This window comes from Bos mutus, chromosome 12, assembly GCF_027580195.1.
Source record: "Bos mutus isolate GX-2022 chromosome 12, NWIPB_WYAK_1.1, whole genome shotgun sequence".
Lineage (NCBI taxonomy): Eukaryota > Metazoa > Chordata > Mammalia > Artiodactyla > Bovidae > Bos > Bos mutus.
In genome coordinates, this window is record NC_091628.1 from 23,140,582 (window position 1) to 23,428,939 (window position 288,358).

The 288,358-nt window shown below is 40.4% G+C and overlaps 2 protein-coding genes and 1 non-coding gene across 3 annotated transcripts; 2 read left to right on the forward strand and 1 right to left on the reverse strand.

Moving 5' to 3' along the window:
- The first annotated feature begins 5,594 nt into the window (after positions 1-5,594).
- STOML3 (stomatin like 3) lies at positions 5,595-31,941 on the forward strand. The gene is made up of 7 exons (XM_070380386.1): positions 5,595-5,809; positions 19,859-19,962; positions 20,044-20,116; positions 25,316-25,398; positions 26,922-27,125; positions 28,836-28,970; positions 31,124-31,941. Exons 1-7 carry the CDS (start codon positions 5,758-5,760, stop codon positions 31,346-31,348), a joined length of 876 nt encoding a protein of 291 aa, XP_070236487.1. The 5' UTR covers positions 5,595-5,757; the 3' UTR covers positions 31,349-31,941.
- A 145-nt stretch (positions 31,942-32,086) lies between these two features.
- On the reverse strand, positions 32,087-198,261 carry FREM2 (FRAS1 related extracellular matrix 2). Its single transcript, XM_005901576.3, is given in 26 exon segments — positions 32,087-45,556; positions 47,734-47,880; positions 48,094-48,281; positions 51,112-51,238; positions 52,455-52,589; positions 52,684-52,811; positions 54,313-54,417; positions 56,212-56,404; positions 64,460-64,791; positions 66,334-66,465; positions 68,849-69,046; positions 69,049-69,151; positions 70,954-71,112; positions 73,164-73,294; positions 76,768-76,950; positions 77,907-78,071; positions 79,139-79,336; positions 81,167-81,376; positions 83,267-83,416; positions 110,051-110,302; positions 111,386-111,511; positions 119,670-119,900; positions 126,051-126,197; positions 187,880-187,969; positions 192,773-195,712; positions 195,715-198,261. Coding segments are annotated over 26 exon segments (9,513 nt in total). The 5' UTR covers positions 197,945-198,261; the 3' UTR covers positions 32,087-45,043.
- A 73,563-nt stretch (positions 198,262-271,824) lies between these two features.
- Positions 271,825-271,931, forward strand: LOC138990288 (U6 spliceosomal RNA). Its single transcript, XR_011466404.1, has one exon. It is a non-coding gene; the product is annotated as a U6 spliceosomal RNA (small nuclear RNA).
- Positions 271,932-288,358: the final 16,427 nt, after the last annotated feature.

Here is a 288,358-nt window from a genome sequence, read left to right on the forward strand (position 1 = left end):
ATATTTTTAAAAAGAAATCTAAAAGTGCAGTTCAACACATTAGCAAGTAGAGAAAAAATTTTCTCAGTCTCTGTAAAAAAAAAATCTGATAAAACTTAATCACCGTAATGTTTCACATACACACAGCAAACTAGGAAAAGGAGGAGACTATCAGGTAAAGGAATTATAAAAGCATAACACACAGTTTTTAATTATACAATTTAGAAATATCCTTTTACAATCAGAGACTGATCAAGTAAAATGCATTTCCTCATTTTACTAGCATCCTAGCTTGCATAGAAAGGTACAGAAAAAGAAGTAAATGGTATAATTATTGGAAAGAAATATATGCTTCGTGAGATTTACAGATTGTTATATTCAAAAGTCAATCCCAGTTTCAAATATGAGCAACAGCAGAAAATCACTGGATCTCCAAAGAAGTCCTATATGTATATTATTTTAAAAACTGTAAAAGCGAGAGAACACAATTATGGATTGTGGTTATAGGGAGGTGGGTGAGACTTAGGAAAGAATATTCAAATAGCTTGTGGTGTTGGTAATGTTCTCGTTCTAAGGTTGGATAGTATATTCATTGTTCATTTTATTCAATAAATATACACATACATGCATGATATATGGAGAAGGCAATGGCACCCCATTCCAGCACTCTTGCCTGGAAAATCCCATGGACGGAGGAGCCTGGTAGGCCGAAGTCCATGGGGTCGCTAAGAGTCGGACAAGACTCAGCAACTTCACTTTCACTTTTCACTTTCATGCATTGGAGAAGGAAATGGCAACCCACTCCAGTGTTCTTGCCTGGAGAATCCCAGGGACGGGGGAGCCTCGTGGGCTCATGGGCTGCCGTCTATGGGGTTGCACAGAGTCGGACACGACTGAAGCGACTTAGCAGCAGCAGCATGATATATAATTGCATATATTATTGTAATAATATTGTATGTATTATTTCACATGCATCATAAAATTTGCATAATTAAAATGTCTATCCAATAGAATAGTTTCTAAGGGGTAGACTAATCTGTCGGCTGGGTGTTCAGGTAGATCCCTTTTGTGCTCCAAGATGAATGTTCAAGGAAAATAAAATTTAGTGCTTCAGGGTACATCATCCTGTCTGTCAAGAGTAGGAATAGAAATAAGATTTATAAAAACTTAGCTGTCTACGTGGGGAATATTGCCAATATTTTGAAATAACTGTAAATGAGAAAGTAGCCTTTAAAGATTGTATAAAAATAAAAAATTTTTAATTAAAAAAGTGAAGTATATGGCTGTGCTACATGTAAAATAGTGCCAATTTTTATAATAATTATAAATGGGAAGTAACTTTAAAAAATTGTATTAGCAATCAAAATTTCTTTAATTAAAAAAAAAAAAATAGCTGTTCTCATTTCAGGACTTTCCCTAGCCAAGGAATTGACAGAATGAAAGTTTAGAACCACAGAAAAATCTTCATCAGAAGCATGTTACTGCAATTCTCAATCTGAAGGAGAGAAAATTCCATGAACTGGCGCACAATGGTTTCTATTTTAAGCAAAGGGAGAGGAAACATTGCAAATGGGCTGTTTCTTTCGTTTCCTGAGACTCTTGGTTAGGGACTCAGCTTGTCCTAAATGTTTCTTAGTTGTTAAAATCATTCTTGCTTTCGAGGCCGAGATATTGGAAACATTTTGCAGGAAGAAGAAAAACAGTTGCTTAGTCATCTTCCAAGGGCAATGTGTTTGCCCTAAATACTCGGGAGGTTCTCTACAGCTCCCACCAGGGAATAATTATTGTTACAGTTGTTTGGAACCTTGCCCCTCAGTGACTGGCGGTGCTGGCATAAGTGCTATTTGGCCAATATTAAGGGAAAATCTAAAAAGTTGAAAAAGTTGGCTTAAAGCTCAACATTCAGAAAACGAAGATCATGGCATCTGGTCCCATCACTTCATGGCAAGTAGATGGGAAACAGTGGAAACAGTGTCAGACTTTATTTTGGGGGGCTCCAAAATCACTGCAGATGGTGACTGCAGCCATGAAATTAAAAGACGCTTACTCCTTGGAAGGAAAGTTATGACCAACCTAGATAGCATATTCAAAAGCAGAGACATTACTTTGCCAACAAAGGTCCGTCTAGTCAAGGCTATGGTTTTTCCTGTGGTCATGTGTGGATGTGAGAGTTGGACTGTGAAGAAAGCTGAGCGCCGAAGAATTGATGTTTTTGAACTGTGGTGTTGGAGAAGACTCTTAAGGAGATCCAACCAGTCCATTCTGAAGGAGATCAGCCCTGGGATTTCTTTGGAAGGAATGATGCTAAAGCTGAAACTCCGGTACTTTGGCCACCTCATGAGAAGAGTCGACTCATTGGAACTGAGTTGACTCTGTGGCTGGAAGGGATTGGGGGCAGGAGGAAAAGGGGACGACAGAGGATGAGATGGCTGGATGGGATCACTGACTCGATGGACGTGAGTCTGAGTGAACTCCGGGAGTTGGTGATGGACAGGGAGGCCTGGCGTGCTGTGATTCATGGGGCCGCAAAGAGTCGGACATGACTGAGAGACTGAGCTGAACTGAACTGAAGGGAAAACCAATTTAGAAATAGCTAACCCGGCACTTGCAAAACACATTGTTTTCATGACTGTGATGGGGCATCCCATTTGGAGGGAAAGTGGCTTCCTATTGGAGACAAAGACTGTCTATGACCTAGTCCCAAGAAATGATGGAAACAGGAAGTTTTCCTGTTGCTCTTAACATCAGAGGTTAGTCCCAAAGTGGAAGTGACATAGTGATCAAGTAGAGGCCAGGAGGAAACAGTGGAATCTACAGATGGATGGTATAGGAGGAATGGACTTTGAGTTTTCAAATGTGCAGCAAACTGGAAAAGCATTAGACAAAGGCAAGAAGAGAGGTGATAAATGTTTGGACACACCTATCAGTCAAAGGCTTCCCAGGTGGCGCTAGTGGTAAAGAATCCACCAGGCAATGCAGGAGAAGCAAAGCGGTTCTGTCCCTGGGTGAGGAAGGAAGTAGGAAATGGCAACCCGCTCCAGAATTCTTGCCTGGGAAATCCCATGGACAGAGGAGCCTGGAGGGCTACAGTCCATGGGGCCGCAGAAAGGTGAACACACAGCATAGCAATCAATGACTCAGCAATCTTCTATCCAGACGATGCTGTGAAAATTAACCCCAAATTCCCATTTGAGAATGAAGACAGCTGAGTCCTGAGAAATACAGCTCAGTTCCCACTCATGGGAATAATGGTTATCATGTATTAATGCCAGTTACTATTCTGAAATTTTTTTTTTTTTTGGTCTGTGAATCATGTGGGATCTTAGTTCCCCAACCAGTTTCCCCACCAGGGATCGAACCCATGTCCCTGCAGTGGAAGCATGGAATCCTAACCAGTGGACTGCCAGGGAAATCCCTATTGTGAGTATTCTCCGTGTACTATTTCATATATTTCTCACACAGATGACCCCGGTAAAGACAATCCACATGCCCATTTTACAGATGGGGGAGAAAAACACAAAGGGGTTAAGTTACCCAGTGTCACACAGTTAGTTCATGGTAGAACCAGGATTTCTTTAAATCCAGGCAACATGAGCACAGAGCCTGTTTCTTAACCTACTATGACTGTAACATCATTTCCACACCAAGTCATAACCCAGGATGTATGAGGAGCATGCAGAGGACAGGAGTCTAAAGCAGAATGTCTCTGACTGTGCGTGTGCTTGTGTGTCTGTTTTAATCTGTTTCTGGTCCCCAGCCGCCTTTTCTTAAGTTCTAATATTCCATATTAATTCTTATAATTACAATCTGTGGATGACAGTCCTGCATGGTTATTACTGTAATTTGAGTTTGTGGAGAAGGCAATTATGATTATCAAGCAGTTGGCAAAATTAACCCACAATCTGGGAGGTTTTTTCAGATGAAGTTGCTAAGAAGAAAATAACTACATGTTTGGGAAGAAAAAAGACCAGGAAAGTTGAGATGAGCTGGGAAATCTCAGAAGTTGTTTTGTATTGTTTTGTTTCCACAAACAAAATATCATTTGGAATATTGGTATGAGAAAGATGAACATCAGAAAATTAGAAGATTAGTGTTTTTGGTATTGGAATGAGTGCAAAATTGCCCTTGTTTCCAAGTCATATGATGAAAGAAGGACTCCTGGGGTAGGAGCCTGGGAATCTGGATTCAAGAAAGAGCTTTACAATTTGGGAGCTGTTATCTTTGATAAGGGCTCCCTGATGGCTCAGTGGTAGAGAATCCACCTGCAATGCAGGAGAGATGGGTTCAATCCCTGGTTAAGGAAGATCCCCTGGAGAAGGAAATGGCAACCAACCCTAGTATTCTTGCCTGGGAAATCCCACAGACAGAGGAACGTGGCAGGCTACAGTCCATAGGGTTGCAAGAGTCGGACATGTCTTAGCAACTAAACTACCACCACCACCGTCTTTAATAAATTACTTATTCATTCATACAACAAGTGTCTGTTGGATGATAGCTATGTGTCTGCATTGTTCTAAATGCTAGAGGAGCCATGGCAGAAAAAAAAAAAAAAAAATAGACTCAGTTATTCCCTCATAGAAGTTACAGTGTACAGGTCAGGAGTCACCATTTTCTGTAAAGGGATAAACAGTAAATATGTTAGATTGTGCAGGCTATACAGTCTCTAAAAAGCAACCACTCACCTATGTTATGGCTGTTTAGTCGCTAAGTCATGTCCAACTCTTTTGCAACCCCATGGATTGTAGCCCACCAGGCTCCTCTGTCCATGGAATTTCCCAGGCTAGAATTCTAGAGTAGGTTATGGTTCCTTCTCCAGGGTATCTTCCTGACGTGGGGCTTGAACCCATGTCTCCTGCATTGATAGGTGGATTCTTTACCACTGAGCCACCAGGGAAGCCCAGAAGTGACCAAAAGCAACATAGAAACAAAAAGACATGGCCATGTTCCAGTAACAGTTTATTTACAAAAACTCAGTGGTAGGGCAAATTTGCCCAGCTGAATGCAATTAGCCAACCCCTGATCTAGAGGAAGAAACATTAACCAAATAATAATATGTATGGTAACATGTGCAAAGGCCCTGTGGCACAGAGGACACACGGGTTTAGTAGTTTAGTAGGGGTTTAGTAGGGTTTAGTTTAGTAGGGTTGATTGAGGCCAATGGGGCTATTGCTAAATGACGGATCATGTGAGAGCGGCTAGAAAAGGAGGGAGAAACAGACCAGCAGTTCTTTTAGGGCACATACGATTTTCATCTTTACGTATTAACCATTGGCAATCATTGGATTATTTTAAGCAGGATGGAGATATCAGATTCGAGTGTCAGAAGATCACTACTGCAGTGTGTACAAGGCATTGGATGAAATTTCCTCATCGGAAACTTAAGGGTGGCGATGCGTGCCCTGTGGATTGGACAGTTCATTATGATAAGCAAATTACATGTGGTATAGATGTGTTTTATATCAATGATACAGACAACTACATGGGGATAATCTACAAGAAGCAGCACAATCAGAAGGTCCTACACATACCTTTGAATTTTCTCTATGAACAGTGGCAGTCTGAACTCAGGAAGGAGATTGTTTTGTTTATGTGAACAGACTTCCTTCACCAGGGTAACTAATCCTTAGGGTGCTCACAAAAGAAGAGGAACTTCTTTCACTCTCTCACTCTGCCTCTCTGCTCTTTCTTCTCTCAAGCACATCTGGGTGCTTCCTGCAGCCTAGGTCTGGCTCCAAACCCATGAAAATTTGCCAAGAATAAAAGCTTCTCAAGAATGAGATGGATCCCGGGGCGTCCTCTCCAGAGAAGCTGGATAAAGAGAACTTAGTGGGTAAGTTCATTTTTCCTGCCTTAAGTTTATTTTATGTATATTACACAAAATGGGAGTTGTATCATTGCAGAGAGTGAGCACGAGGTGGATTAATGCATATTGAAATTGGCTTCAATTTCATTTAGAGCCCAGAATTTTGAAGTCATGGCATATTGTGGTTTTTATTTGCTTCTTGAAGACCAGTCTATGACTTGCCCTTTTTCTTAAGTGTTAGAGAGAATTTGTGTTTATCTTTATATTCATTTTTTGGCATTAGCTAGCAAAGTTATGTTGAGCAGGCTAAAATTTATTCATTCTTAAATATCATTTGATGATGGTTTGATTAAATAGAAAAGTTGGTTTGAGCTGCACCATGTCTGATATACTGATCTCTCAAATTGAGGAAAATAGAACAGCCTGTAAATATGAAGTGTAGCTTGAATACTAATGTTCTTCTGTATTGCAGAGCATATTGCTTGCATTATTTTAAATCTTAGGATATTTCTAAAGTAGATTCTTTTATAACTTCATTTTATGGTGGAGAAAACTGAGCCTTCGAGAGTTTGAAAACTTGGAGGTTCAGAAAATGGTGATGGTGATGATGGTGATGATGTTGGTATATGTGTGTGTATGTGTGTGTGTGTGTGTGTGTAAGTCCTAACCTGTGCTCTATACAAGTAACCTGTGCTTCATGACACCAGTTAGAAATGCAGGACACATTCGGTCTGATCATTTTGTAAAAAAGAAAATATACATTTAGAGATGCCTACCTAAATTGGAAAAGAGACTTTTCTCTTGAAGTAGATCTAACAACACAGATAGATTGAAGACCATGGACATCATTTGGAAGGTGCATGTGGGACCACTCTTCCAGTGAACCTGGATTACTTTTTTAAGAAGTTTCATGAGACTTTTTAGCTTCCACTTAACAGGTTAAGACATCAACTGGATAAAGGGCACGGCTGAAGCTGTATCACCAGTGAAATATTTTAAAGCGTTCGTGGGTCTACTTGGTTTTGATTTTTGACTACAAGGAACAACCTGCCCTATCACAGAACAAACAGAAGTAGGGCTTATACACAACTTCTGACTTCACGTGCTCTAGGCAGTTTATGAGGTGCGATGTCGGTCCTTCTCTGAGACGTGTGGCATGTGTTTGCCCTTGCCCTCCTCCATCTTGGACACACTGAGAAAACACCACCATTTGGTCTTTCAAGCTGTGTAGGAAATTCCACACACAATGTTAGGAGAATTAAATGAATAACTGAGTCCTAGTTATCACCCCCAGTAGGAGCCCTCTGCAGAATGTGCCTCAGGCTTGGACCAAATTTCGAAAGTCCCAAGGGTACATTTCTTCCTGACTCCAAGTTCCGTGACGTCACAAGGATAAATCAGAATGTACAGAATGCTATAAACTAGGGCTCTCCCTCCCCACCCAGGGACCTCATTAGCACTTCTCATTAGCCTTGGACAGAAAACCCTACCCCTTCCTTTTTTTCTTTCTTGTTTTTCTTTAAGAGGTAAAGTGAAGTTAATTGGCATCTCGGTCATCTCCATCTTAGAAATTCTTCTCAATGTCAACATGCAAAAGAATCTTCCTGGGGACTGTTTTTAAAACACAGATCTGGTCCTCACCTCTAGAAGTTTTCATCCTTCTCAGACCTTCTGAGTCTGAGATGGAATTAGAAGTTTGCCTCCAAGTAAATTCCTAAACTAGTGAGGTTGCCAGATTAAGATCACATTTTGAGTGATTTAATTTAAATTTGGTTTCTTAAATTTAGCAATTCTGCATTTTTCCTTAAGGAAAAAAAGCTCTTGATACAACAATCTGTGTGGATATTTGAGAGAAAAAGGGAGGACAGACAAATTGCAGGTGATGAAAAGATAGTGTTTACCTGTTGGGTTTCACTTTAGATTTTATGTTCGGTACTTAAAATCCTTGTTTCACTAGAGAAAGGACCAGGAAGTTGCTGAGACTCTGTTTTACTGGCTATATCTCCCCAGGATCAGAAGCAAACAGAAAAGGGGAAAGAATTTGTAACACTCTTTGCCAGGCCCAGAGAAAGTGATTGTTTTTATTCCACATACATTTTATTCCCCACCCAGCAAGAAGCATCTGGTCTTTCCTGTTCTAAAAATACACAAGACTTTTTTTCACTTGACTTGAGTAGTTTTTTTGCATAGAGAGTCCCATGGACAGAGGAGCCTGGCAGGCTACAGTCCATAGGGTTGCACATAGTCAGACATGACTGAAGAGACTTACCATGCAGATGGGTAGATTTTTATTTTTAAAGTGCTTTTTAAAATTATAATGGTAGCAAAAAATAAGAAAATTCTGAGCAGTATAAACCAGTCATATTTCCAACACTCAGAATTAACCACTGTTAATATTTTGGTTAATTTTCATCCAATATAGTTATTGTTGTTTTTTTAATGTGGACCATTTTTAAAGCTTTTATTGATTTTGTTACAATACTGCTTCTGTTTTATGTTTTGGTTTTTTTGCCCACAAGGCATGTGGGATTTTAGCTCTCCCTGCTCCCAGCATTGGAAGGTGAAGTCTTAACCACTGGACCACCAGGAAGTCCCCATCCAATATTTTTTCTAATCATACTATTTTACTAACAAGGATTATACTGTCCATATAATTTTACATCTTACGATTTTTTTCTTTTAACAATATACCACAGCAATTTTCAGCTTCCCTGGTGGCTCAGATGGTAAAGAATCCGCCTGCAATGCCGGAGACCCAGGTTCGATCCCTGGGTTGTGAAGATCCCCTGGAGAAGGGAATGGCAACCCACTCCAGTATTCTTGCCTGGAGAATTCCATGGACAGAGGAGTCTGGCAGACTAAGTCCATGGGGTCGCAGAGTCGGACATGACTGAGTGACTTACACACATAGCAATTTTTTCATGTTTTTGTAACTTAAAAATTTTTTATGGTTTTTTGGCAAGATGTCATGGTTCACTTAATTATCCCTCCATTGTACTTTCAGGGTGTTTTTCTTTTTTTTTCAGGGTGTTTTGATTTACTGCTCTCCTATCATGAGAATGTTTGGGCATAAATCTTAAGGACAAAGTATTTGTATTTATTATGGGTAGTTATTTCAGACAGAAAAGGAAAGGGAGAGATGAGAATGATTTTAAGGAAAATGTTTTCTCTTTATTTTCTTCCTATAATGGTGGGAGTTGAGAGATAACACCTATGAAGGCGAAAACTTGAGGACCTGTTGTTCTCAGGTTAATTGACTCTCTTGAGAGCAAACAGAATCTTCTCTGATGGATCATTATTTCCAAACAAGAAACTTCAAACATATCAATACATCTATCCATCCTATTGCTGAACATCATTTTTGATAGTCCAAAGTGTTGAGAGCACCGCCAACTTCATTCATTCAATGAACGAATCCAGAAACCACTGTGTTTCAGGAGATGGAGATGTCAAAATAAAATGCCTGCTCTCAGAGCAGTAAAAATTCACAGGAAAGTTAACTAAAAATTACAATGTACTATGAAAAGTGATGGTAGGCGGTGTTGTAGAAACTCAGAAGAGGAGCCCCTGGAGGTGAAGGTACGATTGGAAAGTCTTCCTAGAAAAGAAAGTGAGAGAAAGGAGAAGGTAGGGTGTGCAGGGGGTCTAGGGAACACAGAAGCCCACATAAAGCACAAGAACAAGTGAGGACTTTGGTGTTTTCTCTACCAAAGGGGATGTTTATGTGCTGTTAGCGTGTGATCTAGTCACCTAGATCCAGAAGTAAGAGAGACTGGGAGCTCCCTGGAGATTCAGTGGTTAAGACTCTGCACTTCTAATGCAGGGGGTGTGGGTTCGATCCCTCATCCAGGAACTGAAAGCCCACGTGTTGTGCAGCAAGGTCACAAAACTAAAACAAACAAAAACCGATAAACAACCAACTCCATCCCCCAAAAGAAAAAAAAAACAGAAGTGAGAAGAGAAGGCACTGCTACTTGAAAAACTAGATCGAAGATGCTCTAAGAGCCCATGTGTCAAGCCTGGTCTCTGAATGCCAGGCGTGGGAGTGCCTACTGCATTTGACCGATGGCGATGGATGGAGTCCCGTAGGAGGCTGTGGGCCAGGCTGCCTGGGGTGGGAGAAGGTTATATAAAGAGGGGCACGCGAGTGGGGCTTTGTGTTGGCAACGCTTACGTTCTTGGGCTGAAAGGGAGTGTGCACAGTACTAAAAACATTATTTTTACACCTTTTTGAATATTCCATTTCAAAATACATCTTAACTCTTTCTTTAAAAGAACAAATGGTTAAAAAGAAACTTAGTATTAATATAAATGTGTCATGAAGTTCATGTCTGTAGTTGAGATGTAAATCTCAGTTTAGAAAACTCTTGGGGTTATGGAATTTTATAGCCCTAAGGACTAGCGATGATGATTAAATCATCACCTACACTGATTTGGCAGTTTTACAGCAAAGATCTGGTTGTCTTTCTCAGTGTCTCTCTGTCTCTCACTCTCCTTCTCTTTCTAAAGGTTCTAAAAGTGGTCTGAAAGAACTCACAGAGTCAGTGACCAAGCCACTTTTTAGGAGGTAGAAACCTGTAGGAGTTAGGGTTTTATTGTATGTCCTCTTTTAAAATGTAGTTTTTGCACATGGAGAGGAGCCATCCACTGGATGGGCCAGAATATCCACAGCTGATATTTAGAATTGTATGGTAAAAATAAATAAATTAAGAAAAATATGGATACACGTATATGGATGGCTGAGTCCCTTCACTGTTTGCCTGAAACTACAACATTGTTAGATGACTATACCCCAATACAAAATAAAAAGTTTAAAGTTTGGGGGAAGACAAAGAAAACAAATGTCAGTTGTCAAAGCACGCACTGACCTGGACAAAATTAAATAGGCAAAAAAGGAAAACCTTACTCAAGCCTATTGCCGTCGAGGAGAGAGGAGGTCAAAACTCAGTCTGAACCAGCACCACCGAAACGAAGAGGTGTAGGGTGTTTCTTGTTTGTTTTTATACAATTTTGGTTGTTGTTTGGCTTGCGGGATCTTAGTTCCCCAACCACAGATGGAACTCAGGCCCGGGAAGTGAAATTGCCCAGTCTTATCCATTAGACCACTGGGAAATTCCCCAGGGTGTGGGGTTTTTAAAGGCTGCAGTGCACTAGTGGAAAAGTATGAATGACTTTGCAGGGTGGTCATAGACCATTTGGGTTTGATTTGCTAATAAATTTCACACATCTTTATGACGGGCAGTATATTTTACAACTTGCAGTGCAGTGTCTACTGAAGTCAGTCTCCTACCGCCCACAGAGACTGGGAGTGACGGGTGCTGTCTTCTTAGCAGTTGCGTTTCAAGAGAAGGTCTCTCAGGTCCTTGAGATAGATAGTCCCAGATTGCAAAAACCGGCAAGAGGTTTTGAAAAAGGCTTACATCTCAAAGGGGCAGAGAAAGAATTTACAAGGATAAATGTTCTAAAGGAAGTGCTCATGGAAAAGGGAAATCAGGGGCCTTGAGTCAAGAAGAATCTCTTTAAAGGTTCATCAAGCTGAAGGAAATGTTCAAAACTTGAGGAAATTCCTAGGCAGTGGCCTAGCTCACTAGGGGCTTCCTAATGAGATCAATGATTTCTTTGTGTGTGTTGTGTGCTCAGTCACTTCAGTGGTGTCCGACTCTGCAACCCCATGGACTGGAGCCTGCCAGGCTCCTCTGTCCATGGGATTTTTCAGGCAAGAATACCAGAGTGGGTTGCCAGGTCCTCCTCCAAGGCATCTTCCCAACCCAGGGATCGAACCCACATCTCCTGTGTCTCTTTCACTCCAGGCAGATCATTTACCACTAAGCCACTGGGGAAGTACTATTAATTCCTTTACATGTAATTTATTTAATCCTCAAGGCTAGCTATAATTGTGCTAACAGAGAAGGAAACTAAGACCCCAACAGGCTGAGTAACTTGGAAGGCGTCATCTAGCTTTCATGTGCAGTGTCTCATTTAGAACGCAGGGTCACGGGACCTGGGACCTACAGTTTCCATCCCTGTAAGCACTGCCCACAGGCTGGTTGTGCTAAAGCTCTTCCATTCTCTCCATCCTCTTTTTTTTCCTGAGTTTGCAGAGCAAGCAGTGAGCTTTCCATCCTCAGTACTATCCTGCCCATGGGTACAGTGCATAAGTCTTAAACCCTTGGCTTGAGAGACTGAATACACAAACAGACAAAAGGCTGGAGCGTATCTAAAAATAGGACTCTGACCACCAACCTGCAGCAACCAGCCCAGAAAACCAACCCTTCATCTATAATAACCAGCCCAGGAAGCCAGCCTGCTAGATGGCAGATTTGCAGGGAGTCAGATTGTTATCTCTGACAACAGTTCAGGAAGCTGAACAATTACTTCTGTAACAATCAACCCCCAGTGGCCAGGGCTTGATTAATAACTGACAGCTCTCCTGCTCTCTGATTGCAACTTAGGATCAACAGAAGAAAACCACACGGCACTCCTCTGTGATGGTTCTCCTAGACCATCACATAGGATGCTCTGCCTCTAGTTTGTCCACGCATAACTTCACCAGGGTGACAGCCTCCAGTCAAGGCACACCTGGAGCCTTCCATTTTTCCCCACTGTAAAGCTTTCCCACTCCTCTGCCTACCTTTTAGTCTCTGCTTGTGATAGCAAATCCTGAATAAATAGCCTTTGCTTTTCTCTTTGCTGGCTGGTTTTCATTCCCACAGGCTCAATATGTGTAAGTCTATGTAATCACCACCCAGATCAAGATACGGAACATTTCCAGCACCCTGAAAAGCTCTCTCATCTCTTCCCAGATAATACTCAACTGCCCAAACTCCACTACCCAGAGACAGTCTACTCTGACTTCAAACATAATAGATTAGTTTTGCCTTTTCTTGAATTAAATGATACAATACGAGATCATGCAGTATGTATTCTTATGTTGTTGTTGTTTAATTGCTAAGTTGAGTCTGACTCTTTTGAGACCCCATGGATTGTAGCCCGCCAGGCTCCTCTGTCCGTGGGATTTCCCAGGTAAGAATACTGGAGTGGGTTGCCATTTCCTTCTCTAGGGGATCTTCCTGACCCAGGGATCAAACCTGTACATCCTGCCCTGGCAGGCAGATTCTTTACCGCCAAACCACCAGGAAAGCTCATGTATTCTTATACATGGAATCAGAAAGTATGTACTCTTATGTCTAGCTTATTTTGCCCAATGTTTTGTCTATGAGATTCATTCATATTTTGAATATTTTGAATTCATATTTTGAATGCTATAGGAGTATAGCTTTTGTCTTTTTTCCTGAGTAATCTTTTATATGAACATAAAACAACTTTATTCATTCTACTGTTGATGGGTCTGGATGGTTCTTTGTTTCTTGGATTTTATGAATAAAATTGCAATCAACATTCATGAATATGCTTTTCTCCATGATCAGCCTTCATTTCTCTGAGATATTACTTAAAAGTTGAATACTAAGTCATAAAGTAAGTGTGTATTTGGCTTTAATAGATACTTTCAAATAGTTTTTCAAGGTGATTTTATCAATTTGCATCTATGAAACCTCCAATTGCCCCACAACCTTGATAAAATGTGGCGTTGCTGCTGCTGCTGCTGCTAAGTCGCTTCAGTCGTGTCCGACTCTGTGCGACCCCATAGACGGCAGCCCACCAGGCTTCCCTGTCCCTGGGATTCTCCAGGCAAGAACACTGGAGTGGGTTGCCATTTCCTTCTCCAATGCGGGAAAGTGAAAAGCGGAAGTGAAGTCGCTCAGTCGTGTCTGACTCTTCGAGACCCCGTGGACTAAAGCCCACCAGGCTCCTCCATCCATGGGATTTTCCAGGCAAGAGTACTGGAGTGGGGTGCCATCGCCTTCTCTGAAAATGTGGCATTATCAGTCTTTAATTGTTTGCCATTCTGGAAACTGTGTATTATTATCTAATTGTGGTTTTCATTTCCCTGATGTATACTGTACATCATTGTTTTGGTGTTTTTAAACAAGGTCATTACCTAAATGGCTATTTCTGCTTAGAGAGGAATTGACTATGTATAGTAACACATATCTGTGGGCTTGAATTGTATATAGTACTGATCTCGACTGAAGTGACTTAACAGTAGCAGCAGCAGCAGATCAAGACAAAATTGGGAAATAAGCAAGCAAGTCATCTAAACTATTTGATTTCCTAAAATTTGTTTCTACTTATAATGCCATCTAAGTGGGGTTAGTGATCTAGAATATTCCTTCCCTACTTCCTAGCCTCATAGGAGTTAACATCTTGCCTTGAGTGTTTACACTTAGTCCTGGAGGGTATTTAAGTCTCCTCTGGTGCTATGGGCTGCGTCTAAGCTCCAGGAACAAAGCCCCAGAGGCATGCACCTACAACTTGAAGCTTGGTTTTGCCTCACTGCCAAAGATTGTGGAACTTGCGGGTACCATTTTACTTAAACAGAGATTAAGGGGATGGTGACAGTGCTAACCAGGATGCTTTCTGGCTGCAAAATGAAGAGTTGGCCTCAGTTATCCCTAAATCCCTTCCAACTAAAATCCCAGAGTCCTTCTCCCCAGAGTCAGCAGTGCTGGGACTCCGGTTTCTGTGCCGTATGGCTCATCTTTTGTTTCGCCAATCGAGGGGAAGATGCTCACTAGACACTGTGCTGTTCTTCATCCCCACTTACTTCACCAGCTGTGCGTATCTGAGAGGGAAGTGCAGCAGAGCCAGGACCCTGTTATCACACTGTCCTGTTGTCGATTTCCCTGTTAGATGTGAACTCTTATTGGAAAGTTCCCCGTTTTATTCTCTTGCATCTGCAGCTCTAGCACCGCGTACCTGACATATAACTGCTAAAAAGCGAAAAAAGTGAAGAGTTAGTCAGTCATGTCCAATTCTTTGCAACCCCATGGACTGTAGCCAGGCTCGTCTGTCCAAGGAATTTCCCAGGCAAGAACACTGGAGTGGGTTGCCATTCCCTTCTCCAGGGGATCTTTCTGACCCAGGGATTGAACCCAGGTCTCCTGCCTTGCAGGCAACTTCTTTACCGTCTGAGCCATCATGGAAACCCCAAGCTGGTAAAATATCTGTTAGACGGATGAAGGAGAAATCCGGGTCAATTTGCTGCCCCCAGCAAAGTCCAGTTCTCCACCAGGGAGTAATATGATGGCAACTTCATGGTATGGTGACAATTACGCAGTTGGATGGCATCACTGACTCAATGGACATAAGTTTGGGTAAACTCTGGGAGTTTGTGATGGACAGGGAGGCCTGGCATGCTGCGGTTCATGGGGTCGCAAAGAGTAGGACATGGCTGAGTGACTGAACTGAACTGAACTGACAATTACCCAGAGGAAACACCCCTCCACATATTAGGATAAAGCAGGAGATGAACAGATGGCTAAAGCAGGAGATGATCAGAGAGGATATGGCCCCTTTTCTTTCCACCACCCCCTCAAGGGAATGGCTCAGGGAAGGCTCTGGAAGGATCCTTGTGTAGGATAAGGTAAAGGGTGGGTATGGGAGATGTATGAAGAGCCTTTGTAATACAATCTCAGTATTTCCTTTGAATTGGAATTGTAATCCTCAAATCCACTTCTCAGCACAGCATCCTGGTTTTAGCTGTGGGGGAGGTGGGGAGGAAGAAGGCTGATTCTGCAGGAGGCTGCAAAAGCAGTTTGGTGCTCCCCCAGAGTTGCTGTGCTCACAACGCTGAGCTGCACAGCCTTGAGGGGACGGCGACAGCCCCACTTTAACCACAGCTAATGACACCCCAGGCTCCATCGATCCTCCCGGGGCAGCGGCCTGGGTAATTCTAATGCTCAGGTGTAAATCTTGGAAGATTAATCATGTCCTAATCATGTCCTCATCTCTGGCCTCTCTCTCGGCACATTTAGTACTTAACAGAGCCACGCTCGCAGGTAATGATGCTAGGGACTGCGGCGGAGCTCATGGAGGTCAGGGCATTTTCTCCGTGACCAGCACTTTCTATTGCAGCTTGGTGTTAAGGCTGTAGAGAGTCTGGACGTGTCTAGGGCTTGCTTGGGCTCCCCTGGTGGCTCAGACAGTAAAGAATTAGCCTGCAATGTGGGAGACCTGGGTTTGATCCCTGGGTTAGGAAAATCCCCTGGAGGAGGGCATGGCAACCCACTCCAGTATTCTTGCCTGGAGAATCCCATGGACAGAGGGGCCTGGCGGGCTACAACCCATGGGATCGCAAAGAGTTGGATACAACTGAACGACTAAGCACAGCAAAGGGCTTGCTCACAGCATAAAGTGTAGCTGAGGTCCTTGTTGGAGTCCCAGCTCCCTGTGCATGTGGTAGTGTAAAGTCACAGCCCCCAACACCCCTAGGTTTCTGACCACCAACTGTGACAGTGTCAGCAGGGCAAAACACACCAAAGGGGCAAGGACTGTGCTGCGTTCTCAAAGCTTTCCTCAAGATGCCAGCAAAGTGCGAATCATCTGGGAGAGTCGTGTCCAAGCACGGTTATTGCAGCCTTGTTTGTAAAAGCAAAATTGCCAGTAACCATAATATCCATCAATAGGAGAACAGCTAAATAAAACTTTTTTTTTTTGAGTCACACATTTAATATATGAGGCAACAATGAAGAAGAATAAGGTAGATCCAGATGTAGTGCCATGGAAATATCTCCAAAATGTATTCAGTGAATATATTTTGAAGGCAAACGGAGAAGAGGAGGGCAGAGGATGAGATGGTTAGATAGCTTCACCAACCAACGGACATGAATTTGAGCAAACTCCGGGATATAGTGAAGGACAGGGAAGCCTGGCATGCTACAGTCCATGGGGTCGCAAAGAGTCAGACATGACTTAAAAATTGAACAACAATATTCATTTTAAAAAAAAAAGTAGAAACAGTGTGATGCCATTTCTCACAAAATCTACAAATCAAAACCAGGGTTTTCTAACTGTAGATACAAGTATGTAAATACACAGCAATCGGTCTCTAAGGACATATACCAAACTAAGTGGACTGAGGAGAGGATGGTTGGGGGACTCCAGTTTTATTCATATTTCTTGGATTTTTTATTAATGAGAATGTACATATACAAGGTCTGTCATTAGTAATAACTTTAAAATGCTAATAAATAAAACAACAAAGATTCTATGAGAAGGCACAAAATGGCATTTTATCCTGCATAATAATAGTCTGATCTACTATTGTATGATCAGATACATAATAGTATGATCTACCATACATAATAGTAGATCATACATAATAGTATGATCTACCATACATAATAGTATGTATGTAGATCAGATACATAATAGTATGATCTACCATACATAATAGTAGATCATACATAATAGTATGATCTACCCGATGTGGTCCAAAGTTTCGGAAGGTGATATATTGGAAATTTAAACTTTGATGTACGCAGGTAAACCCTTATTGTTATGGAGTAGATCTTTATGTGCATTTAAAGCCTATTAAAGAATATTTGCACTCAGAAGTTTTTCACATGAAATATGTATCTGAAACTTAGATGCTTTTCATTTATTAGAATGCAGCAACTGAAAAGACTGAAAATAAATGGTGAGGACAGGGAGTGTGGGAATAGGCACAGGGTACGAACTCTTTCAAGGGCACTTACCATCCATCAAAATTGTAAATACTAATCCCCTTGACCTAACACTTCCACTACTGGGAATTCTCCTACACAAGTCCACAAAGATACACATTAGGACTCCTCACAGCATTATCTCTAAGAGCAAAATCCTAGGATCTTGTCTCAGTTCAGTTGCTCAGTCTTGTCCGACTCTTTGCAACCCCATGGACTGCAGCACACCAGGCCTCCCTGTCCACCACCAACTCCTGAAGCTAGCTCAAACTCATGTCCATCGAGTCAGTGATGCCATCCAACCATCTCATCCTCTGTTGTCCTCTTCTCCTCCCGCCTTCAATCTTTCCCAGCATCAGGGTTTTTTCCAGTGAGTCAGTTCTTCCCATCAGGTAGCCAAAGCATTGGAGCTTCAGCTTCAGCATCAGTCCTTCCAATGAATATTTAGGACTGATTTCCTTTAGGATGGACTGGTTTGACCTTCTTGAAGTCCAAGGTACACTCAAGAGTTTTCTCCAACACCACAGTTCAAAAGCATCAATTCTTCAGTCCTTAGCTTTCTTTATAGTTCAACTCTCACATGCATGTATGACTACTGGGAAAAACCATAGCTCTGACTAGACGGACCTTTGTTGGTAATGTCTCTGTTTTTTAATGTGTTGTCCAGGTTGGTCATAGCTTTTCTTCCAAGGAGCAAGCATCTTTTAATTTCATGGCTGCAGTTATCATCTGCAGTGATTATGGAGCCCAAGAAAATAAAGTCTCTCACTGTTTCCATTGTTTCGCCGTCTATTTGCCGTGAGGTAACGGGATTGAATGCCATGATCTTCGTTTTTTGAATGTTGAGTTTTAAGCCAGCTTTTAAGGATCCTTGTAAATATTCATAAATGCATGTTTGTCAAAGCACAGGTAGTAGTAAAATGGATAAGTGAGGATGAATTTAAGATGGTATTAGTGAGGCTTAGTGACTTCTGTGGTTGGCCTGGACAACAGTGTGGATGGCTAAGGCAGTCATTGAGACAAAGGTAGCATAAGGTGTATGTGGATCATCTGAGTGGAGATACCAGCAAGTATTATTAGTTCCAGTGCCTGTGTGGAATGGGGAATTAATCAGAGGAAGTTAGGAGTGAGGGTGTGGTTGGTTGTCAAGGAGAAGAGAACAAGAAGCAGTAAGGATTTAAAACAAGGTGAAATAGTGAATATAAATAATTCTAAAGTACAGGGATCTACCAGACCTGGATGCTTTACAGACAAGAATCATAGTACTTGAGAAATTATGTAATTGATGTGATTAAAGCTATAAAGCTTTAAGTGGCTGAAATATGGTTTGAATTTAGTTCTATCTCTTCCTAGGTGATATTAAGCTAAAATGCCCCTGCTGTGGTAGTATGTGATTAGCAAAAAGACACTGAATGTAGTGAGCTGATGTAACAAAATTCTATGAAAAAACAAAATTATCAAATATCAGTGCCTGACAAGTCTCTGTAATATTCATCAATCTGTAACATAGGGACAATGGTAGTAATAGACATTTACTAAGACAGATATAGGGCCTTTCCTGATGGCTCAGCAGGTAAATCAGCTTGAAATACAGGAGACCCAGGTTCAGTCCTTGGGTCGGAAAGATCCCCTGGAGGAGAAAAATGGCAACCTACTCCAGTGTTCTTGCCTGAAAAATCCCACGGACAGAGGAGCCTGGTGGGCTATAGTTCAAAAGGTCATGAAGAGTTGGACATGACTGAGCGACTATGCACAAACACGAAGGTAGATACTAATGTATGGGTTAGGTGCCTTATGTAAACAATCCCATTTAGTCCTCATCAAGTTCTTCAAGGTAGGTAATATCTGCCCCCACCCTACAGATGAAGAAATTGAGGCTCAGAAAGATTGAGTGGTTTTTCTGAGATCACTAGGGAGTTAAAGACTCTCATAGAAACTCAAACGTAAGCACTCTTGAAAATGTTTTTCCTTGTGCTACAAGGTCTCCTTTGGGATAATAGTACCTGCCTATCTGCCTCAGAGGTTGTCTTGATTTCACCTGGGGAATTCTGAGGCCCTGGGAATCTGTCTTTTATTTATTTATTCCATTTTATTACTTTTGACTGCACCATGAGACATGCAGGCTGGACCTGTACCCTGGACCACCGGGGAAGTCCTCAGGAATCTGTCTTTTAAGATGGCACCCTGGTGATTTTCATGTGGGTGGTTTTATGTGTTTTGAGAGTAATAAACCATGGCAGCCCTATGTAAATGCTATGGTTATTATTATTATTGATTGCTATGAGATGTGTCTTGGAAGGGACAGGTCCATCTTCATTTAAAAACCTGAAGGAATATTTTCTGTGTGTGTGTGTGTGGTATTACTGCCATCAAGAGTGTGTGTGGATTCAGGTTGCTTCCTCAGCCCCATTCCAGCTTGGCCAGCTCCCTGGATGGTTTCTTCATGCATGCCACTGAATCACTTTCCTAAGAACCATGTCAGTTACAGGCTTGCCTCCTTCCCGTTACCTAGGCATCAAGAATAAAGGGCTTGGTGTATGTGGCTGGATCCTGCTTTTCCTTTCTTTCCTGCTGATGGTCATTACCTTCCCGATCTCCATATGGATGTGCTTGAAGGTAATACCCTGGGAAACAGATTGGTCTCTCTGTGTGAGTTGATGAACCATTAACACTAAATGCTCTCCCTTCATCTCTTAGATCATTAAGGAGTATGAACGTGCTGTTGTATTCCGACTGGGACGCATCCAAGCTGACAAAGCCAAGGGGCCAGGTATAACACTGGTTTCGTTGAACTATCATCAGGTTTACTTGAACTCTGTGACATTGCTAATGTTTGTTTTCAACTCACTGAAATGGCAATTTCATAGGACAGATTCTAATATTCTTGAAAGAAGAGTCTATTCAAACAGTAACTTAAAAGGCACATGGAGGAGAATGGTTATTTGCTACACCTCTCTAGTAACATCTGTTGTCTGCCCCCTAATAAGATGTATTTAACTAAAACCATTCTCTGTTCAACTGTACTGTGGAGTCTCTGGGGAACTTCCTTATTCACTCTGTGTGCTCTGCACTTGGCCATGTACTAAAGCAGGCACTCAGGTGTCTGTTACATTTTTAAACATATGAGAAACTTCAAAAGGAGAAGCTTGTTACAGAGACTTGGCCATTTCAAGTAGTATGATCCTACTTGTCTAATACAGACTTCCCTTGTGGTCTAGTGAAAGTGAAAGTCACACAGTCGTGTCTGACTCTGTGACCCCCATGGACTATACAGTCCATGGAATTCTCTAGGCCAGAATACTAGGGCTGCCCTGGTAGCTCAGTCTGTAAAGGATCTGCCTGCAGTGCAGGAGGCTCAGGTTTGATCCCTGGGTCGGGACGATCCCCTGGAGAAGGAAATGGCAAACCACTCCAGTAACCTTGCCCGGAAAATCCCATGGACAGAGGAGCCTGGTGGGCTGCATCTATGGGGTCGCAAAGAGTCAGGCATGACTGAGTGACTAACACTTTCACACTGGTGGTCCAGTGGCTAAGTCTCTGAGCTCCCAATGCAGAGGACCTGGGTTCAATCCCTGGTCAGGGAGCTAGATCTCACATGCTTAAATTACATGCTTCAGTGAAGACCCTGTGCATTGTCTAATAAGGAACCTAAGGGAAAGAAAGCAAGAAATGCTTGTTAATGGGTATTTTTATGAGTTCATCCAAATAGTGGTGATGGGATTATCCAACTGAGGAATTACAGAGCAAAGGTAAACCCTTTCTAGTCATGTTTCACCTGGTGGAGCCAAGGTTATAACTTAGGAAAAAAAATGGATTTGAAATAGGTGGAATAACCACAGCTTGAAGGACTCTGGAGAAAAGTCTCTTCTAAATGAATTTTCCCAGAAGAGTTCACCACTAAATGTCCCAGGGTAACAAATCTCGTCATACACGTCTCTGGGGCTGAGGAGTTACCTCAGAATGTCACAAGAGCCAGAGGGAAACAGGCCAAATTGCTAACAGAGAACCTCTCCACTTCTGTAAATCGTAAACTATTCTTTAATAATAAAAGTATTCATAACAGGAGTTACTACTTCTTGAGAACTTAATACATGCCTGGCACTATGATTTTTTTTAATAATTTTATTTATTTATTTTTATTTGTGTTTCTTCTGCATCCTCCTTGCTGTGTGGGCTTTTCTTTAGCTGTGGTGAGCGGGGGCTACTCTTTAATTGCGGTGTGCGGATTTCTCATTTCAGTGGCTTCTCATGGTGGAGCAGGGCTCTAGGGCATGCAGGCTTCAGGAGTTGCAGCTCCCGGGCTCCAGAGCACAGGCTCAAGAGTTGTGGTGCATGGGCTTAGTTGCCCCGTGGCCTGTGGGATCTTCCTGGACCAGGGATCACATCTGTGTCTCCTTCATTGACAGGTGGATTCTTTACCACTGAGCTACCAGGGCACTATGTTTAGCATTTTATTGCGTTATCATGTTGTGTGTGTACTGGTCGCTCATTTGTATCTGACTCTTTTCCATCCCATGGACGGTAGCCGGCAAGGCTCCTCGGTCCATGGGATTTCTCAGGCATGAATACTGGAAAGGGTTGCCATTCCCTTCTCTGGGGGATCTTCCTGACCCAAGGGTTGAACCCAGGTCTCCCATATTGCAGGCAGATTCTTTTGCCATCTGAGCCACCAGGGAAGCCCTGATCATGCTTAATCTTCACTATCATCTTATAGGAATTGGGTGACTGAAGCTCAGAAAAATCAGATGAATGTTTCTAGGTCACAAGCTGGTAACCAATAGGGCTGGGACTTACCTCTGACTAGTTCTAAGGGCCATGATTTTAACCGGTGACTTAGCACCCAAAAAAGGAGTAAATTAGGAAGTAATCCTTACCTCAGAAAGGCTTAGAGACCAAAAGAAAGAAAGCACCTTAGCAGTGTTTTCTGTTGATGCTACTAGCCCTTTGCAAGGTACCCAATGCAAAAACTTGTTTCTTCTTTGAAAACAAAAACAGAATCTTTTCGGTAAATGGAAAAGGATGGGTGTCCCCATCGTGCTGACATGCTTGTGATTCTAGTCTTGGTCACTCTTGCTGTAGAGAAGCTTCACCAGAGCAAAGTTAAGGCATCATGAAATCCTCAAAGCAGTGTCCTCAGCCCTCCCTGCTCCCCAGTCTAATACTTGACAGCTCAGAGAGAAGTAAGAGTATTCACAATTGAGGAAAGTCGTTGTATATGAGCTAGAACACAGTTACAGAGAAACTGTAAATGTTGTAACACATTAGTTTTAGGGACACTGAAATCCTGGGAAGATTTTAATGCTAACATTCCTTCAGTCCTGAAGAATATAAAAGAATGTGGACAGACATTGATATTCAAGGCCTAAAGTCTATGCTTGAATCTTTGTACAGATACCTTTAACCCAGGGAAAAACCAATTTCCAAAATATTCTTATAAATAAATGTCTAACTCAATACTTGAATAGAAGTAGGTCCAATGTTTTTTAATTTTTAATTTCAATTGGAGGATAATTGGTTTATAATATTGTATTGCTTTCTGCCCTCAGCATGAATCAGCCACAGGTATACATAAGTCCCGTCCCTCTTGAAGAATATCTAATAATTAAATGTTAGGGCTTCCCTGGTGGTCCAGTGGTTAAGACGCTGTACTTTCACTGCAGGGGTGTGGGTTTGATCCCTGGTTGGGGAGTTAAGATCCCACAGGCCTCTCAGCCAAGAAAAACCAAAACATAAAACAGAAGCTATATTGTCACAAATTCAATAAGGACTTTAAAAAATGGTCCATAGAAAAAATATTGAAATAAATCAAAATTATATGCCAAGAATCTTTAGCTTCTTAACAAAAGATTTTAATTTCTAGGGAATCACTTTCCTTTAGTCCTTAACTCATCAGGTCAGTTCAATTCAGTCGCTCAGTCATGTCTGACTCTTTGTGACCCCATGAATCCCAGCACGCCAGGCCTCCCTATCCATCACCCACTCCCGGAGTTCACTCAAACTCATGTCCATCGAGTCGGTGATGCCATCCAGCCATCTCATCCTCTGTCGTTCCCTTTTCCTCCTGCCCCCAATCCCTCCCAGCATCAGGGTCTTTTCCAATGAGTCAGCTCTTCGCATGAGGTGGCCAAAATACTGGAATTTCAGCTTTAGCATCAATCCTTCCAATGAACACCCAGGACTGATCTTCTTTAGGATGGACTGGTTGGATCTCCTTACAGTCCAAGGGACTCTCAAGAGTCTTCTCCAATACCACAGTTCAAAAGCATCAATTCTTCTGCACTCAGCTTTCTTCACAGTCCAACTCTCACATCCATACATGACCACAGGAAAAACTATAGCCTTGACTAGGTGAACCTGTGCTGGCAAAATAACATCTCTGTTTTTTAATACGCTATCTAGGTTGGTCATAACTTTCCTTCCAAGGAGTAAGCGTCTTTTAATTTCACGGCTGCAATCACCATCTGCAGTGATTTTGGAGCCCCAAAAAATAAAGTCTGACACTGTTTCCACTCTTTCCCCATCTATTTGCCATGAAGTGATGGGACCGGATGCCATGATCTTCGTTTTCTGAATGTTGAGCTTTAAGCCAACTTTTTCGCTCTCCTCTTTCACTTTCATCAAGAGGCTTTTGAGTTCCTCTTCACTTTCTGCCATAAGGGTGGTGTCATCTGCATATCTGAGGCTATTGATATTTCTGCCGGCAATCTTGATTCCAGCTTGTGCTTCTTCCAGCCCAGCATTTGTCATGGTGTACTCTGCATAGAAGTTAAACAAGCGGAGTGACAATATACAACCTTGACGTACTCCTTTTCCTATTTGGAACCAGTCTGTTGTTCCATGTCCAGTTCTAAAACTGTTGCTTCCTGACCTGCATATAGGTTTCTCAAGAGGCAGGTCAGGTGGTCTGGTATTCCCATCTCTTTCAGAATTTTCCACAGTTTATTGTGATCCATACAGTCAAAGGCTTTGGCATAGTCAATAAAGCAGAAATAGATGTTTTTCTGGATCTCTCTTGCTTTTTCCATGATCCAGCGGATGTTGGCAATTTGATCTCTGGTTCCTCTGCCTTTTCTAAAACCAGCTTGAACATCTGGAAGTTCACAGTTCACGTATTGCTGAAGCCTGGCTTGGAGAATTTTGAGCATTACTTTACTAGCGTGTGAGATGAGTGCAATTGTGTGGTAGTTTGAGCATTCAGTGTCAGACTTTATTTTTTTGGGCTCCAAAATCACTACAGATGGTGACTGCAGCCGTGAAATTAAAAGACGCTTACTCCTTGGAAGGAAAGTTATGACCAACCTAGATAGCATATTCAAAAGCAGAGACATTACTTTGCCAACAGAGGTCCGTCTAGTCAAGGCTATGGTTTTTCCAGTGGTCACATTTGGATGTGAGAGTTGGACTGTGAAGAAAACTGAGCACTGAAGAATTGATGCTTTTGAACTGTGGTATTGGAGAAGACTCTTGAGAATCCCTTGGACTGTAAGGAGATCCAACCAGTCCATTCTGGAAGGAATGATGCTAAAGCTGAAACTCCAGTACTTTGGCCACCTCATGTGAAGAGTTGACTCATTGGAAAAGACCCTGATGCTGGGAGGGATTGAGGGCAGGAGGAAAAGGGGACGACAGAGGATAAGATGGCTGGATGGCATCACCGACTCGATGGACATGAGTTTGAGTGAACTCCGGGAGTTGGTGATGGACAGGGAGGCCTGGCGTGCTGCGATCCATGGGGTCGCAAAGAGTCGGACACGACTGAGCGACTGAACTGAACTGAACTGAACTTGAGCATTCTTTGGCATTGCCTTTCTTTGGGATAGGGGGAAATAATTACCCCAAAGTTAAAGATGTACTTATTGAAGATCATCTGATATACTCCCACAAAAATAATGTACTGTATATCTAGGAGACAATCTATTGCAGTTATTTTCAGTTGGTCAAATTTTAAACTGTATTTACTTTTGCACAGGTCTGATTCTGATCTTGCCCTGCATAGATGTGTTTGTCAAAGTTGATCTCCGGACCGTTACTTGCAACATTCCTCCCCAGGAGGTAATGCTGACTAAAGATATGTTTCTGGAAATAAAGCCAATCTCTTCCCTGTTACGTGGACAGTTGAGAATTCATAATATGTTTTCAAACGATAAAGGGAAAGATGAACTGAATTCTTAGAGACCTGCTGGAGGAGTCCTAGGTGGCTCCTGAAACCTTGGGGCCTTGTTTTGCCAGATGAGAATGGAGCCAAGAGCAAGGGCTGCAAAGCTAGAAAACGTGGAATGATTGGGTGGGAGAAAGTCTGGAAGGAGAGAGAGAATGGATACAGAAGGTAGAGAAGCTGAGATGCAGAATGACAAGCAGATGCTTGGGAGAGTCTGATAAATGATTTTAAGAAGGAGCTGAAAGTAATTTGGTAGATGGCACTCACTGGTTATGATATTATCCTTTTCATCACCTTTTCAGGAAATGCTTTAGTGTCATCTATATCTCTCACCTCTGCTCTAAATTGTTTATCTGTTTGGATCCAGCAATGTGAGATGGGCATGGAGAAAGAACACCCAGGGCACAGGGCTCACCTGCAGTTGGATTTCAAATAATGCTTTTCAGTTCTTGAAGTACTGAAACTGAATTAACCAAGCCAGTGACTGGGGGACAGGGGAGAGAAACAGAGTTATTAATCGTCATGCAACTTTCTAATAAACAAAAACAATCCAGGGAGAGAAAAGAAAGTGTGTGGAAGAGCAAAGGGGATTAGAAGAGAGAACAATCAACATCTTTGGGTAAATGATAATTTTCCTCTCTCTGGTCCAGAAAACTGAATCAAGACCCAGCCATGATGTCTTCATAGCACTGGCGGGAGTTACAGAGTCCTTACCTTAGAATTCAGCCCTAATCATAAGAGACCTTGGGATGCCTAGGGACCTGTCACAGGCTTTTTATGGCTCCGTGGTAAATAGTTCTAGGTGGGAGAATGGAGTTCTAGGGTCTAATTTCGTGGTATGCCCAGAAATCTGGTTTTTTCCGAAGTCCCTTGTCATGTTAGTTCAGAATAACTAATGCAGAGCCTCTATAAAGTTAAACTGGTTTTTCTTTATCTGAATATAGAACACGGATCTCTGGTGCCATCTATGTTTTCTAAGAAGCATTGCTATTCATCAAACTGATGAAACTGAGAACCGAAAAGATTTCAAGTATCAGGGAAATGACTTTTCTACCTCTATTTAGAAGGTAGAATTTCAGCAGGGGTCTACATTTTAAAGTGGAAACACCTGCTTCACGTCTGAGTAGGGGATGTGAGACTTCCATAAGATGCAGTTACAGGGATAGGTACATATCACACCTATGTAGGAATTTGGTTACTAATTAGGATGATAGTAGATTCAAGTCAGGGCAGATTTTTGGTGATGCTGGCATGAGTTGTGATGAGCGCTCTTCTTCTGTGGAGTGGACTCTGAGGTAGTCTGCCGCTGTTTTGGTCATTGTGAAAGTCATGTGTCTCTGTGCTCAGTTGCTCAGTCGTGTCTGACTCTTTGTGTGAAAGTCACATGCATGTGATTTTCCGTGTTCTTGCTCTCCAGATCCTCACCAGAGACTCTGTGACCACTCAGGTGGATGGAGTGGTCTATTACAGGATCTATAGCGCCGTCTCGGCGGTGGCTAATGTCAACGATGTCCATCAAGCCACGTTTCTGCTGGCTCAGACCACTCTGAGGAATGTCTTAGGGACACGGACCTTGTCCCAGATCCTAGCTGGCCGAGAAGAGATCGCCCATAGCATCCAGGTAAAGCCTGCATTGTTAATCCACTCATTTTAATTATCGGTGATAATCAAATATCAGCAGTTCAAAGCACCTCCTCCATGTGTGCACACACACATGTGCACACACACATGTGCACTGCTGCTCTTAACACATGGGCTTCAGTTTAGCATTTCTTTTTTTTTTTTAAACAATCATGAGGTCCAGATTTAAATATGTAGGTGGGAAGAGGGAGCCACTGGAATTGCTTTTGGAACTCAAAATGTTGAATTGACATCATACACTTCAGCTTTTTCCTCCTAGGAAAGCTGACTTCATGCTCCCAATGTCAATAAAGATATGAATAGTAATCGTAGTTATACTATTGATGAGGATGTAACAGGTAGCCGTCTCACCTCTTGTTCACCCTAGATTATGTATATGTGTGTATGTGTGCTAAGTCTTGTCCAACTCCATGGACTGTAGCCTACCAGGCTCCTCTGTGGAATTTTCCAGACAAGAATACTGGAATGGGTTGCTATTTCCTACTCCTACTTCCTGACCCAGGGATTGAACCTGCATCTCTTGTGTCTCCTGCATTGGCAGGCAGATTCTTTACCACTGTGCCGCCTGGGAAGCCCTAGATTATAGACAATCACATTTCCGTGTTTTTGGAATCAATTATATTTTTATTCTGAGCCTGCCTTCTCTAAGAGGGAAATTCATCTTTGGTCCTTCTTGGCTTCTCCTCCAGTCTCTAAGGTAGCACAAAGTCCCTGAGGCTTTATAAGATAATATCAGTTCTGCATGATAATGCTCCATGCCATTTTAAGAGCTTCACAAGTTCAATGACTCAGATGTTTCCCCATCACAGTCAGGTCAGTGGCTTCTTGGGAGTTCTCCCCATCTCCCGGCTCTCTGCAGGGATCACAGGAAAGCAAGGGCTCACTTGCTATTTGGTAGCACGGAGATCTCTGCCCTTTACGCTTTAGGAGAACTATTCATCTAATCTTGCTATTTCTTGAGGCATTCTTTCTCATCCCTACCCCTCCAGGATAACCAGCAAGTTATCTTCAGTTGTCTGAAGCTCTAACGAAGGATGAGGATGTCTTTGGTTTTAGGCTTCTTCTGCCCTAAAAAAACATGTATGTCTTGCTACCTGTTTAAAACTGAGCCACAGGTCAGAGGTTAAACAGAGCAAGAAAAAGCGTATCTCAATAAGTACCCAGTGATAATGTTAAGATATATTGAATTATTGCTGGGCCATGATAGATATCTTATGTGTATTCTATCCAAACCTCATGGCAATCCTGAAAGAAAACCTGTCATAGGTATGAAGACTGAGAATCAGAAAGGTTAAGGAGTGAGCCCGATGATTCACAGCTGTAAATGGCAGAACCAGGACAAATGCCATTGCTGCCTGCTTAGTGTCAGTGACAAGAAAATGTGGGGTATCTGCTCAAATCTAGATGAACAGTGTTTGTTCTTTAGGAATGGTTTGGGTGCATCTGCTGAGTAACCACCTCTTAAAAGAAATACCAACTTATGTTTCTGAATCCTTCCTGGGATTTACTTCAATTCCAAGAAGGCAGCGATAAGAACTCCTATTTTCTTCCCAAATGGTCTCACTCCAAATGCTGTAAATTCAAAAGGAGAAAAGGAAGAGTGTTTCTCTTGCATATGTAAAATATAGCAGACTCTTTCATTGCATTGCCTGTATTCTGATTGATGTCCTTTCTTTTGACTTGGAAACAGACCTTACTTGATGATGCCACTGAGCTGTGGGGGATCCGCGTGGCCCGGGTGGAAATCAAAGACGTCCGGATTCCCGTGCAGTTGCAGAGGTCCATGGCCGCTGAGGCCGAGGCCACCCGGGAAGCCAGGGCCAAGGTAAGGGCGACTCCAGTCAGTACTGGAGGGTGAGCCCCCCACCCTGGAGCCCATGAGGATGGAGCTTGAATGGAAGCTCAGGCTTCCTCAATGATTTTAATAAGAAGGCTGCTTCTTTTCCTTCCTTTGTTGTTGTTGTTGTTTTTTTAGAAGTTTTACCGAGAATTTCTTCCTGAATTAAAAGGTCATGGGCAACTTTGAGGGGAAGGATGAGGGAAGGCATATTAAGGGAGTTTGAAATGAACATGTACATCTGCTATATTGAAAATGGGTAACCAACAAGGACCTGCTGTAGAGCACAGGCAACTCTGCTCAATGTTATGTGGCAGCCTGGATGGAAGGGGAAGTTGGGGGAGAACGGATACATGTATATGTGTGGCTGAGTTCTTCTGCTGTCCATCTGAAACTGTCACAGCATTGTTAATCAGCAATGTTGTTGTCGTTCAGTTAGTCAGTTGTGCTGGACTCTGCGACGCCAGACTTCCCTGTCCTTCACTATCTCACGGAGTTTGTTCAAACTCACGTTAATCATCTCTACCCCAATGCAAAATATTATAATATAAATATAGATTTATATTATACACAATGACTTAGCAAGGTGGGTCCCCTTGAGAGACATGAGCAAGGCAAACACCAATCCCCAGGTCTCACCTCAGACTCAGTGAAGCAGAGGCTCCAGTGGGCCCAGGAACCTACATTCTCATGTAGCTGGTGATTCTGATGTAGCAACCTGGTGCCTGTCTTTCGAGCGTTAACCCTCTAGTATGTTAAATGAACACACTAGATTAAGAGGACCAGGTGCCTACAATCCAGGTTAGAGTTACAAAATATGAGCACAACTTGGTCTCAAGTGTTCTTGAATCTATTGGATTCATAGCCTTCTTGTCTGTGTGGAGGAATTTCCTGAAGTATCAGAAACCCGTTGAGATTAGAAGCCTCCAACTATCCTCTTTGGAATCTTACTTGGGAGTCCAGGAAGATTCCCTCTGCTTATCTCTGACTTCTCTGTTGAGCTCCAGCAGCTTCTAAGCTGTGGACTTGGGAGGCACTTTTGCACATGGGCAGCGAGTGCCCACGACAGGGAGTTGAGTTCCAAGTCATTCCTGGGCAGCTTGAGAACCAGAGGAGGTGCAGGGTGCTTAGGAGGGTTCCAAAGAGGGTTTGCAGACTGCACTAGCTGCTGCTTGTAATCAAGAGCAGGTGGAACTGGAAACAATTCTTACACTGTAAGAAGGAAACAAAATTGGAAATTTTTTTGTTCTAATTCTGTGAAAAGTGCCATTGGTAGTTTATTAGGGGCTGCATTGAAACTGCAGATTGCTTTAAGTAGTATAGTCATTTTCACAGTGTTGATTCTACCACTCCAAGAACGTGGTATAGCTCTCCATCTGTTTGTATTATCTTTGATTTCTTTCATGAGTGTTTTTTAAAGTTTTCTGAGTACAGGTCTTTTGCCCTCTGTAGGTAGGCATTTTATTCTTTTTGTTGCAGTGGTAAATGGGATTGTTTCCTTAATTTCTCTTTCTGACCTTTCATTGTTCGTGCATAGCACAGGGAGCTCAGCTCGGTGCTCTGTGATGACCTAGATGGTGGGATGGGGGGTCTGGTGGGAGGGAGGTCCAAAAGGAGGGGATATATGTATACATATCGCTGGTTCACTTCCTTGTACACAGAAACTAACACAATGTAAAGCAATTATACTCCAATTAAAAAATGAAACAAAATTGGCAACAGAATGAAAAATTTTTAAAAATCTGTGATAAATGAAACTCACAGAAGAAAAAGCCAGTTGGAAGCCTTGAATTTCAGACTTCTCAGCAAATGAAAGCAGCAGATGGGGAGCACAGATTCAAGAGCATCACTATGGTGGCTGGACCTGTATTTGTTTGGGTTAAAGGCAGGGCTTTTATTTTGTTTGGAATGAAAAGTAGGGACTCATAATTTGTAAGTTATCTCCCTGTTTCCTGCAACCTCCTCAAATTTCTCTAATCACATAAGGATATGAAACTCTAATCCTTGCCAAACATGGGTGAAACATGGGTGGCCAAGTGGGGGCTAGGAGAGAAACATCATTGCAGACCCAGAAAAAGAAAGCAAGCACTAGTCACAATCGGGAACCTTATTTCTAAAGTCTTTTCTTTCTGTTGGTGTAGGTCCTTGCAGCGGAAGGAGAAATGAATGCTTCTAAAGCTCTGAAGTCCGCCTCCATGGTGCTGGCCGAGTCCCCGGCAGCCCTCCAGCTGCGTTACCTGCAGACCTTAGCCACCGTGGCCACAGAGAAGAATTCCACCATTGTGTTTCCTCTGCCCATAAATATGCTAGAGGGCATTGACGGCATCACCTACGACAACCACAAGAAGGTCCCCAACAGAGCTTGAGGTCCTCCTGCTGCCTCTGGCCATCACTTAGACATATCTGTTCCTATGGCAACCCCAGCACTTAGAAGTGTTGAGAATGTCAACACTATTCAAGCAGAGTAACTTTACAGCTGGATCAGCATTAGCAGGAAAAGGCATAGAGGATACAAAAAAAAAAAGAAAGAAAGAAAGAAAGAAAAAAAGAAAAAAAAAGAAGGGCTGTATGCTACTTTTATTTTTAAGAAAGGAAAGAAAACTTTGCATTAGTCTTAGGATAATCAGTAAGTAGGCATCGCTGACTTAGAACAGGAACTTTCTTGCTGTAGCTGGGGTGATCTTTGGGTGACCGTGATTACGATTTCAGAATTGTTTTTTAATGAGGTTAAGCAGGGCTTCCCCGGTGGCTTAGATGGTAAAGAATCTGCCTGCAATGTAAGAGACTTGGATTCAATCCCTGGGTTGGGAAAATTCCCCTGGCACTCTAGATAATCGACAAAGTAACACATTTATACTAGCTATTTGCCTTATCAATCGAAAGTGATTATTTGCTCACTTTCTAGTTCTAGCTATCTGCTTTGTAATTCCAAAGTAGTTATTAGCTAAATTTCTAATTGTGACAACAAATCCCCAGAATGCTTAAAATTATGATTGATTTTGATGTTAAGGACTAAAGAGGCACTGAGGCTTCTGGCTGCAAATTTATCACCACCTCCCTCTTCCAGGCAGATTGCCCTCAGCTCCCTGGCTGCGTGTCCTCCTCCTGGAACTGTGGCCAATCCCGGCCTCCCAGCACCTTTGTCAGAGGGTGAGATAAGACACTGCGATCCTGCAGGCTCCAGTCTGCTTATTTGTTCACAAGTGAGAAGCTGGCAAAAGGCTGTGTTATTTGAAATCACTGGGGAACAATAGCCTGCGAACTTCATGTTTTCAATCTATCCTTAGTCCCAAGAGTCACAAGTCATCAAGGATTGCTTGTAATGATTCTTCCTCTCTAACCCATGCCCCCAAACCTCTCAAAAATAAAGACGCCATAGAATGTGACTGTATTTTAAAAATTGCTTTTTTGGAGATTATTTTGTTGCCATGGTGCAGTTTTCTTTTGGGAGCCATTTTGAGCAACAGGATAGAATTTTTTAAAGTTACCCTTTATTGAATGTCTGCTGTGTGTGACACTGTGTTCCATCCCGCATGGATGCTAAGAAGTATTCTTACATTATAAAGGAGAAAGTGGTGTCAAAAAGTTGAATGACTTATGCAGAGTCCCTTAGCCTGTGAGTGATAGATTGGGACTGGAAATCAGATCTGCCTCCAAAGTTCTTGCTCTTAAATATCATTGAGTTTTCCTGGGGAGAGGTGAGTGGGGGAGGCGATGGAGCCCTTCCATTGCTTTTTTGCCTTCAATTCCAATCTTTTAGGTTCTAGAAGTCTGGGTGCTCACTATAGTTTTCCACTGTGTCTAGGACTCTTCAGACTTGCACACACATGAGCACACAAATCCTCATACACTCAAACTCCTTTTCACACTCTACCCATACTCCCCGTGTAACACCCACACTTACTTTCTCCCCCTCCACCTACCCCCATCTCCACTCACATCTCCTCCGCATGCTCCCCTCAACACACAGGGACTCAGTTCAGTTCAGTTCAGTCACTCAGTCATGTCCGACTCTTTGCGACCTCATGAATCGCAGCACACCAGGCCTCTCTGTCCATCACCAACTCCCAGAGTTCACTCAGACTCACATCCATCGAGTCAGTGATGCCATCCAGCCATCTCATCCTCTGTCATCCCCTTCTCCTCCTGCCCTCAATCCCTCCCAGCATCAGAGTCTTTTCCAGTGAGTCAACTCTTCACATGAGATGGCCAAAGTACTAGAGTTTCAGCTTTAGAATCAGTCCTTCTAAAGAAATCCCAGGGCTGATCTCCTTCAGAATGGACTGGTTGGATCTCCTTGCAGTCCAAGGGACTCTCAAGAGTCTTCTCCAACACCACAGTTCAAAAGCATCAATTCTTTGGCACTCAGCCTTCTTCACAATCCAACTCTCACACCCATACATGACCACTGGAAAAACAATAGCCTTGACTAGATGGACCTTTGTTGGCAAAGTAATGTCTCTGCTTTTCAATATAGTATCTAGATTGGTCATAACTTTCCTCCCAAGGAGTAAGCATCTTTTAATTTCATGGCTGCAGTCACCATCTGCAGTGATTTTGGAGCCCGAAAAAATAAAATCTGACACTGTTTCCACTGTTTCCCCATCTATTTCCCATGAAGTGATGGGACCGGATGCCATGATCTTCGCCTTCTGAATGTTAAGCTTTAAGCCAACTTTTCCACTTTCACTTTCATCAAGAGGTTTTTGAGTTCCTCTTCACTTTCTGCCATAATGGTGGTGTCATCTGCATATTTGAGGTTATTGAGATTTCTGCCGGCAATCTTGATTCCAGCTTGTGCTTCTTCCAGCCCAGCGTTTCTCATGATGTACTCTGCATAGAAGTTAAATAAGCAGGGTGACAATATACAGCCTTGATGTACTCCTTTTCCTATTTGGAACCAGTCTGTTGTTCCATGTCCAATTCTAACTGTTGCTTCCTGACCTGCATACAGATTTCTCAAGAGCCAGGTCAGGTGGTCTGGTATTCCCATCTCTTTCAGAATTTTCCACAGTTTATTGTGATCCACACAGTCAAAGGCTTTTGCATAATCAGTAAAGCAGAAATAGATGTTTTTCTGGAACTCTCTTGCTTTTTCCGTGATCCAATGGATGTTGGCGATTTGATCTCTGGTTCCTCTGCCTTTTCTCAAACCAGCTTGAACATCAGGAAATTCACAGTTCATGTATTGCTGAAGCCTGGCTTGGAGAATTTTGAGCATTACTTTACTAGCATGTGAGATGAGTGCAATTGTGCGGTAGTTTGAGCATTCTTTGGCATTGCCTTTCTTTGGGATTGGAATGAAAACTGACCTTTTCCAGGTCTGTGGCCACTGCTGAGTTTTCCAAATTTGCTGGCATATTGAGTGCAGCACTTTCACAGCATCATCTGTCAGGATTTGAGATAGCTCAACTGGAATTCCATCACCTCCACTAGCTTTGTTCGTAGTGATGCTTTCTAAGGCCCACTTGACTTCACATTCCAGGATGTCTGGCTCTAGGTCAGTGATCACACCATCATAATTATCTGGGTCGTGAAGATCTTTTTTGTACAATTCTTCTGTGTATTCTTGCCACCTCTTTTTCATATCTTCTGCTTCTGTTAGGTCCATACCATTTCTGTCCTTTATCGAGCCCATCTTTGCATGAAATGTTCCTTTGGTATCTCTAATTTTCTTGAAGAGATCTCTAGTTTTTCCCATTCTGTTGTTTTCCTCTATTTCTTTGCATTGATCACTGAGGAAGGCTTTCTTATCTCTTCTTGCTATTCTTCGGAACTCTGCACTCAGATGTTTATATCTTTCCTTTTCTCCTTTGCTTTTTGCTTCTCTTCTTTTCACAGCTATTTGTAAGGGACTATCTGCATATAAATGCGAAACGGAGATCCCACTCTACTTTTGATTTTCTAACCTGTTTTTTCCCCATTAAGCCATATCATGCTTTATATGATTTTTGGACAATTCACAACTTACAAATTTTTCAGTAGATTCAACTGACTCTATAACTCGAGTGAAAGTGTTGCATCTGACTCTCTGCAACCCCGTGGACTGGAACCCACTAGGGTCTTCTGTTCATGGAATTCTCCAAGAGAGGATACTGGAGTGGGTTGCCATTTCTTCCTTCAGGTATCTTTCCTGTCTCAGGGATCAAGCCACATGTCTCTTGCACTGTAGGCAGCAGATTCCTTACCTTCTGAGCCACTAAGGAAGCCATAGAGTCCAAGAAGGCTAACCAATTCCTAGACCTGTGTGTCTTTCATATGCAAACCAAGCAATTCAGAGCTCCTACCCCACCCGCCTCCTTTCTCTGGCTCTAACACTCTGGTCCAGATCTATGTGCTCCAATCACCCCAGCGCCAGGCACTAGGTAAGCAGAGACAACTCTGTCTAGAGCCCAGTGAAATGATTCAAACCTAATAATTTCAGCTCAGTGTTCAGCTCATCCTACACAAGTTCACCTGCCTTATCCATCCCTTCCCATGGAAACCACAGTAGTGGCTCTTGCCTACACTTCACCTTCACTCCTTTTGCCTCCTGATGGACACTGTGGCTCCCCTGGCGCTCATTTTGGGAGCTGAGTATAATAAGTATCTTTTCAATGGCAATTATCTCTTAATCTGTTGGCCTTGTCATACCTGAATTATAATAAAACTTACATTTAAGAGTTTTATTGGGCTTCCCTGGTGGCTCAGAGAGTAAAGAATCTGCCTGCAATGCAGGAGATCCAGGTTTGATCCCTGGGTGGGGAAGATCCCCTGGAGAAGGAATGGCAACCCACTTCGGTATTCTTGCCTGGAGAATCCCATGGACAGAGGAGTGGGGTGGGCTACAGTCCATGGGGTCGCAAAGAGTTGGACACAACTGAAAGAGATGAGCGATGGCAACCCACTCCAGTACTCTTGCCTGGAAAATCCCATGGACGGAGGAGCCTGGTAGGCTGCAGTCCATGGGGTCGCGAAGAGTCGGACACAACTGAGCAACTTCACTTTCACATTTCACTTTCCTGCAATGGAGAAGGAAATGGCAACCCACTCCAGTGTTCTTGCCTGGAGAATCCCAGGGACCGGGCGCCTGGTGGGCTGCCGTCTGTGGGGTCGCACAGAGTCGGACGTGACTGAAGTGACTCAGCAGCAGCAGCAGCAGAGAGACTAGCACTTTCACTTTCTATTTAAGATATGGCAGCTGGTGGTTAGGCAGGAGTCTGTATAGGGTCAGCTCAAATGGGCCTGACTCATCTCCTGATGGCTTTTTTCTCTAGTCAGGTCCACTTTGACTAATTCTGGCTTGGGGACGTTTCCTTTAAATTGAGCGCCTCTTGGGGTGGTTGTGACTTTCTGGCAGGGAGATCTTAGTTCTAACTGTCAGTATCCTCGTGGAGCTGGATGGTCAGTCTTCCCTTTCTTGGTTCCATTCCCCAAGCTCCTGAAGGCCAGGCTTTCTCCCTCACAGCTTGGAAATTTCCAGCACACAGACCTTCTTTTTCTTCTGTGGCGGGGACTGACCAATCCATCCACATATCTCTGTTGCTGATCACAACCTTTCTGCTAAAACACAACTTTTTCTCCCCTGACTCTTGGAAGTGTTGGGAGAACTTTGACACAGGAGTTTCCCGTCCCCCCAGCTCCAATAATTCTGTGTATTTTGCCCATTTTAGGGGGTAATTCTTCAATAGCAGGGCTTCCCTGATAGCTCAGTTGGTAAAGAATCCACCTGCAATGCAAGAGACCCTGGTTCAATCCCTGGGTTGGGAAGATCCGCTGGAGAAGGGATAGGCTACCCACTCCAGTATTCTTGGGCTTCCCTTGTGGCTCAGCTGGTAAAGAATTCGCCTGCAATGCAGGAGACCTGGGTTCAATCCCTGGGTTGGAAAGATCCCCTGGAGAAGGGAAAGGCTACCTACTCCAGTATTCTGGCCTGGAGAATTCTGTGGACTGTATAGTCACGGGGTCACAAAATAGTCCGACATGGCTGAGTGACTTTCACTTTCACTACTTCAGTACCAATAAAGGGCTGTCTTTTTGTTTCCTTTTGGCATTAAAATATTAGGGAATTCCCTGGTGGTCCAGTGGTTAAGATTCTGTGCTTTCACTGCCAAGGGTGCGGGTTCAATCCCTGGTCAAGGAAACTAAGATCCTGCAGTGTGGTCAACAACAACAAAAATAAAATAAATACAAACTAATGTAAAATTAATAAATGACTGATTTAAAATAATCAAATGATATTAAAATAAACCAAACGAGATTACTGACTTAGGTTTGTTGCTGTTGTTTAGTTGCTAAGTCTTGTCTGACTCTGCGACCCTGTGGACTGTAGCCCACCATTCTCCTCTGTTCCTGGGATTTTCCCAGCCAGAATTCTGGAGTGGGTAGCCATTTCTTACTCCAGGGGAGCTTGCCAACCCAAGGATAGAACCTGAGTCTCCTGCATTGGCAGATGGATTCTTTGCACCAAGGCACCATGGAAGCCCATTAACTTAGGTTAACTTTGCAAAGAAGTGACTAATCTCCTTGGCAGTAAAGACCCTTGGCAACAGATCAGATGAGTTGGTTCATCTTCACCAGTGCAGCTTAGCCAGGTCTAGTCAACCTTCCCTCTCATCTGCCATGGCCCCACCCCGTGAAATGTTAGTCACTTAAGTATGTTGTTGTCTCTAAATATCCATTGCCCTGGCAGCTCTCTGGCCGTGTCTGCACCTGTTACAATGGGTAGGCAGGTGCTAAGACCCTGAGGAGCAGCAGTATTTCACCACCAGCATTAAGGAAGTCATGGGGTAGACAGACCTGTAGGTCCCAGGGTGAAAACCTACAGATGCTCAAGGCTGTAGAATCAGAATGGAAAACAACTGCCAGTCATTGCCGACTACAGGGATCCCGTGATTTTTGTGTGGCTAAAAGGTATAGAATACACCCCAATAACTTAGCCGTTTGAACACTTTATGTTTATACGGGTTTTATTTATATTCAACATGTGATATGTTGTAAAGGAAAACAGGTGCAGTTATAAAACACAAGGGGAGCAAGAATTCATTTAGACATGGACTTAAGACTGCATAACTCCAAATTGTTTGCATAATTGAATTCCCAGGGATAAACTTCAATATCCAGCAAATATGCAGTGCCTTAGTAAATAGAAAAAAAAACCTAGACTCTGTGTGAAGAATTCCCATGGGAAAAATCACAAAGGCTATTAAGTTCTCAAATAATTCTATTACACACCGTTATGTCACTCGGGGGCTAGATAAATATAAATTTGTCGAGTGTTTTGGAGGGCACTTGATACACAAGCAGGCACTTAAAATGATTATAAAGCACACAATTCTTTGTCCAGGATAAAGTTTTTTGTATAGACAAATGGACTTAAAAAATATCTTGCCAAAAGCTTGAATTCCTAAAGCCACAGACAAAGACTCTGCTTTGTATTCTTTTTGTAATGTGCTTAATGTGGGCCCTTACAGAAATTTTCTTTTAGTCTTACTAATAATTATCTTCTTATATTTTAAGTGATTTTTATTATAATGGTCTTTGTTTTTAATATTAGTTTTTAAAGTTTACGTTTCTCTTTTCTTTCTTCTTCTTTTTAGCTACAGTACTGAGATTTCCTGTTACAGGATCACTCAAACATCAGAAAAAATAAATGTCTGTAGCAGAAATTCACTGAGAGTGTCTAAACAATCATGTACTCAGTGGAAGCCACATCTGGGCAGCAGTAAAGGAGTTTTGTGCATTTGATGACTGTAATTTTAAATACTTCAACAGTGTTAACATTTCAACAAAGTTTCTGGCCATTCATTTCATTCCAAGGTATTCCATCATCCAAAACAACCTCATCTTGTGATCTTTGACCTTTTATTCTTGCTCAATTAAATTCTTAAAGGGATGTTTTTTACATTTTAAATGTCAATGTTGAATCTCCACTGAGAGAAAAATCAAGACACAGATTGTCATCACATTATTCAATATGATGCCTTTGATCTTTTGCAGGAAGTTCTTTTCTCCTCCTTCATCCAAAAGCCTTAACGTTTTCTAAAGAAGGGACACTATACAAGCCCTGTGCTCACTTGCCAGCTTTCAGATGACTGAGAACACTAACGATTTAGTGAAAACAGTAACGGTTTCAAAACTAAAAGGGAAGCACTACTGAAAAAACAACAGATCTCAGAGAGGGTAAAAAACAAGCCCACAAGAGAAACAAGGACATAAAGGAGGGAAAACGGAAAGAAAACAAAGTGAAAGTAGATGTCGTTGCTAGAGCAGTAGTTTTTGATGTTGTCGAATTTGTTCTTTAGCAAAACACAATATTGAAAACAATATAAACAAATATTAAGGAACAGAAAGCAAATGCACTTGAAAGACAGGAAAGGAAAAAAAAACACCTTTCTTGTTTAAAAGTTTGTAAGTTCAACATTCTCATTTTTCTTCCATGAAAAAAAAGAGTCTCACATTAGTCTGTATTGTTTATCAACTTTAGTTCTAAAAGAATCAGCTTTCTTTCCCTATTTTAAAGGTTTCTTTGTAATCTTTTTAGTAAAAACTGTAGGAAAATATCATGCATTTCTGTTTTAGAATCTCTTATCAAAATAACTACCAAAATCTCAAAGTACTATGTTCTTAATATCGAAGGATATGGAAACAGAGAGAATTAAACACGGTTACCTTGAACATATGGATAGTTTCTAAGAAGAAACTAGAAACCTATGTCATTCAGTTCAGTTCAGTTCAGTCGCTCAGTCGTGTCCGACTCTGCGATCCCATGAATCGCAGCACGCCAGGCCTCCCTGTCCATCACCAACTCCTGGAGTTCATTCAGACTCATGTCCATCGAGTCTGTGATGCCATCCAGCCATCTCATCCTCTATTGTTCCGTTCTCCTCCTGCCCCCAATCCCTCCCAGCATCAGAGTCTTTTCCAATGAGTCAACTCTTTGCATGAGGTGGCCAAAGTACTGGAGTTTCAGCTTTAGCACCATTCCTTCCAAAGAAATCCCAGGGCTGATCTCCTTCAGAATGGACTGGTTGGATCTCCTTGCAGTCCAAGGGACTCTCAAGAGTCTTCTCCAACACCACAGTTCAAAAGCATCAATTCTTCGGCACTCAGCTTTCTTCACAGTCCAACTATGTATTAATAATACTTGAATCAGTTCTAGGGAAACGATCTCTTAAGGAAACACATTAACCTTTGAATTAGTATCAAAGAAACTCCCACTATGGTCTGTTTTTACAAATGAGCATTGTGTTGATCTTGAAAATCTTCATAATGGGCAATTCCAGTTAAAACTATGGTTTTCGGGTCATTATTTCCTAGAAGTGTGATTTTTTTTTTTTAATGCATGTGAGCCTCCGTGTGTGTGTTAAGAGTAGTATTTATAGTTTCTGGCCAAATTATACTTTTTAAAGCCTTGACAAGTTGGGCTGTTGAGCATGTGTGTTCTATTCATTTGTCATATGGTCAGTGAAGACACCTGTTTCCATCCTTTTATTATTGCTATCATGGCTAGAAAAAAAATGAAAGTTTCAAAGATCCATAATATTCTGGCTTTCAAATTAGTACAATTATGTAAATTCTAATTTGTAAATTATTTGCATCTTTAAAAATATTTCTTTTCTTTTTCCTATTAAAGTATAACATTGATTTCTAAGTTAATCCTAAATAGATATTTTCAAAGCAGTAGCTGAAATCAAATTTCCAACTCTTAAAATCTAGATGTCATTCCATTTCACTGTTATTGTTACCCTAACATTTCTCAGGCTGGGGCTATTTTAACCCCTAGCACCAATTTGTCTGAGGAAGGGCTCTCTGTGGTTTTTACTCAGTTCTGTTTTCATTTTGAAAATTGACTTTGGAGTTGGTGAGTAGGCTGGTGGCTCAGATGGTTAAAAATCTGCCTGCAATGCAAGAGACACAGGAGACACCGGTTCGATCCCTGGGTTGGGAAGATCCCCTGGAGAAGGAAGTGGCAATCCACTCCAGTATTCTTGTCTGGAGAATTCCATGGACACCAGGCAGGATACAGTCCGTGGGGTTGCAAAGGGCTGGACATGACTGAATGACTAACACTTTGGAGTTGGTAACTTGGAAAATAATAAGAGGTAAGACGACTTGATAAAGAGGCTCTTGGTTGCTTCCAGAACTGAATCCCTTGGCATTGAGCCCAGAGTCAATCCTCCTGTCACAAACACTCTGCAATAGAATGGCAGCGGATTACTAGTGGCCTTTCTTCATATCATTCGCAAATCGTGATGCTTGTGTGAATCACAGCGTGCGACTTTAGGACATGCGGTTGATGTTAAAGAACCAGAAGAGCTTAGCTGTTACACCACATCCTTGGAATAAAGTAGGCCTATCTTCCATGAAGAAGAAAAAATACGCCGGGCCTCCCACATCACTGGGGCTTCCCTGGTGCCTCAGTGGTAAAGAATTTGCCTGCCAATGCAGGAGATGGGGGTTCAGTCTCTGGGTCAGGAAGATCCCCTGGAGAAGGAAATGGCAACCCACTCCAGTATTCTGGCCTGGGAAATTCCATGGATAGAGGAGCCTGGCGGGCTACAGTCCATGGGGTCACAAAGAGTGGGCCTCAACTCAGCGACCCAACTCTCTGCAACATGCTTTCTCTGCACAGTTGTGTAAAGGATGATTCCATCAAATTTCTTATTTGAAATATTTGGTGTTAGATCTGTGTTCAGAATGATCCATAACATGTGGGGTTCTTTAGATGGAGAGGAGCTGACTCCTCTGCTCCTGTGGAGAGAGGTTGTTAAACTATAGTTCACAGATAGGCTTAGTGTCTTCTTCATCCAAGAGGGAAACAAATGCAAATCTTGATCCCTTCAGTCCAAAGAAACAGCCTCATTTGATGGTAACCTGCCCCAGGGTACGAACAGTAGCTTGGGCTAATCCTAGAGGAACATTGAGTAAACATTAACTGAGGGAACGAACTGAAATAAATAAAACCATATGCATTTTAATGCTTCATGGTTCATATGTCAGGTGAGCAGTTAATGCTTAATATTGAGTTTTGTGTTTCCTATGCAATGTCAACTTGTTTTGTTGGAGTCAGAAGCTACTGAGATCTAAGGAGTGATTACTGCTTACACCCTGTCCTCTATGGGAATTTATTTTAGGTATTTATTTTATGTATATATGGGAATTTATTTTACTAGAATGATTCTCTAAAACTAGAATATTGAAACTATTCTATAAGGGTCTGTCTTACTGTACAGAAAAGCATATGTCTGATGCCTTTTTTTTTCCACTAAAGAGTTTTTAATGATTAGACATCTATTAAATCACATATTAAGTATACATATATTAACAAATGATGCAGAAGTCCAAGTAGTTCATACTTAAGAAAGCTATACCTGCCTATTTCCCATAGGCTCTTTTCCCTCCACCCCCATGGGGAAGGAAGAAGAGAAAGGGAAATAGAGAAGGAGATGGGCAGAGAGGAAGAGATTTTTCTAGAAAGGGCATTTTCTATATTACGTGAGCTCTCCAATTTATCCAGTCATCTCACCAGAACAACTCATTGTAGAGAGAAATTTGGTATAAAACCAGCCTGGCCCAAAGGTTTACAATAGCCTTCTTGTAATGACGCTTGCCTGATAACATAGTCAGTGATAGAAACCCCCAAGGCTGTTTGACAATCAGGCTCAGAGCATCTTAATAAAACATAATATAAAGTCAATTGAGAGTACTTGCTCTAAGTTTCCATAAAACTGAATCCAATGCTAAGTTGTAAAAAAAGTCCACACACTATTTAAAGTTGCTAAAGAAATGCCCATTCTTATGCAAGTCACGAGGTAGCCAAAGAAGTCGCTAAGCATCTACCAGAAAGCAAAATAAAAGGGAAAGTGATCATTAAGAAAGTATTAATGTTTATTTGATAAGTGATCTCCTGGGTCATACAGTACTTTCTGTGTATAGAAGTCCTCCCGTGGACCACCTACACTGGAGTTGTAGGTGACATTTATGTATTCCCCAATGCAAGAAGACTACAGTCTACCCTATTCTTTAAAAGACTTTGAATGTCAAGTTCAGGGCTGCCCCCACTTCTGGCCTCTCTCCCAGCACCAATGTCACTTCTTTTCTCCAGTGAAGTGAAATGACTGGGGCTCACAGACACCAGCTTGAAAGTGCCTGAATGACCCGAGGAGGCCGCTGTGACTGTATTAGTCAGCCGTGTCTGACTCTTTGCCACCCACGGACTGCAGCCCACCAGCCTCCTCTGTCCATGGGACTTCCCAGGCAAGTGGATTGCCATGCCCTGCTCCAGAGGATCTACCCAACCCAGGGATTGAACCTGCATCTCCTGCATTGCAGGCGGTTTCTTTACTGACTGAGTCATTGACCTTCTAAAAATCTCCAGTCCACCAGAATGTCCAGCTTGGCCAGATTATACCTAGGCATGAGAGGGAATCCCAGACAGCACTTGAGAGGGAGTCTTTAGGTCAGGTTCTTTTCCTGCTGACCTATTTCTGCTTGAAATACCTGTACTAACTTTTGGAAGATTGGTCACTAAACTACTGACTTATCAACTGAAAATTCCGCTATTTGGTGAAACCACATTTCTCAGAAAGACAATAGGAGGCTTTTCAAATAAGCTCACTCAAGTTCCTTGGTTTTTAACCCTGGAAACAGTATTTTTAGATACTGAGATGGACTGCAATGCAGTTCATTTCACAGAACTGAAGATGTCAGAGAGCTGAAGCTTTTTCTTTGATCAAAGAAGAATATGATTGGTGATTCCCTGGTGGTCCAGTGGTTAGAACTCTGAGCTTCCACTGCAGGGGGCACAGGTTCGATCCTTGGTTGGGGAAGTAAGATCTTGCATGCCTTGTGGCATGGCCAAAAAAAGAAGAAGAAGAATATGATCAGTGATGCTGGCCATCTCTAAGATCATCTCTGGAATGACGGTTGAAGGGATTCCCATTGTTTGGACCAGGTGCTGCTTAGGAAGCTAATAAAATGCCTTCTGGACAATTTACATTTAGGACCTCATTGTGCAATGCTATTGCGAGGGTTAACCTCATGTGTCATTGTCAAAATGTTCTTTTATTCTATAAAGTATACGTAAGAGGCACTTTGGTTAAACATATTATATTAATAAATACCACTTTCTCCCTTCACCATCATAATGACATTTCTCCTTATCATTTATGGGTTAAATACTGCAAACATCTAGGCTCAGTTCTTCGAGAACATTGTCTTGTAAATGGGGATCTAACTCTATGGCATTTCTTCATCATCAAACTGTCACCATCCTTCTCATGTCCCACAAATGAGCACCAATAAGGTATATTATCACACAAGAACTCTACTATTTCTTACTATGTACCCAAACAGAGCAGTCTCTCTTCAACCATCTTCTCCAGACTCAACATATTCTTTGGTTTAATTTAAAATTAAATAAGCAAATGAAACAAGCAGGATCCGAAGAAGATGAGGAACAAAGCAAATGCAAGTGGCTGAGCTACTTGCCCTCTATCTTTCCTTCCACTCCCTCTCAAGTAGGAAAAAAAGGTGATTTGTGGGTTGAGCTACCCTTGGTCATAATTCTATGCTGTCTTCGCCTATTAGAAAACTTGTCACCATAAACAATGTGTTTATCATTCTTCAAGACTACTGATGAAAACCTTTCGAGTACTAAAATGTTATGTAATGAATAAACAGTGTGATAATTGCACCTTCAAGATTCACACCAACATAGCAACAAGAGACTCCTGTTAAGTTTCTGAAGGAGTCTGTGAGCACCAGGTTCATCTCCACTGCGTAGAGAAAATGCCTAAGGTGAGTACATTCGTCACCGCCTACCATGGCTCTGTGTACACCTGGATATGCACTTGATGCCTTCTGGGCAAGAGGAAAGATGTGGTCTACGGTCTGAAGGTGTCCTCTGATGCCTGAATGAGTAGACAGAATGCCAGTCAATGTTCACTAGTACAGGCAGGTCCTCTGAGCAGCTTTGTCACAGAAGTCCCCAATTCTCTGCTGTCAACAGAAGCACTGGGTTGGTTTTGATTGTCTTTTCTTGGGCACTGGAGGAAAAGGCTGGGTTTCCCCTGCAGCCATCAAACCTCTGAGCTGTCGCTGTGGTGGCTCACCGAGGGCATCATGGGCTCACGGCTGCTGGGGTCCTTGGGTGTGTCCTTCCTCCTGGCACCCTTCTTGCCCTGGTGCATCCTCACCGCGACGGCAGTGAGGATGACGGCCAGGAGTCCCACCACGACGCCCCCCACCACCGTAAGCAGGCTGACCTCAGAGCTGGGACTGTTGAGCTCCCGGGGGAGGACGCCGTCAGGGGAAACCCTCCCATGAAGGATCTGCTTCCTGCTGCTGCGGTCCAGGGCGACGTGCTGGATGTTCGTTCCCCGGTTGTTCTCAGCCCCGATTTCCCACGCCAGCGGAGGGCTGCTTCTGATCTCCCTCTTCTTCCGGCTCTTGGTAGCTGCCTGGGGCTTCCCTTGACCCACCAAAGAGTGGTACCGGTACTCCACGCTGCGTTTGCCAATGCCTCGGTTGGCACTGTCTTTCGATCTTACCGTGTAGATGGTGTGTACATACCATTCTCGACCCAGAGCAACCTAGAAACACAATTCTACTCATTAGAAAATTTAATCCTAGGGCAATCTAAAAATTCACAACTCTCTGCAAGAGAAATTCATAACAGAGATCATGAATAATCATTTAATTTAGTCTGCAGAATTAATATATTTAATATCGCTGTATGTGTAGTCTGTGCAAGGCTTTGTGTAAAGCACTCTGTAAAATACTCTGTGCAACTCTTAAGGGAACATGTGCAGGTAAATATCTGTCAGGGCTGCAGAGAACTCCAGACCACACAGTCTAACGTATTCACTTAAAAAATGAGTGGATGACACAGACACAGAGAATAAATGAGTGGTTACCAGCAGAGGGGAGGGTCAACATAAGGATTGGAAAGTGGGAGATGAAAAAACTATTGGATGCAAGATAGGCAATAAGGATGTACTGTATGACATGGAGATAGAGCCAATATCTTGTAATATTAATACCGGTAAATGAGACAGTAACCTTTAAAAACATATAAAAATTTAACAATTAAAAAAAGTTTAAAAATGAGCAAATGAGAATACATAGCAGTTAAGTGACTTGCCCAATATCATTGAACTAGTTAGAATCAGAGGCAGGGCTAGAGGTAAGACTTTCTGAAGCTCAGAACTCTTTTTCTAGTGTGTCTTGCTGTGTATTTACATATAAGGCCATAGAAAACTTTTTCTGCTTTTTTCAGGGTCTGTGAAAAGAAGGTTCTTCAAAGACTTCAGGATTTGACTTCAGGTCAAATGCTTTGAGGGCTAACAATAAAAACAAACAAACAAAAAGTCAGGATTTCCCTGGTGGTCCTGGTCCTGGTGGCTCAGTTTATGTGCTCCCAATGCAGGGGCCTGAGTTGAGTCCCTGGTCCGGGAGCTAGATCCTGCATGCCGCAACTCAGAGTTCACATGCTGGAACTAAAGATCCTGCTTGCTACAGTTAAGACCTGGCACAGTCAAATACATAAATTAACAAGTAAATATTTTTAAAAAATCATACTTTGACTTCCTATTTGAAAAGATTCAGGATAACAGACATGCTTCCTTAAATTCCCTCTTTAGCAAAATAGTGAAGTGAGAGTTGCTCAGTCGTGTCCAACTCTTTGCGACCCCATGAACTATAGAGTTCATTCAATTCTCCAGGCCAGAACACTGGAGTGGGTAGTCTTTCCCTTCTCCGGGGGATCTTCCTAACCCATGGACTGAAGCCAGGTCTTTAGCATTGCAGGTGAATTCTTTACCAGCTGAGCCTCAAGAGAAACCCTTAGTGGAATAAGGGTAATATATTTCTCCAGCCCATCCTATTTAGTCAATTTTCAGTAAACATCCTGAAAGATGCACTTGCTACCCCAAGGATTCACAATATGAACACATCTCTGAATTTGTCTCATTTGTCTGCTCAATGTTATGGTCTCCTGGGTATCTTTCTACCTTCTGTCTCTAGGTTAGCTCTTCTTATTTTGGTCTATGAAGAATGGAGATTTCTGTGCTGTGCACAATTGTTTTTCTGAGTCCAGCTGTTCATTTAAGATCACTCTAATAAAGATAGTCATAAAAAGTCAAATGAAAGGAGATTTTGAAGAAGACCACCAGAGTTCCTAACCAACAGGTTTAGATTTATACTCTGGGCTGAATAAGGGTCTTCATTACATATAGACATAAAACATGATGAATATATTGATAAACATAATAATAGCTAACGTTTATGGAATGTTCATGATGCACTCGGAGAAGGCAATGGCACCTCACTCTAGTACTCTTGCCTGGAAAATCCCATGGGCGGAGGAGCCTGGTAGGCTGCAGTCCATGGGGTCGCTAAGAGTTGGGCACGACTGAGCGACTTCACTTTCACTTTTCACTTTCATGCATTAGAGAAGGAAATGGCAACCCACTCCAGTGTTCTTGCCTGGAGAATCCCAGGGACAGAGGAGCCTGGTGGGCTGCCATCTATGGGGTCCACAGAGTCGGACAAGACTGAAGTGACTTAGCAGCAGCAGCAGCAGCAGCAGTATGATGCACTCAGGACGGTCCGGAGCGGTTTACATGCATTATCTTACTCAAAGTTCACATGAACTCTACATAATACGGCAATTACTGCCTCTTATCTGGGAAATGTCTGAGGCATTCCAGTGTTAAGTGGCTTGCATGTGATTGCACAGCTATTGTAAGGAACCTTGTTTCTGGCTCACCTGAAAGAGTGGTGTTGAGTCGACTTTAAATCCATCAGATCCAGGCTGATTCACTAAGAGGATAGCTTCAGGGTCATCCACTGCCAGTTTGGCATTAAACAGGACATTTCCAAAGCTGGTGGCTTGTGTCTCTGGTTGAGCTTTGTCCTTTAGGCAATAAGGAAAACGAGGATTGCTGTGGATAATGTCAACATTTGCAAACACAGGAGGTTTTCCTATTAGTTTTGTGCAAGTACCCTTTACCATAAAAGATCACCATTTGGTTTCATTTTTAAAAGATGCTTTTGTTTTAAAATAGAAGACAGAAACAATTAACTTTGACTGTCTAATCTGGTGCATTGTTTGGGTCAGAGCACTTACCACAATTTTAAATCTATATAAGAGTGAAGGTGAATCAGCCAAGCAGCCGTATTCTGCGTTCGTTGGATTGTACTTGGGAACATAGCCGTCAGCCCCGGTGCACAGAAACACCTTCTCAATGCTGCAGTAAAAGGAATCACCTAGATTCTGGACTGGATCCACCATGACCCGACCATAAATGATATCACCTGCAACAGACATGTGGAAATGTCCTTTCTATTAAGGGATATGGTGTGTCTCTGTGACGCAGCAAACAGTTTATGACAATAATGACACTAACAATAATATTCCCTTCTCTTTCTAATCTGGTATCAAATGTTGAAGGACTGTCTGCATGAGCTTCAGGGTCTCATACACTCCCAGGCCTCAGATAGGACCACTTGGCAGATGACCACAAGTACTGAAGATTTATTGACCTTTACATGCCAGTGGGAATAACCTCGAGGCATGGCTCATAACTTAACATTCATAACATCCCGTTGTAGTTTAAGTCCAGTTTACACAATACATTATTAGTTGGCAAGATGTAGGAAAATCATTATAGGATAACACAAAAATGAAAACACCAAACAAAGCCAAATTAGCTTTGTTTGCTTTTAAAGGAGGGTTTAATGAAACTCCCTGGTATTTCCTCATCTATTTCACGGCCACTACTGAACACCTACTGTGTGTACTAGGCATTTTGCTAGGTTCTGGGAATATATCACTAAACAAGACAGATACAATCCTAACCCATGAGCTACATTCTCATGTACTTGGGTGTATGAAATATTGAGTGTGTGCAACACACAGTAAACTGTGGAAAATTCTGAAAGAGATGGGCATACCAGACCACCTGACCTGCCTCTTGAGAAACCTACATGCAGGTCAGGAAGCAACAGTTAGAACTGGACATGGAACAACAGACTGGTTCCAAATAGGAAAAGGAGTACGTTGAGGCTGTATATTGTCACCCTGCTTATTTAACTTCTATGCAGAGTACATCATGAGAAACGCTGGGCTGGATGAAGCACAAGCTGGAATCAAGATTGCTGGCAGAAATATCAATAGCCTCAGATATGCAGATGATACTACCTTTATGGCAGAAAGTGAAGAGGAACTAAAAAGCCTCTTGATGAAAGTGAAAGAGGAGAGTGAAAAAGTTGGCTTTAAGATCAACATTCAGAAAATGAAGATCATGGCATCCAGTCCCGTCACTTCATGGCAAATAGATGGGGAAACAGTGGAAACAGTGTCAGACTTTTTTTGGGGGGCTCCAAAATCACTGCAGATGGTGATTGCAGCCATGAAATTAAAAGACGCTTACTCCTTGGAAGGAAAGTTATGACCAACCTAGATAGCATATTTAAAAGCAGAGACATTACTTTGCCAACAAAGGTCTGTTTAGTCAAGGCTATGGTTTTTCTAGTGGTCATGTATGGATGTGAGAGTTGGACTGTGAAGAAAGCTGAGCACCGAGGAATTGATGCTTTTGAACTGTGGTGTTGGAGAAGACTCTTGAGAGTCCCTTGGACTGCAAGGAGATCCAACCAGTCCATTCTAAAGGAGATCAGTCCTGGATGTTCTTTGGAAGGAATGATGCTAAAGCTGAAACTCTAGTACTTTGGCCACCTCATGTGAAGAGTTGACTCATTGGAAAAGACTCTGACGCTGGGAGGGATTGGGGGCAGAAGGAGAAGGGGACGACAGAGGATGAGATGGCTGGATGGCATCACTGACTCTGTGGATGTGAGTTTGAGTGAACTCTGGGAGTTGGTGATGGACAGGGAGGCCTGGTGTGCTGCAATTCATGGGGTCGCAAAGAGTCAGACACGACTGAGCGACTGAACTGAACTGAACTTGCAAAACAAAAAACATCCAAGGAAAAAATTCCAGACTTGTTTCAAAAATCACTTCAGTTCAGTTCAGTCGCTCAGTCATGTCTGACACTTTGAGACCCCATGAATTGCAGCATGCCAGGCTTCCCTGTCCATCATCAACTCCCGGAGTTCACCCAAACCCACATCCATTGAGTCAGTGATGCCACCCAGCCATCTCATCCTCTGTCGTCCCCTTCTCCTCCTGCCCCAATCCCTCCCAGCGTCAGAGTCTTTTCCAATGAGTTAACTCCTCATGAGGTGGCCAAAGTACTGGAGTTTCAGCTTTAGCAGCATTCCTTCCAAAGAACACCCAGGACTGATCTCCTTTAGAATGGACTGGTTAGATCTCCTTGCAGTCCAAGGGACTCTCAAGAGTCTTCTCCAACACCACAGTTCAAAAGCATCAATTCTTTGGCATTCAACTTAGTTAAGGGAAATCTCAGTTGGTAAAGAATATGCCTGCAATGCAGGAGACCCCGATTTGATTCTTGGGTTGGGAAGATCCCCTGAAGACATGATAGGCTACCCACTCCAGTATTTGTGGGCTTCCCTGGTGGCTCAGGTGGTAAAGAATCCATCTGCAATGCGGGAGATCTGGGTTCGATCCCTGGGTTGTGAAGATCCCCTGGGGAAGGAAAAGGCTACCCTCTCCAGTATTCTGGCCTGGAGAATTCCATAGACTGTATAGTCCATGAGGTTGCAAAGAGTAAGACATGACTGAGAGACTTTCACTTCACTAAGTGAAATAAAGGTTGATTTTCTGAGAATAAAATTCATCCTGTAACATATATCTGGATCCCTAGGTGGCTCAGTGGTAAAGAATCCACCTGCCAATGCAGGAGATGTAGGTTCGATCCTTGGGTCAGGAAGATCCCATGGAGAAGGAAATGCCAACCTACTCCAGTATTCTTGCCTGGAGAATCCCATGGACAAAGAAGCCTGGAAGGCTATAGTCTATGGGGTCGCAAAGCACATTAAATACATATCCAGTTTCAATGACCCCTCCCCCATCCCTGCCAAAATGATAAAGACCCAGTTACATTCTCAAAACCATAAAATAATTTGTAATTGTCCCCCTCAATCACAATCCCAATAAAGCAAAGGACAACAGACACAATGGCAAACAGACAGAGCAGGCCTCTCGTTTGTAAAGTGATACCTTCTGCAAAGGCAACGTCGCTCTCCTGCCCAAATCCCATGGATCCGTCAGACAGCCAGAGGCTCTTCTTGGAGAGGAGGTACATCTGGGTGTTCAAGCTAAACTCAGCCGCCACTGGGTCACTGACCTAAAACCAAGTGTAAAAGCCCTCTTATGTGTTGTTGATGGTTTTGGTGGTGCACAAACACATTATGTGCAGAAACACACATGCGCTGTACCCTGGCATAAAAAACACTAAACTCTGCACTGTGATCAGTGTTCATGTCCAACCAAACCGACTTAAGGAATTATGACACTGGCTTTGTCCTTCTTAAGAAGGCAAAATGGTCAACATTAAACCATTTTTTAAAACACTTTTTTGATGTGGGTCATTTTTAAAGTCTTCATTGAATTCGTTACAATATTGCCTCTGTTTTTTATGTTCTGGTTTTTTTGGCTGCTAGGCATGTGGGATCTTAGCTTCCTGACCAGGGATCAAACCTGCGTCCCCTGCATTGGAAGCTGAAGCCTTAACCACTGGACCACCAGGGAGGTTCCAGGGTTAAATCATTTTTTAAAATGGGACTAACTAGCATTGCTTGAGCTTATTTCCACTGATTTATTGGGATATATAAAGGATGTATATACATATCCTTTATATATATAAAGGATATACAAATATCACGGTCAGTGGAAGGCCAACATTTAGTGTAAGTTCTTGGGCAAAAGATTTTCTCATATTTCTTTTAATGCATATTGACGATTTGGTACTTTGAGGCGGCGTAAATGACAGGATATTCATTCTCCTCAATGATCAAGAGCAAGACAAAGAAGTGTAGAACTCTGGGGAAAAGTCTCAAATCTCCAAGGTAGCAGACTCCAGAGGAGACCAGATCACATAAGAAACAGTAACCCTTACAGACTCTTAAACTGTGGATTTGATATACTGAACCAGTAAGGAATAAAGGGCAATTCTTTCCTCTTTCTTTCCCCTCTTGCTCCCTTCCTGCCTGACTTCCTTTTTTCTCAGCATGCAAGAATTGAAGTCACTGGGTGAGAATTTTTTTTTTAACTGATAAAAGTAAACTATGCCTTTAACAAAGGGCTTCTACATGGGAAAAGGGACTTCCCTATAACTCAAACTGTAAAGAGTCTGCCCACAATGAAGGAGACCAGGGTTTGATCCCTGGGTCTGGAAGATCCTCTGGAGAAGGGAATGGCAATTCACTCCAGTATTCTTGCCTGGAGAATCCCATGGACAGAGGAGCCTGGCAGGCTACAGTCCATGGGGTCGCAGAGTCAGACATGACTGAGCAACTAACACACACACGTACACACGGGAAAAAGCATTCTATGAGACACACCTGTTGGAAGCGGATGTCAAGGTCAAAAGTGATAGGCTCTCTGGGGTTGCAGGTGACAGGCAGGCGGAATTCCTGATGGGATGGGGTGGTGCATGGCAGCAGTTTTACTGTGTAGGTCCCCGAGTAGTCACGGACCTTTAAGGAGCAGAGAGTTTGTGCTTTTCACTTAAAAATCTGAGGCGCAATCAAAGGAAGTAACAAAGACAAATGAAGAGTCTTAGTCACTTACTGCAAAGTCAGATACGAAGCTCCACTGCTGGACTGGCTGGTTATAGGTTGGTTCACTTCTTATGAGACGCAGGGAAAACGTTAGACCTGGATGATCGACTGACATGATCATTGAGCTTGTGAAGGATGCTAGAAAATTGCCAACAACAATAATGGTCTAGTGGTTAAAAGGATCATAACAGTTTAGAGTGTTCAAAGTGCCTTATGATACCTTATTTGCATGTATTCTTATAATAAGCCTACAAAGTTGGTATAATTATCCTCATTTCTCAGATAAAGAAACTGGACTAAGAGTGACTGTGTGACTCTCTCCGGATCTCTGGCATATGTGCCTTCTCATTCCTAATGCAGTGCTTTTTCCACTCTATCATTCTGCCAAAAAATAATTGTACAGAAATGCTCAGATGGGTCAAGGCTACTTTCCAGGGAGGCACAGCAGTTCAATAAAGGCTGATGTGAATGTACTCATTGTGCACTGAAGCTATGAAGTGAACCTCAGTCTACTCGCATCTGGGTAGACAGATCCGGGAAAACCCAATTTATAAATGGAGTCTAATTTTAATTAGATTGCCTCAATCGTGTCTAAACAAAGACTCAGTTTATTAGAAAGGTAGACATGCAGAAGGACACTGTAAAGACCAGGAAATCCCATTTTGCAAAACAGTCAGCTGCAATAAAACTAAATGATTCTTTTTGGTTCTGTATTTTGGAACTCAGACTCACAAAATTACAGCAAACCATCTTTCTCTTCCTGTGTCTTCAGCCATAGCCTCTCTTTTGTTTAGAGCTTGGATCCAGAAAAAGGAAGGACACAGAAGGCAGCACATGAACTATTTCCCCCTTCCAATCTGACATGAGTTGGCACACCAGTAAAATGTGCAAGCCAGTTTAGTAATGTGAAGTCGAATAAGAAGTTATTTCTGATGAAATGGAATTTTTAGAAAAGCTTAAACATGGGACATTAGTGACTGCCACATTATTGATATACATAGCACAATCTGCCAAATTAGTAAAATTACGTAGCTAATTCTTTAGAAAGTTAACATGTCTGAAACTAGGTATCATAGAGAAATGTTACTTCTGACACCATTATAACGGTCTCTTACAATACCTGGAAAAGAGCTGTGCTTGCTGAATAAATGATCAAATTTCTGAACAACGCATTTAAAGTAGAGAATGGGAATGTTATAGCTATGCTCTCTATCTAAAGGAAAATTCCTCTTAATTAACTTGGTAGATTTTTCTTTTATTTCTTTTGTTTAATTAATTTACTTTTTTGGCCGTACCACGTGGCTTGTGATCTCTATTCCTTGACTAGGGATTGAACCTGGGCCACGGAAGTGAAAATGTTGGATCTTGACCACTAGGGAACTCCTGATAGAATTTTCGTTTAAATTAACTTTAATCTTTTGGTATTTCCTCTAGAAGTCTACAGTGATGATTTTGTAGTTTATGAGACATATAGCTGAACAGTGATCAAGCCCTCATGTAGATACTCGCACATACACAATTCATTTGAAATTAAGGGCTTCAAAGCTCATAGGTAAGCATGTGGAAACACATGCAAATATGGAAAACCTATCTTCTTTTTTTGTCTGCAGAGTGGCTGTTTGTGGGTAATGGGGCTTACCAGGATGTGACAGCACAAACAAGCCATGGAACTGAGCCTCCGTCTTGAAGTTCACGACCAAACGCCCCTCTTCACTGATGCGCATGCTGGTTGGGTAGAGAGAACCTAGGATGGGACGATTCACAAGAGTGGAAATATTGGTGACCAGCAGCTCCAAATGTATGGAGTTTCTTCCAAAACCAAATTCAGATTCATCTCATGTTTAAGCATTCTAGCCAAAGGGTATTATCAGAAAAATTCTAAGTGATCAGAGAGACAGAAGTATTCTTATTTTGTTCTGTTTTTCTAACAAGAAGAATTGTCTGGAAGGCAGGCAAAATAGAATTAGGTCATACGAGTGAGGTCCATATGAAATATATGGATTGACGACAATAGGCCAAAGTATTTTTGAAACTTTGGTCTACATAAATTAAACTGTAAATGAGAGACAGAATGAACTGGTCAGACTTTGAAGATCTGCACATGTAGGTGGAAACAGGTTTTTGTTCTCCAGAATAATTCCAAATGTTATAGGCTTAATGAAAACTCCAAAGGCTTCCTAAGAAATTTAGCAAGTTGATCAAAGTTGGCTCCAGGTATAAGAAGGAAACCTGAGATTCTTATGTGGAAGCTGAGAACTGAGCGATGAATCTGCAGTAAGATTCACTTAAATATACATTTCTAAGGCAAGATATGGGATTAAAACGTTTGCAGGGATCTAAAAGGTTTATTCAGGGTGATCATATTACCTTTCACATAACCTTAAGGTAATCTTAAAGCCAGTCAATTCTGAAGGAAATCAGCCCTGGGATTTCTTTGGAAGGAATGATGCTAAAGCTGAAACTCCAGTACTTTGGCCACCTCATGCGAAGAGTTGACTCATTGGAAAAGACTCTGATGCTGGGAGGGATTGGGGGCAAGAGGAGAAGGGGACGACAGAGGATGAGATGGCTGGATGGCATCACTGACTCGATGGACGTGAGTCTCAGTGAACTCCGGGAGTTGGTGATGGACAGGGAGGCCTGGCGTGCTGTGATTCATGGGGTTGCAGAGTCGGACATGACTGAGCGACTGAACTGAACTGAACTGAATCTCTTTAAGATAATAGATTTTGAGATTTTTGAGAAAATATCAACAGTATTTTCTCTCTGGCTCATAAAAGGTCATGATGGTCAGACATGCAAGGAACCAGAACAGCAGTATGTGCTTGAAAAGAAACAGCATTAATTCTACCAATGGACTAATTTACCTTATGCTTATGGACTCTGAATTATGGTTCTGACACTGAGATTGAAACTAAGTTATTATTTGGGGCAAATGATTTTGGGGCCCAACAGTTAGTGGCTCACACCACCACTCTTCCAAGGCATTCAGCTTAAGTATTACAAAATAATAGAATTTTTAAACTGAAAGAATATTAGAAGTCTAGTCTATCTTTCATAAGAAGTTGAGTGCCAGAGATTAAGCAATATGTTTGAGATCACACAGCTAGTTAGCTGTAAACCCAGAAATAGAATCTGGGACACAATTTATACTAGGCTTTAAAACGCCTCTCCCACTTTCAGAAACAAAAATGTGGAAGTTTTTCTCTGAATTCTTTCTTTTCTTTCAATTGGAACTTCCTCCATCCATTATCTAAAATCTAGAGGGAGAGACAGATTGTGTTGAGTACCGCATGAGCGATTAATTAGCTTAAATGGACATTATATTTAATAGTCACAAATGCAAAAATTTAAGGCATTGATATAATTTAGTTAAAATAGATTTTTCCGTGACAAAATGAAATTATTTTAAAGTATGAACAATAACAGTAAAATTATTGAAAGTTGCTTCTCTTATTTTTAGCTGCGGTAAAAATGTCACTTAAGTCATTCATACAGGTAAGAAAAATGTTAATTTTCCAAGTTTCTGTTAACTCACCTTGGAGTTCAGCTTCTGGGGGGCTGCCAATTCCATCGGTCCACAAGATGGCAGTGTCATACACGAATGTCAGACGGAGTTCGGACTTCAAGTCAAAATGCTGCCAGCCTCCGACCCCAGCCGGGGAGTGGAACACATAGGAGACATACAGAGGGACTCGAAGAGTCACATAGGACTGCACGAGGTTTAGGACCTAAAACAATACAATTATATCTATCAGCACCATCTGGGGTTAATTAAACACACTTAATTTTGTATGAGCCATTTTCTCCTTTCACTTATCTGAAGATTTTGAGTTAATCATCGAGGAAAAGAAATGAGAGCATGGACAACACTACTGCCCCCTCACTTAATTTTGGATTGGGGTCATGGAGGATAAATAATTATGTACTGAGCGCCTACCACTGACATTGTGTTGGGTTCCCAAATAAAGCTACTCAATATTTTCATTCTCTCCCATAATTGTATTTATAGGTATGTGTGAATGACTGAATGAATGGATAGAGGGGTGAAGGATAGAGACAGGAGAGTTAAGACTGAAAGAAATAAAGCAAATTTCCCAACAGAAATTTCCCACGTCCTCCTGGAGTAGCCCTGCCAGTAACAGATACCAGTCTTTGGCCCATGCTTGTTCTACTCTTTCACACTTGATTATATTCCAAAGCTGAGCGTTGTCTTATGATCACCTACCAAAGGTTATCATCCTTAATTCTCAGAATAGCCCTGAAGAATAGCAGGGCAAAGACAACTATCTTCTTCTTATACATGAGGAAATGGGCTTAGGTCAGATCATACTGCTCACAAGTTTGAGTCAGGTTTTCTGATATATCTATTTCTCCTTCTAGGTTGAGCTGGCAACAGGAATCACACGTGTGAGTTATTGAATAATTAAAAACATGATAAACTCTCATTTATCATGTTTTCATGGAGCTAAAAGTAAACTCCTCAAATCACAAAATGACCACCTGAATCACGAACAAAAATATATCAAATGAAAACCATCTGGGGCTTCCCTCATGGTAAAGAATCCACCTGCCAATGCAGGGGACACAGGTTCGATCCCTGATCCAGAAAGAAAAGATCCCACGTGCTGTGGAGTAACTAAGCCCGTGCACCAAAACTATGGAGCCTGTGCCCTACAGTCTGTGCTTCACAACAAGAAAAGCCACCTCAATGAGAAGCCCTTGCATTGTAACTAAAGAAAGCCTGACCAGGAACCAAGACCAAGCACAACCAAAAATAAATAAATAAAAGAAAACCATCCACCAAGCTGTGGATTATTTGATTCTCAGCTGTGTAGTAGCTAATACTCCCCATTATCTTCTAATGTAGCCAGCAGAAGAGGGGCTTTACGTCGGGGTCTTTTAAGATAGCATTTTCTAGGACTTGCTATTCTTGCAGGCATTGAAAAATTGATCTTGAAGTGCAGTTTTAACACCCTGACAGTGTAATGGAGAGTGATTGCTAATCCATATGCCACGAGTAATTAAGATGACTCTTTTATCCTGTGATTTTAATAAACACTCATTAAAAAATAGGCTGCAGACATGGATTCCCAATTAAACTAAAAGAATAATTTTGCCTACATTACACACTATCCATCAAATGTTACCAAGTGTGCTATTTTGGAGAAAACTAACATTGATGTCCTAGGGACAAGTTACTTGGTGTACAGCTCTCTTACTATTTCTTCTTGATTTCATTTGATTTCACTGGTAAACTAGAGTTTAATTGTTCCTGGATGTGGAATCAGCATCTTATTGCATCTTCTTCTCAGCTTAGAATCTCTGTCTAAAAGAATTGGAACCTAAATGGAACTAGGTAGATCATTCAGGTCATTTACCTGTTCATTCCTATAAAAATGAAGAATGCAATGCATTCATTTAACTTCTAAATATCATGTGAATGAGCAGTTAATTTTCTTAATCCAGTACATCAAACATACATTTTAATATGCCACCAATAAACATAATTTTAATGTAATATTTTAAATTATTATTATTATTTTTGCGCCAAGTCTTTGAAACCTGGTATGAATTTTACATGCACAGCACATCCCATTTTGGACTAACCCCATTCTGAATGCTCAATGGCTACACATGGCTAATGACTGCCATATTGGACAGCACAGATTAGACTCTTCTACCTGAGGTCTTTTAATTAGAGCACACATTGAAAACAACAATCATTTAAAAATGTTTGACAGTCATGTATCAATAGTCATGATACTCTATGTGGGATACGTGATAGCCATGATATTCTGTGTGGGATATGTGACTTGTGCTTATGTCAAAGGAAACTGAGCCAGAGTTGTTAGAATCTTACTTGAGGATTTCCCACTGGTTGAGATTTTTTTTCTGTTGCTGCTTTTGTTGACAGACACATGTCTATACCATCAAGATGGTGGTGTGTGTGAATGTGTAAGAACAGCTCATAGATCTCAATAGCTTGAAGTCTCAATAAAGTGTGTACTTAGCTACTCAGTGGAGGACATTGTTTGAACAAGTCAGAACTCTTAGCCAAGGTCTCTTGAGTAATAGCAGTCTACACATCCAGGAACACCTGGACGGAGATCTTGGCATCTGTCCCATTAGACGCCTTTCTGAACAACTGTGGTATCAGAGATGAATGAGGGACCTTGAAACAAGGAGGAGTCAATACTAGTCCACAAATTCTTTAGGACAACTCTGTAGGACATTACAATAGTAGAATCAGAAATAATCTAAATGACCAATAATAGAAGAATGGTTAAATAATTATGATGGCATGCCAACAAGGTGAAAGATCAAGTTCAGTTCAGTTCAGTCGCTCAGTCGTGTCTGACTCTTTGTGACCCCATGAACCGCAGCACGCCAGGCCTCCCTGTCCATCACCAACTCCCAGAGTCCACCCAAACTCATGTCCATTGAGTCGGTGATGCCATCCAACCATCTCATCCTCTGTCATCTCTTCTCCTCCCGCCCTCAATCTTTTCCAGCATCAGGGTCTTTTCCAATGAGTCAGCGCTTCACATCAGGTGGCCAAAGTATTGGAGTTTCAACTTCAACTTCAGTCCTTCCAATGAACACCCAGGACTGATCTCCTTTAGGATGGACTGGTTGGATCTTCTTGCAGTCCAAGGGACTCTCAAGAGTCTTCTCCAACACCACAGTTCAAAAGCATCAATTCTTTGGTGCTCAGCTTTCTTTATAGTCCAAGTCTCACATCCATACGTGACCACTGGAAAAACTGTGGCCTTGACTAGACGGACCTTTGTTGACAAAGTAATGTCTCTGCTTTTTAATATGAAAGATCAAGTAGTAACCAAAAATCATGTTTATGAAGGACTCCCTTGGTGATCTGGTAGTTAAGAATCGGCCTGCCAATGCAGGTGACACAGGTTCGATTTCTGGTTCAGGAAGATTCCACATGCCACAGGGCAGCTAAGCCCACACACCACAACTACTGAGCCTGTGCACCCTAGAGCCTGTGCTCTGCAACAACAGAAGCCACTGCAGTGAGAAGCCCACACACTGCAACTAGAGAGTCGCCCCCATTCGCTGCAACAAGAGAAAGCCTGTGCGCCGCAACGAAGACCCAGTGCAGCTGAAAATACACAAATAAACATAAGGCTTCCCTGGGGACTCAGTGGTAAAGAATCTGCCTGCCAATGCAGGAGACAGGAGTTCGATCCCTGGTCCAGAAAGACCCCACATGCTGCGGAGCAACTAAGCCAGCGTGCCACAACTACTGCAGCCTGCACACTCCGGAGCCTGTGCTCCGCAGCGAGGGAGGAGCCCTGCTCGCTGCAACTAGAGAAAAGCCTGCACAGCGACAACAACCCGGAACAGCCAATAAGTAAGTAAAATCTAAAACCATAGAAAAAATCATGTCTGGGATGAATTTTCCTTGTCAAGGAGGAAAAGGGTTATAATATGTTAAATTAAAAAGCCATAACCAAAGAGTATAAATAATATGCTGTTACTATTAAAAATGCATATACATATTGAAAAGAGACTAGAAAATATGCCTGTGTACAGTGATTGTGGATAAGGAGTGAGTTCTTTTGTAAACTTTTGGTTTCCCAGCTTTCCATAGAACTATCATTACTTTCACTAACAAAAAAACCTACATCACTAAACATATTGACAAGCTTGACAACATAGGAAGCAATGTACTTCATGGAAGTTATACATTTTGGATTCTTCTTGCTATTTCTCACAAAATGATTTAGAGTGGCTTACAATTTTTTTTTTAAGAGTAAATTGGTGTGCTAAGTGGAAAATAATGGGATGGAAAGAGATGACTTCTAAAGTAGATTCTAGCCTCAGGGGTGTATGTTTCTAAATCAAACAGTTTTTGTTTTTTTTTTTTAAAGGAAAATTATTCCACTGATCAAAACAACTAAGAAAAAACATGCATACTTTTCCAGAATTATATTATGTCTTTTCATGAGTAAACTGCCATTTCATGTGATTGAAGTTGAATTTCTGCAACTTGTTCATTCTCCTTGAATAATGTTATCTGTTGCTAATAAGGTGAGAGTTAAACCTCTGACCTTTCAATGCTGCTGACCAGGCTGTGAAAGGTGGAATGAACTGAGATCTTTTAGTCTTAAGAGAAGTCGTTTACAAGAGAAAGTCTCCAAAAGAATCCAACAGTTTAAAAATTTAGTTCAACTTTAATGACTATTTTGCATCACTAGTGTTTTTCATTGTTTCATTGTTTCACCCAAACAATTTAAAAGTTTATTCATAAGCGAGGTCACACAAAACGATGGAGCAGAATAATTTTCAATTTATCTCTATTTCTCTCTTCCTGCTGAATCTGCTTTTACATTTTAGAAACTAACTATTAAGAGGGATTTTAGCGTTGACTATCATTAGAGAAATTCCAAATTTCTTTTTGTTGGAAAGTAAATTGTTAACTTTTATAAGAGTGAGTATTTAACTCCTGTAACTCGACTTGGAGGGAGTTTAACGTCTGTGTTTGATGTCCTCACCGGGTACCCATACAGACCCTGGCACAGAGTAGGTGCTTATTCAATATTTCTTTAATGAATAAGTGGGCAATAAATTAGATAGAAAAAGCAGAACCAGTCTTGTGTGCGTGTGTGCTCAGCTGTGTCTGACTTTTTGCAACCCTTTATATTGTAGCCTGCTAGGCTCCTCTGTCCATTGGATTTTTCAGGCAAGAATACTGGTGTGGGTTGCCATAACTTACTCCAGTTGATCTTCCTGACCCAGCGACCGAACCCACATCTCCTGCATTGCAGGCGGATTTTTTTTACTGTTGAGCCACAATGAATAAGACAGAAAAAGCAGAACAAGTCTTAATATTAGCTAAAACTAGTTGTAATCAAACTGAATAAAACTTAATAAAACTTCATTTGCTGTTAACAGAGAACTATCTTGGATATTTCATGTGATTCTTTCAGTTTGGCAACTCTGTCTTGTAAGTTAAATAACTTGAAGCTGGGAGGTTAGACAAGCCAGAAACCTTTAAAAATGTGCTACAAAACAGCTTTTTAGTCACAGAGAAAAATGCAGAGACCTGGCAATATTTCCAGGCAGTAGCTCTTGCTACTAAGAACATGAAAGATAAAAATCGGTCCTTCATCATGTTGTTCTTGGCAGAAGCAATTACCACTTAGTAAAATTGGTTTGCATAGTGATTACCTTGATCTAAGTTGGCAAGTCTAGAAGAGGACTAGAAGGAGCAAGGTACATCTATTTGCTGCTTGGCCAGGGAGATGCGGTATTGGCAGAAGACAAACAGACCCGGGCTTATTTCTGTTCTTGTATAAGGAACAGAGAACAAAGTTTATTTGTCTTTCTTGCAATTTCATCTGTGACCATAACCATTCCTCATGTTCACCCAACTAAATGACACTGAACTTACTCAAATAAATGTCCAGATAAGTATCATGATGTGGTTAAGAGCAGAGGCTTACAAACAAATTGAATTGGGATGAGTTATTTGAATTCTCTTTGCTTCAGCATCTCCAAAAAGGGAAAAAAAATCATATTTGTCTCATAGTGTTTTTGTGAGGGCAGATTTAGTGGAAAAACGTAAGGTACTTAGACATGATGACAGGTATATAGTAAGCATTAAACAGATGTTAGCTATACTATTATTGTCTTCCCTGATGGCTCAGTTGGTAAAGAATCCGCCTACAATGCAGGAGATGCAGGGTCGATCCATGGCTTAGGAAGATCCTGGAGTACGAAATGACAACCCACTCCGGTATTCTTGCTGGGAAAATCCCATGAACAGAGGAGCCTGGCAGGCTACACTCCATGGCGTCCCAAAGAGTCGGACACAACTGACGTGACTGAGCCAGGGTAACTGCAGGCTTTTCAGGAGGGAAGCCTGTCTGGATTGCATGCATAAAAGATAGAAAAGTACTGCCATTTTGCAGAGAAGATAGAAAACATTCTTGAGACTAAAAAGTGACCATAGACTCGATAAGATCTACAGAGAAGCTCCATGGTACGAAAAGCTTTTTAAAAAACAAGAACCAGAACAACAATGGAATCCTATTACTATGTCCCACTGTGTTTATGCCAGTAGAGCCCGTGACTCTGGCAAGATCCTGAGAGAAGAGCATCCAGACAGAACACAGGAATGATTTAATAATGCATCGAAAACAGGCTCTGTAAGGAACAATCAAAAGACTGGAGATACTTGCCCTCTAAAGAAAAAGGCTGATGTAGATGTGTCAACGTGAGTCTTTATTCTGGGGATAGGACTTTGTTTCTTTCATGTTTCTTCCAGGTGGCAAAGAGCGACTTGAAGAGGTAACACTTATGAGGGTTTAAGTAACCTGCCCAAGAAGACGGAGCTAGAAAATGTCAGAGCCAACTTTAGGTCTGCATTTGCTAAATATCAATATGCAGGCTCTTTACACCCTTCTATACTGTCTTCCTGTTGGTGTTCTTACTTGGGATTTTTAGTAATTCAAGCAAGTTTCTGGGCATTTGTTGCTTTTAGAGGATGTAGAGATAAAGTCTCACATCCTTGGAGTCCAATAGATCCCAGACATAAAATACATGGCCATTCGACATCAACGCCAGCAGAACTGCTCCAGGTTTACAGCTTTGCTCTGGGGGTAAACCCACAGTTATGATCTACGTTCCCCTTACTACTAGTTTTCTTATATTTTAACATCACAGGAATATAGCACAGAAAGAAATATAGACTCATGGTTAAATTTTGAAAGACAAGATTATTCTGGATACCATTTGACACTTTAATGTATGCATGTGTGCTAAGCCTGCTAGGCTCCTTTGTCCATGGGATTCTTCAGTCAAGAATACTGGAGTGGGTTGCTGTGCCTCTTCCAGGGGATCTTCCCGACCCAGGGATCGAACCCACATTTCTTACATCTACTGCATTAGCAGGCAGGGTCTTTACCACTAGCGCCACCTGGGAAGCCCTAGTTTAATGTATAAGCCTACTTATATAAACTTTTGTTCAGCCCGGTAGGACGGAGCAAGAGTTTTAATTAAAATACTCATTTCAAATCTAAGCTACACCCTATATATTTTAGATTCTCTGTTATAACTGCTAATGAAGACCTTGCTTCACCACCATTTTAATAACAACTTTGCTGCTGATGGTGGTGGTGATGGGGGGTGGAGTGTGTGTATGTGTGTCTATTTTTATGTATAAATGTCTGCCTGTGTAGTATGAAGAGGAATAAGTAATTGTAGAGTAGAAATAACAGTAAGCTTTAAATGAAAATACTTTTGACTATGTTAGTGATGGACTATGTTAGTGATGAACCAGATAAGGAAGAAAAGGGGAGAAAACTAGAAAGATAAAGAAGGCACAATGGAGGTAGAAGGAGAGAAAGATAGACGGTAGGTAAAGAAGAAAGTAAGGAGGGAGAAAAACTGGACTGACTCTGAGGACTAAATCCTTACTTTAGATGGTTCATGATACATCCCAGGCATCTGGAACACAACACAAAAAATGCAAATGTATACTTTGAAGAGAAATTAGTATTTGCAGTTTTATAATATCAGAGTAGATTTGGAGCTTACAGCATAGTTATATGGTGTCCTTTCAATCCAAAGATAATGCTACTGACCCATTGCTTAAAAAAAGACATAGATTTCTAGAAATAGACATGGATTTTTATAGCACTCGTGCCAATCACCTACTCTTTCTTGTGCCCAGTAACCCCTATCACCAAGATGGAAAACAGGACTTCTGTCCAACCGGTTTGTCCAGTGACCAAAGCTCAGATGTTAAATGTCCATACCTGTCCATCGGTTCCAATGGTCCCTCCACAGTCAGTGAGCAGCTCGGACATGTCGTAGTAGCTAACAAACTCCCATAAGCAGGCCTCTAGGTTCAGGTTTCGGTAGAAGCGTAAGGTATTGGAGCCTCTGATAGATGAGCTGTACTGGTAAGGATAAGTCTCTCCAATTATTTCTGGATTTTTGGTAGCATCAGTCAAGAAACCGTGGTGGGTCTTTACTTCGGTGTAATCCAAGAGGTTGGAGCACTTGTGGTTTCCAACACGGGTACCATCAGGGCTGAGTGTGAGCTCAAAGTTGGAAAGCTCTTTGGTAGAGATTACAGGGAGCATGCCTACAAGGAATTGTGATAATCACTGTTACCATTTTCACCAACAGCAAAGGGCTTTGAACACTCGCTTTATAATCTCTTTATCTCTTGAAAAGCTAAGTGAGCAGTGACAGTTCAGATGGTAAAGAATTGCCTGCAATGCAGGAACCAGGGTTCAGTCCCTGGGTTGGGAAGATCCCCTGGAGAAGGCAGTGGCACCCCACTCCAGTATTCTTGCCTGGAAAATCCCATGGACAGAGGAGCCTGGTGGGCTGCAGTCCATGGGGTCGCTAAGAGTCGGACATGACTGAGCGACTTCACTTTCACTTTTCACTTTCATGTATTGGAGAAGGAAATGGCAACCCACTCCAGTGTTCTTGCCTGGAGAATCCCGGGGATGGAGGAGCCTGGTGGGCTGCCATCTATGGGGTCGCACAGAGTTGGACATGACTGAAGTGACTTAGCAGCAGCAGATATATATAATATTGCCTAATATTGCCTAAAGCTTCCTGTCCATTAGCTACTTAAACTATAACTAATGTACCAACTAATAGAATTAATGTTTATATACTTTAGATATAAAGTGAATTAAGAGGAATAGAATATGAAACTGTCTTCTGTACATTGGGAAATGTTCCTAAAGTGTGGATAAAGTTACTGACTCAGAAATTCTGGCTGCACTTCGCTATCCAGAGAAAATGAACACAGAATTTAACATTGTTAGGGGTATTTTTATCTTATTTTAATGCCTAAGAAATGTCTTAGTTGTTGCAATAAATATTGGCAGAGATTTATGAGATTCTTGCTATGAAAAAGCAAATAGATGTTGAAGGCAGGGACTGAGATATCATGTGCTTTAATGTAAGTCTAAGTTCAAGAGTTTTGAAGGCACACTATGCCATTTTGTAAAACCACATCAACCAAAGCTTTGTTTCATTGTGTTGTGACATGTATGACACTTACCTAATTTTAAACACTGAAATTGTCAGAAAAAATAAAACTGGGCAGACAGATAGCAAAATACACTCAAAAGAAGCAAGACTTGAAACTTAATGTAAACTGAGCATTTATTGTACACTTGGTTATTCAGAAAACAGGCAGACCTCAGAGATACCACAGGTTTGGTTCTAGACCACCGCAATAAAGTGAATATAAAAATGAAGTGAGTTCCATGAATTTTTTTGTTTCCCAGTGCAACTATACTGTAAAGTGTGTAATAGCGTCACGTCTAAAACACAATGGACCCACCTTCACTGAAAAATATTTTATTGTTGAAAAATGCTAACCATCACCCGAGCTTTCAGTGAATCAAAATCTTTATGCTGGCAGAGGGTTTGAAATATCGAGAGAATTACCAAAATGTGGCACAGAGATGTGAAGCAAGCAGAATGCTGTTGGGAAAACAGTGCCAACATTGCTGGAAGCAGGGTTGCCACCCACCTTCAACTTGTAAAAACCGGAGTATCTGTGAAGTGCAATGAAATGAGCTCTGCCTGTATTTAGTAAAATAAACCAGGGAAAGAGAAACCCAAGCCATCTCCACGCTTTGCTTACGCAGTCACCTACCGTCTGTGTGGGGCATCGTGACGGTGAGCTTGATGAGGTTCGTGTACTCTGAGTCCTCGGGGCCCGTGTAGCGCAGTTTAGCTGAGAAGGGCTCTGCTCCCACTATCCCTGGCACTCGGGGCTGGCAAAGACCTAAGGCACAGTGAAGACACTTATGCTAAAAGAAGATAACGGTTGACACCTAAAGTATATACGTTTTTAATAGGCACTATTATTTTTCTCTACTTTAAAATTCTCTGTGGACCACGGCATTGCTGAGAGTAGATACTATGAGGAATCAAAAGACCATTGTGTGACAAGTAATTCCAGCAGACAGTCCAATGGCTACTTCTTAAGACTTGGAGTATCTTCTAAAGTTTGAGAAAAAATAGTTATTGTTCAATGTGATTTAATATATGCTGTACATCATCGGTTATGGTCATATTCACAAGATCATTTTATTATAAACAGATACAGTAAAAATGACTGAGAAACAATAGGAGAAAAGTGTCAGTTCAGTTACTCAGTTGTGTCCGACTCTGTGACCCCATGAACTGTGGCACGCCAGGCTTCCCTGTCCATCACCAACTCCCGGAGCTTGCTCAAACTCATATCTATCGAGTTGATGATACCATCCAACCATCTCATCCTCTGTCATCCCCTTCTCCTGCCCTCAATCTTTCCCAGCATCAGGGTCTTTTCCAACGAGTCAGTTCTTCGCATCAGGTGGCCAAAGTATTGGCGTTTCAGCTTCAGCGTCAGTCCTTCCAATGAATATTCAGGACTGATTTCCTTTAGGATGGACTGGTTGGATCTCCTTGCAGTCCAGGGGATTCTCAAGAGTCTTCTCCAACACCACAGTTCAAAAGGTATTTATGAGAATGTCAACAAAATCAGAATCAGGCCCTAGCATCAGGCATGTCTGTTTTATTAATAAAGGGTGATTAAAGTCATTGTTTAATTTTTTTGGCATCAACACAATACTTTGGCTTTAAAAGAAACTTAAAAATCATACATTTTAATCCTGATAAAAGAACATGTTTACTACACTGTTTATTAATATATATTGACCCTGAATATATAAGGGTGGGAGATGGTCCATATAACCTTTCTTGCTGCAACAAACATACTTCTGAAGAATTGTATACAAATGGAATTTTTAGAAATAGAATCTTATAAAAAGAATGATTTTTAAACTCTAGGTTAAAAATTGTGCAGAGTAGAGGGTTAGTTTATGAAGTGGATTTCCTGTCTTTTCAATGTTGTCTCCAGCCACATCTATTTCCCACCTCCACTGTGTCTGGGCTCCAGTCCTGCCTCATCATCAGTTACAGTCAAATTCACAAGATCATTTTAATATAAACAGACATAGTAAAAATTATTGAGAAACAACAGGGAAAAAGTAACTGTGGTTTAACTAAATGAATGAGATTGTTATCCTAGAATTAAATACTTGACTAGTCATAAAATATACATTATTTGTAATAAAATAAAGTTAAAAATGTACTCATTTTAGAAATGAAAACTAGAATCAGAGAATCTTAAAGAGACCAAAATACATAGTTTTCTCTCTATATATGGTTTCTTACAGTATGTACTTCCCTTATTAACTCCCTTGTAATATAAAGTATAGACACTCTTGCATACCTCTGTTCTTGGACTGTCCTTCCCCTCCTGCCCCAGCAAGCTCCTGCTCATCCAACACCCAGCTGGGAGTGCCCTGGCTTCGCACCTTCACATGAGCCACACTGCCCAGATCCGACCCGCCTGTACCATCTGCTTCATCTGATCACCCCTCCTCTCCCCTACATGCTGCCTTATTTCTCTGCTTGCAGTTCCCAGAATACTCTAGGTTTCCTCATGCATCTATGAGTCATTGCTTATGACTTTCCCCCACTCCTGTTTTCAAAATTCAGCTTAAGCATCTCCTCTTTGATGAAACCTCTCATGATCCATTCAGATTAGAACTCATCATGATGACTTCTGCATTTCTGAGCCCTGGCCAGACTAAAATGTGTCTGTCTTCAACTTGAGTGTGAAGGAAGGGCAGGAATATGGGAGGGCAGGAATCCTGCCTTATTTTTCATATTCCAGCAAAATTGTAACATTTGTGTGGTGATTGAAAAATGAACAATGAGTATATATTTGTTTTCTAATGTCTATTTTTGTGAAAATAGATTATCATTTTAAAATACCTATCATTTTAAGAGCAGCAATGGCTCAGATGGTAAAGAATCCTCCTGCAATGCAGGAAACCAGGGTTTGATTCCTGGGTTGGGAAGATCCCCTGGAGAAGGGAATGGTAACCTGCTCCAATATTCTTGCTTGGAAAATCCCATGGACAGAGGAACCTGGTGGGCTACGGTCCAGGGTTGCAAAGAGTCAGACACAACTGAGTGACTAACACTTTCACTTTATCATTTGAAATTATCAACGTATCACAGAATACATGGGGCATTTGGAGGAATGAAAATAACTAGAAATTAGACATATATAACATTCCTCGGTATTCCAGCAAACATGATGTGAAAACTACCTTCTTCTCTGCCGATGGTCACAATAGGACTCATCAGCTCCAAGCCTTCACTGCCGTCAGCATTCACAGCTCGAGCTGCACACTGCACTCTGGAGCCAGGCTGGAAGTATATGGAGTCTAAAGTGATCATCTTGGACGAAGTGAAAAAGGTGTCAAAGTCCACTTCTCTCATGGGGCTGGTCACGCCGTCGGGGCCCGAGGGGCGCTGATCAGCCATCGGTACCGGGTCAAAGTGTCATTGATGTTCTCACTTGCACAAATAGAGCCTGTTTTTTCATAGTCTGGATATTTAGGGTTGCAAGCCTATGGGAAACAAATAACTATGTTAGGGCCACAGGATAGAACAAGGTGGAAATTATTCCTCTTAAATTCTCTCTACTTTAGTATCTTTGGTGCTATTTTTTTTTCCCCCCGAAGTCAACAATGCTATTCATGCAACTTTCAAATTCCTATTCCTAGCCATGCTAGCTTTCAGGAACTCTGATCTTGCATTTCAAACAGCTTATGGGGCTTTTCCACCTTTAACTTGGTAACTTGAGTAAAAGTGACACTCATTTCATCATCTCTCGCATCCTTAGAGTTGTCGGATCATCCCTGTTCTTTCTCGCTCCCTCACTTTCCTCTTTTTATTTTGTCCCCCATGTCCAGTGGGTGAGTGAACTTGGTTGATTCTTTTTGTGCACTGTCTCGTAAGTTGGTCCCTTCTTCCCATTCCCAGCATCACCTTTCTATCTAATTCAGAGCCTTTCTAGTCAGGGGACCATTGCTGCCATGGTAACACTTCAATACAACCCCTCTGCTCATGTCATTCTTCTGGGCAAGAGCTCCCTGCTGCTGCTGCTGCTGCTAAGTCCCTTCAGTCGTGTTTGACTCTGTGCGACCCCATGGACTGCAGCCTACCAGGCTCCTCTGTCTATGGGATTCTCCAGGCAAGAATACTGGAATGGGTTGCCACTTCCTTCTCCAGGGCATCTTCCCAACCCAGGGATCAAACCCTTATCTCCTGCATTGCAGGCAAATTCTTTACTGTCTCAGCCACCAGGGAAGCCTGATACATACACTGCTGCTGCTGCTGCTAAGTCGCTTGAGTCGTGTCCAACTCTGTGCGACCCCATAGATGGCAGCTCACCAGGCTCCCCCGTCCCTGGGATTCTCCAGGCAAGAACACTGGAGCGGGTTGCTATTTCCTTCTCCAATGCATGAAAGTGAAAAATGAAAGTGACGTCGCTTAGTCGTGTCCAACCCTCAGTGACCCCATGGACTGCAGCCTTCCAGGCTCCTCCGTCCGTGGGATTTTCCAGGCAGGAGTACTGAAGTGGGGTGCCAGTGCCTTCTCCGATACATACACTACCATGTATAAAATAGCTAGCTAGTGGGAAGCTGCTGTAGAGTGCAGGGAGCTCAGCTCAGGGCCCTGTGATGACTTACAGAGATGGGAGGGAGGCACTAGAGAGAGGAGATATATGTATACGGACATATAGCTGATTCACTTTGTTGTACAGCAGAAACTAGCAGAACATTGTAAAGCAATATAAAATAAGTAAATGTGTCCTGATTTTTGCTCACAAGGTGCTTATAATTTATAGCAAAGAGAGGGTAACTAAAAAAAGCAATGATAATATGCCATTTGTAATGCAACCATCATTTTGGAATAATATTTCCTTATGTGACTCAAACTAGTGACCCTCCATCAGACCGTCCCAAACCTTCCCTCACAGGTGGAGCTGCGGTTCTATTTCCTAGTTTGTATCATGATAATGCTCATCTTGCCTTATAGTAGAGTGACAGAGTCTTACATATTTTCCTCTTCCTTATTTTTAAATTCCTCGAGCACAAAGTTTATATCTTACTAATTTTTCTCCCAGTGACAGATTCTGAGATAATATGAGATACATACCATGGGCACATCAGTTAGTAAACCTCTGTCAGATGAAAGGGAGAAAAACGGGAGCTTCACTTGAGTAATATTTTCCTCTCCAAAGACCAAAGAGTAAATACTGCAGTATTTTCCCACTTTTATCTCATCATGGCAAAGCCCATGCGACCTTGGTTAATGTTCATAACTATTTTTACTATTTCACAATTTTCCTCCATTTCCTACTCACTGTGATACAGATGACAGGATAACCAGACACAGGCCCAGCACTCTCTTTGGCCCTGGAAGAGTCATCGTACATCAGCAAGGACACAACTTGAGGGACAGAAGGAAAAGTGACATCGGCCATGCTGTTCATTTCTTCTATATACACAATGGCTTTGGTCGCCTTGAAGGAAAAGATAAGTTACCCATGATTATTGAAATATCAGACTCTGGATGCTTCTACTGTGCAGAACAATACCGACAAGTAGGCAAGTACATAGTTTCAATATAATAGCAACTGTCACACCCAGAGACCCTGCGGTGTGACAGGCCCTATGTGGCTTGTTTCTAATGACCCTAGCATGTACAAGGGAGGGGACCTGCGCCCAGGGCAGTCTGTTGGCCAGTGGTCCACAAAGTATGTGGTGGTAATTTTTTCTCCAAATGGTAATGATACTGGCTAAATGTAACTGGGTTTGAAGTGTTGGGGTCGTAAAGTGGAAGACGATGACAAAGTCAGTTAATGAATAGTGGGAGGAAAGCTGAAGGAGCCATGGGAGAAGGTGGATTCTAGGGGTCACGTGAGATTGTGGATCCTGCTGAAGGGGATGGCCGTGCAAAGTGAAGCTTTAGACGGGCAGAAGCACAGCGTGAAGCAAAGGCAGAGGGAGAAGCTGAGTCGCAGACAGAAGAGGGTCCTGTGAATATCTACTGCTCGTAGGGTGATAAGAACACCTTGCTGATACATTTGCCTTAGCTCCTGAACCATCTTCCAATATCTGATGATACCTCACAGTTCCTAAGCCTATACTTACCAATGTCCTCTTAAAAAGGCTTTGATCACTTAAAGTCATTTGAGTGAATCTCTGTTCCTCTTACTCGGGAGAGGTTAATACAATGCTCCATAAAAATTAAAGACTCATTTCTTAGGTGATCAAGACTTACATTTGAAAAAGATTTGCTGTTCCTACTTCTTGAATTTTAACTATGACTTGAAAAAAAAGCCAAGTAGCAAAAATTATAAAATATTAAAAATATTTGTACTTAAGGGAAAAATATCTTATACTAATAGTGAAGTCACTGATATATAAAAGAAATAGAATAATATAAACATTGGTCAGTTTCTTAAATCTTACGATATCACTTATATGCAAAAATCTTAAAACAATGATACAAATGAACCTATTTACAAAACAGAAACAGATTCACAGATTTAGAGAATGAATTTATGGTTACTAGCGGGGAAGGGTGGTGGGGAGTGATAGAATGGGAGTTTGGGGCTGACATGTACAAACTGCTCTATTTAAAATAGATAAACAACAAAGACCTACTGTATAGCACAGGGAACTTTGCTCAACATTCTGTAATAACTTAAATGGGCAAAGAGCTTGAAAAAGAACAGATACACCTATATGCATAACTGAATCACTTTCCTGTAAACCTGGAACTCACACAACATTGTTAATCAACTACTCTCCAATACAAAATAAAGATTTAAAAATCCTTTAGTTTTAAAAATTAGGTTTAAAGGTCAAAATTCTATGGAGATTATGGTTATCTTGAAGAAAATCTGGTCGATGATACAATATAAAATAAAATGAAAACAGAAAAGAATTGTTAGGACCGTAACATTTGAGTCTTTGAGCCTCTGGACATCAGTGTAATAGTTATGATGAACAGGTGGGGATTTTGAGGGTTAGAAAATAGTTTCATGGGTTAAAAATGTGTGTTTTAATGAGTTATGGCACTAAACTAATAGCCTCATCCTTGTGCTGAGACTACAAAGCACAAAGGTTAATCCCAGATTCAATCATTATTAGATTCAATCATTATTGACTGAAATGGGAAGGGTAAACTGGGCTGCTGTGGGACTCAGAGACTCTAGTCCTTGACTTCCTACAGACATGATTTTTCAAGAAAGAGACAGGAATCTTTTTTTTTTTTTGGCCGTGTCACTTGTCTTGTGGGATCTTGGTTCTCTGACCAGGGATGGAACGCAGGTCCTTGGCAGTAAAGGCGTACAGCCCTAACCATTGAACCACCAGGGAATTTAGGAATTTCTTCATTCTTGTTTTCCAATGGAAGTAACATTTATTTAGGAGGTGAAGAGAGATTATGTGCATATTCTTTATACAAGTCTAAAGTCCATGACTTAGCTGTATACTGGGGATGGTTACATGCATTTTCCCTGATAAAATGTTGGCCATGACTTTATATCCATATCTGATTACTTACCTGTGTCTCTGCTATCATATTTTCATCAGGTTTTAGGTGGACAGTGAAGGCCTCTCTCATTTCTCTTACGCCATCGAATATTACTTCAATTTCAACAATGTGCTGGGTTTCTCCCTCCTTAAACTCAATTTCTACAAATGCAAAATCACAGGTTTAAATCCTTTACATAGGAATATGAGAAGCTTCTGGTAACCTTTGACAATGACCCACAATGAGAAATACATTTTATATTGTGGCCCAGTATACTTAGACTATGTAAAGATACTCACATATCTTGCACGTTTATGTGCACATGTGGGTGTGAATAAAATGAATAAAGTTTTTAAAACATCATCTATTCTCACTATATGCATTGCATGCTAATATTTTTCCATTCCATTTTATCCAGAAGAAAACTCTAATCATAAGCTACTAAATTGATTTTTTTGATTCACAGTTTGAAAAAATGCAGAGTGATGGAATAGGCAATTCATAATTCTAATACTGGAACAACCAGACAAACTCACCTCTCATTTCCCAGAATTTCCAGACCAATAGGACGTGTGTCAAATATATGATCACACAGGTATTACTGAGTGTGAATAGTATTTTCATTATGTATGTATCTAGAAAAGCTGGACATAAAATGGTTGCAATTTTTAACATCATGTCAAATTATATTTTAAAAAGACTTCTTTTGGTTGTTGATGTTAATCTTAGAAATGCAGAACATTTTATTAACAAAAGCGTTAATGGTGTTTTTGCTCTCACCCTGTTCCTCCTCACTAAAAATAATTCCTTCATTGTTATGAAAATTAAACCCATCATGATAATCCCTTTTTAATCATTTATTCTAAAATTCTCAAGATATTAAAAAATTAATTGATTTTATTGAACTCATGAATAAGCAGCTGACCAAAGTTGGATAAACAACTTTGTGGGCTTTACAATGCCTTTTAAGAAACTGGTTCAGGAGAGAAAATAAAGAATATAATGCATAATCATTCCAATCTGAGAAGATAACAGATGCTGCAGTATTTGATCATTATAATTCTAAATTAAGAAGTCCTTTAAAATGTAACAGAAGAAAATGTGTCTTTAATGTATCTTTCTTTGCCTACTTCCATCAATTATGAAAAAGATTTTTTCTTTAAAATTGTGTTAGTAAGCCAGACTCATCTTTCAAATCAGTTCTGTTTCTCAGTACAGCCATTTCTCACATTGGCCTTAGCCTATAATTTGAGTCCATCAGTCTTATATTTCTCCCACGCCAGGAGGGCTTATGCTTCTTGTTTCAGAGGGTGAAAATAGCTGATCACTTTCGGGTCATCAATTTGTTTGGCTTGACCTGTGGTGATGTTGCAATGGAAAGTTAGTTTCTAATCCTTCAATATCCGGGGATTTCACAGGAAAATACAGATTTTTCATATCTTTTGCACTTTTCTGACTGCACACTGTCATCTGTCTATGACCATACAAGTTTTGCTCAGCAGGGAATGAACTTTCTTGTTGAAGATTTCCATTATTCCATCTTTCCCTCATACCCTCCTTGATCTACTCATTTTCATTGCTTATCTTAGCCTTATAAGCATCTGAGTTCGGCAGTGCTGTGAATTATACAGACCCAGTTTCTAAGAAGTCGAAAACTTCAGTATTTATTTTAAATGCTTAGATTACTGTCTTCTTACATATATGTGCTAAATGACAGTTCTTCCTTCAATCAATATATAGTCTTTATCTGCCACTTTAGTCATTTTTTTAGGGTTTCTTTTTTTTTGATGTGGAACATTTAAAAAATCTTTATTGACTTTGTTATAATACTGCATCTGTGATGTACTGTGATGCCTTTTTGGCAAAAAGGCATGTGGAATCTTAGCTCCCTGATCAGGGATTGAACTTGCAGTCCTTGAAATAGAAGGCAAAGTCTTAATCATTGGACTGCCAGAAAAGTCCCCAGACATTTATAACACAAAACTATTTCAACTTTTATTCTATGTTTAATTTTTTGTTTATTGCAAAGGACTGACCACAATTTGGTCCATAAGAAGATGTTATGTTTCAGGAAAGATTAAATTTTTATTATAAACATTTATAAATAGCATGCTCATATTTATAGGACAAAAGAGACACAGGTTGATTTAACATTTTATGTTTTCTCTGACTTCATTTGTCAATTTACTATATACATATGATTTTGTTTTTGTTTTAGCAAAAAGAATGGTTTTATTTCTAAGAAAAATATTTTCTGTTAAAGGTCATATTGTACATATTTAGAAGATGCTTCCTTCATGTAAAACATGCTTATGTTAGAGATACTTATTTCAGATTTTATAATTTCATAGCTGATCAGTTTTTTCCTCTCCTTTTCAGTTTTATGTGATTTATTTCAAATAGATTATCATTCTTTACATAGGAAATAATATGAAGATAACTTTGAAGCTCTATAGCAGTTCATCAGACTTTTACCATATATGCAAAGAAAATACATGGTTCTTTGTAGAAGATGCTGTTTTTTCCTATTGTCTCATTAACTCAGTCAGTGACTGATAGTAACTATTAGTCACTTTCTAAACTGTTCTGAAGTTAGCAGACCAAGATGAATGCCTGTAGTCTATGATCACCAAAAACTGTTGGCTGTGGCAGGTAGAAAACTAGAAACGAAGTGGGTAAGGACAATTACTACTACTAAGTTGCTTCAGTCGTGTCTGACTCTGTGAGACCCCACAGACGGTGGCCCACCAGGCTCCCCCATCCCTGGGATTCTCCAGGCAAGAACACTGGAGTGGGTTGCCATTTCCTTCTCCAATGCATGAAAGTGAAAAGTGAAAGTGAAGTCTCTCAGTCATGTCCGACTCTTAGCGACCCCATGGACTGCAGCCTACCAGGCTCCTCCATCCATGGGATTTTCCAGGCAAGAGTACTGGAGTGGGTTGCCATTGCCTTCTCTGGATAAGGACAACTAACTACAAATAATCCATAAACTTAATTTTGGACATCATTTTATGTCTATTTTGCCAGTAAATAATCCAGAGAGAGAGAGAGAGAGAGACTAATTGATTTGTTTTATACTTCTAAAAATAAATGGTGAAATGATCCAAAAGTTTGAAGAAGAAAAGGGATGGATGAAATGTGTTTATGACAAGCTCGTGAAGCCCAGAGAATTCATGGTCTCTATAGTTGGTCATCTGTTCCACTTTTCACTGCCTTACATTAACACAAAATTTTCAAGCTTGACGTTTTGGATTGTTGGTATTCTATAAACTAAAAAAGACTATCTTCTTGGCTATGACATACATTTTCCATGTAATAGAATATTCAGGAAAGTTATTATTTAATATCGAATGACCATAATGAAGGTAAAGATTGTTGAAAATGAAAGTAGACTCAAAACATCTAGCAACTTTACTCAAAATTTCCTTAAATCCTAAGACATATAGTCTGTAAATCAAAAAGGAAACGCCTGGAAATAAATTCCATTGACTTTGTTTTTCTGAAGGAAGTTAACTTAAAGGAGTATGTGCATCTGTATTTCAGGTAAATGGATATTTCTCTTCTTTTTCTTAAGGACACCAGCACCAACGCAGTGCGAGTACAACTCATCCGGACATCCCGAGAGCCCCCATACCTTCGGACACAGGGTGATAGTCCTCTCCAGAAGTGGCCGAGCCATCCTTGGTGTGAACTCTCACGATGGAAACTTTTGAAGTGTCTCCTTGGCGAATCACTGGAATTTTTATAACCACTGACTGTCCTGGTTCTTTGGGTTCACTGACGCTGAATTTGGTCTCTCCAAATTTAATAATTGTCTCTGAAACAATAGGAAACATGGGCAAATTAGTTTGTAAAGGGAATGCTTTTTCCTTCATTTCTGACAGTTTTTTTTTTCCACGTGTGTGCATGTTAAGTTGTTTCAGTCATATCCAACTCTTTGGGACCCTATGGACTGCAGCCCGCCAGGCTCCTCTGTCTATGGGATTCTCCAGGCAAGAATACTGGAGTGGGTTGCTATGCCCTTCTTCAGGGGATCTTCCTGACCCAGGAATTGAACCCCTGTCTCCTGCATTGGCAGATGGGTTCTTTACCACTAGTGCCTCCTGGGAAGCCCCTTTTTCATGTGGGAGGAGCTTAATTATATCATATGCTGGGCTTCTCTCTGTTCCCTCAGTATAACTGGTGAGTGTGTCAGGAGAAACTGGGCATGCGTGGCCCAGCTCCTTACTTGGAAATTAACCAGCCCCCAGAAATCGCGTGCTCTGGGCTGTCTCTGTGTGCCAAAAATTTTTACATGAGTGGGCCACTGACTGCGGGAGGGGAGGGAAGAAACTGTTGCTCCAGAATTACCTGCACTGAAGGCAGGAGGAGGAACAAGCAGGTATGAGTGCTCTGGACTCAGCATTTACGTATAAACAATGTTCTTCAACATCAACTTACGGTTTAAATGGTTTACTGCATTCTCCATTTATCTTAGTCTTTTTCCTATTTCTTTTTAACAATCTTTTTTTTTTAAGTTCTTTTTATTTATTTAGCTGCACCACACGGAATGTGGGAGTTCGAGTCTCCAAATAGGGTTTGAACCTGCACCATCTGCATTGAAAGGTGGAGACTTAACCACTGGACCGCCTAGGAAGTCCCCTTTTTCCTATTTCTCAACCACTTAAAAAGCCTAGTCAGGAAGAGGGGCTTATTTTCTGAGCTACCTAAAACTTGAACACAGATGGATTTCAGTTCCCAATTTACAGCTGAGCACAAGACACGGCTTCTTACTATCAGCATCGTCTCGGATCCTTATCAGAGTTTCATTTTGTTCCCCAACTGCAGCTCCAAAAGGAGAGTTGCTTTGTGGGGTGCCAAGAACCAGTCGGAGCTCCTCTACCTCCTCGTACAATACGTCATCCATCAGCTCCAGGATGCAAGGCTTTTCGATCTCCCCTGGAACGATAATCATGAAAGCAGGTCAGTCATATCCCTTAAGCCATAACGGATACCTCTGCAGTAGAAGGTAAACACCACGAGGGTGGGGATGTTGTTTTGTCCCTTGCTGCATCAGTAGTGCAAAGAGCTATGTCTAGCATGTAATAAGCCTTCAGTTACTATTTGCTGAATGAACAACGAGGTTTGAATGTACGCAATGACAGGTTCCTATTAGTACAGGGAATTTCTTCTGTCTTTAAGTTTTGTTACTCATGTCTGAAAACAAGGGGAAAAGAGCAAATGTTAATGTCATTTACAAATTTCTAACATTATGATCAGGATGCAAATTTAGCAAATTTGTACCAGTTGGTCATTGTCAAATGGATCACAGTACATGTTTCTTGGACTGTATAGTCCATGGGGTCGCAAAGAGTCAGACATGACTGAGTGACTTTCACTTTCACTTTTCACATGTTTCTTACACAATTATTGGATCAAAGTAGTCAAGTATTTTAAGACATTGAATCCATATTGAAAACGTGACACCTATTTCTTTTCATTTCTATCATTTGAACACTAAGTCTTTCCCACTATTGTAAAATCTGTACATGCCATTTTCTGCTGAATAAGTTTTGAATAAACCATATAGCATGTGTGCTCAGTCGTGTCTGACTCTTTGCGAGCCCATGGACTGTAGCCCGCCAGGCTTCTCTGTCCATGGGATTCTCCCAGCAAGAATACTGGAGTGGGTTGCCATTTCCTCCTCCAGGGGGATCTTCCTGACCCAGGGATCAAACTTGTACCTCTGCATTGGCAGGTGGGTTCTTAACCGCTGATCCACGAGGGAAGCCCAAACAATATAGCACATCACTAGAAACTAATCAACACACTGACGCAGAAACCAAAGGGAAATGCATTCAACCTGCTAAAATCAACCTCACTTCATTGTCATCTAGTGCACATTAAGCCATGTCAGAAGCTTGAGGGAATCAAGAACTTGTAGAATCAAGTATCCTTGATAGATACTTCACACCCAAAACTTGGCTTCTGCAAACTCCAAACAAAAACTTCAAGCTGACACGTACCAGGGAGGAATGTGATGATGGAGATGTCAGTATTGGGGCGTTCTTCGAAGTCCATCATCACCTGTGCAGAGCCCTGTCGCGTGTAGCATCTCACTGAAGACCTGTACCGGGTATCCCCACTCCGGTGGATCGTGGCGACTATCTGCCCATCATTTTCATTGCCAGTGTATACTCGTTCTTTGAATTGCATCTTAGGTACTGCAGAAAACACAAGAACATAAATACCTGAATCAAAGTGAACAGAAATTTGAGGAAAATGGAATTTCAGAAAACATGGCTCAGTGGGAAGAATACCAAAACAACAACAACAAGAACTGGATCCCAGTCTCTGCTCGGTTACTGGCCGGTGTTTTGGGCTTGAGCTAACCACTTAACCCAGAGTTGCGATTTCCTTATCCTTGACATTTCGCTCTGCCTCTTTTGTGGAGTAGGGAGACACAACGAAATGGGAAAAAGTAGATAAAACCAGAGACTTTAAGATATCTGTATCTATATACATTGGGTTTCCCTCATAGCTCAGTCGGTAAAGAATCTGCCTGCAATGCAGGAGACCTGGGTTCAATTCTTGGGTCAGGAAGATCCCCTGGAGAAGGAAATGGCAACCCACTCCACTATTCTTGCCTGGAGAATCCCATAGACAGAGAAGCCTGGTGGGCTATAGTCCATGGGTTTGCAAGAGTTGGACATGACTTAGCCACTAAACCACCACCATCTATATATATTGCTTAATCAAGAGCCTTTCAAAATTTCTTCATATGAAAAACATTAAAGATTGTGTACATAATTACAAGCATAGTTACCCAGACCATAATGGAAAAGATGACAATGACTATAATATATATATTACATAATACATGTGGAATTGCATCAAGAAGTGTTAGTTGCTCAGTCATGTCTGACTCTTTGTGACCCCATGGACTATAGTCCACCAGGCTTCTCTGTCCAAGGGATTCTCTAGGCAAGAATACTGGAGTGGGTTGCCATTCCCTTCTCCAGGGGATCTTCCTGACCCAGGGATTGAACCCTGGTCTCCTGCACTGCAGGCAGATTCTTTACTGTCTGAGCCACCAGGGAAGCCTTTATAGAAAACACAGGTGACACCTATACTGGGTCAATTAACTATAGATCTCATTGACGAGTTAGACTCCTCCAAGTAATGCCAAGATCATCATGGTAGAAGGTTATTTAGAATTTCCTTTCGACGATGAATCAGAGAGCCTCGCTTTTGGCATATCATTAGGAGTAATTTCAGGACTGTCTCTGTGTAAGGAGATAACAGGAAGTGTCTGCTGTTGAGAAGTGGGAAAAGACCATTAATACTCGAGGGTTTGTGCAATCTCACGCAGTTGCACCAATCTGTGGGAGGGAGTTCTTGACACACAAGCAAGGTAATGATAACAATCTCACTTTTATTTTAATTTGAAAGGAAGACTAAAAGTTTTTCTTCTGAGACTGTCTAATTCTATCAAAACAATAAGAAAACAATCAGGAGAAGAAAGAAAGACTTTGTCAGCTAAGGTATTATTATGGGATGAACTGTCCTCCACACCTCCCTCCCTGCCCCCTGTTCATAGAGTGAAGTCCTAACAACCAATACCTGAGAATATGACTTTATGTGGAGAAAGGGTCTTTACAGAACTAATGAAGGAAAAATGAGGGCATCAGCGTGGGCCTTAATTCAATATGACCGGCGCCTTTATACAAAAGGGGAAATTTAAACACATAAATACACATAGAAGGTGATGTAAAGACACATACAGAAAAGATGGCTATCTACAAACTGAGAGCTGGAACCGTTCTTTCCCTCACATCCCTTTGAAAAGGCTGTTGCTGTTATTCAGTCGCTCAGTCAGGTCTGACTCTTTGTGACCCCGTGGACTGCCACACGCCAGGCTCCCCTGTTCTCCACTATCTCCTGGGGTTTGCTCAAATTCACATCCATATAAAGCCTAGTTTATCATTTTACTTAACATTTATGTAAACACTAGCCATCTTTTTACTTATGGTCATCAGTTAATAAACACTCACAATCTGAGACAGAATCATTTATGGTCACCGTGGCTTTGCTGGGGTCCCCAAGGGCTGCATTCATAGGCATTCGGAGCACCAATTCAAATTGCTCAATACCCTCCAGCATTGGTTGTCCGAGATCATCCAAAATGATAACACGAATGGTTTGCATGTTGACTCCAGGTGCAAAATCTAAATTACGGCTGATTCCCACGTAGTCTGTTCCAGCTGTGACAGGAACAAAAGAATGTTTCAGCTGGGGACTGGCTAAATGCACACAAAATTACGAGATGAAAACTATGTTTTCAACAGACTTGTTTATAATTCTTTAAAAAATATATTGACTAGCATAACATTACAGAGAAGTGTATTTAATGAAATGTAAAAGATTAGCATTTACATTGGATATGAGATGGTAGCTCAAAGACCAGGTTCCTAACTCTGTCGTATCTATGTCTAAGGTTATTTTACTTTTCTGTTATTTTAGCTTTCTGTCTTGTAGTTTATCTATTTTGGAATTCTCAATTAGAGCTAATAAAAATCAGGTCTAAAAATAATCTGCATATCAATCAAGTATTTGATCATAACAAGTTATGAAATATAAACATAGAAATAGTTAACCATAGTTAAAAAACCATTTTTTATTTTCAGAAGTTACTACAGAACATCTTATTTAGGTGTGTGATTGCCTGCTGGTTAAAGCAACATATTTTAGATATAAGCTTTTGTCCAACACACTTCACCCATTCCTATCCCTGGCAAAGAAAGCAATCTTTAATTCTCAAAGACATATTTCGCTTTTAGTGTATTATTTTTCAGACTGTGGGGTGCATACTAATGTTGACACCTCCATATATGTCTAAAGTATTTAAGAAACAAAACTTTCTCTTAATCTTTAGGCATGACATCCATGAAGACTGGGAACAGGGGAGACGGTTCAGTATTATCTCTTTGTTTTCATATCTAATGCTCTTCTAACTCTCATTTTGTATCTATTTACCTCTGAATATGCAACTATAATTAAGTACATGTCTTTATTTTTAAAAATCTCTATCTCGTTGTGTTTCCTTTTGTATTTTTCTTGTCCTCTGCTTCTACATCTTAATTCTCATCTCTTTGATTGGAATGTTCTCTAAAGAAATGACTAATTTGGCTAAACAAAGGTTTATTGGACACGGACCACATTCAAAGCACTCTACTGGTTCTATGACATTTAAAAAGTGAAAACTTAAGGGTGACTTTTAAAATGGAACGGCCACTACTTGCTTTGTGTGTGAGCATGTGATGAGTGTCTTATGTGTGCATGTGTGTATGAATGAGAAAGAGGTAAATTGTACTATTGTTCATTTAATTTTTTTGAAGTATTTTCATTTACTTATTTATTGGGCTGCACTGGGTCTTAGTTGCAGATGTCACGGTTTCAGCACGTGGGATCTAGTTCCCTGACCAGTTCGATAACTGGATCTCTTGCATTGGGATCATGGAGTCTTAGCCACTGGGCCACCAGGGAAGTCCTTTATTGGTCATTTACATGAGACAAAGAGAAGGCAATTTCATATCTTATGCTTGTCCTAAGTTTCATGATCAACTTTTTGCACATGTAGATTCCAGAATCAAAGGCAACCATGTGTCAGCTAGGACAGATTGTATAGTGAAAGGTAGAAAAAGTCTTTGGGGCTCAAGTACTTATGGGGATGTTTGTTTAAAATGAAGAGGGAGCTAAGCCAGAGATCCACACCTGCATGACACTTAAATGTCACTAGATTCTGTAAGGGTGGCCAGCAAGATTATTCCTGTTGTGCAAATGACGCCATAGGATTCAGCCATGGTAGATTTGCCAGGTATAGATAGAACCCGTTCAGGCAAAAAAAGGCATTCAAAGTTAGAGTTCTTGACTTACATGTTCATAACTTAGCTTTCGATTTGTGGCCCTGGGGTGCATTTTCTCACAATAGTAAACAGAGTGTAAATTTACTTACTATATAGCAATAACGTCAGGAAAAAAGTACAATCAGACTGCTTCAACAGAAGTGAAGTATTTGGGCTTTAAGGTATTTTGTCATAAGAAGTTGAAAATTGTAGAATCATCAAAAAGAATCATTGTAGGAAACTGCTCACCATCGGCTGAGGGAGGGTCTGTTTTCTGCGATGTCACGGTGACACTAGAAGCCTGGGACAGGTCAGTGCCGCTCCTCCACACCCGCACCTCCACCGAGCCCGCACTCTCATCCACGGAGTACTCGACGTCACCAAAGTAGAAGACAGGATCTGTGAAGAAGGAAACAGAAACCACTTCTGTTACATTTGCTTTTCCACATCAAACTCTACATACGTAATTACCAAGAATAGTTAGCCTCACCTCATAGACATCCTTAGAAGGTCATATTATTTCCTTTTAGCAAGATAACACCTCTGTATTTAATTTATTTTGGCCATGCCATGCGGAGCCAGAGTCCTAGAACCCTGACCAGGGACCAAACCAGTGCCCTCTGCTTTGGGAGCACTGCGTCTTAGCCAGTGGACCACCAGGGAGGTCCTGATGACATCTCTTTAATGCCTAGACTTCTACAAGGCTTCAGATTAAAATGTCTCTGTTGAAAAACAGAAATACACACAGTAAAGTGTCTAATGGAACTTTTTTTATGGCTTGTTTTGGTTTTGTTTTGGCCTTGTCTTGCTGGAACTTAATTCCCAGACCAGGGGTCGAATCAGTGCCCCCTGCAGTGGAAGCTCGGAGTCTTAACCAATGGACTGCCAGGGACGTCCCTCTAACGGAACATTCTTCTTTTTTTATTTTATTTTATTTTTTTTTCTAATTTTATTTTATTTTTAAATTTTACATAATTGTATTAGTTTTGCCAAATATCAAAATGAATCCGCCACAGGTATACATGTGTTCCCCATCCTGAACCCTCCTCCTCCTCCCTCCCCATACCATCCCTCTGGGTCGTCCCAGTGCACTAGCCCCAAGCATCCAGTATCGTGCATCGAACCTGGACTGGCAACTCGTTTCTTACATGATATTTTACATGTTTCAATGCCATTCTCCCAAATCTTCCCCACCTCTCCCTCTCCCACAGAGTCCATAAGACTGTTCTATACATCAGTGTCTCTTTTGCTGTCTCGTACACTGGGTTATTGTTACCATCTTTCTAAATTCCATATATATGCGTTAGTATACTGTATTTATGTTTTTCCTTCTGGCTTACTTCACTCTGTATAATAGGCTCCAGTTTCATCCACCTCATTAGAACTGATTCAAATGTATTCTTTTTAATGGCTGAGTAATACTCCATTGTGTATATGTACCACTGCTTTCTTATCCATTCATCTGCTGATGGACATCTAGGTTGCTTCCATGTCCGGCTATTATAAACAGTGCTGCGATGAACATTGGGGTACACGTGTCTCTTTCCCTTCTGGTTTCCTCAGTGTGTATGCCCAGCAGTGGGATTGCTGGATCATAAGGCAGTTCTATTTCCAGTTTTTTGAGGAATCTCCACACTGTTCTCCATAGTGGCTGTACTAGTTTGCATTCCCACCAACAGTGTAAGAGGGTTCCCTTTTCTCCACACCTCTCCAGCATTTATTATTTGTAGACTTTTGGATCGCAGCCATTCTGACTGGTGTGAAATGGTACCTCATAGTGGTTTTGATTTGCATTTCTCTGATAATGAGTGATGTTGAGCATCTTTTCATGTGTTTGCTAGCCATCTGTATGTCTTCTTTGGAGAAATGTCTATTTAGTTCTTTGGCCCATTTTTTGATTGGGTCGTTTATTTTTCTGGAGTTGAGCTGTAGGAGTTGCTTGTATATTTTTGAGATTAGTTGTTTGTCGGTTGCTTCATTTGCTATTATTTTCTCCCATTCTGAAGGCTGTCTTTTCACCTTGCTAATAGTTTCCTTTGATGTGCAGAAGCTTTTAAGGTTAATTAGGTCCCACTTGTTTATTTTTGCTTTTATTTCCAATATTCTGGGAGGTGGGTCATAGAGGATCCTGCTGTGATATATGTCGGAGAGTGTTTTGCCTATGTTCTCCTCTAGGAGTTTTATAGTTTCTGGTCTTACGTTTAGATCTTTAATCCATTTTGAGTTTATTTTTGTGTATGGTGTTAGAAAGTGGTCTAGTTTCATTCTTTTCCAAGTGGTTGACCAGTTTTCCCAGCACCACTTGTTAAAGAGATTGTCTTTAATCCATTGTGTATTCTTGCCTCCTTTGTCAAAGATAAGGTCAATGTAATACACCACATTAACAAATTGAAAAATAAAAACCATATGATTATCTCAATAGATGCAGAGGAAGCCTTTGACAAAATTCAACATCCATTTATGATAAAAACTCTCCAGAAAGCAGGAATAGAAGGAACATACCTCAACATAATAAAAGCTATATATGACAAACCCACAGCAAACATTATCCTCAATGGTGAAAAATTGAAAGCATTTCCTCTAAAGTCAGGAACAAGACAAGGGTGCCCACTTTCACCATTACTATTCAACATAGTTTTGGAAGTTTTGGCCACAGCAATCAGAGCAGAAAAAGAAATAAAAGGAATCCAAATTGGAAAAGAAGTAAAACTCTCACTATTTGCAGATGACATGATCCTCTACATAGAAAACCCTAAAGATTCCACCAGAAAATTACTAGAAATAATCAATGACTATAGTAAAGTTGCAGGATATAAAATCAACACACAGAAATCCCTTGCATTCCTATACACTAATAATGAGAAAACAGAAAGAGAAATTAAGGAAACAATTCCATTCACCATTGCAACGGAAAGAATAAAATACTTAGGAATATATCTACCTAAAGAAACTAAAGACCTATATATAGAAAACTATAAAACACTGGTGAAAGAAATCAAAGAGGACACTAATAGATGGAGAAATATACCATGTTCATGGATTGGAAGAATCAATATAGTGAAAATGAGTATACTACCCAAAGCAATTTATAGATTCAACGCAATCCCTATCAAGCTACCAACAGTATTCTTCACAGAGCTAGAACAAATAATTTCACAATTTGTATGGAAATACAAAAAACCTCAAATAGCCAAAGCGATCTTGAGAAAGAAGAATGGAACTGGAGGAATCAACCTACCTGACTTCAGGCTCTACTACAAAGCCACAGTTATCAAGACAGTATGGTACTGGCACAAAGACAGAAATATTGATCAATGGAATAAAATAGAAAGCCCAGAGATAAATCCAGGAACATTCTTCTTTTGAGGCATATGAGTTACTTTGTCCCCTGTACGTGGAATTATGAATGGTTCCTAAATGCATTTCCTAAACATTTAGCTGGTAAAATAGCAACAAAATGAAACAAAATAAATAAGACTGAAATTTTATAAATTTGGCCTGACTGGTCAAAATGTCTCCTACTAAGTTATCACTTTGGAGACTATTTGTATAATGACATCTTCTAGTCCACTGAAAGTGAAAGTTGCTCAGCCCTGTTTCTTTGTGAATCCATGGACTATATAGTCCATGAAATTCTCCAGGCCAGAATACTGGAGTGGGTAACTGTTCCCTTCTCCAGGGGATCTTCCCAACCCAGGGATCAAACTCAGATCTCCCGCATTGCAGGCAGATTCTTTACCTGCTGAGCCACCAGGGAAGCCCAAGAATACTGGAGTGGGTAGCCTGTCCCTTCTCCAGAGGATCTTCCTGACCCAAGAATTGAATCGGGGTCTCAGCAATACATGAACCATGAACTTCCAGATGTTCAAGCTGGTTTTAGAAAAGGCAGAGGAACCAGAAATCAAATTGCCAACATTCGCTGGATCATCGAAAAAGCAAGAGTTCCAGAAAAACATCTATTTCTGCTTTATTGACTATGCCAAAGCCTTTGACTGTGTGGATCACAATCAACTGTGGAAAATTCTGAAAGAGTTGGGAATACCAGACCACCGTGCCTCTTAAGAAACTTGTATGCAGATCAGGAAGCAACAGTTAGAACTGGACATGGAACAACAGACTGGTTCCAAATAGGAAAAGGAGTACGTCAAGGCTGTATATTGTCATCCTGCTCATTTAACTTATATGCAGAGTACATCATGAGAAATGCTGGGCTGGATGAAGCACAAGCTGGAATCAAGATTGCTGGGAGAAATATCAATAACCTCAAATATGCAGATGACACCACCCTCACAGCAGAAAGTGAAGAAGAACTAAAGAGCCTCTTGATGAAAGTGAAAGAGGAGAGTGAAAAAGTTGGCTTAAAGCTCAACATTCAGAAAACTAAGATCATGGCTTCCAGTCCCATCACTTCATGGTAAATAGATGGGGAAACAGTGGAAACAGTGGCTGACTTTATTTTTTGGGGCTCCAAAATCACTGCAGATGGTGATTGCAGCCATGAAATTAAGAGACACTTACTCCTTGGAAGGAAAGTTATGACCAACCTAGACAGCATATTAAAAGCAGAGACATTACTTTGTCAACAAAGGTCCGTCTAGTCAAGGCTAGTCAAAGGTCCGTCTAGTCAAGGTTTTTCCAGTGGTCATGTATGGATGTGAGAGTTGGACTATAAAGAAAGCTGAGCACTGAAGAATTTATGTTTTGAACTGTGGTGTTGGAGAAGACTCTTGAGAGTCCCTTGGACTGCAAGGAGATCCAACCAGTCAATCTTAAAGGAAATCAGTCCTGAATATTCATTGGAAGGACTGACGCTGAAGCTGAAACTCCAATCCTTTGGCTACCTGATGTGAAGAACTGACTCATTGGAAAAGACCCTGATGCTGGGAAAGATTGAAGGCAGGAGGAGAAGGGGATGACAGAGGATGACATGGTTGGATGGCATCACCGACTCAATGGACATGAGTTTGAGTAAACTCTGGGAGTTGGTGATGGACAGGGAGGCCTGGTGTGCTGCAGTTCATGGGGTCGCAAAGAGTTGGACACGACTGAGTGTCTGAACTGAACTGATAAGGTTTTGAGGGTACTCTATACCAATGGAGGTTCCACTAGAGAAATAATCTCATACCAAGGAGTTTACATTTATCTTAAACATGTATGAAAATTGTGTGACTCAGGTCATTAAAATAGACACATACATTGGAGACTTTATATTTGTTTCCAGTACTGATGATGAATTCCCCTTGTGACCAGGAGTTTACCTTGCAAAACAGCCGGGAGTCTGAGGGACTGCAGTTAGCTGACTAATGAAGAAAGTAGAGAGATGATTTGTAAGTTTGCTTTAAAAATTCCCCAGACTTATTCTGAAATATTTATAGGCTCATGAGAAAAGGCAAAAATAGCATATAAAGCATATACTTTACCCACTGTGAGCTTATTTTATAAGCAACCATTAACAAAGATAAATTAATTGCATATATTCACTTAATAAGGCAAACAGCCTTTGGCTCGAGACATTTTAGTCATCTGTGTTTGGTTTTACAAGACTCCAAAGGACTAAGTCTAAAAGGTCACACAACTCACATCAGTGTTTCCTAAAAGGCAGGGCCGTTCAGGAGATGACTATCCCATTTCAGAGCGTCTAATTGAATTATCAAACACAAAAATCAGACAAAACTCTGCAATTGTGGCTCACAGCCACACAGGAAAGCCAGTTTGGGGTACTGCTCAAGTGGAGTAAAGATTCTTTATTTTCCTGTCTGCAAGATAAATCATCTTCATTGAAACTGGTGTTTTCTTTGTTTCTTCCTAAGGCATGTATAATAAAAAGCATAGACCTCCGTGGACTCTTGAATAATACACAACCAACCTTGGACATTTTGCCTGCATGCTTTGGTTCATGAAACGATAAACCTGCCCATAGCATACTTTCACCGGCCTCTCATCCTTTAGACTTGGAGGGTGCCTGGGCATGTCAGTGGATGTGTGCGGATGAAGGTTATCTTATTCACCTCAGCCAAGGTGGACCTCAACTACAAGCCAATAAATTCCTTACATTTCTCACACCTGAGGAGGGGGCAAAGGTGAAGACAGAACTCTGAAAATGCTTACTTGGACCAGACAGCTGCATCAAGCACATCTGTATGTCTTTTAAAAGGCTTTTATTAACATAATTATGGCAGAGGCCTGATCATTGGCATCCAGCGAGTAATCTAAGGCTCTTGACATTTCTGACAAACCACATCATTGTGCAGATTAGATATGGGTTATGGGGGAGATCTGGGAAGTGCAGTAAGGAAGACCCCCTATTTAATCATGATCCCTCCTGTCCTCCTGTCTCTCTACGCCTCCCAGACACATACTAGAGGTGGAACAGAATAAAATCATGTGAGGGAAGGTGATCATCAATCACCACATGGGCTCCGCAGAGCCAAAGCTCTGTTCTGCCTGTGTGTGTTCAGACTCACTCCGTCAACTGTAGGTCACGTGTTTTTATGGTATCGCTCAATGTGCATTTCAGTAAGAAAAAATGTTTTACATAGTACTCTGAAAAATTTTAATCCTAATTGTTGTTAAGAATGAAGAGTAATGATAACAGTTACCATATGTAGGACATTTATTATGGGTCTGACCTATGTTCTGTGTGTGTGAGAGAGAGAAAAACAAGAGAGAAGAAGAGAGACAAGTGGGAGGTAACGGTGCATGTAACAATACATAATAAGATTTATGGGAATAATGCAAACAACATTTTCATATCACCATTGTGTAGTATGTAGTACCTCCAGCAGAAAGAAAGAGGGAAGATGGAAGAAGGATTTTAATCCTAAATCTCTCAATTTTATTATCACAGGTAATAGAAGGCATTAAGAAAGATTTCTTTCCTTAAGATGGACTTTTGCCTATCTATGGATTTGAGTTATTTATGTAATTTCCCTTCCTCTCTGTGCTCTATTCATGATGACTGGCAAATTGGTCTACTATTCAATTTGAAATCTTTGTGATTAAAGTATAAAGTGACTATAATGAAATTAAAACACAATTGAATATTTTTAGAAGAGAAACAGCTCTTGTTAACTGCCTAGTTTCAATTTCTCAATACCTCATCATCCGTCTCTAAAACTTAAATACTATTTATAATTGTCATCATTTGGACAGAATCTCATGTAATATGAAGGACTTAAACATTCTCAAGCAATGAGTTGAGTTATAAATAATCACTCAAAATAACTGGCAAGAGGTTACTGGACATTTTAATGCATAGATAATAATCAAGTAAAAGGAAGAAAGAATAGATGCATGAAAACTGTCAAAAGCTGAAAGACATTTGGGCAAAATCCAAAAAAATTGCTTGTTCTTGCAAAACTATTATAATTTATAAGTAAGATTTTAACTCAACTTTCTTTGGTACAATGCTTGTTTGTTTTTATATGGGCACTTGGTTTCTCCAAAAGTTAAGTAAACTGTAAACCTTTGTCTATTAGTTTTATAAATGTCCACATTACAACTTCAAGCAAATCAGAAAAAAAAGACCCATTTAATTTTGTGAACAAAAAAAATTTTTTTTGTCATGCCTTATGGCATGGATCTTAGTTCCCCAAGCAGGGATTGAATCCGTGCCCCCTGCATTGGAAGCAAAGAGTCTTAACCACTGGACCACTAGGAGAGTCCCTAGAGTCAGATCTTAAATACACGCTATGTCTTGTAAGTTCACAGTCTTAATAAAGAAAAGTCAGCGGCTGATATTACTACCTGGAATAAGAGAACGATCAATTAAAGTCGTGTATGCCACAGCCCACATCCACAAAATGCCATAAAACAGTCATTCTTCCCCACTCCATCATCCACAGAAAACATGCAGAATGCATGTTAATTCCCTCTGGAGACAAAAGATAAGTTATATCCAAATAGTGTGTGAGCACCACAAGGAAAGTTTATAGCTTGGCCACATGACATAGTGTGAAATTAAGGGAAGCCAAGCTTTACTCTCTGTATCCTTTGTGGTCTTAACACTTTTAAATAAAGGGCACAGATCAAGGCAATGACTACAGAAAAGTCTGTTTTAGTTCATTAAACATTAATATGCCTTTCAAGGTTGGAGAGACTTTCAACACAAATAACACAGATAGGATCATGTCTATTTCTTACAAACAATGCTGATGAGGACGGCTCGACAAGTAGCACAACACACACACCTGCAGTGAAGACAAAGGGAAAATAACTCGTTTTTCCCCACAGGGAAAAAGTGAACTTTTTTCCCTTGCTGAGTCTGTGGTGTCTAGATTGATGTTTACAATTACTTTGTGTCTCAGGAGATGAAAGGAAGAGGTGCCTGAAGTAATTGCTATCTGGAGCCAAATCTTATTTACTCACGTGTACCTGGACTATCAGTCAAGTAGGCGTTGTAGCTCTAAGATGTTTGCTTAGAACTGAATGAAAAGAAAAATACACAAAAACTTTTATGCCGTCTTTTGGTTCAGTGCTGTAAACAATAGAAAGGAACCTCCCTAAATTATCTCCAACTCAGATCTCTCTTCTGAGCTTTGGACCTTGATAACCAGCTGCCTATACAGTCCCATGCCACAGGCACCTCCAGGCAAACTCGCAGTAGACTCACCACCACTGCCCCGCCCCTGGCTTCTCTCTCTGTCACAGCCACTACCCTAGATACAGCCAGCATCACCCACCATTGAACCCCTCTAGCAGCCACTCAGCCAGGTTCCTAACCAGAAGCCATCCACCAAAGAAAATCCCATCACGGTAATGCCTTTGCGGAAAGCCTGTCAAGTGTTTCAGTGCTCTTAGGATTGAAAACAGGCTTTTTTATTTTAAATATTTTATTTTATATTGGCATATAGCTGGAAGAAATACCAACAACCTCAGATATGCAGGTGATATCACTCTGATGGCAGAAACTGAAGAGGAACCAAAGAGCCTCCTGATGAGGGTGAAAGAGGAGAGAGCTAGCTTAAAACTCAACACTCAAAAATCTAAGATCATGGCATCCAGTCCCATCATTTCATGTTAATAGATGGGGGAAGAAATGGAAGCAGTGACAAATTTTCTTTTCTTGCGTTCCAAAATCACTGTGGACCATGACTGTGGAGTCATGAAATTAAAAGATGCTTGCTCCTTGTAAGGAAAGCTATGACAAACCTAGACAGAGCATTAAAAAACAGAGACGTTACTTTGCCAACAAAGATCCATCTAGTCAAAGCGATGGTTTTTCGAATGATTGTGTATGGATGTGAGAGTTGGGCCATAAAGAAGGTTGAATGTTGAAGAATTGATACTTTCGCATAGTGGTGCTGGAGAAGACTCTTGAGAGCCCTTTGGACAGCAAGGAGATCAAACCAGTTAATATCAAAGGAAATCAACCTTGAATATTCATTGGAAGGATTGATGCTGAAGCTGAAGCTCCAGTACTCTGGCCACCTGATGTGAAGAACTGACTCACTGGAAAGACCCTGATGCAGGGAAAGGAGAAGGGGCGGCAGAGGATGAAATGATTAGAGAGCATCATCGACTCAATGGGCATGAATTGAGCAAACTCTGGAAGACAGTGAAGGACAGGAAAGCTGGGCGTGCTGCAGTCCACAGGGTCGCAGAGTCGGACACGACTTAGTGACTGATCAATAGCCAGTTAACAATGCTGTGATAGTTTCAGGTGGACAGCAGAGAGACTCAGCCATGCATATACACGTGTCCGTTCTCCACCAAACTCCTCTCGCATCCAGGCTGCCACACAACACTGAGCAGAGTTCCCTGTGCTATATAATAGGATCTTGCTGGTTATTCATTTTACATATAGCAGTGTATACATGTCCATCCCAAACTCCCTAACCATCATTTCATTAATTAAAAACGCTGGTTTGTAAAACACTAAACATTTGGTTTTAAAAACATTTGCCTTTTAAACTGCATTTTGGCCTCCTTTCTATCCAACAATCCAGTGTCTTGAATGTCAAATGTGGCATGCTCAGTCTTCACTATGCCATTGCCATTGTCTTGAACACTCTTCACTCCTCCTCATTGGGATAACTCTTGATCCTCTCAGGTTTTTGTTTAGAAGTCACTTGTGCCAGGGAGTCTCCTGTCTTCTCCATCAGAGCCCTCCCTCCCTCCAGCCTCGGCAGGCTTGCATCTCCCATAGGCTCTGAGCTCTCTAAGGGGGGGAATTCAACCTCCTTTATTCACTGATATTTTCCTAACAATGCCTGGCCATAGGGTGCTCCATTAACATTTGTGGAATGAATGAACATCCTGTAAAATAGGACCTTTAATTCGCCAGAGCAAATGAACAAATACGGGAAGTCCCCCTACACATGAACCTTCAAGTTGCGAACTTTCAAAGGTGCGAACGTGCTTTCCTGTGTCCAGACACAAAAGTTAGTTCACACGTCTGAACTGTCATGTGTGTGCAGCCTCTACAAGTGGTTGTGCTTTTGTGTACTTTATTATACAGTGCTATGTACAGCGGGCTTTCCAGGTGGCTCAGTGGTAATGAATCAGCCTGCCAGTGCAGGAGATACAGGTTTGATCCCTGGGCAGGGGAAGATTCCTTGGATGACGAAATGATAACCCACTCCAGTATTCTTGCCTGGGAAATCCCATGGACAGAGGAGCCTGGCGGGCTACAGTCCATGGGGTCACAAAAGAGTCAGACATGACCGAGCAACTAAGCATGCACACACGCACTGTACAGAGTGCAGTAACACAATATTTTTATTTTGAACCCAGAGTGTCCTGAAGCAGGTATAAAGGTAGCAGTAATGTAGCTGATATTACTGTGCTGCTGCTGCTGCTAAGTCGCTTCAGTCATGTCCGATTCTGTGCAACCCCAGAGACGGCAGCCCACCAGACTCCCCCGTCCCTGGGATTCTCCAGGCAAGAACACTGGAGTGGGTTGCCATTTCCTTTTCTAATGCATGAAAGTGAAGTCGCTCAGTTGTGTCCAACTCTTAGTGACCCCACGGACTGCAGCCTACCAGGCTCCTCCATCCATGGGATTTTCCAGGCAAGAGTACTGGAGTGGGGTGCCATATTACTGTACTATAAGATTAAATATGTTTTCTTCTGGAAATAGAACTGCCTTATGACCCAGAAATCCCACTGCTGGGCATATACACTGAGGAAACCAGAATTGAAAGAGACACGTGTACCCCAATGTTCATCGCAGCACTGTTTATAATAGCCAGGACATGGAAGCAACCTAGATGTCCATCAGCAGACGAATGGATAAGAAAGCTGTGGTACATACACACAATGGAGTATTACTCAGCCATTAAAAAGAATACATTTGAGTCAGTTCTAATGAGGTGGATGAAACTGGAGCCTATTATACAGGGTGAAGTAAGCCGGAAAGAAAAACACCAATACAGAATACTAATGCATATATATGGAATTTAGAAAGATGGTAATGACAACCCTATATGTGAGACAGCAAAAGAGACACAGATGTATAGAACAGTCTTTTGGACTCTGTGGGAGAAGGCAGGGTGGGAAAATAAATACATAAAAATGTTTTCTTAATTTTTTGTTTTTGTGTTTTGTATATATTATTAACTTAATATAGCACAGTTACAATTACAAACCTATTATAGTACTATATGGCAAATTGTGTAAGTTGGGTGAAAAGTGTTAGTTGCTCAGTCATGTCTGACTCTTTGGGACACCATGGATTGTAGCCCACCAGGCTCCTCTGTCCACAGAATTTTCCAGGCGAGAAAAATTTTCAGGGTTGCCATTTCCTTCTCTACAGGATCTTCCTAATCCAGGGGTTGAACCCAGGTTTCCTGCATTGTAGGTGAATTCTTTACCATCTGAGCCATCACTGCTTACCAAGGTTGACTTTGTTGGACTTAGGAACAAACTGGACTCACCAGTGTGCCGTCAGAATGGAATCATTTGTATGTAGGGAACTGACTGTGTGTCTTTGTGGTGGGTGAGTTAGAAGACCACAGTCCTTAGCAGCAGGGAGTAGGGGTTACAAAGCCTCAGGAGGATGAAGAAGATGTCTTTGCACTAAAATGACTGTGGAGGGCAGCCATTTGAATCTGGAGCAAGCCCACAGGGGCGAGGGAAAGCCACCACCATGAACTCCAAGAGATTTTTTTACTTTCACTTTTAAAATACTTTGCCTGCAGGCTTTTCCAGGTTAGATGCGCATCAGATTTATCCAAGGAAATTTAAAGATACCGAGGCTCGGTCTCACCTCCCATTTATCGAATCAGAATTTCCGGTGGGTGACCCCTAGGCACCAGCACTGTCTCTTTTTCTTTCTCATTTTTCAGTTGACTATATTTTTTAGAGTAGTTTTCAGTTCCCAGCAAAATTGTGCAGAAGGTACAGAGGTTTACATATACCCCGCTCCACTCACGCATCGCACCAGTGTTTTTGAAAACCTCTACAGGTCTCAGCAATCTGCAGGTTGTTTTTTGCTTATGTCAGTGTTTTAGCAAACGGTGATTCGTGGTTAGATACAACACTATCTTACTTCATCCTTACAGCCACCCTGTGAGGTATGTGAGTCCTGTTTTCACAGACAAAGAAACTAAGGATTAGGGAAATTAAGAGATCTGCCTAAAACCACGCATCAGGGAAATAGTGGATTGTGATCCAGACCAAGAAAAAGTGTGTGTCCTTGTGTGTACGCTGAGCTGATTCAGTCGTGTCTGACTCTTTGCGACCCCATGGACTGTAGCCCGACAGGCTCCTCCATTCACAGACTCCTTCAGGCAAGAATACTGCAGTGGGTTGCCATGCCCTCCTCCAGGGGATCTTCCCAACCCAGGGGTCAACCCCACGTCTTTGTCTCTTGCATTGACAGGTGGGTTCTTTACCACGGAGCCACCTGGGAAGCCCTGTGTGCCCTTGAGCTAATTAACTTTAAGGCAAGAGAGAGGTCATAATACAAAAGGTGGTCACAAGATTTTAACGAACATAACGTTCACCCCACAGTTCAATAAATGGGAGTTTATCATACAGAAATGTTAACATAAATGTACAAAGACACATACACAGGTATATGTTGTACTTCATTTATACTAGGGCAAAAGTGAAAACAAGCGCAAATTCTCCCAGAAGGAGACTGATTGTATTAAGTTCATTCATAAACTGAAACACCAGGCTAGGAAGTTGATTTTTTTCCTTTCCCTTTTTAAAGGTATATATGTATACATAAAAGCTAGTAAGACATTGATGTCTGGTTAAAGACAGTTTTGTGATTTTACACCCTCTACTTGGCTTCATCAGCAGTAATGAGAGATTAAAAATGAAAGACAGCATGACATTTCTTTTTGGTAGCTTTGAAGATTTTCACTTATCATTATTATACTTGATAAGGAATGGGATAGCTGTGCTCAAAAACAGGTAAGCATTTCTGTGAACTAAAAGTGTAACAGAACAACAGGACTTCATAGTGGTGAGTGGAGCCAGAAGTGAATTCTTCTGCTGGTATTTTAAGGCTGTGAACCAATACTGGAATCGAAGAAACCAAATGAAAACAGAATTCAAGGGCAAAATATAGATATTTTCAGCAATCAAAAACAAAGGTTTTACTCACTTATAGATACACATTGAGTAAAATCAAAGAGAAGAACTGAATGAAAGAGATCTGGCTAAGCAACGGATAAAATATACTGGTAAATCCAACTACTTACTGCAAGCATAAATGATCATCATAAATGATATTTTCAACTTAATGCTGAAACTGAAACTTGAAACAACAGAGAGGAAGTTATAAATGGAGGAGTTCAGTGGGTCTCTAAACTCTTCCATGTCCTTGTCTTTTTCAAGAGAGTAAACTTTGTTAGGCAGATAGTAAATTATCTTCATTAATATTATGCTTTGCCACCAATAGGACAGAAACCAGCAGAAAATAAAAGTTTCACAAAGGATACAGAAAACTTTCTGGACAAAAGAAGAAGCTGTAAAGGAAAAATCCATACAGACAGATGCCAAATAAAAAGCACAAATATATTACTTAATTAGAATAAGGTACACTGTTTAACTTTTCTTATTTAAAACTGATAGACTGGATTAAAGAACAAAAAGACTTATAAACATAGCTGTAAACAAAACTGGAGGAAAACAGGTAAAATACAAGGATGCAAGAAGGCTATATGAAGCCAATAAGGAAGAAGGAAGGTGGTGTAGAATGGATATAGACTGTATATCAAACTGCTGACTCGTTACGTCCTAGAGATGGGATTAGGAGGAAATTTTACCTCCTTTGCTACGCGTTTCTTCCACATACTAATTTGCTATAGTTTACTGTTTTTTTTTTTCCAAGTAGCATGTATTACTTTTGTAAATAGGAAGAAAAACAAAATCAGGTTAACTTCCTTCTATAAATGACATCTTAAAAAAAACTAGTGTTAAATAATTTTGACTGGGCCTTTCTGTACTTTTCTTTCAAAAAATACATAAACATTCTTAAGAACGACTCCATAGTTAGTCTTTAACAAGCATTTTCAAAATTTCTGTTGGAAAAATAAAGTTCAAATATAGATTTAGTATATATCAGTTTAAAGGCATGTTTTGACATTTTTTCCCCTTGCCAACTATAATTGCCTCAGAAAGAAGAAAGAAAAGACAGGACATGTCTAAAAATGCTTATAACTTAAGGACTGAACCTTTCCAAGATTTCAGCTGAGAATATGTGGGGAGCTTTTCTCCAGAAAAGACAATGTTATCAGAGATTCTACTGTCAATCTGGTTTTACTCCCAAACTCTGATTTTGTCATTTTCAGGGTTGCTATAAGTTTAAAATAAAATTTAAATGTCAAGATCATTAGAGTTTTCTACCATCCAGTAGCCTCTGAAGAAGGCTTCCTGAATATTATTTATTCAACAAACACTGTTGAGAACCCACCTCTAGAAGAGTGTTTTTAAGACTTTTAATATTTGTTTCATATAAACAAGGGACAGGAAGGAAAGCTGATCATAACTCACTAATTGATTTCTCAACTCAATGGATTCAATGTACAATTCTCTAACCACTATCCTTTATGGCATCTAAAACCTAATATAATGATAAACACTAGAGAAATAAAAGATATTTTGTACATGTGAAGAAGATATTTACTATCTCATATGTGTAACAGAAAAAAGATCTGAAAACAACTTAAATGCTCATCAGTAGGGAATTTTTAAAATACGTTACAGCCACATTGTGAAATATTGTGTAGCCACTGAAAAGAATTAGTCAGGTTTATGGGTACCATCATAAAGTTTTTCATGATACACTGTTCCGTGAAGTAAGCATAACATAAAATAATATTCATAACACGGTCATTCAGTCATGTCTGACTCTTTGTGATCCCATGAACTGTAGCCTGCCAGGCTCCTCTGTCCATTGAATTCTCCAGGCAAGGATACTGGAGTGGGTTGCTATCCCCCTTCTCCAGGGGATCTTCCCAACCCAGGGATCAAACCTGGGTCTCCCGCATTGCAAGCAGATTCTTTTACCATCTGAACCAGCAAGGGAAGGACAAGTAAAATAGTAAACATTAATTGAGTATTTTTAGTGTGCCTGAATTGTTTTAAGGACTAATAACCCTTTGAGGTAGGTTTGTTATCATCTCTACTATACAGATAAAGAAACTAAAGTCCAGGAATTCAAGATCAATAGCCAGTAAGTGGGAAGGAAGACAGACTGTCTCCCATATTCTAGGAAATATGTGCTTGTTGCTTCTTTGCTATAACAACAATTAATTCTAGTCAAAGTCAAAAGAAATGTGTGCATGTGACTGTGTATACAGAAAAGCCACACACGGTACTCAAGTGACCTCAAGGGAGACGGGTGGGTTTGACGAGGGAGCTAAGGCTACTGCCATTTAGGTGATGTTCTTCTATTTGGTTCTCATGCAATAATTTTGTAATAAAAATGTTAATACTAAGCAAGAGTTAATCTGCACACCATACCTCCATGAACCACAGCCTCAAAATACTAAATCTAATATTTCTTAAAATATTAGATTTAAGAAAAGTATTTATGACAAAGCAGAGAGTCTTTTCTCTCTTGTTAAGATCGGAAACATTTTAAACTCGTTAAAGATTCTGGCCTCTTTACCACCTTGCTGCAGTATTTTGCAGTGCTGTGGAGGAGTGTGCTTTCCAGGGAACTGAGTAGTTACTGTGCTTTTCAAAAAATCATTATCTAAGAGTTTGCAAGGCCCTACAGAGTTGGTCTCTTTCCATATTCACATATGGAAGTTGTGAATCCAGTTGACATATATCCATGTGGATATCCATATATCCACATATCCAGTTGACAGTCAAGCATGTCCAGCCAGCTCACACTTCCCACGTCACACTTTTCACACTCTGTTCACTCACTCACTCCTCTCCCTCATTAGGCAGAGACACCCCCAAAGGCAGAAATCAAGTACTGTTCATCCGTTATCATCTGTAAACTCCAATGAGAAGCATAGAGCCTGACACATGAGATAAAAAAAAAAAAGTATGCAGACTGCTTCCAGTGTTACCAATACAAATCATCACATTTAGGGCTTCCCTGGTGGTCCAGTGGCTAAGACAAATAAATAATAACACACCAATAAATAATACAGTTAGTGTAAGAGTAATATTATGACGTAATCGCTACTTTTGCTGAGTGTCTGCCTCTTTAGGTCACATCAGAATCTCTAGAATCTTGTTATATTAACCTATGGTGCTCCCAACAGCCTATAGGTTAATAGGCTTCTAAGGTCATTGTTTTTATCTGCTGTTTACAAACCAAATGAAATGTAGACTTAGATTAAATAATTATCTTAAGGTTACATAGTGTGGATGTAGTAGATGCAGGATTCAAGCCTAAGTCTCTAAGGCTGCAAAAGCTGTGTTTCTTTTCATGATGTAGTGCTGTCTCTGAAAATAATTAAATAATGGAAAAGTTTGCACTTTAAGAATATTTTTTTAAAAAGAAGCTTAATGAGCATCTGTAAAGGCAGAGCCCGAATATTCCATGTAAGAGAAAAATTAGAATATGTTATAGATCAATATTTTTCAGTTATGAAGAAAAATGTCTTTATTAAAAATAATAACAAGATCAGACCTTTATAGAAAGAAAAGAAAAATAAGGTGTCACGTTATGCTTAATTTCTCCATTCCTTTAAAATTGTTACTGCTCCCCAAATCACCCATCAGAAGGCAGGCATGTACATTTTTGTTCCTGCTGACTAAAGAGAATTTCATAAGTAAGATTTCAGAATCCATAGAGACTTTGACATCAGGATGATTTATGTGGGAATCCCAGAAGAGTACGGCCAACATGGTGTCAAACACAGTCTGTGTGAGGTCTCAGGAATAAAGGCATGTGGTTGACACTGGAAAAACAAATAACCTTGACCACAGACTGTTCAATAATTGACACTTGAAACACGCCTGCAGGCAGCAAAGAAAGGGATTCTAGAATAAAGAGCTAAAGCCATTCCATTTCCAGCTGAGACAATGGGCTCCCTTTGTGTAAGAATCCTCCTTCCTCGTTTTCCCCTGTATTACTCAGTAGCAGCGGGTGATTCTGCTTTATTGCTTTTTAGTGTAGACCCTCAAAAGTGGTCCAGGGCTCTTCCGTCCTCTTGTAGTGTGATTAGGAAACACAAAACAAAACAAAACAAAAGAAGCTCTCCTACAAGCCATGAGTGAAGGCCCCTTTCAGTCATTTCAGAAATGCCTGACACTGGGAAAGTCAACCTCTTTGGTTCTTAGGTTTCTGGTCTGCAGTATGGAGAATCCAGCCCAGCTGTGCAAAGTCAGGTCACTAAGCTCTCAGGTCTCTGCACATCCCCTTCCTGGCCTTCTCAGGTTGGTGCTTTTCTTGTTGATAATGATACTAGTTGGCAGCTATTTCTCTCATTTAACATCCATGTGACCTGTTTATGCTGACTATCCCCATTCTTTATTGCAAGGAAAATAGTTGCTTCCTCTCAAGGAAAAATAGGAGTCAGAAAATCATTCTTTCTTATAAATGGTTTGCACAGTAAGGAGAAACCATAAGCACAGAAGATAAAAATATAGACATTACGATTTTCAAACGATTTCTCATATTCAGATAAAATTTACTCAGTAATATATCTGGGTCCCAAGATAACATCGTATTTCACCCTTTCAACTTGTGCTTTGTCTTAATTTATAGAGAAGAGCTGTCTGATATTTTTAAAAAGCAAGATTAAAAAAAATAAAGCCATATAACCTCCTGGGATAAAAGGGACAGCTTCAAGTGTCTGGGGGCTCAGGAAGCATTTGGCATGGCTGGTATGCTACTTGGGGTGAGGAGATGGGGGAAAAGGGAAAACAGAAGGCATCAGCCAGGGACTTCCCTGGTGGTCCAGTGGCGAAAATTCTGAGCACCCAATGCAGGGTACCCAGGTTCAATCCCTGGTCAGGGAACTAGATCCCACATGCCACAACTAAGACCCAGTGCAGTCAAATAAATACAAATAAAAAAGAAGGCAACGGCAGGGCACGTGTGCTGTGCCAAGGGGTTGGAAGCTTACCCCAGAAGTTATCCCATAACAAGTGGGTTCAGTTTCAAGAAGGGGAGGGATGTGATGAAACATGCATGTACAGGGTCTAGAGGATGGATGCCCATGGCAGGTGGCAAACTGGAAGCAGAGAGACTAGTTAGCAATCTCAGGAATTTAGCCCAGATAATGAAGCTGGCTGGGTGCTTCTCCAGTGGCTCAGCAGTAAAGAATCTGCCTGCAATGCAGGAGCCTCAGGTTTGATCCCTGAGTCAGGAAGATCCCCTGGAGGAGGGCATGGGAAGCCACTCCAGTATTCCTGCCTGGAGAATTCCACGGACAGGGGAGCTTGACGGGCTACAGTCCATGGGGTCACAAAGAGTCGGACATGGCTGAAGCGACTTGGCACGCATGCATGGGCGTGAAGCTGGCTAGCACAAGATGGGAGCGGTTCTGATGGGTGTAAAAGACAGCAAACACATCACATTTGGAGGTATAAGGGAGACAGAATCAAGGATTTGGGGTGGAGAGTGGAAGAAGAAAGTCTAGTCATGGTAGAACTAGTCACCAAGATTAAGGAATCAGGAGGAAGGACATCCCTGGTGGTCCAGTGGCTAAGACTCCACATTCCCCATGCAGGGTCCTAGTTTCAATCCCTGGTCAGGGAACTAGATCCCACATGCCAGCAACTAAAGAACCCACATGCCATGACTTGGTGCAGCCAAATAAATAAATAGCAAATAAAGTAATTAAAAAAAAATACAGGACGAAAACCAGGTTAGAGCAAGGACCACTGTTCTCTATTTTTTCCCTTGATTTGCATTGATTTCTTTCAGAAGCTAAGGCCTTAGGGCCACGGTGACTCATATGTCTATAGTACTTTCCTTGTTTCAAAAGAAAAATAAGAAACAGACCCCTCACATAACTCAATTATCGGGTCCCCCACAATGATAACACAAGAGTTTAATGGAGTTTCCCTCTTCACAGAAATGTCGAGGGATATCATGTTTTGAACACGGTAATGAAATTGTCCTCAGAGAATTAATCAAACCTCTCCTGCTAATAGTTTATTTGTCCTCTTGGTATATTGAAGTAAGTCTGGTATACAGAGCTGTTAAGATGTGCTGACATTTTAAAGAACTTTATATATTCTGGACCAATATCAGTTAAGGCAAGCAAGCTAGATGCGTTGGGAGGATAATGACCCCTTGGAAAGTGGGTAAACTCTCAGTACATCCCTGTTGTGCAGAGTGCCTGCTCGCACGGTAAGTCACTTCAGTCATGTCCGACTCTGGACACGACTGTAGCCCACAAGGACTGTAGCACACAAGGCTCCTCTGTCTGTGGGATTCTCCAGGCAAGAATACTGGGGTGGGTGGTCATTTCCTTCTCCAGGGGATTTTCCCGACCCAAGGATCAAACACGCATCTCCTGCAGCTCCTTGCATTGGCAGGTGGATTCTTGACCACTGAGCCACTGGGAAAGCCCATTGTGTAGTGTAGATAGTATTTTACCAGTTTACTGAGCTCGGGACCACACACCACAGATCCACAAAGTGTAGAAGTGGCATCTATACCCTCTACAATTTTCTTCTGTACTTCGAGGATCACCTTGCAGCACTGAGAATGCAAAGCTTTTTAAAGCTTTCCCTGGTGGTGGGTGCAATCCTGAAAAATCACCCTTCTGAATAAGCGTGATTCTCAAACAATGACAACAAAAGAAGAACGGGTTTCTTGTTGGCATTTTGACCGCAGAGTTCCAGCTTTGTGGCATCCTTCCTGAGATTGTAAAGCAGGTTGTTTGTGAAACACCATCAGGGAAATGGAAGCTGAGATATATTTCAGCCCTATGAAGTGTAAAGAGAAAGCTATTTTTCTCTCGCTGGGTCAATATACTGACTCTTCTGAGTTTTAAGTACTGACTAGTAAAGCTCTACCAGTCGTTTGATTTCTTTCCCCAGGACTGTGTTTAACTACATGATTGCTGACCTGTCCTGTGATTTGGCTCATCTGGACACTGTAGTGGTCTTCATGGTGATGAGCCTGTCACAGCCCGAGGGGATATGTGACAATGCACATCAGTTTCTGGGCTGCCAACTCCCATGACTCAGTCTTCCTGACTCTTGGTGTGGCTTTTCTGGAACCTCAGGCCGCACTCGATGTTGTTTTGAAAACACCCATTGCATGTGGCTTCCCTGGTGGCTCAGAGGTTAAAGAGTCTGCCTGCAATGTGGGAGACCCGGGTTCGATCCCTGGGTCGGGAAGATCCCCCGGAGAAGGAAATGGCAACCCACTCGAGTATTCTTGCCTGGAGAATCCCATGGAGGGAGGAGCCTGGTAGTCTACAGTCAACGGGGTTGCAAAGAGTCAGACACGACTGAGCTATTTCACTTCACTTCATTGCATGTGGAGCCTGGTTTTATCAGTGGCTAACTTGTATCCCTTTGCCTATTTTCTTGCGGAAATCCTCTATAGATTGGGCCTGTCTTGTTCATCACGGTGTCCTTGGTGCCTTCAGGGGTGCATGCTACTCAGGAAAGGTACTACTAAGTGTTATGTGGTGTTGATGTATATATATATACACACACATATACATATCTATATACAAATATATATATATATATATATAGAGAGAGAGAGAGAGGGTGAGTGAGTGAGGGCAGGAGAAATCCTTTCTCTCTTTCACCCTAGCACAGCATTTGGGGCATTAGAGATGCTCAGAAAATGTTTTAAATAAGCAAATGTCTGAATATATATTATTTCAGTCGTCTGTCTCACTACATCAGAATGAAGACCTGTTTCTTAGGAAAAGGATGAAGCGATGCTTTACGTCTCTAGAAGTGTGAAGGGGAAAGTTTTACCCATAATTTTAAGTGCTTCAAACTGCTACAAATGGCCCAAAGAAAAGAGGTTTGTTTAGTTTTAGCTACACTTTATAATCCTAACATACATTATCATTGTGATCTTTGTAGCACAATGTAGCTCGCTGGTTTTATCAAATGATATTACCTGTATTCTTTATTGGGTAATTTTGTATCTCTCGAGGTCAGTAGCAAGTTTCTTGACGTCATTTAAAGGCAGATTCAAAAGGCCAATGACAAAAAAAAAAGGTATGTATATGACTGATAAACTGGGAATAAAGGGAGAGAAGAGATGCAAACATCTGCTTCAGTAAGGCAGAATGAAGACCTGCTTCTTAGGGAAATCATAAAATTCATGAGCCTCCTGTGAAAGGTAACAGCTACCTGTGCAGAGCAAGGAAGACATCCCGAGAACACGGTGACCCTTCAGGACTTCTAATCTGAGATCTACCTTCATTTGGTGACAAGTGTCGTAGAAAACCAAACTAACAAGTGTCACATTTCTACGGTGACCAGTTGCTCAACCAAATGTCTCAGAAAATAGTACATAAATTCCAAAACGCTTTCTTAACTTTTCATTCTAAAACAATTAAAGAAGATGCTGTTGTCTAATTAGTAATCGATTTTATGAAGCATATATTTTCAACAGACCACAGGTACATATATGTGCACTGTCTGGACTTATTAAATAAACACTCAGACCTCTGTGATTTCACTGTAGTGTTTCAAAGATTCTGACCTCTGTTTACATCATGGAGCATGCAGATCAAGGCTTTAAAAGTCCTGTTTTCAGCTAAGCTGTAGCCTCAGATTATCGGCATTTTCTTTGTGTTTTATGATTTAGACAAAAGGATACGTTAAATCTCTGTTGCTGGTGAATAATTTGGAGTTTCTGATGCTGACACTAAGATTTACTAAGATATCTTTTCTAATGGTTTGATCTCTAATGAAGTTTGTTGTTTTTTAAATTGTAATATCTCTTTTAATAATAATTTCAAGCTTATTGAAATTGGGCTTATTAAAATCTGAAGTCTAGGATCTGAGAAGTTGCTTCTCACATTTATGTGATTTTTAGCACTAACGTGGAGTTCACCTGTGACTGAGATCTTGAGGTTTCTAATGTTTTTAGTGACTTGCTTCCAGGGATTTAGTGATATAAATCAGCAATATTTATCCTTCGACATCTACAAGACGGTATTACATAGCCAGCATTCTCTCTCCCGTGTGGAAAAGATGGGAGTGAGGCAGATAGCATTACCGTGCAAAAGACAAAACAAACACAAGATGCCATTTATCCATAAGGGCTTGACAGGACAGTTCCAGCCCAGTCCTTCAGACGGGAAAACCTTCCACTAGGCACTTTGCTAAATGGTGTGGAAAAGCAATGCTTTACTTTGTACAACTGAACTGCCAGACTCCACTCATATGTTCTCCTAGTGATCCTGGAGGAATTTTAACTGATAAAGGTGAGCCAAAATAATTCATGCACTAGTTAGCCGAATATCTGTAACTGCTAACATTTGAAGTATTCTAGGATCATCAAGTGCAACATGCATAGAAAAGTATACAGCGTGTTTCATCTCTACTAGGATGCCTCATGCTATTTTTGAATATTACAGTATAAAATATACACTCTATAATAACTGTTCAATATACATGCTGCCAGTACACTATGATGTGGGCAACATACCGATTGTGCCATGGACTCTGTGTTGTCAGCCTGGCAAATTCTTCTCAGCTATTTGACCTTGAGCAGGTTACCTGGCCACTCAAAGATAATAAAACTGAGTATAACAGAACCATGCTCATAGTCTGTGTGTCTCTGTATTAAATGAAATCATTTAAGTAAAAGGCTTAGCACAGCTAAGCTACTGTTACCATATACAATAGTTATATATAACTATGCATGCATGCTAAGTCGCTTCAGTCATGTCTGACTCTCTGCTCCTCCATGGACTATAGCCCAGGCTCCTCTGTCCATGCGGATTCTCCAGACAAGAATTCTGGAGTGGGTTGCCATGCCCTCCTCCAGGGGATCTTCCTGACCCAGGGATTGAACCTGCATCTCTTATGTCTCCTGCATTGGCAGGTGGCTTCTTTACCACTAGGGCCACCTGGGAAGCCCCTATTAATGACTATAGATTATAGTTATTGGGCTTCCCAGGTGGCTCCTGTAATGTCAATGCAGGAGACATGGGTTTGATCCCTGGGTTGGGAAGATGTCCTAGAGGAGGAAATGGCAACCCACTTCAGTTTCCTTGTTATAGTTATTATTATATGACATATATGCTGTCTATAGAGACCTGAAAAACAAAGATATGAGTTGACTTAATACTGCAAACAGTACGATCTGTTCAATACTGCAGCCTTAATATCTTAGAATCACTCTAGAAGACAACACAGCTGTTAGCTTACACTCCATGAGTTTGAGAGCTTACTTCTGGGTGAACCGTTCCCAAGCCCTGGCACGGTTCCCTGTGCTCACTTTCTTGGGAGCCATAAGGTCATTCTTCAATGCAAATTATATAAAATGGTGAGCTGTTCTCATAGAGAACTCTGGAGCTCTTCTTGCCTTTTCTGGTAATGGTGGTGAATGTTTTCATGCGACTGGCAGAAGAGATTCAAGTGGCTGCTTGCCAAGTTCGTGTGTGTACAAAGGAACAAAGCTCTGAATGCCTTTCCTGCTGTGAGCAGTACACTGTATCAACAGTTTCAAAAAAACTAGTTCACAGCAGCATTGTGGCAAAGTCCTTTAGAGCCGATGACCATACCAGCTTGAGTCAAAGGTACCCCATTGCTAATGAACCCATCCCAGCAGCCTCAGACCCTTGCTCACTTGCCTTTATTTTAATGCATGCCCCTGTACCCCCAGCTCCATGTGGAGCTGTTCCCAATAAATAGCTGGCCTTCTAGGCTCTGTGTCCAGCCAGGTCCAGAATTAAGAGAGGACTGGGGTTGGGGACCCTGTGGGTCCTCCCATGGTCAAGCCTGGAAAGTCTCCCTTCTCTGGACCCTCCTAATCATATTTAGGGAATGACTCACTCATTCACATTCACAAACACTCTTTTTCTTCCTGCCCTCTCCCACTCATGAGTTTATCAAAAATAAATTGATCCTGTAATTGCACAACTCCTCTCCTGAAACGATTACAATTTGAAAAATGATATGAAGTGGCCCTTTATCATAATATGGTTTATGTTTAACCCAAAGGATGTACAAAATGAGGGAAGTAGACCACACCATTTTAGTTTTTAGTCATTTTAACAAGAGGCAACATTTAAAACCAGTTTGTTTTAAAGGTCTAAAGTCCCTTCTCCAGTACTTTGGCCACCTGATGCAAAGAGCTGACTCATTAGAAAAGACCCCGATGCTGGGAACGATTGAAGGCAGGAGGAGAAGGGGATGACAGAGGATCAGACGGTTGGATGGCATCACCGACATGAGCTTGAGCAAGCTCTGGGCGATGGTGAAGGACAAGGAAGCCTGGCGTGCTGCAGTCCATGGGGTCGCAAAGAGTCGGACACGACTGAGCGACTGAACTGAACTGAACTGCCATCTTCTGTCTCCATTTTACTGTCCCAAATGATCATTTATAAATTATTCTCCTTTAACCTTTTATGTACTTAGGTTTTTTTCCCCGAAATAGATTTTAAGCTTTGTGAGATCTTGGCCTCCACATTAAATGTCTCTATAGTTCCCACATGTTACACTTAGTAAGTACAGAATAAATACTCACTGTGTGTGTGGTACGTGAGGTTAACTATTTTTTTAAAAGGCAAGACATTTCCTATATGTTTTCCTTTATCTTATTTTTGTTTTCAAAGAGTGTAATATCTACATCATTAAACTAGTAGTCTTCCCATGTGGAAAAACTGGTATAATCTTTACTATTCAGCGCATTCTTGCAATGCCTCCCACAGACTAGAAACTCATTAAACATCCATTAGCTTTCACTGAATCCTTAGCATTATCAACTATATTAAACAGTCTGTTAATGGCTTCAATGCATTAATATTCTGAGCAGTTAGAAACTCATTTTTCCATTTCTTGATTTTTAATATTGTTCTAACTCAAGCATACTACATACAGAATGTAACTTTGTCATCATTTCTTGGCCTTTTGGCTAAGATGAGGAATGTCATTCTTGGCAGAATGTCACTTCATCAAGCTGTTAATTTAACTGAGTTTGGCCATTCCTTACATATTGACCTGGCATTACTTAACTGGTGAGGTGAAGGTGAAAGTTGCTCAGTCGGGTCCAACTCTTTGCAACCCCATGGACTATACAGTCCACGGAATTCTCCAGGCCAGAATACTGGAGGGGCTAGCCTTTCCATTCTCTAGGGGATCTTCCCAACCCAGGGATTGAACCCAGGTCTCCTGCATTGCAGGCGGATTCTTTACCAGCTGAGCCACCAGGGAAGCCCTTACTTAACTGGAGTTTACCCAAATGCAAATAAAAGTATTCAAGAATAAAAAGGATGGTGATCAGGCCTGTCAGTTCAGTTCAAACGAATAAACCATATTTCACCCACACACCATACCATGATGTATTTTTCTAGCACTAGAAATATTTTCTTCTCTATAGTACTCCTGCTGTTGAGAAAGCTTTTTTAACGTCAGTAAGCTTTTGAATGGCACTGACTTGACTTACATTTACCACAGGGTGCATCATTCTACCTTTTACATGTCTCTGGTTTATATCTACCAGCGTGATAATTTCTCCAGGGTGGCTGAGGAAGCCAGCCCCTGTAGCTAAAACCTCAGCCACCATAGCTAAAACCCCAACCCCTGGGTTGGCACACAAAAGCTGAAACTGGAATCAGCTGAAATGTTCCTTAATTAACTGCCAAAGATTGACAGCAAAGATTAGTGAAATATCGCTAGCACTGACTTAACACACTCTTCCTAATGAACAAATCTGTGTGTGTGTGTGTGTGTATGTGTGTACTAGTCGCTCAGTCACATCTAAATCTTTGTGACTCCATGGACTGTAGCCTGCCAGATTCCTGTATACATGGGATTCTCCAGGCAAGAATACTGGAATGGGTTGCCATTCCCTTCTCCAGGGGGTCTTCCCATCCCAAGGACTGAACCCAGGTCTCCTGCATTGCAGGTGGATTCTTTATCATCTGAGCCACCAGGGAAGCCTGGGAGGATTATTTTATGGTAATTAGGTTTCCCTCATGAAGAAGAGTCAGGATAAACTCTCCTCCTTTTTGGAAGCCTGTTGGACTTAATTTCCCGTATACTTATCACGTTCCTAGTTCTTCGTTTAATAGAATTGTCTGCTAGTTTCTTGGTTAAACAAATTCAAACACAGAGATTCGAGTTACAAAAAATAAGCTTTTACAATTGAAGCAAAACAAATAAAATAACAAATCATTTATTAAAACTGCTTCGATTCTTCGCCATGAAATTTTTAAATTTATTCACTTAACGGGACATGGCATTGTCAAAGAAACTGTACACAGGAGAAAACACGCATAGGTGTGGCTTTACCCTTCCAAAGCACTAAAGCGAGAAAGACAGTGGACTCATGCAGCCAGCCTAGAAACCTAATCACACTATAAAGTCAAACATAAGATAAATGCACACATGAAAATTCTTTCACACTCTCATTCTTTCTGTTTAGAGGGCTTTGCCTCTAGAAGGTTTAGAGGGCTGGTCTGCCTGGTAGGAGGAATAATTTTTAGGTAAATTAGTACTTACCGTCGTCTTTGTCGGGTTTGATTGTAACCTGAGCCCCTGGGAACTCTGATCCAATTCGCCCACCCATCGGCATGCTCAGGAGAACGTGGAATGTTTCCTCCTCTTCAAACAAGGAGTCATCAATTATAACGACCCTGCACATCTTCTCCCGCTCATCTTTGTCAAAGCGGATAACACTGGTGTGGTCCTCGGGCCGGGATATGTAATCAGAATAGGAGAGCACAGACGTTGGCACGGTTCCTCTTGCCGTTCCTGGAGGCAGGGAGGATCCAAAAGGGGCTTATAAAACATACTATAAGAGTATTTCCAGAAACGATTATTTTCATCTGTAGCATTTTCATGGTCCATCGTATCTATGAATACTCCTGGAAATCACAATAGCGCCTACATACTATTCTGGCATTATGAGTCATCTTCATAATGGTCTCCAACATATGACAAATGTTACATTTCAAGTGTTTTCTCCTCTACTTCCTGCCAGTGGTCTTTTTAAAGCAACACAATAATATAATATAATAGCTCCTACTCTTCAAATGCTTGCGGTGTACAGGCAAAGTGCCAAGCGATTTCCATGCATTGGCTCCTTAATCCTCTTAACCAGTCTATTGGGTTTTACACGTTTGGTAACTGAGGTTTATAGAAGTCAAACCACTTGCTCTGGGACCCAGAGCTCAAGGTTGATCCTGAAATTTGCATTTTGACCACCATACTTTATTGACTTTCAACTCATATACATTAATGAAAATTTTAATGAAAGTCTGCTAAGGTGTTAACTGTACCTAAGACCTTTTCTTTTATATGCTTAGAAAAAATTTACCTGTTTCCTAGAAAGGTGTTTAGAATATTAATTATATTATGTTTTGATCTAAATTTTGTGTTACATAAAATCACCTTTCAGAGCATGCTGACTCAATGAGCAAGACAAGCGTTTTTAAATTTGGTTGCAATGAGTCTCAAACTAGTTTAAAATTAGTTCTTTTCCTTGGGTATGCATTTCCTTGCCTCTTCTTTTGGTTGTTGTTTTTAATAGTAATCTCCTTCTACTTGAGCAGGCTTGAGTAGAGGAGGGGAACTTCAATTTCCTGCAATCCCAAAGGCCTTGAGTATTAGAGTAAACCAAGTATATCAGAAATGTTTTCAATAAGCAGCAAAGTCCTTCCAGACCCTCAAAGGTGCCATAGTGAAGGAGGATGTCTGCATGCACTTTTTTTTTTCTTTTTGAAAATTGTACTAAAAAAGTATAATCTTCATGGCTTAATGTTATAGCTCTGACATGTTAAGAGGCTTATTTATATCTTTGTGGGGACATTTTATTTCATTTGCAAATCAAGCTACCTTGCCGCGTATAACAGATCACCATCAACTCCTGGCTCACGTCTCCACTTCTCCTGATGGGAATGAACAGTTCGCCAACATCCTCTTCAATGGAGTACTCAGACTGGGGGATGAACACAGTTGATTCTAAGGAGAAAATACAATTGTTTTTGTCTGAGCTTCTTATATGTGAAACGATCTTGTGCAAATCAAAACTGCTCTCGTGACTGATCATTTCCCCTTGCATATTCTTTTATTTTAAAATTTTTCCTCATGTACGATCTCAATTTTATTTACTTATTTGTTATACATCTCAGTTTTATTCTTCTTCTTAATATCATTATTATTTTGGTTCATTGTTACCCTCCTGCTCTCTTCCTCCTCTTTATCATCATTATCATTATTTGCATAATTGTTAGCGTGGTGCTCTGTGATGACCTAGATGGGTGGGACAGGGGAGGTGGGAACAAGGTTCAAGACGGAGGGGATATTTGTACACTTATGGCTTATTTAGTTTTGTTTTTAATTGAGTACAGTTACTCTGTGCTGCTGTGTCAACTTCAGCTGCACAGTAAAGCGAATCAGCCATATGTATATAACATCTCATCTTTTATTTTTGGATTTCCTTCCCATTTTGGTCAACACAGAGCACTGTGCTATACTGTCGGTTCTCATTGGTTACCTATTTTATACACAGTAGTGTACATATGTCAAGCCAAACCTCCCAATTCATCATTGACCTTCCCTGCCCCGCCCTCCCTCCATGCCCCCACATATCTACATTTCTGTCTCTATTTCTGCTTTGCAAATAGATCATCTTTACCATTTTCTAGATTCCACATATATTCATTAATATACAGTATTTGCTTGTCTATTTCTTACTCTGTATGACAGTCTCCATGTCTCTGCAAATGACCCAATTTCATTCCTTTTTATGGCTGAGTAATATTCCATTGCTAAAGCTGAAACTCCAATACTTTGGCCACCTCATGCAAAGAGCTGACTCATTGAAAAAGACCCTGATGCTGGGAAGGATTAGGGGCAAGAGGAGAAGGGGACGGCAGAGGATGAGATGGCTGGATGGCATCACTGACTCGATGGACATGAGTTTGAGTAAACTCTGGGAGTTGGTGATGAACAGGGAGGCCTGGTATGCTGTGATTCATGGGGTTGCAAAGAGTCAGACACGACTGAGTGACTGAACTGAACTGAACTGAATATTCCATTGTATATAGGCACCCCGCCCCTCCCCCTCCCCACATACTCTTTCAGAAGAGCTCAGCATGAGGGGAAGGAGGAAAGAGAGGGGAGAAGAAACAGCTATAATGCAGGTAGGCTCCAGACCAATGAATTCTTAACCCAGAAATAGAACACAGCATTGCATTCAACTCCAGTAATTGCTTTTTTCTCAATTAGTAAGTGCTGCTGACACACTTCCTTTAAATCCAACCTCATTCTCTTGGTGAAGATCACCATCTTCCAATGGAGCAGTTTGGCTTTTAGATGTAGAAGAGACCATAGAAGTACTCTTGTCTCACCCCTCACTTTGATGAGGGAACTTGGACCCACGGAGTTGAAATTACTTGTCAAGAACTCTTACTGATCAAGTTCAGATTAAAATTCAGATCTTGTAATGGCCATTCTATTATTTTTTTAAGCCCATGTGTCCCTTCTAAATGATTAATGATTAAAAGTATAATTATGCATTGTTTAACACCTGGTGATTTTGTTTGTAGTCCCTATAGAATTGATACATCTATATATTGACCGTAATGAACACATCTATCATTTCTTGAGTATACAACATTATACAATACTGTAAGTCTCAATGATTCATTTTGTAAAGTAGAGGAGAGGTACAGTAAATAGTAAAAATGGCATAATGAAGTTGTTGAAAATTATGGTTCAATGTAAAACTGTCTATCAATCATGTGCTCAGTCAGGCCCAATTCTCTGTGACCCCATGGACTATAGTTGCCAGGCTCCTCTGTCCAGGGGATTTCCCAGATAAGAATACTGGAGTAGGTTGCCATTTCCTCCTCCAAGGGATCTTCCTGGCTCAGGGATTGAACTGGCATCTCCTGCATTGCAAGCAGATTCTTTATTGCTTGAGCCATCTACCAATAAAACATTCAATAAAACGTTTAGGTCAATAGCTAGGCATGATAAACCCCAAAGAGATGCTTTGATATTTGTCTGGGAGTCTGTTTCACTGAAAGTCCCACATATACACAGAAAATGTTCTGGTTACTTTGAAAACAGTAAGCCACACTGCTCTGGATAATTATAAAAGATGCTGGAATAATGGACACTGGTCATCAAGGTCCATGTTCCACCCCTCTCCACCCTGCCCTGTACCCCAAGGCTGACTAATGTGAACCACATCAAAGGTTTCCCTTGTTCTCTGGCTTCCGGCTGGGCCAGCCAAAGAGCAGCACAGACAGGACCTTCCCCCGCCTGCCCTCAAGGTCCCAGAGCTGGCAGCACCCCAACAAATAATGGTCATTGTGCCCACTGGTTGCCCCAGCTCACACACTGACTCAGCTAGCTCCTCCTTCTCTGTTCCCCCAGGCTAGAGGTGGTGATGGTACCTGCTCTTACCAGCCTTAAGGCACTTAACTATACCTGTGTTGTGCTCATTTACTCAGTCACGTCCAACTCTTTGGGACCCTGGACTATTGCCCACCAGGCTCTGCTGTCCATGGGATTCTCCAGGCAGAATACTGGAGTGGGCTGCCATTTCCTTCTCCAGGGCATCTTCCTGACCCAGGGATTGAACCCACGTCTCTTACATCTCCTGCATTGGCAGAGATTCTTCACCACCAGTGCCACCTGAGAAGCCCTGGTGGTTTCCCAATCCTCGCCCTCACCTTTGCAAATAGTCTTGTTATTCAAGTATTTTAAAACTGCTAATTTTGAATGTGTCTTTTGTTTTCTCCTGGGACTCTGATATACAAGTTTAAAAAATGTCACCATTAAAAAAGCTGTGGATATAAGCTTTCACAACTAATTATTCATTTATCAAACGTTGATGGGTGACTTCAACTTGCCAGACACTGAACTAAGCAGAGGAGATATGGAAGTAAAAAAATCCCTGGTCTCATGGAGTTTTCATTCTAGTTGGGACTGAAGAAGAAGAAAATACACAAATATTCAAGAAAATACATAGTATGTGAGGAGGTGACAAATTATATGGAGAAGATGGAGGGTCCTGAGGGTGTAGAGAGGGCTGGGGCATGTGTATGCTGTGGCAGGTCTGTATTAAACAGGAAAGTCTCTTTGATGGAGTCACATTTTAGCTGAGATTGAAAAGTGATAATGAAATACCCCATGTGAGTAACTCGAGAACAGAACTCCAGGCAAAGGTATGAACAAGTGAAAAGGGCCCCGGGCCAGGTATATACAAGGAATGGTGGTGGTGGTTTAGTCCCTAAGTGGTGTCCGACTCTGTGACACCAAGGACTGTGGGCTACCAGACTCCTCTGGCCATGGAATTTCCCAGGTAAGAATACTGTGGGGTGTTGCCATTTCCTTCTCCAGGGGATCTTCCTGACCCAGGGATCGAACCCGTGTCTCCTACAGCATTGCAGGCAGATTCTTAACCACTGAGCCACCAGGGAAGCCCATACAAGGAATGGCCAGGGTGCTAACACGGTTCGAGTAAACTGGGCAAGGAGGACAGGACAGAACACGGGGCCAGTGAAGTGGTGATGAGGTGGATGGTAGGTGGATCCATGGAGCTTTCAGGACTAAAGTCCACTGGAAGCACCTTGGTATTACTCAGAGCAAGATACTGTGGAAACAAAGACCACCCTACGGGATGAAACAAGCAAAGGCGATTTATTCAGAGCTTTGGAGGGAATGATGGTGAAGCTGAAATTTCAGTACTTTGGCCACCTTATGTGAAGAGCTGACTCATTGGAAAGGACTCTGATGCTGGGAGGGATTGGGGGCAGGAGGAGAAGGGGACGACAGAGGATGAGATGGCTGGATGGCTTCACCGACTCAATGGACCTGAGTTTGAGTGAACTCCGGGAGTTGGTGATGGACAGGGAGGCCTGGCGTGCTGGGATTCATGGGGTCGCAAAGAGTCGGACACGACTGAGCGACTGAACTGAACTGAACTGATAGCAGGGGAGTCAGCCACCATTACTTGTATTTGGCTGAGACCCAAAGCAGTCAGAGGAGGGGAAAAGTTTTATTGTGGAATAAAACTTATGGTTACCAATGGGAAAAGCTTGAGGGAGCAATACATTAGGAGTCTGTGATTAATAGATACACACTACTGTGTACACCGAGAGACAAGGCAAGGGTGATACTGGAGAAACAGTTGAACTCTCTACTAAGTAAATGTGTGAGCTGGGCTCAGTTGTGTCCAACTCTTTGCAGCCCCTTGGACTGTAGACTGCCAGGCTCCTGTGTACATGGGATTTTTCATGCAAGAATACTGGAGTGGGCTGCTATTTCCTACTCTAGGGGATCTTCCTGACCCAGGGATCGAACCTGCGTCTCTTGCATCTCCTGTCTCCTGCATGGGCAGGAGGATTCTTTATCACTGTGCCACCTGGGAAGCCCTGACTAAGTAAACAGAGACACAGAAAAGAGTGGCCGCAGGGTCATCCCCTGAGAGGTAAACACTGGTTATTTTCACACGGTAGGACCACAGGTGACTTTCATTTCTTTAAATCTCTGAATTCCTGACAAGGAACGTGTGCTACCTTTATGTCTTCAGATTGGTCTCACTAGTCTTTGTTTTGAAAGATGAAGTCGAATACAATGAATGTACTCTTTATTAGCCTGTGTGGCTAAGTTGAAAGGAGTACTTTGATTCATTTAACAGCAATTTTATTTTTAGGTTTTGACTGCACTGTAACTCAGGCAAAAAATGACTTCTGTTCTCAGAAATAAAACAGTTGTAACTACATCTGAAAGATGTCCTTTTCTCAACTATATTGAGCAGATTGAAAAAGAGAGACTGCTAAAAACAGGATAGAAAAAATATCTCCTAAAACTCTTTGCTATAATAGAACAAAGAAGGGAAAGAAAAATACAGTGCCTGGATGAAGGTAGTGAGTGTCCATCATCTTTAAGAAGTTTGGCATATTCAAAAATGACCCAGAAGATATTCTGGGACATCTTCAGGCTGCCCGTATGCCCTCAGACTAACCAACAAATGGCACTGAATGTGGAGTCTGCCAATGATTGGCGAACATGGATGGAAAGCTTTCTTACATTTCAACGTGTTTCTTTTTTTTTAAACTCCAAAACAGATAAATAGGCTAATTTAATAGGAACTTTAAAAATAAGACTAATAAAAACATATATAAGTCACATAGTAAGTATGGTAAGTTCACATTAGGATACCATGAGGTCCAAAAATTATTCTAAAGCACTATGCAAATAGTTTGATTAGAGTGAATCTTTGGGTAATCTTCCTTCATATCATTAAATGTTTTTATTTTGGAAAGTTTTCCATCACATGAAATAGTTTTATTTTGTACCATTTTTTTTTTCTTATTGACCTTTTGGTACCAGAAACGTATAAATGTGTGTGGACCTTTGAACAAGTGTTTAGTAATTTTTTCTTTCTCTTAAGACAATGACCCATGCTTCACAGCAATCGAATTCAAATAGAAGAACTGTATCAAGTAAAACGCCTACACTGGTACAGAAGCCTGAGACGTAGTGAGGTAAAGGAGTGAATGAAAGGATGTGTAAAATGTGTTGAGGATACTGGCTGCCACACGGCAAGTGCTCCATGAATTTCAGTTATTATCACTATCAGTGCCAGTTATGGGTAAGTAAAGAACCGGCAAAAGCGTACTTGTGTGTGTTTATATAATATTAAATGGCTCATAAGTAAAAGCAGTCCCCAGCCTAAGACAAAGCAGAGTTGCTGTTCTCCCCTTCTTGTTCCCATAAGGCACTTTCTTTGTTGTTTTACATTATTCTTTGTCCTACTACATCACACTCTGTTGCCATCACTTATGTATAGAGCTCTATTTCCCATTACTCCATACACTCTTTGATAGAGGGGATTTATTCTATTATCTTTGCATCCCCAATACAGAGTGCTGTACTCAGCACCAGTGTGAGTTGGATACATTTTTAATGCATGCAAAAACAGTCTCATAACATGTTCTAGAATTAATATGCAGCAAGAGAGCTTATAGACACAATGGTTCCTAGAGCTAGTGAATTTATAGGTGAAGAGTTATAAGAGAGAGTAGAAAGAAACGACTGAACTTTTGAAATGGTTAGGAAAGCAATCCTTTGTGGAAAGAAAAAAGATTGTTTAATCTGTGAATATGAAATCTAACAAACATTATATTTATGGTAAGAGAAATAACAACCGTATTTGTATTGTGCTTCTTGTTTTTATGGAACTCTTTCATAAGAATTTCTTTTTTGTTCATTGGGAAGCAAAATATTAATAAAATATAATTAATTAATAATTGATAAATTAAATAATATTAATAGTAATAAAAGCTATTTGACTTGATTAAGGTCAGACAACTAGAGATGGTAGAGTTGGGAATCAAAGCCAGGTCTTGTAATTTCAAGACCACTGGTCTTCAACAAGACAAGGAACATACCAGGCATTTGCTGTATCAGAACATTTGTCAGTCATCACAGGGATGATCATGGCCTGGAATGAATGGGGTTGAACTTCATCCAGAAAATGCCAAGACAGCTTAGATGACCATTACATAAGATGAAATTATGGCAAGTTTTTATTTGGTAGCCTTTAAGGTTATATAAAGAGTATGTGTGTGTGTGTGTGTGTGTACCTGTGTGTATTTGTTATTAAAACCCCACTTCTCAGATTTAATATGAGTAGAGAGTATTCTGTGTTATGCTGGGCTTATAAATAGGAGAGCACATGAATTTAAGTGTCTTATTCCTTAAGGTCAGTATGGCAATTATACCAATGGGCAAATACCAAGCAATGGCTTCAAATAAGCTCTAACTAACGGGCCAGTTTATATGTAGTAAAGCTGTCATAGGCTTCTTCCAAAGAGAGAAGCTTTATTATGCTAGCTTACCCAAAACTTACCCCAAACTCAGGACTAAAAGAAAATTTAATTGTTTATTCCCAGATAATGCAGATAAAATTGAATGTAATTAAATTGTTAACTGTTCTTTAATGGAAATGATAAACATAACTGAGCTTCATTTTCAACTAAGGATAAAGATGTTAAACAAGCAGAGCCGGAGCTCCGGTTCTCCCATCCTCTTTCTTTAATTATGCTCTGTTGTTAAACCCAGAGATTTCCACATACGTCTCCATTTCATGTACTCAGTAGATTGTATCTTCACAGACCATTTAAGAGTTTTCTGGCTGATGAAATAAAGTAGGCTGGCAGTATGAAAGAAAGTCATGTCTGTCTTCTGACAGGATTTCAGCTTTAGCGGAGTCTCTCCAAGTTTTGTATAAATGCCAGCCCTCAAAAAGCCAATTCAACCTTTTTTTCCTTCTTGGCTGCAGTGAGACAAGTCAGGACTGTAGGAGTGTGGCAGGGGAAGGGAAGGTCAAATTACACTCAAAAGCAGTGAGGTTCATTTTAACCAACATCAGCCAAGGCTGTGCAATGACAAGAGAACATGATCTCATAGAAGTTAGGAGCAATGATTCAAGAGATTTTTCACCAAAAAGCCGGGGTGGGTTGGCGGTCATGTAAAAAATATGGAAACGTACGGCAGGATGAAAAGTTTTGACTGATGAAGATATGAATAAATTTGAATAATTAAGTGTTATATGGAGAACAAATTAATCCCCAAACCGTCTAATCCTTAAAGTATTTGTTTAAACGACATTTAAAAGACTTTAAAAAGTCCCTAATGCTGGGAAAGATTGAGGGCAGAAGGTGAAGAGGGCGTCAGAGGATGAGATGGCTGGATGGCATCACCAATGCAACGGACATGAACTTGGGCAAACTCTGGGACATAGTGAAGGACACAGAGGCCTGGTGTGCTGCAGTTCACGGGTCGCAAAAAGTCAGAGACGACTGAGCGACTAAACAACAACAAAGTCATGAAATAATTCTAGAAAAATGAGATCAGTGATGTACATGTCGATAATCCTATGCATACTCGTAGTTCACTGACTTAAAAAAAGTACAGCTTCTCTTCTTTCATTTTTGAGTTCCCCAATCCAGCAGCATATCTAAGAATGCTGACCCATTCATCTAGAAAAGTCTGCGCTATGGAAATCCAAACATTACATGTAAAAACCTCCTCCGCAAAGTGCTTTGTTATAAAAAGCCGACAGCGACAACACGAGCGAGGTGCCGGTCGCTCTTACCATCTCCTGGGTCCACGATCTCCACTGTGGTCACCGCGGGGAACTCCAGGGCAGCCAGCACGGGCTCTGCGAGAACCACCTGGAAGGTCTCGGACTGCTCGTGCGCCCCGTCGCTCAGAATCCGCACTCGCCACGTGGCCCGGGTCTGGCCTGGGTTGAACTGCACTTGCCTCTGTGCTTTGCCCTTGAAGTCCTTGTCTTTTTTTGCAGTCCCGTCTCTTGTGCCAATACCTTCACAAAAACACAACATCATAGCCCTAGTGTCATTTTCAGTTGGGTTATTAAGGTTTTCCTTGCTGTTAACATTCTGTGTTACGATATCCTGCAGTGCAAAGTAAATCCTGCTTCGATTCCATGAAATGGATAATTTTAAGTGTCTTGTTGTAGGTATTAACAGTCCATGATTTCTGTTCTACTGTGGCCCCAGTATGGTTATTTCACATATTCTTTTTTAAAAAATATATTTATTTGGCTGCTCCAGGTCTTAGTGTGGCAAGCAGGAATTTTAGTTGAGGGATATGGGCTCTAGTTCCCTGACTAGGGATTGAACCCAGGCCCCCTGCAGGGGGAGCACAGAGTCTTAGCCACTGGACCAGTGGGGAAGTCCTTCCGTCATATATTTTTGAGTTAAGTTTGTATTAGAACTGCTTGTAAAGTGAGATAGAGGAAACTGATGCTCACACTCTGAAACAGTCGTACACCCACAAATTCATGTAATCTAAAAACTCTTCACACTTACTTTTTTGCATGGGTTGTATTGTATGTGTCATATTTTTAAAACTTGAGAAAAATTCTCTAACTAGAAAATATAAGCCAGCAAGAGACTCCGTGAGTCAGTGAATTCTTTGATAATCTGAGCTGTAAATGACCAAGAATAATAATAAAAATTTACTATATTCACTCAACATTAGAACCCTTAAAAAATCGAATTTACTGTTTGTCAACATGACCACTGCCAGGTTTTTCTTTGTGGAGCGCTCCAGAATTCCATGACGCCAAGTGAACAGAACTGGAGAGCTAAATATATACGACTTTTGTGAGCAGTATGTTTGGCCTACTCTGTGGGTTCACGCAAGGTCAATTTCCACTAGCTGGGAAGGTTGAAGGATCTCTGAGTCTCTAAGAACATTATGAGAAGATCTTTGTTTGCCTACTATGCCACATACTCAAATAATAAAATATATTATCTATAAAGCGATGAATAAGAGTCAACAAATTCAACATCACATAAAAGTTACAAAATTGCAGTTAGTACTTGTTCTATCTTTGGGTACTAAATCAGAACCTCTTAATGATTCAAGTTAATAGGATAATTTTCAAATATATTCCTTTAAACATTGGTCATTTTCAGAGAAGTTGGTAGAAAGATTTAAAAGGAGAAAAATAAACTTTTGAGCCTATTGGAATGAAAAAATCTGAAAATGAATTCTTTGCATCACTTCTCACTTCTCACATCATTTTTCAATTAAGAAAAAATTATCTTGTTTCCAGAAAAAAAAAGTCCCTTTGTTCTTCAAACTAGAAACTGGACCAAGTAAGATTTATTCAACCACCAATATACATAGAGCACCTACTATGCACTAGACGAAACAGATAAAACCTCTGTCCTTGTGTGCTTATGCAAGAACAATTTGAACTTTATTTCTTCATCTGAATATATCACTTGTTATAGATCTCAGAAATATTGCCTATCGTTCAATAAGAGGTAAAGCATAATTTACTGAATGGCAACAAAAAAGGGGCACAGAACCAGGAATTTCAGCACTACATATCTTGTTGAGCATTTCAGACTTCCTGTTAGCTCTCTGGTTCCTAGAACACACAGAGTGGCTGTCAACACTTCTTAGATCCACTACAATTTACTGCCAAGGTGATGATGAAAGGAATCATTCTCTTTGAGGTTCCAGCACACACGCGGCTCGTTGACCCATTTATTCCCAGTGGAACGACCAGCAAAAGAATCTATTATTTTGCCTCTGATAGCTACTGCCCACTTTTCTGTTTTGTTTTGTTTCATCAACAATGCATTATTTTCCCAGAGATTCAAAAGGCAGTGAAAAACCAGAAGGATTCCGTACAACATAAGGAATGTCCGCTAGTTCCAACTAGTCATCCTTCTAATTGATAATTAAGTCATCCAACCTAATAAAAAATAAACTGCAAAAGCAAATCTCAGTTGTTGCTGCCAAAAAAACACCCAGAAATTTTCTGGTGGATTTTATAAGAGATTTTCAGTTGGATGTGAAGTATAAACAGACAGTATCTTTGATTTATCAAATGAAGAGAAATAGATTTCTATTTCGTGGGAAAGATTGTCATCTTAAACTGTTTGACATGTTTCTCAAACATGAGAAAACAATGAAAGGCATGTCATCTTTTTTAAAAGGTTGAATAAGAGCCAGATGGAATATTAAACTTGCTTGGAGTAAAAATAAAGATTCCCTTTTCATAACTAACACATAAGACCTACTCTAAACACAGGGCTAGTCTACCTTGTTACTTAAAGTGTGGTCCATGGGTCAGCAGCTTGAACAAGACCTGGGCACTCGTTAGAAATTCAGAATTTAAATCCATACCCCAAACTTACTTAATCAGAATCATTTTAACAAGATCCTCATGTAACATGCGTAAGACTCACACGGGTGGGTAGACACATACGAAATACGTCATACCTCCACGAAGCCCTAGACAGAGGTGCCTAACTTTAATAAAGGATGAAGAAATGGTGTACAGATTGTGGAGGAGATGGTCCACACTTGAATGCAATAGGCAAGACAGTCACATAGTCAATGTTCAAAAATTTTGCTCCTACTTGGAGATACAAATACTCATCTGGTAAAACCATACCTGTTATAGAAATATTATTATACGGGGCAAAAAGAATTCTGGAAAGTAAAAGCTTACAAATTAGGCTTAAATTGATGTTTTTTTTTCAAAGATAACTATTAAAGAAAACATATTACTCTGATTTACTGAATTTACAATTTACAATTGCATCTCTTCCTGGGGTATGGAAAAATGGCATGGAGGTTAAGTAAGGTCCTTCCCAGGTGGTGCTAGTGGTAAAGAACCTGCCTGTCAATGCAGGAGATGTAAGAGACACAGGTTCGATCCCTGGGGCAAGAAGATCCCCTGGAGAAGGGAATGGCAACCCACTCCGGTATTCTTGCCTGGGAAATCCCACGGACAGAGAAGCCTAGTGGGCTATAGTCCATGGGGTTGCAAAAGAATTAAACGTGACTTAGCAGCTAAACAACAACATCATAATGACAGTCACTACCTTATAGTCCATTTTCTAACACAGTGTCTGGCACTTACCAAGCACTCATAAAATACTAGTTGAGTTAGTGAATAAAGGATTGTAAAGTGTAAAAAGCGATGGATAAAGTACTTAATGTGCTTAGCTGAATAGCTTGTATTTAGTAAATGTTTGATAACTGGAAGCAATTATATGTTTGAAATTGAATTTCTTCTGTGAAATGCAAATACAGATTTAATTTATCAATGGGTTATTGTGGTTATAAAATGAACGATTATTTCTGGGAAAATACATATATAAAACTCATGGTTTATTATCTGTGTGCCTGTAGGTAAGCAACTCCTGTCTTTAGCTATAATGCACGCATGCTCAGTTTCTCAGTCATGTCTGACTCTTTGTGACCCTACGGACTGTAGCCCACCAGGCTCCTCTGTCCATGAGATTCTCTAGGCAAGAATACTGGAGTTGGTGTCCATTTCTTCCTCCAGGGGGATCTTCCCTATCCAGAGATCAAACTCGAGTCTCCTGCATTGGCAAGTGGATTCTTTATCACTGAGTCACCTGGGAAGCCCCATTAGCTATAATAAAACTATCCAATTCTAAATGTCCATACATAAAATTGGAGGTTGTAGGGGAACAGTAATATGAAAAAATATCCATTGTAGAACTTCCATGGGATCACCCTTTACATTAACCTGACTTTCCCATTCCAGTCCTAATGTAAATTCTATTACCATCTTCAATGATTGATGAGTGAGGGCCATGCACAGAAGTCTTTCCAACTTTCCATCACCCCAGGTTACTAAGTAACCTGGTGAGGTTAACCTAGTAGAGCTATAGAGCCTTTATAGGATTGTGAGTGGTTTCCATACTAGAAGGAAATACTGGTTCATTGAAAAAAATGAACTGCAGGAGAAAAAAAAGAGCACTCATTCAGTATTTTAGCATCCAGCTTAAAAGTGCAACAGAGAAAAATCTGAAAAGAGTTTAAAAAAAATATTTTGTTTGATGTGGGCCATTTTTAAAGTCTTTATTGAATTTGTAATAACATTGCTTCTGCTTTACGTTTGGTATTTTGAAAATATTTTTCAACTATTAACTTTCCCATTCCTATCAAGTGACTAAGTGAGTGAATAATTAAATTCACATACTAGGAGTGGGAATTTAGGTAACACGCAAATAGATGAAACCTTGCTGAAGAGTCGCTAAGATGCTCTATTTTTTAGTTATTATTTTCCCTGCAACTTATCTGCTATATTTTCAAGCACAAAGCACAGTTAAGGCACATCTCTCACTGACCATGTAAGACAGAATTAATCAGATTTCTGATCTGAAGGTCACATTGTGTGTGCAGAGAAAGAGCACAGGTCTTTAAGGGCAATAAGAGCATTCACTGTGCTCTGGAAGGTTAAACACAGACTGTAAATGACTGTCTACAATGAGGCATGTGCTAAAAGCAAAGCTGGGGGATGGGTCTAAGGGTCAACCAGTACTTCTGAAGCTAGAACAATCTTGAGGAGCTGGCAAAGCACGGTGTGGAAAACCCTCCTCTAAAATTAAAACAACAAAAAGCATTTTTGAAATCAGGGGCAATTAATATACTGCATGCAGGCATCAGGAGGAATCCTGGCAGGTGGGTGGGGACAGTGGTCCTGGCAAAAGCTTGGTGTGTGGAATGTGTATGTGTGGGCTTGTGTGTGTGTGTGTGTGTGTGTGTGTGTGTGTGTGTGTGTGTCTGTGTGTGTGTACGTGCATTGATATGGATCTACTGTTAAAAGTTTTTTAATTTTGTGGACCAGTAAAATTTCAAATAATCATTTTGGAAACAAACACAGGGTTATCCGCTTTTTTATTTTGCCAACATTTCCCTAGATTCTTACCTTAGTTGATACTCTCAATGAAAGCTATTTCACCCCATGAAAACTCTATGAGCCTAGATGTCTGTATAACATTGCTGTTCTTGTTTAGTCACTAAATCATGTCTGACTCTTTTGTGACCCCATGGACTGTAGCCCGCCAGGCTCCTCTGTCCATGGGATTCTCCAGGCAAGAATACTGGAGTGGGTTGCCATTTCCTTTTCCAAGGGATCTTTCCCACCCAGGGATTGAACCTGCATCTCTTGCTTTGGCAGGTGGATTCTTTACCACTGAGACCAGAGAAGCCCCTATATAACATAGGCTACTAAAAAATAATATAATTGCCTGGGAGGCAATCACTTTTCACTAACATGCCAAATATTTTGTGCTGATAAAATGGCTGCTTAAAAGTACAAATATACCTACTTTTCTCTATTTTACACTTACATGAAATTGAATGTGAGATTAGAGCTGATAAAGGTTTTACTCATGTGTTTCTGACTCTCAGTTTTACATAAAGGGGTAAAGCAGCAAAAAATGATTAATGTTTATTAACACCTTTCTGTTAATGCTGGAAAAAAGTAGCAACGTATACCTTTTATGTAGTGTTAGGATTCTTGAAACTTTTAGTGACCTACTAGAACATTTGAAAGCAACAGATAGTAAATTATACTTCAATGCCTAATAGGTCACTAAGTAGGTTTCTTGTTTACTTATTATCAAACTAGCTTTCATAATTTGATATTTCAGCAGACTTTTATCTTATAAATTACAGAGTTGCTTGAGCCTATTCTAAGATTTTGGAGAAGGAAATGGCAACCCACTCCAGTATTCTTGCCTGGGAAATCCTGTGGACAGAGGAGCCTGGCAGGCTACAGTCCATGGGGTTGCAAAGAGTCAGACATGACTGAGCAGCTAAACAATCTTCTAAGATCTAGTGACATTTAAATTATTTTCACATATGAGCGATTATTGCCCTTTTGTTATTAATTTATACCAGGGCAACATCATATGTAGGTAGAAATTTTGAAGAGATATATATTCTGATTACATATTCCTTATTTTTCAAGCTTTGTTTCTTTGATTTAGCCTCAACACAAAACTTTTGGTATGTTTTGTTAGCAGTTTAAAGAGCCTTTAAGTGTCAATCTCTCCCTAAGCTTTAAACCTAGACCAGAAAAAATGAAACATTTTTTAATTATTATAAAATCATGAAATTTTGATAGAAAAAGGGATATGGGGACAGAAGTGCAAATTAAACTTACTTATAAAGGAAGTCTCTCCCAAATAACCTCTACGCTTAAGCATGACATCTAGAAATTTGGAGTCCTCATTGATCAAGTAATATTCCTTTTCAAAGGAGATCCATGCCCAATTCAGACGAAAATGCTGCTTGGTTAATTTGTTTCCACCTGGAAAACAAAAGTGTAAAGCCTCAGATTAGTGCTCTCTTTAATGAATGACCTTAGACATTCCAAAGATGACTCAAATGATGTAGCATTAAGAATCCCTCTAGTTACTTGGCTTGATTCACAATCTAGAATATATCCAAGGAAAACCAGCTTACTGTCCACCCATTGTTACGAAGACACACAATAGCTGACATAAATCTTCGCAAAATGCCTTAGTCTTTAGCAAGGGAAATGGATTACTAGGAAGGAGCACAGGACTACCAAAAGCGATTCTGTTTCTTCACAAAATCAAATATTCCAGCTGAAGGATGAGTCACTCCCCACAAGGTGCCGCTAGAGAGCAAGTTTTGCCAAAAAGAATGCTGCAAGTCGTTTTCGTGGTGTTAAACATACACACACACACAGCTTCACAAATACCTTTTTCTGGTTCACTGAGCAATTGGGTGGAAGGCTTTAATTATAACCACTTAAGGAAAAACAAATATCCCTTCTCCGCCTCCCTTCCCCGCTAGAGTCCACTCCATTCCTTAGAGCAAACAGACAGCTCCTTTCATTGATTTCATTCTACTCTGAAGATAAGGCTTTCTCCTCCCCCCATCCCCTCAAAATGGAGCTGGCTTCCTATGCGGGGGAAAATAAACCTTGTGTGTGATCTCTATAATGTGAAAGCTGCTCTGCTAGGTAAAAGAAAAGAGAAGTGGTTATCAGCTGATCACTGTGCATGTATCCTTCTATTTCCTTTGATCTACACCAATTATTTCAGAGTAAGGTGAGGTTTATAAACAAAGGCATCAATAATTGCTTTTAAGCCTTTCTGTAAAAGGGTGGGAAAAAGCCCAAATACTAAACACAGCTAGAGGCACAATTTTAATTTCAGTTTCTTCCCTTCTGAGTTCACACAAGGCTATGCTAGAGAGAGAAATGAGACAGGAAAACATCAAGGCTTTAATAAAAAATCTGCACATGGAGAAACATAGTGAGTGAACAAACACGTGAAAAAAAATGTTCATCTTTGCTGGAAAAAAATTTTTTTTAATTGCAGCATCTTTGAGCTTTGAAATGACATGTGCTAAAGATGAAAGAGGACACCCAGTACAGCTGAGATTACGTAAGGAAATTGTTTTTCTTGTTTATTGCTGTTTAAATCGTAAATTAGCACAAGCCATTTAGACAGCTACATGGCAATGCATGTAAAAACAAAAAGATGTTCATACCATGTGCTCTCCTAAGTCCTTCTATGGGAGAAGCAAAAATATATTTGTAAGGGACTGTGCATTGCGATACATTCTGTACTAGCCTCCAAATAGAAAATCTTAGAATTTATTATTTTTATGGTATATAAAAATAAACAAAAGAGAATTCAGCCATTAAACAAAAAAATATGAAATTTTTATTGAAATACTTAAAACACTTAAAATACAGAAACAATATTGATGCTTGTCAATGCAGGAATATAACATGAGACGTTACAAGTAGGGAGCTGCTTGGTGTTTAGATGGGTGGGGTTGAAGATGTTTCAACTTTTCATTTAAGTTTTAATATATAAGATAAATAGATTGGAGAACAGGAGTTCCTTCCACATTCTGTTCTTAATTGTGCCTGCCATGTCCTAGATAATGGGTACTGTTCTGGAGGGGGTGGGCGGCACAGGCTGAGTGCTCCCCAACCTGGAGTCCACAGCCTACTTCACTTCTATCTGCTGTTTGATTTTGAGCAAGTTTCTTTCCTAGACCTCTGTTTCCTCATCTGGAGAGTAAAATGAAGGTAATGTTAATTAAGGCTTGGGTCAAGTGAGATAAGCCTTGCATGCATCCATTACTACTGCTGTTGCTAAGTCGCTTCAGTCGTGTCTGACTCTGTGCGACCCCAGAGACGGCAGCCCAGCAGGCTCCCCCGTCCCTGGGATTCTCCAGGCAAGAACACTGAAGTGGGTTGCCATTTCCTTCTCCAATGCATGAAAAGTGAAAGTGAAGTCGCTCAGTCGTGTCCGACTCTTCTCGACCCCGTGGACTGCAGCCTACCAGGCTCCTCCGTCCATGGGATTTTCCAGGCAAGAGTACTGGAGTGGGGTGCCATTGCGTTCTCCGATGCATGCATTACAGTGTGATACAAATGTAGCCTCCTTCGACAAAAGTTCGCCGGTTCCTCGCGATGCACCAAGCATTCTCAAATCTACCCAGCTCACCAACTGCCTGACTCTTAATCTGCCTTAAATCCTCAGTCCTCCTTTGCCCCATCTCCCTACAGCTGCAGCGCACATCAAGCCATGAGGCAATCTTTGCAGATTTCTGGTTTCACCTGCCCTGTCTTATTCCATTTGCCTCTAACCTGCTTACTCTGAGGTTTAGCCAAGAGTCTTGCTGCTCCGTGAATTTGTCACCCTGGCTCTTCTTGCCACTTCTACTCTCCTGCCTACAGTGATGATGTCCCCATCACTCTTCTGCTTGAACTTTCTACTCAAAGTCTCCCTTTACCATCTCCTCCATGAAGCCTCCTGTCATCATTCCAGCCCTCTCATCTCAGTAATTCTGCATCTGTTCATCTGTCGATTGTTTTGGGCAGTTTTGCAATTTACTGGATATCCTCTCCTACTGTTTAATTATACACATTTCCTAATTGTAGTCATTTTCATCAGAGACTGAGAGTGGCCATTCATTCTTTTACCATCACCAAGACCTGGTCTTGCTGTCTTTAAAAATACTTTTTTACATTATTGCCTTTATGTTCTATTATTGAGAACATTTCTTCTAAAAAGTCATAGATAGCCAACAAAAATAGAATAACATTTAATTACCTAAATTAATACCTAACAGCTTTCTGATTTCTCATTATTACTTGAAAACAACTTTATGCTGCACTTCCCTGTCATTCAGATTGTGGCTCCATCAAGTCCTAGACTTTCTTCCGAACTTCTGGTCCAGCTGTACCAAGCCAGTCAGTCCATCTGAATACCTACAGCTTCATGTCCCATCGCTTCTCCATGGGGAGGAACAGCCACTCATACCCAACTTCTCATTGTTTTCTGAACTTGAGTGATTTTTGCATGTGGGAAGTCTTCTGCTCAGAATACCTGTAGCTTCCTGCTCCTCCTTTATTTGTTTAAGGCCAAATCACCAGCTCAGGAAGCCTGGCTTAGCATGCTGTGGGTAGTTCTTCTGTATCTTCAATCAGGGTAATTGTAATTCTTTATCTTCATGCTTATTCTACCCGAGCACCCCCCCGACTCCCCCACCCCAGGACAGGCCCTGGTCAAATTCATCCTGCTAGTCCAAAGCCAGTGTAATGGCAGGGACACTGTGAGGTCTACCGACTTCTTCCTTGACTGTCGATAAAAGGCCTATGGAGTAAATATGATTTTCAGTTATAAAATGGATACTTTGCAACTCCTGTTTTATTCCTTATTTCTTAACGGTTCTCAGCTTACAAAAAATTAAAATAAAACACATACTACAGTTTGACTTGACTGTGATTAATCACATCTGACCTATTCAGTAACTCTTGTGTTTAATGTGTTCAACAAATGAATTTTATTATAGTTCTGTATACTTTCTTCCTGACTGTCTCTTCCCCCTATGTCTAAGAATGAGATCATTAAGCATACCATTTCTCTTTAATCATTTTTAGCTAATTTTAAGATCTGATTCTCTTTCCTGAAATACTCTGGAAAATATTACCCTTTTCCTAAATATTGTATGTTTTAAGAATCTCAAGTTAATGAGGCCTTTTGACATTCAATATGAAATGGCAAACACCAATAAAAAACCCAGCCTTTTCGAGCACCTTTATTCTGGTAATTTTTCCTTACAGTGCTTTCCACAACCTCGTATCCCATTTACGCTTTCGTTTTTGTTTGTTCACTCTGCTTCCTCCCATTGTAACCCATGACCTAGGAGAGCAGGGAGTTCATTTTGCTTACGGTTAGAAAAATGCTGATTTAATGAATTAGACACTCTAACATCTTGGTTGAAAGAAGTTCAGAAATGCTTCATTTATCGGGCAATATAAATATCCTATATAAATGTAACATATCCCTTTTAGCGCTGTATCTTTTTAAAACAACAACAAAAATTTTAATTAAAAAAATCTTTTTTTGACTGTGCCATGCTGCTTACAGGATCTTAGTTCCCCAACCAGGAATAGAAACTGGGGCCCTGGCAATGAAAGTCCCAAGTCCTAACCACAGGACCACCAGAGAATTTCCGAAATAAAATTATTTTTCATAGCACTCTTTCTGAAGTGTCTTGCATACGTCTATGAACACTATGTAAAGATTTTAAATGATTGCCTATGAATGTGAATTACTGGAATTTGGATTTGTCTAGATTAGACCTCCAGAGGTTATTGATGACAAAAGCCCTGTTTAACCCTTCTGTTGCATTATAAAGTAGCAGAGATGGTCTTAGGGATGGCCAATTTCACCTCTACTTACAGATTTATAAAGCTTATTTTCCGGTTGGTGTTTATGTCCTGGAAGGATCAGAGTGCCAGGTTACTGGTTAATCAAGGGTTTCAAGTGACAGACAGCTGAATAAGTCCACCAAGGACTTCATATGTCCACCACTTTCAGCTTTTATTTGAAATAAAATTCCAAAGAAACACTGAGAAACTTTGCTTCACAAGACCAAGACTCAGTCCAGGTAATTGTTTTAAATGCTCAGTGTTCAGTCTACATTGAGGATTTTTAAGTAGATATCTTACTAGAGGCTAGAATGTTAGTGTATAAAGCTTCACTCTAAATAGAATTAAATAGTACAGGACTCTTCTGATTTCGACATACGGGAATCATATTGCATCTCAGAATCTGCAAAATTTTAGGCACTACTTATTGTGCAGGAGTACTATAAGGACCTGAAGAGCTAAGCTGAACTTTATTGTAACTCTGATTATTAAAACTGACCTTGCACATAAGTTCATTTTGATGCAGCTCCTATTTTTAGTTCAAAGGAATGAAATTCTGCAACATTAAAAGATTTAAGGATAAAAAAAATAAAATAAAATCAGTCTTGCACATGGAACTCTGTACTCCATCTAAAGAATGTAAAGGGACTTCCCTGGAGGTCCAGTGGTTAAGACCTCACCTTCCAATGCAGGGGGTGCAGGTTCGATCCCTGGTTGGGGAGCGAAGATCCCACATGCCTTGTGGCCAAAAAAAAAAAAGCCCCAAACATAGAACAGGAGCAATACTGTAGCAAATTCAATAAAGTCTCAAAAACTAGTCCACAGAAAAATAATGTAAAGACACGTTATTTATTACATGTTACAGGTTACCTACCATGTAGATTCCCATAAAACCTCAAAGTATAGGAATAATCAGTGTTGACCCTTTTAATAATAATAGCCACAGCTTACTGAATATGAAATTTTAGATGAATTTAGAGAAGGAAATGGCACCCCACTCCAGTACTCTTGCCTGGAAAATCCCATGGATGGAGGAGCCTGGTAGGCTGCAGTCCATGGGGTCTCGAAGAGTCAGACACGACTGAGCAACTTCACTTTCACTTTTCACTTTCATGCATTGGAGAAGGAAACAGCAACCCACTCCAGTGTTCTTGCCTGGAGAATCCCAGGGACGGGGGAGCCTGGTGGGCTGCCGTCTATGGGGTCGCACAGAGTCGGACACAACTGAAGTGACTTAGCAGCAGCAGCAGCAGCAAGCAACCTAAAAAACTGACAAAATTTCACTTCCACATCATTCTTTGGTTTTCTAAGAGATTCTGCCATCAAGAAGCTATTCCCATTGGAAACAAATTAAAGTCGAAACGGTGTCATAAATCCATACAACAGGTGTCTGACAGCTGATAACCACACTCCCAAATGCTTTGTCCCCAAACCCTGACAGCACAGCCATTAAGGCTGTGATGAAAAGACCTCTTTTGAACTTTTCCAGCTGGTCTTCAGTCATCTTCAGCTTCTTTCTCAATGGGAACACAACAGATTTTTTTAGAATAACAAAGAGTCACAACCTTCAATTAGCCCTCCCTAGGAACTTAGGGCTGCCTAATTTCTGTAAAGACAAAGCACACTGCTTTCAATACAAAACTGGTGGTGTATCGACTTTGACTTGTGCTTAAATAAACGGTCATTTCTGGGTGCCTGTTTAAGCTCTGACAACTTTTTTTTTTTTCATGAAGAAAGTTAGCTTCCAATAGAACATAATTCCAGTGGTAATATTTTTCCAACCTGCTAAGATTTTCTTATCGAACCTGGGTCTCTTGCATTGCAGGCAGATTCTTTACCATCTTAACCACCAGGGAAGCCCTAAGATTTTCTAGCTTGCTCAGTTCTCAGTTCATTTGCTCGTCATGTTTGACTCTAGCTTGCTACAGTTCCATTTGTTTAGAATAAAGTTCAGCCTGGGAGTGAATTGGAAATCAAATATATGGCTGTTTGAAAAAGCTGGATATCAAGCTTTAAATCAGCAGTAAAGATAGATATTAATATAGAAAAGATTAAGATAACAATACTACCTAATTTATAGGGAAAATTTGATAATTTGATTCTTAAGCAGTCTTGTTCTCTTAGAAAGTAAGGGCAGTGGCCATGCAACTACCATCAGCATCAATGTTATTAATTATTGTGAAAATCAAAAATTAAAATTAAAATAAGGGATTTATTTCATTGCCCTTTTGGTGTTAGGATGAACTTTGAAACTTTGCTTGAGATTGTCATACTGAATGAAGTAAGTCAGACAGAAAAAAATATCATGTGATATCACTTATACATCAAATCTTATAAAATGGTATATATGAACCCACTTATAAAACAAAAACTGAGTCACAGATGGGGAAAACAAACTTATGGTTACCAGGAATGAAGTGGGGTGAGGGATAGATTGGGATTGACATATACACACTATTATATATAAAAGAGATAACTAATAAGAACCTATCATATAGCACAGGGAACTCTACTCAATACTTATAATGACCATGATGCTGGGAAAGATTGAAGGCAAGAGGAGAAGTGGACAACAGAGGATGAGATGGTTGGATAGCATCATTAACTCAATGGACATGAGTTTGAGCAAACTGTGGGAGATAGATAATGAAAGACATTGAAAAAGAGAGTTCCAGAAAAACATCAACTTTTGCTTTATTGACTACGCCAAAGCCTTTGACTGTGTGGATCACAGTAAACTGTGGAAAATTCTGAAAGAGATGGGAATACCAGACCACCTGACCTGCCTCTTGAGAAATCTGTATGCAGGTCAAGAAGCAGTTAGAACTGGACATGGAACAACAGACTGGTTCCAAATCAGGAAAGGAGTATGTCAAGGCTGTATATTGTCACCCTGCTTATTTATCTTATATGCAAAGTACATCATGAGAAATGCTGGGCTAAATGAAGCACAAGCTGGAATCAAGATTGCCGGGAGAAATATCAATAACCTCAGATACACAGATGACACCAATCTTATGGCAGAAAGCGAAGAAGAACTAAAGAGCCTCTTGATGAAAATAAAAGAGGAGAGTGAGAAAGTTGACTTAAAACTCAACATTCAGAAAACTAAGATCATGGCATCCAGTCCCATCACTTCATGGCAAATAGATAGGGAAACAGTGGAAATGGTGAGAGACTTTATTTTTGGGGGGCTCCCAAATCACTGCAGATGGTGACTACAGCCATGAAATTAAAAGGTGCTTGCTCCTTGGAAGAAAAGTTACTACCAACCTAGCCAGCATATTAAAAAGTAGAGACATTACCAACAAAGGTCCATCTAGTCAAAGCTATGGTTTTTCCAGTAGTCATGTATGGATATGAAAGTTGGACTATAAAGAAAGCTGAGAGCCAAAGAATTGATGCTTTTGAACTGTGATGTTGGAGAAGACTCTTGAGAGTCCCTTGGATTGCAAGGAGATCAAACCAGTCCATCCTAAAGGAGATCAGTCCTGGGTGTTCATTGGAAGGACTGATGCTGAAGCTGAAACTCCAATACTTTGGCCACCTGATACGAAGAACTGACTCCTTGGAAAAGACCCTGATGCTGGGAAAGATTGAAGGCAGGAGGACAAGGGGATGACAGAAGATGAGATGGTTGGATGGCATCACCGATGCAATGGACATGAGTTTGAGTAGGTTCCAGAAGTTGGTGATGGACAGGAAGCCTGATGTGCCGCAGTCCATGGGGTCGCAAAGCGTCAAACAAGATTGAGCAACTTAACTGAACTGAAGGAAAGGGAATCCTGGTGTGCTGCAGTCCATGGGCTTGCAAACAGTTGGGCATGACTTAGCGACTGAACAACAACATGGGAATAGAATCTAAAAGCGAGTGGATATAAGTGACTCATTTTGCTGTACAAAGAGAAACTAACACAACATTGTAAATCAACTATAATCCAACAAGAAAAATTAATTAGTAAAAAAAAAAGAACAAAAATTTGCTTGACCTTAGAATCTTCCATAACAGAACCTCTGAGAGCTCCTGGAATTCTGTTTTCTGGCCCTTATAGTCAGGTGGATTCTACTGTTTATGGAAAAGCACCAGGTGCGAAGCTGGAGCCAACTAGCTCTTAACATCCACCCTCCACCCCCAGGAGTTGACACTCAACCATGGAAGATGGCTTGAGTACATAGATAATGTGCATAAGCTAGAGGCTGACAACTGCTAGGAGAGCGGCACTGATAAAGAGCTGGGGGAGCTCACAAGAGGGAGAGATTATGCTGACCTGAGGGGATCAAAGACAAATTCACGGCAGAGATAGCGTTTAAATGCAGTCTTAAGCACAGGTATTTGGATACTCAGCGAGATGGTGGGGAGGGGAGGTGAAGTGTTCCTGGAAGATTAAGTATAAGAACAGAGATAAGAAATTCAGTAAAGGGGGAACTTCAAAGAATTTGATAGGAGCTCAGGACATTTACTCAATATTTATTTCCCTCTCCTTTTTCTATTGAAGTAACTGGATATTAAAGACAAAGAGGGAGTAAGTAAGTAAGTGTTAGTCACTTAGTCGTATCCGAATCTTTGCGACCCCATAGACTGTAGCCCACCAGGCTCTTCGGTTCATGGAATTCTCTAGGCAAGAATACTGGAGTGGGTTGCCATGCCCTCCTCCAGCGGATCTTCCAGACCGAGGGATTGAACCTGCATCTCCTGCATTCAGAAGCAGACTCCTTATTGCTGAGCCACAGGGGAAGCCCTCCCACTATCAAACACGTTCTAAAAACTAGGGTGCACAGCACAAGGGGTCAGATCCACAGAGACATGTAGAGAATATATGTAGAAATGTATAGAAAAACAAGCACCATGACCAAGACCCGGAGGGGGAGAGAAATAAGCATAGCACATGTTGACTTCTATGGATACATGTGCTTGTGCAGAGGTCTTCTAGGCTATTCTTAGGAAAGGCACTTACACACACACCCTTCCTAAGAAAAAAGCACACACGCACTGTGATATCTGGGTAACTATCACATAAGCCGCGTGGAATTGAGCTTTAGTGTGCATTAGTTCAGTCATGTCCAACTCTTTTGTGACCCCATGGACTGTAGCCCACTAGGCTCCTCTCTCCATGGGATTTTCCAGGCAAGAATACTGAAGTGGGTTGCTCTTTCCTTCTCCAGGGGATCTTCCAGACTTGGGGACCAAACCTGCATCTCTTGCATCTCCTGCATTGTCAGGTGGATTCTTTACCACTGGGACATGGGCTTCCCAGATGGCACAATGGTAAAGAACCCACCCACCTGCAATGCAGGAGACACAGGAGATGTGGGTTCGATTCCTGTGTTGGGAAGATCCCCTGGAGAAGGAAATGGCAACCCACTCCAGTATTCTTGGCTGGGAAAACCCATGAACAGAGGAGCCTGGAGGGCTACAGTCCATGGGGTTGCAAAGAGTCAGACACAGCTGAGCGACTAAGCAACAACAGCATCAATAGTATGTGATAGACCTAGGATTCAGATACAGCCTGCTAGTACTGCTTTTACACTTCTTCTGAGTAATCACATCACTTCCCTTAGGTCACCATTCTATGTATAGGTGACTCCAGCTGAATTTTAATTTGCTTTAACCTAATTTCTAAATGACTGCCTGTGGACTGAAGCAAAACTGATGGTCTGAGTGTGCTTCCCTGGACCATCAGGAAGCCCTCTTGTGTTATGCAGAGTGAGGCTGACAAATAATAAGAATTAGGTAGGGAAACAAGGGTATGAAGGTCAGTTTTCAAATATCTGAGACTGAATCACAGAAAAGTTAAGAAGGATATGACCCTTTGGTTTTATGAACGAACTGGGAGCCATAGCCCAAAGCAAGGGATGCTGGGAGGAGAACCCTTCTTCCAGGTTAACGGATGTGCTCCATCAGGGCCACAGCTGGGTCAGTCAGCAAGCCCCAACCTGCAGGAGTCCTCCAGAGTTCTCCAAGCATGTCCCTTCCCCCAACTCCATCTCTAGAGAAAAAACGAATGTGCTTATTTTCAGCGCCTGTAACAAAATGAAAAAAGTAAGGGGAGAACTATGAGCTTATATCTCCTAACCTAGGGCTTAAAAATACTTCCTTAATCAAACCTAATCGTGCAATACTTTGCTTTCTTCGTTAGGAGTTTAAACCTGGTGGAATGAATGTCTTCCCTCTTGGTATGTATGCCTAGGATACGGAATTCAGAGGTAGCTCTAGAGAGGACAAAGGACAAGGCAAATGTATAATTTCAAGGTGAACTCTCATTTACAACAGGCGGGTTCCAAGCTGATCACGTGCAGTCAAAATTAAAAACTAGCGCCATCATTTTCCAGTGGTAACATGAGTAACTGGGGAGACTATTTTCTGAAAATGAAAGTGGGATTCTGTATTCGAATCAAGAACATCAACTAATTCAAGAAATAATTATGTTGTTGAACAAGGCATGTACACACTCCAAGCACTTTAGAGCAAGAATGAACTCTTGATTGCATCTTTTCTCTTGGCCCTGTTTTTGCAAGATCCGGAAAGGCTGTGATTTGAATAAGATTACAAAGCAGCTATTTGCAGAAGAGGAATAAATCCCGGAGGTTTTCACTCCTAGTCTACTGGTCTTTCCATTTAAGAGACTGTGATCTCAAACACTGTGGTTAAGCAGAAAATCATAAAAGTCATGTGTTTAAAATGATCAAATATTATATACATATTTAAATGTGGGGAGACTTACTCATTTCTTTTAAAAGCAACCAGGAATAATTAATTTTCTATCATTTCCTCTCCCCCTCCCCATTTACAAATAGGAGTAAAATTGAAAAACCACCATACTTTCATAGAAACAATAACTACTTCATCAAAAATGTGTCAGTTAAGTCTGTCAAGAAGATTCACACCCTCTCCTGCTTTTGGGGAAAGGAAAAAAAAAAAAAAAAAAACCAAACACCTGGTGCAGCAAGATTTCACGCATGCACTGCCTGCGGCAATGGAGAAATTTATTAGATCTCTGGCAACACATTCTTAAAATAAACTTAATAGCCTTCAGGTTTCTGTTCAAACTGGAGCCTAATTCCTTTTGTGGCGCCAGACACCTCCCCCCAACCCCAAGGAGACTCTGCAGGGAAATGAAAGCCACGGTTCTTTCTCCTGTACCTCTTGGAGTAACCGGTTTAGCACCATTTAGTTAATTCCCTGTGAAGTGAGGTGGCTCCCTAATTCCTATTTGTATGAGAGGACCATGCACATTACTACAAGACACAGCCACAACAATTAACAAGGATTATACACTGAGTTCTATTTTGGACTGTCTTTTGAAAATGTGTTATATCTACTTTGAGATAAAATTATAAAAGAGGGGGGGAAAATGCCAGAAGTGTTTTAATCTGGTCGTTAAAAAAGAAACCTTCTTTAACCTAACTTGTTTATATTATCACCACAATTTAAATTTGATGGCTAGGATGGAGGGATTAGTGTGGTATGGCAACACAAAAGGCATTCTATCCATAAAACAAGATTTTTAACTTAGTGTCCTAGGATGTTAGTGCTACATGAGAATTCCCTGAAAATTCAAGCTTTAGGTTAACCTATTGCCATTGTTTTTAAATATGAGTCATTAACACGTTTTTAGATATATTTGTTGTCAGAAGTAAAAGCGAGATTCAGAAATTTTAGATTTTTAGATTGAAAATTAAAAAGAAGTGTATGGAATTGTATCACAACTGGTTACCTAGTATGGCTCCTGTGACAAACTAAAAAAGCCTTGTCATTGATGTCTATCCAGGATGAAAGGAGAGAGGGAAGAAAGGAAGGAGGGAGAGGGTGGGGGGAAGCCAGGAGAGAGTGGAGTAGAATACCATCAATGTCATATGTCTGTTTTCACTTTTCTGTTCATTTATTTCAGATTAGTTTTTCAAAGCTGGCTCTTGTGCTCAACTTGTGCATTATTTAATTAATCAAACTTTTTGGTGGTTGCTCTGATCCCTTTAAAATTATGCCGGAGCTACCCCTGGTGATTTTACTGTCATATATAGCTGCCAAAAGACAATAGACACAGTAAGTATAAAGACAGGTTTGTGTAGTTTAAAGCACCAGACCTTGGAAGGAAATAAGACAACATCCAGCGAATGTGTTTGCTTAATCAGAGCCCTGTACAAACACACGTGTTGTACAGTATAAGGATGGTTCATGTATAGTACCTTCTGTTAAGACTTAGACTCTAGCAAGGAGCGCAAAGCAAAACCCATATGTAAATTATAATGCAAAAATGTAAGGTGAAACGCTGAACATACAGCATCTGGGCTCAGAGGAGGGGAGGGAGGACATTCAACTGGAACCACAAAGATCTTGGCACGAGAGACACCTTGGAGGGGCGGAAGGATGGTGCCACTCCAAGAGGAAGAAATCCCAGGAAAACAGGTGCAGAAGGAGGAGAGCCTGTTATGTGCATCAGTAAAACAGTCCAGCTTTGTAGGGTTTGCCAAAGTGCAGTCGGGAAGGAGGAGATAAGTTGGGGATGGTGGGGCGGAAGAAGGAAATTTGGGGTAGAGAAGGGTAGAATCTGAATTCTGCTTTAACAAATGTTAATTTGGTAGAATTATCCAAGGACTTGTTACAATTGGGATTGGGAATCAAAGGTATCATTAGCAATGTTATTAATAATGTTATTTATTTGTTTACTTATCTTTGGCTACCCTGGCTTGTGGGGATCTTAGTTCCCCCACCCAGAATTGAACCCCCAAACTCACAATGAGCCAGCAGAGCTCTAACGACTGAACCACCAGGGAATTCCCCATATTAGGTTTCTGCCAGTGGACGATATGATACAACTGAGCATATGAATATTGCCATACGAAAAAAAAGTTTTGCTTACAATAAAAAAGGAGTCCTTAAAATATTAAAATTTACCCAAGAATAAATAACATGGCTAACCAAAACACCCACCATGAACAGTCAGTCAATGTCATATACTTTGTAGAACTGGTCGATTTAACATAGATTTTTGCCAAAGTGCCCCAGGTAAAAGTTTCTCTCTGACTCCTCTCTCTCTACTTAAAATGACAATCAATGTGACAAGATTCTCTTTCAGGCCAAGATAAGCCACATATTCTTCACTTGGGTAATATGCAATGTTGGTGGCATGATTTGAATATTCTGAGGATGTGAGACAACGCTGACTGCAGAGAATTCATGGGTTGCAGAAAACTCTTTGAAGACAGAAAGCCAATGGACTTCCCTTGTGGCTCATCTGATAAACAATCTGCCTGCAGTGCGGGAGATCTGGGTTCGATCCCTGGGCTGGGAAGATCCTCTGGAGAAGGGAAAGGCTACCTACTCCAGTATTCTGGACTGGAGAATTCCATGGAGAATTTCATGGGGTCGCAAAGAGTCAGATGCGACTGAGCGACTTTCACTTTCAGTAGAAAGCCAATATATTGACTTTGCAACTCTGAACCTAGTCTAAACTGATAGTTCTCAGTGAGGGAGAGAAGGTTAATGATTTTGCCCTCGTGGAGACATTTGTCAACACTGGGAGACATTTTCGGTTGTCACAATGGGGGAGAGAAAGAGGGGAGGTTACTGGTATCTAGTGGGTAGAGGCCAGGAAGGTAGGGACCCTATAGTCAGAATTAGACTGTGAATTAAGGATTAATGTCAATCTTCTAAAACTTCCTATATTCAGACATATCAACATAACCTCTCATAAACATATTTACTTTTCTCCGTAAATTCCATGCTTTCTTATGAATTGATGGTACATGTGGTCGAATGATAAACGTGCTTCTCTTTTCACATGAATATGCAGACATTCTTAAAACCATTGTTTCAGGAAGTAGTTGAGCCAGTAGTTTTCCTACTCAGTCAAAATTTATGGCTGATCAGCGAAGTTAGGAGCGACTATCTCAAGAAATGCACAAACTATGTCAAAGTGACAGTGTATGCATGATGGATTTTAGTATGAAATCAAGTGGGCAGTGATTTCCCATGAGGAGCTTCTCAGCAGATGCGGCTTCATCAGAAACAGCTGAGAGTTGAGAGCCTAAAGTTGAAGGGCTTTCAAAGGTCATTTTAGGAGGGTGAAGCTGGGCACAGGTCACCCTGTTTTCCATTTTTTTTTTTTTTTGTAGTTGAAAAGAGAAATACTACCTATTCAAATGCACCTGTGTGCTGGCACACACTTGTGTGCACACACACACATATCCTTTTTTTGGCTTATACAAAGAATGAAAATACTGTCCAAAACGTCCTCCAAAAGTACAGAAAACACCGCCCTTTGACAGGTCTTCCGCTGAACGAGTTAGAGAGGCATTTCCCAGGACACATTTTTTCAAATCGTGTGTTTCCTGTCTGTTCATAAGCATTTTGTTTTGAAAAAAAATCATCCTGAGTCAATGAGGAGAGAAATGTCCTGGGATTAAACTGTCTAAACAGAACTCTTCACTGCTGCAAGTCTTAGGGTTTAATATGTGAACATCGCTGAGCAGGCACAAGAAGCGTGCTAGAGGGTGATGAATTTCCCAATCTCATTTCACCAGGGAACCCAGTCCTGAAGCTAGCCTGTGAGATTCTGGTCTGCAGACTATACTTTTGGATAGGTTGACTTCAGGTACGCTAAGTCACTTCAGTCGTGTCCGGCTCTTTGTGATTCCATGGACTGCAGCTTGCCAGGCTCCTCTGTCTATGGGATTCTCCAGGCAAAAAATACTGGAGTGGTTGCCATAAAGCATTTAAAATCCAGATATGAGCAGAGAGTCCTGTGGAATGTCAATCACATCCAAGTCACATTGCTTTCAGTTGTTCGCATTTGACACCAAACATTGGAATTGAAATTCACAATCTTGAGCAAAAACCAATAAAGTTAAGGGATTTCCTACTATCAACATACAAATTCTGGCTCAAGGTGCTTCCATTTCCTAATCTGAGTGGAAAAATAAGTATGTTAGCTTGCAGAACGCCAAGAAAAATAAACTAAGCTCAGGTAAATACAACTGATTACTGGTAAACTTGTTCCTAGAGACCACATTTACTGTTCAAGCACACATGCCCTGCCATTTTTATGGCTTCACACTATAATGCCTCAGCTCTGTTTTTTAATTAGTCAAATGTGGGATCAGATGTCAGAAGAGACAAAGACTATAATTTTCATCAGTTCCAAAAAAACACACCGAAAATCACCAGCAATGTACAACGAGCCATGTCAGCCTCCCATTCGCAGTTGGATCTCACTCACTGTGGATATTTGAACCCGATGATCTGCCCAACTCTGATAAGGGATTTAAAGGCTTACTAAGGAGAATGTTTCTGAAGCTATTAAAACAACAGGCACGGGAAGAACAGACTTAGCTGGGTTTTGGAAAGAGGATAAGGCTGCAACAAAGACTTTTAGGTTGATAAACAGATTTTTAAAAAAACGTGAGAGCATATTGTTTCCTAGTCTGTACTTCTTCCTCACCCTGATCAGTAATTATTTCACATGAGAATATCAATCAATATGACAGCTCTGTACTCATCAGTTTCAGGAGGAAGCAGAAAAGCATCCTTGGGTCATCGATTCACATCTCAACTGACTGTTGTAATGATACTAGCCAGCTCTCCTGGAAAACATTGTTTACTCACTGAAGGACGAAATGCAAATAGTTAATTAACTCCACTATTGGGGTATATATTTATAGAAGAGTATATATGTCAAAGTGTATATATACTTAGATACACATTCAAGAAACTGAAAAATCTTTACAAGAGAAAATTCACACAAACAGAAAACCAGACCATGTGTATCTTTTAAAGAATAATAATAGGAAAACTATTAGAAATATAGAAGATTATCAGGATGCTTTTTTTTTTTTGTCTGCTCTGTGACAATGCTGGAGACTTAAGAGACGTGGTCCGATCCCTGGGTCGGGAAGATTCCCTGGAGGAGGGCATGACAACCCACTCCAGTATTCTCGCCTGGAGAATCCCATGGATGGAGGAGCCTGGCAGGCTATGGTCCATAGGGTCGCAAAGAGTCGGATACAACTGAAGCGACGTAGCATCCACGCACATGGTGCATGTGGGATCTTAGCTCTCTGACCAGGACAGAACCCATGCCCCCTGTATTGAGAATGCAGTTTGTTTGTATCTTTAATTGGAGGATAATTTCTTTACAATGTTGTGTTGGTTTCTGCTGTATAACAACATGAATCAGTCATATGTATACATGTATCCTCTTCCTCTTGACCCTCCAGCCCATCCCCCATCCCACCCCTCTAGGTCATCACAGAGCACCAGACTGAGCTCCTTGTGTTGTACAGCAACTTCCCACTAGCTCTGTTTTAAACATGGTAATGTATATATTTCAATGCTACTCTCTCAGTTCATCCCACCTTCTCCTCCCTGAGCTGTGTCCACAAGTCCATCTTCTACATCTGGGGAGTTCAGAATCTTAACCACCAGATCACCAAAGAAGTCCCAGGATGCTTTCTTAAGAGATGAAAATCTTATAAATATCTTTTAGTCTCTTCAGTTCAGTTCAGTTGCTCAGTTGTGTCGGACTCTTCGTGACCCCATGAATAGCAGCACGTGCCAGGCCTCCCTGTCCATCACCAATACCTGGAGTTCATTCAGACTCATGTCCATCGAGTCAGTGATGCCATCCAGCCATCTCATCCTCTGTCATCCCCTTCTCCTCCTGCCCCCAATCCCTCCCAGCATCAGTGTCTTTTCCAGTGAGTCAACTCTTCGCATGAGGTGGCCAAAGTACTGGAGTTTCAGCTTCAGCATCATTCCCTCCAAAGAAATCCCAGGGCTGATCTCCTTTAGAATGGACTGGTTGGATCTCCTTGCAGTCCAAGGGACTCACAAGAGTCTTCTCCAACACCACACTTCAAAAACATCAATTCTTCGGCGCTCAGCTTTCTTCACAGTCCAACTCTCACATCCATACATGACCACAGGAAAAACCATAGCCTTGACTAGACAGACCTTTGTTGGCAAAGTAATGTCTCTGCTTTTCAATATGCTATCTAGGTTGGTCATAACTTTCCTTCCAAGGAGTAAGCGTCTTTTAATTTCATGGCTGCAGTCACCATCTGCAGTGATTTTGAAGCCCCCCAAAATAAAGTCTGACACTGTTTCCACTGTTTCCCCATCTATTTGCCATGAAGTGATGGGACTGGATGCCATGATTTTTGTTTTCTGAATGTTGAGCTTTAAGCCAACTTTTTCACTCTCCACTTTCACTTTCATTGAGAGGCTTTTTAGTTCCTCTTCACTTTCTGCCATAAGGGTGGTGTCATCTGCATATTTAAGGTTCTTGATATTTCTCCCGGCAATCTTGATTCCAGCTTGTGTTTCTTCCAGTCCAGCGTTTCTCATGATGTACTCTGCATAGAAGTTAAATAAGCAGGGTGACAATATGCAGTCTTGACGTACTCCTTTTCCTATTTGGAACCAGTCTGTTGTTCCATGTCCACTTCTAACTGTTGCTTCCTGACCTGCATACAGATTTCTCAAGAGGCAGGTCAGGTGTTCTGGTATTCCCATCTCTTTCAGAATTTTCCAGTTTATTGTGATCCACACAGTCAAAGGCTTTGGCATAGTCAATAAAGCAGAAATAGATGTTTTTCTGGAACTCTCTTCCTTTTTCCATGATCCAGCAGATATTGGCAATTTGATCTCTGGTTCCTCTGCCTTTTCTAAAACCAGCTTGAACATCTGGAAGTTCATGGTTCACGTATTGCTGAAGCCTGGCTTGGAGAATTTTGAGCATTACTTTACTGGCATGTGAGATAAGTGCAATTGTGTGGTAGTTTGAGCATTCTTTGGCATTGCCTTTCTTTGGGATTGGAATGAAAACTGACCTTTTCCAGTCCTGTGGCCACTGCTGAGTTTTCCAAATTTGCTGGCATATTGAGTGCAGCACTTTCACAGCATCATCTTTCAGGATTTGGAATAGCTCAACTGGAATTCTATCACCTCCACTAGCTTTGTTCGTAGTGATGCTTTCTAAGGCCCACTTGACTTCACATTCCAGGATGTCTGGCTCTAGGTCAGTGATCACACCATTATGATTATCTGGGTCATGAAGATCTTTTTTGTACAGTTCTTCTGTGTATTCTTGCCACCTCTTCTTAATATCTTCTGCTTTTGTTAGGTCCATACCATTTCTGTCCTTTATCGAGTCTTTTACCGATCATAAAATGAGTAAAATGGTTATTAACACTCCTGTTTCTTCTCTTTTGGGCTCTTGTTTCTTTTTTCTCAATATGGGAGGGTCAGGAGAGATGAGGGATGAGACTCAAGCAAGGGAATATCTGATAGAAATTATAGGCACTGGACTAAATGAATTTAAACAAGGGGGAACTGGACTGAATTGCCCTAGCTTGTGATCAAGTTCTGAGTTAAGATGTCTGCATTGGTTTGGAATGCTACACCTGCCTAGTGTTTGGAACTCTGCTCTGGTTTTCATCAAGGGCCCAGCTATCACTGCCAGGTAGGCAACATCTATCTGCCTCTATGTATCTCTTCTACGCCTTTGTTCTCTGGAGGAATCAATCACCTGCAGTCATTTAAAGCTCTTACTCCTTCATGCCAGCCCTCCAGCTCTGCAATTTCCCTTCTTTCTTCCTAACCTCCATTTTAGTCCCCTTTACCTGAAAACAGTCAGGTGCTAAACAACTTCTCTTAAGTAAGTCAGCCTAAAATACATAGACCTTTATTTTTTCATGTTTTTTTTTTTTAATAAGTGAGGAGCTTCTTAACATCAAATATTTTTCCTATAGTGAGATATTTTAAAGCATGTATTTCAATAATTGTTTCCTACCGTAGACCATTATTCTTACTTAATCTCCCAGGGAGAAAATTCATAAAATTACATGGTTGCTGCACTTTATCTTTCTTATACCAACCTCTGGCCAGCCAGCATCCCTTACCCCTATCATTTCTAGGGAGAGATTTTTGGTTAGAAAAGTGATCTGCGTGTTCTGAATGAATGTGGACATTCTTATGTGTTTTGGCAAAGTCAGGATCAGGACCTTATCACTCCTCATGATCAACACATTTAGACAGTATTACAGATCTTTCAGTAGGAACAGTCTAAAGACATATGGAAGCTTCTAAATGCATACATTTCTCTACTTATGAATTCTGTTTGCAGCCTTACCAAAAAGTTAAATAGGCTTGGAGATGCTGTCATGAAGAAAAACAAAGTACATGGTTACTAAACCTATGTTTAGAGCTTCTTGTTGGCATAGAAGTGGTACAAAGATCAAGAAGATCCCCTGGAGAACAGCATGGCAGCCCACTCCAGTATTGTTGCCTGGAGAATTCCATGGACAGAGGAGCCTGGCGGGCTACAGTCCGTAGGGTCACAAAGAGTCAGACACGACTGAGCAACGAACGCACCACACACACAAAAGCCAAGTTAGGACAGATGAGTAGAGATGACTGCAATTCTAAGAGCTCTATAAAAAGTACACTTGTTCATCTAATAATTATTTCAACTCGATTCAGTGAGGCAAGATTTCCTGATTTGTACAGGGATCATGAAAGTGAGAAATGGGATCCGAGTCTTCGTATAAAGAAATGCTGAGATCTAGAAAGTATACATTACTAGAATGTGAACTGGGCACAGAGGGTAGCTGTGGGGAGCCAGGAAAGGAAGATGAAGAAATGAGATAGGCAAACACATGCAGGCAGAAAATTCCTGTGTTTGCCCCCAGATCTCTGCTAAGAATATGGATAATCCCCAACAGTGACCTAGTCAACTTCCTGGTTTTGTTGTGCTCCCATAATAGAGAAAGAAAGAAAAAAAAAAAAGTAACTGGGTTAGCATGACAACCTAGACTTCTTAGGTCAATAGAGGACAAGAAGGGAGAAAAATATAAATATTTTTAAAGTTTACATTCTATTTCTTCATAAACATTTTTAAGAAGAGACAAAATATGTGAAAACCACACAGGAAAGACAGAAGCAAGCCTGGTGTCTCCAGGGAGGTGATTAAGTACCACCTCTCAACTTTTATAAGCACTCATACCCCAGAATGAAACACACAGAATGCTATTATGAAATGTCAGGGACTATATCCAGAACAAGTATGGGATGGAAGGTCAAATAACTGTATTTAAATGAGGTATGTTTCAGGAAAGTTCCTAAAGTTAATTTATTTATTTGGCCATGCCAGGTCTTAGTTGTATCAGGTGGAATCTAGTTCCCTGACCGGGGACTGAATCCAGCCCCCTTCACTGGGAGCACAGCGTCTCAGCCGGTGGGCTACCAGGGAAGTCCCTCAGGATAGTTTTATAGCCCCGATTGGAGCTTTTTTTATAAAGATGTATCACAAAATATGAAAAGCACGCTCAACAAAACTTTCATTTTATTACTTCATGATTAAAAACATACTTCAACAAAATCTAAAATAATTGAATCAGATTAAAGCCTGCTTAATTTATGAATATTTAGCCCCAATCATGGGATTCCATGTACTACTTATGTGTGCCTTAATTTCTATTTTCTATGTTTTCTACAATAGTTCTCTTTACCATGCAGGCATCACCTTCATATTTGAGGATTATTGGGTCATTCGTACTAGCTAATATTTTAATGGCCATGAAGTCGTTTGCCTAAGCGAAAAACAAGATATAATCCAAATGTATACAGTTTGACTTCTAGTGAAAAACAGATGATTCAGTGAACTCCACAGTGTCATGCTTGTTTATATAAAGCTAAATGAATAATGACTGTGATTATTTGTTATCACATGGCCTCTATGAGTAAAAGTCCTGTTGAAATCTGCTTAATTACTTGGATAAGGAAGGTGGCATCCTTTGTCACTGAAGAGTTGGCTTCTTTTTTTATAGAATTATTTGGGATTATCTTAAGTTCAGAAACAAGTTGGAGTCATTCAAAGAAAAACTAAGGTTTGCCACTAATCTGTAAACTAGAGCTGTAACAACAAAATATTTTAGATGCTTTTCTTCTGACTTCACAGATGTTGGTAGTTTATGGTCTTAGCTGACACTCTTCAAACCCAAAACCTCTTCATGTTTATTCTGTTCACTTTGTCTTTTTCCACCTCTCCCATTTCTGTGGGAATTAGGAGAATTTGTCTTTATATATTTTTGTAAGTATTTCTCTGGTCTTAGGTAACCTTTACATGTAATTGTTTCTGTCTACCTACCTACCTACCTAGCTTTCTACATGGCTAGCCATTTTGTTAAGCCATTTACTGTACAAGTAATTACACGTGGCTGCCATGAACCAGGCATTGTGCTAGGTGACCATGGATGGAAAAAGCCACCTCATGATGTAATAAGGGAAAGCGCATAGAGAGCTATCTTTATTGTTCTGCTTGTTAAGGACTGAGATAATCAGAGAGTAAAGGGTGCTACGGTGCTTGGCTTAGAGACTCCGGAACACAGTTATGAACAGCTGTTATTACACTACTCTGTAATAAAGCAATGCCTCTTGGCTTATTGAGAAGCACAAGGCTTTCTGTACTTAACACTAAATAGACTCCATTGTGCCCTCTGAGTTTCTGGCTTGTTTTTAAATAGATTTTTCTCTTTCTTCTATTATTGTAAATTGTTTGCTGTCAATTTATGTTATAAAAGCTTTCCTCTTTTAAGTAGATGCTCTGCACCCATCCTAATGTGCTCAGTCGCTCGGTCGTGTCCGACACTTTGTGACCCCGTGAACTGTAGCCCACCAGGCTCCTCTGTCCATGCGATTTTCCAGGCAAGAATACTGGAGTGAGTTGCCATTTCCTTCTGCAAGCCATCCTGATATCATCTTTGAACTCTGCTGGGGGCCTGGAATAAATGACTAACTGAACTCCATAGACCGAGCGAAGCAAAGAGGAGCAACCTTGGTGCACCATGTTTTTTTTTGGGAAATAGCATAAAGATAAAGAACATACTATTCAGACAGAAAAGAAAACTGACCCAGGTATGCCAAAAATTAACTTAGCTGAAGCCTCCCTGGATTGTATGAGTGTAGATTTGGACAAAAGGAGATCTTCCCTCTCCCCAGCATAAGGGATGTCTGGAAGGAAGGCAGATGAGATGGGGTATCAATTTTGTTCCTCAGAACTTGTTTTGCTTTACTTGCTCCTTTTTTTTTAAAAATCAATGCTCCATATAGATAAGTTTGCCAAGTATGCTGTGTATCACACATGTGAAATGTTACAATATTTTCGGTCCTAGTTCAATGCCTAAGTTAGTCTAGCAAACCTAATTCAGACCTTGTGATTGGGCCATTTCCACCAGTAATACGGTTGCTATTGCCCTGATGGTCATTTAACAGTTGCAGTAATTCACAAGTGTTGGTTCTTGCCAACATAGAAGATGTGTGCGTGTGTGCATGCTAAGTCACTTCAGTTGTGTCTGACTCTTTGCAACTCTATGGACTGTAGCCCACCAGGCTCCTCTGTCCATGGGATTCTCCAGGCAAGAATACTGGAGTGGGTTTCCATGCCCTCGTCCTGGGGATCTTCCCAACCCAGGGATGGAACCCATGTCTCTTATGTCTTCTGCATTGGCAGGCTGGTTCTTTACCACTAGTGCCACCTGGGAAGCCCAATTTGTATCTGAAGACACTAAAAATTGAGCTCAGAAATTGATGGTCCCAAGTAGATCCTCACAGTTAGCCTCTGTTTTATCCCCTCTGAAAAATTCACATTATGATAACTTTTCTAGTCCATAAAATTTCTCTGTATGAGGAATTAGATCTCACTTCTCACTTTCATGATCCCCATGCTGTATAAATTAGGGAATCCTGCCTCATGGAACGTAGCAGAAATAAACACTCATTATTAGATGTGCATGTATATGTTTTTTTGTAGAACTCTTATAGTATATCCATCTCTACCCATCTGTCCTAAATGGGTCTTTAAAACACTTCTACAGAGTAGTAACTTTAAACGTGAGCTTCATCTCTGGTAGAGATCCTTAAAACCCGAACAGTTGAGAGCACTGCGTGGAAGAAATGTTGACAGATAGGAAAATAATTACCTAGATGTTATTGTAAATAAGGTGCTAGTTTGCCTTATTTTAGGTTCATAACTCAAAACTATATTTTTAGCAGTTTATTTCTAGTGTATGTCCAGCCTCTAAACAACATGCATTTTTTTTTAACTTTCAGTATTTATTAGGTGAACAAGAGAAAAAAAAAAAAATCAAAGGATCCTCAGGGCCTCCTCTATCCTGACAAGCATATCAAGACTTCAGCCCTAGATTTACACACTTTGGCTTTGGCAACATTTACACTGGTATTTTGATGAAGTGATTCCCATTTGCACATCCTCAGAAAAATATGTGCCAGGAGCAGTGGCTGCATAACCATCCGTGTGGATAATTACCCTCCATGATGGATGAAGACAGCTGCATCAACTCAAGTAAGGGAATGAAAACAATGCTTCCTAAAGGTTAAGAGTCAGGGAGCCCATTAACTGAAGTGCTATTAAGGTAATAACTACCTCAGATTTGTGCCGTTTCCTAGGAAAAACTAAAAGCACAGAACCTTAACATCTCGATGCACTTCTGACAATGATTTGCTTGCCATACAGAGGTCCATGTTTATAAATGTTTGCCACAGACTGCATTTCACATCCTCAAGAATGGATTTCAATGGTTAGTGTATATTGATTATTCATAAAGATGTGTTGAACTCCATACTGGTGGTAATTCAGTGAGTAATTTCAGGGCATTAAAGTCCTCATTAGGCTACCCACTCCAATATTCTTGGGTTTCCCTTGTGGCTTAGCTGGTAAAGAATCTGCCTGAAATGTGGGAGACCTGGGTTCAATCCCTGGGTTGAGAAGATCCCCTGGAGAAGGGAAAGGCTACCCACTCCAGTATTCTGTCCTAGAGAATTCCATGGACTGTAGAGTCCATGAGGTCCCAAAGAGTTGGACACAATTGAGCGAGTTTCACTTTCACTTCAGGGGGAAACTCTGCTTGTTTGTCACTTGTTTGTCCATAATACTTCTTCCATGTTTTCAGTTCAGTTGCTCATGTCTGACTTCTTGTGACCCATGGATGGCAGTACCCCAGGCTTCCCTGTCCTTCACTACCTCCTGGAGCTTGCTCGAACTCATGTCCATTAAGTCGGTGATGCCATCCAACCATCTCATCCTCTGTCGTCCCCTTCTCCTCCCGCCTTCAATCTTTCCCAGCATCAGGGTCTTTTCCAATGAGTCAGTTCTTTGCATCATGTGGCCAAAGTATTAGAGTTTCAGCTTCAGTATCAGTCCTTGCAATGAATATTCAGGACTGATCTCCTTTAGGATGGACTGGTTGGATCTCCTTGCAGTCCAAGGGACTCTCAAGAGTCTTCTCCAACACCACAGTTCAAAAGCTTCAATTCTTTGGTGCTCAGCCTCCTTTGTGGTCCAGCTCTCACATCCATACATGACTACTGGAAAAACCATAGCTTTAACTAGACGAACCTTTGTCAGCAGAGTAATGTCTCTGCTTTTTAATATGCTGTCTAGGTTGGTAATAGCTTTTCTTCCAAGGAGCAGGGAAGTGTCTTTTAATTTCATGGCTGCACTCACTGTCTGCTGTGATTCTATGTTTTAAAATGTGTTAAAAGAGCATAACATGCTTCTGTAACTTGTTCATCTTTCTATTTCATAATGTCTAGCACTGTTTCACCCTCTTGTACCCTACTGGTGCTGTGTTGGACATAAGTCTTGTTTGTCTTGCTTGTGGCCAGACTACTCTCTTAGCAAGGGTCTGAATCCCAGCTTTTCCAACTATTCCTTGGTACTTGAGGTCTCTTATTCTCCCTCTGTGCCTCAGTTTCCTACCTTGCAACTTTGAGCTAAACACCTTGCAGGATAGAGATTTGAAGTCAATAAGAATAAAGCAAAATCATATATTCTTTATATTATTACATAAGTTTTTGTGTGTGTGTGTGTGTGGATGACCTGCATGTACATACGAGCATTGCATTGTTGAAGGGTAAAGCTTAATTTCACCCGCTAATTTCACTCTTAAGGCAGGAAAGAGCCAAGAGTTGCAAGTCCAGTCTCATTTCTATCTTTTAACACTCACCATTAATAATGGGGCAAGCTTCCAAAGGCATGCCTTGCATAAAAGTTTCCTAAAACCTTAACATACAAGAAGTCATTTTAAAAAATTGATCACATGCAACTGTGCTTCTATTTCCAATTAAAATTTCAATTATCATCAGCACTTACTGATACCTACAGGGCCAATAACACTACTAAATTTTTCATCATGACAGATGCTGTAACAAAACCAGAGAACCAAATACAGAATGATCTGTTTGTTTCCTCAGGAAGAATAAGGCTTGCAAATGGGATACTGTAATTTTCTTTGCTTCTTTTGTAAAGAATGAAGCACACAGAGCAACATGATCATTAGACTCACCCACGGACTCCAATTAATGAAATCAACAGTTCACTATTTTCATCTGAGAAGTCCTAGTTCCTAATAGTGCATGTTTTGGTAAAGGCCTGTTTCAGTTTGTGCGTGTGTAAGATCTCAACTTACTCTCATGCTTGTTTTCTATTTTGCTATGATTCTTTACTGTTTCTAAGTCAAAATACTACATTTCTATAGCATGAAACTATAGTATGTAATGAAAATGTTATTTTTAAATCATTTTTTTCTCTATGGCTTGTTAAGTATTTGAGCAAACAGCCTACTACTTATGTTTCAATGAATGACTTATTTACTTACACAAAAACATTAATTGAGGACATATTAAAATAGATTATTATAACTCACTACTGAAAGTTTTCTTAGAGTTTATAAAAACACAGTTACAACTTTTGGTAAAAGGATGGATGTGGTTTGGCTTTGAACTGCCGAAAAGAATCAGTTAAATTATAGGTGGAAGGAATAGCTGAACACTGTGATCCATCTTGTTATTTTTCACAGGCTTAAATGTAGCCACTCTAAACCGAAGGACAAAATTATGCTGGTATTAGCAGGCAATAATACCTTTCTCTGAATGCTCTCAGACTTTGTGTATATCAATTTGAGGTTTTGATACCAATCACATGGCTAATTTTTAAAAAGCAACTTTAAATTACATTACAATATATTCCAGTTACGTTATCATGATCAATAAAACAAGTTCCAGCTAAGCACTGCATAACCAAGTAAGACTCCAAATCTGTGTCTTCAGAGGCAGGGGCTAGAATCTCTTTGGGAAACAGTGGCACTAAAGTGATCTGTGGTAGGTGTTTTTGTTTTGTTTTTATTTTTTGGCCACACCACGGGGCATGTGAGATCTTAGTTTTCCAACCAGGGATTGGGCCTGAGTTCCCTGCAGTGGAAAAGTGGACTCTTAGCCCCTGGCCCACCAGGGAAGTCCTCATGTTAGCTGTTGTAGGGATGGTGCAGAGGTTCTATTTGAAAGGAGGGAACACGGGAGAGCCAGTGAGAGGGGCGATGAGAGGAGACTTCTTGGAGCGCTTGGGTGTTTGGCTGAGTTTTAGAGAGAAGGATAATCAGGGTGGGGCTTTCCTGGTGGCTCAGAGGGTAAAGAATCCACCTGAGATGCAGGAAACCCAGGTTCAATCCTTGGGTCAGGAAGATCCCCTGGAGAAGAAAATGGCAACCCACTCCAGTATTCTTGCCTGGAGAATCCCATGGACAGAGGAGCTTGGCAGGCTATTATAGTCCATGGGGTCACAAAGAGTTGGACACGATTGAGTGACCAACACAACACTTAGAGGCATGTGTTTAGAAAAAACACACTGAAACCACGTTCTGGTTTCTAGGAAGGAAACAGTATAAGGAAAGGAAGGCAAATACAGGCGGAACCATTCAGTATTATGAAGGGCCAGGCTGAACAGACCAGGCGTTGTCAGTCTCAGAGGGCTACACCTAAAAGGTACCCCATTTTTCTCCTTCCCATAAAAGTCAAGGAGGACTCAACCTAATAAATACCAGTTTCTTCATTAATACCTGATCTCTATTGCAGCAGGTGCTCTGGTCCCTGGAAACCTGTGTTCACCAAGATCACCAATCAAATCTCAGTAGTCAATTCCATTGGGCAGCCTTGACGCTTGCACTTTGCCATAGATATTTGAAAGAAAAGTGAACACTGTGTATTCCTTCCTTCAGACTGGTCTTGGATACTGTTCTTAATTTAAAGAAATCTAAAAAGTAAAAACATGAGCATTCCACACACCTCACAATGAAATAACAACTGTACAGGGGAGCTTCTGGGATTTCTAATCATTCAAAAGTGAAATTTAACTCATTGGTTTATTAATTCAACAAACTATAAAAATGTGCAATGTGCAAGGGGCTGTTTTAGGGGTAAATAGTACCAAGATGAAGGAGACATAGCCCCCAAAGGGAGATGGACAAGAGAACCAGCTGCTGAAACGCCCACACAGGTGTACACACACACTCAGGACTTTCATGGGTGGGGAGCACAAAGCAGTGACACCATCTTTGTCACTAACAGTTTACAAAAGGAGACCCTGCAGAAGCTGACTCTTTAAAGACAAAGAGGATTTAGTTTAGATAGAGACGGGAGTAAGGACATTTGAGACAGAGAGACTGTCAAATGCAAAGGGAACTAAAAGTAAACTGTAAGAGAGGAAACAAATAAAAAGAATTATGGAAGCAGTAACGAAAATAAACAGTTTATTTAATTGTGTGTCTTCTGCTAAAAGTTAACATTACCTATTGGTGAATGGAATTTTCATCACAGGGAAATGTGTTGGTTTTGAGCATCAGTACACATTTCTTTCCATGGTGGTTTTCCACTGTTTATTTAAACTAGGAATATCCACTTATTATCTTCTTTGTTTTCCTAATGCTTGAGGTTGAATCCATATATCTATGGATCTGCATCTCTTACAAGCCCCATGATCAAAAGAGTCTTGCTATATATTATGGATGGAGAGAATATAGTCTAATATATAAATAAACATTTGGGAGGAAAGTGTATAAATGGAACCATTTCAATGCAAACCACCAAAAGGTTTCACATGTTGAAAGAGCATAAAATACTACAATCAATTATAAGTACCTTTTGTTTTTTGAAAAACAATGCCTGGTCCCTGGTTAGAGAGAGCAGTTTTGAGGATGTACTCATTAATAAAATCATAAAACTTCTAAACAAGTTGCCTTCACAGATCAGTCTCTCCATCCTCTATTTCCCTCATCTGCTTTTAGATGTTTTCTTTTGAAACAATTTTGCAGCACCCCAAGGCCAGAAAACACAAGCCAGTTAGAACCACTTGCTACAAACCATTCTTCCAAATAGGTTACTTTCTAGTTAAAAATTATCTTTCAAGGTTTGAGATATCTTGTATCATTAAGTGAACCTCTGAGGCAAAGAAAAGCTTGATTGAGTAAACAGTGCAAACTAGTCTGGTTCAGAGTGCTTGCGGCTGGATGTGTGTGTGTGTGTTTGGGGGTGGGGGTGTTAGAATATACAGAAGTGGATTCATGAGTCAAACAGAACCACTCTGCATCACCCCCACCCCCCGGCCCCCATTCTGCCACTGACTGCTAACCCTCTGCTCCTTGGATAAATGGGGATTCCAGTTTTCACAGCAACAGCATCTCCGTGACTTTGAGGGGATCTGGTAAACTAAATCCCATTTTCCTAGCTTCATCACCTGGAAAGAGGGGTGGAGACAGTAGCTGGGATGGGGACGCAAGGGGAAGCCTTCAGTGTTACCCACCTGGGCAGGTGCTCACGGGTCCCCCATGCGCTCACTCACCTGGAACAAGGTTCCCAACAACGGAAAAGCCAACTTCTGGGTCTACTCTAAAAGCCACTCCGTTCGTTCTCTCACTAACCAAAACATTTTTGGACTCTTCACTAATGTGTATTAAGCTGTCCAGCAACAACTATTTAAGTTGTCCTAAGTTGTTCCCGAGTAAGCATTTTTCAAAAGCTCTTGCTATGATGTTCTGCTACAGTGATAAGTAATTTCTATTTTGATAATTTTTTTTTTTTTACCAAGAGTAAAAACTGAAAATAGGATGACAAAGGAGCAGTTTTCTTTTTCAGAGATATAATTAAGAAAGAACCATCTTACTGACATAGAAATATATCCATAATGATACAATCATAATGAATGTATATAAAAATATAACTGCTTTCCATTGTAGTAAGTTCAGGAATGATTTTTTTTCTTTTACTTATTTGTAATTATTCTATTATGTATCACTTATATCAAAGAATTTTTAAAATGCTAAAAAAGAAAAAAAGCCATCAAAGTGAGCAGATCATTCCTGCCTTAAATGAACTTCAGTTGCAAATATAGCCATTATTGGATATATATACATTGTGGTCAGAGGTCTCTGCTTATCAAAATGTGACCATATAATTTCTAAACTAAGGGACACATTTATAAATTGGATTATGATACATGTTATAAGTTGAGATGATTTAAACATCTTACGGTGGCGCAGCGGTAAAGAATCAGCATGCTGAGGCAGGAGATGCAAGAGATGTGGGTTCAATCCCTGGATCAGGAATATCCCCCAGAGTAGGAAATGGCAACCCATTCCAAAATTCTTGCCTGGAAAATTCCATGGACAGAGGAGCCTGGCAGGCTATAGTCCAAGGGGTTGCAAAGAATCAGACACGTGACTGAGCACAATACAAACATCTTAAACATAAGAGTTAGCCTCAGTTTCTAATAATTATATATAGTATGAAGATATTAAAATTCTCCATAAGGAAAAATAGTGAGGCTGAATAATCTTAATATACTTTGATCCAAATGACATATCACTGCAGATTGAATGCAGAATCAGATATGAAAATCAGATTGTCTTTTAATTAAACCTAATGTTAAAGAGATTTTTAGAAATGCACAGCAGTGCCACTTTTCTCACTAAGATTTTTATTTAGCAATATATACACATTATCAATAAAAATATTAACTAATAAAAATGCCAAATAATAATGGGTTCATTATTATTATGTTTAAATGAATTAATAAATGAATACTTTAACATTTTCTTAGTTTAAATTATGGCATATATCCATAGATATGTCTTCCCAAAGGTTCTTTGCAATCCTCGAGAATTATGCAAGAATAAAAAGAAGTTCCAAATCCAGAATAATCTGAGAACTGCTGCTATACAATATGCATAAACAATAATTTAATCACAAGGGTTCAAGGGTCAAGGAAAATCTTTTAACCGTTTATATAAATAAAATACTTCATAGCTGCAAAAGCGAGAAATACATTTTGTCCCTTGAATCTGTCTGAGGTTCTTTTTTCTCATGTTGTTCTATGCCTCCTGCTAGGCTCAAAAATGTATATTGAACATGTGAAGTTCAGAAAACATTTGATTACTGAAAAAATAGGGCAATACAGGCTATTTTTTTTACAAAGTGAAAATTTAAAAAAATATATAAGCTGAGTTTTTAATTTTTTTTAACTGTTTCCCCCCCCACCCAGTATTTTAAAGTCTTTATTGAATTTGTTACAACATTTTTTCTGTTTTTTGTGTTGGTTTTTTGGCCATGGGGCATGTGGGATCTTAGCTCTCCAACCCGGGATTGAACCCACACTTCCCACACTGGAAGGCAAAGTCTCAACCACTGGACTGCCAGGGAAGTCCTGAAACTCCTTAAGAATGAGCTCATTTTACTTGGTTTGTTCACTTGAAAATATGTTTTAAATAAGAACGTAAATAGGCATAAAGTCCAGTTTTTAGTATCAGTGTTGCTTTCCTTGCATTACTTACATAACCTGTTCAGTAGGCTTCCTAAACACTTGTTTAGGTGAAGTTTTTTTTTTCCTGACTTGAAACTAGAAGATTTATTTTTATCATTAACTGGGTGGTAAATACAGTTCTATGTAAGCTAATTATTTATCAAATGCAGACAGCTTACGTTTCCCTAAGATAAATATGAGAGGTATTTTGTCCAAAAATTTTTTACAACAGTAAAACAAAGGAAAGGGATTTGAACTGAAGAATGACATTATGTCTCCATTTTAATCATTATACCACTTGCTGCAGATACATGTAGATTAAAGATTTTTAAAACTTTTTTTTTTGGACCACTCTGCGTGGCTTGTGGGATCTTAGTTCTCTCACCAGGGATTGAATCTGGGCTCCTGGCAGTGGGAGCATGGAGCCCTAACCACTGGACCACCAGGGAATTCCCTAAAAAGACTTTTAAAAAAAAAATTATGAGAAAAACCTTCTACTGTAATTCATGTTATCAGTGGTTAGTGAAATTATTTTAGTGGTGGGTTGCAACCAATGTCTTAGTAAGAGTGGTAGACCAGAAAATATCCATTTCCCGTAGATAGCAGGGATGAGTATGGTCTCTGGAAAAGAGCTGTGCCCTTTGTATCCCTGCTCTGTTAGAGGCAGACATTCCTGTGCATTCGAGGTTATCTTTTTCCCTCCATGGTTTTGTCTTCATCACACCTGCACATCCCCAGGAGAAACCATTGCCCCCAGATCGTCTCCACTAGAGGCTGCTCTGTTCTGACCACTCATTCACTAGTGAAGAGGAGGCACTGATCCATTCCCTCCTCCGCAGCGCCTCTTAGAAACTGGCAGTTCTACTCCCCATTCCCGTCTTCAGAGTCCATAGTACTGTCTAGACCTTCAGGACACCCTTTCTTGTTACTTGACGACTCTAGCAACGGCCTGACGGTTTTCCCTCTTTCCACCATCTGTTGCCATCCTCTGTGCAGGTAACCAAACACTCCATAATGAAGGCTCTTTCGTATTGTCCTTGTCAAAGAGCCTCTTGTGACATTGCTTTCACCCCTGATAGTTCTTGAACCATTGTAAAATCACTGAGACAATATCACAACAATGCAGTAATATTTCTCACCATTAGTGTGATTTCTTTCCTCATTGTCACACCTCTTCCTGTCAGGGACTACATCTTGGCAGTCTCTGTTTGTCTATTTTAATGTGTTATTTGTGTGAAAAGTATTATAAACCTATTGCAATATAGTACCATGTGGCCGACTGTGTTCGCTGGGTACCTAAGCTAACTTTGTTGGACTTAACGAAGAAACTGGACTTACAAATGTGCCTTCAGAGCAGAACTTATTCACATGTAGGGAACTTACTGTAATGACATAAAGGATCCATTTGACAAGCTAATACATACAACAGGGGACTTGCTGAAGGCTACTTCTCACTGACATCTTATAATTTCTGTCTACTCCCTCTCCCCCCAGGAACACCCATATGATGTTTTTTAAGCCAACTTATCTGAGAATAACTTTCATCATTTAATGTTTATGCTTAAGTCATTACAATTTTCTTGATTTAATATCTAAATTAGTTACCAAGTAAAATAAAGTCAGTGAAGCAAAAATTATTTCCTCAGAGGCTACGATTTCTGGTAGTTAACATAGAGCTCTCAGTCTTATTTAAGTTATTTTCTTTTTCTTGCCACTCTTATGAAAAGTTCTGTGATATAAAATTTTGAATGGAGTCCTGTTATTTAAAAGGTGGTAGGCAGAAATGGAATACTAAGCATTAAGCTTTGCATTTGGATTTAAATTCAAAAACAAAATGAATGCATCCTTTAGTTTAAACAACATTCACAGCAGCATTAGTATTTCTCAGCAAAGACATAGATGAATACTTTGAAGAAGAGAAACTTATGGAAAATTAAGTTGCATAAAAGATACTTTTATAGTCATTTGGGTATATTTGCCTAGAATTTACACTTCTGAAACTTGAAGAAAAATAGCGTCTTTGATCTTTCCCTCCTTTAATATACAAACAATAATATTTTTGACTATTTTCCTCATCTTATCTGCACCTATAAAACGAAGGCAAGGAGCCTTATCTAGATGACAAATCATGGTTCAATAAAAGCGCTTTAAACTTGTAGGAATAAGCCATGAGCACATCTCAAATCACATAGGTGCAAATAATAGGTTTCGGGAGGTGGGGAGTGAGGGTGAGTTGCCTGAGGAATAGGTCAAATATAATTCTTTTACTTTCTTCTTACAACTCTTTCCAAGAAAGTGCCAAGTCTTAATGAGAATCTCCAGGAAGGCAGCATTCCTTTCTCCCAGAACGGGATACTGATTCACACTGATAGCAAAGCGAAAGCTCACAGAAATGCCTGTAGCAAGCACCTAAGTGCCTTTACTAATTGCCAAGCTGCCAAGTTCACCTTCCCTGTTCATGTTCCATGTATGAAGTTCTTAGATGCCACTTGCATTTTTACCACTGAATAATGGTGGAGAGAATCCCTTTATAAACAAAAAGAGTAACCATTTATAAAGAAGCTAAATGTGTAATAATCCACTCCTCCCCTACACTTTTTCTTTAAACAAATGCACCGGCAGCATACCGGAACAGTCCAACCGAAAATAAGAGAATCCTAACGGTACAACAGATGATAAGACATCTTCATGCCTCAACCCAGGGGTACCAGGGGATGTGCACGACAATGGATTCTCGGTTTATTTAGCATTAACCGAAAGCAGCATTCTACACTGTTTCTAAATTCTTGGCCATCAGGGTTCACTCCCCTCATTGCATTGTTTACAACTACGCTATATTTGTACAAAAAAAAGGAATCTTTCCTAGTGTTTTTGATCTCTTCATTTATCTACCTCATAGATTTGTAGCTTTATTCTCACAGCCATCTCTGTTTTATCATTGAACAAATTTGGATAAAACTATGGTTAGCCAACATAAGATAACTTAACGTTTACTGCCAGATCATAAATAAGGCTATCATTTCTCCTGATGTTACTAATTCAGTATATGAAACAATTTTAAATACTCTATAATTATGTACTTTTTTGAAAGAAACATATTGAGCCCAGCTTTGACCACAAACATTACACCACTAGGTATGATAAAGCCCACATTTAATAGTGGTGCAAACATCTAGAAAGCTTCAGTTCACCGATCACAATTCTGTACTCATCAAATGCATCACTTATAAACAGGTATAGTGTCCTTAAAGAAGTATTCATGGGTAAATAAAGTCGAGTGAGGATTAAACCCAAGTCCTTCAGAAACACTGAAGATGACAGAAGTAAAAGTAGTCTAAATTCCTAGTTTGGTCTAAAATTCAGTGATAATGATTAAAATAAAATTTAAGAAAATCACAATCTTGCTGATGTTGCAATAATGGAAATTATATGCTAACATGTTCCTGAGGCCATGACAGAATTACATTACCTTTTTGGACAGCTATGTAGCAACACATTTCAAGAGTGACATACAAGTTCTTATCTTGCTATTATCTCATATATAATTCAGGGGGGAAATTTCACATGCACCAAAACTCATCATTCTCTCCATAGTGTCTATAAGCCATGTTTTGGAAAGAAAAATTCTACGGTATCCTAACTGATGCTACTTGAAAAACAAAATGTCTGTGATCAAATGAGTATGGGAAATAATGAGTTAAAGGTTTCTTTTCTTCAGAACTCTCAAACTTTTAGGGCACTTTATGAGGAAGATAAAGTAGGCAGTAGTTCTGAAACATAGAGCTTACTGTATTCTTTCTTTCATGGACTATCTCATGAGCTTAGTGACTTGTGGAAATGATAGGGTTGGGAGCTTTAGTGAATGTTCCATCTCAAACACAAAGCCATTGATATGTGACCTTCTCAATCACTCAAATGGAGAATACCTAAGCTCACACTCATTGTATATTCAGTCCTGTAGTATTAATCCTGCTTGGTGAAAAATGGTAACACTGGCCTACCAATAATAGCATTGGTGCCCTGGTCCTTATCAAAGAGTCAGAAAACCACCAGGCAGAAAAAAAAAAAAGGAAAAAAGTATACAATGTTCTGTATTATTTATGATATCATGGGCTCACCAGAAGTTTATCTGAGGATTCTAGTCTTGAATGCAACATGAACTCTCTGTGTGAATCTAAGTACATCCTAAACCTCTACTTGCCTAATTTCCTTCATCCAAGAAATGGGCCGACCTCACATCCAATATGCATTTATAAGGTTAATGTGATTTGGCTGAACCGCTCGGTGCTGTTGCTGCTATGCAACCAGCTGCACACAAGCCATGCTCATCTAAAAACTTGGATTCACTTGCAATCATAATTAAAGATAAATAGAGTTAATTTTATAGTTCTGAATTGTTCCACTTCCATCACTAAAATTACATAATGAAATTATGAAATGTTATTGGCAGAAGCCAAACAGGGCTGAAGAAAGAAATTGAGAGGTTATGCAAAAAAGCATGAGTACATGGCAACACTTATTACATATCAATAGATAATAATTAGAAAAGGGAACGGCTACCCGCTCCAGTATTCTGGCCTGGAGAATTCCATGAGCTATACAGTCCATGGGGTCGCAGAGAGTCGGACACGACTGAGTGACTTTCACTTTCACTACTCTGTGCCTAGGACTGTGCTGCATGCACGCTCAGTCATTCAGTCCTGTCTGACTCTTTGCAATTCCATGGACTGTACCCTCCAGGCTCCTCCATCCATGGGATTCTCCAGGCAAGAATACTGGAGTGGGTTGTCATTTCCTTCTCCAGGGCATCTTCCCGACCCAGGGACCAAACCTGAGTCTCCTGCGTTGCAGGCAGATTCTTTACCACTGAGTCCCCTGGGAAGCCCAGGGGCTATCTATGTTAAGTGCTAGATAAAATGATGACCAAACGTGGTTCCCACCTTCAGGCAGCCGGCAATATTTTATCAATAAAAGAAACATTTTCAAATGCATTTGAAAAGCAGAAGGTAGATCTGTATCTTATATAGCATTTAAAATAAACGAATCAAATAGTACACTATGCAGAGGAATTCTTTTAAAATTACTTGTATCAGTGATATGGTACAGGTTTCTATCCTTTAGAAGCTAAAACCTAAATACCTACAATTTAGAGGTGTTTTGGTGCAATAGAGGAAAATTTCTGGTTCAGTACAGCTGAAATTGTACCTAAAGCATAAAAACTACCTCCGACAATCTTTGGGGAATTAAAACAATACTTTCTTTGCACCTTAATTAAAGTCAGGAAAGAATCTTACTTTGTCAGACCTGACAATCACCACCTTTCATTTCAACTATTTTAATTAAAATACCTAGCAACTTGGCAGTAGTCTTACCGATTAGCTGAACCACCACTTAACTCTTTTAGAAACAGCTATCAGATTCCAAATGAAGGTGCAGCAACAGCTGTTAAGTTCATTATATGCATACTGGGTAAATATTTTATTTTTTTCTACCCACAATCACACATCTAGGCTAAAACATCAGTAAGAATAGTTTGGGCAACAAGAAAGCAGTTGCAATTTCTTTGTCTAAGCTCCCTACAGCCAGACTCTTTTCTAGTGGAGGGGGGAAAAAGGCAACCAAAAGTATTTTTCCACCACTCTTTCGGATATCATTTTTAGCACTTACCAAAGGTATCTGGGAAGGGGCTTCTCGGGTGGTGCTAGTGGTAAAGAATCTGCCTGCCAATGCAGGAGACAAAAGAGACGCCTGTTTGATTCCTGGGTCAGGAAGATCCCCTGGAGGAGGGCATGGCAACCCACTCCAGTATTCTTGCCTGGAGAATCCTATGGATGGATGAGCCTGGTGGGCTACAGTCCATAGGGTCACAAAGAGTAGGACAGAACTGAAGTGACTTAGCACAACGGTATCTGGGATAGTGAATAATTCTCAACCTTTACTTAGCACCCCTGCCCTCATAAACACATAATAGATGCCACTTACAAATTCATACCTCCAGTCTTAGATGAACAATCTATATTTTCTGGTTTTCTGTAGTTTGTTTTGGCCACATCCTGTCGCATAAGGGATCTTAGTTCCCCAACCAGGAATTGAACCTGCACCCCCTGCATTGGAAGCAAGTACTGAGTCCTAACCTCTGGAGCGCCAGGGGAGTCCCTGATTTTCTGTATTCTTGATGTTCTGGAATCTGGGGTCTTGCTCCCAGTCAAAGGCTTTTCATATGCAAAGCAACTTATCCAGAGCTTGTACTCTTTACCAACTCCTCCATCAGGTTCTTACACTCTAGGAAGCATACTCCTCTGCTTAATCATCCCAGGGCCAGGTACCAGACTGCTAGAGACAGCCGTGTTCTCCAGAGACTGCTGAAAAATTTCAAACTGGCCTCTCCTAAGCCTGCCTACCCCACCTTGCCTGTGCAAAAGAAACAGTAAAGGCTCCTACCCATGCTTTCCCCTTTCCCCAACCCTGGTGCTTCTCCACATGGCCCCACATGACATGATGTACTCCTGCCTCTTGGGGACTGTGAGTAACAAACTTTTTTTTTTTTTTTTAATGTTTTGGTTTTTTGGCCCAGAGGCAGGTGAGATCTTAGCTCTCCAACCAGAGATCAAACTTGTACCCTCTGCATTAAAAGGTGAAGTCTTAACTCCTGGACCACCAGGACCACCCAAACTACCTTTTTAATAGCAGTCATAGACTAATCTGTTGGCCTCACCATATATAAATAATAATAAAACCCACATTTCAAAATGGGCCCAGACCTCAGTAAGTCCTAGATCCCATATGAAACTGCACACCTGCCACCTCATTTGGAGACATCTCAGTCTTGCTGTGTTTAAAGTAGAACTTTCCATTTTCCCCAAACTTCATCCCCACACCACCAAAAAGCCTTGCCGTTTATCCAATTACTTGAGCTTGAAAGATGCCCAGATCAGTTCTCTATAGATTTCCAAAAGTAAATTAGATGAATGTTTTCAGTTGCTCAGAAACTCTCCATGACATCCAATGTATTTTAGATGGAATCCATGGTTATTAAGAGGGTTGTGTGCATGCTTAGTCGTGACTGACTCTTTGCAGTCCCATGGACTACAGCCGACCAGGCTCCTCTGTCCATGGGATCTCCCAGGCAAGAATACTGGAGTGGGTTGCCATTTGTTTCTCCAGGGGATCTTCCTGACCCAGGGAAGATCCAATGTCTCTAGCATTGCAGGCAGATTCTTTAGCACTGAGCCACCTGGGAAGCCTGTTAAGAGGGTTAATGTCTCTGAATGATCTGGCTTCCACTCACTTTCCCTCTACTTCACTTTCCTTCAGCTACTCTGGTCTTCTTTCAGTTCTGAAGAGGTGAGACTTTTCTACCTCAGGCCTTGGCAGAAATGACCCACACTGTTCATTCTGAGTGTCTCATTTTCTCCCAAGTCTTCCTTGGTCTAAATCCTTCTCACCTATTAGGGCTCAGCTTAAATGCAGGTTGGGGCTTCCTTAGTGGTTCAGATGGGAAAAGAATCTGCCTGCAATACAGGAGACCTGGCTTTGATCTCTGGGTTGGGAAGACCCCTGGAAAAGGGAATGGCAACCCACTCCAGTATTCTTATCTGGAGAATTCCATGGACAGAGAAGCCTGGCAGGCTACAGTCCATGGGGTTACAAAGAGTCAGACATGACTGAGAAGCTAACACTTTAAATGCAGCTTAATGAGGGTCTTTACTGGTCTTGCCTAGGAAAATTTTAATACCTCCTAATCTCCTCTATTTCCCCATCATTCCCCCACAATTTGTTTCCTTTTATTTTTAGACTACTTACTATGATCTATAACCATTTGAAAATGTTTTTACCTGTCCACTGGTTTTTTTCCCACCCTTAGAAAAACTATAAAGGCATGGATTCCTTGTTTTCTTCATTGTCTAAAACCTGTACCTAGTATTGTACCTGACACAAAATTGCTAACTAATGAACAGCTAATGAATGAGTAAATTCTTAAATGAATGTGTGTGTCTGCACATCCATTTACACACCCAAATCACTGCCTGTGGCTGACAGAATGTATGCTGGGGTTACGTACAATTCCCCGAAAGTCCTAGGTATAACTTCATCTTCTTCTTTTCTTCCCTAAAAAGTATACTTCAAAACAAGTGTAATTTACATTTAAACACTGTCCATTTCAGGACGTATTTCTTTCTCCCCCAGCGACATGGATAAGCAATCAGTGCACAGGCAGATACAAAGGAAACTTTCTCTACGTAAGCGGTATCATCAAAAATTTCTTCTTATATCTGACAAAGTGAAAAACTGATGCCTGTGTTAACAAGCTCTACTTGCTTACTGTGTGCCAGACACAGATATTAACAGATTCAAGATGAGTAAACATACTGACTGCCGCACACCTCTTCAGCTGGCCTTTAAATACTTCAAAGCTCAAATTTTCAACATTCAGCAAGACTGTCTGCAAGCCTCTTCAACAGATTGTCAGAAATGAGTAATAAACAGGACGTATTTGAAATCTCATGTTTGATATTAACTCTGGGTCATAGACTGAATCTCTGAGGTCAAGTAGTCAGGCAGTAGGATGAAAAAAATATTACCAGATATAAACTCTGCTTGATTCTATCTTTACATCATCTTGTTAGAACAGAGGTTCTCAAAATGTGCTTCTGAATCAGATACTCTAGGGGTGGGGCCTTTTAATCGGTGTTTTAACAAGCCCTACGGGTTATTTTGATGCATGCTAAAATTTGAGAACCGCTTCTCAAGCAATGTAGACTTAGCTGAGTCAGTCAAATCAGTGTTAAAAAAAAAAAAAAAAGAGGTCAGAATTCCAGGCAGGATTTAGAATTTAGAATCTAAGTCAGTGTTTCTCAATCTTTGGCTGCATATTAAAATTACTGGAGGAGTTAAAAAAATAGCAAATGCTTGGGTCTCAGCTCCAGAGATTCAAATTCCTGGGACTGGCTTGGGCTTTGGGATTTTTAAAAACTGTCCGTGCACTTTTGATACCTGACTGGGACTAAGAAATTACTCTCTCTAAGCTATAGGTAGTATTCAGGAAGGACGGTCACTGTTTTCATTTTCAGAGTTTGATTTTCTGGCACTAGTAGCTTTGCGCACCATAAGGAGATAATGAGTGTGTATTTATTCCACTAAAATGTAAGAGTAAACATTACTTAATTTGCTGTTACTTGGAATAAAATTTGGCAGATTTCATTCAAATGACTGGATTCAGCAGTGCTAAAATGTTATTAAGAGTTAAACTAGTCTCAGAAATAAGAGTTATGAAAAAAGTCAATATTTTTTCCCTTGCAGCTTCACAGTGTGTTGAAATTGTGTTGGGTGAATATGCATACTCTTTCTCATAAAATGTGCCATTAACCTGGCTTTTGGATCAGCATCAGTCGATGTCATCTTTGACACATCCACCATTGTTCTGGTACAAGTGATGAGACTACACTTTTTTTTTTTTCCCTAAGATTTTTTCTGATGCGGACCATTTTTTAAACATTTATTGAATCTGTTACAATATTACTTCTGTTTTTTGTTCTGGATTTTTGCCCACAAGGCATGTGGGATCTCAGCTCCCTGACCAGGGGCTAAACCGCACCCTCTGCACTGGAAGGTAAAGTCTTAACCACTGGCCCACCAGAGAAGTCCCAGTGGAACTGTTCTTAAAGATCAGTTTACCACTGTTGCACAGCAAAGGGGCTTCCCAGGTAGCTCAAATGGTAAAGAATCTGCCTGCAATGTGGGAGACCTGGGTTGGGAAGAGCCCCTGGAGAAGGGCATGGCAACCCACTCCAGTATTCTTGCCTGGAGAATCCCATGGACAGAGGAGCCTGGAGGGCTACAGTCATTGGGTTTGCAAAGAGTCGGACATGATGGAATGACTGTCACAGCAGAAGCACCCAGTGGCTATAAAGCTGTGTGGCTGGCATGCCTTTCTGTCCCCGGCGGCTCCCTCTGCCTCCCTCATCTCCCTCTGGTCTGCTGTCTTGACCCAAGGCTGATCCTCTCTTCAGGGTTGCTCTCTCTTGCCTTCCTGGTCCCTACCTATGCGCCCCATTACTCTCTTCCCTCTGATGTCTTATCAGTTAATCTCAGTTTCCTCAAGTTCTAGAGACATCTGGAGTCAATTTCCATGCACTGTCAGCCTACTAAACATTTTTTTTTCCTTCCTGATCTACCAAACACACAGTTACTTCAATAGTCACAGCACCTCTTTTCATCAGTCACGATCAGAAAGATCCGTGTGCTTCCACACTGAGGATACCCGTAGTAGTATGGGATCCATAGTGAGGCGAGCAGTAATACATCTTAGAAAAAGGTCTCCTTCTTTTGGACCCCAACCCTCTGGGTACCCAAACCTCTGCCCCCTCACTCCAGGGGCCCCATGACATTTAGATTCAGTCTTTCTCCCTCCCTTTTGAAGTGGGTTGCTTGATCCTGATTTCTTAGTGTCTGTTTGTCCCATAAAGTATTTGCAAAATGCTCTGCAGCATCTTCACTTCAGTTCAATTCATTTGGACTGAGGACTTTAGCTTTCTGCCCATTGGGCTGTGGGCTGGGAGCCTACCCTTACCCTGGTCCAGCTCAGGCTCAGTACCTCTGTTCATGGGACACTCCAGATACTTAATTTTATAGAATGTGATTCAGACAGCTTTCTTTAATTCACATAGATCATTCCTACCTGAATTTATAAACCCAGGTTTTCATATGTCGGTATCCACTCAGCATTGAGACAAAATTCATATCTGCGAGAGCATATGTGGTCTTCCCAGGTGATGCTAGTATAAAGAATCCGCCTGCCAATGCAGGAGATGCAGGAGACTCAGGTTCAATCCCCGTGTTGGGAAGATCCCCTAGAGGAGGGCATGGCAACCCACTCCAGTATGCTTGCCTGGAGAATCCCATGGACAGAGGAGCCTGGTGGGTTGCAGTCCATAGGGCCGCAAAGAGTCGGACACAGCTGAAGCGATTTGGCACGCACGCATGTAGAGCACATGTAAGCCCATGTTTTTAAGCAATGTGGCTTGCACATATCAAGAAATCAATGAAATTTTGTCCAATTGAATTGACTACATTTAGTGTCAAAGTCTGTAGACAAACCTACATCTCCATTCTAGTTGATAGTGAGCCAACTGATTGGCTTTAATCTGTCAAGTATCAACAAGAGAGTAGTAAATAAGGATTAAGAATACAGAAAATATATCAAGGAAAAGTTCCAATGCTGTTTGTACATGCCTCATATTCCTGAGTAAGGGGGACATTTTACCAGTAAGACAAGCTCTGGGCCAAATGATGTAATAGACTAGGAAGAAAATTAGCATCATTATGCTTTCTCTTTCAATGACTTTCTTTGCTACCCTTTTCCCTACTTCTTCTCCTGAAATATTCCTTGTATTCAATAAGTTATCAACAAATCTCCTGAATTTTACTTGGGGGAGTCTTAGTGACTTTTGCATATGAACCTCAAAGACAGTAATTCTGATGGTGGATTTTCAGGTATCATGGCAGGCAGTGGGTGAGATATGTTTGCATAGGATGATCTATCTTGTGCCTCTTGAGTTCTAATAACTTGTGGACCAACTTGGGACTTGACTTGTCACTTGGTTTATTTCCTACAAGCAGGATTACTTTAGTAGGAAGAATAATGGCTCCCCAAAGATAGCCTCATCCTAATCCTTGGGGAATCTGTGGATGTGTTAGCTTATGTGGCAGAGAGGAGAGGGAAGCCTGGCGCACTGCAGTCCATGGGGTTGCAGAGTCGGACACGACTGAACAGCAACAACAAAATGGTGATAATAGAAATCACTGACTGCTCTTTTGCTAATCCAGTAAATTGACTAGGGTGGATTGCTGGTTACCTAGGAAGTATTCAATACATACTATTTCCTATCTCTTCTATCTGCTGGCCCATACCAACCTGCCACCATAAATCTTGCAATGATGGCTCTATTCAAAACTGAGGGGATGTAATTAACAGATAATCATCTAATAGACTTAATAGAATTATCTCTTAAATGTATTAGTGTAATTTTTTAAGAGAGAGAAACTGGTAGAACAAGAGCTATTAGCAAATACTAAAAAAACTCTGGTATAGCTTATCACTAGGGGATATAAAATGACTTCGGAGCTAGTAGATGCTCTGAATAAGCATGCCAGGAATTCAAAGTTCAAAAGATTATTATAAACCATACTTTCTTTCCATTAATCCTAAAAAGGGAAAAGGAATGCCGAGGGGGCCTTGGTCTCATCAACTCTTAAAAGTAACAAGAATATAGCTTGATTCCACCTGTTAATATGGAAGAGCAATATAGATGGGTCTAAAAATATTTTATAAAAATGTTTAGAACACTGAGAGAACAGACATACCATTAATAGAAATGGGGACGACAGAAGCATCGAGTGTGATAATAGCCACCTAACTACTGTAAGAATTAAATGTCAAATCAAATTACCATCCAGGAATAACTCAGAATGTGAAAAAAATTTTCAGCCTTTTTTCATATTATCACTTAAGATGGCAATTTTGAAATTGATATCAGGAAATGTTATTTTAACTCACTAAAGTGTAAAGCTGGTTGACAAAAAAGTGATACACTAGGATCCCGCAGGAGAAGTCTCTGTGTGTGTGAGTGTGTAAGTGAATGTGTGTGTACTGCCTTGTTTCAAAGTAACTGATCGGGTAAAAATAGAAACATATATAAAATGCTTCCTGAATTCTACTTAATAAAGATACTGAAGGATCATTAAAATATGAGAATGGGTCTATATTGATATATTATCCCTAGTGTTAGTCACTCAGCTGTGTCTGACTCTGCGATCCTGTGGATTTTGGTCTGCCAAGCTTCTCTGTCCATGGAATTCTCCAGGCAAGAATACTGGAGTGGGTAACCATTCCCTTCTCCAGGAAATCTTCCTGACTCAAGGATTGAACCTGAGTTTCCTACACTGCAGGCAGATTCTTTACCATCAGAGCCACCAGGGAAGCCCCAGTATATAATTCCTAAGGAAGTAATAAGAATATGGCAGAACCTGTATTAAGGGATCTTGCTAGATTCAAAGGCGCCTTAATCATGAACTTAGTTGCATATATTATTTACAATAAAAAAAACCTTGGGCCAAGTAACTCAATCACCATGGATTAGGCAACTACCTAATAAGGCAAAATCATGTTTTTCTAGAGAATTACAGAAGAACCCTTACTCAAAATCAGTCTATACATCTGTGTTTCCAGTCTGCCCTATTTTCATCTAATTCCTTAATTCTTAGCTTCAGGAATCTATAAGTTAAACCATTTAATTTAAAACTGTTTGTGGTCACTGTGGATATTTGTAGATAGTAATAATGAAGTGTCAAATGCTCTTTTTAATTCATGTTTTTATAATTGCATGGACTCAGTTTACTTCATTTTTTCATGGAAAAAATTGTTTTAGAATTCTAAAATTATTTTCAATTTTTAAATTAAGTAGTAAGACTTTTAAAAACTATCTCTACGTGAATATATTAAGCTACTGACTTGGTCAACATATTAAAAGTTTTTAGGAATCTTCTATTTAAAAGGAAACTTTTTCTCTGAAATCTCAAAATCAAATGCTATATTGTGTCTAAAATTCTGAAGATTGTGTAAATACAGTCTTCACCACATACACTATATAAATTCATACAGGGAATGTTTAATCAAGCAGGTAAAAGTAGATACTAGTTTATTTCTAGACACCTTTACTTATCACATCACTTAGCAACATCATTTATTCAGAAGAATCTCTGGCATAAAATGCTCTGCTAATCCACTTTATCTCTTACAGTGTTACTTTTCTCCCTAATTAAATGAAACAGATATCAGGTAACATTTAATTGACTTTGTATCTTTTCTTATCAATGCTGACTTTCACCACACACATACTTGAGGTGGTAGAGGGAATAGGGAGGGGAAGGGGTGAGTAGTTTTCTCATCTTCGTCAAAATGATGCTGGAAAAGGGGAGTGAAGCGAGTCTATTAAGAATATAAACTCATTCCAGTCTCAGTGGTGTCTAGAACATAAATCAGTAAGATTCAGTAAGCTTATTATTATAACTAAGCCAGAGAAATCACAGCATCTACAAAAGCTGAAATGTCTAAAAGCTAAATCTTTAAACTAGAATCATATCCAGGCATTACAGGCAAGAAGAGGATCTCAGTTATAATAAAACCAAGACAGAGTCTGATGTCACCATGAAAGTCTATGCGAAGAATATTGGGAAAGCACATGTTCACACATAAGAATGTTCAAAGTGTTAGTCTCTCAGTCGTGTCTGACTCTTTTCGACCTCATGGACTCATGGACTGTAGCCCGCCAGAGTCTTCTGTCCATGGAATTCTCCAGGAAAGTACACTGGAGTGGGTAGCCATCGCCTTCTCCAGGGGATCTTCCCCACCCAGGGATTGAACTAGGGTCTCCTGCATTGCAAGCAGAGTCTTCACCCTGTGAGCCACCAGGGAAGCCCAAGAATGCTCAAACCACATACACTTGTGCTCATTTCACAAGCTAGCGAGGTAATGCTCAAAATCCCTCAAGCCATGCTTCAACAGTACATGAACCAAGAACTTCTAGATGTACAAGCTGGGTTTAGAAACAGCAGAGGAACCAGAGATCAAATTGCCAATATCCATTGGATCATAGAAAAAGAGGGAATTCCAGAAAAAACATCTGCTTCACTGACTACACTAAAGCTTTTGAGTTGTGTGGATCACAGTACACTTGGAAGATTCTTAAAGAGATGGGAATACCAGACCACCTTAGCTGCCTCCTGAGAAATCTGTATGCAGGTCAAGAAGCAATAGTTAGAACCAGTCATGGAACAACAGACTGGTTCAAAATTTGGAAAGGAGTACATCAAGACTGTATATGGTCACCCTGCTTATTTAACTTATATGCAGAGTACATCATGAGAAATGCCGGGCTGGAGGAATCACAAGCTAGAATCAAGATTGTCTGGAGAAATATCAGTAACCTCTGATATGCAGATGATACCATCCTAATGGCAGAAGCAAAGAGGAGCTGAAGAGCCTCTTGATAATGGTGAAAGAGGAGAGTGAAAAAGCTGGCTTAAAATTCAACGTTCAAAAAATGAAGATCATGACATACAGTCCCATGGCAATGGGATAAAATGTGGAAACAGAGGCAGATTTTATTTTCTTGGGTTCCAAAATCACTGCAGATGGTGACTGCAGCCATGAAATTAAAAGATGATTGCTCCTTGGAAGAAAAGCTATAACAACCCTAGACAGCATATTAAAAAGCAGAGACATCACTTTACCAACAAAAGTCCATATAGTCAAAGTTATGGTTTTTCCAGTAGTCATGTTTGGATGTGAGAGCAGACCATAAAGGAGGCTGAGTGCTGAAGAATTGATGCTTTCAAATTGTGGTGCTGTTAAAGATTCTTGAGAGTCCCTTAGACTGCAAGGAGATCCAACCAGTCCACCCTAAAGGAAATCAGTCCTGAATATTCATTGGCAGGACTGATGATGAAGCTGGAGTTCCAATACTTTGGCCACCTGATGTGAAGAGCCTACTCACTGGAAAGGACTCTGATGTTGGGAAAGATTGAAGGCAGGAGGAGAACGGGGACAACAGAGGATGAAATGATGGATGGCATCACTGACTCAATGGACTTGAGTTTGAGTAAATTCTGGGAGACAGTGGAGGACAGGGAAGCCTGGCGTGCTGCAGTCCATGGGGTCGCAAAGAGTTAGACACGACTGAATAACTAAATAACAATGAACAACAATAATTACAGAAGTGAGGGAAGAGTTTGATCTTGTGTCAAATCATTGCCCAGGGAAGGTATCTTCCAGCTTGTAAAAGCTTCTTGAAATAAAAGATGACATGGAAACAAAAATTTTAAATTATCGTATAAATGGCAGCACAAATAATTAAAAATAGCATAAGAAGACTTCCCTGCTGGTCCGGTGGTAAAGAATCGCCTGCCAATGCGGTGAACACAGGTTCGTTCCCTGGTCCAGAAAGATTCCACATGTCATGGGGCTACTGAGCCCGTGTGCCTCAACTACTGAGCCTGTGTGCCCTAGAGCCTGCGCTCACACAAGAGAAGCCACCCAATGAGAAGCCTGTGCACCACAGCTAGAGAGTAGCCGCCGCTGGCTGCAGCTAGAGAAAAGCCTGCGCAGCATCGAAGACCCAGTGCAGCCAAAATTAAATAATAATAGCATACTATAAGGTTGTTAATATACTAAGCAGTACGATATATTATGTATACATATATGTGCTTTATAAAAGTGTTTCAAGCGTAAGATTATAGTACAACTCACTCATCAAATCTTTTTTTTCAATGCCAACAATTTCTTAAATGGTTAAGCATAGCTTACCTTCTTTTTAAATTCTAGAGCAATGATGCAGTGCATTTAATTTGGGGCTATTTCTACATAAACATGTAAAGCAAGAGAAAGACTATGGGAACACAAAACAGTTCTTTTCTGGCTCTTGGATTTCTGAAGTCTACTGACCAGTTTTACTACTTTATTTTCAATTCCTGAAGTGGCTGTCTTGAGCTACGGTTGAAAACACTGTTTTCAGTGTTCTCCAATCATGCCTCTAACAGCTACACAAATGCAGTTAAAGGTAACAGGCAGGGCATTACCAGGATGAAATGATCAGGCCTTTCTGCACCAAGGAAACCAGCAAAGAAATGGAAAACAGGCAGGTCTGCTGTCTCAGTTTGGAGGAAAGTCATCAGAGCTGTCTTGAAACAAAACAAGGAGAATTGTGTCCTGGCTTCCTTCATCAAAAGACACTCTAAATGTGCTATTTTCTAAGCTTTCTTTACAATTAATAAGAAGGATAAAAAGTAGTTCTAAACTGAAAACTAAATATAGCAAGATAATTGTTTCCTTAATCTTTTCTTTTGAATTTTTTAGTACCAAGAATATTAGTAGCATTGGCAAACACTGAATCTTACCCGAGACAGTACTAGGAATAACTGAATAATTTATTCTGGAATCTTCTACCATAACAACACTATAACCATCTAAAGATACATTGTTTTCTTAACCTAATATTTATATTATTTATTCCCTAAGTGAAAAATCACTTATGCAACACGGCTTGGCAATTGATTTTTTATTCTTAGGGGCAGAAACAGGTCAATAAATTAATGATTTTAGTTAATTTACACTATTTTAAAACTAAATATTCAGGAAAACTTTTCCCCTTCATTTACACAAACATTATTGCTCCCAAGAAACGTACATTATGAAATTGATCCACATTTGTCAAACAAGAACCAAAACATCTATATTTTTGTGTGTACGTGTGTGTGGTTCATACATTCCTCACTTTATCACAATGTTAAGCTTCAATAAACCATATTTTCCCTGATTTGCAGTCAGGATTAAGTATGACATTTGTCCCTTTGACTTCACTGGAATATTGCAGAAAGATCCATTGCTTTAATACTTACAAGGTAGAAACAAATAAATGAGGCTGCTAAATAAAATGTACGAAAGTTGCTCAGTTGTGTCTGACTCTTTGTAACCCCATGGACTATACGGTCCATGGAATTCTCCAGGCCAGAATACTGGAGTGGGTAGCCTTTCCCTTCTCCAGGGAATCTTCCCAACCCAGGTCTCCCACATTGCAGGCAGATTCTGTATCAGCTGAGCCACAAGGGTAGCCCAAATAAAATCTATAAAGTAATAACTCAAACACTATTTATAAGAACATTAGAGGGACAAAGTTTTAAAAAGCAACTAGTTTTCTTGTGATATCATAGGAAAATAAGATTTCACATTTTTATTACACAGAATCAAGAAGTATCTGTCTACTACAAATCATTTGCATAAGCAATATCAAATTTTTAAGGAACATGTTAGGAACAAAAATTAAATATCCACAGCCCTTATTTTCCAATGACCTCAATGAAGAATTTAAAAATATATGCTTCCTTATTACTTAAATTTACTAATTTTCTCAAAGACGCATTTATTGAACTGTTTTCTTCTTTATAAGTCTGTCAGCTGCATGACTACAGCATTCTGTACTAAATATATTTAGTTGATTCTAAGACCTGGACAAACATGGTATGTTATCCCTATCTTCAGCTGGTTGCAGCCCAGCGTATTAGACTTGCAATCAAAACTATCCTTCGAACCTCCCACAACTGCTAAATCGAGGTGTTTTGGAGTACTATGTTTTGGTAAAAGTGAGTTACTATATGTAATGTTCAAGTCTATAAAATGTACACTTCCAAGCACCAAAAAAGAGAAATAAAACATGTACAGTGAGCTCAAGAAGTACAGTGCTTTGCATTTCCATGATTTGGCCAAAGTGGAAACTCATTATTATTAGAGTAATGGAAATCTTAGCTTAGCTACTTACTAGTGGTCCAATAACTTTGGAAGCATTCTTAGCCTTTAAAGTGGGCACTGAACAAATGTTAATTATCTTTCCACTTTCATCCCTCCTATCCCATCTTTCCACCAAAAACAGACAGTTAAACTTTACACACAGTTACTGTGAGAAAGCCAAGAGAAAGGAGGAAAGAAAAGGACAGAAGAAGGAAGGGAGAGAGGGAAAATAAAAGCAAGGGGAAAAAAAAAGAAAAAGAAAAAGGAAAAGCTCTGGAGACTCTCACTGTAGTAGCTACCTGCACAGTCGCTACCATGCCACAGAAACTATACTGCATGAATGATCCTATTTCCATGAATAATTTTACTGAAATCTTCAAAAGAACCCTAATAGCCAGGTGCTATTATTGTCCCACTTTTCAAATGAAACCGAGGCTGAGAAAGGCTCAGTCTCCTGGCCCAGGGTCATATCACCAATTCTTGTCGGAGGCAGAACCTCTATTTATTCCAGTTCCAACTCCCCTCACTCTGATGGAAAGGAAGATACGCAGGGTCAAGAGACTGGCCTTCCTGTGTACACATTTCAAAGAAGTAAGACATCTTATAATTAAGACGTTCGAAGTGACCTCTTCATTTCCCCCTTAGACCGTTTCCACGCCCCTCTAGTCTTTCCCATCTCAGTGAATGCAGCACCACTCTCCTCTGGCCAAGAAACCCAGCATCATGCTCACATTCTCTTTTTTCCAATTCATCAGTAAGTCCCGTAGATTGAGGTGTGAAATTATGCAAGCCCATCCTCTTCTCCATGTCACATCTGTCTTCCTGCATCAGCCCTACATCGATCTCCCTTCTTCCTCCTTGAAATGCCCCCTTGACTCTCTACTGCTACAAGAGCCATCATCTGAAAACATAAATTAGAACTTGTGAACTTCCTTGTTTTAAAAAGATGTGGGGGCTTCTCTATCCCTTAGAACAAAATCTGAATTGCTACCCTGGGTTTGTAAGGCTCTGTACCATCTGGCCCCCATCTAGCTCTCTGGCATCCACTGCCTAGTGCTACTCTCTCATTTGTTACCTCAGCTCCAGGTGTGTTGATGCTCTTCTGGTCCCTTGAACACACAAAGCTCAGGGCCTTTGCACATGCTTTTCCTCCCATCTGGAACATTTCTTCCTCCCTTCTTCCTGTGACAGCTTCATCTCATCCTAAGTCTAAGCTTAAACATCACCTTTCTGAAGCCTTTCCTGACAGGTGCATCTTTATCTTGGATTTACTGACAACCTCTGCAATAGTTTAAACAATGAATACATGTTGTACTTGTCTACTGTTCTATTATCCATACCTATCATAACCTCAGATCAGATCATAATTGCCATGACTGTCACTGTTTTTCAAGATCCCAATAGACACCTGAAACATAGTGGCTGCTCCAAAAGTACTTGCTGAATAATTCAATAAACAAATGAATAAGGAAATAATTTTCACCCGGTAACTTTCACCATAGAAACTCTTTCATTGCATTCTGGTTTTATTGTATTCTTAAGTGTGTGTGTGTGTGTGTGTGCTAAGTCACTTTATTTGTGTCTGACTCCGTGCCACCCTGTGGGCTGTAGCCTGCCAGGCTCCTCTGTTCAAGGAATTCTCCAGGCAAGATTACTGGAGTGGGTTGCCATACCCTCCTCCAGGGGATCTTCCGGACCCAGGAATGGAACCCGCATCTCTTTATGTCTCCTGCATTGGCTGGTAGGTTCTTTATCACTAGTACTAGCTCAAGTCATGTCCGACTCTTTGCAACCCCATGGACATAGCCCACCAGGCTCCTCTGTCCATGGAATTCTCAAGGCAAGAATACTGGAGTGGGTAGCCATTTCCTTCTCCATGGGCTCTTCCCCACCCAGCAATTGAACCTGGGTCTCCTGCATTGCAGGCACATTCTTTACCATCTGAGCCACTAGGGAAACCCCATTGTATTCTTACAGGTTCTAACAAATATGCAATTATACTAGCTACAACTGTGTACTAGACCATTGAACACCACATTCTATTTCTCCTGACTGCCCAGAGCAAACTTAAAGAGACAGACTGGAATATTTTTGAGTTATGTAATATATACCATGAATAAATATTTGATTTGAAACTGTGGTATTTTAATCACTTATGAAACATTTGCTTAGTTTTTAAAAGGTGATTATCATTTGTTGTGAGAGTAACATAGAACCATGCTAAACTTCAAAGATGTGTCTAATACTTATCTTGGTTGCTTCCAATTGCTGACAGTTAAAATAAAGCTGCTATAAACAACAACAAAAAAATGATATATCTAATACAGATTCACATTCATGGGAAGATTTAACGATTTAGAAAAAGCTTCCTCTGAACTAAAGCTAATAAAAATGGTACATCCATAAAATTTTGGAATGAACTTAAAGAATAATTAATAAAATGTAGTTTATACTTTTCTATTTAAAAAGTACAACTTCTTTCATGGATACAGCACAGATATTTTATAGATTCATACTTTTATTTTTTTTTTCTTTTTGGCCATGTGATTTTAGCGGCTTGTGGAATCTTAGTTCCCTGACCAGGGATTGAACCAGTACCCTTGCAATGGAAGCATGGCATCCTAATGACTGGACTGCAGGAGAATTCCTGATTCCTGCTTTTAAAGGCAGGGGTCTGGCATTGAAAGAGCTTGATGACTTGAACTGTTCTGAACTGCTCAATGAAAAAAGAAAGGCTTACAAACATTATGCCATAGTCACCAACACCTCCTCCCAGGATCAGTTTTCTAGTGGATCTGTGCTCTCTTACAGATTAAAAAATACTTGCATCAGTGCCTGACATTACTTCACTTTCTTATTATAACTCCCTGAGACACTAGTATCTTTCCTCTGGTTCTCATGTCACTAGCAATTAACTTTATTGCCAAGAATGCTTGCTTTTTTCCCCTCTCAGCTGAATATTTGTATAATCTTTTAATGCTTGTACTCAGACCTCGTTTTCTGACTTACTGTGCTTATCTATATTTTTCCAGCCTTGCTTTAAATTCAAGCTAATTATCATTAATGACTTTGCCTTCAACCGTGAAGTTACTGGTCACCTTCCAGCAGAAAGTTGTGCTCCTTCTCGCCAGAATGAGAAGCGTCCAGTCTCCTTGTGTCTTGACTATTCAATCGTCAAGTATGGACTAAAAATCTGCAAGACTCGCCCTCCACTGACATTTCACATACAGAAATGACTTGGCAGCTTTTTTTTTAACTATGTCAAGAAGCTATTTATATCTTTCAATAGCATATGAATTAGGGATCTTGGCGGATGAAAAACTAGGCACCACAAAGCACAATCAAAGACAGTGGCAACACACATCTGGCTACGGACCAGATGCTTTACAATGGCCAACACACATATTATGTCTGACACCCCAGTTTCAGGGCTGAAACCGGAGACAGACTCACTTAGTCGGCGTGCCCGTGTCATATGAGAGCTGAAATGAGGAAATGGCCAACCAATTTTCATAATGGAGAAAAAGGAGAGCCCCTCCTACTTAGTATAACTAGCCAGATGATCACATATCCTAGTTCTTTCTTCTGCCCATCAAAAAGTACTTTGATTTATGTCAGAGTTTGGGGTTGACATGTACACACTGCTATATTTACAACAGACAACCAACAAGGACCTACTGTATAGCAGAGGGAACTTTGCTTAATATTCTGTAATAACCGAAGGGGAAAAGAACTTGAAAAAGAATGGATGTATGTATATGTATAACTGAATCCCTTTCAGTTACCTGAAACCATCACAACATTGTTAATCAAGAGAGATCGCAGAAAAAGCAAAGTATCTTGAATCTGATGAATCTGATGCTGACACTTTGAGACTTGAAACAAGAAACAGAAAAAATGTACATAATGACTTTTTAATAAGAGTTGAGGATATTTTATGCTAATATACTTTCTACTTCTCTTCTTGTCGTAAAGTTGTCTCACATGAGGCAAAAAAATTGGGGTGACTAAAAACACTTTAGGCAGTGGTTCTGACTTACATATTTCAATGATTTATAAAAAATGTCTATCTCTTTAAATTTTTAAAATTGCATTATATGATACAATTGTTTATAGTATACCGTCAACTATTTTATTTTCTGAAAAGAATTCTTTAAGAGTAACATGAGCTCTAAACTGGTGTTTACTATGAATCTCTTCAGTCTTAAGTATATTTCACTGAAGATTTCAAAGGCATTTTTATAGGAGTTAGTTCCATGTGTTTAAAAATGTGAAAGCTTTACTAAAAATCTTTTTTGGTGCCACAGGGATTTAAATTAATGCTAGGATAAGAGAATGTTCCAAAAGAATGCACAGGTCCCCCGGGGAATTGTTTATAGGAGCTTTTCATAGAATACTATTTAATTGATCCTTATATAAAATAGAGCTTCTTTTTGCCATTTATCTATTCATTTATATTAATATTTGTGAAATATTTACTCTGTGTTCACCCAAGTGTAGGCACTGTGGTTAAAGATTAATGACATCTTTTTGATTTGAAAAAGTTTCTTCTCTACTAATGAAGATCTTCACAGTAGCAAATAATCAGGATACAACATTTTTGTTATAAATAAAGACAGGGACAGAAGCACACACACACACACAAAAGGCATGACAAATTTTGTTATCAACACGTTGGGAACAGCCCTAGAGAGGGAATGACATTTGAGTTGAAAGTTGAAGAGTGATTAGCAGTCATTAGGGCTGAGGGTGGGGCATGCCTGAACAGTTACCTGAGACTGGGTTTCACATAATAAAGAGCTACAGGAGTTTATTGGAGAGAAAACTAAAAAGGGACAGGAGCGCTTCCATGTTAACATACACAGAATGTGAGAATAGGAAAATTACAGAGTTAAATGCTGAGAAGAAATCAGGCAAGAAATGCTCTGTTAAAAGGGGAGAAAAGAATGTGTGCTTTTCTCAGAAATAGAGGCACAGACATATAGAACAAACTTGGATAACAAGGGGGGAAAGGTGGGGTGGGATGGATTGGGACATTGGGATTGACACATAAAACTACTATGTATAAAATAAATCACTAATGGGAACCACTGTGTAGCACGGGAAATTCTACTCGATGCTCTGAGATGACCTAAGTGGGAAGGAAACCCAAGGAAGAGAGGATATAGGTAAAACGTGGCTGATTCACTTTGCCGTGCAGCAGAAACTAATACAACACTGTAAAGCCACTATACTCCAATAAAAAAATAAAAGAAAAATAAAAGAATACATGCTTTTTTCTTCCCACAAAATTCCAGAGTACTAGATCTGGAATTTCATTCAAAGAGGCAATTATCAAAAGAGGATATATTTTCCAAGTCTGTATTATTATTATTATACAGAGTTACCCTTGAGAAGGCGTGTGTGTGTGTGTTAGTCGCTCAGTCGTGTCCGACCCTTTGTGACCCCAGGGACTGCAGCCTACCAGGCTTCTCTGTCCATGGAATTCTCCAGGCAAGGATATTGGAGTGGATTGCCATTCCCTTCTCCAGAGGAACTTCCCAACCCAGGAATTGAACCCTGGTCTCCTGCATGGCAGGCAGATTCTTTACCGTTTGAGCTACAGGGAAGTCTTGAGAAGGCATAAAGAATAAAAACAAAAGACATGGAAGACAGTTTAGCTAAATCCAGGTGGTACAGTGGTAAAGAATCCACCTGCCATGCAGGAGACACAGGCTTCCATCCCCGAGCTGGGAAGATCCCCTAGAGGAGGAAATGGCAACACACTCCAGTATTCTCGCCTGGAAAATTCCATGGACAGAGGGGTCTGGTGGGCTACAGTCCATGGGGGTACAAAGAGTCAGACAAGAGCAAGCATGCACTCACATAGGTGATTGTAACGCACACTCACGTAAGACATCTCCTCAGCAGAAGCCACAGATGACAGAAGCACATTTCGTAACTCCAGAATCTGACCTTTTAGCTTGTAACTATGCATATGCATGTGTTGTTTGGCCCCAGAAAATCTGGATGGATGACCTATTTTGATATAATATTTCTTTTTTTTTGGCTGCACCATGCTGTTTGCTGGACTTTAGTACTCTAACAGTGAAAGTGTTAGTTGCTCAGTCATGTCTGACTCTTTGTGACCCCATGGACTGTAGCTTGCCGGGCTCCTCTGTCCATGGGATTCTTCTCTTCAGTCAAGAATACATTTCCTTCTCCAGGGCATCTTCCCAACCCAGGGATCAAACTCGGGTCTCCTGCATTCCAGGTGGATTCTTTACCATCTGAGGCAACAAGGAAGCCCACCAGGGATTGAACGCGGGCCCTTAGCAATGAGAGTGCAGAGTCTTAACCACTGGATCACCAGGGAATTGCTGCATGTTCTTTATTAATATTCCAATACACATATTTCATTACTAAATGAGCATTATGACAGACTTTATAATTACAAATTTTCAGGGCTGTATACCGTTTTCTGGTGTTGATACCATTACTAAAAAGCTCTTCTTATTTTTATTGGCATTTAGAGCAATTTCCAGATTGCTGTTGTTCACATGGTGACATATCTGTGCCTACAAGTCTTTACCTCTGTTAAGCTATGTCTCAAGTGGAGTCTTACAGCCTTCCTGACTCCATCTACAACTCAGAGATGTTTCTTCAACTTCATTTTCTTAGTTTTCAACTTCACAAATAGTTTGGAAGTGTAACTGTTTCATCATAATCCCTGAGGTGATTTTTTAAAAAGTTTCTTTGTAATTGATAAAACTAGTATAAAATGGTATCTTAAGATTGATTTGATTTGTGTTTAACTTTAGAAAGAATACATTCTTCTCCACATGTAGTTAGAAAAATTACAGTATGGTACCAGGAAAGAATACTATAAATGTTAGGATACAGTGACCTTTAAGATATTCTAAAATAAAAGACTATATTCCAAAGGATGAAGAACTTGTACCTATCAGCAGATCCAATCTTCTCATAGGTAAAAGGAGGAGAGTGAAAAAGCTGACTTAAAGCTCAACTTTCAAAAAATGAAGATCATGGCATCTGGTCCCATCATTTCATGGCAAATAGATGGGGAAACAATGGAAACAGTGAGAGACTTTATCTTTTGGGGCTCCAGAATCACTGCAGATGGTGACTGCAGCCATGAAATTAAAAGACACTTGTTCCTTGGAAGAAAACTATGACCAACCTAGACAGCATATTAAAAAGCGGAGACATTACTCTGTCAACAAAGGTCTGTCTAGTCAAAGCTGTGGTTTTTCCAGTAGTCATGTATGGACATGAGAGTTGGACTATAAAGAAAGCTGAGCACTGAAGAATTGATGCTTTTGACTGTGCTGTTGGAGAAGACGCTTGGACAGCAAGGAGATCCAACCTGTCCATCCTAAAGGAAATTAGTCCTGAATACTCATTGTAAGGACTGATGCTGAAGCTGAAACTCCAATACTTTGGCCACCTGATGAGAACTGACTCATTGGAAAAGACCCTGATGCTAGGAAAGATTGAAGGTGGGAGGAGAAGGGGATGACAGAGGATGAGATGGTTAGATGGCATCACTGACTCAATGGACATGAGTTTCAGCAAGCTCCAGGAGTTGGTGATGGACAGGATAGCCTGATGTGCTGCCGTCCATGGGGTTGCAAAGAGTTGGACATGACTGAGTCACTGAACTGAACCAAACTGAGCTCTTCAGTCTCATCTATTGAACATGCAAGACTCAGTCTGGAGAAACCAGAGGATTTGAGCATTCTGCCCTCTTAAGTCTCTCCTGAATGTGTTGAAGTTACTATTTGGGGAAAGAATCCGAGATTCAAACTGGCCTCTAGCTGCCTCATTATGCAACTTGCAAGAGGTCAGTTACCTATATCTGTGATTCAGTTTCCTCATCTGTCATATATATATTTTACCATGCTGGGAGCTATGATGGCAAAATTGCATAAATGATAGTTCTGATAAAAGATCTAATTGAAAGAATAATGACATATTGAGTATGTGCGCATGTGGTATGAATACATATGTGTGTGTATAATATATACCTGCTATATTAAGCAACAATCATTACTTCCAAACAGGGTAGAACTCCCTGAGGTGAAAATTCTGACATTATCTATTCTTTGAATAGATAACTCTATGGTCCGGTCATTTGGTAATTGCCCCCAAGCCCTCCAAAAACTGAAAAGCAGAAACTCTGTCCTAAGCACCACCCATTAGTAGGGGATGGTCCCAGTCCATTACTAAATGTTAACAGAAAAATTCTGTGGCTAGCCAGGTTCTTGTGATAAATCTGAAACAGAAGATTTTAGTTTTCTGTTCTCCTCCTCTCTTCTCCCATTCTTGATTCCTGAAATTAAAAGCTATATTTTATTTTTAAGATTATTTGAAGATTCTATTTGCTCTAGTAAATTTATTTAGACAGTTGCTATCCTAAAATAAATATGGTAGATTTGAAGAAAGTGAATTTAGTAGGTTGAAGAGAGAATTGGTGGTAGAGAGTTCTTGGTTTTATGACATGAGACTTTGACTTGCTTCCCAGTGTGAAATGCTAAAAGCATTTCATATATTTCATGAGAATGGTTTATAGACATGCTTACAAAATTATATAAAGTATTGATTGCTGTTGTTTAGTAGCTAAGTCGTGTCCAGCTCTTTGTGACCCCATGGACTGTAGCCTGCTAGGCTCCTCTGTCCATGGGATTTCCCAAGCAAGAATACTGGAGTGGGTTGCCATTTCCTTCTCCAGGGGATATTCTCAACCCAAGAATTGAACCCACATCTCCTGCACTGATAAGCAGATTCTTTACTACTGAGCCACCAGGATAGTTAATAAAATATTGATAACTGACAATAAGTCACAACAGCTGAATTCAATAACCAAACCCTCTGGTCTAAAAAGTCTGTCATCAAATGGATGGGAAGATAAATACCCTTGTTACTTTCTGGAAGGATGGTTGTGTTTGGGGAAGTTATCTGGTTGTTCCAAGACCTAGATCCTTCCAACTGAGAAGCAAGGCTAATCCTTGTTCATAAGATTCAAGTACCTGCCATAATTCCTGAGACATACATATCTTTGAGAAGTGTTAAATGATATCATAAATGTGTCTTCATAAACATGTCATCTAGTTCATGAAATTTACATTGTTACATTTGACCATATTGAAAATATGTGTTTCTATTACACTCTATAAAATAGGTCTTTTCTAGAGTATATTTTGGTGAAATTATTGGCTGTACAACTAGAAGATACATAGCTAGTTCAGAAAAAATTTAAAATTCTTAGTATAATATTTTTGTAGAAAGGAAAGACAATTATTTTTTTTTCTCACAAATATTGCAAAAATATTTTTTTGTTTTACTTCTGTTTGTCAAAATACCTCACACTTTCCAGACAGAAGAATTTCACTCAATATTCTCTGTAAGTTTAAATAGCATTGCACTTCTCATTCAAATATTAGGATATGTTATAGACAATGCAAAAAATAAGTATCAGACTAAAAATATTTTGAAATACATATGTGACTTTTCAGTTTTTAACCTTGCAGGTCTCTATGATTATTCTGTCAAAGAGAAGTTTTCTCGTATTGGGGAAATTAAAAATAAATTCTGTTCCACCAAAAGTTGCCAGAATCTGCCTGAACCCTATAAGTAACACATTATCAGTGAGGAAGAAAAGAGTAAAGGACAATATCTCTGGAAGTTTTCGCTCTCTAATGAAACTCTAGCTCTGAAAAAGCTCCCGAAATGATTTAGTTCCTATTTCCATAAACACAGTCTTTAGAGGCTCATCCATTTTTCCAGCAAATCCAAAAATAAACCCAGTCTCTTCAGCTAGTCATTCCTCACTTAATATTTTGAAATATGATACAGCATAATGTTTTCTAATATTTGAATACAGACCAAAATTTCAGAGTAAATACTAAAAGTCCATCCAGCTAAGGAAAGAAATGTGCAAAATAACAGAGCATATATGTGAATAAAAAGAAAGAAAAAGTAAAATACATAGAAAAGCAAAAGCTATGATGTCTTAGAATTGTAGTCATCAGATTTCAAACTTTTTTGGCAATTTTAAAGAAAATGATACTTTTGTTATTGAGGTTTATTCAGTCATTCTGAGATATATACATGGTGCTTTGAGCCAACAATTTAGTCCTTAAGTTTATATTATTTATATATATATATATATATATGAAAAGTGAAAGTTTCTCTGTCATATCTGACTCTTTGCAACCCCATGGACTATACAGTCCATGGAATTCTCTAGGCCAGAATACTGGAGTGGGTAGCCTTTCCCTTCTCCAGGGCATCTTCCCAACCCAGGGATCGAACCCAGGTCTCCCACATTGCAGGCTTCCCTGGTAGCTTGGACGGTAAAGCGTCTGCCTACAATGCGGGAAACCTGGGTTCGATCCCTGGGTCGGGAAGATCTCCTGGAGAAGGAAATGGCAGCCCACTCCAGTATTCATGCCTGGAAAATCCCATGGACTGAGGAGCCTGGTGGGCTACAGTCCATGGGGTCACAAAGAGTCGGACACGACTGAGCGACTTCTCTTCACTTTCTTCACTTCTTTACCAGCTGAGTCACAATGGAAGCCCAAGAATACTGGAGTGGGTAGCATATCCCCTCTCCAGTGGATCTTCCCGACCCAGGAAACTGAACCAGTCTCCTGCATTGCAGGCGGATTCTTTACCAACTGAGCATGAGGGAAGACATATATATATATATGTGTGTGTGTGTGTGTGTGTGTGTGTGTGTGCTCAGATGCTCAGTCGTGTCTGACTTTTTGTGACTCTATGGACTGTAGCCTCCTACACCCCTCTGTCTGTGGGATTCTCCAGGCAAGAATACTGCAGTGGGTTGTCATTTCCTCCCCCAGGAGATCTTCTTGACCCAGGGATAAAACCTGGATCTCTTACATCTCCTGTGTCTCCTACATAGCAGGCAGATTCTTTACCACTATGCCACCTGGGAAGCCAATAAATATATGTGTGTGTATATATACACACACACAAATATATGTATATAAAATACAAATTTGAATTACTTCAGAGTCTAATTCTAAAGTTTACTCACAGTGAAACTTCCCATTTGAGCAGCAAAATTCAACAAGCAGATTAGTTTTCTATAAGTTGATTTCCTTCTCAGAACTTGGTTTCCTACTAAGATTCACTTATCAATATGTCGAATAGTAAAGTATAATTTGGTTGCTAAAAAATAAAGTTATTAAACTTAACTAAATTTAGTTGAACCCAAATTGACACTTTTTTTTTTTGCCTCTCTGGCACACACTCAGCAGATGTCATTTTTCAGAGCTTGCAATCCTGTTACATCCAATGATATTTTAAACAAGCGCTATTTAATACTTCAAAAAATAGGAAGGGTGAGCACGGAATCTTTTTGAGATAGATGACAGAACAGTGTGCATTTTTGTAAAGTGTCATAAAGAAACAGATGACTGAACTGGAATTATTTCTCTCTCTCTCTTCCCTTGCACACATGTCCCCCCATTTCCTGTGTCCTATTCACATATTCTTTCTGAGGTTCTTTTGCTTCTTCTGAGAGCAAACGAGAACACAAACATCTTTATGATCAATCTAGAAGCGGCCAGTTTTCCTCCTAGGGTGAGGAAGAGAACTGAACAATGTGAGTGGCTGTCAGGGCACTGAGGGAGTGATGACAAAAAAATTACTGAGGTGACTTAGATCTCAGATCATAGTCTATTCTCTGCAGTATTCAGACTCCACTAAGGAAAAGTTTAGCTAGACTAAGTCACTAAACTTCCCAAACTAAGACAATCATTAGACATACTGAACTTGATGAGATGAAACATACATTTACTTAACATTGATCTCTTGGTGAATGCTATGTATCATCCACCAGCCTTAGTCCACACAGCACCCAAGCAAATTAGAAATAGGCACCCACTTTGGGCAAACACAGCTAGATAGGACATGCTTTGCAAGTGGGGCTGGCTGGTTCAACATCTTCCTGTTGCCTCCAGTAGGAAGCTTTATGCAGAGCAAAATCTGAACAATTGGACATGAGGATCCTATTTATATAGATCTTTCTCTTTAGTGCTCTATAAATCACAAGACAAAAATAATATAACTAGAACATGTATTCACAATCATTGCAGAGTAGGACTGTGTCAGATTGAGAATGCAAGATTTTCTAGAGAAAATACCAAATTCACTCCATATAAATTTAGGTGAGCCTAAACTGATACTTGATACAGATTCCTTGTATGAAGGTTGTCAAAGAGCAATGAATAAAAGCCACTCTCCTTGTTTACACTAACAGGAGAGTGAATACTTACCCCCATCTTCAACTGTAAACTGGAATATGTCACTTACGGCATTAGCCCCTTCTCTTAAGACATAGCATATTTTCATATCATCAATGTCAGCTAGAAAACAACCAAATAACAAGATGATTAATTACTAGGGCAAAACCAGTGACTCATTATGTATCGTAAGTCCTATTGGCTGTTACTCTTCTGAACCACGTTTAGGTCCTCTTCTCCTAAGGGAATAGAAGCTATCTTATTTCTCCTATCTCCAAGCCCCCTTGATTTCAGCTGTCCCTTGGAAATCTGATCCCTTACACAGATAAATAGAGTGTAAGAGTTAGGCTATAATAATAGCAAGGTGTTGCCCCTCCCAGTGGTATTTGCATGTTCGTGCACCAAAGGAGTGACTATCTAAATACGGAATGTCAGACTCCATGACAGGTGGAAAGGGAGATATTTTGAGGCATGGCAGATTTCCTGGCACTACAGAAATCACACCCTTTGCCTCCCTGGCCCTGAGAGGACAGAGGTTCCTCTGCTTTCCCTTTAGGCTAATTTTTCTTTTCTCTTGTGTTACAGCAGGCTGTTTTTAAGCTCTCCAAATTTTTGAGAGAAAAAAAATGAAAATTAAAAAAAAAAATCCCACAGATTGAAGTTACTATCATGACCCAGTACCAAAGAGAACTCAGAAAACATCTAGTAAAAGCTGAAACCTTTATTCAGAGTGAAAAATTATTCTGCCTCAGAAGTGTTTTTTCCTGCTATTTTCTATTCTAGCTATCAAGTTCACTGGTATGGTTTGTTTTCAGTATTGACTAATACGCAATTTTAAAATTTATTCATCCATTGTGTGTTTGTCTCTGAAACAATGCCACTCTTCTTAGGTGCTTAGCAGAAAGACAACACCATCTGGTCACGTGGAAAGAGCTTGGTCCAGTGTTCCCATTCGATCTTTAATTCTGTAAGAAAATCTAAAGGCTGTACTATAAGAAAAAGAAAAAAACACCCAGTCCTTGTATTAATGTTTTCTACACAAAAACTATAGTACTTGGGAGACAGTTTCATTAAAACAAATTACCACTTCAAGGGTGATTTTTCAGAAGTTTTCTTTTTTAAACTAATGAGAACATGAATTCAGTTATAAGATACACAAGAGTTAGATTTTCCCTCCAAGTTAGACCTAAACTATTGATTAGATGAAACAAACAAAAACTCATTTTATAATTTTCTTAATAATGCACTGTTCAAAATCTCAAGTAAAGACTTTGATTATAACAGTTATTCTACAGGTGCCTCTTTATATGAGTATATACTTTTATATATACGTATTTATATATGTGTATATATATACACTTCTCTCTATATAAAATGTGTTTATATTGTATATAAGGCTTCTTTGGTGGCTCAGTTGGTAAAGAATCCACCTGCAATGCAGGAGACTTAGGTTCAATCCCTGGGTGGGGAAGATCCCCTGGAGAAGGAAATGGCAACCCACTCCAGTATTCTTGCCTGGGAAATCCATGGACAGAGGAGCCTGGTGGGCTACTGTCCATGGGGTCACAAAGAGTCAGACACGACTGAGTGCCTGAGCATATATTATGTTTATATATATATAAACACTTGCCTCTTAAGGTACAGAAGTATTAAAAAGATAAAAACCTGATAGCCAAAATACTTTTTAAGTAAACTTAGGATAATTAACTAGATTTTCTTCTTGCTCTTAAACTTGCATCAGATTTATTTCAGTTTATCTACACAATCATTTCATGTTTTTTTTTAATTCTAAATTAATTGACATTCCTGGTAACCACACCCTAGTTACCTTTAGGGAAATTTCTGAAAGTAATAAATTATCCCCCATAAGATATTACTATGTATTTGTCATAGAGAAGAAAATCCTGGTACTTGAGACCTGAGGTGGACAGAGCAAAGAAGCATACCTCGACAAAACATGAAGTTTGAAAAGAACAAAAAAAATTCCCTAATTTGTCTAATTCTACCTTGGTTACTTTTCCTAATAGTGAAAGTTAATAAGTTTTTTTTTTTTTCGTCTTAGGGACCATTTAGTCAATCTATTTGGCAATAACCTTCCCAAGCCATATATGCTAAGCTGACTTAATTTAGTGTATTGAAAATCCATCAAAATATTGTTCAGCTTGTCCCTTCATGAAAAAACGAAGAAAAAGACAGCACAGTTGTCACTTCAGACACTGCTTCCACTTCCTCTGGCAGAGGATGAAATGGTTAGATAGCATCACCGACTCAATAGACATGAATTTGAGCAAACTCTGGGAGATAGTGGAGGACAGAGGAGCCTGGTGTGCTGTAGTTCATGGGGTCGCAAAGAGTAGGACACGACTGAGCGACTGAACAACAACAACATTACTTCCTCTACTGCAAGAGCAGCCATGGTAACCACTATAACGGAGCTTTCTCCGTTTTTACTCACTCATCTAATTTCCATTAAACTCCTCTGAATCAAACACCAGCCTCAACTTGTTGAAATGAGTCCTGTGTAATTAAATAAAAACAATTTTCCTATGTTCAAATTCGCATTCTCATTGGAACATGATGCTTTCTCTTAAAATGTAATCTTAAAAACTTATATTCACTTTTTATAATAAACTCACAGCTACTCTATATTTACAAATGACTATAAAAAGCAATCACGGTGATTCCAAGTCAGTGACAGAGCAATGGTCTGTACTGAAATAGAATGATTTAATGGCTCAGTATTCAGGAAATAATATTCCAATATTTTGAGCTGTTGCACTTGGCCCATGGAATTTAAATTAAATATCCTTGCCCTATTTTCATTCAGAAATTCTTTTTTTTTTAATCACTAAAATCAGATTCTTTTTTCTGATCACAGGATTCGTTTGAAGTAACATTTTCGATTCTCTGAAGAATATCCTTTCACTATTCCTTGCATCCTCTTTCCTTTCCAAGAAAAGAAACCAGTGCAAGAGTGCATGCATCTCTATCCTCAGAAAGCCTTCACACACAAGTTTCCTGCTGGTCTGGCATGACACTTGGCACCCAGTTTTCCTGTCCCTGCAGGCCCTGGGATATATATTCAGGCTTTCAGCCAAGAATCAGGAGGTTGAAGGGTAGGGCTATTTGCCAGAATCTAAAACAGAGAAGCAGTTTACTTTACACTCTGCGACATCCATGTTTATTAAAGCATTTGTTATCTAAGAGTCTAACACTGTTACAGAACAATAACACTCCCCCTTGGGAAGCCCTGGGGTTTAACTCCATCTCGAACCCACAGAGCTCACACAGGAGAGATCTGGTTTCCATTCTGACAAGGGTGAGATTTTCATGAAAGCAACCCAAAGCTCTTTGTAATGAAAGTTGCACATTCTAGAAAACAGAGGTCTAACTCCCAAGCCAGCAGATTGAATGGGCTTCTCCTTTTAGTCACTGAGTTAACTCTGCACAGGTCACCTGCCCTTCCTGTCTCAGACTCTGTGGACACACAAAGAAAATTGAGGTTACAAAAATGCATTCATCTCCGAGAATGCAGATGCTTGAGGCGATGCAGTTTGTTACTGTGTTTGACACAGGGCAGAGAGGAGGTCTGAAATGAGAAAATAATTTCCTCCTACTATGAATTTTGTTAAAATATCTTTAGGCTCTTAACAATGAACTGGATATATATTTTGGTGATGGGCTTCCTGTCTTCTTGCTTGTGCTAAGTCACTTCAGTCGTGTCTGACTCTTCGTGACCCCAGACTCCTCTGTCCGTTATGTTCTCCAGGCAAGAATACTGGAGTGAGTCGCCATGCCCTCCTCCAGGGGTCTTCCCAACCCAGGGATCAAACCCGTGTCTCTTAGGTCTCCTGCATAAGCAGGCAGGCTCTTTAACCACTAGTGCTACTTGTACTGACATAATCATTCTAAATGTAGATATGTGTTTACCCGTTATATCTTTGGACAGGTGTTAGTCTCATAAAATCTTATAAGAATTCTAAAATCTACAAAGTAAATATAAATGCATCTTTCTATTTTCATTACAAGGTTGTTAACAACAATAATAGTCTTAGAACAACCCTCCAAACAGCAATCAAATTAATACAAATTGGAAGGGTCTGTTTGAATGGTAACACACTGATTTGCTCAGTCATGTCCGACTCTGCAATTCCACAGACTATAACTCGCCAGGCTCCTCTATCCGTGGAATTTCCCAGGCAAGAGTACTAAAGTGGGTTGCCATATCCTACTCCAAGGGATCTTCCTGACCCAAGGATGGAACCTGTGTCTCTTGTGTCTCCCGCATTGGCAGAAGGATTCTTTACCACCGTGCCACCTGGGAGGCCCCTATTTGAATGGTGGCTGGTAATAATAATAATGTGGATTCAGAAAATTTAGAAAGCACATCCTTCTCTAAGATGCTAACATGCTTCATGAACTGTCTTCCGCATACAAAACAGGTTGCTCAGAGGGAAAGTGGGGCTGATGGAACAGAGTTGAAAAGCCTGTTTCAAATTTAATTCACCAAAGTTCAGCTCTTTCTTTGGCATCTTAGCTTATATTTTCAAAATACAATACTCCTACTAATGAAGGTCACTACAGTGGGACATGTGGCAAGAAGGGAGCTGTTCTCTGACGAAACAGAGTCCCTGTATTTTCGCCTTTCCTTTATTTCCCTTTCCTTCTCTTTCCTTGGACTCTATTTTTTAATTTAATTATTTTTTGGCAGCACTATGTGGCACGTGGGATCTTAGTTCCTGGACCAGGGATCAAACCCACACCCCCTGCATTGCAAGCATGGAGTCTTAACCACTAGACCACCAGGGAAGTCCTCCCTGGCCTCTAATTTGATGCTCTACTTACAAAGTTATCAATGACAGCCGTATCTCAAGAAGTAAGACTTGGAGTGCCCTTTGATTATAAAGAAAGCAGAGTGAACCGTACCTTGTGTAAACTCAGTCACACTGTGGTTGCCCTGGCCCAGGTTGAGGAGATATCCATGTCGAGGGGCCTCCGTCACAATAAACCGGAGAGAAACGTGTAAGCTGTCTCTGTCCTCTGCTTTCAATACTTTACTTGTGATCATGAACCCCAAGTGGCCTGTGGCCAGAGTGCGAAGTGTAGAGGCCCCTTTGTTCACGACAATTTGGGGGACTCTGTTGTCAACAGCTAAGATCCGGATCTTCATTACTTGGGGTCTTCTTGTTTCAAATACTGTATCAGGAAAAACATAGAAATCTGTATGGGAACCATCAGTCACTGTGAAGGAGAAGCTGTCTTCACTTGACTCGGTACCGTCATGTCTGTAGCTGATTAAGTTTTCATTCAAGTCCTGCTTGGTAAAAATCATGGCGGGTCTGGTATTGTTGAATAGGAGTTGACCATGAACAGGCACTTGGGTGACAGTGAATTTCAAGAGTTTGTCTGGAGTATCCCTGTCTTCCACAGTGAGTTCAAAGGGAGTAATCAGCTTCTTTTCACCTTCGCTGACAACCAGGTTATGGATGGTGACCACTGGCTTTTTGTTGTCCACATCGCTGATGGAGATACGGAATGTCCGGAAGACAGGGTTACGTCCATCAGTGACCTGAAACTCAAAACTGTCCATCTTTACCTCGTCATCAGCTGTGTGGATATAGTAGATTTTATTGCCAGCCAGTTGGAGCTGAGTGAAAGATGTGATAGACACTCGAGGCTGGTCTGTGCTTTCTAAGTGGCCTCTCATGGGAGCCCTGGTGATGGTAAAAACTAAGTTTTCATCAGGACTGTTCAAGTCACTAGTGCTCAGTAGATCTGTTGTGAGGGTGACCTTACCACCTTCTTTCAAGGACACTCCTTTACTTATCACATCAGGGAAGACAATGTCAGGGCTTCCAATAGACACATAAAAGTAGCGATCTATGAGGGCATTGATTCCATCAGTCACGTCAAATTTAATTAGATCCCGAATGCCCTCTTGCCCAAAATGGACATACTGAATCAAATTGCTGTCTACTTCATCCTGGGTAAAATTCATGCCCAATGTGATATTTTCAAAGACACCTGTAGGTGTTTGTCTCTGTAATAAGCCATGTCCTGGCCCATAACGAATAATGTAAACCAAGAATTTGTCTTCAGAATCTAAATCAGTTGCCATTAATATTCTGTTGTTGATAATTTTGGTTTCCCCAATTTCTATTTCCAGTCCATTATTGATGGCCATCCTAGGGGTCTCGTCATCAACAGGAATAACCATGATGAGGACCATCTTTTCCACAGAGTGCTTACCATCTGTGAGTTGAATCACGAAACTGTCTTCCTGAGTCTCAGAGTCATCGTGCTCATAAATGATGCTGGAACTCTCTATGATCTGGTCCAAGGTGAAGCTTTCCACCAAAACGGTGCCATTTATCAGCTGGTTCATGATGTGACCGTGGGTGGGAAACTTGGTGATAGTGAAAGTTAAGTCATCCGGGGGAACATCAGCATCAGCGGCATTGAGGATGGGTGTATCAACCACCAAACTCATGCCTTCCATCACCAAAAATTCCCTGATGAATATTTCTGGCTGTTCATCGTTGGTGGGAATGATTACAATGGGGAAAAAATGTCTCTCTGAAAAGTTAATGCCATCAGAACAGCGAAATATAAATCTGTCTTCCACCGGTTCTACTCCTTTATGGACACTCTGGACGTAGTTTATATGACCTTGCCTGAGATCTTTCAGAGTGAAAGCACTTACAGCAATTCCTGCTCTCGATTTTTCAGAGCCAGGGGCTGGAGAGATGTTCTCCACGTAACCCGAGGTGGGCTGAATGACGATGGTGCACAAGATGTCATCATTGAGAGAATCCATGTCTTCAGCACTTATGTGCATTGAGGTTATAGCACTTTTATCGCCTTCCAGAACAATAAACTGCTCACCTACAGAGATTTCTGGGGCCTGGCTGTCAACAGGGAGGATGGTCACCCACACGGTCACTCCTTGGATAGTGTTACCACCTATTCTCCATTCTTGAGACATATCCGACAGACTCAGGTTGAAAGAGTCTTCTTTGGGCAAGAGACCTATCTCCCCGCTTGTGTGAGCGTAGACGACGGAGCCCTCCAAGATGTCTCTTTGGGTAAACTGCTCTGCTGGAACTCCATTGACCAGGATTTCTCCATATAGGGGTGGATCTTCCAAGAGGAAAGTCAACATCAAATCATCAGCGTCCCCATTGGTCCCCCTGATAACATTGGCCGTGATTTCAGTAGCCCCATTTTCTAAAACGTCTAGATAGGACCCCAGAGTGCCTGCAGGAAGGCTCAGCATGGGCAGCTCACCGTCCATTGGCCGGACATTCACTCTGAGAGTGATGGGTACCACGTGGTGTCTGTCACTGACCTCCAAGGAACAGCTATCGGTCAGAGACTCAGCCCCATTATGGGCATAGGAAATCCGACCCTGTTTTATGTCCTCCAAGTGGAAAATCCCACCGACATGCAAGACCTGTCCAGACAGCTTCATGTGGCCATGTTTGGGCACCTGTATGAGAGTGAAGGTGATGTGGGCCACATCAGTGTCCACATCATTCACACCCAACTCAGTCTCACTCAGGATGTGATGGCCCTTCTCCTGAACGGTGAAGCCAGTGTTGAGGATTTCGGGTGGCTGGTTGTCCACTGGCTGCAAGTAAAAGGTGAAGGTGCCTGGAGCCACGTTCCCAGCTCGGTCCTCCACCTGGAATTGAAACTGGGCCACTCGGGCAGCCACTCCCAGCTCCTGATCTGGAGGCCTGTAAGCAATTTTATGGTGGTTGACCTGCGCTTGTGTAAAATGGGCCACAACCACCGAAGGATCATCGGTCAGGACCAAGGTGCCCAACGGGGCTGGTGAGTGGTTTTCATCTGTGTCCATTGGGGCTGGGTCACCGTGTAACGGAGTTCTCGGTCATCCGTGTCCAGGTCCGTGTAGCGTAGCCACTTCTTCCTTAGTGGTGTGAGCTGGGATTCCTGTACCACCATCCGAAGGGGACAGCCGCTGCCCAGCTCGGGAGGGAGGCGGTCCACAGGATGAATGCGTATCATGAACCTCTGTAGCCCAGACTTATTAGGGGGGTCATGGTTATCCTGGACACGAAATGTGAACTGGTCAATCACTGGCCCAGGACTGTGGGGCCCAGAGTGCCTGTAGAAAAGTCTCCCCTCTGTTATGTCTCGCTGCCGCCACTGTGTCACTGTTTTCTCATAGAATATTCCCTGTTTTCTCCAAGGGCTCCCAAGGAGCATCTCCTCCCCTTGGGGAGGATGGGTCTGGCGGAGAAGCAGATGCCCTGCTGTGGAGGAAGGTGACTCGAGCACAAAAAGCAGCAAAGAGTCCTCTGAGTCCATGTCAGTTGCACTCAGAGCTTGGGGCAGGATGGGCACGGTTTCACCCTCTGCCAGCGTCAGCCCTGTGTTGGCATTGAGGACTGGTGGCTGGTCATCCACAGGCACTAAGGTGATGGGGAACAGAAACTGCACCTGGTGCCTGCGTCCTCCGTCCACCATTCGGAGCACGAGGTTGTCACTTAGTGAGCCATCTTTGTCATCGTGATGGTAGACCACTCGGCCAGCTGCTAGCTCAGCTACAGTAAAGGTCTTAGGGGCAGAGTTGCCATTGGAGGCACCCAGAAGGACGAGGTGACCGTGCCGGAGCCCGGCCACCACCTCCAGCTGTACGGCCTCTAAGTCGTCTTCATCACTGATGACCAAATTTTGTGGTCCACTGCCTGCAGGGCCAGTGAGGGGCCGAGACTGGCCCTCGTAGAGAATGAGACCAGTGTTCCGGGTGACCACTGGAGCCAGTGTGTTCATGGGCTTCACCACTACCATGAAGGAAAAAGGATCAGAGGCAGCGCCTTCTGGGTCCACTACTTCCAGCTCGAGTTCAAAGAGACGCTCCTGGTCAGAGTCTTCAGAGGGGGGCTGATAGGCAATTTTCAGGAGGTGCAAATCCCTCTGAGTGAAGGAGGAGAGGGGCAAACTGCGGTCGTCAGTGCTCACCAGGAAGCCCTGGCCGGGCTGGAATGGAGAGGTGAGATTGAAGATCAGCAAGTCTGGGGCACACTCCGCATCCTCCGCTGCCAGCATGTCTGGGGTCAGGGCGGTCAGGACAAACTGGTCCACCTCCATCATCATCATGGCCACAAAGCTGGGCTTGGGGGCGGTGTTCTCAGCCCCTCCTCGGATTCTCACCAGCACTTGGAAGTGCTCGCGTTTCAAAGCCGGGCTGCCCACAGGAGACCCTCGCGATCGCAGCTCCACTACCATGGGCACCCAGTCCCTGTTCGGAGAACGACTTGGGGCGGTGTGGCGGTAGCGCACGCCCAGTTCCTGGAATGCTGTGCAGTCCATCAGGAGGGGCTCCTGGCTGTCCCCCTCGCTGGCCGAGCCCGGGACCTGCGGGTAGTGAAGGAGTTCCCCGTAGCGAGGCAGCGCGCCCAAACCAGGCAGGATGCCCACGCGACACTCCTGGGTCTCAGGCTGGTAGGCGAATTCCAGGCTCCGCGCGTCCAGGGCATTGCTGGTCCCCAGCAGCTCCTCCACGACCAAGGGCAGGTTTCGCGTCACAACCTCCAGCTGGGTGAAGACCACCTCCACCTCCAGCACCAGGGGGAGCACGGCCGCCCCACCCGGCGCGTCGTAGCGCAGCTGCAGCCGGACTCGATCCCGCGACGGGCTGCGCGCGCCCAGGTGCGAGTAGCGCACCTCTCCCGCGCCGAAGTCGCAGGGGAAGCGCTTGGGACTCAGGCGGCCGGGCCGCTGGGCCAGCGCGTCATTGTCTAGCACGGTCACTGCGCACCGATCCCCCGGTTGCACCTGCAGCACTAGGTCCTGCAACGGATCCAGCCAGACCTCACGGCCGAAGGGCACCCGGAGCCCGCGGTTCGCCAGCACTATGGCTTCTTCGGCGGGGACCCCTGCAACCCCCGCGAGATCCGGGGACAGCAAGGCCCGGCCGGGGTCAGGTGGCTGTGCCCGGACGCGGCTTACCAGTGACAGGAGAAGCAGCAGCACCAGCCCGGACGGCGTCGGAGGCGTCGGTGGAGATTTGGTGGGGTTTCCTGCGGGGCGCGTGCGCGCGGTGACCCCGGGGGTCCCGGTGACTTGCATGGTCCGGTTGTGACGGCTCAGCCCGGTCCCCTGGAGAGCGCACTCAGTCCCAGTCCCGGGCAGGAGGTGAGAGCGTCCTCCGGAAAGTGCCAGGAACTCCGCACGGCGCCCGCGGGGTCTCGCTGTAGCCGAGGCTGGACCAGAAGGATGGGAAAGTGGCCTGGCGCGGTCCAGGCTGGAGCTGCGCTGGGAGGCTACACCATCTCGGCCGGCCTAGCTCCACGGCTCGCGGCTCAGACGCGCGGAGAACTGAGTCTCCTCCACTCCTCCTTTCCAGGTCCCGGGACCCTGAGCTTTGAGGGAAATCCCACCCCTCGCACCCCCTTACTCCAGTCCTCCAAGGAGGCCAATCGTGAGTCCGGGGAGGAGGCCCCGAGACCAGGGTTGGGTAGCGACTCCTGCCAATCAGGTCCTGGGGGCCGAGGCGGGGAAACCGCGCGCAGGGGAGGAGATAGAAGGCGCAACAGGTTGTCCTGAAAGTGAGGGGGCTCCCTTCTTTCTGGGCTGCTAGGGTTGGGACTTCAGCCTCCTGCGATCCACGAGAACCCCCAGTTTACCTCCCACTCCCCAAATCCAATGGGAACCCGTTCAAGGAATGTTTATTTCTCTCTGCAATTTGCAAACCCAAGAGGCAAGTTAGAAGCAACGTGGCTGGAGTTTGAATCAAAACCCAGGGCAGTAAAGGGAGAAACGCGGGCGCAACTTTGCATAAGAAGGAGAGCTGGAATTAAAAGCAAAACCAGAGGAGACGGAGCCTCCCCTCGCCCCCTGCTGTCTCCTTGTAAATTATGACGGGTGCAGTTCTCGGGACTGGTGAGATTTCAACAAGTCCCCGGTTTGCAACCAAATTTCATAGCGAAAAGAGAAAGAGGCTTTTGGAAAGGGTGAGAAATGCAGTCAGATCGAAATCGCGAGGGTCGCCCCAAAGAGTAAGTTCTGGGGAGTGTAGCCCCAGGCTCTTCCAAAGCCCGCTGTTGGGGCAGCTGTCATTAAAGACGTTCCTGTTCCCTTCGCAGTAATTAGACCAAGTACGAACTAAACCCGCCTGTCAGCATCACAGTTCTTGGCATGCCGAGAGAACTGATAAATATCCGGAGGGCGAGCTAAAATAGGTTAGCTCCTTCAGGCAGCCGGTTTTGAAGCCTGACTCGAGCTTTGCCTGCCCCCTTGTGTTTGTCAGGTTTCAGAAGTGCGGAGATTCCCGTCCGGAAAGGTTTTCTAATTGCTCCTCTCCTCCTTGAACCCTCACAATTAAGACGCTACCGTTTTCACATTTGTTCTTTAAGCAGTCTTGCTTTTCCTGAGCAAAATGTTTTATTTTAAGTCACATTCTTTTCTCTCCAATAATACAAATCGGATAATTGGAATATCAAATTGAAATAATGGTCATTCTGCCCTTTTTCTGCTCAAGGGTATTTTAGATTTGGGGGTGGGGGTGGGGAGGGAGTGTAAGACAGTGTTAAGTCCTTTTACATTTTGGTCCAAATTGAAGATGTAAGATACGTTGTTGTTTAGTCGCTAAGTCGTGTCCGACTCTTTGCGACCCCATGGATTGTAGCCCCACCAGGCTCCTCTGCCCATGGAATTTTCCAGGCAAGAATACTGGAGTGGGTTGCCATTTCCTTCTCCAGGGGATCTTTCTGACCCAGAGATCAAACCAGCGTCTCCTGTTTGGCAGGTGGATTCTTTACCCCTGAGCCACCAGGGAAGCCTTTAAGATGCATATGGGGTTACATTTCGGTGAGAAGCATTTATCCGTTTAACCGTTTGGTGCTTTTATCCGGAGCTCCTCCAGCTTAGGTTTTTGATCCCTACCTGCAGCATTGAGAGCTATTTTCCAGGACCCAGCACCACTTCTACATAAGTATTGTTGAGTGATGTCAGAGTCGCTCCAGGAAGCCCACTGGGCAGCCTCTGCGCCTGGGAGTGGAGAGGGAGAGAGTTTAAGTGAGCCTCTTATCCAAACAAATAACATTTTGTTAGCCTAATATGTTTCAGCCTATTGTACTTTGAACTCCTGTGTACAACTCATACATGCATTTTACAATTTAGTACAAAATGGACATCCAGGAACACAGAAGGGATGTGACTAATCTTTTAAACATGAGAAAATCCTCACCCAACTCTTCATCAATTTCTGATCTGTTTTGGTATTATTATTTTATAATTTAATATCCTTGTTTATTATTATGTACAGAATTCAAAAGAAAAATTCTATGATGTTCTGTTCACAAAACGAAATGGAAGATGCCAAATGAAAAGGGACATGATTTTCAGAATATGGTTCTTTATGTGTTGTATTTCAAATCCTGGTTATGGATCTTAATTGAAAAATGTCAGGCATCGTGACTGTGGGTTCGTTCTGAGAAGTGAGACCACCAGCCTGACCCCTGGTGCTTCCCAATGTCTGGAGGGCTTTCCTTTCTTCCTTTTAAAGTCCAACTCTGTTTGACTTGCAAGTAATGATAAGATCAGCATTTGAGGTATGGCAGTATGCCTGAAGGGCAGAGTTCAATATTTTGTTTCATGGTAAGAAGAATAGAGGTCCACATTTATTTTCAAGTAGCCTAAGGAAATCAGTAAATTATAATTTTTTTGACTTTTTAATTTAGCTTGCCTTGATTGAGGTGAAAGAGTGACTCTTAGAAATTATTTTTGGTAAATATCTTGGGTACTTGGGTTTTTTTAATTACATAGAAAGTGACACATACGTTTATTTACTTAAATGTATTTTGCATTGATGATCATTGACAAAATAGTAAAATACTAAATTCTCATCTGAAAGCAAAGATTATTGATAGTAATGATCCCTCATTAGGATAAATACCTCAGTATTAAAATATTTCTATACTTAAATTGGCAAAGAAATATTTTATGACCAACACTTGCAAATCTTAAGAGATAAAATAAGTTGACAAACATGTAGTTTTTTAAAAATACCAAGCTTAAGTCTTCAGTTCTTGCCTTTTAAAGCTTTTGAACACCTGCTGTATATATTCTGGGGAAAATATCCTTTACAATAAATTTTTAAATTTATTTACTCTATGGAACACACACCAGAATGTCTCTTCAAACCAACTTAAAGCTAAGTTTATTGATTGTTAAAACTCAAAGGATCTCTGACCTAAGGTTAAACACCCAAGAACTTCTTGTGTTGTAAAATAAAAGATGCAGGCAAGATATTCAGGTAGAAATGGGATAGAAGGTTTGGGGCTCTTAAGTCAGATGCACTAAAGACACACGTGGTCACATTTTGATTGTTCAGAGTGGTTTCTCGGTTTATTTCACCTCTCTTATGTTCCGCTACTGGCTCAAGAGACTACTAGAAGAGATTGCCTGATAGGCATCTTAAAAGTACTTACAGACGAGTGATTAAAGTTTTAGGTAAAACATCTGTAATAGTTCTCAATAGAATTTTATTCTTTGATAGTTTCAGAACCACAGCTTACTATAAATCCAAACCTAACTAATTTCAGAGTGGTGCTAAAAGGGTAAACAGCCTTGTGCCCGTTGACCAAAAGCTGGATTTCAGCCTTGGCTCTGACATCCACTAAGTGACTTGCAGCAGCTCCCCTTTGTTTAGCAACCAGTCTCCTCAACTATAAACCAAGGCCCTCAGTCTTTGTGGACAAATTCCTCTTTGGTAATATTTTGATTTTTGGTGTTTGGTGCCTTAAACCAAATTTATGGGTGACCTTCCAGTTCCTTCTTTATGTTCTATGCTCAGAAGCAATAGTTATCATTCTTGCTGGAAAGACTGACTCGGCTAATAAAAAAATATGACTACTATCTAGTTAGAAAATTAGAAGTCAAAGCTCATGCCCTTTGACAATGAATCAACTGTTTCTTTTTAGATAATATGAAACAATTTTTACATTCATTGACATGGGTAGCTTACATACATCATTAAGTAACTATATTTTTTAATCAAAGAGAAATTAAAACCTAGCAATACAAAACTAAATTAAAATTCATTAGGAGGATAGATAAATTTTCAAGATGAATCTATTATAAGGTGATACACATAGTGTCATATATACCCAATCTTTTAGATAAAGCTATGCTCAAATAGGGGTCTACTCTGTGGAAAAAAGAAAGAACACTGGACTAGAAGCCAGAAACCCTTGTTTTTTTGAAGCTGGCTTTTCCACTTACTTGCTTTGAGCTCTGGACAAGTCACTGTCTGCATCTCTAAAAAAAAGTGATTGGAGAGGAGAGAAGGAAGATGAAAATATTGCCTAGACTTTCCTCATGATGCTATTGGAAAGGTGAAATATTAATAATAAAATATGCATGTGTTTATGTGTATGTATATATGCAAAGTTGAAATAAAGAAAAATGATCATTGCTTTCAAATACCTTTCTATATCTAGAAATATGTAGATATAGATTGATCAATAGAGATAATATTCCAAATTTTTACTAAGTAAAGATGGCAAACTCTTAGTTTCTCTTTGGTTCTCCTTATCTCATTTGCTCAACTAACTTCTTAGTATCTTATATCCTGACCCAGGAATCGAACTGGGGTCTCCTGCATTGCAGGCGGATTCATTACCAACTGAGCTATCAGGGAAGCCCCCCAAAATATTTGGGTCATTGTGAAAGTGAAAGTCACTCTGTCATGTCTGACTCTTTGCAACCCCATGGACTATACAGTCCATGGAATTCTCCAGGCCAGAATACTGGAGTGGGTAGCCGTTCCCTTCTCCAGGAGATCTTCTCAACCCAGGGATCAAACTCAGGTCTCCTACGTTGCAGGTGGATTCTTTACCAGCTGAGCCACCAGGGAAGCCCTATTAGTGAAAGTGAAGCATTTGATTGTGATCATAACAAATAATAAATCCTAACCATGTCTATTAATTGTTCTATTAGTTTTCCTCTCTTGCTTGGATTTCCAGTCTTTATAATTGCTTCCTCTTTGATTAAAATCTTGCTTAATTTTTCCTATTTTATAGAAAAATAATGTCCCTCGGAAACAGCAGCCCCTCTCATTTCTCAGCCCCACACATTTCTCTCTTCCTGAATTTTTTGAATCATTTGTATCTACTGTTTCAACTTTATCACCTAACAGATTTATAAACCTGCTACAAAGTGACCTTCACCCCTCAAGTCATCCAGACCATGACTCACCTCATTCTCTACAGCTGTGAATTGTAGAGACTCTATGTCCACAATGCTGTTCACATCTGTCCTCTGTTCCCACTCTTATCTGTCATCATCCTAGTTCAGTTCATCATTTATTTTTCTTTTTTTTTTAACTTTCTTCAAATCCCAGTTTCCTGGCTGTTGTATCTGCCGTTCTATACATTGCTCCAGAAAAAAAATGAAAGTTCTTCTTTGATCATAAGCATTTTGCTAAAATTTCTTCTAGGCTTCCCATTGCCTGTCAAGTAAGACACACTATCTTCATCTCTATATTTTACGCCAAACTCCATATTGTTTGGGTTTCCCTGATGGCTCAGGTGGTAAAGAATCTGCCTGCCATGCGGGAGATCCAGGTTTGATCCCTGGGTTGGGAAGATGCCCTGGAGAAGGGAATGGCAATCCAATCCAGGATTCTTGCCTGGAGAATTCCATGGACAGAGGAGCCTGGTGAGCTACAGTCCATGGAGTCACAAAGAGTCAGACACATTGAGCAAGTAACACTGAGCCACTCTGTTTAGGGACTGGACTTTCCAATACTGGGTGTGAGACAGCAGCTCTGCAAACACCACCTCTGCTTCTTTAAGATTCCAGATGTCACGGCAGCAACTGACCAAATGAATTCTCTCTCTCTATCACTGTAAATTCACACATCCAGACAGGAGGGGATTATCCCAGCTTAAGTCACAGGCCCACATTCTAGCTGCCAACGGTACAGGGAACCTGTGCGTCTGGTGTTTTTGTCCTCCTGGTGTTGAGTGGCTCTCTTTACACTAAGATTCACACTGCAGGAATTTCTCACTCAAGAGAAAGAAGCCAAAGAAGCTCCAGGGAGCCAAATACAACCACAGCACATCATAGTAGTTAAGTATCAATATTACCATTTTATATTTGAGAAAACTCTTCCCTGGTGGCTCAGATGGAGACACAGCTGGGTTCATCCCCCCTCCCAAGTTCATGCCATTAATCACCAAATTAGAATTAAATAAATTTGATGAGATTAAAAATGAATGAATTACAATTCAAGTCATCTGACTACTGCTAATTTGTTTTTTCTTTTACATTCTGAAATATGCCATTAAAAAAAACACACAAAAATCCTTGAAGCACATTTGGCAAAGGCTTCCTATGTTTCTATTATTCAGGCAAAGGCTTACTGAGCACTGCAGAGAGGAGAAAGTGGTGCATAATAGCATCACATTTTTTGTTTTTTAATTTGGAAGATAATTGCTTTACAATGTTGTGTTGGTTTCTGCTATACAACAACATGAATCAGCTATAAGTATATATATATCCCCTTCCTCTTGAGCCTCCCTCCCACCCAACCATCCCACTCCCAGCATCATCTTCTGATGGGCTTCACTAATAGGGATAACTAGATCCACACACTTGGAAACCTACTCAATCCATACAATTGTGAAAATTCTTCCTGTTGAAGAAAGCAATCAAAGAAGGAAGGAGAAGAGAGCGGCCAGGTCATTGTGCTTTGCAGGGACCCGAGCTGAACTAGCAATAAAAACTCAGCGTGGCTCGAGGTTCAGCATAAATGCCTTAACTTGTCACCCTTTATCATAGTTGTCCCCAATATCTGGCTGTGTCACGCTATGATCTTTTCTTTTTTTAAGTCAGTGATCCTAGGATACGAATAGCTGTGGATTTTTCACCCATAAATTTTAAGCAAAACTCCGAACAAAGTGGAATTTGAGTTGAAACAAGAGACCACCACTCAGCTTAACCCAGAACTAAACAAAGAACAAATAAGGGCAAAAACTCTTACTGGGATTTAAATTTTTAAAAAAATGTATAGGATGACTTCTGTAGGTTTCTTACAGCAATACTATTCTTGACCCCTATTAACAGGCCTTCACTGAGGTATGCATAGTGTCCTAGGAATAAACCACATGAGTTTTACAAAAGCCCCTCTGAAGCAGAGAACTTTGTCTCATTTACATCTCACGCAAATTAAGTTCTATAAGACAGAGTAATTTAAGGGACAAATTTTAAAAAGTTTTTAAAAATCTATCTAATTTTAATATGAGATGAATAGTGCATATACTTCTAGAGAGGGAAAAGACCCTTTAACGGCTTCAAAACAGAATTATAAGCTCAGAACACAGAAACCATTACAGATTTATTTTCAGAAGCTATTTTTTAAGATGACTTAGTTCTTGAGAACAATTTCATTGGTAGGTCACTTAAAGGTTTCCAAAAATGTTTTCTTTCATTTATTTATGAATCCATCTCTAGACCCCATTTTCCAGGAATTTTCTAGCCCCCACCTAAAAGATGCCAGCCTTGCTTCTGCTTGTGCCCTCCTAGGATCTCCAGCCATATTCCTAATTTGCTCTCTCCAGGCTCAGCCCTGTTATCTTTTGCCAGGTCCCCCAAATTCCATCCCCATCTCCTGCCTTCCTGGCCAGACTTCAGTATTTAAATTTCACCAGTTGGATAAATGGTCATTTGGCTGCAGCTAGAGCCCCTCCAATGACAGAAAGCTTGTTACTCCAGATGGTAGTCGGGTTTATCCCTGAAAAGCTGTAATTACTAGAAAGTTCATCCTTCCATAAAGCTGAACACTGCCTCCTTGCGATTCCATCTATTCTCTTCGCTGGCATGAAATGGATTCTATCTACTCCTTCTTCCACATGACAGCTCCCTAGGTATTTGAGGTCAGCCATCGTGTCCCTACCAGTTATCTTTTCTCCAGACTAAATATCGCTGCTTCGCTCAACTGTTTTTTGGGGATACCTTTTCCAGATCCCTTGCCATTTTATTTGCTCTGTTTATCAGTGCCTCTTTGAAAAGGTGGCACCAAGATCTAAGCACAATAGCTTTCTTGGGATGGCATGACTGATTAGTGAGTGAGCTGGGCTTTGAACCCAGGTTATATAGATCTGATGACTGGGTTTTTCTATTCTACACAATCTTGTCTGCCAACACAGTGCTTCCATTCTTTGTGTTTCAAGGGTATTTCAAAGTAAAATAAGCCACATTACCCTGCTAAGCACAATTTAAAACAGCAGAAAGAAATTAACTGGAAAGTTCCCTAGCTCCATTTTAACCTCTTCAATTTTTAGAGAAACAAACACAACATCAGAAATTTAAAAGGAAAAGAAAAAAACAAAAGGGATGTTAAGTTATAGAAAACGTGTACACTGTTACCACACTTTCTGGAAAGAAATTAGCTTATTAGTGTATTGGTTGGTTCACAATGAAGAGATGATATTTTTATTCCTTTGAAGAAGTTATTGTCATTTTAAGAACTTATCCTAGGAAGTAATGCAACGTTAAAATGAGTTCTATACAAATAGAGATGTTTATGATAATATTATAGATTTTAAAAAGTCACAAAAAACTGTCTAAAAGAAAATAGAAAGATAAATTAAAATTTAGTAAACTAACAGAGAAATCACTTGAGGAGTCGCTTTAAACAATAGGGTAGGCATATGCCACCTTTTTATATCTGCTGCTGCTCAGTCATGTTCGACTCTGCAATTCCATGGTCTGTAGCCCACCAGACTCCTCTGTACTTGGGATTCTCCAGGCAAAAATATTGCAGTGAGCTTCCATTTCCTCTTTCAGGAGATCTCCATCCCACCAGAAAATCATGTTAGATCAATGTTTATTTAACAAGTGCTTGTTATAATTATTTATAATATTTTAAATATGGTTCCTAGAACCAGATGACTCAGGTGGCTGTAGGAACAAGGAGAAAAAAACAACACTTGGAAGTAAGAATATATCATCACTGCTGCTGCTGCTAAGTCACTTCAGTTGTGTCCAACTCTGTATGACCCCATAGACGGCAGCCACCAGGCTCCCCCGTCCCTGGGATTCTCCAGGCAAGAACACTGGAGTGGGTTGCCATTTCCTTCTTCAATGCATGAAAGTGAAAAGTGAAAGTGAAGTCGCTCAGTCGTGTCTGACTCTTAGCGACCCCACGGACTGCAGCCCACCAGGCTCCTCCATCCATGGGATTTTCCAGGCAAAGTACATATCATCACAGGTCATTTGAAAAAATAATTTTTGAGTGCTTATTATGTGCAAGGCTAAGCTGCAGGGATTTGGATGGATGAAGGAAGGAGATCCGGTCTCATTAATGGAAATTATCAATTATAGAAAACAAAATGTGTTCACCTCACTGTCAATGAATGGATATATTTTAACTTAAATACTAAATCCAATAACATCTAAGAAACTAACTTAGTTGAAACAAACTTTCTAATTGTTAGCTTATTGTGTAAAATGTAATTACATTCTTTTCTACTACTTTTAAGAATACTCAGGTTTCTCACCTTCCTTGGTTTGCATCTTAAGAAAGCTAACTAGAACAGCGACTGGAAGAACAAGAAAAGTAAAATCTGCTGAAGCAATTTTCTGAAAGAGTTTTCAAAATCATATTAATGACTTTGAACTTGATGTAACCTGCTATTTCCCATAACTTACATATGATGCTTATCATATTAAAGACATCGATTTCTTAGAAGGAAAAAGTGATTTTTTTTTCATTTCTTTCAATTATTTTATTCAAGACATTTTCTGACTTAGTGCATCAAGATCAGTTATAACATTGATAAAATAAGTAACTTTATCTTCTAAGCCTAGTACTCATGACTTTTGAGCTTAAAGGTGGTGATTAAAACCTGTCTTACCTTTTAAAAAAACTGAACCATCAAATTGGATAGACCAGAAGGAAATTAAGGGAAAATTAGAAAGGAATTCAGAATAATATGTAAATAAATATTGAAATTTGCAACATAGACTAAAGACTGTAATTGTTTAGGAAAACAGAAGTACTTGAAGTCAAAGATGCTGCTGCTGCTGTTGCTAAGTCGCTTCAGTCGTGTCCAACACTCTCCCCTGTCCAACTCTGTGCAACTCTCTCCCGTCCAACTCTGTCCAACTCTCCCCCATCCTTGGGATTCTCAAGGCAAGAACACTGGAGTGGGTTGCTATTTCCTTCTCCAATGCATGAAAGTGAAAAGTGAAAGTGAAGTTGCTCAGTTATGTCCGACTCCAAGCAACCCCATGGACTGCCCACCAGGCTCCTCCGTCCATGGGATTTTCCAGGCAAGAGTACTGGAATCGGGTGACATTGCCTTCTTTGGAAGTCAAAGATAGGAAGGTTTAATGAAGGGAGTAGGTTTGGGTTAGAAACTGAAGGATGCACTTGGATAACTGAATAAAGAAAGGAGAGCTTGCAGGTCAAGGAGGACAGCAGAAGTTAAGGGTGTGGGTACACTGTACCTTAGGGAATTCCCTGGCTGTCCAGTAGTTAGGATTTCATGCTCTCATGGCCAGGTTCAATCCCTGGTCAGGGAACTAAGATCCCACAAGCCACACAGCACAGCCAAAACAAAAACAAAAACCCTACATCTTAGTAGCAGACAGTACTGATAAAAATAGACCATTTAGTGATATAATAAAGTACTGATGAGTTTGCTGTAGTCATTCATGTTAGAAAGTCACTTTAAAAAAAGGAAATGGACCAGGGTTGGAGGGGAAGGTGGGACAAATTGAGAGAGTAGCATTAACATATAGACACTACCACGTGTAAAATAGCCAGCTAGCCAGAAGCTGCTGTATAACACAGGGAGCTCAGCTCCGCGCCTGTGATGACTCTAGAGGGGTGGGATGGGGGATGGGAGGGAGGCTCACGAGGGAGGGGGCATAAATGCACATTTATGGCTGATTCATGTTGTTGTACAGCAGAAACTAACACAACCTTGTAAAACAATTATACTGTAGTTAAAAGATTTAAAAAGATGATATTAAGACTTGAAAACCAAACTAGCAGTGATTGTTGGGGATTTTCAAGGTGATCAATAATTAGTGTTGTCCTAAGAAGAGTAATCTGGCAGCTAACTTCCAGCTGTGGTAAATGAGAATATAGTGCTTAGGATGTCATTTCATTGGAATGACGGGGGTAAGGTGAGTAGGGTTGCTGCAGAAATAAGGAGCGAAAGGTAAGGCTAGAAAGTTTGGAAGTGAAAATATGTCCGTAGCAAGTACTTTGAGGAAATACTTGTTGAATGCTTCCTACATGCAAAGGAGTATGCTAAGAATGGACAGGATTGTTATAGTGTCAAGACGACGGAAAAATGAAAGACAGCTTTATGGTTTCTAACTAGAAGAGTGGAAAAATAGATTTCATAAGGCATAGGAATGGAAGTGTGAGACCTCTAACATGTGGGAAGACTTCATAGACCCAAAGAACTGGAACTAAATGGGACCTGAACAAGGGAGTCTTGTTCCAAAAGAGCACATGTTTACATACATGTCCATGTACACACCCACATCCACTGTGCTGTCATCAAAGGAAGGAAGGCTGTGATTATATACACAAGGCTGTTCACATCTCTTTGATCTATTCCTGGTGTAAAACTGTTATGCTCCAAGATATTCATCATGGGCTCTGGTTACAGAGAGTTGTAATGTCTCAAACTCCACTGAGTGTTTTCCTTCCAGCTCTTTGCGCTATTATTTTAGACTTTAAAATAATATAATTACGATATTTTAAACAGTGTAACTTGCCATTTAAATTCTAGAAGAAATCTTCTTCTTTTAATTATGTAGTCAAACTAATATTTTTCAGCACATTCCTACTTACTCCTCCTAAAGCCTCCAGATTCCTGCATGTTGATATCTGTCTGACTAGTGTCTATGAGTATAGCTTTCCAGTGTAGGTAGGACGGTTTTTGTAAAAATATGCTGTTAAGCTACATGAGTCTTAACTCAGAAAAACATATATGTATATCTTTGGGTTCCATGTTTTATCTAGAAACATGTTGCTTTTATAGGCATGCTGATACGGGTATAAGATACTGCAGCATAATATCTTTTTCTATGTTATGATGAAATATTTGACTCTCCTTACTATCTCTTTTCCCTGGAGTATGTAACTCACCATACTCATATTATGTTTCCAATAGGCTACTGTGTGTGCTTAAAAACAATACCTTAGGTACTGATTTTGCTGTGCTGGTGCCTGACTATAGGAGAGCTATTAAAAGAATAATAGAAATATGTACATGTCTAAGATTATATATATATATACACACAGAGAGAAATAGAAAAAGTTGGTAAAACATTTTTATGAGATAGTACTACTATGATATCTTCTGGGAGTTTATGTGATGGAAAGTACTGGTGCATTACAATTATAAAAACCGAAATATTTCACAAGTGTTCTGGATAATATTAGATAGAGGAAAATAGCCCATTAAAAGAACTAATTAATGCCTTCAAATGAAAGTAGATGCTAAGTATGGCTTCTTTTGGGGGTTATGTTGCATGTCCTCAATGCAGGCGATGTGAATAAAGGAAGACAACTATAGGAATATCAGAATCCATCTGACTTCTCCGATACTGCACGATTGATTATTTTCCCAATGTCACTGAAATGACATATTCAATTTTAATACTGTTAGAAAAATCTCAGCAATTTTGTAAGATGTGATGGCTCTGATTTATAGAAGTTCTTAAAAGGTAGCAATAAGAAAAATAAAAAATGTAGCAATAAAAAACAGGCAATCCATGAGAAGAATATCAAATATAACATTCCTCTTCGCTGAGGGCATTCATCATCAACACTCATACGTTACTTGTATAATGCCAATCAGCTGGGGCAAAGACTCTGAGTTCTCTGCTGGTCTTTTCATAGGACAGCTGCTTTGAGTGTTGACTCATGACAGCTCATGTCCTCTCCCTTCTGTCCTCGGCCAAATGAGAACCACCTCAATAGATCAACCAATACTCCCTTCTACTCATTCACCGTTAGACCAAGGCCAATGATGTAAACAGCAAGCCTCTTTACCTCAAGGTGGGACAGACTCTGTGGAGTAATTCATACTTCAGAGCTTTCTGGAGGAATCACACTAAAGCTAGGTTTTAGTTAAGATTACATTCTTGCTTAGTTTTTTTTTTTTTTTTTGTCCCCTGCATTGTCCTGCTTCTGTCACTTCCAATCTCATGAGAGTTCTTCCTCAATAAATCACGTGAACAAGAATCTTGATCTCAGGCTCTGTTCCCACTGAACCCAACCTAAGGCAATGTGATGTGGATAAAATCAAATGCTATAACGTGGGTTCCAATCTTTCAACTCTCTCAGTGGCTTGGTGATGACTTAGTAACCTGAGTTTCTTCTGATTCCACCTGATGATGAGCAAATAATAGATCACATATTCATTGAGACACTATTGTTTTTGGATCATTTCTTTTCTTAAGGACCCCTTTTTCTGCTCTACAAAACCAAAAAAGACCCCATTAATATTTGTTTTTGTTGTTCAGCTGCTAAGTTGTGTCCAACTCTTTGAAATCCCATGGACTGCAGGGATCCCACACCAGGCTCCTCTGTCCTCCACTCTCTCCCGGAGTTAGCTCAGACTCATGTCTGCTGAGTTGGTGACGCTATAACCATCTTGTCCTCTATTACTCCCTTGTCTTTTTGCCTTCAATCTTTCCCAGCTTCAGGGGTTTTTCCATTAGTATTAATATTTACCCCTACCTATTTTGAAAATTTCTGCCAATATCTCACATATAATCACAATCTCTTTAGGAAGGATCCTTTCATTACTTTTGCTACTGATGTTCCCTGTGAGACCTCTGATTTTTTTCCCCCCAGAGGGCCATCTCCCAGAACCTTCCAGGTAACCATATGATTGTGTCTTTCTCCTGCCATCTGGAGAAGAGAATGGCTACCCACTCCAGTATTCTTGCCTGGAGAATTCCATGGACAAGGAACCCTGATGGGTAACAGTCCATGGGGTCACAAAGAGTTGGACACAACTGAGCGACTAACGCTTTCAATACCACCTTCCATCTACCCATGCAGCCATCAGTTGACCCATCTATTCATCCATCCCCACATGCATCCTCATATTTAATCAACAAATGCCAACAAACACAGATTCTGTCTTTGCCCTAATGAGAATGTCCAGTGGTGGATACTGATAAGAAAACAGACTAGTGCAATATAGATTGTCAAAGAGTTATGAGGTGTGATTCAATGATGAAAGCTCAAAGATGAGTGGGCTGCTTACTGTGCTAAGGGGGAACTACATTGTTCAGGCACAGTCTCTCTGAGCAGAGCAGACTGTTGATCTCATACATGGTTCAGAAAAAGAACGCAGTTCAGAGTCTGGCAGAATTTCAAGCATGTCAATGAATTGAACATCATCTGTAGAAATAGATTTTGAGGAGCTTGCTGTCAATTGGTTGGCACTTAAAGGAGAGTTGAGAGGACTGAGTCTGAGTCTATTTCTGACTGGCCAATTTCTGATCCACGAGGAGCTGTTACTGCTTGGCTGGCTTACAAAAGTATGTTCCCTGAGGCAAGCTGTCAGAGATTAAATTGATTTTACAATGCTGGTGGCTACTTATTAACATGGCTATATAACCATTAGTCTTTTCCTAGGAAAATGGGTTTTGTTTATAATTCACAAATGAAATTCCCCCCAAGATGGAATCTAAAAGCATCCTGTGGAATCACCTACTTGGGATTTGTAGGGATTCAAGAAAGCTTTCAAGAGGAGGCCACTTAGAACTGAAGGAGAAATAAGAACATTTGCATATTATGGAAGGCAATAAATTCCCCTCTCTAATTTTTTTCCTTGGGCTATTTTGAGCTGACTTTCTATTAATTACATCTAAAATGTCTTGCTAATCAAGATAAAATTAACCTTTTTATTATTAACCTATTTTATTATAACTTAGTCCCATTGAATGAAGAAGCGTTTATTACCTAATTCTGTTAAGGATGTTCTTTCATTGGGATGGGGCTTCGCTGGTGGCTCCGATGGTAAAGAATCTGCCTGCAGTGCAGGAGACCTAAGTTTGATCCCTGGGTTGGGAAGATCTCCTGGAGAAGGAAATGACAACCCACTCCAGTATTCTTGCCTGGGAAATCCCATGGACAGAGGAGCCTGGCAGGTTAGTCCATGGCGTTGCAGAGAACTGAACATGACTGAGTGACTAACACTTTTACTTTTTCACTTTTTTTCATCAGAATATTTTCTGACTTAGCTTGGACACATGCTGTGCTTCTATTTTGTATTTATATTTTAAAATTTTTAGTAAATTGCTTCAGTCTTTAGACTCTTTGTGAGTTCAGTATTCAGAAAAAAAAAATGAGGACTGAGTCCTTTGTTTTTCTGTTTCTTATACCTTGGTTACTATATAAAGTTGAATTACTGTAAAAAGTTGAGAACAGGATCTCTTTTTGATTGCTTAGTTCTAAAATCTCTTTTCTGAGATCAGCCTGAGAAGTCAATTGTTAGAATCATCTATTTTTAGCACAAGGGCGTAGTAATCTGAAAATGCTACATTTTAGATGTAGTGTAGGTGAATACCTTTTCTAAAACTCGGCATTTTTAAAGTATTAAACCTGTCATTGAATACCAACTATCACTGTTCAGGATGGAAGGTGAGATGTATCATAGAAACTCTATGATTTCAGTGATGTCATAGCAAACAGAAATATACTTTTAGATGTACTAGCAGAAGAAAGAGAAACAAATAAACACAGACATGTGTATGTATGTATGCGTCAGTCGCTCAGTCGCGTCCGACTCTGAGACCCCATGGACTGTAGCTTGCCAGGCTCTTCTGTCCATGGAATTTTCCAGGTGAGAATAGTGGAGTGGGTTGCCATTTCTGTTTATTTACTTACTTGTTTCTCTTCTATACATACATACATTTTCTGAGAGAAAGGACTCCAGAAAATATTTGAAGGAAAGCCTTAACTTCAGTAAAGCCAGAGAGCTGGCACTTACAGGGAAAGAAGACACAGCAGCAGTCAGTGAGTGTCAGTAGAGCCATTGCTGTTGGGAGAGAAGCCTCACTCTGAGTCATGACAAGCAGAGCTGGAGTGAAGGGGTCCTGCAGGCTTGGGAGGGTGACCTTTAACGTGGTGGGAGGGGAGCTGGGGAGTTCCTGTTAGTGTAATTCTAATTTACCCTCATCAGCTAGCATAACAGTAGTGCAATTTACAATTCTGTTTCTTATCAACACTTTTTCAGCTAATACTTCCCTTGTGTTTCTAAATGAAACATTTTTTAAAAAATTTCTGAATAGGATTTGATGTGTGACTCTTCTTTACTTTTTATGGCAGTAATTGACCCACATTTGCCTGTGCCTGGGAGATGTACAGCTGCAAGTTTGCCAGCAGGAACTTCCCCGGTGGTCCAGTGGCTAAGACTCCTCACTCCCAATGCAGGGGACCCCCCTCCACCAGCAATTCGATACCTGGTGAGGGAACTAGATCCCACATCCCACAGTGAAGACCTGGTCCAACCAAGATAAATAAATGACTAAAAGTAAAATTATATATATAAAAAGTTTGCCTGCAGTTTCAAGGAGTTCACAAAGAGGAGCTTTCCACCCCTCCAGTTTATCCGTGGTATCCAGGAGTTCATGGATCTTAGATTTAAAACACCTGCTCTATAGAAACTAACAGAAGAAGCAAACAGCAGGCTGAAGACTGAAATTTCAACAGAAGGATTAAAATGGAACAGAGCCTGGAAACAGGAGAGGGAATGATCGAGAGGCGGCCAGTAACAGGATCTTTTCAGATTTAACCCTTTGGCTGAATCATAAAGTTCATCCCACATTGTCTTGGTTTCTTCTGATTCTCTCTCCTTCCTTTCCTTTCCAGAAGTTTTGAATTCCAAACTAAGGCTGACCGGTTGCAGAACCTCCTACTCAATAACCTTTGATTCTTTACACATGTCCGGAACCCAGCGTCTGTTTGCCTTGTCACTCAGCTTCAGGGTGACTGATGTGGACATTCAAATGGAAATGACAAATAGAGAAACACTGTATGGATATAACACGAGCTTTTCTCAACAGGGAATATGTTGCCTTTTGTTGCTCACCTTGTGTGAACCTTGGTGTTTTCTTTGATTTACTTCATGACTGTGGGCAAATGACTTAACTTGAAATCCGTCAACTTTCCCACAAAACCTTTTCTTTACATCACCTGGTGGCTGACGCCGTGTGTCTGTCTTTGATTCGCAGAGGTCTGAAGGCTCTAAGATTTTTGGTGCTACTGCAGGCAAAATACCATGCGTACATAATTGACATAATTCCCTCTCAGGCAGATTTTTATTATGCAAACACCAAAAAAACGACACCCCGTCAAGTTTGAACATGTAAAGCAGAGTTATTTTTCTCTCCACCACGGCATGCCTCTTTCTACCTTAGTTAGGCTGATGAAAAGCAATGCTGACAGTTTGAAAAGCAGGCATATGTTTCAAGAGGTAGATAAGATGCAGAATGCTGCATGCATGCAGTGTAGGAAGCAGGAAATGCTTGTTGATTAAGTTTGTAGCCAATTAGCTGGGTTGCTAAGCCACTCCTTGGTTCTGCGCACCAATCTAGACTTTGCGTTATTCACTCACTCAGGCGTGCCAGGCTCTGAGCTTACACTGTTGAATTAAAACCAAACCTATTTGGAGGGCAGGAATAGAGACAAAGACATAAGAGTACGGACTCGTGGACATGATGGGGGATGGAGAGCATGGAACGAATTGAGAGAGTTAGCATTGACATATATACGCTACCATATGTGAAATAGATAGCTATTGGGACGCTGCTGTATAGCACAGGGAGCCCAGCCTGGTGCTCTGTGATGACCTAAAGGGGTGGGATACAGCGGGTGGGAGGGAGGATTCCGAGGGAGGGCGTATATGTATACTTATGGCCGATTCACATTGCTGTACAGCAGAAACCAACACAGCATTGTAAAGCAATCGCTCCCCCAATTTAAAACAACAACAACAGCAACAACAAATCAAACGAAATGAAGCAAAACAAATGTATAACTTAGCACAAATGGTAAACAAGCAAATCGCAAGTTTTATCACCATTAAGGAAAAATGCAAGATACTCCCAGTGGCATGATGTTTATGACTTTACAAAAAGTTTTCCCAATTATACTGTGGAAATGCAATGACATGTAGAGGTTTAATGACACATTCCATAGTTCAAGCACAGAGAAGAAAACTTTTTTGTTTTTGCATATTGGCTTCTTTATCTGATTGATAAAGACAGAGGTTTTTTTTTTTGCTGCTGATTTGGGTCCTAACATTGTAGAGGGTGTGGAGTTGCCATGTAGAGCAGCCACTCTGACACTGACAGGGGCGAGAGGGAGGCAGTGAGATTTGCATATTTCAAGTGGGAAATTGCAAGTGAAACAAGCATGGGTAAAACGGATTGAGAGATTACAGGAAAAGGCAGTTGTGTGAAAAGGCTGGACAGTAATAGGGCAACTGAATTATTGTGTAGTTTAAAGAGCTGGGAAAAGTGAGCAGTTATTCTAAGTTCCACATTGGGTTTGGGGGGACATGGCAGTATAATTTTCATTGACAAGTAAACAGGAACAGACAGCAAAGAGTGACAGGAAAGAGAAGGTCCTTCCATTCACTGAGCACCATTCGTTTAATTTTCCTTTGATGATCCTGCTGCTGACTCCTGCCCTTACTTTGTACATGCATTTAGGATTGGAACACCCCTGTTGTCCACAATGTTGATTTTGTCTCAATGCCCCGTGAGAAAATGCACATTCTGGGTTTCTTTGGAAGAAGAAAGACATCTTTAGAGCCGGGACGTACCCCTTAAGGCTCAAAGCTCACAGCCTGGGAACTAAGCTTTTAAATAGAGAGAGATGACCCGAATGTCCTACAGATCCTAAGGGAAGCATGGTTTCTCTTGACCCTCTTGTTCATCTTTCTGTTCCTAGAACCTAAAATAAGTCAGACACAGGGTTAGTGCCCTGCACTTTTGTGAATGAACACAGCTCACCCTGTATTTCCCATCCCTTTGGGTGAGGATGGGGGTGGGGATTAGTGCATCCCTTTTAATGTTCTCAGATAAAATCACAAAAAAAGGATGAAGAACACTTATGCACTGGGGAGCCCTCCAGAAAGGCGAGTTACATCTGATGTGAGAATTTAAACCTAGAGTTAATACTTGCAATGAAAAATAATTATATTTTCTCCTTTGTTTAATTTGGGAAAAAAGCTTCCCACCCAGGGTTCATGTGAAGACAGAATTGGTTCAGTTATTACTTTCAGAGAGGAAAAGGTTAAAAGTGCTTCTAAGTTTTTTCTGTGTCAGTTTTCTTTTTATCTCAACTGTAAGAGTTACTGATTGTAAGCAGCTGGGGTCTTGCCCAGGTCTTCAGTTCAATGATTCATACAGCTTCTCATCGTAAGAAGACAATTTGGAACTGAGTTTGTGAGCAGCCCCCTTTCTTTAAAAGAATGTGCTTAGAAGAAAGGACAGTGGAAACTTCTGCCCCCTGCTCTCCTCTTCCAGGGAGAAGAGAAAGAAAAATACTCCATGCCTGTTTATTTAAAGTATATTTTCAGAGTCCTTGCAGAGTAGATCAGAACACATGTGGCTGTTTTACTTTTTAATTTTCCTTCTCTAATCTATAGATTGATAAATAGCAAAGCTCAGGGTAAGATATCAAGAGTTTCCAGTTTGGAAAGTCTGGATGAATCAAGAGTTAAAAGAGAGTAATTAATGAGCAATTCTTTTTCTTTCTCTACCCTCATCCTTACCTGTATTTCAGGAAGATAATAAAACATGATAAAATTTCAATCTTATCATTATCATTAAAGTTCAAGGTAGCTTTGCAGGCAGATTTTTGGGAGAGGGAGCATCTGAATCTTTGGATAATCCCTTTCTTCTTTAGGGTATATGCCAATCAGCCACAGAATTGACTTTTTATCTCAAATTTTAATTTAAATTGTAGATTATGAGTGAGCCCTGTTTAGCTTGGATAATACATTTTTTTCCCCCCTCCTTTCTGGGTTCCCAGGAACTCAAGAATAAGCATATAAAGAGAATGATTTAAGATGTTTTGTATTAATATATATTGCCTTTCTGGTTTCCAACAGAATCATTTTTTTTTCATATTTAGATCTATTTTTTGTAGTCTTCATTTCATTGTAGTAATCCATATATGTGAAAATATAATATTATGGTGATTTCTTTAATATCTTACAAATGCCAAAAATTGCTTAGAACACTGTTTTCAAAAATAAATATTCAGTCCTTTTAAGCTTCTCTTTCTCTCTAGCTCACTTACTCTTCAAAAGGTCCTTGGATAAAACCAATTGCAGCATAATGTCATAATTGTGGAAGCTTGGCCTTCATCCATGCTGAAACTTCATCAGAAGCTGCTGGTACAGGGAGAAATTTAGTAGTGAGCATGTCCAGAGACACTAGAAATATTATATTATGGGTGTCCCTCTAGTATTTTAGTCTAAATTAAATATCTAAAAGGGATATGGAGATTTCAGATTCATATTTAACAAGAAACAAAGTGGATATTAAGACTTAAATGTTGTAGTTTACATTTCAGCCCAGTGCTTTAATTCTAGCGTGGGAAATGGACATACAATTAAGAAAAACCCCAAGCATATGGTCAGGGCACCCATGACAGGTATGTGTATATGGCAGGGCAGGAGGAACTGAGGCAGGGGCGTGGCTAGAAGAGGGAAGCAGGAGAGGGATCTGATACGCATGTACTCAGGGCAGCAGGATTCATTATACTCTGCTGCTTCATGTTGGTGAGTCTAAGCCCACAGGAATGAAGACTCTCATGATGAGGACTGGCTGAGGGTCTGAGCTGAGCAAAACTTAAAAGTTCAGTAAAGATAATGCCTGCAGATTAGAGAAGTTGGAGAAATTAGGCACTAACTCGTCCATCTTGGAAGCAACCCAGGTCAGAACAAATGACCTGGGTGAGTGTGTCTCTGGGTTTATATGAGATGCCCTTCCCTCACTCATTGTCGCCTTTAGTGTCCTTCAACCCAATCCTCACAATCAGGTCACATAGAAATGTACAGATATTGCAACTGTCTCAAGTGTGATAGAACAAAAAAATATAATTGTAGATGAAATAAAGAAACCCACATTTCATATTATTTGTTTTGTGACAGTGTGAATAAATAGCATAACATTTTCACCAAAACAGAAACTAGTAAGTCATGATAAAAGTGCCACCTCCTAGAGATATTTACTGATACTGTACTAATCCATCTTCTGTCAATTGTGAAGATTGCATTATTTGGGGTAGAGGATGTTGTTGTTTACATCTTTTGATGTTACTGACCAGACCAAATGTACCCCAAAGAAAGTATATCTCTATAGGAAAGACTCCTGGTGGTCATAAATTCCATTTTTTCTTCTTGACCAGATATAAAAAGCACATTTTGCAGCTTTCTTCAAAGCTGGGATGGTGCTGTGTGACTGAGTTTGGTCACAGGATGTGGCAGGAGTAAGGTACATAGTTTTGAATCCTGGTGATAAGAGCCCCGTGTGCTACCCTCCTCACCTTTTCCCATGTACAGATGTGAAAAAATGAAACACATTGTTGATCCTTGGCTTAGACCACCTCGCAGCCATGAAATTAAAAGATGCTTACTCCTTGGAAGGAAAGTTATGACTAACCTAGATAGCATATTGAAAACAGAGACATTACTTTGCCAACAAAGGTCCGTCTAGTCAAGGCTATGGTTTTTCCAGTGGTCATGTATGGATGTGAGAGTTGGACTGTGAAGAAAGCTGAGCGCCGAAGAATTGATGCTTTTGAACTGTGGTGTTGGAGAAGACTCTTGAGAGTCCCTTGGACTGCAAGGAGATCCAACCAGTTCATTCTAAGGGAGATCAGCCCTGGGTGTTCTTTGGAAGGAATGATGCTAAAGCTGAAACTCCAGTACTTTGGCCACCTCACTCGAAGAGTTGATTCATTGGAAAAGACTCTGATGCTGAGAGGGATTGGGGGAAGGAGGAAAAGGGGACGACAGAGGATGAGATGGCTGGATGGCATCACCAACTCAATAGACGTGAGTTTGAGTGAACTCTGGGAGACGGTCATGGACAGGGAGGCCTGGCGTGCTGAGATTCATGGAGTTGCATAGAGTCGGACACGACTGAGCGACTGAACTGAACTGAACTACAATGTGATCATGAAATATACTTTTGGTATGATAAGCGACTGAGTTTTGGGGTTGGTTTAGCCTGTCTTAAAGTCTAGAGAGACAGTCTTACTGGTTAAGGGACGTATAAGCAAACTGACTGAGATTCATTCCAAAGAAAAATTAATCGATGACAGAGGTGGGGAAGTTACAAGGTATTCTTGTATCTGGAGATGCACTGGAAAACAAGAGATTAGAATCTTCAAACCAAACAGAAGTAACTTTATCCTCCCTTTTGAGTTATTTATTGTAGTATTACAAATTACCCTAAGCTTAGTGGTTAAAAACAATTAAACATCGGCTTTCTCCAGTTACTGTGGTTCAGGGATCTAGGACTGGTGCTATCTCGGATCTCAAGTGAAATTATAACAAAAGTGTCAGTCAGGACTACTGCTGCTGCTAAGTCACTTCAGTCATGTCTGACTCTGTGCGACCCCATAGATGGCAGCCCACAGGCTCCCCCGTCCCTGGGATTCTCCAGGCAAGAACACTGGAGTGGGTTGCCATTTCCTTCTCCAATGCATGAAAGTGAAAAGTGAAAGTGAAGTCACTCAGTAGTGTCCAACTCCTAGCGACCCCATGGACTGCAGCCTACCAGGTTCCTCCATCCATGGGATTTGCCAGGCAAGAGTACTGGAGTGGAGTGCCATTGCCTTCTCTCATCTAAAGTCTTCACTAAGGGTGGAGGATTCAATTCCAAAAGTCTCCCTCACATAACTGTTGGCTGGAGGTCTCAGTTTCTCACCATGGAACTTTTTCTGGGACTGTTCACAACATGGCAACTAATTTCCACAGAGCAAGGGATCCCAGAGAAAAAGAGAGAGAAGCAGAAGCCACTACATCTTGGAAGTAACATACTGTGCACACTACAATTCTTACTCCAACTTGCCTGAGTTTGGTTAAATTTCACAAGTTCAGGGTACAGTCTTGTACAAGGCTGCCCTCAACTTCAGACACCAGATCACCTGCACTTCTGTTCTGATGGCTACAAATTTGAGGCTTCCTATTATCCTCTCAAGTACAATAATTCACTACAGTGTTTCACAGAACCTTGCAAAGCACTATATTTATAATTTTATAATATTACAATTATATTTATATTTACATAAATATATGTGATTATCAGAGAAGGCAATGGCACCCCACTCCAGTACTCTTGCCTGGAAAATCCCATGGATGGAGGAGCCTGGTGGGCTACAGTCCATGGGGTCGCTGAGAGTCGGACACAACTGAGTGACTTCACTTTCACTTTTCACTCTTATGCATTGGAGAAGGAAATGGCAACCCACTCCAGTGTTCTTGCCTTGAGAATCCCAGGGACAGGGGAGCCTGGTGGGCTGCCGTCTATGGGGTCGCACAGAGTCGGACACGACTGAAGCGACTTAGCAGCAGCAGCAGCAGTAGCAGCAGCAGCATGTGATTATAATAAATAGCTATAATTACATTTATAAATTTATAATAGTACAATAAGGCTTCCCAGATGGCTCAGTGGTAAAGAATCCGCCTGCCAATGCAGGAGATGCAGGAAACTTGGGTTTGATCCCTGGATCAAAAAGATCCCATGGAGAAGGGAATGGCAATCCACTCCAGTATTCTTGCCTATGAAGAAAAGAAATGTATCTATATATTTTGCTTGCATTTCTTATAAAGTATTATTGGAATTATTAAAGTACTCTCACATAGTAGACATTTAATAAATATTTTGGGGTTTGAATTGGAAGGTAGTAAATAGAAATACAAATTTTTTCTTCTGGAGAAGTAAATTATGATGCTTAATTTAAAATTACATTAATTACACTTAGTTTGCAGATGGCAGCACTTAAGAAAAAACTAGGAGACATATGCATTTCTGTGAGAGGGTAAATTTTTTTCTAATAATATTACATTGAATATAAACCAAGAAATGAAATGTTTTGTAAGAAAGCTTTGTAATCCATTCCAAGACAAATAAAGGAAGAAGGAAGGCTAATTAAAAAAAAAAAAAAGAAACAAGATCTTTTCTTGTTTGGTCCTCATTTTAAAATCAATACGTCTGAGTTAAGGGAGATTTTTCTGCTTGGTGCAATCAATTTTACTTCCTAATATGACATAGAAATTAACTTTAGGTATAACCTTTCCACTGAATTACAAAGTAAAAGGATTTAAGGAAAGTTTAAGAACAGCCAGAGTTAATCTTTAACGGAGGTAAAATAGCAATCCAGTCATGTGGTTCAATAATTAATGAATACAGGACATTTAAATAAATGTGGTATCTTGTTTGCTTTAATCATGAATTTAAACCAAATGACTTTGTATGCTATGATATCAGATACTTAGAAATTTAACTAAGTATGTCCCATCCAAAGAGTAAATTTAATTTATTTTATTCCCTATTCATTACCTTTTTTTGTGGTCCTCTGAAATGAATCTTTTCCTCATTGGAGCTTAATGGTATAAATCTTTGGAGTAAATCTAATTTATTTTATTCCCTATTCATTATCTTTTTTTGTGGTCCTCTGAAATGAATCTTTTCCTCATTGGAGCTTAATGGTATAAATCTTTGTTTAAGCCTGTTGACTCTTTTTTTGTAAGTAGTCTTTGAAAAGGGTGTAAAGAATCAGAAGACAGTATGCTGTTATGAAGTTATTTCTTATCTTTACCTTTATTAGTGAAGGACAGAATTATTTTCAAGTCAAAATGATTCATTCTTAGCCTTTTTTATTCTTTGTGCAATAAAGTGGACCATGTAATAGAAATTTCTGAAGAAATACAACTTTCAGATTTAGAGTTACCTTTTTAGGGAGTTATCTAAACACAAAGACAAGACTATTTTTAAATCATCTTGGATTGAGCTCAGCAATTGTCCGGCAGCACAAATGAAACATGGATAGAAAATGTTAGGGGCCCAGCAGGGCTTTTCAAAATTATTTTATTTAGATCCACGAGAAGACTAAGATTAGGGTATTTAAAAATAAATCAAGCAGGTGGTGGAAGAACCAAACAATTATGACTTGATGACAAAAGAGGCATGTTCTTATCTGGATATCCAGATAACAGATTATGAGGTCCCATGAAGACAGGATTCATGTATCAAAGCTCTCAATTTAACTCTAGTAATCGAGCTCTTTGGATTTCATAGATTCTGAGCTGTATCACCGCCCATCTCTACAAGGCTTCATTGCTAGCAATTTAAAGAAATTCAAGTCTAGTGCAAGATTCTAAAAACCTGTGAAAGGAGTCTATCTTTCATCAGTTTTTATTCTGATGAAACCTAGGAGTCTGCCTAGGAGATAGATCAGTCTACAAGTGCATGATAGCATAAATTGCAGAAGCATTGATAGGAGAGTTTCATCTAAAAATTGCTTTAAAAGACATCCCATCTCTGGGCCTAGAGAACTATTTTCAGATGAGAAGATTAAGTGACGGTATTTAGGAGATAGGTATCTCAGACCTTTTAAAAAAGCGCTAAGAGCAACTATCTTTTGATCGCTTACTATATACAAAGTTCTCTAGTCTGCTTAATGAAGAAATAAAGAGACATAAAAGATACCATTTATACTTTGAAGGCATTTAAACAGTGTGTAGAAAAAGACACGTTATGAAAACAGTAATTGGAAGTGAAGTGAATGATACTGGAAATGTATATATTATATGTTATATATTATATAACCTTAATATATGTAAGAATAACGTTTAAGTCTATTCATAGAGGAATTTCTGAAGTATATATATCTGAGTTCAGTTCAATTGCTCAGTCATGTCTGACTCTTTGCCACCCCATGGACTTCAGCACACCAGGCTTCCCTGTCCATCACCAACTCCTGGAGCTTGCTCAAATATCTGAGAGAGATGCTATTTATATCAGTTCAATTGTAACAGAGGGAATCTGAAGATGAGTAAGGCCAAAAGCCTGCAAAGACAGGTTTGGGGCAAATTGTAAGGTGATCAATGAAAAGTGGAAACTACTTAGACTATTTGAGATTAAAAGCACTTGAACTTGTATGATGGTAAAGTGAATCCTGTGAAATTACTGATATTTGGCCATGTTGGACCTACATTAATAGAAACTTCATATGGCTAAATATAATAAGGTGAAGATTCAGTAAAGTTTAGTATTTGAACAAAATATGTTTGTGTTAGTCTATCGGTTGTGTCCACTCTTTGCGACTCCATGGACTGTAGCCTGCCGGGCTCCTCTGTACATGGGTTTCAGGTGACTTGGGAAAAGATGCTTGTTCACAAACAGAGGCTTCCCAGTTGGCGCGAGTGGTAAAGAACCTGCCTGCCAATGCAGGAGATATAGGAGAAGTGGGTTCAATCCCTAGGTTGGGAAGATTTCCTGGAGGAGGGAATGGCAACTCACTCCAGTATTGTTCCCTGGAGAATGCCATGAGCCAAGGAGCCTGGTGGGCTACAGTCCGTCTACAGGGTCACAGAATCGAACACAACTGAAGCGATTTAGCATGCATGCACCACAAACAGAAAATTAAGAAAGGAAAGCCAAGTGGTATGTTTTTTAGATGAAGGCTGGGAGAGTGAATAGGATCTCAAAGGAAAATGACGACAGGGTTGAGAAAAGAATACGATCAAAGAGCCACTTTTTAAGGTGGGGCGGGGGGCAGGTGGAGAAGGCACGGTCAGAAGTAGAAGGGGATATGGACTGGTTCAGTAGGATCTTGTCTGATGAGAAATAAACATCAGTCATTGAATCTGATGATCAGAAGATGATGCACAATCTTTGGGAAGTTAATTTAGTAGTGGAATGAGGATGAAGCCAGACTCTTTAGGAAAAAGAAAGCCCTGGATGAACATGGTCAGAGCCTTCTATGAACAAGGTGGGCAGTACTGGCAGAGCTGTCAGTCTGGCTGGTCAATAGAAGAAAATCCACCACACTCCATGACTTCTGCCCCTAAAGAAGACCAAGCAGTGATCTCTTGTAGTTTCGCGCATGTTTGGGCTTCCCTTAGGAGCACTCCAGAATATAAACAGAAGAAACGGTTTTCAAGAAGTTCCAATTTACAATTAAGAATGAGAGCCATGTTTACTATGATACATTTGCTTGTGAATTTCCACCCTGACCTCAGCTATCAGGCCTGAAGCATTCACACCCAGGTGCAGAGGCTGTGGAGGCAGCTGGCGCCTTGTGCTCCTGTAAGGCTGCCAGGGTCCTTGGATCAGGAGTGGAGATAACCTAATAGAAGCTGGCACAAGCAACCATAGCCTGGAAGGAACTTCTTTTCCTTCTTGGTTTTTGTTTAGCCCAAACAGCAAAGCTTTAAGTCAAATGCCATCTAGGCAACAATCATGACTCAGTAAATAAACTTATTAGTTCCAATTTACATTATTCCTTCATAAGGCATTCTCATATTTTTGGTTATGTGGTTATGATTTTCATTTCTATCTCATGTATTTTTTTTATTGTTTGGGTTATTGAAAACTCTTTGGAGAAGATTTTATTATAGGAGGAATCACATCAACACCACGTGGAAATCACAGATAAAATTAATCACACTCTGGAGACTATGAAGATAACAAGAAAATTAACTAGATCATATTCACATTGCCATGGTCAACTGAACACTGAATCCTGATGTCAATTACTGAATTATTTTAGGGATTACTATGTCAAGACAATTTTCATAAATTACTTTTCCCTAACTTTGGTATGATTACATTTGCAATTTTAGTATTAAAACTAAATTTTTCATTAGACTTAAACTTTAATTCTTTTTTCTCCTACTAGCCATCACACCGAAGTAGGATTCTATAAATTTTCACTTTTTTATGCATAATGCAGGAGACCTGGGTTTGATCCCTGGGTTGGGAAGATCCCCTGGTGAAGGGAGTGGCTACCCACTCCAGTATTCTTGCCTGGAGAATTCCACGGGCAGAGGAGCCTGGCAGGCTATAGTGCATGGAGTCACAAAGAGTTGGACATGACTGAGCAACCCAACACACACACACACACACACACACACACTCTCACACCCTCCCATTATGAGGCCCAAGAACTAGAAGACTCCACTGTCTGTGCTGTGTGCCACACCCTGATCCTGTCTGTCAAGGAGATGTCTTAGGACAAGCCTGGACCAGAGCTAACAGGAGCAGATAGAAGACAGAGGGCATTCTAAGTGCTTATACTAATTGCCTTTTTCTAAAATACCCTTATTTGATTTTCTTAACTTTTTGATGGATGTACAACTGAGACATGAAGAAGATAGATTTAACATTTTCTTAATATAAAATGAAAAGAGTTGAGAATAGGATATGACATTTTACCATGAATAACATCATTAGAGTTTACTGTTGCAAAGAAAAATGTTCAGAGTTCAGATATGGGTAAAACAATTGCCTCTGGCTTTTGAAGAATTGAGAATCTAAGGGCCTACCCAGGGCAAATCAGTAAAAAAAAAGAGCCATAGAAATCTATGTCATGATTAGGAAAAATTCAGCTTTAAATAAGCTAAAAGAAAAGGAACACAGTTTCTTCTTTCAGTGGGAGAGATATGTGGCTGGTAATCATAACCGTGGACTTCCCCAGTGGCCCAGAGGTTAAAGAATCTGCCTGCAATGCAGGCGTTGCAGGTTCGATCCCTGAGTTGGGAAGATCTCCTGGAGGAGGGCAGGGCTACCCACTCCAGTATTCTTGCCCGGGAAATCCCATGGATGGAGGAGCCTGGCATGGCACTACAGCCACGGTGTCACAAAGAGTCGGACACGACTGAGCAACGGAGCACATGTGCAGTCATAGCTGTGCCGCTCAGTCAACCAAGTGTACTGAGCGCCTACTGGGTGCTAGTGGTCTAGGCACTGGGAATGCAGTAGTGGAGGATCTCTGCCCTCGCAGAGTGCAACATGCATTCCTCTGTTATTCCTTCTGGGTGCCAGGCTCTGGGAACACAGAGGAGGATGTTTCTCAGCCTTAATATCACAGTTTCAGAGGTGGAGGAACTTATAAACACTCAAGTAAGTGCAATAATATAATGTACTAAAGACAGAAACCATTAGTCATTGGAGGGAGACATTTATTTAACAGTGTATTTTCTGGATGCTCAGAAAATACATCTGATACAGGACTTTAATGTAACTCTTGTTTTTTTTTTTCAGTTTTTGAGATTGGCCAGTAGCCCTATGGCCTAAGGAAGTTGTTAGAACATCTCTGCTGGACTTCTGTTTATGCTTCCCATTGGCTCCTGTTGTTTCCGCCATTCTGAATCAATTCATTCTTTTTTTTGTTCTGTGTTTAAAGGTACCTTCTGGGAACAACAAACAGAGAACTCAGTTTTATTGACCCCTCTTGATTAGTGCAAGATTTTCCTGTCCTTTGGTGTGGGCATACCAAATAAAAAGCATCTTTTAATAACAATGCTGGAACAAAGATTGGTTTGGTGGGTTGTTTTGTATGCAGTCAAGGTGCTAATTACTGCCAGGAGAAAAGCTAGTCAATTTCACCACAATCTATTCTTCCTTACCGGGTCACGTGCTTTTGGTCACACAGCCATCACCAATCTTTTTAGCTAGACATATATGTCTGCCAGAATTGTATCCAGTATGTATCAAAGGAAGAAAGAAGTATCATAACATGGCTCATTCTAATCTTTTTTTTTATGGACTTCAAACAATTCCTTTCAACAGTGTTTGATCTCTTTTTTTGGTAAAGTTCCATAAACCAAATAAAAATACGATTCTAATTTTACATAAGGCATTTGTAGCTATTCCTCAGTCCTCACAATTATTTTAGAAAACAAACATGTGTCTTGGTTACGAGAAACAGCTGCCACCTGAAAAGGAGGAGCCTGGTGCTGATTTTTGCTCTTGGAGTCAGATCAAGGTTTCCATTCTTTTCCCAATAACTTTCCTCATTGGATTAAAATGGCGTGATGGGAACCATTCCCTGATAAATAATGATGTCTTCCATGACTGTTTTATTATTGTGCTGGTAGAAACAAAAACTTCATTTGGTCAGGGTTATGTTCTGCTTTTCCTTTTATAAAGGATTGGGATTTAAATATCAGGTCTCTTGGCCTTTTGCACCGAATGAGCAAATGTAATGACATACAAAACTCTTGGGCCTTAGCCACAAGTCAACACAGTGTACCAAATGACCCTACTGGTCATTCCTTTTTTTCACCACCAGTGTATGGGGAGTTAAGAATGTCATTGACACAGAAGCAGACATACAATCCAGCAGCTTTCTACGGAGCTACATGGTGAAACATTTGCCAGAAATGTAAAATAGTGAGAAGTTCCTTGCTTCTTTTTCTTTTAGAAAATGTAGTTATTTTTCATAAAAGTATGTTTATGCATGATAACACCCAATGGATTTGCATTGTGCTTAATGAAATTAATTAAAACTTTTTTAATGTGGACCATTTTCAAAGTCTTTAATGACTTCATTACAATATTGTTTCTGTTTTGTTTTTTTGGCTATGAGGCCTGTGAGATCTTAGCTCCCCATCCAGGGATTAAACCTGCACCCCCTTCATTGGAAGACAAAGTCTTAACCACCAGGCTGCTAGGGAAGTCCCATGTATTTTAAAACAAGGCTATAAATTCAGCTTTTAAAAATTTCTCAATTAAATTAATTAAATTAAATTAATTAATTAAATTAATTTTTAATACAGTGAATATAAAAAGATATAGCCTACATAAACAAAAAGCCTTTGAGATCTTCAATAAATTTTCAGAGCATATTTTGGAGCACGAAGCGGCCATAGGGCCAAAAAGTATAGCATTTCTTTTCTACAGTGTATTACAGGAAAAATCAGGAAAAAGATTTTTTTTTTTTAAGTGCAGAAAATCAGGAGGCCTCATTGCCTAGTATTATGTAAAATCTACGTAAGGCAACTGGAACCCTGGTTGGAATGTCATTCTGGTGTTTGTATTGGGAGTTCATGACTTCTTGCTAAGGTATAATTCAGATTATAGAGCTATCAATGTATAATTCAGGAAAATAATTTAAGTGAGTTTCTGTAGCATAGTGTAAAGTTGTAGAAATCAGAGGCAGAATGCCTGAGTTTGAATCCTCCCTTCACCATATACTACTTGTGTGATCACTGAACAGATTGTTTTATTTCGTCAGTTCTCAGTGTCTTCATTTGTAAAATAGAAATACGAATATTCCTTGAGGTATTGTTGAGCTGAGTGGCTACAGGAATTGGATGAAATAGTACGTGTAAATGGACGGTGATTGCATCAGAATCATCATTCACCAAATACTATCCATTATTTTGTTTCTTCCTGTCCAATACCTCTCCCACTTATTATGTTCCTTTCATTGCTTTCAGTTTCTAACATTTTAGTTGATAACTGAATTGATAAAAATAATGCTCTCTAATTTTTAATTGCTGAAATAGTTTTATGATGCATTCTCAATGGGCATGTACATATACTACGGAAAGATTTTAGGGTATCAGTAACTAATGCTTCAGGGCTTCCCTGGTGGCTCATTGGTGAAGAATCCACCTGCCAATGCAGGGGACACAAGTTCAATCCCTAGTCCAGAAAGATCCCCTGGAGAAGGAAATGGCAACCCACTCCAGTATTCTTGCCTGGGATTTGGAAATCCCATGGACAGAGGAGCCTGGCAGGCTACAGTTCATGGGGTTGGAAGAGTTGGACATGACTTAGTGACTAAAAAACAACAACTAATGCTTCAGGCAAACAAACCTGGAAATTTCCAACCTGCTGATTCCAATAGAACATCATGTAAAATAGTCTTAGAGAAGTAGCGCACACACGCCAACTTAATAAGCCGAGAGACCATGTTTAATGCTTAAATCTGTAATTTTTTTTAACGTTCATAAATCTTTGCAAATAGGTTAGGGCCTTGAGACATTTTTCTTGGGTTAGGCAGCTTTTGGAAACAATCCAGGATTTATAATACCAGAAGAGGAACATTCTTCAACAGTGGCAAGGATGAAAAGATTAACATAGCAAATAGGGATTTTGTAAAGAAGGTTTTTTTTAAGTCGGGATTTACATTAAACAAACTAGCCATGTGTTTACCATCTTCTGTCTTTACTCTTAGAGTCTCTTTACTCCTTTTACTCCTCCTGGCCTAGTGTCCTCACGTTGGCAGAATCAGACATCTTGATTTTAAGAAATACACACTTTGCCTTACTGTACACCAGAGGATGTGTATCAGGTGAGAAACAATCCAAGGGAACAACTTTTATAAAACTGACCTTTTAGAGAAGGGACATGTGGACACAGCGGGGAAAGGGAAGGACAGGATGAACTGGGAGAGAAGCATTGACGTATATACGCAACCACGTGTAAAGTAGGTAACTAGTGGGAAGCTGCTGGATAACGCAGGGCATTCAGCCTGGGTACCAGTGTGATAACCTAGAGGGGTGGGGGTTTGGGTGGGGGTGGGAGGGAGGCTCAAGAGAGAGGGGGTATATGTATATTTATGGTGATTTACACAACATTGTAAATCAGTTATCATCTAATTAAAACTAAAATGTTCGATGAAACCTCAAGAGAAAAACCCACCAAAACTGACCTGTTGACATGAGTCCTTCAATTTGTTTTACTTTGTAGAATTTGCCCACAGCCAGCCTTTTACGCATAAAAAACTTCTGCTACTTTACAGGAATGAGAGAAGACTGCGATTCTGTGTATTGTGAGAACTCATTTGGCTTCAGAGATTCCTGGTAAAACTTGGTGAAGTTCCTTCCACACACAGGTTGCATTTGTGCCCATGCAATCCCATAAAGACAAAAGGAGTTCTTAATAAAGCAGGCTGGCTGCCCAGACATTGTGGGCTAAATGTAGGGATAGACAGACATGTATTATTTTATGTTATTAATATATTGGGCTTCCCTGGTGGCTCAGGGGTAAAGAATCTGCTTGCCAATGCAAGATCCCTGAGCCAGGAATATCTCCTGGAGAAGGAAATGGCAACCTGCTCCAGTATTCTTGCCTGGAAATCCCATGGACAGAGAAGCCTGGCGGGCTACAGTCCATGGGGTAGCAAAGAGTCAGACATGAGTTAGCAATTGAACAACATTAATATATTAGAAGGTAAAATGAGTCCAGATACATTTTTAAAAGAGTTCTGTGCCTCAATCCATCACTCACAAGTGAATTTAGGCATTAGACCACTCCTAGATTTCTAAGGAGAAAAATAAGAGAGTATCCCCAAATCATCTCTACTGATGTTATAAATCTGCGTTCTTGAGGATCAGTTTCCTTGCCTTAGACTTAACAAGTTTGGTCTTCCTACCGACTAGTTGGTGGTAAAGTACGATCAAATCATATGAGATTTATTATATAAGCTTTCTTCTAAGGATGCTAAAATGTTTTTTTATTGTTAATTGATTATCCCACAGAAGTATGGTTTTTAAAATTCCTTTCACTTGAACCATATCCCTTGCTTTTATTTCCTGATGTTTAGCTGTTTAATCACATCTGTCATCTGCTTCTTACTCCTGTTTTGTATTTTGTTTCCTGTTTGTGTTTCTTTTCCTTTGATCATTTCTCTGCCCTCCTTTCATATTCATCTATTTATACTCCTTCTAATTTTGTCATCTATTTTTATACCCTAAGTCCTGGCCAGACTTCTTTTTTCTTCTCCTCTAATCTAACCATTAAGAGATTATTTAGTGGTAGTTAGGTTAGCTACCGAATGGCATTACAAAGACAATTTAAAATGTTTTCCTCTGACTTAGGAAGGACAGAGGTATTGTTTAAGATTGGGAAAGTATTAGAAATAGTTTCACTTGAGTGTCAGTGGCAGAAAACTACTTTTAGAATATGAATAATGGTGACTTTCTAATTTTGTAACATTTCTCAGTCGTGTAAGTATTTGAATCTTGACATTCATTTTATATTCGAGTTCAATAGGCAAATAACCAAAGCTTATTCCTAAAGAATTTGTATTCCTAGTAACTAATGAGTATTCACTAAATGTTTGAACTGAACTGAATTGTTTGTTAAAGTAAGAAAAGAAATTCCACAGGGTCAGTCTTCAAGTATATACTCTATGAGCACTCTAGTTCTAGATTCAATTGCGAATACTTGGACGCAAATGGAATGATTAATGGCTCTCATTGCATAAACAAATAAGCTAGGAATGCTAACTATCACTTTAGGTACTTGTCTTAAAACCTATGAAAGTAATGACCTGAAACACTCTGCTGAAACTTTCTTATTTGGCTGTTGTTTATATGTTACATCAAATGAATTAAAAAACACTTTCCTTGGTTATGGCTTCCTGATTACAAAGTATTAAGGTGTTTTGTTTAAAATATTTAAGCATATAGTTTTCAACCCCTGTTAACACAAAGCTCTCTGAAATGGTTTTAAGTAAATTTATTTTTAAAATGTCCATGGTCTTAGGAAATTTCTTTTCTAGGATGCAATTATAGCAAGTCCTTTACCACTGAAAATGAGGGGCTGAGATAGATGTTTTATATAAAAGCATTAACATTGTTATTTGCATGCCTTGTATCAGAAAGTGTTCAATCAGAGAAGGAACAGCAGTAAGAAATGTGTATTAAGACATGTACTGCAAGGAATTGGCTTATGTAGTCCTGGGGATGGTAGACAAGTCCCATATTGACAGGCAGGCTGTCAGGACAGGCAGGCTAGAACTCTGGAGCTGAAGATGCTGTCTACCAGTTCAGTTTCTTCTTTACTTAAGCCTCATCTCTCCTCTTAAAGGCCTTTCAACTGATGGATTCAGGCCGACCCAAATTATTTACTTAATGTCGACTTATTTGAACTTGAATTACATCAGCAACTAAATGATTGCTTGATTGAATAATTGAGCATTGTAGCTTAGCCAAATAGACCCATCAAAAGACCATTATACCCAGAAACTCTTCAGTTTACTTTTAATAACCTTCTCCTTATTTATTGCTTTTAGTGTGGTTTTTTTTTGTACTTTTGCCTTTTATAATACTCTATTTTATTGATTTTAAAATGTGATGTTTCCATCAAAAGGGCTTATTTTTCTCAATTAAGTTGTTGAAAGCTTGCTTATTCTGCTCATAATACTATATTTCAGCAAAATAGCTTCCCCAAATCAACTGTCTGCTGAGAACATTACGAATGTCAGGATGAAAGTCTCCTACACCAATAGCATTTGTACCATAGTTCATTTAAGATCAGCCAGTCTCAGGGATTTGTGTAGAAATTCAGACATTCTTACACATCAACTATTTAATGGATTCTATGAGCACTGAAGAATTGATGCTCTTGAACTGTGGTGTTGGAGAAGACTCTTGAGAGTCCCTTGGACTGCAAGGAGATCCAACCAGTCCATTCTGAAGGAGATCAGCCCTGGGATTTCTTTGGAAGGAATGATGCTAAAGCTGAAACTCCAGTACTTTGGCCACCTCATGCAAAGAGCTGACTCATTGGAAAAGACTTTGATGGTGGGAGGGATTGGGGGCAGGAGGAGAAGGGGACGACAGAGGATGAGATGGCTGGATGGCATCACTGACTCGATGGACGTGAGTCTGAGTGAACTCCAGGAGTTGGTGATGGACAGGGAGGCCTGGCATGCTGCGATTCATGGGGTGGCAAAGAGTTGGACACGACTGAGCGACTGAACTGAACTGAACTGATGATCTATTATAATTCATGTAAGCACTGTTTTTATTAAGCAGTTACTAACACCCCATGCTTCACAAATTATACTCTGTTCTGTATTTAACTTGCCCCCAGCATACACATACACACACACACATATTAGCCCCTATATGTGCTTCTCCCTCCATTTTCTATATGACTTCCTCATAGTCCTTGCATTTTCTTCCTTACATAGCATTCTGCTGACATCTCATTTCTTTCTAAACCAAGCATTTACTGTAAAGTCTGTACAGAACATTGCTCTATTATATGAGTGCTATCAGTCAGTTCAGTTCAGTCACTCAGTTTTGTCTGACTCTTCACGACCCCATGAATCGCAGCACACCAGGCCTCCCTGTCCATCACCAACTCCCGGAGTTCAATCAGACTCACATCCATTGAGTCAGTGATGCCATTCAACCATCTCATCCTCTGTCATCCCCTTCTCCTCCTGCCCCCAATCCCTCCCACCATCAGAGTCTTTTCCAATGAGTCAACTCTTCGCATGAGGTGGCCAAAGTACTGGAGTTTCAGCTTTAGCATCATTCCTTCCAAAGAACACCAAGGACTGATTTCTTTTACAATGGACTGGTTGGACCTCCTTGCAGCCCAAGGGACTCTCAAGAGTCTTTTCCAACACCACAGTTGAAAAGCATCAATTCTTTGGCACTCAGCCTTCTTCACAGTCCAACTCTCACATCCATACATGACCACAGGAAAAACCATAGCCTTGACTACACGGACCTTTGTTGGCAAAGTAATGTCTCTGCTTTTTGATATGCTATCTGGTTGGTCATAATTTTCCTTCCAAGGAGTAAGCATCTTTTAATTTCATGGCTGCAGTCACCATCTGCAGTGATTTTGGAGCCCCCAAAAATAAAGTCTGACACTGTTTCCACTCTTTCCCCATCTAATTCCCATGAAGTGATGGGACTGGATGCCATGATCTTCATTTTCTGAGTGTTGAGCTTTAAGCCAACTTTTTCACTCTCCACTTTCACTTTCATCAAGAGGCTTTTTAGTTCCTCTTCACTTTCTGCCATAAGGGTGGTGTCATCTGCATATCTGAGGTTATTGATATTTCTCCCGGTAATCTTGATTCCAGCTTGTGTTTCTTCCAGTCCAGTGTTTCTCATGATGTACTCTGCATATAAGTTAAATAAGCAGGGTGACAATATGCAGTCTTGACGTACTCCTTGTCCTATTTGGAACCAGTCTGTTGTCCCATGTCCAGTTCTAACTGTTGCTTCCTGACCTGCATATAGGTTTCTCAAGAGGCAGGTCAGGTGGTCTGGTATTCCCATCTCTTTCAGAATTTTCCACAGTTTATTGTGATCCACACAGTCAAAGGGTTTGGCATAGTCAATAAAGCAGAAATAGATGTTTTTCTGGAACTCTCTTGCTTTTTCCATGATCCAGCAGATGTTGGCAATTTGATCTCTGGTTCTTCTGCCTTTTCTAAAACCAGCTTGAACATCAGGAAGTTCATGGTTCACATATTGCTGAAGCCTGGCTTGGAGAACTTTGAGCATTACTTTACTAGCGTGTGAGATGAGTGCAATTGTGTGGTAGTTTGAGCATTCTTTGGCATTTCCCTTCTTTGGATTGGAATGAAAACTGACCTTTTCCAGTCCTGTGGCCACTGCTGAGTTGTCCAAATTTGCTGGCATATTGAATGCAGCACTTTCACAGCATCATCTTTCAAGATTTGAAATAGCTCAACTGGAATTCCATCACCTCCACTAGCTTTGTTCGTAGTGATGCTTTCTAAGGCCCACTTGACTTCACATTCCAGGATGTCTGGCTCTAGGTCAGTGATCACACCATCATGACTATCTGGGTCGTGAAGATATTTTTTGTACAGTTCTTCTGTGTATTCTTGCCACCTCTTCTTAATATCTTCTGCTTCTGTTAGGTCCATACCATTTCTGTCCTTTATCAAGCCCATCTTTGCATGAAATGTTCCCTTGGTATCTCTAATTTTCTTGAAGAGATCTCTAGTCTTTCCCATTCTGTTGTTTTCCTCTATTTCTTTGCATTGGTCACTGAGGAAGGTTTTCTTATCTCTTCTTGCTATTCTTTGGAACTCTGCATTCAGATGCTTATATCTTTCCTTTTCTCCTTTGCTTTTTGCTTCTCTTCTTTTCACAGCCTCCCCAGACAGCCATTTTGCTTTTTTGCATTTCTTTTCCATGTGGATGGTCTTGATCCCTGTCTCCTGTACAATGTCACGAACCTCATTCCATAGTTCATCAGGCACCCTATCTGTCAGATCTAGGCCCTTAAATCTATTTCTCACTTCCACTGTATAATCATAAGGGATTTGATTTAGGTCATACCTGATTTAGGTCTAGTGGTGTTCCCTACTTTCTTCAATTTAAGTGTGAATTTGGTAATAAGGAGTTCATGATCTGAGCCACAGTCAGCTCCTGGTCTTGTTTTTGTTGACTGTGTAGAGTTTCTCCATCTTTGGCTGCAAAGAATATAATCAGTCTGATTTCGGTGTTGACCATCTGGTGATGTCCATGTGTAGTCTTCTCTTGTGTTGTTAGAAGAGGGTGTTTGTTATGACCAGTGGATTTTCTTGGCAAAACTCTATTAATCTTTGCCCTGCTTCATTCTGTATTCCAAGGCCAAATTTGCCTATTACTCCAGGTGTTTCTTGACTTCCTACTTTTGCTACTACTTTATGGGTGTTATATTTGATATTAATTTTATTTTGGTTTGGTGACTCATTCATATAAATATAGTTATATGCATTCTTTCTCTGATAAAAAATACTTCATAAATGTTTTTAGTAATATTGGTGTTTCAGCATCTATTTCATGCTTAAAGTACTACTATATTTCCAAGGGAACTGATCTTTCAGAATTTATAATTAGCTTATATATTCCTTGTGTATGTATTTAAACATGAGGATATATAATGGAGGGATGAAAATTGAGTCCACTGGTTTTGATGTTTGGGATATGTTTATTTCATAAATAATATTTTTCAAAAGCATGGTGTCCAATTGGCTGCATATAATATCTGGCAAAATAGACATTTATAATGGGCAGGTATGTATGCTTTCTCTGGAGGAGGGCATGGCAACCCACTCCAGTACTCTTGGCTGGAGAATCCCATGGACAGAGGAGCCTGGCAGGCTACAGTCCATGGGGTCACACAGAGTTGGACACAACTGAGCATGTATGTATGTATGTATGAGCGGCAGCATATGTATGCTTTCGAACTGTGGTGCTGGATAAGACTCTTGAGAGTCCCTTGGACAGCAAGAAGATCAAACCAGTCAATCCTAAATGAAACCGACCTGAATATTCATTGGAAAGACTGAAGGTGAAGTTCTAATACTCACTATCTAAGGCAAAGAGCGGACTCATTGGAAAAGACCCTGTTTCTGGGAAAGATTGAGGGCAGGAAGAGAAGGGGGCAGCTGAGGATGAGGTGGTTGGATGGCATCATCAACTTAATGGGCATGAGCCTGAGCAAACTCCGGGAGGCGGTGAAGGACAGGGAAGCCTTGCATGCTGTAGTCGACAGGATCACAAAGAGTTGGAAATGACTTAGTGACTGAACAACAAATGTTTATAAACACAGGAATTTCTTAAATTTGAAAACATTTTCTTTAGCATAAAAAACTAGGGCAGAGATATGGTTGCCAGGAACATTTATAGCTAGAAGACATCATTTATCTTTATCCCTCTGCCTAGAATACTTTCTTCTCACATTTCCTTCTGGCAAGTCCTTAATCATTCCAAAAGACACGAAAATATTACTTTTTCTGTTAAATAACCTATATTTCCCCTGAGATAGTCACATCTTTGCACTCCCCAAATTCCCTCGTCTTCATCAGAGAGTGCAAGTCAGATTTGTATGTAATTATATTGGATTAGCTTTGTGTCTCCAATTCAACAGCAAATTCTCAAAGGTAGGCTGCATCCTGTTTACCTCTTGTGTTTTTCCAGGTCTGTATATTGTGCTTGGGGTAGAGCAGATGCTTTCAAATATCTGTTGAGTTCATGAAAAATTTAATTGAAAAATACATTAAAGACTTTTTTACATTCTTTCTATCAACCAGCATTGACCAAAATAGAATGCCTCAAAATGCTACATTTCTTGTGAAAAAGCTTGACATAAAAGGAGGAAGTGGATGTTTGGCCCTTGAGTCAGATTATAAAAGAGCTCTTGATTGATAATTCAGTTCAAACACATACATTTCTCGTGGCAAAAATATACCCTCTGAAAAGATGTCATCTTGTTCCCTTGACATCTTCCCTCTTGAACTCTGTGCTCTAAATCACCAGACTGAATCCAGAGGTTCTCGTTTTTTCTGTGCTTGGCATGCTTTTCTCTGCTTAGGAAACATCCACCCACCTTCGAGATTAAACTCTAATGCCTTGTCTTTTATAAATCCTTTCTTGCGCCCCCTGGAATACTTAGCTGTATCATCTTCTAATACCCAGGAGTACTTGGATGCTTTTCTATGACAGTCTTGTCACTTGGTGTTTATTTGATTATTCATGACTACTATCACATGGTGAGGATCTCAAAACTCAACAAATATTTGTTACAGTTAGAAGAAGAGTCAATGGGCACTGATTTCTTATTCTCATACTCAAGCTAAATAACTTAGAAAATTCACAGCAATGCATGAACTCTCTTAACATATATGAGCTTAAAACAAAGACATGAAACTTGAATATGATTATGTAAACTGATGCTGATTGCTCTTTGAATTATAAAACCTAATCAATTTATTGTTGTCGGACCAGGGCCTAGCACTGTACTTGATATATAGCACAAATCAACACATAGCTACTGAATTAATAGTCACGTATAACAATTTTTATCTGAGATTCTTAAGGTTGACATGTGTCATAATCTTGTTTGACATACTCTCAGGACATGCAGACAGGTATGATGTCTATGTGACTGTCAATTCTAGCACTAGCCTGAAAATGTCACAAAGGAAGGGACCACGCTTAGTTAGCTAACTGTTGACTCTTTAGCACTTAGAGATGTTCATTTATAATTCTTTGAATATTGTTAAATGCTAAACTCCTAGGCATTACAGAATAGAGTTTAACTTTGATGAGAAAGAAAAAAGTTCTACTTATATTAATATCTTTTATTCCAGTTACATATGCTTTCTTTTAAATAATGATTGGATTCATTAATAATTGAATTAACGAGCCCATTAAGTGATTTATTGGAAATATTGAGGTAGGGATAATAATATTTTACTCAAATGTCTTGATATTCATATAATGAAATAGAACATGATACTTATACATGCTATCTATAAGTAAAGGTTAAAAATTTTGGAAGTTGGGAGTTACTTCAGCTCATCCAGAGAAATGTTTTCGTATAGCTCAACCCAGTGATTATGCGTGCTTCATTTCTCAGCTGTGTCTGACTCTTTGAAGCCACAGGGACTGGAGTCTGTGAGGCTCCTCTGTGCATGGAGTTTTCCAGGCAAGAATACTGGAGTGAGGTGCCATTTCCTATTCCAGGGGATCTTCCTGACCCAGGGATCGAACCCGTGTCTCTTATGTCTCCTGCACTGGCAGGTGGATTCTTTACCAGTAGGGCCACCTAGGAAGCCCCAATATAGTGCTTAATACAATCTCATGATTGAATTAAGGAAAGTAACTCACTCAGTGGCAAACTTTATGTTCAGAGTTGAGAAGATCCCCCCCTCCAAAAAAACCCCCCAAATCAGAAACGTTACCTTTATCTTGCAAACTTTGAGTTTTCCTCTGATACAGATGGCATGGATAAATGTTATCCAGTATTCTCACCTGGAAAATCCCATGGACAGAGGAACGTGGTGGGCTACAGTTCATGGGGTTGCAAGAGTCAGACTCGACTTAGAGACTAAACCACCACCACATACTTATTATGGCTATGCATCCTTAAAAAAATCTTTACGTATTTTCCCACTTGAGTGATAATTTTGATGGTTAGAAATAATTTTCTTTCAGACTCCAAGGTCTGCTAGTTTCCAATGTTGTAGTTCAGATGCCTGATGGTACTTTGATCCTTGATCCTTTGATTTTGATCATTTTTTTCCTCAGTAATTTTTATAATTTATATCTTTTATGCACAGAGTTCTGCATTTTTTCTGATGCTGTATTTTCACACAGGTCTTTTTTTGTCTTAGGAACTCGTGGGCCTTTTCAGTCCAAAAGCTCATACCCAGGTCTGGGGAATCATTTCCTCTCTAGTTGTTTTTTTGGTTCTCTGTCTTTCTAAAAGGCCTCTATTTTGATATTGATTTCTAATTTTCTTATGTACTTTATATACATATATTTTGAATTTTTTCTTATACTTCCTGGGAAACTTTTTCAACTTTGCTTTTCAATCTGTTTTTAACATTTTCCATTCCTGTAATCTTCTTTTCAAAATTTTCTAGTTCTTGTATCAGAATGTTCTTTTTTTTTCACAAGACCATTCTAGAATTCCCTGGTGGTACAGTGGTTAGGACTCTGCACTTTCACTGACGGGGCCTAAGTTAAATCCCTGGTGGAAGAAAGATCCTGCATGCCGTGTGGCTTGGCAAAAAAAAAAAATTCTATTTTCACTTTAAGAATATTATATACTCTCTCATATTTTTGAAGATAGTAATTAAAGTTTTGGGATGTTTTCTTCTGCTACTTGCATTTCCTATGTTCTTTTCTGAGTTACTTCTTTGATTATTTTGACCTTTGCCTTTCAGGTTAGAAATTAATTAGAGAGAGAGAGTGTGTGTCTGTGTGTTGGAAGGACCTCCCGGGTGGTAGGTCTCGAGTAGGGTGATCTGGCTGGGTTGTTTCATTGGAGAAGCACTCAACAACCAGCATATGTGTGTGTTCCCTCTTGGTCTGCTTGGTCTGGATGGTTTCCCCTGAAAGGGGTTTTCTGTTCTTAGAAGGATGAGAATAAGTCAGTTAGTGTTTCCTTAGGGTTAACAGTGCCCCCTGTGGCTCAGCTAGTAAAGAATCTGCCCACAATGCGGAGACCTCGGTTCGATCCCTGGGTTGGGAAGATACCCTGGAGAAGGGAAAGGCTACCCACTCCAGTATTCTGGCCTGGAGAATTCCATAGACTACAGGTCGTAAAGAATTGGACACGACTGAGTGACTTTCACTTTCAGGGTTAACAGGGCTAAATGGGGGGAGCCTTTTCTTACACGGGTTTTTCACCACATCTGCAGTTCTCAGTTTCAAGGGCTCACACTTTCTAGCCAGTGGAGCCTGGTGTCTGGTCTCACATTCTCCCCAGTTCAACCTTTCTGGAAGGCATGCTTATCTTCTGCCTGGGTGGATGAGAGGCAGTTACTCAGTATGGTGGGGGAAGAGTCAGGATCTGGGGGCTAACCACTACATACCTGCACAGTTAGCTTATCTTAGTTTTATTTTTAACTGAATCCTTACTTTCAGGTACACAGTCCCTCCAATTTCTGGGCTGCTTTGGGTTTCTGCAGCCCAGATGGTTTTTACTGCTGGCCTTTCTCTGCTGCCAACTCAGATCCTGGCTCCCTCTATTCTGTAAAGTTAGATATTAATCAGTTCACTGGATTCTAGCTTCCAAAAATTGGCTCCTGCCACATCTTCTCTACCATTGATCCTTGTGTATTTATGTTTTATAAAAAAATCCCCTTAACATCATTTGAGTGAGTGTCAGTAAGAAATAGAAAAAATACCTGTATGCAGTCTACCTGTGTTTCTCTCTCGTTTCTCTCCTGTATTTTCCATAGTCATTCAGTTAACTGTATGTGTTATCTCATCAAGGAATTCTCCCTGGGCTTTAACCATGTTAAATCTGGACCTCTGTCATCCTTTCCCCAGATCCCTACCTTTTTCTTATGTCTCACTCTTCTATATGGCCCTTTCTCAAGTGATTTTGGAATATGCTTTTCTTTATAAAATGTCTCAATGGGCTCCTAATGGACTTAAAAATAAAATGATATTTAATGAATTCAAACTCCATAATCCATGCTTCTGGATGCTTTGGCTTATTGTTGGAAAAAAAAAAAGAAAAGAAAAAGGAGAGAAAACAGGATTATTAGTTGCAATAGCCTAGGGGAAAGATTGTGACCTAAAAATCCACTTCTTCCCTTTTTCATAAATTCCATACAATTTTTAAGCTTAACTGCAATGAAATTTTGTAATTCTCTTCATTAAACTGTATTTACTGGGCTTCCTTGATGGCTCAGAGGTAAAGAACCTGCCACTGTAGGAGACGCAGGAGACGCTAGTTCGATCCCTGGGTTGGGAATGATCCCCTGGAGGAGGGCATGGCAACCCACTCCAGTATTCTTTCCTGAAGAATTCCATGGACAGAGAAGCCTGGTGGGCTACAGTCTATGGGGTCACAAAGAGTCAGACAGAAATGGAGTGACTTAACACACCCACATGCAAGCTGTATTTAATACTACCAAATATTAATCAAAATTTGCTAATTTCAATTAATTCAGCATTTTAGAAATCTGTTGCAGAATAAATTATTTTCACTATTTTTTATAACTGAAATATACATGAAGCAGGTTTTCTTATGACTATCTAAAAGAAATATTTGGTTTAATTTTTACATTATAAGTGTCGACTAAAAAAATAAATACAAAAACTAAAAGTTAAGAACTATGTTTTATTCCATGGACATTTTTAGGATTTCGTCTCAAGTAACCCTGAGAGAACTGCTCCATGGAGGCAACGTTGGGGGAAGCAGCATATATGAGTTTTGCAACAAAGAGCAGATTGCACAAAGTGCTAGTAATGCTCAGTCGTGTCTGACTCTCTGCGACCCCATGGACTGTAGCCCACCAGGCTCCTCTGTCCATGGGGTTTTTTCCAGGCAAGAGTACTGGAGTGGATTGCCATTTCCTTCTCCAGGGGACCTTCCCGACCCAGGAATCAGGCCTGTGTCTCCTGCATATCTTACATTGGCAGACAGATTCTTTACCAGTGAGCCACTTGGTAAGCCCAAGATTACTGTTAATTAAAGAAAACTAGACATCTTAAGCTAAGGGATTTCATATTTTTCTTTGTATGGAAAGATGCAGGAATCTGGGCTCACTGAAATCATTCCTTTGATATGCATCTCTGCTTTCGGAGCCTGCCCTGTGCTTACTCATCCAGAGTATCCTCAGGGCTCACCATAGGGAGTGGCAGTCTGATTGCTGCTGAAAGTGTCATTCGCTCAGTTGAGACCAACTCTTTGCAACCCCATGGACTGTAGCCTGCCAGGCTCCTCTGTCTATGGAATTCTCCAGGCAAAAATGCTGGCATGGGTTGCCATTCCCCTCTCCAGGGGATCTTCCCAACCCAAGGATCAAACCCAAGTCTCCTGCATCACAGGCAGATGGTTTACATCTGAGCCATCAGGGAAGCCTTGTGGTGGCTTCTAGAAGGCAGGTATTTTTTGTTCCCTTCCTAATTCCCTCAGGGCTCACCAGCACACTATAGGCTGCAACTGTGATATCACGTGACTGACATCATCATGACATCACATGACTGTGACATCATTTGTTCACTAATATGGCAGACAATATTCTATTTCTCATAAGGTATTTTATATTTTTTGGAGAAGGAAGTGGCAACCCACTCCAGTGTTCTTGCCTGGAGAATCCCAGGGACAGGGGAGCCAGGTGGGCTGCCATCTATGGGGTCGCACAGAATCGGACACAACTGAAGCAACTTAGCAGCAGTAGCAGCATTTTATATTTTTAGAGGGTAATAAAATCAAATTGTAAATGACCTATTTGTAGTTGTGATAATGATTCAATAGCAATATATGGATTCAAGGTTTTCTTATCCCCAAATTCAATATACTCAAATCATTCTTTAATATGTAATATGTTCAGAATAGCAACATATGTTAAAAATTAGTGAAATAGGTGTTTTTCTTAATTGTGTATAGGGTTTGCTTCATTTGGAATTGCATTTAGACTTTTCTATGTTAAAGATAATCAATGTCTATATCAAATGTCTTATCACTCATCTAACATCACATCGCTGTGTTAGAGTAGACACAAACATTGTTTACTAAATATCTGGTGGTGACTATTCTGACCATGCATTTCCTGGGCTACACATACCCTCAACATTCTCAGCCACAAAAGTCTCATAATGTGGAGTTAAAGTTTAATAGGTCTTTGCTGATAACATGCATTGATGGAGAGTTGCCTGACCTGCTCAACTTGTTCTTAATGACTTACCATTCAGAGCAGACGTCCACCAGACATTATCCAAAAAGCTGGATGCACACTGGTATGTTTTTGTTATTGTTGTTTTTCTTTTTTCTGGCCATGTCACATGGCATGTGGGATCTTAATTCCCTACCAGGAATTGATTCCACAGGCTGTGCTGTGGAAATGCAGAATCCTAACCATCGAACCACCAGGGAATTCCTTGATGTGTTTTCCTGTTCACCAGTCACCCATGCTTTAGATGGGCCACCCCTTTTGGACCTTATTGGAATCCCTTTAGGCAAAGTCTGTGTTGATACTGTGAATTTTAAGTTTATTACAGGTTTCAAAGATTACCAAAAAACGTTATCTACTTATGTATCTTCCTACGGCCTGGGTTTATTTCTTTTTTTTACATGATTTCTAAAGGTTTATTTCAGCAATTATATGTGGGAAAAAAATTAGTTTTGTCTGACTACCTTTATTTCATTTAAGCAGCCTTGTAAGTTAGCAGAAAAAATCCTGGCTAGTAAATGTTGAGAACACGGCAATGACAATGACAACCACAATAGAGCATCTTACTATAGAATAAACATGCATTAACGTGAAGATCTTGGCTATTTGACTATCATAAACTGTTTCTTGCTCTGAATAAATTCTAAAGTAGCTTTCATCGAGGTTATCTAAATATGGAGTCATTGATAATTTTTTCCTTTGTTATTAATTTCTATACAAAATGATGTTTAAATTTAAAGTAGAATTGACTTAGTTTACTGGATTTTAAAAGATTCTGTAGAACATACCCAAATTTCTGCTTGGTAAGGATACTTCGAGAAGAATTCTAAGATGTCTCACATTTGCTTAATGTGAGAACATGTGCAAATCAGTGAATAAATGAAAAAGTACCATGTACAGTGAGCATCGTTTTGTATCAAGTAGTGGAGGTCTCTAAGGAGAACCAACATATAGCACCTTACCCAGCAAGTTTCGCACAGATTAAGATGTAGGCACGTGCTGTGCTTAGTCTCTCAGTCATGTCCGACGCTTTGCAGATGTAGGCATAAAAGAAGAGTAGAGCTGGCCTCATCACCAGCAAACAGCTTGCTTCCAGGCTTGCTCCAAAGGAGAAGAGGCAGGGCATGTTTATTCTTACTAAAATTATCAATCTAAGTCATTCCACTTGAGGCTGACTAAGTAAAGGGGCAAAGTAAGCCCAGATGTCCCCAGAAATTCTCTTACAATTGGCATGGAAGAAGTAAAGAGCAAGGGAAAGCATTTTCCCTACCACCAAGTATTGTACCAGGCTCTGTCCCACCCACCTTAGTTATTCACAGTTAGAATCCACCACCATGCTTGTTGTTCTCTTTCTTGCTTTTTTCCTTTTCTATTTCTTTTTTTCTAAGGGACCAGTAAAGAGTCATCTGTTTAGTATTTCTAAAAGCTTTGCCTCACATACAAGGGTTTGACAATATTCTGATATTTCTGTGTTGAAGTGTAAGATGCTAAGCTCTTCTGTGATACTCTAATCTTTGTAATCTTTCCCATGCTCTGCAGGGAACTTCCATCAATCCTCAGGTGGCCCAACACCTTTAGCAGATTCTCTAAGTGGTACATGATAGCAGAAGTTTAAAAAACTACTGTCCTCTAGGGCAGGTAATATCTTCCTGGCATCTTGATCAGTAAGCATGGCTATTCTGCGTCTCCAAAGACAGACTGTCCTGGGAGAGTAAAACTCTATTCTATTCCCCAGTTGATTGGCTGTTATTTTTTAACATCAGTGTCTTGGAATTACCTTAGTCCTATTCACATCATATATCCAAAATGCCCATAGCTGTCTACACAATAAATGGATAAATCCGCTTTGTCCTGCTTGGACCTCCTCTAAGCCTTATCTTTAACCCAGGGGACATGTGTGTGCGGAGGGGTTTCTCTAAATTCTTAGCAACTTTCTCCCAAATCCTGCTTCTATGGTGCCATCTCTTTGACTCCAAAGTGAAAGTGAAGTCGCTCAGTCGTGTCTGACTCTTTGCGACCCCATGGACTGTAGCCTACCAGGCTCCTGTGTCCATGGGATTTTCCAGGCAAGAGTACTGGAGTGGGTTGCCATTTCCTTCTCCAGAGGATCTTCCCAACCCAGGGATTGAACCCGGGTCTCCCAATTGTAGTCAGATGCTTTAGCATCTGAGCCACCAGGGAAGGCTTGGTTTCTTCATGTTTGGTTTCTTCAATCTAACAAGACTGAGGGTGGGGATGGGGATGTGGGGAAAGAATGACCTATAGATGAAGTACTTTTGCATGGATTTTTTTTTCCCCCTTAGGTGTCTATTATGTGCCAGGGACTGCCCTAGGCTCTAGGGACATTAAGACAAATAAGACACAAAGCTTCAGTTTGAGAAGGGGGTGGATTATAGACATTATGTGATTTTTCATATTCTCATGTTGGACCAAAGGAAAGTCTGATATATTCCCAAACAGTACAAAACCCAATAGAATGGACCAGAAATGGAAGACTGGAAATTTTCAACACTTAAATGACTATGAGGATATAGATAAAATCTCTCAAGCTAGTGTCTGACAATCTTATTTCCCCTTAGAGGAACCGGTAAACTAATAAATGATAGACCTCAACTGAAATAAATGTGTGTGTGCTTGTACAGTCATGTCTGACTCTTTGGGACCCCATGGACTATAGCCCTCCAGGCTCCTGTCCATGGGATTTTCCAGGCAAGAATACCGGAGTGGACTGGCATTTCTTTCTCCAGGGGACTTTCTCGATCCAAGGATAGAACCTTGGATAGGTGGATTCTTTACCACTGAGTCCCCAGGGAAGCCCTTCATGGTTAAAGGGGCTGATGCAAATATTGTCTACTTTGGAAAACACCAGGATCAAGATTCCCCTCTTCTGAATCTTTCATCTCTCCCTTAAGCAAAGGAAACTCAAGAGGCCATAAAACTCTCCCTTTTTGCCCAGCATCCCTTCAGAAGGAAAAACCCAGGGCCACCTTATTGGTCTTCCTCTCCTTCTTCATCCCCAAACAAAACCATGTTCAACTTCTTCTAGCCTTTTTCTATCTGTGTGACCCTCTGGGACTCTCAAACATCAGCAGTCCCTAAGTCTTCATCATAAATGGTGATGAGATGAATACAATTTATGCCCCAAACATTTTTAAGTGAGTAATGTTTGCCAGAAACAGTACAAGGTAACAGGGATGTGTAGTGAACTTAACAAACACGGTCCGTGTAGTCCTTGTAGCTGTTAAACTTCATCTAGTGGAATAGACTGAAAACACATAAAGGCATAAGGAAATGGCAATTGTAAAAGTCCCTATTCAGGAACACACAGGAAATAGAGGAATAAATCAGAGAGCGCGCTGGTGCAGTTACGGACCACCACAATCAAGTGCGTCACATGACGTTTTTGGTTTCCTATTGTATATAAAATTGTGTTTGTACTATACTGTAGTCACTAAGTATGCAATAATATTAGGTCTCAAAAATGCATGTGTTAATTTAAAAACGACTTTATTGCTAACAATGACGACCATCATCTGAGCTTTCAGCAAGCCATAATCTTTTTGCAATATTAACATCAAAGATCAGTAACGGTAGGTCATCATAACAAATCAACAACAACGAGAAAGTTTTGAAATATTTCTAGAATTACCAAAATGTGTCCCAGGATGTGAAATGGGCCAGTGTTGTTGGAAAAATGGTGCTGATAGACTGGCTCCAGGCAGAGTGGCCACAAATCTTCAATGTGTAAACAACATGAAGTGCAATAAACAGAAATGCTATAAAATGAGGAATACTTCTACTAAGCTATGTGGTCAAATTCAGTTTGGAGAACAGGCAAGGTCGTTCTGCAAAAACGAAGTTTCAGTTTTGATGGAAGGATAGTAAGATGGCATCCTTGGCGACAAAATAATACACCAGGAAATTTGCCTTTGGTGCACTCATGGAACACAGTATCATTCTAGGAAGCCAAATATGAAAATATTGCTTTGCTGCAGACATTCTTCAAAATTATATGAAAGAAAAATCCTGAGTCCTTAAAGTGATTCAAAGTGGTGACTTTAATGCGATAAAGTGAGTGGAGAATTAATAATCACTTAAATTTTGTTATCAAAATAACTTGACCCTATCTGCAACCATCCTTAATCTTACTGACTTAAAAAAAATATGTGCCACCTAAAAGTTGAGAGTTATGTTTTATTCGGTAGGAAATTTTTAGGACGTCAAGCCTGGGAGGCAGCATCTCAAGTAACCCTGAGAGAGCTGCTCTGAGGAGGGTAGGGGGTAACTAGATTATGCAGAAATTCTGCAATAAAGGACAGGTAGTCTGGACCATCAGAAGATGATTGCTAATTAGAGAAAAACAAATATCTCAAGTTAAGGAATTTAGCCCTTTTCTGTATATGGGAAGTTGCAAGAGCCTGATGGCTGCTGCTGCTGCTGCTAAGTCGTTTCAGTCGTGTCTGACTCTGTGTGACCCCATAGATGGCAGCCCACCAGGCTCCCCCGTCCCTGGGATTCTCCAGACAAGAACACTGGAGTGAGTTGCCATTTCCTTCTCCAAGGCATGAAAGTCAAAAGTGAAAGTCAAGTCGCTCAGTCATGTCCAACTCCTGGCAACCCCATGGACTGCATCCTACCAGGCTCCTCCATCCATGGGATTTTCCAGGCAAGAGTACTGGAGTGGGGTGCCATTGCCGTCTCCCTGATGGCTGCTAGATGGCAGGTATTCTTACCTTCCTGAGTTTCCTCAGGGCTCACTGGCTCACACTGGAGGGCTTCAATCATTGATGACATCCTTGGTTTACTGATAAGGTAGGAAATATTGTTTCTCAATCACAGTGCAGAGTTCAGGTAGCATTATGAATAAGGAAAGCATCTCTCTGTTTCTCTGACGATGCTTGATTTTAGCTCAGTGTTATTTATGATGTTCTTGGCTTTTACAGTACACATGCTTTTGTCTTACTTACAAGAATTATCTCTGCATTAAACTTTATTGATGTAAAGTCTTTATATTTTCAGTGAGAGAATAAAACATGATGGGTTTTCTTTTTTAAGATTCTGGTTATTTTCCCCCTATGAAAAAATCATAACAACCTAAAAAGTGAATAATAATAAGGGCAGTATCGGACACTTCAGGTTCCAGGGACAAAGACACTCCTCTTGAGGGGAGCTTGAGCCAAGGATTTAACATTTTGGCATTTAAGTTAGAAAGCAAATAAAATTATTCTAGCAAGGAAAAAAAACAAAAAACAAAAAAACAGGTGCAATGTGCCTCACAAATAAATTCCCATTCCAAGTACTACTCTTTCTTGTTTTTCACCTGAAAGCCACCGAAAGTCATCACATTCCTACTTGCTGGTGTTTTAAATTTACTTTTGCCTTAAATTTCTATCTTTTGTTTTGGCATCTGTCCCCCAATACTTGCAGGGCTTGGGCCAGAGCCCACATGGAGACCCACATCCAATACAGAAGTTCTGCTGATGGATCAATGAGATTTAAATGAATAATAAAATAAAGACATTCATAATTTGTACTTATTATTTATTCTATGAAACTTTTTTAATGCTATTGACAAATGAAATATTTCCTGCCCTATCGGTAAACAAGGATGTTACTGTCACCAGCAATTGCAGCTGCAATGGATGGTGAGCTAGTGAGACCTGACGGAACTCAGGACGGAAAGAATACTTGCCATCTGCTGCTGCTAAGTCGCTTCAGTCGTGTCCGACTCTGTGCAACCCCATAGATGGCAGCCCACAAGGCTCCCCCGTCCCTGGGATTCTCCAGGCAAGAACACTGGAGTGGGTTGCCATTTCCTTCTAGCGGCCATCAAATGGCTGCTGCTGCTGCTGCGAAGTCACTTCAGTTGTGTCCGACTCTGTGCAACCCCAATGGCCGCCCCTCCCAAATGGTGAGCCCTGAGGAAGCTCAGGCTATGAAGACACAGGATACTGGCCCCAGATACCTGAGATGCATATCAAAGGAATGATTTCAATGAGCCCAGACTCTAGCATCTTCCCAAACATAGGAAAGCACTAAATTCCTTAACTTGAAATACTTGGTTTCTTTAATTAACAGTAATCTTGTGATATTCCTGACTACCCACGAAACACTTTGTATATCCTGGCTGCTCCTCTCATGTCCTCAGAGAGTTTCTCAGAGCTATTTGAAATGCGATCTACCAAGCTGCAGTCCTCATTTTGCCCCAAATGAAACTTAACTCACAACCCTTACACTGTGCAAAAAAAATCTTTAACACCATTTTAGCAAAATCAGTAATTATGTTGTTATAATCCAGATTTTCATGTAAATCATGTTTTATTGTCAGGAATGATCTAAGGCATAAAGAAAGAAAATAATTATGCAGCCTTAAATCCCAGAAGCAAAGTCAGCATTCAGAAAAATTTGAAAGAAGTTCTAAGTCTTCAAGAATGTTGCGATTGTAGCCTACCTGGAACTTTGCCTAAAATCTGCCTTCCACCTCTATCCTTTTTGTCTATTACTGCCTCCTTGCAAAGCTGCACTGCTGCAAGCTTATCTTCTCAAGTGTAATTCATTGACGAGTGAGATTCAAAAAAAAAAAGACTAAACATTCCATGAAATCAAAGACAAAAAGGTGATCACAGTTAGTTGAAATGAAAGAATACGTGGCTTAGATCAGTACTGGTACAGTGTCTGTGAAGTCATTTATGAATTCATGGTAAATATGTATTAATTTCTAATGTGATTTGCCCTATTAAGTGGGAAAAAGGTATATCTGATCCAAAATACTTTCAACTGGCAAAAAGGCTCCAAGTTAAAAAAAAAAAAGTACTGTGTTGGATGAATAGGAAATCTGAAAAGAGATGTTATTTGGACAGGTTCCATCTGTCCATCAGTTAAATTTGATATATCATTCATTACAGTGTTTACTCCAGGAGTCAAAGGAATTTCAGTTATGATTTAGCACAACAGGATGACTTGGGGCATCTTTAATAGCTGCCAGAATTCAGATAGTGCCCATAAAACCTACAAGGAGAGTCTGGGAGTAAGTGAGGGAAATGGGTGTTTGTGCAGCTTCTGTTAGGAGCCAGATATGTATCAAACTTATTATCATAAGCTGTCTCATTTCATTTAACAGTATTCTATGGATACTATAGATTTAACAGAACACATATAGGCAGTCATTCTAATTGCAAGGATCAGCAAATCTGTCTGGCTAACACAAGGAAAGGTGTAGTAATTATTAGGAATTTAAGAAAAACATATCATGTAAAACTCACAGTGTGCATGCATGCTCAGTCACGTCTGACTCTTTGAAACCTCATGGATTGTAGCTCATCAGGCTCCTCTGCTCATGGAATTTGCCAGGCAAGGATACTGGAGTGGGTTGCCATTTCCTTCTCCAGGGAATCTTCCAGATGCAGGGACTGAACCTGTGTCTCTTGAATCTCCTGAGTTGGAAGGTGGATTCTTTACCACTGTCCCACCTGGGAGTCCACTAAACCCTTAACAATGGCTTCTGTATAATATCTCCACTCTGCCTTGACAATGACTCAGCCCTCTTAGGCTCTGCTTCTCCAGGGTCTCTTGTCACTTTCCTCTAAGTTGTCAGATCAAACAAATCATTCTATTTCTATACCTTCTCTGTGTTGTTGTTGTTCAGCGGCTCAGTCATGTCCGACTCTGCAACCCCATGCACTGCAGCATGCCAAGCTTTCCTGTCCTTCACTATCTCCTGGAGCTTGCTCAAACTCATGTCCATTGAGTCGGTGATGCCATCCAACCATCTCATCCTCTGTTGTCCCCTTCTCCTCCCGCCTTCAATCTTTCCCGCATCAAGGTCTTTTCCAATGAGTCAGTTCTTTGCATCAGGTGGCCAAAGCGGGTATTGGCATTTCAGCTTCAGCATCAGTCCTTGCAATGAATATTCAGGACTGATTTCCTTTAGGATGGACTGGTTTGATCTCCTTGCTATCCAAGGGACTCTCAAGAGTCTTCTCCAACACCACAGTTCAAAAGCATCAGTTCTTTAGTGCTCAGCTTTCTTCATGGTTCAACTTTCACATCCATACATGACTATCTATAGCATCTATTTACTAATAATCCAGTTCATTCATAATCATCATATGACTAACTACATTTTTTTCTTTATGACCTTTTAGTTTTTCTTTCAGTTACTAAATTTTTTTTGCATGTTATTCAAATTTCTAAGAGGGAACAATCTCATTGACTGAGTTCTTTCTTACTAGATGGAGTTTTTTGGAACTCAGGTTACTTCACTGCCATTGGCAAGCTTACGTATCAGCTGTCTTTCAGATGCCTAGCCGTGTGGCAATCAGGGTGGTAGCACAAGTCAATTGGGAAAAAATGGTCTCCTCATAAAAATGGTGCTGAGAGAACTGGGCATCCACATTCAAAGAATGACATTAGACTCTTATCTCACCCTATACACAACGACTGACTCAAAGTAGGTGAGAACCCTGAATGTAAGAGGTCAAACTATAATACTCTCAGAAGACAATATGGGTATAAATCTTTGTAACCTTTGAGTAGTCGGTGATTCTTAGCTATGACACCAAAGTACAAACCAGCAAAAAGCAGACTGGACATCATCAATATTCAAATCTTATGTGCTTCCAAGGACATCATCAAGAAAGTAAATAAACAACTTACAGAGTGGGAAAAAATACTTGCAAATCAAGTCATGTTTTTGATAAGGGACTTGTACCTAGAATATATAAAGAACTCTTACCATTGAAAAAAGGCAAATAACCCAACTGAAAAATGGGCAGAAGTTATGAATAAACACTTCTCCAAAGAAGATATAAAATAAGCACAAGAAAAGATGTTATTAGTCATTCAGTTCAGTTCAGTTCAGTGGCTCAGTTGTGTCTGACTCTTTGTGACCCCATGAATCGCAGCACGCCAGGCCTCCCTGTCCATCACCAACTCCTGGAGTTCACTCAGACTCACGTCCATCGAGTCAGTGATGCCATCTAGCCATCTCATCCTCTGTCGTCCTCTTCTCCTCCTGCCCCCAATCCCTCCCAGTATTAGAGTCTTTTCCAATAAGCCAACTCTTCGCATGAGGTGGCCAAAGTACTGGAGTTTCAGCTTTAGCATCATTCCTTCCAAAGAAATCCCAGGGCTGATACCCTTCAGTATGGACTGGTTAGATCTCCTTGCAGTCCAAGGGACTCTCAAGAGTCTTCTCCAACACCACACTTCAAAAGCATCAATTCTTTGGTGCTCAGCCTTCTTCACAGTCCAACTCTCACATCCATACATGACCACTGGAAAAACCATAGCCTTGACTAGACGGACCTTTGTTGGCAAAATAAGTCTCTGCTTTTCAACATGCTGTCTAGGTTGGTCATAACTTTCCTTCCAATTAGTCATTAGGGAAAACAAAATCACAATGAGATACCACTTCATACCCACTAGATTGGCTATAATAAAAAGAGAATAAAGAATATTGGTAAAGATGTGGAGATATTGGCATCCTCGTATACTGCTCGTGGGAGTGTAATATGAAAAAGAAAAAAAACATTAAAAAAACCAGTATGCCAATTCCAGAAAAGGCTAAACATAAAGCTACAATGTGATTCAGTAATACTCCTTCTACATATGTATCCAAGATAATTGAAAACACACATGTCCACCTAAAATTTATATGTAAGTGTTCATAGCAGCATTATTCATAATAGCTAAAACAGAAACGTCAAGAACAGACCTGTGGACAGGGGAAGAAGGTGGGATGAAATGAGAGAGTAGCATTGAAATATATACATTACTGTGTGTAGAGTAGCTAACTAATGGGAAGCTGCTGTATACCACAGGGAGCTCAGCTCAGTCCTCTGTGATGACCTAGAGGGGTGAGATGGGGAGGGAGGTTCAAGAAGGAGAGGATGTATGTTCCCTTGTGGCTGACTCACATTGTTGTATAGCAGAGACCAACACAACATTGTAAAGCAAGTATCCTCCAATTAAAAAAAAAAGACGTGAAAACAAGCTAAATGCCCATCAGCTGATGAATGAATACAAACAGATGATTGTCAGATATCTCTCACTTATAATGCTGAGCAGACAGTCACAAAGTTACAGTAAGCACTCTATTTATTTTGCAAAGTTATGTACTTTGAAAACTCAGAAATCTCTGAAATTTGGAGACATCCTGTAAGAAGGTAGTAACCTTTGTATGCATGAATATAAGGTAGAAGAAACTATTGATCAGACAGAATAAGAGGAGAAAGTGTGATTCTAAGCAAGTGGGTTGCCTTTTTCTGCTAATGCTCAGCAATTGAGACAAAGGTTTTCTTTTTGTACATTGCCCTGGAGGCCAATAAATTGGGATTCTCCTGTGTGGAAAGGAAGTCAGTTTTAGAGCCAAGCCCTTTCCACTCTATTTTTTTTTTTTTTCTGTCTTCTTGCATTGATACATGACACACTGGACCAACTGTCTCTCTTTTCAATGAGAGTCTCTTCTAGAGCCTTGAGAAAGACTTATCCTAAGATGCTGAGCCTTTATAATTAGGATTGAAATGTCAACAGCAAATATTACATAATGTCTTTTCCTATCACACGGGAGCAAGACTTTTTCAAAAACATTCCCCAAAGTTTCTGTTACTCTTGTGCTGTCAGCATGAAAATACACACAAGCACAGGCCCATCCAGACTCTCTTTCTGACAAACAGACCTTGTGCCTACACACTCTCACAGTGCTTTTGGTATGAAATAGTACTTCTTGAAGCAATATTTCAAAGAGCTGTCCTCCTGCTTTTCTTCTCGAAATGTCTTAGAAAAGTTCTAAAACACCAATGGCATCAACAAATAACCTCGACCTGTGTAGCCCTTTTGAGAAAGTAAACTTAAAAAAGATTGCAATGCCACACTTAATTACCATTGTTTGAATCTACCGAGTACATTGGAATGAACTAAATATGAAATTGCAGAAAATGAGTATAAAATTTACCTATTTTTTTAAGTTTAAAAATTAAAATTGAAGACTTGGGATATTATCATTCTTGGACAGTTATGCCTTTTAAATATCTTATTAGGCATGGAAATAATTAGCATGAGACAGTGCTTGTTCTCACAGTCGGGAATCATGCAGAAAAATGAAATCTTAAGAAAGCGGTCAGTCCAGCTTAAAAACAAGGAAGGTTGTAATACTATGTGAAACTGGTGCTTCCAGATTCCAACTTCATAGAATGAATTGCAAAGCAATGAACCAACTGATTAAAAAAATATATATATCTGTTTCAGTTCCGATAACAGAAATTCGTTCTACTCACGTAACTTTACGTTTACACTCACATTTTGCCGCCCCCACCTCGCTGCCTCCGCTGCTGTCCATCTGACACTGACAATGTGCCATGCACTGCTGTGCACTGGGAATAAAACATAGCATATATGAAATAGGGCCTTTCTGGAGGCCTGATATAAACACAGTCTCACTCAATGCCATTTGTCAAAGTGGATAAAATATCACATAGGACAGAATTACAGTGTGTTCTCATCAGTGGGCTTCCTTGGTGGCTCAGTTGGTAAAGAATTCGCCTGTAATGCTGGAGATCCTGGTTCGATTCCTGGGTTGGGAAGATCCTCTGGAGAAGGGAAAGGGTACCCACTCCAATATTCTTGGGCTTCCCTGGTGGTTTAGCTGATTTGTGTATGTATAGAATCTGCCTTGGAGAAGGCAATGGCACCCTACTCCAGTACTCTTGCCTGGAAAATTTCGTGGGCGAAGGAGCCTGGTAGGCTGCAGACCATGAAGTTGCTAAGAGTCAGACACGATTGAGCGACTTCACTTTCACTTTCACTTTCATGCCTTGGAGAAGGAAATGGCAACCCACTCCAGTGTTCTTGCCTGGAGAATCCTAGGGACAGGGGAGCCTGGTGGGCTGCCATCTATGGGGTCGCACAGAGTCTGACAAGACTGAAGCGACTTAGCAGCAGCAGCAGCAGCAGCAGAATCTGCCTGCAGTGTGGGAGACCTGGGTTCAATCCCTGGGTCAGGAAGATCCCCTGGAGAAGGGAAAGGCTACCCACTCCAGTATTCTGGTCTGGAGAATTCCATGGACTGTATGGTCCACGGGGTCGCAAAGAGTCTGACATGACTGAGCGGCTTTAACTTTCTCCACATTAAAATTTATTTTTTGTTCCTTATGACTCATGTCACTACTTTACATAATATTATTTAATAATGCTTGTTAGGTTTTCTCCCAATAAAATTTCAGCTTCATGAGAGTAGAATGAAATCTCTCTTTATGGAAGAAAGCCTGTCATAGACTGGTTACCCAACAGATGTGCATTGAATGAATGAATCAAAGAATGAATGAAAGCAGATGTAAGCCATCAAGTATGGGAGTTTTTACACTTGATGGATTTTAAGGGAGAAGAAATTCAATGCAATTAAAATATATATTCCTCTCACAGTCATTAATTTTTTTAAAAAAGATATAATGAAGTATGCCTAATATTCAATTTACCAGTTTAAGCATACAATTCAATGCCATTAAGTATATCTGCAATGTTGTGAAACCATCACCACCCTCCAGCTTCAGAACTGCTTTTATCTTCCAAAATTAGAGCTCTGACCTCATTAAACAGTAACTCCTCACTCCTTCCTGCCCCCAGCCCCTGGCAATCATCATTCAACACTCTGTCTCTATGAATTTAACTACTTTAAGTACCTTATGTAAGTAGAATTATACACTTACACATATGTATACATAACATATACATATATATGTTCTTTTGTGACTGGCTTACTTCTCTTAGCATGATGTCCTCAGGGTTCATCTATGTTATAACATGTGTCAGAATTTCTTTTCTTGTTCTTGTTCAGTCACTAGGTCGTGTCTGACTCTTTGTGGCCCCGTGATCTGCAGAATGCCAGGCTTCCCTGTCCTTCGCTGTCTCCGAGTTTGCTCGAACTCAAGTCCATTGAGTTGGTGATGCCATCCAACCATCTCATCCTCTGTCATCATCTTCTCCTCCTGCCCTCAATCTTTCCCAGCATCAGGGTCTTTTCCAATGGGTCGGCTGTTCGCATCAGGTAGCTGAAGTATTGGAGCTTCAGCACCAGTCCTTTTAAAGAATATTCAGGGTTGATTTCCATTGGGACTCTGGGGTTTTTAAGCCTGATTAATATTCCATTGTATGTATAGACCACAGTTTCATTATCAATTCCTCCCATGATGGACATTTGCATTGTTTCCATCTTTTGGCTATTGTGAATAATGTTTCTATGAACATGGATGTGCAAATATTTGTTCAGTTTCTGTTTTAAGTCTTTAAAACAGAAGAGAAATTTGCTGGGTCATATGGCAATTCAGCTTACATTTTTTCTCACAATTATTTTTATGCCTTTTTTTATTTTGTGGTGTGTATATTTTTCTTTTTAATTCATTGGCATTAAACCTTGAATCTAATGAAACAAAACCACACTTATTTTAAGGGAATGCTTTTAGGAAGTAAATATCAAAAATAATTCCTGTTGGCAAATTAGCAAATCTGTTGCAAAGGATACATAATCCACTTGTTTCATTCAAAAAACCCATTAGAGCAGTCACAGAAACAAAACTTCATCCTGCTAAGCATCCCTGAATGTGATGTAACTATTCTTGGAATCTTGAACTAAAAAAAAAAAAGAAAAAAAATCAGGCCACCCAAGATACATTGAAAAAATTTAATTATTGAAAGGGATTGTAATGAATAATCTGTGCAGGGGGCAGATATTTGCTATTGCTAGAACTGGCTTTCAGTTGACAACACAGTTTTTTTTTTTCTGAGCCTGAAACGTAGTTGGATAGCACAAGTCTCCCTTTGGACTCAAGCACATACAAACAGTTGATAATACTTATTATTATAAATGCAAGCTACAGCTGTTTATTACTTACTATGTACCAATTACAATGCTAAGCCTCGCACATTAATTACCCTATGAAACACAACAGAGCTGCAAGGCAGCTTTTTACCGTTATCAACCTGGTAGAGTCTGTTGCTGTCCACTGATACTCTTTCAACTAAAACTCAATGGACAGCACTCCTGAGTTTTAGTTGGAAACATGAATGCCCAGCCAGACTGCATTTCCACTTTTTTGTAGCTCACCTTGCTGCCTGTATCAGTTGTTGTTTAGTTGCTAAGTCGTGTCCTACTCTTTGTGACCCCATGGATTGTAGCCCCCCAGACTCCTCTGTCCATGGGATTTCCCAGGCAAGAATTCTTGAGTGAGTTGCCATTTTCCTTCTCCAGGGGATCTTCCCAACCCAGGGATCAAACCAGCGTCTCCTGCTTTGGGAGGTATCCTCTTTACCACTGAGCCAACTGGGAAGCAAATTTGTTCATGTCAGTAGTTCATGGCTTTTGATCACTGACTTGTATTTGGTTGTGCAGACTTGCCACAGTTGTTTATTCATTGTCCTACTGATGGATACCAGGGCTTTCTGTTTTTTAGACATTATGGAAAAGAACTGCTGCCAACATTTGTGTGTTTAGTGAGTATGTTTATTTGAAATGATGGAGAATATTGTGATGGGGTTTACTGGGAGGTAGAAGCACTCATCAGCCCTTCGTGACATCTCTGATGGCCCACAAGGAAATCATCTGATTCTCCACAGATGAGGCTAGGACCTGCATCTCTTGTCTGGTTTTGCCAGCCTCCTGCCCCAAGATCAGGAATCAATTTTTACCTCCATTCCTTAGTGTTCCCCACCTACAATACAACCCCCATTTGATATAACCAGGGAATTCACTTCTCACCCTTCAAGCTGCAGTCTAGATTGCATATTTCTCTAGTTTGCATATTGATTTAGACCTGGAATCAACTTGGGCAATCATCTCACTCATGTGGCTACTTGGTTTAGAAGTTAGTCTTACTGTCTCTTCTACCTGTTACTGCCAGCCTGACATTCGGTGGACAATAACAAGCCATATTTATTTATATTTATTTCTGGGGGCTTCCCTGGTGGTCCAGTGGTTAGGACGTCACACTTCTGCTGCAGTGGGCATGGTTCCACTCCAGTTGGGAAAGTAAGATCCTAAAAGCCAAAATGTGGCCAAAAATAAAAGGAAGGAAAATAACTACTTCTGGATGCCCACATGTGTCAGAAATTCCAGTCCCATTGTTTCTAATATGTAGGATAACTATTATTCAAACAAGTAAAGAGAAAGCTCAATGAGAAAGCAAAAGCAAGTGGTAGCTATTAGAATAATGTGTATACAAGATGTTCTTTTTCCATGTTACTTAGTTAACACGTGAACATAAAATAGAATGAACTGTCTATGTTTGGACAGAGGAGATCAAAATGCCATTTCTGTTTTCTGCATTTAAGTCAGCAGCACTTACGATCATGTCTTGTATATATTAGATATCTGATGAATGTCCATTGAATTTATTAATAAATGAATGAATGTTAAGTAGGTTGTGCCCCAGTGGCACATGCTAAGACACAGCAAACATTTTTTTCTCTGTTGTTTGACAGTGGATGTAAGCCGCAGCTGGTCAGAGAGCTAAAGCAGATGCTGTGAAAGATGCGTCCAAGTATGAAATAGCTGAGTGTGTTTGGGAGCAGGCTGCTTCCTATGTCATGTATCAGGTGTGAATGGATTAGAGACTCTGTCTACAGCAGCTTAAAAAATAGTTTCTTCTCACAGTCCTATCCAACATGGAAAACCATGAAAATAAATAGCAGTGAAGTTATTTACACGAAATTGAAGCTATGACTGTATATGGTGATAGTAGTGAATTGCAGCTCATTCTTTCAAGTAAAGTAGTGAGTGAATCGGAGAAGGTTATGGCACCCCACTCCAGTACTCTTGCTTGGAAAATCCCATGGACGGAGGGGCCTGGTGGGCTGCAGTCCATGGGGTCGCTAGGAGTCAGACACGACTGAGCGACTTCACTTTATTTTTCCACTTTCATGCATTGGAGAAAGAAATGGCAACCCACTCCATTGTTCTTGCCTGGAGAATCCCAGGGACGGGGGAGCCTGGTGGGCTGCCGTCTATGGGGTTGCACAGAGTCGGACATGACTGAAGTGACTTAGCAGCAGCAGCAGCAGTGAGTGAATACCACATGAATGTAGAAAAAGATTATTCTTTGTGAATCTTATAAAACAATAAATATGTTGAGAGTTAACAACTGAAAAAAAGCTCAATTACCACCCCTAAATGTGTTAATTTCACTCTATAAAGATTGTAGTTTCAAACACTGTGTGAGAAGCCCAGTCATTCATTGAAATACAAATAGGAAATGGGAAGGGGTGGGGAAGAAGAAGAGGAGAGAGAAAGAGCGAGTGAGCAAGAGAAGTTCCCTTAAGAAGCATGCCCTTAGTAAAAGAGTAAGGAAATCCAGATAAAGTGTGATAAGAGTTTTCAAACTGCCTGAGGCACGCATTCAGTCCCACTTCAGTATTCTTGCCTGGGGAATCCCATGGACAGAGGAGCCTGGTGGGCTACAGTCCATGAGGTCACAAGAGTTGGACACAATTTAGCAATTAAAGCACCACCACCACCACAGGAGTTTTTAAACTGCTGAGGCATGCATTCAGTCAGAATCATTATGCCCCTGGTCCAGATCAAGACAAGATTACATCTGCCTTTCCTGTGTCCAGCCCTTTCCGTGACCATCAGGAATGCCTCTGTGGCTGTAAACCAAAAGTCAACATTCCCAAACAGGCACCTAAGTAAGATGGAGTCTCGTAATATATATTAACCAGCACACTTACAAGCATCAGTGCTTATCACAAAGAGCCTGCAGATTCGAGGCCACATCAAATATTTGTGAGTGCTAAGTCGCTTCAGTCGTGTCTGACTCTTTGTGACCCTGTAGTCCTGGAAAATCCCATGGACGGAGGAGCCTGGTAGGCTGCAGTCCATGGGGTCGCTAAGAGTCGTACAAGACTGAGTGACTTCACTTTCTCTTTTCACTTTGATGCATTGGAGAAGGAAATGGCAACCCACTCCAGTGTTCTTGCCTGGAGAATCCCAGGGACGGGGAAGCCTGGTGGGCTGCCGTCTATGGAGTCACACAGAGCCAGACACGACTGAAGTGACTTAGCATAGCATAGCATAGTCCGCCAGGCTCCTCTGTCCATGGGATTCTCCAGGCAAGAATACTGGAGTGGGTTGCCATGCCTTCCTCCAGGGAATCTTCCTGACCCAGGGATCAAATCAGCGTCTCTTTTTGTCTCCTGTATTGGCAGGCAGTTTCTTTATCACTAGTGCCATCTGGGAAGCCCTACATCAAATGTACATCAACATAAATTAATTTAAAACAAATCTCTAATTTTCTATACATTTTCTATTTCTATAAATATTTCTGTACTTAATCATACCTATTTATATTAAGCTAAACTGTGAGTTCATACTGATATCTCCAAAATGAATTCGTTATCCTGTGGATTATTCCAGCCTTTCCCTTCCTGTAATAAAATACCCTACACATAATGCATTTTTGAATGCAAAGCTTTAACTGAGAATACTCCAAGCACCTTGGAAGGGACCTTGAGCTTATGAGACTCTACAGGTGGAAATAGCTGTATATAGTTATTTGCCTGCACACTGCACACTCCTGCATACCAGGAAGATTATCTGCTTCAGCAGAGTATACCCTTCTGAGAAGATATATGGTCAAATAATTCATCTTTGGCAATTAATTAAACTTGTTGACCATTCTTGTGCATTAGTGGTTCTTAAACCTAGAAATCCATCAGAATCAACTTGTGGGTTAAAGAAACAAAAAAGCAAAGCAAAGCATTCTACCCCAAATGACTGAATCAGATTTTCACTCCAGGGAGTAATCAGACCCTGTTCCCTTGTGAAAAACTCCATGTCCACCAATTTGACTCCTCTGTCCATTGGATTCTCCAGGCAATAATACTGGAGTAGATTGCCATGCCCTTCTCCAGGGGATCTTCCTGACCCAGGTATCAAACCCAGATTTCTTATGTCTCCTGTATTGGTAGGCAGATTCTTTACCATTAGCGTCACCTGGGAAGTCCCATCAATTTGACAACAAAGGTGAAATTCACTGATTCCTTGAATGACATAAACTACTGAATTTCACAGAAGGAGAAATAGATCATCTGAATAGGACTATACTATTAAAGAAAGTGTATAAAAAAAATCTTCCAAGTAAGAAATCACCAGGTTCAGATAGTACCACTATGGGATTCTACCAAACATTTGAGGAAGAAATTATACCAATTCTCTATAACCTGTTCCAGAAAATAGAAGCTCTTACTATGAGACTGACATTACTCTAAAATTATATAAAGACATTACATGAAAGAAACACTACGGAACAATTATGTTTAATGAACACACCTGCAAAAATCATCAACAAATGTTAACAAATGAAACTCAACAATGTGTAAAAGAATCATACACCACAAGGAGGTGGGATTCATTGTAGGAATGAAAGATTAGTTAGATTAATCAATTATATAGAGTAAATAAAGCCATGTGATTTATGAATATGTTTAGTACTTCGGTTGTGGTGATGGTAACACAGGTGTATTTATGTCCAAACTTATCAAGATGTATACATTATGTGGGTACAATCCTTTGTATATCAATTTAACCCCAATAAAGCTTTAAAAAAAGGGAAAATGATGTGATAGTATCAATAGATACAGAAAAAGCATTTCACAAAATCCAACCCCTATTCACTTCATGGCAAATAGATGGGGAAATAATGGAAACAGTGACAAACAATTTTCTTGGGCTCCAGAATCACTGCAGATGGTGACTGCAGCCATGAAATTAAAAGATACTTGCTCCTTGGAAGAAAAGCTATGACCAACCTAGACAGCGTATTAAAAAGCAGAGACATTACTTTGCTGACAAAGGTCCATCTAGTCAAAGCTATGGTTTTTCCAGTGGTCATGTATGGATGTGAGAATTGGACCATAAAGAAAAATGAGTGCTGAAGAATTGATGCTTTTGAACTGTGGCGTTGGACAAGACTCTTGAGAGTCCCTTGGATTGCAAGGAGATCTAACCAGTCCATCCTAAAGGAGATCAGTCCTGAATGTTCATTGGAAGGACTAATGCTGAAGCTCCAATACTTTGGCCACCTGATGGGAAGAACTGACTCATTTGAAAGACTCTGATGCTGAAGATTGAGGGCAGGAGAAGGGGACAACAGAGGATGAGATGGTTGGAGGCATCGCCGACTCGATGGACATGGGTTTGATCAAGCTCCGGGAGTTGGTTCCCTGGTGACAGGGAAGCCTGGTGTGCTGCAGTCCATGGGGTCACAAAGAGTCGGACACAACTGAGCGACTGAACTGAACTTAACTGCTATTCATGGGTGAAAAAAAAAAATACTCAACAAACCATAAACAGAGAACTTTCTCAACTTGATAAAAACTTGTACTATTAAAAAAAAATAAACTTATAAAGAAGTGAAAAATAAGTGCTGATAAAGCAAAACTTGATGAAATGGTGAATAAACTTTTAAGATGCTGAGGTATTTTTGACATTAAGGATAATTTGTTTTACATGAACTGACATTGAATTATGAGCGATTTCATTTGTATTGGCTAGGTTACTTCAAGGGTTTGGTTCTAGAAATATTTTGTTGTTATATTATCTTTGCATCTTCACAATTCATGTTGAATGAGAATCAAAAGCATCAAGTCCAATGAGAAAAACTGTCTAATCTTAATTTATGTAAATACCTTCTGACAATTTCAGTATTAGGAGTTCCCATTATAGAATTGTCACAAAAGAAAACCAGAAAAAGATTTCAAGCTGTTTTGAGAGTACTTTATAAATATCTCAAGAAGTTGTTCATTTGGAATGTTTATGTAAAACCAATGTGCTAAGTTACTTCAGTCGCGTCCGACTCTGCAACCCCATAGACGGCAGCCCACCAGGCTCCCCGTCCCTGGGATTCTCCAGGCAAGAACACTGGAGTGGGTTGCCGTTTCCTTCTCCAATGCATGAAAGTGAAAAGTGAAAGTGAAGTCGCTCAGTCGTGTCTGACCCTCAGCGACCCCATGGACTGCAGCCTTCCAGGCTCCTCCATCCATGGGATTTTCCGGGCAAGAGTGCTGGAGTGGGATGCCATTGCCTTCTTCATAAAACCAATACATAGGGTCAAAAAAACAATTTCTTTCTTTCTTCTTCTGGTCAGAGATGAAAAAGAATTTATTGGAGATGTGAGAAAGATTCAGACGGCAGTTCATTTACCATTCAGACAGCAGCCCTTTGACCCCTGAGAGAGAGAGACTTTGCTATCTCTTTCCACACCTTTTTTTTTTTCTTTTTCCCAAAGCAAGAGGAATTGACAATTTAATTCAAGACCTTTTATTCACTGGGTAGCGCTTCTCAATGGGGAGGATTTACTGTACCATGGGGCTTTCTCTCTCACCCCCTGTTCCCACAAACTAAACTCACAAGCACAGTTACCTCTTTTTAAAAAGTCCTCCGGTGTTTTTTGTTCCTTCCTCATCAATGAATAATTGCAAGTATGATCTGTCCAAAGACTCAGTGAATTTAAATTCAAGCTTCACCTATTCTTACCATCCACCAAATACTTCAATCCCAGTTGTTACCAGGACTTCACCTTTAAAAATACTGGGATTTCACATCAGAGCCCACAAATTAGAAACGGCCGACTTGTTGAAATCGCAGCTTAACCTGTATTTCTACAACATATGCTCATTTTATTATCTAAATAATCATATGGTTTCTAGCCAAATCATGTTTAATAAAACTTACCAAATCTGTTCTTTCTATTTTTGCTGAGAACTCTCTGGATATAACCTTTGGGTGATGATTTCCTTTTTTCTGGGCTTCCCTGGTGGCTCAGAGGGTAAAACATCTGTCTACAATGTGGGAGACCTCGGTTCGATCCCTGGGTCAGGAAGATCCCCTGGAGAAGGAAATGGCAAGCCACTCCAGTACTCTTGCTTGGAAAATCCCATGGACTGAGAAGCCTGGTAGGCTACAGCCCACGGGGTCGCAAAGAGTCAGACACGACTTCACTTTCACTTTTTTCGTCTTTTCTATAGAATGCATGTGGCACACTCAATCTGATGGAAATACTAGTATAAAACCCATTGACACGTTGAAATAATATGTTCAAAAGTTAAAGGTTGCATAATGTTATAGCCTTATAAGTGATGTTTTGGATAATGCTTCTGTAAAGTATGATCACTTTTGGATAACACTTTATACGGTAAATATTTGAGATGAGACTTGGAGGAAAGATAACACAGAAAAAAGTTTTTTAAATAATTTACTAAAGGAAGTCATAAATAGGCAGAAAGAGCAAATGGTTGGGGTTTCTAGTTGTAATTCTGCCATTATTTTAGGTGGTTTTAGGCAATACACTGTGATCAGCTTCCTCTTCTATAAAGAGGAAAAAGGGGGTGAAATGCGGACACTGTTGATCTCTGAAATCTGTTTTACTTGGAAGGCTGACTAACTAGGCTTTTATGAGACCAAAGCCTCAAGCACTTGAACATTTTTGGAATGTTTAACCACCTGATGCTATCTCTGTGTGAGGGAAAGGGAGGGGGAACTTCTATTTTCTTGTGATTTTTATAATTTTTTAAATGAACTTTACCTTTTTAAAGGTTGCAGAGCACAAGGTTGTCTTAGAATCTTTTTTTTAAAAAGTAATTTTTATTAGTGTATAGTTGCTTTACAATATTGTGTTAATTTCTGCTGTACAGCAAAGTGAATCAGCTACACATATACATATATACCCTCTTTTTCAGATTTCCTTCCCGTTTAGGTTATCACAGAGCATTGAGCTGCGTTTCTGGTGCTATACAGTAGTTAGCATTAGTTATCTATTAGTTCACATTAGTTGTCTGTTTTATCCATAGAATCTATAGTGCATGTATGTTAATCCCAGTCTCCCAGTTCATCCCACATCCCCCTTTCCCCTTGGTATCCATAAGTTTATTCTCTACATCTATGTCTCTGTTTCTGCTTTGCAAATAAGATCGTCTATAGCATTTTTCTAGATCTCACACATGTGTTAATACACAAGAATTTTTTGAAATGCGTCAAGCATTTCTCCACTTTCCTGAATTACCTGGAAATATCTTCAAATATTTTTGTGACATAGAGCACAGTATTCCTTACACCCCATCAGAGCTTGTTCCACACCGTGAAGATGAACAATGCACGAAGCAGCGGGTATCCTCAGTGTTTCTTCTTTAAGGAAGGAACGTGGGTGATTGTTTAGCACTCCACCATCTACTCTAATCCACTGTTAGAAGAAAAAGACAACAGGAACATTTTACTTTTTATTAATAGATTTTATGTCTTAGAATAGTTTTAGGTTCACAAAAAATTGAACAGCAGGTACAGAGATTTCCCACACAAGCACAGCCTCCTCCATCATCAACATGGTCACCAGAGTGCTGTTTGTCACCACTGATGAACCTCCACGGATACACACTAATCACCCAAATCCACAGTTTACATTAGGACTCACTCTTGATGGCATACATTCTATGGATTTGGACAAATGCATAATGACAGGTGGACTTGCCAGGTGGCTCAGAGGGTAAAGGATCTGCCTGCAATGTCTGAGACACAGGAGTTGCGGGTTCAGTCCCTGGGTGGAGAAGATCCTTTGGAGGAAGGTATGGCAACCCACTCCAATATCCTTCTCTAGAGAATCCCATGGACAGAGGAGCCTGGCGGGCTACAGTCCACGGGGTTGCAAAGAATCAGACATGACTGAAGTGGCTGAGCATGTGCGCATAATGACATGTATCCACCATTGCAGATTCATACAGAGCGATTTCACTGCTTTAAAGTCCTCTGTGCTTTGCTTATTCAGCTCTCCCCTCCCTCAGTCCCTGGAAACTATCGGCCTTCTTACCATCTCTCTGTGTGCCAAACCACTTCAGTTGTGTCTGACTCTTTATGACCTTAAGGGCCATAGCCCACCAGGCTCCTCTGTCCACGGGATTTTCCAGGCAAGAACTCTGGAGTTGGTTGCTGTGCCCTCCTGCAGGGGATCTTCTCCACCCAGGGATCTTTTCATCGCCACTATTTATGGTTCTTATCCCATATCTCTCCTATATATAACGTGATTTTCTGCCAATCAAAGCAGGTTGCCAGAGATTCTTTTAAAAATGCAGGTAATCATGTCACATTATAGCCTAAAATCCCCCACTGGCTACTCAGGCTTTTAGATAAAACTCAAGTAAGCAAGTACAGATATCATGACCTCATCATCAAATGCCTGCCTACCCACCTAATGTTGTCTGTCACCTCCACCAGTTGTCCACGTGTCAGTCCCATAAAACTTCCTGACATTCTCTCAGAACGGTGACTGTTTTTGACCTTCTAGCTGTTACTTCATCAGGGAAAACTCTCTCCAACTCTGCTCTTGATTAGTTCCTGCTGGCCCCAAGGTCCAGCTTAGGTTAAATCCCCTGGAACATCATGTCAGATTTGCGGTTTTTCTCCTAAAGTTCTCATTTACATCTTCCTTCTTTGACCTTTGGTAGTAAACTCTGACATTTACTATATTTCTTTGGTGGTTTTAGCTGCTTTTGTCACCAAACTGTGGCCTTTGTAAGGTCAGGAATTCTTTCAGAATAAACAATAAATATTTTTTTTCATACATGCTCAGAGAATCTAAGATCATATATTTGTGTATCCATGGCTTTCGATTGAATGGCAATAGTTCACTATACAAATGGAAACAAAGCTCCAACACATTACAGGGATAAACTGATTCACATGTCCAGGGCTTTTATTCAGGTTATCTTTAGCTGGATTTCAAAACCACAAAAAGAAATTTATCACCACTGCTTTCCTTGGAGCATAACGATTCATGTTTTTTATGTTGGAAGTTGTTTTATCACTTATTTGAAGAAGTCAAATCCATTAACCCATCTCATCAGGCAACTGCATCAGTGGAGAAGTAGGACCGTGTGGTCTATGTGATTTCTTTAAAGAAAGTGGCATGTTTTGTTAAGCATCATATCCACCGCCACCCAGTAGGGTTAACCGCAATTCTTGCAGTGATAAAGATTTCTAGACCACCTGGGTTTAGTAGTCATGCTCAACTCTTTTAGACTAGGCAGACTTGAAAAGGAGAAATCAGTGAACCAAGTGCATGGAATTATTTCAAAGGAACAAATATTAGAAACAGGTGTGAGATACTACCTAGGGAAAATAAAGCATTAATTCATTCTAACTGGCAGTGGACCATGCCACATTTCCTGAAGAATTAGCTGCCTGAAAACATTTTGATAAAGGAGTTAATTATACATGTTGCTAGTTATTTTTCATTTCCGGCCCAATTTTTCCGAACCATAAAAGTGCATTAAAAACTTTTATGCAATTATGAAGTCTCAAAAAGCATTTTTATTTTCCATCTATTTCCCAGTTAAATTATATTTTCTGAGCATCTGTATATATGAAGTGAATTTTTTATTATATGGAAAGCTTATAATCCATGTTTTATACTTGTCCTATGGCTCAAATCCTACAGTAAAATGTATAGCATCATGTATATATCTTATGTTTAGTTTTATGAAATTTTTTACCCACTTGCTTCATTCCTGAAAGGATTTGAGGTTGTGGCATTGAGGAAGTTGCTTATTGATTACCTTAGTTTTAACTGCATCACATACTCTTTTAATATTTAATTTTTATATGGGAAAAATGCTCTTATTTTGCCAAAAAATTATTGATTAAATAATTACTTGTTTGATAAGAGCATAGCAGTTATAATCTTATAATGTCAATAAAACATTAATCACTATAAATGTTTAACATTAGAATGTTTAACTATCTCTATGGCTCCTCTCACAGTTCCTTCTGGTGGTCTATTAGCAAATGTTTGCTTCCCTTCATTGCAACTTTGGACTTTTATGATTTAAGTCTTCTAAGTTTCCAAGAAGGAGTGTTTCCACTGGGAGATACAGAAATGGTTTCATAAAATGAAAGGCTGAGATTTCCACATGTCTACTTTGTGTTTTTCATAATATGAATCAAACATTTGACAAACTAGATTACTTGATTGGCTGCAGTGGTTTGTACTAGCCACTGGAGATTGAGTTGCTACTACAAAATGGTTTGAATAAGATAGGGGCACACAGGTACACATATACCATGGAATATTACTCAGCCATAAAAAGGAATGAAATTGGGTCATTTGTGGAGATGAGGATGGACCTAAAGACTGTCATACAGAAGTAAGTCAGAAAGAGAAAAACAAATATCACATGCGGGATCTGAAACAGTTGATACAGATATCTTATTTACAAAGCAGAAATAGAGACACAGATATAGAGAACAAATGTATGGATATCAAGGGGGAAAGGGAGGCTGGGATGAATTGGGAGATTGGGATTGACAGATATACACTATTGACACTTTGTATAAATAGACAACCCATGAGAACCTACTGTGTAACACAGGAAACTCTACTCAGTTCTCTTTGGAAATCCAGAAAAGAGGGGATATATCTACACGTATAGCTGATTCACTTTGCTGTATAGCTGACTCACTTTACAAAACTGTAAAGCAACTATACTCCAATAAGAATTTTTAAAAAACAACAGCACATAAATTTTGAAAGATTCAAAGTTCGTACCTTAATTTCATAATCTTTGAAGATCTATAAAAATGAATTTATCATTAGAGTCAGTATAGCCACAAATTGCTTAATTCTTAATCTTTACAGCACCTTCTGGAGATGACAGCAAGAAAGTCTTTAGTCAGAATGTGATAATGTTCAAAATACAACACTAATGAAAATAATTTTCTATTAATGCCTGTGTATAATCCAACTACACACACACAAAAACACACAGAGCCTTTTTCTTTTGATGCCTCACGTGACTTAGATTAAGAATGTTATGGATCTCCTGCTTTATGTAGAATATCTGTGACACTGACATGGACAGTGGTTTGCCCTCCAAATTGGACTTCAACAGAACTAGCTGACAAGTTTAATCATCGTAAATCAGGAAACAGTGTTAACTCAGTAGCTTTTCTCCTCATTTTTGACCTTTTGCCCAAAGATACATATTTTTATGAATCCCTTTAGGTGAAGGAGTTTCTTGCATTCCAGCTGTCTTAAAACTGCTGAGGTTTCCTGAAATCAACTTCAATTCACCAGCCAGACATCTACAAACCATGTTAATACCACATTTGCTTGTAGATTTCTTGTCTGCATCTCAAACTTCCAAATTTTGTGTAGCTTCTTCCCGGATTTTCAGAGATCTAAACAAACAAGAGCTTCCTTTTCCTGCTGCTAAGCTCCTCTCCCCTTTTTCTTCTCTGCTATTCCTCTTACTTCTTGAGAGCAGCCTTTGGCAGTCTCTTCCTACAGGTGTTCTTCCAGCCGCCTCTCGTGCTAAGCGGCATTAATGCTGCTCTGCACTCATGACCACAGCCATCAAAGGTAGTCATGAGTGAAATCAACAATGTTCTGATCATTTGCTTCATCATTCTTGCTTACTAGATCCTGACACTTCCTGGAGACCGGAACTTCTGTCCGTCTAGCTCAGGTGGGGTCAGGATGTAGATTCTCATTGTATTTGTGGTGAAAGTTTTTAAGCACTGTTTCAGAGGATTCTTTGTACACCTTGCTGTCTTGTGCACGCTTTGCTGTGTTGTTTCTGGGAAGGAGGGCAAGGGTCTATTTCTTTTGTAGGCTGACAAGAAGAGCTGAGTAGAAAAGCGGTAGCAGGGCCTCTCTGACTCTGCTTGTGACCACAGACATAAATGCATCTCCATAGAACTATTCATTTATTTATACTGCCCCAAATGATTACGCATTTTAAGGAAAGTCTGGGGAATGCAGACAAATATTTCAAAACACTGTGTACCTTCATCCTTTGGCCTAATGTTTTAAAATTTCAGAGTGGTGTCTCTCACAAAGAAGAGCATGAATAGAATAAAAACTGGTCAGACAACCTGCTTCTTCTGTCAGCTTTTAAAAATATGTGAATGACTTATTTGCTGATGAAACTTATTTTCTTTTCATGTGTGTTTTGACATTCTGAAAGAGGCTCAGAGAATATTTTGTTAATAATAGGAAATACAAATTACCTGTTTTGTATCCATAAATCAAGTTTATTATCTCTGAGCCTTATTCATTTCTGGGGCAAAATGTAAAGTGAGACACTAATCTCTCAATTATTATAGATTTTAAGTTTTGATTAGTAGAATATGACTTCTTTTCTAATTTCTTACAGTTATATGATATATATATATATATTATATATATATAAAAACTCTCTATATACATTCTAAAATGCAATACAGTGAAATGATTTAACTGACCACTCAGATCTCAATGATTTGGGGACCAGTTAATGCATCTTAATTCTGAATATTCTCAACAACCATATTTCAAGATTATTTTAGTATGAAATTAAGGACAAAACTCTATTAGAAATATAACTACAGAATTTCTGCTTGCTAGTAGACAGCATTATTCAAATAGGTGATCTGTGTTCAGACTAATTTCTTAAATTTCACGTCTTCATGATCTAGTAAAACTGTTAAAAAAATAAATTTATTCTGAATGTCACTTTAATTCAAAATGACTAGACAAAGTCAATTCAAAATGACAGACACATAGCAGCATGATGAAATTGCTGGTTGTCTGCCAATTTTCCCAAATGTTCATTGTTATCTCAATAGGGAAGCCTTCTGTCTCTTCATCCAAGCAGAATCAATTACTTCATTTGCTATGTCCCCTCAGAAATGTGTGTTTTGAATTACGTAGACTCCAGATGTCTGTCACCCATATCCATACGATGTTTGTTGTTTCGTGTCTGTTCTCAAAAACCTCAGTTGTACCTAGGTTCTAAAAGATGGAAATGAATCAATTTCTTTTTCTCATTATTTATGTCTTCTCTCTTAGACCTTTGAATCTGTTTTTCTCTCTGCTTGAAACATTCTTACCTCAGAGAACCAAATTGCTGCTCTCTAATATCCTTCAGCCTTTGCCCAAATATTACTTTACCAGTGAGACCTTCTCTGATGATCCTATTTTAAACTTTAAACTCTGTGCTCACTTTGGCAGCACATATACTAAAACTGGAATGATGCAGAGAAGATTAGCATGGCCCCTGCGCAAGGATGATACGCAAATTTGTGAAGCATTCCGTGTTTTTAAGAAAGCTGTGGTACATATACACAATGGAATATTGCTCAGCCATTAAAAAGAATACATTTGAATCAGTTCTAATGAGGTGGATGAAACTGGAGCCTATTATACAGAGTGAAGTAAGCCAGAAAGAAAAACACCAGTATAGTATACTAATGCATATATATATGGAATTTAGAAAGATGGTAAGAATAACCCTGTATGCAAGACAGCAAAAGAGACACAGATGTATAGAACAGTCTTTTGGACTCTGTGGGAGAGGGCGAGGGTGGGATGATTTGGGAGAATGGCATTGAAACATGTATATTATCATATGCGAAATGAATCGCTAGTCCAGGTTCGATGCATGATACAGGATGCTTGGGCCTGGTGCACTGGGATGACCCAGAGGGATGGGATGGGGAGGGAGGTGGGAGGGGGGTTCAGGATAGGGAACACATGTACACCCATGGCGGATTCATGTCAATGTATGGCAAAACCAATACAATATTGTAAAGTAATTAGCCTCCAATTAAAATAAATAAATTTATATTAAAAAAATAAATAAACTTTAAACTCTTTCTGAAGTGTAATTTTCACAAGGTAAAATCCTGTAAGGAAAAATGAATATTTTTAAAAATGTCATTTAACTCATTAATGAATTAATGAGGGAAGAACCTATAAGATGTTAGTACAAGTTCAAAGGAGACTCCTGACATATGTATAAATGTGTATGTGTACATATATGTCACAGTGCTTCCCTGGCGGCTCAGTGGTAAAGAATCTGCCTGCCAATACAGGAGATGTGGGTTCAATCCCTGGGTGGGGAAGATCCCCTGGAGAAGGAAATGGCAACCCACTCAGGTATTCTTGCCTAGAAAACCCCATGGACAGAGGAGCTGGTGGTCTACAGTCCAGGGGTTCGCAGAGTTGGACATGACTTAACACGCCCATACATATACATATACACACGTGTATAGTCAGGAATGCTGAAATGAAGTTGCTAATAGATACAAAGCTGGTAAGTATTCTGTAAAGCAGTAAAATGTTTGAGATGATCTTTTAATTTTTTTTTACAGAGTAGAAATCGATTGAAACTCTACCAGACAAAATTTATTTACATCATGGTGAATGGTAGTTATACTCATTAATATCATTTTTATACAAGTTAATTTATACCCCTACAGAGACGTGAAGTAGTCCAGCCCGTAATAATCAATCAAAGGTACACATTCTTTACTTTAAAAGTTTTATAAATTTAAATTTATTCACTCTTGGTTGTGCTGGGTCTTTGTTGCTGCACAGGCTTTTATCTAGTTGCGGTGAGCAGGGACTACTCTTGGTCACGGTGCGCTGGCCTCTCATTGCAATGGCTTCTCTTGTTGCGGAGCACAGGCTCTAGGGCGCGTGGGCTTCAGTAGGCGCAGCTCTGTGGGTTCAATAGTTTCAGCTCCTGGGCTCTAGAGCACAGACTCAGTAGTTATGGCTAATGGGTGTAGTTGCTTGGTGGCATGTGGAATCTTCTTAGGTCAAGGATCAAACTTGTGTTTCCTGCATTGGCAAGTGGATTCCTCACTCCTGAGCCACCAGGGAAGCCCCACAGGGCATATTCTTATGTGTTTAGGACTTAGGGCTGGAGAGCAAAGGGGAAACCTCAGCCTTCCATATCTTTCTTCCTACCTTCAGCTTCCTTGTGCAGTAATATTAGGCTACTGGCCTGTGGACACCCCAGCCTCAGGGCTGGATGAACACATACCCTTGACCCTGTGGTTGGCTTGTTCAGACAGGAGGTGCATGGCCGGTGAAGGATCAGAACAGGTGCTTCTAAACTTCGAAGCCCAGAGCAGGAACCTAGTTGCCAATGTCTAATGGCTGCAGATGTTTTCTGCCATGAAACTTACCTACTTATTTACTAATACTTGCTCACTGTTATCCTTCACTACTTTGCAAATTCCATGTGGTTAAGAATTTTTATCTGTTTTATTCACAACTGTAATTTTAGCTCCTGGAAAGATGTTTGACAGCAATTTTTTTTTAAACTTTGTATTTTGTATCGGGGTCTAGCTGATTAACAATATTGTGACAGTTTCAGGTGAACAGCTAAGGGACTCAGCCATACATATGCATGTATCCATTCTCTGCCAAACTCCCCTCCGATCCAGGCTGCCACATGACATTGAGCAGGGTTCCCTGTGCTATACAGTAAGCCCTTGTTGATTATCCATTTTAAATATAGCAGTGCATTAATAAATATGGTTGAATGAATCCTTGTCCTCAACACAAGTATTGTACTTGTTTTGTAAGATATATTTGTAAATATATCTTTCAGGAAAGAATGATGGTTTGAACAATAGTGGAATAAAAAATTAATTTCTGAAGTACAAACATTTTAAAAAATTTAATAACAATATGTAATATAATGGTGCATTATAGATTTTAAAACAGCTTGTTGATACATAGTTCATATACTGTACGGCTTGCTCATGTAAAGTATAAAGTGTAATCGCTTTTAGTTAAATCACAGTATGTGCAACCATCATTACAATCAATTTTAGAGCAACATAAAAACTTTAACAGATTTTAAAAAACTGAAATATGGGCTTGCAATAGTTATACCTCCGAATATATGGATAAAATAAGTGCCATTTTGTAGAATAAATTTTGTGTGCCTGTATAATTATATCTAAAGGATTAAAGTTTGCAACTTACATTTTTCATAGAGTTTCTGAACAATGAAAATTGCATGAAAAAATTCAAAGCTTCAAAGGATCTAATTTGAGGTATTCTATAGTCCATTGTGTCTTCACAGGTTTTAAGCCAAAAATTCCTATTTGTCTACTTCAGATGCTGTTTCAAGGGCTAAAGATGATATCAAAGAGCTATTACTTTAAATAATCTTAAAAATTTTGTGACTCTTTAAACCAAACCAAACAAAAAATTAAAAGTATCCTTAACAAATTCTATGGACTTTTAAAAATGAACATGGGAAATGTAGACTATTGAGGCTAAAACTTTTTATAATGTTCAACCAACATCTTTATTTTCTGAAACTGCTTTCACATTCCTTAATTATCTCAAGACCCTCCCCCATTGAAAGGGAGGCATTCATTCTTTCAAAAAGTCCCTAACACAAAGAAATTGCTTTGAGGTTTAAAATAAGTACAGCTTGTTGAGTTCTTAGGAAAATCATAGCCTAAAAAGTAAGTACTTTTGAGTTGTAAAAATCAGACTTAGTTGAAGGAAGAACAGTTTTTCCTGTAAATCCTGAAAGCCACAGGATCCTGGAAATCTGAAGCATATTTTCACAAAGAATTAGTTACAAGGGTTAAAGGATGGTGGTGGTGGTTTAGTCGCTCAGTTGTGTCCAATTCTTGCGACCCCATGGACTGTAGCCCCTCAGATTCCTCTGTCCCTGGGGTTTCTCAGGCAAAAATTCTAGAGTGGGTTGCTATTTCTTTCTCCAGGGGATCTTCCTGACCAGGGATCAAACTCATGTCTTGCGTCTCCGGCATTGGCAGGTGGATTCTTTACCACTGAGCCACCAGGGATGCCTAGAGGCTTTCTAAAAAGGCAGCTGAGAGCTGTAGGACTAAGTGACTTGAGAGAGTTGAGAATTTGAATCTTTTGTCTTAGATTTGAAGGCCCAGGAAGTAGGACTAAGTTTTTCATCAAGGAAGTCACCTTGTCTACTCTTTGAATTGTATAATAAACACACTGAGACAGGTTCAGATGAGTTAAGAACATCAAACTCAATGCTACTCTTTTGTGAATGCTACCAAGGAAGTGTGCAAACCTTTCAGTTCCATGACATCCCCTGGAACACTGAGCAAGCACACCAAAGGCACTGAGGCCCAGGTAGGAGAGAGGGTGTCCATGTTCATGTTGGTGAGTCTGGGGCCAGCCCACCAGGCATTATGTTCTCCATGGGGGTGGAGGGGAGAGCAACTGAGTAGCTGCTTTCCTGAGTGGAGGATTTGAGTACAGAATGCAGAAGCATTCAACATCAGTATATTGGAAGAGACTGCTGGGAAGGGGATCCCATCATGAAGGGAATGGCAGGCTCCATGCTCATGAGTGTGAGATACCAGCCCAATGCTCATAAGACCCACAGGGATGCCAGACCTCAGAGGTGCAAGTTCAGGGAGTTAAAAGAAATCTGTTCAAAATCTGGTTATGCTATGAATTTCTGTCTGATGATGAGTTCATTGTTTAAGTTCTATGAACATCTCTTTAGGTTTAAAAAGTGAGCCTAAAATACCTTCTTACAAGGTGGTTTGGAGGATTAAAAATAAGGTGTGTGTGTGTGCATGCATGTGTGTGTGTGAGTGTGAGTGAGTGTCTAAAAATGTGCAAGACACATCATAACTCCCCAAAGCTCTTTAAAGAGTCAAGTCTAGAATCCTGGGTTGCTTCAACCACACCTCTGCAAAGAAAGGCAAATAATGATTTAAAACACTTAAGCAAATTGGCCATCTAGTCCATTCTTTACCACAGATGCTAAAAGTGGTAATATATTAATGAAGGTGAAAGTGTTAGTCACTCAGTTGTGTCCAACTCTCTGCTACCCCATGGACGTAGCTTGCCAGGCTCCTCTGTCCATGGGACTCTCCAGGCAAGAATACTGGACTGGGTAGCTGTTCCCTCCTCCAGGGGATCTTCCTGACCCAGGGATCAAACCCGGGTCTCCTGGATTCTTTACCGTCTGAGCCACCAGGGAAATCTACTCCTTTCCTTTTCCCTCTGTCTCTGATGAAAGTGATCATGAAATCTACAGAGCCCATAATTTAGAGAATGCTTAGGTCTTGGACGTCATACAAATGGGCAATTCAGCTTTGAAATGGTTGTCTGTAAGAAAATCAAAGCATTACTTTTCACTAAAAACCATACAAGCCAAAAGAAGTGTAATAAAAGTTCAAGAGCCCTTATTAATGCATGAAGTTACTCATCAGGTCATCAACAACAGTCTCTACCTAACAGATGGGGGAGCTGGAGTGGACCATCACGTGGCTGTGAGATTAAGTGGAGGAAAAGTTACCTAAGTTACCTTTTGTGACTTCTCTTATTGTTTCAAATACAAGTAGGAGCAAAGCTTTTTTGAGAGTATGATCTGAAACATGGTGTACCCAAGAAGAACCACAAATTTGTCACCTGGGTCCCTAAGCCTGAATAACATAAGACTCTCCTCCAAATGAAATTACAATGGTAATTAGCAAATATAAGCCGAATGTCCTTGGAAACAGAGATGCAGAGAGTAGGCTTTTCAACAATCCATGAAAGTGTATAATAATTAAGAATTAGAGAGGAGGAGTCATACAATTACAATTAATCTAACTTTTTTTCCCTCATCTTCTTCCTTCTTTGAAACCTGCACTAACAACATCCCTACTTCATCCATAAAATATTTCTGTGCAACTCCACCTAATTTTAACCCTGGCTTTATTTAAGATTCTTTATCATTTATGTACATAGTTTTTTTTTTTAAACTATTCTCTAATAAAGCCTGCTCTGTGAATATGTTGCTTGGTAAATATGCCCCTTAGTTATTTTGTGTATGCATTTCTTATCCTTTCTCTTTGATCATGATCTTCATGAAGAAAGGAACAGTGCTTTCCTTTCCTCACTTTTTATTCGTTTGTTTTGTATTTATCTTTTTAATTTATTTTGGTTTGTATTTAAATCTAATAGACATTTAATGCAGAGTACCATCCAAAATAAATTGTATTTAAGGCAGAAATATATTTTGAGAACTTCTATAATGAAAGTCATTCATATTTGTTGTTGTTCAGTTGCTAAGTTGTGTCCAACTCTTTGCCACCCCATGGACTGCAGCACACCAGGCTTCCCTGTCCTCCACTATCTCCTGGAATTTGCTCAAGTTCATGTCCACTGAGTCCGTGATGCTATCTAACCATCTCATCCCCTGATGCCCTCTTCTCCTTTGGCCTTCAGTCTTTCCCAGCATCAGGTTCTTTTCCAAAGAGTGAATTCATGTTTATTGAGTGCTAAAGAGAGGTTAGGAGAAGGCGATGGCACCCCACTCCAGTACTCTTGCCTGGAAAATCCCATGAAAGGAGGAGTCTGGTAGCCTTCGGTCCATGGGGTCGCTAAGAGTCGGACATGACTGAGTGACTTCACTTTCACTTTTCACTTTCATGCGTTGGAGAAGGAAATGGCAACCCACTCCAGTGTTCTTGCCTGGAGAATCCCAGGGATGGGGGAGCTTGGTGGGCTGCCGTCTATGGGGTTGCACAGAGTCGGACACGACTGAAGTGACTTAGCAGCAGCAGCAAAGAGAGGTTGGTTCTCTGTCAGCTTTAGTTTAACAATCATTTTAAAGAAACTTTAAAAAATAATATGGAATTATTGAAAACATTTTCAAGTATTATGGAAGAGCAAAAAGTTAAACTTATTCTTAATAACACCCCATTACTTAGTAGTTTAGTGTATATTCAGATTTTTTCTCCTTTTTTTCTTTCCTTCCTCACTCCCCCTTTCTTTGCTTTCTTTCTCTCTTTCTTTCTTTTCTCCCTCTCTCTCTCCCTCCTTCCTCCCTCCTCTCTACTCTTTTTTCTTTCTTTATCCTCAGTATAATCACGACCTTTATTTTTATTGTGGTAACATAAACACAGCATAAAATCTGCCATCACGGCCATTTTTAGGTGTACAAGTCAGTGGTATTAATTACATTTACAATGTTGTGCAACCATGAATACTCTCCGTTTCCTATTTTTTCCCCTTAATTAAATACTATCCACACTGCTGCTTGCTTTTTCACTTGCTCTGTAGAATCTCATTGGATGAAGCTTCATCTCCAAGTACTCTTTCAGTTTAGTAAAAAGTTGGCAAGATGGCAGGGGAGTTTGGGGGAGAATGGATGCGTGCATATTTATGGCTGAGTCCCTTTCCTGTTCACCTGAAACTATCATAATATTGTTAATCAGCTATCAGATCAGATCAGATCAGTCGCTCAGTCGTGTCCGACTCTTTGCGACCCCATGAACCGCAGCACGCCAGGCCTCCCTGTCCATCACCAACTCCCGGAGTTCACTCAGACTCACGTCCATCGAGTCAGTGATGCCATCCAGCCATCTCATCCTCTGTCGTCCCCGTTTCCTCCTGCCCCCAATCCCTCCCAGCATCAGAGTCTTTTCCAAAAGTTTAAATTAATAAAAAAAAAATTTGACAAAACTGGGAAAAAGATTTTATTTCTAACAGTTTGTCTATTTAACATGTCCCTAGGATCCTTGAAGATGAGTGAAAAATCTGCGGGAATTATCTTTTTTCAGAGTGTAAAAAGGAATATTTTATATTTAAGTAATAACTCGTTCCAGTTTTTATGCTTGGAACACGTTATTCAGAAGCTCTTTATCACTTTTATGAGAACTCTGTTTTCCTACAATAAGTAAATCACAGAATCTTTAGTTGCAAATGATCCCAATGGTCATAACCAACTCATTTAGGATCAGAATCCATTTTACAGAACCAGCCACTAGGTCACTGTGGTATTTAATCTTCTCTACTGATAGGGACTATATTACTGCACAACCTTCCAAGGGAGCCCTTTCTTTTCCTGAGGTATCAAAAAAATTACTTCTTGTTTTTTTTTCTCTCCCTACCTGGAACTTTTACCCATTGGGTATATTTTAAATCTTAGTGTCTTATTAGGCAAATACAACCCTCCTTTTCAAGTGATACTTGAATATAATCATCAACTCCCTCCTGAATATTCAATTTTACTAAGATAATCACCCCAATTACTTCAACAGTTCTTGATAGCCTGTGGTCTCATGTTCTTCACCAACCTGGTGATTTTCTCTGAGTTGTATTTCCACTGAATCATTTTCTCCTTAAACTACCATGCTTGGAACTGAAGATAATAGTTCTGATAAATTCTAAATGCTTTCAGGTAGAGCAAAAATTTCTTTTATATATTTTACTCCAAACTCCTAATTCATTACAGAATAATTTTATGGTAGAGATTTAAGATTCAGATTAAATTCGCTACTAACACAATATGGGTACCTCTTTTAATCATTTATTTCAGACTTGACTTTGTGACAATGGAGTCTTTCTAGTTTAGAAAGAACCAAAAATTCATGTAACATGATCACACTGAGATATAGTTAAAGTCGAAACACATACCTCACAATCTTGCTCTCTTATGTGAAACCACCAGCTTTTCTTACAACATCAAAGGAGACACTGAAACGTGAGGCACAGATATTAAGCTGCCAAATGTTTTGATGGGTTGCTTGTCATTTCTATAACTTCACTGGAAGGAGTAATGTGGGAGTGTGAGAATTCATACTCCAGAGCTGGTCTTTTAGCAACATATAGCAGATGCGGAGAGGAGGACTAGTTCTGATAATGTAAGTGAGAATTCTAGTGTTAATGCCTTTCTCTTATCCATCTTGAAGTATCACTACTTTCAACGTGAAGTCAGTAAAAAAGCACTTGTAATAATTGGGCCAAAGTCCTTATGAACTAGAGGTATGTCTTCCCAGGTGGCACGGTGGTAAAGAATCTGCCTGTGATGCAGGAGATGAAAGAGACATTGGTTCAAGCTGTGGATTGGGAAGATTCCCTGGAGGAGGAAATGGCAACCCATTCCAGTATTCTTGCCTGCAAAATTCCATGGACAGAGGAGCCTGTGGGCTATCATCCTTGGGGTTGCAGAGTTGGACACAACTGAGCATGCACACACATCTAAAATTTATTACCATAGGCTTCAGTGTCTTTACTATCTCATGTCCAACCTGGATTATGGATGTTTGTCTTTCCTTCCACTTTTTAGTAACATGCAAATATTCAGTAATATGTAAATATTTAGTAAAATATAAATATTAGTAATATGTAATTATTCAGGGTTTCCCAGGTGGCTCAGTGGTAAAGAATCCATCTGCCAATGCAGAAGACGCAGGTTTGATCCCTGGGTCGGGAAGATCCCCTGGAGAAGGAAATGGCAACCCACTCCAGTATTCTTGGCTGGAGAATCCCGTGGACAGAGGAGCCTGGCGGGCTGCAGTCCGTGGGGTCACAAAGGGTCGGACACGACTGAGCGACCGAACGGCAGTGACCACGACAAGGTGTTGACTAGGACATTGGAGAGGTCCCATGTGGGGAGCCAGCAATTTGTTATGATAAATTATTAACAAATAGCTAAACTCAGAATGAGACAATGTGAATAGAAAGCAAAGAGAAAGAACTGTCTGGGTTTCTGGTCCAACTGAATATAAAGGAGAAGGAATGAGAGATTTTGAAGTTCTTGGCTTGATGGAAGGGGAGACGGTACCATTAATGAGATAGGATGCAAGGTCCTAGGAGAGATTTGAGGAAGTAGATGGACATTCCCTTGAGTGCAGGCATTGAATGTTATGCATTGTTCTGTCATCAACACAGCCCAATACCTGGCATATAGTCAGGACTTTGACGTTTCATTTGAAGAAAGCAGTGAGTAAGTGCACGAGACAAGGGGATTTAGGTGTACAGTTTGGAACGTGATGAGTTGGAGATTTCATCCACGTGAAAACATCTCTGCTCTTAACTTCCCCACACTCCCATGATATATAGTTTAATATCTTCCTCAAGCATTTATCCTAGCTATCTCAGCTGTATAGCTATTTAGAAGCAGGCCAAATTTCTTTTTACAAGACTATAAATACTTGGAGTCAGAGTCCATATCTCACTTAACAGCTATGCACACTATCATGCTTCATAAATATAGGACTAGAAAATACTTGAAAGGTAGAGAGAGACATCATGTCTTCGATTGCACCATATGTTCCTTAAACCTGACAGTGCTTTAATAATAGCTGATGATTTAGCTGGAGTGCTTCACAGTGACCTCCCCCGTTTATTAAGCTGTCCTGTACTTTTTTGTTAAAGTGGAGTGAAGTAGGTTTACAAAAAGACAGTCTACTAAATACGGTTAGTTCATAATAGAAATTAATGCCCGATGCGCCCTCCTAAAATATCTAAGGTCGTTTGTGAAGTTTCTTATGTTTTCAAAAGCAAGTCTCCTTTAAAGTCTGCTCTTAATTTAGGAGCCCTCAGAAAGGATATCAGTACAAAACTAAGTGAATTGCGTTTGAATTCCATGTTATGGTATTATCTATGGAGCTGACCTCCTCCTGACACCTTCAGAGAAGCTGGTAGAGCGGGATTCTGTAAAACAAGGTGACTTTGATAAAGGCCATGCCTCCCTCCAATCCTTAAAAAATCGGCCTGAGGAAAGAAATCACCTAGAAATACGATGACAAAAAGCCTTGCTCGTAAATCCAGCAGGCATTTTGACACTAGTGAAAAATCCATGCTGGTGATTACTGTCCTCAGATTCTGAAAACAAAGAGACTTATTCAATTAGAGGTTAAATTTACTATTATTTGCAAAGAATATATATGATGTCAGTTTAAAATCAGTCAAGTTTTGTTTCTCTGTTACAATTTAGATTTCTCAAATAATTTTGAATTAGCAACCTTCACAGTTCAGATTGCTGTAGTCGTCTATAAATTAGTAGACATCAATTGTATCAGCACAGTGAAAACACAGCAACATGTTGATGGGACGTGTGATGATGTGAAATATTTTAGGGTAATCTTGGCTTTTGCCAATGGCTGGGTGCCTTTGCTGTCCACCTGAAGCTATCACAATGTTGTTAATCAGATACATGTTGTGCTGCACTTAGTCGCTCAGTTGTGTCCGACTCTTTGTGACCCATGGACTGTACCCTGCCAGGCTCCTCTGTCCATGGGGATTCTCCAGGCAAGGATACTGGAGTGGGTTGCCATGCCCTCTTCCAGGAGATCTTTCCAACCCAGGGATCGAACCCAAAACTCCCACATTGTAGGGGATTCTGTACTGCCAGAACCACCAGGGAAGCCCAAGAATACTGGAGTGAGTGGGTAGCCTATCCCTTCTCCAGGGGGTCTTCCCGACCCAGGAATTGAACCAGGGTCTCTTGCATTGCAGGTGGATTTTTTACCAAATGAGTTACCAGGGAAGCCCATTATTCAGCTATACTACAAAACAAAATAAAAATTAAAAAAAAAAAAGGAGTTGGCAGTCCTGTGGGGAAAGAAAGTGAAAGTGTTAGTTGCTTACTCGTGTCCAACTCTTTACAACCCCATGGACTATAATCCACCTGGCCCCTCTGTCCATGGAATTCTCCAGGCAAGAATATTGGAGTGGGTTGCCATTCCCTTCTCCAGGGGATCTTCCCAACCCAGGGACTGAACCCGGGTCTCTTGCATCGCAGGCAGATTTTTTACCATGTGAGCCACCAGAGGCAGTTTCAGTACAGTGTGATTAGCTCTATGGCAGGATGAGAAAGAGTTTTAGAGAAGGTGGTATACCTCTCCATGGGTAGGCATCATCAGACAAAAGTGGAAAGGGAAGGTGTTGGGGAGAAAGAAAAGCAAAGCTGAGTGTGTTACGATGAAGAGGCAGGAGCCTCTGGGAAGAAGACAAAGGTTTGCCATGGTAGTAACTTTGGACTTTAACCTGAAGGCAAAGGGCAGAGAGAATGACAAACCCACCAAGAATCTGAGAAGGTAATAAAACTAGGGGCACAAGGTGTCTCTGAAGTCAAGAGATAGAGTGTGGCCAAGAGTGCCAAACATTTGTGAAAGGTGATGTAAGATAAAGACTATCAGGTGTCCATTGCGTATAGTAACAGAGAGATTGCTGGTAACCTTGGTGAGCAATGCTTTATAGAGTGATGGGAAGGCAAGCTGGTTTGCAAGAAGTGGAGGCATGTTGGGACTTCCCTGGAGGTCCTGTAGTTAAGACTCTGTGTTTCCAGTGAAGGGAATGAGAGTTTGATCCCTGGTCAGGGAACTAAGATCCCATATGTTCATGGCCAAAAAACAAACAAACAAAAAGTTCAGGAGTGAATGGGAGGTGGAGAAGTAGATGAAAAAAAGAAGGCAATAGCTAAAAAGGAAGGTGCAGTCAGGTGGGTTTTTGTTGTTGTTGTTTCTTTGCTCAGTTTGTTTTTAACTTAGAAATATTTGAGATGTTTCTGTGCAGCTTACATGGAGCCAATGGCAAGGGAAAGGCTGGGATAAAGAAGAGCAGCCTGGAAGGAATGAAGAAACCAAGTATAGACGGAAAGATGGAAACATCTTCAGCAGTGTGGGAACCCCTTCTGATACAGAGAAGCCAGAAAAGAGGGGTAGGGGTGCCACGTACCGTAGATGACGTGACAAGAAACTGAAGACTTACCTCTCTAATGGACCCCATTTTCTTTGCAAAGTGGGAGTTGAGACCCTGAGTTTAGGATCTGACCAATTATAGGTGTTCAGTAAATATTTTATAATGAAGAAATAAGTAAATGAAAAATAAACATGGGAAAGATGTTTGGGTAGGAAATTTTAGCAAAGGTACAGAAGATTGTGGAAGAAACGCTCTGGAGTAAAGGGGAATTTCTTAGGGTAGGAGAGGATGGTAACTGAAGGCTCAGTTAAGACAGGTTCCCCGTGAGTCAGCAGACAAACTGTTCTGAGAGAAGTTTGCGTGATTGTTTCTCAGTTGTTCCCAGCAGCCTTGGGATTCGGGTTTCACAGGCATCAACCATTCTGGGCGATAACACTAACTAGTTTGGAACGATGGTCTGAGGGCATTTGAAGTTGAATGGAGGTGAATATCCTTGGAGTTCAAGGAGCTGGTTTTCTGAGAGATCGTATGTGTTGTCAATGATGATGCTATTGGTCAGGATGATGACGGAACGTGGGTGGAAAGACAGCCAATCCAGCAGCAGGTACTGTAGTCTTTGATGAAGGGCAGTATATGGAGAGTGTGAGATGGCAGTGAGGAGACTGATGGGGAATCGCTAGCAAATATGAACATTTGTAGTTTACCTTTATAATCCAAAAGTCTAAAAATTCAAATCTTGGTACATATCAGAAAATAAATACTCACATATACCTGGCATACAGCTAGCAAACATTTCCAGAAATTTAAGTCTTTTACGCAAATTTGTTCTCTGGTTGCTATTGCTCATTGACCTGAAAAATTAGAATTAAGAAAAAACAATCAGTGAAAGTCTAATGAAATATTTGTTTTCTGCAAAAAGCCAGGGTGAAATAGCTTTATTTGGAGATATGGTGGAGTTTTAGGACATTATACACATATATGGGTGAAGTATAATGAAAAAGACCCTGATGCTGGAAAAGATTGAGGGCAGGAGGAGAAGAAGGCAACAGAGGATGAGACGGTTGGATGGCATCACTGACTTGATGGACATGAGTTTGAGCCAACTCCAGGAGATAATGAAGGACAGGGAAGGCTGGCATGCTGCAGTCCATGGTGTTGCAAAGAGTCAGACATGACTGAGTGACAGAACAACAATGAATATTGAGGATACATTTGCACCCATTGCTGCTGGTGAGAACTTCTCTCCAAGGAAACAACTGTTCAATAAGCCCAGTGTTTTCTCTTTGACCTGTTTCTGAATCTACTCTGAAGAATGGTTGATTTCCTTATGTTTGGAAATGGTTCCTAGCACAAGAAAGTGTGCAATTTCCAAACAATGAGTCCAAAATTCACTTGTACTTGGTTGGCATTTTTGAAGATTAGAAACAAAATCTTGAGAGGCATGCAATGAAGTTGGTACATTTTCTGAAAGCTTTAGAAAGCATAAGGGAGAAGGAGATGGAGAATAGAGAAAGACGGTTAGAGTAAGGAAAAGGGGGCTTATAAGACCTAGAAAGCTTGAGACCAGGAATAAACCAGAGATGTTTGCTTTAGTGGGAAGGAAATTTGATTACTAAGTTAAAATCTTAGCTGTGATACTTCTCACCTGTGAGAACTTGAAAAAGTTTTATAACTTTTCTCTGATCCTCAGTTTCCTCATCTGTGAAGTGGGCATAATAACATGAAATGAATAAGCTGATGGTGAAGGTAAAAGCAGGAGCCTTTAGGTAAAGGGCCCACCACAGAGCCTGACAGATTGGCAGTGCTCACCAGGGGTTTTCTCCCCTCTAGGAATATTCTTTTTTTTTAGAAATTTTTTTTTATTGAAGTATGGTTGATTTACAACGTTGTGTTAGTTTCAAGTGTGCAGCAAAGTAAATCAGTTACATATACAATATATATGTATGTATATATAGATACAGACTCTGTTTTAGATTCTTTCCCCATATAGGTCATTACAGATCATTGAGTAGAGTTCCCTGTGCTATATAGTAGGTTCTTATTCGTTCTCTGTTTTATGTAGAGTACTGTGTATATGTCAACTTGTAGGAACATGGATAGACCTAGAGATTGTTATACTTAGTGAAATAAGTCAGAGAAAGACACATATCATATGAGATTGCTTAGCTGTGGAATCTAAAAAAAAGGGTACAAATGAATTCATCTACAAAAATAGAGTCACAGATGTAGAAAACAAACTTATGGTTACCGGGGGTAAGGAGGTGGTGGGGATAAATCGGGAGATGGATTGACGTACAGACACTACTCTAGGAATGTTTTAAGTTCATTGAAAGACTACTACCTTTTCACTGACAGCTAGGTAGCTATTACATTTTTAAACCAGGTTCTGATTTTTGTTCAACGTGATCAATTTCCTATTAGGAAAGACCATTGATGATTATGGCATCAGGTATAGCAACCCGGGTGCTTCCTATTTTTGGATGCTGTGTAGACAGCGGCAGTGGCCCCAGTTAGCCGCAGGAGGGCTCCTGTACTGATAAAGCAGTGGAGCCCAACCCTGACCCAGAGGGCTCTGCTTTCTCATCCCGCCAGGACCTTGATCAGTCGGTGCACATTCCTGCCCAATCTCGCTGGAGATTTGAATTACACATTGCTAGCTAAACCTGACGCTTGGCCAAAGAGGTACTTAGTGGCACTTATGAAAGAATGAACGATCAAATGACACAGCCTCGCCAAAGCATCATTATCTTTGTGTTGAGTGATATTTTAAGCCTTGCTGTGCTTCTGGATCCTTTGAAGAGCTCAGTCTCTACGTTGGACTAGCTTAGGATGACCATGTTTGAAGATGACGAATAGTGGCTGGAAGGTGTGAGGTTGCTGTACACGCTGCCTTCCGACAGTGGGGGAAGAGGGTTTACTCTGAAGTTGGACTAAGTGCTCATGTTTGATAGCAAGCCTCTGCACATGGGGGTTCCAGGAAAATCCTAACTTAGCCTCCATTTCTTAATATGTCCCTGAATCATTTATACTTTTATGCTTTGTCATATTTATTTTATATGGAGGAAAACAATGAACGTGTGTATCTTTGAAACCTCATAGAGAGGAAAAATAATTAGGTATTTGATATCACTTGTATTTCTCTATGGAGAAGGCAATGGCACCCCACTCCAGTACTCTTGCCTGGAAAATCCTGTGGATGGAGGAGCCTGGTGGGCTGCAGTCCACGGGGTCACTAGGAGTTGGATACGACTGAGCAACTTCACTTTCACTTTTCACTTTCATGCATTGGAGGAGGAAATGGCAACCCACTCCAGTGTTCTTGCCTGGAGAATCCCAGGGGCAGGGGCGCCTGGTGGGCTGCCGTCTCTGGGGTCGCACAGAGTCGGACACGACTGAAGCGACTTAGCAGCAGCAGTATTTCTCTATTTAGACTTTTTAAACTGTTGGAATGCATATCCAAGGACATTCAACTTTAATCATGTTGATAAGTAAATAACATGCTTCAAAATAAAAAAAATTAAAACAAAAAGGGCTCAGCAATTTGTAGTGAATTTAAGACCACTTGTTTACAGGAAATATTTTCATGTCAGAAACTGGAAAAAGACCCTTCCTAGCTCACATCTTAGAATTTTCTCTTCATTTTGACTTATAGTTTGAAAAAACTTAAGTGCTACCATGTTACAAACACTGTGAGAAGTATATAAAATACAAAAATGAACAGATGATAATCTCTTAGCCCCAAGGTTATATTCTGATGGAGAAATAAATGCATGCAGGAACAAGTTAAAATTCAAGAAGAAATAGATTGGTTATGGATTCCCAGGTACTGCAGTGGTAAAGAATTCACCTGCCAATGCAGGAAACACAAGAGATGCAAGTTTGATTCCTGGGTCGGGAAGATCCCTGAAGGAGGAATTGGCAGTTCACTCCAATATTCTTGCCTGAAGAATTCCATGGACAGAAGAGCCAGGTGGGCTACAGTCTGTAGAGCTGTAAAGAGTCAGACATACCTGAGCACATACATAGCATTACAGAGAAGCATAAGAGAAGATTCTGAATTTCACCTGAAGGAACCATGGAAGTCATCCTGGAGGAGGTGACATTTAACGGAAGGATACATGAGGTTATGAGTCAGATGTGGTGGTGAGTAGTGAAGAGAGGGCAACATTCTGGATAGAGAGGAAAAAAAAATCCAGTGTGCACGTGGTTTTGAGAATATCAAGTAGTTAAAAAAGGCTATCATGAAAGTTAATTGTGACTGAGAAATAGAAGGGAGTGTGAATCTGAGGGTAAGGTTAACAT

What these genes read in the sequence shown, in the direction of transcription:
- STOML3 (XM_070380386.1), top strand. Translation starts at nt 5,758, where the DNA reads ATGGATCCCGGGGCGTCCTCTCCAGAGAAGCTGGATAAAGAGAACTTA. An exon ending in GGATAAAGAGAACTTAGTGG is followed by an intron (nt 5,810 to 19,858) that starts GTAAGTTCATTT and finishes CCCGTTACCTAG; the next exon opens with GCATCAAGAATAAAGGGCTT. An exon ending in TGACAAAGCCAAGGGGCCAG is followed by an intron (nt 20,117 to 25,315) that starts GTATAACACTGG and finishes ACTTTTGCACAG; the next exon opens with GTCTGATTCTGATCTTGCCC.